We start from the raw sequence: 288358 nt of genomic DNA, 5'->3' as shown, positions 1-288358 counted from the left end.
GATGTTATCTCCCTGACCAGGGATATAAACCATGCCCCTTGCATTGTAAGCATGGAGTCTTAACCACTGGACCACCAGGGAAGTCCCAAGGATCTGACTTTTATTCTAAGTATGCTGGCAAGCCACCAGTGCCCTCAACTACTTTCTCAACCCAGATCTTAATGGAAGGATTTCTTGAGAATAAACTTGACAATTTAGGATCCCAAATGTGAATCTTAGTTATCTCTGAGATGGGCAGAGTTTCAGTATTCAATATCTTTCTTGACAAAAGCACTTATTAAATGCCAATTTGTACATGGCAGAAGGTTATCGTTCAGCAGCTGCTATCCCATCTGTGTGTGTGTGTGTGTGTGTGTGTGTGTGTGTATGTGATTGTGTGTGGATGTAAGGATAATATGTACGACTACAAGATCTGAAAGGTCAAGGAGGTGGGTGACAGTCCTCAGACTATCTCCTGTCCAAGTTCAGGAACGTTATTCACTTTTCCTTGGTGCTTGAGGCTATTTCCTGGTCCACCTGCTGGAGTCATTCTTGAATGAACTGCAGCTCCCAATGAAAATGAAGGGAAGATGTTTGCAGAACTTTGAATCCTACATTGGCAATTCCAATGATTGCCCAGGATGTATTTACATGATGCTGGAAATATTTACATGATGCTCAAATTGCATAGCTGTGGAGAGGAGATTGTTTATTCAAATGAACATTGAGAGGGCTGATTTGATTTCCTAATTCAACCCGAGACTATGTGATGGCTGGGATGTAAATAGTTTGCTCACTGATGTAAGATTTCATCTTTCTATTAAAAAAAAGAAGGAAATAAGAGAGGTAGTGCCTGGAGGGAGGCATGAGAGAGCTTTTGATATGTTGATTATTGATCTGGGTGCTGGTTACATGGATGTGTTCAGTTTGTGAAAATTCAATAAGATGCACACTTATGATTTGTATACATTTATGTATATGTTATACCTCAATTAAGTGCTATAAAATATGAAGAAAATGAATTCAGCCCTGAAGGCATTTTCAATATAATAGAGCCAGGATCGTTAATAAGCACTGGAGAAAGAGTTTGCAGATTTAGCTTTCAGTTAAAGCTATTTCACTAACTCACATGAATAAGGAATCAGAATGTGGAGGTTTGACGTGGCCAAATAAATGGCATCCTTTCTCTTCATCCTCTTGTGAACTGATTGAGAGAGACAAAAGAAGTAAAGAAGGTAGAGATCAATAGAACTTTATTTCTAATGGAAGTGCTAGAGAAAGTGGCTTAGATGACTTTGCCAAGTGGATTTCTTAATTCCAACCTTCAGAATTAGGCAGAGATACCCATCAAGACCCAAGAAATGCAGGAAAACTCTAGGTCTTGCTCACAAAAGGGAATTTATGAAAATGAATAGAATAAAGCCCCTTCCCTTAAAAGTGGATAGGCCATACATGGTCTGTTCTGGCTCCCAAATCTACCAATAGGAATTCCTTCTCTTGAGGAGGAGGAAATGTGAAGCTGAAGAAAAGTCAACAGTCTTACACTAATGGATTTTCTCCACTTGGGAACAGGAAGCCAAGAGAAGGGGTATCTTCAGGCTTCCTCAACTAAAAATAGGAACAACCTCAGTCGTGATGATGATAGTAACTGCCATTTACTGAGCATGTAACCATGGTGAGATACAGGGCTAATGGTTAACCCATATGTGTTTTTACATATATTTTCTGTGTTCTCACAATAACCCCAGGAAATAGGCATCTTTGTTACCTCCATTTTGTAGATGGAGTAACCTACTCAAGATCACACAGCTGGGAAATGGCAGACCCAGGACTCTAAAAGCCATACCCTTAGAGAGAGAAGTGGCAAAGTGAAGGGTAGAGATTCTAGTATTGGGCTCCATGATTTATTTAAAAGTCAGTACCACTTACTAGGGGCTCCCCAGGTGACTCAGTGGGTAAAGAATCTGCTTGCAATGCAAGAGATGCAGGTAGATGCAAGTTTGATCCCTGGGTCAGGAAGATCCCCTGGAGGAGGGCATGGCAATGCACTCCAGTATTCTTGCCTGGAGAATCTCATGGACAGGGTAGCCTGGTGGGCTATAGTCCATAGGGTTGCATAGAGTTGGACATGACTGAAGTGACTTAGCATGCAGGCACCACTTACTAGTTGTGTGGTCTTGGGCAACTTACTAAACCACTGGTTAATTTCCACATCAGTAAAATGGAGATGTTATTTTCCTTCTCTGGGGCTCCTTTTCTTTATCTGTGAAATGTGTAGAGTAGATAGGCACAGTGGTTCTTAAAGTGTGATCCCTGGACCAAAAGTTTCAGCATCATCAGGGAGCTTGTTAAAAGTGATCATTATACTGAATTAGAAATTAGAGGGTGGGGCCCAGACATCTGTGTTTTAATGAGTTCTCTGGATAATCCTCTTTTGCTAAAGTTTAAGACCAACTAATCTATAATAGATGGCTTCAAGATTTTCTTCTAGCTCTACCATTCTGACCTCTAACTTCAATGTTTCCTGTTACCCTTTCTTCTTTATCAGATGTCCACTCACTAGAGGAGACATTTCTTCACCTTCAAGAAGCTCCCACTCTCAGGCCAGTGGTGATGGTGAGTGGATTGCATAAAGCTTCCTTGAGGCATGCCCTTTATGATAGGGCAACCACAGTATTTTAGTTAGATCTGCCTCCCTAACCCAGACTGTGCCGGTGATAAATGAGGGGATAAAGACTAAAGCTGAACCCCTTAGCCTGAAGTGGTAGTTTGTGTGAGCTGCTGCAGTTGCCAGGAATGGCTGGGCTAGAAATGTGACCTGAGACTCAGACCCCTCCAGAATTAGACTGTGGGACACAGGAGACTGTGTTCTCAGCAGTCCTGACTTTCCAGGACTTTTTCTTACTGCCCCTGATCCTCCCCACAACCCCTAGATGGACCGGGAATTCTGACCTCCTTTGTCCATGAGACAGGATTTGTCAGAGCAAGGCCAAGACCTGGGAAGAAACAGCAGGTTAGGACTGCAATTAGGAGCAGTTAAGGAATACCTTAAACATACCTTTGTACTATAAGGCAGTGAATAACTTCCTCATTAACACCTCAATACAGCTAAAGGATAATATTCAGCAATTATGTGAAAGGGCTTTTTACAAGCTGTAGAAATAGAGAGTGCTATTATTATATAGAGTATTGAATTAGACCCTTGGGCAAACCATAGGCTTCCATTAAGGCCAATACAGGGGTTTACAGTTGTCTACATAGTGTGCTCTGAAGGGTGTCATTTAACATCTCAGCAGAGATTAATTTGACAGATAACCAGCTGTTACCTTGGCAATTCAAGCAAGGCCTTGATAGCATGGGACATGGGATAGGAAAATTTTGTCTGGATGCTGAAAATAAGGGCAGGAGGCCTAGAGGGAAGTTCGGGTATTAAGTGTTATAGCATGTGCAAATTACCTAGCACAGTGCCTGGCATGCAGAAAGTACTTAATAAAAACTGGGGGCATGGGGTACTGGTTAGGGAGATCACTTTGGAGGAAGGTAGGGGCAATGAGCCAGTGGTTGGCTTGGGAAATGTTGGAAAGAAGCGAAGAGGTGGGGGGAACTAGGTACAAAGAGGGTAGAGGAAGCAAGTCAATTTGGCTGACTTGTTTAAAGAGTGTAAGAACTGCTCAAAGGCCTTTGGTGTTCTCCAACTGAAATACTTATGAAGGCAATGACAAAAAGGACTGGTTTGTTTTTCAATTAAGGAGGTTACCTTAAATCTTTTGAATTTTACTCTCAGCAGCCTTCAAAATATCTGTGTCACACAGAAATCATACAGGTCAGTGACCTGTTGGCATAGAAATTACAGTCTTTTCTCCAGACCCTCCTGAGAGAATAATAACATACTGCAGCAAAATCAAGAGAATTAACATGAATCACATAGCTTCTATTTTTAAAACTGTGCCTAGCTGTATTAAAGAAACTACATTCAGGCCAATGCTTCCCTGTTGAACCTGGATCAGGGCTTTGTCACTCACTGTCTAATTTGGGGAACTCACATGCCCAACCTGGGTGTAACTTTCTTCCCTAGAGAAGAGATGTCTTCTAAGATCCTGTTCTGAATTTCCAAGCCTTTAGTACTTGGTAAGCTTGTATGCTTACCTCCTTTCTCCTCACTATGGCTGCAACTCCTCTGGCTGCTGTCAGAAAGCAAGGGAATACTATCAAGTTTGCATACAGACTGTAATCATGAAAGAATAAAAATCAAGGCAGGCTCCAAATACCACTGATCATCATCATCAAACCCTGCCACATCCTAGGGAAATAGAACAAGGACCCCAGCAAGGAATTATGTCCTGATTCTAGATACCAGAATGTCACATTGCATTGGCCAATTCTTGCAGATGTTGTCAAGCAAGAGGCATCAGGAGACATTAAAAATTCTCTTTATGAGCTTAGAATGACAAAATCAGGCTTGCCTTTCCTCAGAGTTACAAACTGGGCTGCAGGCTGGTTGCCTCTTTTTCCCCTTCAAATCTCTGATGTGAGCTGAAGCCAAGGGCAAGGATCCTTGGCCCACCAGCCGTCTTGCATCTGGTCTATCCATGGGGATCTTCCAGAAATGTCTCTACAAAAGTTACAACCACAGCACAGCAGCAGCAGCTTGCTCACCTCAGCAGGTTGCCTGCATGGCAAATGTGATTGAAAGGAACTCTTTAAATAATTGCTAGAACTTTGCTTGGGAAACTGATTTCATTGGGAGTGCATCCTTTGTGGAGTTTTAAATTTTCTTTATGTTTATTCTGCTTCCACCTCTCTTTGCTTCACCAGCCTTACTGGTTTTAATTGAGCAGCAGTCCCCTCTCTTGAGACCCTGGTTTTCTCTCTGGCTGTCTCCCTGTCTTCCTTGGCCACCTTCCCAGCGGTCATGCACCTGGACAGAGACCAGTATGCAAAGAGTATGCTTCTTCATGTCCTGCCTTTATCCATGCCTGCCTGGCTTATCCAGAGCTCCTGCTGCTTCTGCTGCTCTCTTCAGTCTCATTTCATACATCTTCGGGATCCTGGGAGCATCACTAAAGTCACATGATATATGTGAAAGCCACTTTAGCTTAAAGAAAGAACAGGGTTCACAGTGTCAGGTTTCTGAAAAAATTTGACTGATGAACCTGAAATAGGCTGGCAGGAAAACAGCCTTGGAATGTTTTCCTCTACCTGGAATGTCATTCCTCTGCCAGAATGTCAACTTTCTAAACCTAACGGACAACTGTTTCTGCTATTCCTTCAAAGCTCAGCTCAGGTATCTTTACTCCTTCTGGGAAGCTATCAATGGACCCTTCTCTACTGGTCTTGTCTCTACTCTTAAGCACCTCTAACAACAGCTAACATTGTATTGCATACTTCTTATGTGTCAGGCATTTTATGTGTATTAACTCATTGTATCCTCACAATCATTCTGTAATATTGACAATCTATCCATTATAATTCCCATTTTACAGATAAAGAAACTGAAGCATTGGTTAAGGCATAGGTTAAGCAACTTGCCAAAAATTACAAAGTTAGGAAGTGCCAAAGCTGGAATTCAAAACCCAGGAACTCAGACACTCTACTGCCTCCCCTAGGATAGCTAATGTAGTATTTGTAGCCACTAGTGTAATTATCCAGTTGCTTATCTGTATCCACAACTATATTGAAAACTCTGCAGAGCAGAGGTTGTGTTTCATTCATTTCTCTATCCCCAGGACCTGGAAAAGAGGTGCAAAATAGATGTTCAGTAACTTTAATGAATGAATGAATTTTGCTGAAGCAGAAAGTATAAGACTTTTAGAATCAGAAGACTTGGAGTTGTAGGCTGACTCTGCCTAGCTGTGTTATCCTGGTAAATTATACAATTTTTTGAACCAGTTTCTTCTTTTGTGCAGTGAAAAATATTTTTCAAAGTCTTATTCTGAGAATTACATAAGCTGTTGTTTATGAAGCACCTAGAACAGTAAAGGTATTCAGTACATATTTGCATTCATTCATCAGTCTATCCATTCATTCATTCAACAAATAATTGCTGAGCATCTGATTGTGCCAGGCATTACAATATTTGTGGGGTAATTACAGTGGACAAACAGAGTTCCCATCTTGTGGAGTTACATTCTGGTAGAGGAGGGGAACGAGATGAATAAGTAAGCAAGTTAAAAATAAATACAAAACATTTATAAAGTAAATAAATAGAGAATAACTAGAGGGCTACTTAATGGCAACTCACTCTAGTATTCTTGCCTGGAAAATCCTGTGGACAGAGGAGCCTGGTGCGCTGCTGTCCACGGGGTCACACAGAGTCGGACATGACTGAAATGACTTAGCACGCATGCACGCATTGGAGAAGGAAATGGCAACCCACTCCAGTGTTCTTGCCTGGAGAATGCCAGGGACGGAGGGGCCTGGTGGGCTGCCGTCTATGGGGTTGCACAGAGTTGGACACGACTGAAGAGACTTCACAGCAGCAGCAGAGGGCTATTTTATTTTGAAAGAATGGTTAGGAAAGGTCCCTTAGGAGTGACGTTGACATTGAGGCTTGGAGGATGAGGAGGCTAGCTACATGAAGAGCCTGGGGATGACCATTTCATGAAAAAGGAATAGTCAATACAAGGACCTTGAATTTTGAAAGAGATAAAAGTGTTCAGAGAAGAGAAGGAGGCCAAGGTGGTTGGCACCTAGTAAGTGAGGAGCAGAGAGTTAGAAAATGAGCTTGGAGAGACAGGCAGAGACCAGATCATTAGGGTTCCTGCAGTCCCTGTTATGGATTTTTGGTTAATATAAATGCAATAAAAAGCTATAAGTGAAGGAGTGGCATAATGTGATTTGTATTAATATTTTTGAACAGCTAACTTTGGCTGTTGTGTGATGTGTGGATTTTAAGGGATGGGGGCAAGAAGAATGAAAACCCATTAACAGCATATTGAAATAGTTATATTCAATAACTAAATTCAATTGAAAATTGTGTAAGTGAGAAGTTCCAACAGCTGGAACTAGAGTGGAAACAATGAAAATGGAGATTAATGGTCATATTTGAAATATCTTTTAGAGGTAGGACAATTATAACTGAAGAATGGATTAGATATTGGGGATGACAAGAATGGAGGAATTAAGGATAATTCCTAGCTTTGGGTTTGAACAACTAAGTGGATAGTGGTAGGTTTATTGAAATAAACATATCCCCAGGGATGTCTGGGGAAACAGCAGGCTTGGGAGGAAAAACAAAAGTTACATTTGAGACATGTTATTATGGACTGAATGTTTGTATCTACCCCACCCTCACCTGTCATATTTATATCTTAAAACCCTAACATCTAGTGTGGTAGTCTTTGAAGGTGGGGCCTTTGGGATGTGGTTAATTTAGCTGAGGTCATGAGAATGGGGCCTAAGAGAAAGAGAGTACAGAGCTCTCCTTCTCCCCCACCCTCTCTCTCTCTCTCTCTCTCTCTCTCTCTCTCTGTGTCATGTGAGAACACAGTGAGAAGGCAGCCGTCTACAAGCTAGGAAGACGGTGCTTGTCAACAGCTGAATCTGGTGGAAACTGGATGTTGGATTTCCCAGCCTGTGGATTTCTCTGGAACTGTGAGAAATAAATGTCTGCTGTTTAAGACACTCAGTCTATGGTATTTTGCTATAGCAGCCTGACCTGAATGAGATATTAAATTTGAAATGCCAATTAGATGTCAGAGAATATGTCAAACAAACAATTAGGTTTATGATTTTGGATGTCATGGGAGAGGTCAGAATTGGGTGATATAAATTAATGAGTCATTTGACTATGGATGGTATTTAATTTTATGAAAGTGGATAAGACTACTGAAGAAGTATATAGCTAGAAAAGGAAATAATAATGATAATAGTAATGGCAATAATAATAGTAATGATAATAATAGTAAATGTGTATGTGGTGTTTATTATATGCTGGGTACTGTTCAAAGTGCTTTATAAATATTTAATCATTTAATCTCTACAACAAAACTGTATGGTAGGTGCTATTATTATCCCTATTTTACAGATGAAGAATCTAAGGCACCTATAGACTAAGCAAATTGCCCAATTTCACAGTGAGTTAGTTAGTAGTAGATAAGATTCAAAACTGGAAAGTTTGGCTTCTGAGTCCATTCTCTTACCTGCTATGCTCTTATTTCTTCTTAATAGAACAGAGTCAGAGTTCAGCCCTCAGGGCTCTTTCACATTCAGCTGGTAGGAAGAGGAAGATCCAGAAAAGGAGACTGATGAAGAGTAAGTAGAAGAGTGTGGTGTCATGGAAGCAAGGGTAGTAAGGGTCATCAATAAGAAGGAAACATTTAGCCATATTGAATATTTTTGAGCAGTTAGGAAGAGGATAGAGATTTTTCCATTGGATTCATCAATATGGAGGTCAGTGGCAAGAGCAGTTGCTTCCTTAATAGTATTAATATTTACCATTTCCTGAAAGAGTCCACTTTTCACTCACTACCTTCTTTTCTCAACCTTGACGACACCCTTTCAGTTCACTTCAGTCACTCAGTCATGTCCGACTGTGACCCCATCGACTGCAGTACTGCAGGCTTCCCTGTCCATCACCAACTCCCAGAGCCTACTCACACTCATGTCCATCGAGTCGGTAATGCCATCCAACCATCTCATCTCCTGTCATCCCCTTCTCCTCCTGCCTTCAATCTTTCCCAGTATCAGGGTATTTTCCAATGAGTCAGTTCTTCACATCAGCTGTCCAAAAAGTGGAGCTTCAGCTTCAGCATCAGTCCTTCTAGTGAATATTCAGAATGATTTCCTTTAGGATTGACTGGTTTGATCTCCATGCAATCCAAGGGACTCTCAAGAGTCTTCAATGCCACAGTTCAAAAGCATCAATTCTTCGGCACTAAACTTTCTTTATAGTTCAACTCTCACATCCATACATGACTACTGGAAAAACCATAGCTTTGACTAGATGGACCTTCATCGGCAAAGTAATGTCTCTGCTTTTTAGTATGCTGTCTAGTTTGGTCATAGCTTTCTTTCCAAGAAGCAAGCGTCTTTTAATTTCATGGCTACAGTCACCATCTGCAGTGATTTTGGAGCCCAAGAAAATTAAGTCTGTCACTGTTTCCATTGTTTCCACAATTATTTACCATGAAGTGATGGGACTGGATGCCATGATCCAAACCACTTCAGTATTATGGCCTTGAGAACCCCATGAAGAGTATGAAAAGGCAAAAAGATGGTACACTTTAATACCGTCAATTGCTGCTTTGGCCATGAATTTCATCTGCCAGTAGGTATGTGCAGTTGGATCACTTTATTTCCTGTGGGATGTATCCTGAGTAGCACTTTATATTTGGACTTTTATCCTGCTGTCTTATTTTTGGGTGCCACAGTCTAGTTTCCTTGATTTTTGTTTTTGGTTTTATTTCTTCTGGAGATATTTTCCTATGTCATCAAAGAAGTATATAAGATGCTCTTTCTTTAGTCCTACTGTTCCCACTTGCTCAGCTGGTGGCTCAGAGTGCAAAGGGGACAAGATTACTGACTGTTTTGAATGCAAACTCAAGAGCTACATCAGGAGGCAATTCTAATGTACAGAACTCCCTTCCTGCACTTGAGTAATCCAGGGACAGTATCTGAAGGCTGAATGTCCCTCCAGCAAGGATAATGATTCCTGCTAGATGGTTTAGAGTAAGAACAGGTCGCATGACTAGTGCCTCTAATTAGCCTCTTGGCAAACTTCAGTCTAGATTCCTTATTTAGGGCACAGCAGTCCTTAGATAGGCTGTGATTCATTTCTACCAGTGTGCGAACACATTTAAGTACATCAAAAGGAAACTGAGTTCCAGATGGAGTCTTCTTGAACAGTGCTGCCTGGGGTGGGTGAGCAATGCCACACCTCAGCCTCCATAGGACTAGACATGTAGAGAGGGAGCTTCCCATTGCTCTCTGATGGGGAAAAGCAATGCCCTGGATAAGATGTCATAAGCCTGTGATTTTTCCCTTAAGCTCAGTAAAGCAGATGGCAGGAGCACAGCAGGGGATTGACAAATGCTTATCACTGCTTCATATTAACTTTCTCAAGAGATCTCAATAAAGGCATTGCTTTAAAGGAGAGCATACACGGAGCTGAGTCCTTGGCTTCCATCTGCCATTCCACATGGATTTGGAGCTCTTAGGGGTCAAGAAATCAAGGCCCTTGGCTTCTCCTCACAAAAGTGTCTTCTTCCTATAGCATTGGTTCAGGCTAAATAGCTACCCCAACACATTGGGGTATTTCATTTGCTTTGTATTTTGACTATTTGAATTTCCTTGTACTTCTTTAATCCTTCAGGATTGTGAGAGACACAGAGCATAGATGGAGGAAGGTAAACACTGGTGTTAAAGAAACTAGAGAAAAAGAATGAGTTATAAGAGAGAATGTGATCCTCGAATAGTATAATTGATCCACAGACTAGTGGGAGGCTAAAGAAGTAGAGGAGGGAGAGATCCCAAAGGCAATCAGAGAAAGGGGAATTAAAATCAGAAGAAAAGATGTGGGGCACAATACCCACTAAGAGACTTGAGGCAAGATATAGCCCCTGAGATGATGAAGAGTTATATGAGTAAGAGCGTAAGAATATGTAAGATAACCACTCTCCACTCCTATCCTTCGTATGGATCTACTTTTATTCCACCCCAAGGTAAAAGCAAAGGAGTGCATTAAGGGAACAGAAAGTAAGGCAGAAGGGCCTTGCCATTAGATAAAAAACAGAAACATCTGAAACTTTCCACTTGAAAAACTTGGCAAGATCAGACCCTCATGGGACCCTAGAGGAATCTCAATTTAACTCTTATTGGCCTGCATAGTGCAAGGGTGTGGTGTGGTTGGAAGAGGTTGCTGTCCCGGGAGAGAAACGTGACTATGAAAAGTTTCTTTAATATGTGGGAGTTGAGGATGGAATAATCCTTTTATTTTTTTGTAAGCTACTTCAGACTTGCTGGAAATTTGTGATCACAGTGAAACCTGTCTCCAGGTCTGCTCTTCACCTCTCCCAAGTCCCACCCTTTCAATGATGACTTTACCTTCTTTTGAGTTTCCAAGGAGAGTATCTTTTTAATGCCAAGCAATCAATTTTTATGGGTCTCTGCCTGGAATTTAAGTTTAGAGTTAGATTCTTTACAATAAAGACAGTTTATTGGCCAAAGTTAGACCCAAATCATAACCAACAGATTAGTAACAGTTTCAGACTGATGAACACAAGGGGTAATCAACCATAATTTTCCAGAACTTCATCAGTGAGTTGAGCCTCACCCAAAAGGAAGTAGAAGATGAAATACTGCTGGAACAATTCATCTGGGCCCCAGGGGTTTTATGCCTGAAGAATTAGCTTGAACCTCAAAATTAGCTGTAGACAGAAGAGTAGAAGCCTGAGGGGTAGGATTTCAGGGGTCGTATTCCTAAAAATATATCACTTCTCCCACCTACTGGCAGATGGCTTAAATTATTTTAAAAAGTGCCAGAGCCTTGCATTTAATAATCCTTCTTTGACTCTTTCAATCTTCCTAACAGGGCCCTTGACCACAGTTACACAGAGGTGTTAGATCCTTTTTTGAGAGTGGAATTTCTTAGTGGAAATGAAGGATAGAGCACAAGAGTATTGCCTGCTTGAAATTAGGACTGATGGGCACTGGGAAGGTAAGAAAAGAAAGACTGAAAAAGTGAAGGCCAAATTACTGACTTTACAGTTTTGTGAAGGATGACTAGCCTTTTTAAAGTAGGAACTTTAGGAAAACTCACCCCAAGGATATGATAAGATTCTCCTTCAATCAGTGAATAGTCTCAGTTATTTGCCATGTCAACACTGTGCCTTTGGAAAGGACTAGAAGTGCTGCAGATATTTTGCCTGCAAGTTAGAGTGTTTCTGACTTAGCAGTTCTTTTGACCTTCCCTGCAAGCTTGATGAACCCTAGAATATTTTTCTTCTTTTGAAAATGTCAATTTCTCATCAGTCTGCTTTGATCAGATATTCCTTTTTTCCCCCAATTATTGGGTCACTTCAAATAATCCATAGATTATTCTAAGAAAACAATCTTGGGTGGGGGGTACAATTTCTTGTGCAGAGTGGAGGCAGTCCTAGGGATGTACACAAAAAAACCGTTTCCAATTAAGCAGACACCTTTGCTTTTTCTTTGAGGGGGAAAGGATTGCAACAAAGGACAAGTGATCTTAAGCTCCAGGCTGGAACTCTTTGGGTGCCATTCATCTGAGCTCTTCTACCTCAGTAGAGAGGATTTATTGTGCTTGCTGTGTAGTGCCCTTGCTCTACAGCAGAACAGAAGTCACACAATGAAGATGCAGGCAAGAAAGATGTCTGAAGTTTCTCCTTGTTCTAGTAGACACCACAGACACCTTCATTATTATCTTTCCAGCTTGTTTCACATAAAAAAGGTTTTGTCGATTTTCATTTCAGCTGAGCTGGGATGGACCAGAAACCAGAGGCAAAGGAGCAGCAGATGGCTGTTCAGAGTTCAATTGGGTACAGGAGAAATCAGTATGTGTTTGCAGCATTTTTACACTATATAGAGTGCTTGTCTGGAACAGCAAGAAAAGAAAGAGTGAGACTCCTTTCCAAGTAAAACAGTCTCAGTCTATGGGGCATCCCGCTAATAGGCTGTAAGCCACCAGGATTGCAGGAAGGTATGGCAAAGTCAAAAGCCCATCACTAGCCCCCAGAGGACATCTAACAATTCAGTGTCATCTCTTTTATTAACTTGCAAACAGCCCTGGAGCTTTAGCTATACTCTAGTAGAAATGAGAAAAAGACATGGAGGCAAATAGCCAAGAGAATATTAGGTTAAATGCACACACATCACCAGCAATGCCTCTTCCTGTCCTTTGAGTAACTCTTCCTTTAATCTGGTGGAATGATTGGTTCAAGGATAAATTGAGTTGAGGAATGAACTTTAAAAATTCTAGATTGAAGCCCATGAGGTAGCTGATCCAGAAAAACCTCACACACAGCTGGGGCTCAAATCACAGCAATTAGTTTAATATACACTAGGGAGTGTAAATATTTGGGGCTAAGGAAGTAGGTTTAAAACTATGTCATGTTTTTATTGGAATGAAATGATGTTATGATAATATCGAAGGAAAAGTTTTAAACAAATCATCTAACACAGCAGCTAGTTTCACTTTTGCATTTTCCTTTCTAGTCTGCATCCAAATGCATAGGCATCTTAACTTTGTTTTTTAATTTTATTTTTAAGAAAAATTATATATATTGAAGGTGCACAACATGATGATTTACTATACATGTACATGATGAAATGATTACTACAGTCAAACTTAATATATCATCTCCTCACATAGTTACCACTTTTTTGTGATGAGAACAACTGAACTGTACTCTTCCAGCTAATTTCCAATATTCAATACAGTATTATTAACCATAGTCATCATGCTGCACTTTAGATCTCAATAGACTTATTCATCCTCTGTAACCTGCTCTTTTCTCATAGCATCATGTCTTAAACATTTTCAATGTTCTCCACCTAATCTTTACAGTCTTCATCAAATTTTCATTTTATTTTTTGTGATTATAAGAATGATGCATGATGACTGCAGAAAATTTGGAGAGTACGACAAAGAATGAACCAGGAAAAGAGCACCCACAATTTCACTATCAAAAGGCAATTGGTAAAAACATATTGTCCTATTTCCTTCTAGTTTTTTTTTTACAGTCAATGTACTTTGCATAACTTAAATTATACTATGTATGTATAAGTATATTGCTTTGTTTTATTAATGTTATGTAATAAGCTTTTCCCTAGGTCTTATGAGTTATTATAAACAAACTTTGTGAGGACTGTATCATTTTCCATTGTTTGGAAGTTTCCTCATATTACATTATTTTGATAGTTTTAAATATCAGTGTTGCTACAATGAGCATTGCATTAATTAGGATAATGCCAACTGCTGTAATGAATAGACTGCCTAACATGAAATGACTCAAATCAGAGAAGTTGGTTTCAAGTAATGGAATGAATTTTGAGTCAGGTCATGGTTCTACTTAATGATACCATTCAGAAATGCAGATTTCTTCTCTCTTTTTCATTAACTGTCACTTGAACATCATCTTCAGAGTGACAGGAAGAGGAAATAGAGCAGAGAAGAGGTATGCCTACTTCTTAAGAATGTTGGCATACACATTTGCTTGTGTTTGTTGGTCGTACAACCATACACAATCAAGTGAAGCTTGAATGAAGCATAGCTGAGCAGTCACATGCCTGGCACTTCTATAACTATGGAGGAAAAAGAAAGATTTAGAGATTCAGAGAGATAGCAGTCTGCCACAAACATATTTGTGTAGAGATATTTATTTGCATTTCAGAATTTTTTCATTAAGATACATTCTTAGAAAGAGAGACTAAATACTATTCCTTTTAAACCTTACTTCACTCTTGCTCTCTTATTTTAATGCATCTCCTGGACAACCTGAATGTCCTAGTTTCTTTCAAGAAGGATCCATGAATGATGTATTTCCTGACTCCCTGCATATCTGAGAATGTTTTTTGCTTTTACATATGAGAGGTAACTTCTCTAAGCATAGAATTCTTGGGTTATATAAAATTCCCCTTAATACTTCATAGCTATATTTCCATTGTTTTCAGCATTCATTCATTCAAAATATCTTTTAAAAAAATTTCCAGTTTTATTGATATATAATTGACATGCAACATTGTATAAGTTTAGAATGTACAACATAATGATTTGATATATGTATATACATCAGCACAAGCACCTAGAGCCTTATATAACTACAAAGTCCCCCACTCCATACTGTGGTGAGAACTTTTAAGATCTACTCTCAGCAACTTTCAAATATACAATCCAGTATTGTTAAATATAGCCACCATGCTGTAAATTGCATCCCAGAACTTATTTATCTTATAGCTGGAAGATTGTATCTTTTGATCACTTTCACCTATTCCCCACCCTCAACCCTTACCTCTGGCAACCACAAATCTGATCTCTGTTTCTAGGGATTTTTTTTTAATCCCATATGTAAATGAGATTACAATGAGAAAACACAGTATTTGTCTTTCTCTTCCTGACTTATTTCACTTAGCATAATTCCCTCAAGATCCACCCACATTGTCCCAAATGGCAGAATTTCCTTCTTTTTTTGTTTTTGGCTGAATAGCATTCCATTGTATAATTCAAAAATCTTCTTTGAGCATCTGCATATGCCAAAGATTGCTGCAGATATCGAGAATATAGCTGTGGACAAAACTGACTAATTCCTTGCTCTTATAAAGGGACAAGTGGGTTGTACTAGGTTTTACCTATTTGCTCCCAGCCCTGAGCCATTATCATCCTGCTCTGGGCCTTAAAGGACTGACCCCCTTGTGGACTGCTTTCCCCAGGCTCCTTTGTTGGCTAGTTTCCATTTTTTATTCGATCGGAGGCACTGGGAGGGGAATAGACGGCAGGAGGATAGAGGAGCTGGGGCATTTATTATTTGTTCTCTTTCTGCTTCTGTATTTCATCTCTGAAAATAGCTGCATCCTTTTAGAAATATAGCTTCTTCCAAGATGCCTGTCTTCCACAGTTCCGCTTTCCTCATTAAAATAATCTAAAGCCATTTCTGTTCTTTTCCCTGATCTTGCCATGAGTGTAGTGATCAGGGGGTACAGCAGGAAAGAGATGGAATACTCAAGAGGTTTAACTAAGGATAGTTTAATGATGAGACTATTTACAGAGTTATGGACAGGGTTAAGGAACTCACGCAGGATAGTGAGATGACTAAGTGTAGCAGCAGCAGGCAGCTGTTACCAATGGTAGGCCCGAATGCATGAGAGTTACTAGGAGCAGGTAAGACATAAAACTCTGAAAGAGGGACTGCCAAATAGGTGCTGTCATCATAGGTAGAAAAGCACAAATATTACCAAAGTGATAGATTGGCTGGAGAGAGGAGAGACATGGGGGAGTAAGTGCCCTGATTTCACTCTCCTGCTACTTTTAAATGTCCTGCCATTTCTTCCCATTTTCCACACTCAACTAGAAACTAGAAACCATGGAAGCTCTGGTAATACAGTCTGTACAGGTCATCTTCCCAGGGCAGTGAAGGAAAGGCAGGAGATGGATCTGGAGACTTACAAGCAAATCGGTTTATGCTGCTGCTGCTGCTTAGTCACTTCAGTCATGTCTGACTCTGTGTGACTCTGTGGACTGTAGCCCACCAGGATCCTCTGTCCATGGGACTCTCCAGGCAAGAATACTGGAGTGGGTTGCCATGCCCTTCTCCAGGGGATCTTCTCAACCCAGGAATCCAACTTTTGTCTCTTATGTCTCCTGCATTGTTAGGCAGGTTCCCTACAGCTGAGCCACCAGAGAACCCCAAAATGGGTTTATACTAGCATTTAATTTTTTTTCCTGCTTTGATACTTATGCAATTTCATTTTTCTTGAAATTGGAAAAAAAAACTTTGCCAAGGCTTTGGTAAAATTTAAAGTGAGTTTCCTTCAAATGCAGCAAACATTTTTAGAGCTGATTTTTCCATTTTTTTTTTGTTTTTAGTTCAGCTTGTTGGACAGTTAGATAGGTGTATTCAGACGTGGAGAGTTTTAAGGAGTACTTTTAAGGATTAGAGCATGAACTGGAGGCAGTGGCCAGAGATCAGGAAGCTGGATAGTCTGTGGTAGCAGAATGGCCCTTTGATGTCTGGTATAACGATATTATTGTGAACATTTTTGAACACTTAAGAGCCAAGGGTTTTGGTAACTTCCTTATATGTATTGGCTTATGCAACGATCACAAAACCCTAATGAATTAGGCACTACTATTTTTTTTTAATTTCTTATTGAGAAAATGGTTTTCCAGGGAATTTAAATAATTCACTCAAGGTCCCACAACTGGAAAGTGATCATTGAGTTGCTGATCTTCTCAATGTAGTACTTCTTCCACTGAAAGCTGGGTTCAATCTATAGCAGTTCCCATTCCCTGGCAAAATAGTTGAATTTGACTGGATCCAGCTTTGAGAAGAAGCTGCACAAATGGAGGTAAACTCTGTTGTGGATCTTTCTAGGTCAGGATGGTTCTAATGCTGTTGGAAGAAAGTATACTGGTTAACAGCAGAAACTTTTTAATCATACTGATAGAAATTAAAAATCTGACTTTGCTACTTACTAGCTCTATAATCATTTTTTAACTTTCTAGTTTATGTTAGAGTATAGCTGATTAACAATGTTGTGATAGTTTCAAGTGGACAGCAAAGGGACTCAGTCATACATATACATGTATCCATTCTCCCCCTAACTCCCCTCTCATCCTGGCTGTCACATAACATTGAGCAGAGTTCCCTATGCTACACAGTAGGTCCTTGTTGGTTAACCATTTTAAATATAGCAGCATGTACATGTCGATCCCAAACTTCTTAACTATCCCTCCCCCTGATCTCTCTGCCCTGGAAACCATAAGTTCATTGTTTCTGTTCTGTAAATGATATTTGCTTGTACCATTTCTTTGTAGATTCCCCATATAAGGGATGCCATGTGATATTTCTTCTTGGTCTGACTTACTTCACTCAATATGACAATCTCTAAGTCCATCCACATTGTTGCAAATGGCACTTTTCATTCTTTTTAATGACTGAGTAATGTTACATTGTGTATATATACCACAACTTCTTTATCTATTCCTCTGTCTATGGACATTTAGGTTGCTTCCATGACTTGGCTTTGTTCTATAATCTTGGGAAAGTTATTCGATCTCTTTGCTTCTAAGTTTTCTTATCTGTAAAACTGGGGTTTGCTTTGAGGAATAAAGGAGTACCTGACATACTAAGCATTCAAAATTGCTGTTATTAATGCTGAATGACTGAGATGGGTCAAGCTAACCCGTGTGGGAGTGGAATTGAAGTCTTTAACATTTGGAATGTTGCTGCAACAGTAGGTAACCAGATATATCTTTTTTCCCCCCTAATGATATTGACTACTGCAATAGCCTGGAAGGGAAAACTGGGCATAATTTACAGAGATCCTTCTGTGGTGGTGGTTTAGTTGCTAAGTCATGTCCGACTCTTGCGACTGCATGGACTGTAGCCTGCCAGGCTCCTCTGTTCATGGGATTCTCCAGATAAGAATACTGGAGCAGGTTGCCATTTCCTTCTCCAGGGAATCTTCCCGACCCAAGAATCAAACCCAGGTCTCCCGCATTGTACACAGATTCTTTACTGATTGAGCTATGAGGGAAGCCCGAGATCCTTCTAGTTCAGAACAACTGTTCCCCTCTCTAATGTCACAGGGATCACTTGGATGGACAAAATATAACTTGGGTATTTCACCTCTGGGCTCAGAAAACACAACGCTCAAGGCTGGTCCAAAGAACTACTTGGACCAGGGACTTATTCAAAGAAAGAATTTGATATGAAGAAATTATTTATGTAAAGAGTGATGTCATAGGTCCATTTTACCATACATGCAAATATACATTTTCTTGCATGGAGCTTTAAGTATTTGGGGAAAATGTTAATAGCCTTAGTTGGACATTATTGCCTTATTCTTTAGTGTCTTACACCTGGTGACCACTACACAGTCACATTACCTTCCTAGACCTTGTTACTGTTTGAGTTTGAGACTGGAAAAAAATATTTACAACATATATAAACACAAATTATAACATCTATAACATACCAACTGCTCTACAAACCATTAAGAAAGTGACAAACAACCCACTAGCAATAGGAGCAAAGCATGTGGTAGCCTGGTTGGGAGGGGAGTTTGGGGGAGAATGGATACATATATGTGTATGGCTGAATCCCTTTGCTGTCTGCCTGAAACTATCAAAACATTGTTAACTGGCTTATACTCCAATATAAATAAAATAAAAAGTTTTAAGAAAAGAAATATGAGCAAAGGTATGAATAGGCAATTCATTGAGTAAATACTAATGGTCAATAAGCATATGAAAAGATGCTCTTTCACATAACTAATCAGGAGAATTAGAAAATGAAGCAATAGTTAGATTTTTTTTTGACCATTTTGTTGGCAAAAAATTATAAAGGATTGATAATATGTTATGTTGACTAGGATGAGGGAAACATATTCTCACACACTACTGGTGGGAATGTAAATTGATATGGCTATTCTGTTGGGTAATTTGGCACTATTATACTAAATTTAAAATGCAAATATATTTTGATGCAGCATATTTGCTTATAAAAATGTTTGCACATCTGCACAAGGAGACTTATACAAGGATGTTTATAGTTCTAAAAGATTGTAAACAACCTAATGGTCCATCTGTATTGGAAAGACTAAATAAATTATTGTACCTCCTTGCTATGAAATACTATTCTACAACTGTAAACAAAATGAAATAGACTTATCTATACTGACATAGAGAGATCTCCAAGACATATTTTTAGATGAAAATAGTAGGTAGCATAAAATCATATGAAGTATGACCCAATTTTGTGCAGGAAAAAAACAAATTCTGTGATTATGTTTGCACATGCATAGGAAAAATCTGTAAATGAAATTTTTAGCATTGAGGTTATCTCTGGAGTGTGGTATAGTATGGAGAATGATGAAGAGAGGCTTTCATGTTTACTTTATATATTATGCATATGTACATTGACATTCTGAATTTTTAAACTACGGTATACTCTCATACTTTCTGATGAGAATGCATTCGTGCATTACTTGAGTAATTTTTTTAAAAAATAAAAAGAGTAAAGGTAAGAATGGATTTGAAAGTTTTTCCTGTTCCTTCCCATTGGGAGATGAGAAAGTGTGGATGGATGAGACAGGAAATAGAGGAAGTGAGAGTAAGGCAAAGTGAGATATTTCTAAGTACTCTGACACCATATATATTTTTAAAAGTCAATGATACCTCAAGTCAGAAGATTATTTAAGATCCTGTACCAGTCTATGGTAAGAATTAGACTTCTTACAACTGTAAGAGAAACATATTGCAGGAAGGAAATTAAAGTATGAAAAGGAGAATTTAAAAATCACCAGAAAGTTCACTAATAGCTCTGGAGCAGATGCACGTGTTGAAAGTTGTGGGGAAATCTGAAAGGTAGGCATGTCAGGCTACCAGAGCTGGGTTGTGAAGGGGAATGATGTAGATGACTGTAGAAGATTGCTGGCTTTGTATGGTTATAATATTGCCTCTGTGAGGTCGCAGTGGTGATCCTGGTGTAGGAAAGAGAAGCTGGAGATGGAGCAGAAAAATGTGAGGACAAACTGGAACCTACCAATACCTTTGTCTTTTACTTGCCAACTGAAAAAAGAATGCACAATATGAAAGCTATGAGTTTTAAGTTTATTTGGGGACTTACTGAGGACTATAGCCTAGGAAATAGACTATCAGAGACCTCTGGGTAACTGTTTCAAAGAGGTAAGGGGGAAGATCAGTATATAAGTGGTTTTGGAGAAGGAATACATACAATCAAGCACACATCTTGGTAGAAGGTTACTGTTAGTCACAAGGAATAGGTATCTTAGCTAATGATTCTGGTGCTTTTCTACGTATGGGAAGATGTAAGAATCTGGATTCATAAAGTTTTCTCCTGAAAGTATCTATCTGAGGGCCATTTCTGCCAGTTTTCCCAGAGCACAGGGTGCCTCAATCTTGGTTTCCACCCTGAATTCATTTTAGGTCAGTGACTGCAGTGGCTGATGACTCAATTCTTGTAGATGTAGGTGGCAAGTGACATTCCTTTTTTGCACACTGCTTCTAACCAAATTTGACATTTTTGGTGTAATGGCTACTGGTTCAGACTTCTGCCATTGAAATCTCATACGGACTCACTTTTGGCTAACTCTAAGCAAACATCATTCAGAGAAGAGGATTTGGGGAAATGTAGTTCACAGTGTACCCAAGTTGAGAGGAGAACAAACTAGCACAGATCCTATTCAATAATCACCAAAAACATAATAGGGACATTTTATAAACTGACAGATATGATTGTGTATTCACACTGAGGTTGGATTGGAAAGAATTCTATCTTCATTTTGTAGCCCTCTTTGAATTGGACTCAGTTGTAAGCCCTTTTGGTTTTACTTTGTGACTAAATAGTCACAATAGGGCTACAGAGTTGTTTTCAGAGGTCAGGGATTAGCAGGAAGTGATCCATGATCCATCTGGTAATTCATTCATGTCATTCACTCAGTGAATATTAATCAGAGCCCCTACTTTGTGATTACTGCTATGCTAGTGATGTGGATATAGAGTGAGGAAAACTAGACATGGTCTCTGCCCTTGTATAGTTTCCATTCATTTGGTTGCATCACAAATGTATGGGTATTCAATTATAAGCAGATATAAAAATTATAAATTTGATAAATACTATGAGTGAATATGTTCTGATAGGTTGGGGGGAGATTTGAGAGGCCACAGAAGATTTGAGCTATGATTGAAAGACAAGTAAGTGTTTAACTAGGTGATAGACAATCCTGATGATCACAGTGGGAAATAAAGTACAGAGTATATGTAATTTGTCATACAAGAGTAAAAGCATGAATCTTCACTGAACAGAGGCTGAGAATGAGAAGAAACTGGGAGTTTGTGATGGCTCTTAACTGCAGCTCAGTGAGAGTTTATATTCAGTCGGTCTCTAGGCTGCCCCTTAGTTGGGAAACTAGTTTTGGTTGGGTTGGTGATTGGACTTGCTGGACCAGCTGAAAGCGAGAGCCTCTTACCTACAGTTCCATGAAAATTCAGAATATCATTTTCTCCTATGATTGTGAATTGAGATGTAGGTCAATGCCCAACCAATTCTACTATTTAAAGGAAACCAAGTATTTTTTGGGGATATGGCTTGTAGCTGTTTCCCAGGTGGAGCAGATCCTCAGTTGTATATTTAACTTCACACACAAATCTGTGAGTTCTTGACTCTGTGTGGTTGACTGGGGGTCATAGAAACTATGGGCTCTAAGTAAGATACTCTCATCTCTGATGGAAAGTCTGATGAAGTATAGATTGGGATCCATGGAACCAGGGCAAGAGTGGAGTTACCAAAGCAAAAATGAGAGCAGAACAATTGTACAGGAAAGCCAAGTTTCCAAAGTTAGGAGGGGAGTAATCTGGAGGGTCACACAGTGCTGGGAGTCAGATATGGAGATCTGTGCACAGATATAGGAACTTGGGACCTGTGTGATGATAATACGTATCAGAAAAAGTGGTTAAGTATAGTAGTAGCAGTGGTGGCGGTGAGCACATGTCTGTCATACTTGTCTAGAAAGAGGCTGTCTGCTAGCTGATTCGTCTTCATTGGTGGCAGGTCAAGCATTTATGGAAAACATCAAGTTAGAAATGTCTTTACTACTCCATGTATGTTTGCAAACTCAGTTGCTGATGTGTGACAAGTTAAAGAAATTGAAAGAAAGAAAGAAAGATAGTGCTAAGTCATGTCTGACTCTTGTGATCCCATGAACTCTAGTCCGCCAGACTTCTCTGTCTATGGGATTCTCCAGGCAAGAATACTGGAGTAGATTGCCATTTCCTTCTCCAGGGGATCTTCCCCACCCTAGAACTGAACCCAGGTCTTTCACATTGCAGGCAGATGCTTTACCAACTGAGCTACTAGACTAAATCAATTATTTCACTGTGCCTACTGTTTAGTTCAGCTGATTTTTTAATAAAAAGACCTTCTCAAGGAAGGAAGTGATGGTATGTTGATATGCATCATTCTGGCCAAACTCTTTATCTCATAGCTGGTCAACAAGTTGAATAGCTCTAGAGACAGCTAAGCCCTGTCCAACTCTTTTTGACCCCCTGGACTGTAGCCCTCCAGGCTCCTCAGTTCATGGGATTGTCCAGGCAAGAACACTGGAGGGGGTTGCCATTTCCTTCTCCAGGGGATCTTTCCAACCCAGGGATCAACCCGTGCCTCCTGCATTGGCAGGCAGATTTTTTTTTTTTTTTTTTTTTTTTTTTTTTACCACTGAGCCACGAGGGAAGCCCAGAGTGAAATTTAGGAGTCATCAATATATTTGCAGTATTCGAAACTATGAAGCAGATAAAAATTTCTCAGGGAGCACATAAAGAATGAGAAAAGAAGACAGCCAAGAATAAGAATAAGGACATCAGCCTTTTTTGGTAGTTCATTAACTGAGCCTTTACTGTGCTAAGCACTCTACATGCATTATCTCATTCAGTCTTCACAACAACCTCAGGTAGTAAGTATAATTATTCCCATTTTACAAAAGAGCAAACCAAGGTTTATGGTTACTAATATTTTGAACCCAATTTAACGTGTGTGGGTTTTTCCACACCACTAATTAATTACACGAACCTCCGTCCATAGTTCATCAGGCTCTCTGTCTATCAGATCTAGTCCTTAAATCTATTTCTCACTTCCACTGTATATTCATAAGGGATTTGATTTAGGTCATACCTGAATGGTCTAGTGGTTATCCCTACTCTCTTCAGTTTAAGTCTGAATTTGCCACTGAGGAGTTCATGATCTGAGCCACAGTCAGCTCCAGGTCTTGTTTTTGCTGACTGTATAGAGCTTCTCCATCTTTGGCTGCAAAGAATATAATCAGTCTGATTTCGGTGTTGGCCATCTGGTGATGTCCATGAGTAGAGTCTTCTCTTGTGTTGTTGGAAGAGGCTGTTTGCTATGACCAGTACGTTCTCTTGGCAAAACTCTATTAACCTTTGCCCTGCCTAATTCCATACTCCAAGGCCAAATTTGCCTGTTACTCCAGGTGTTTCTTGACTTCCTACTTTTGCATTCCAGTCCCCTATAATGAAAAGGATTCATGGGGTCGCAAAGAGTCGGACATGACTGAGCGACTGAACTGAACTGAATCAATTACACCACTAATCAATTTTCCAACACAAGCTGTGTGTCCTACAATTCAACTAAATTCTGACACCTACCTGGAGAGAAAGCTAGATTCCACAGGTTAAGTACTCAGTCCCACAGTATCGTCCTTCTCCCATTCAGACTCCTGTCATAAGTGAGGTTTTCACCTGTGCTTCTGACTTACTGGCTGTAGATTAGAGGTTCCAATGGCCCCTTCTTTGGAGTCAATTAAATTGCTAGAGCAGATCACAGAACTAAAAGAAACACTTTCCATACTAGATTATTACTTGTTTGTTATAAAATGATATAACTCAGGAGCAGCTAGATGGAAGACAGATGCATAGGGCAAGGTATGGATGTTGCAGGAAAGAAAGTGGAGCATGAGAGGATGGTCACATCCCAGGTCTCAGACAAGTCCTTGAGAGCTGCCAAATGTGGGTTCTTGGCCTCACACAGGAAAGAACTCGAGTCAGCCATAGTAAGGTGAAAGAAGTTTTATTCTGGGAGATACACACAGCGTAGAGTCTGGATCATCTCAGAAGGTGAGAAGTGCCAGGGTATGGAGTTGTCAGTTTTTATAAGAATGGGTAATTTCATAGGCTAATAAGTGGGAGAATTATTCCAACTATTTGGGGGAAGGAACAGGGATTTCCAGGAAGTAGGTCACTGCCCACTTTTTGGCCTTTTATGGTCAGCCTCAGAACTGTCTTGGCACCTGTGGAAGTGTCATTTAGCTTGCTGATGTATTACAGTGAGTTTATACTGAGGCTCAAGATCTAGTGGAAGCCAACTCTTCTGCCATTTAGGACCTAGTTAGTTCTAACCAGTTTATATTGCATCCTCAACAGCTATGTCATTCTTTTGAAGGTTGTCTCATGAGGAAAGGGCACATAGCTTCCATGACCTCTCCAAGCATACCACTGTCCCCTAATTACCACATGTTCAACAACCCAGAAGCACTGTGAATCTTGTTCTTTTTTTTTCTTGGAGCTTTCATTACAGAGGCAGGATTGATTAAATCATCAGCCACTGGTGATTGATTAAATTTCCAGGCCATCCCCTCCACAGAGGTCAGGTGATTGAAACTGAATGTTCCAACTTTTTAATTACTTGGTTGGTCCTCCTGGCAAAGAGCCCCCATCCTTAGGTATGGTCCAAAAGTCAGCTTATTAACATAACAAAAGACACATTTATCACACTTATCACTTAGGAAATTCCAAGAGTTTTAGGAGTTCTGTGCCAAAAACAGGATGAACACCAAATTTATACTTTGTATTACAAATCATAATACCACAATTACAAAGCCAGTAAGTGGCAGAGCTGGGAATCTAACCCAAGTTCTCTGACTCCAGACTTACACTCTTAATTGCTAAGACCTACCCAGTTGCTGGCTAGAAGCGGGGACCCTAGGGTCTCTTGCCAGCAGCTCCTTCTGAGAAAGAAGGTCCTTAGGGGCAGAATCAGATATGGGTTGAAAATGGCCGCCTGAATCAAGGAGTTCTGACAACAACAACAAAACAGGGATTTGGAACGGGCTTACAGCAGGCTGCGTCTGTTCACACACCAGAGATAGTTGCTAATACCCAATGTGGGCTTTTTTGCTTGTTTGATAGAGTGGGTTTATTGCATGAATTATCTTGATTTGCTTTTATGGGTATGGGCCATTTTTAATGGCAGAGCGATCTTTAAAGGTACAGAGTAGGCTTCCCAGGTGGTGCTTATGGTAAAGTACGCACCTGTCAAAACAGGATTTTGATCCTTGAGTCGAGAAGATCCCCTGGAGGAGAGCATGGCAATCCACTCCAGTATTCTTGCCTGGAGAATCCCATGGACAGAAGAGACTGGCAGGCTACAGTCCTCCATAGGGTCTCAAAGAGTCAGATACGACTGGAGTGACTTAGCACGCAACTACGGCTTCTCTTAAAATGGTGAATGTAGAATGGATGGTTCCTGGATGTTGGAACTATTTTGATCATGTCAAACTGGCTTGGTTGCAACATTGTGAGATCATCAGGACACAGAAGAGAGCTTCTTGGCATGTGGGAAGAGCTGAGAACTTGAGCTGGGAGAGACCTGAGCATTCTCAGCCTCAGGAAATATTGTAATCTTTGCTCTGCAAATACACAGAGAAGGATTTGGCGCCTATGAAACAAGAAAAAGGTGGGCAGGCCCCTTGGGGCCTTGGGCCTCTGAAAGAGAACAAGCTGCAGCTTTCTGCTATTTCAGCAAGCAAGAGGGCATGAGATGAGGAAGAAACTGACATAGAAGCCACATGCCTTCCCATGAGCTCAAAACAACTGGCAGCAAACCTGACTTTCTCCAAGAGGAGAAATTGTCTTAATTAGCAGCTAGTTCATAGAGATGAACTATGTTCAGACAGAGTGAATAAGACTCATCTTTATGTTATTTTCTTCAAATATATACAACTACATGCTTTAGCTTTATTTGTTGTCTCTCACCACTCCTTACCTCCTGTATCCTACTAGACACTTAATGGTGGCAGGGACTTGATCTTATTCATTGCTATAGGACTATGCCTAGAACAGTGCCTGGAACATTGTAGGTCTTCAGTAAGTATTTGTTGAATGGTTAAAGAAAAAGAGATATGGATCTTGGAGGAGGAAGGACAGGAGCCTGTAACCATAGAGACACTTGAAATAAAAGAATAGTTGTTAAGAACACAGACTCTGGCATTAGGCTGTCTGGCTTCAAAACCTGTCTCTGCCACTTACTAACTAGGCAGTTAATGACTTTGGGCAAATTGTTTAACTTGTGCATCAACTTCCTCATCTGGAAATGGGAACAACAGTATCTGTTTTATAGGGTTGTTTACAACACTGAAGGAACCATTAGTTGTAAAACACTTAGAATGGCACCTGGCATATAGTAAAAGCAGTAGAAGTGTTTACTAAAATAGATAGTATTATTTTGGAAAGTTTAGTGCAGGAAAGCATAAAGTATGTGGAAGGAGATAGGTTATCATTCTCTGAGCAGCTGCTATCTATCTTCCAGGTGCTCTGCTCTGTGGGTTACTTGCACTACTTCATTGAACCTTCATGACAACTTTGTGAATTAAGTGACATTATTATCTCATGTCACAGACAAGGACACTGCATCCAAGCCATGAAGAGCTGAAACTGAAACCCAGTGTTTCATCTGAGCAGTACTGACTTTAACCTGTAGATCATAAGGAAGGGCTGTCTGTTTTTTAATTGACACTTATGTCGACTTAAAGTCACTCAGTAATGCATGAGACCTGAGTTTGATCTCTAGATTGGGAAGATCCCCCAGAGAAGGGAATGGCTACCCACTCCAGTATTCTGGCTTGGAGAATTCCATGGACTGTATAGTTCATAGGATCACAAAGAGTCAGACATGACTGAGTGACTTTCACACAATATGTTGACTTAAAGGGCTTCCCAGGTGGAGCTAGTGGTAAAGAACCTGCCTGCCAGTGAAGGAGACATAAGAGATGTGGGTTCAATCCATGGGTCAGGAAGATTCCTTGGAGGAGGGTATAGCAACCAGCTCCAGTATTCTTGCCTGGAGAATGCCATGGACAGAGGAGCCTGGTGGGTTACAGTCCATGGGGTCACAGAGTTGGACATGACTGAAGTGACATAGCACAGTTGCATGTTGACTTAAACACACATATATACACAATCTGAGAGCTTTGAGTTTCAGTTATATTCGGGGACTCATCGAGGACTATAGCCCAGGAAAAAAGCCTCTCAGATGGCCCCAAGGAACTACTCCCGAGTGGTAAGGGGGAAGATCAGTATGTATGTGATTTTGGCAAAGGGGGTACAATGCAACCAAGCACACATCTTGGCAGAAGGTTGCTAGCAACTAGTCACGAGGAGCAGCATCTTAGCTAATGGTTTTAATGTTTTTCTAAGTATGAGAAGATGCAAGAATGCACGTTCATCAAAAATTTTTCCTGAGAATATCTCACTGTATTAAAGCCCTGTTCTGCCAGTTTCTCCAGATGACAGAGTCTCTTATTTCTTATCTTTGCCCTGAATTCCTTTCAGGGTGTATTATAGGTAGAACTGACTGATGGGGCAACATTTTTTGTTTTACACTGAAAATTTTATTTTCAGTCTTTAGCAGAGAGTGGGCACTCAAAAAGAACTGATGAATTTGAATGAATTATTAATAAATAAATGCTTTTAAGAGCTGCAGAAAGAGAAATTCCAACCAAAGATTAGGGAAGAAACTAAGAAGACTGTGGAGACAGCCAATCTGGAGTAGGACTGGAGCAAGCCATCTGAGCCTGCTCTCACTGCGATGAAGATGGCCCTGGGTTGCTCCAGTACCCATAGGAAGCCTCTTGGAGGTCCTGGTTTGTGGCTGGAGGTTACAATTATATTTTCTTTTTTTTTTTTTTTTCGGTCTTTTTTTTTCCATTTATTTTTATTAGTTGGAGGCTAATTACTTTACATCATTGCAATGGTTTTTGTCATACATTGAAATGAATTAGCCATGGATTTACATGTATTCCCCATTCCGGTCCCCCCTCCCACCTCCCTCTCCACCCGATCCCTCTGGGTCTTCCCAGTGCACCAGGCCCGAGCACTTGTCTCATGCACCCAACCTGGGCTGGTGATCTGTTTCACCCTAGATAATATACATGTTTCAATGCTGTTCTCTTGAAACATCCCACCCTTGCCTTCTCCCAGAGTCCACAAGTCTGTTCTCCCATATACTCATGTTTTTCCTTTTAATTAAAAGGAAAAACATGAGTATATGGGATACATTCTCATTTTAAAAATGCACACAACAAAGACAAAGCAAAAATTCTCTTTGACCTACCTTGACCATCAGTTTGATGTGCATCCTTAGAAATTTTTCTATGAATTTGACTGTATATGTACAAATAGAAATATATTGTTTGTTTTTTTTTCACATGAATATGTTGCTATATGCATTGTTCTATAGCTTGCTTTTTTGCATTCAATAACAGGGGTTACAACTCTGTTTCTGTGTTAGTATAGAGAGATCTATTTCCTTTTAAATGGTTGCCCAGTGTGTAATATGATACTGACTGTATAAACTACAGCTGATGTAAATACTCTCTCTTTATTTCCTCATTCTCTGTGCATGTGTCTCTTTCTCCCTCTCCTCTCTCTCTCCTTCTCTCCTCTCCTTCCTCCCTTTCTCCCCCCACCTTTTTTCTTTCTTCATTTCAAACAGTACTGAGCATCCTTGCAAATGCCTGTTTCTGCTCATCTACAAGAATTTCTCTGGATAGAGAATTGGAGGTGGAAGTGTTTGGCTGGAGAATAAGCTCATTTAAAATTTAGTGGATAACTGCCAAGGAATGTACTTAGAGTTTATAAAAGGAGAGACAAGAAATTAGTGATCTCTGAACTCATTGGTCTCTCTGGTCCTGAATTATTTCTTTTCCTATTTCTACATTGTTTTTCTTTAGCTTCTCTGTGATGCCACTCTTCAAAAAATTTTACTCTATCTCAACATAGCTAAGCAATAAAAATGTTCTGATTACACTAATCTCTAGGAAACTGTGCAGGAGGGAAGGGGTTGAGGGGAGGGGAGGGGGAGGGGCAGAGAGTGCCCTAGTGGCCACCAGGCAGCAATGCAGTCCTGACAGCCTGGGCTCAGTTGGGGAAAGGGATCCAGAGACCTAAGAATGGAATTTGTTGGGGAGAGGGTCAGGACGGATGCAGTGCTCGTACTTTATAGCTTGGAATGTATCATCATACACTTTTCTTTTCTGTGGGGTCTTGGAGAACCCTTCACTCCGGGTAATCCTTTATCCTTCCCTTGACCCCAAATCAAGAAAAAAGGAAGCTATACATTTTACTGAGAATGAGACATTCAGAAGAACTAGTGCCATCTACAGTCCTAAAAGTTGCCCACATGTTTTCCTTGGAATTTCCCCACAGATCTCTATTTACTCCTTTTGCCTCAAATTATGCCTGTGTTTGCTAAAACTTTGGCAGTTAAAATAATAGTAATAATAAATGAGTAATAGATGATTTATAATACAGTGATAGTGTTTTCTGTTAGAGTTTTTAAATCAGTTCTGCAGTGGTTTCGATTTTTAGTAATTTTCTTTGAATGTTTGACTACATTATCATACCCACCAGTTATATAGTGTTTAGTCCCTTAGTGTTTGCAAGCACTTTGAAGCCCAACATTTCATTTACCAGTTGTAGCAACCACTGCTGTCCTTGTCCTTGATTTTATAGAAAACAAGACTCAAGAAAGGTAAGTTACTTGTCTAAGGTCACACAGCCTATGACAGAGTCATGTTTAAATGCAGATCTGCTCGTATGTCTTTTTCTTGGGCATTCTGTTACAATCTATGGTCTTTTGGCTTTATGATTAAATTTGATTTTTTTTCAGCCTGAAAATATAAACATGATTTTGGTTATCTCCTTTTGATCCACTGAAGATGAGGAAACTAAGATTTGCCTTTTGAGTTTCCCAAGCTTGAAAAACAAACTTCTTGTGAATAAGAGAAACAAACTGGAGGTGAAGACTGTACGATAGCTTTGCACCTGGATGTTGAAGGGAAGACTACTCAGGGGTGACTGAGAAGACTGAATTACTGAGCAAGAGAAGGCTTTGTCTGGAATGGTGATGCCCTTGCTGGAGCTAGTGCCTGTGTATTTTTCTTGCCCTTCATAATTATTTTAACCTGAGGCTAAACTCTAGAGTGTCCCTAAAGTCTTCTTCTCTAGCTTTATAATATGTATAAGCTAAATCCGTTGAGCACTTGCTAGGTTCTAGGTACTGCTGTAAGCTTTTTACAAATATTAACTCATGTGATCTTCGCAACAACCCCAGAAAGTAGAGATTATGATTATCAAATCAGTTACCGATGAAGAAATTGACACTCAGCAGTGTTAACTAACACTGAAATTCACCATGCTAGGGTGTGGCAGAATTTAGACATGATTCTAAGTCTGTCTGATTTTAAAGCTTGTGCTCCCACTCATTGTAAACTTCTCAAAAAGTTCCCCCCATTTAAATAACTCCTAAAAGGACACCCAAAATATAATGTGAAAGCTTAAATGGAATAGTGACAATACTTTTTGGCATGAATGCTATCTTTCTGGCAATGGAAAAGTTGCTTCCAAACATGGATTGAAATATAAACTTTAGTGTCTCCAAATTTGGGTCAAATCTCAGTTCTGTCTCTTCTTTATCTGTTCCCTTATCTGTCAAATGAAGATAATAATAGCAGTGACCTTGATAATGTGGTTCCGAAATATAAATGAGATAATACATATTAAGCATTTTGAACTGTCCCTAGTCTATAGATAGAATTATGTGACAAAGCCCTGTTATGAAGATATAAAAGAGATCTAGAAACCTTGGGATATGACCAAAAAAGATAATTACAGGCCAATATTTTTTGATGATTATAGATGCAAAAATCCTCAATAAAGTATTAGCAAATCCAGCAACACTTAAAAAGGCCCACATACTACAATCAAGTTGGATTCATCTCAGGGTTACAAGGACAGTTCAACATACTCAAATCAATCAATGTGATACACCACAGGAACGAAAGACAAAAGCCACATGATCACTCATAGATGTAAATACTTTATTGTTTCCTTAGGTGAAAATGAGTCATATCTAGATCAAAGGAAGCACTAGAAATGGCAAAACCCTTGTGTACTAGAAAAGAACTGTCATTCACTTACACCTGTTGGAGCAATGGTATTTGCAGCTGTCCTCTGTCAATTATGGCCTTGTGCAGATTCACGGACCACTCTTGTTTGCCTCCTTAGGCACTCTGCACATCATACTATCTTCCTCCCCATAATGCCTCATTCATACTTGTGCCTTGTTGTTGTTCAATCACTAAATCATGTCTGTCTTTTTGTAACCCCATAGATTGCAGCACTCCAGGCTCCTCTGACCTTCACTGTCTCCTGGAGCTTGCTCAAACTCATGTCCATTGACTTGGTGATGCCATCCAACCATCTCATCCTCTGTCACCTCCTTCTCTCCTGCTTTGAATCTTTCCCAGCATCAGTCTTTTCAAATGAGTTGGCTCTTCCCATCAGGTGGCCAAAGTATTGGAGCTTCAGCTACATCATCAGTCCTTCCAATGAATATTCAGGACTAATTTTCTTTAGGATTGACTGGTTTGATCTCCTTGCTGTCCAGGTGACTCTCAAGAGTCTTCTCCAGCACCAGTTTGAAAGCATCGGTTCTTTGGTCCTCAGCCTTCTTTACTTGAGCCTTGGAGGGAGCCAGATAGCTCTCTTTCACTGAGGTGTCTCTGCCTAATAAAACTGTTGAAGTCAGCACTGGATGTTTAGTCTAAACTCATGGTGGTATTTCAGACATTAATTTGTGGGCACAAAATGATTATTTGACCCTCAGGGCCTTCAAATGATAACAGATTATCAGAAAGTCAAGTCCTTCCCTACCCCAGCCTGTATATGGTTCAGACAGAGTATATTCTATGAGGCTCCCAAGGGCCCTTTTTTCTTGGATAGTAAGAAGGAGAGATTTTCCCTCTTGCTCATAGATGTGGTTCAGAAGTCAGATTTTTGGAAATACAGCCTAATCCACATTATCAGTCTGTCAAGAAAATGGGATCTCAATTGGCTTAGTAATTGTTTCTTTTTATTAATTTTTCAGTGAAAATTTTCCCTTCTTTGTAATTAGACCTAGTGATTAGAATCTCTAGACTTTGCTCTTTAAGTACTAGCAAGTGTTACAATGCCTGGGACTGTGAGGAAAGCTGCAGTTTGAGTTGCTGACATAAAGAGAAGGTTGGGCAGGCCCTCAGTCTCTAGGGCTGTTGATTTAGAACAGGCATTAGGTACCCAGAGAGACTTGGGAGAAAGGGTGCTTATAGGGGCCAGTAATGAATCTGTAAGGGAGATTGAATTATTTCTCTAATGATGTGGTCCATTTCTTTTTAGATAATTTGTGAGTTTCTTATATCTTCTAGGTTGTGGGGGAAAGAAAGGAAAAGAGATATTTCTCTCCTTTTTCATCTTTGGATTTTGGAAAACTGCCCTGATGAAGACATAAAGACTCTAAAGAATTAAAATAGTACTGTAGGCATGGAAATGCCCTTTAATGGGTAAGTGTATATGATAGACAAATACTTGATGTTATTAATATATAAGGCACTCTTATAGGTTAATAAGAAAAATGCAAACATCTCAAAAGACAAAAAGACAAATGAGATGAATAGACTGTTCGCACACCCATACATACACACAAAAATAGAAAAGAAATAAAAATGGGCAATAGGCATTATATAAAGGTCAATGAACTCACATGCCCTATTAATATCTAACACATTGATAACAAGCAAAAAATTAAAAATGATATTGTCTCAGCCAGTGTTAGACACCTTAAGGGAGAAACAGTGCTAGTGGAGGTATAAACTAGTCTGACCTTTCTGAAGGGCAGTTTGAGAATACGTGCCCAAAACTTTAATATGTGCATGTCTTTTGACTTAGCATTTTCACTGTTAGATATTTATCATAAAGAAATAGTTGAAAATGTTTTAAAAGAAAGGTTTAGCTACAAAAACTGTAGCAGCAAAAATCAGAAACAATGAAACATTAAAAAATAGGAAACTAGTTAAAAGGTTATGGTATAGGCATAGAATAGAAAGTTATTCAGCCATTAAAAATCATGATTTTGAAATGATAAAATGTTCATGATATCATATTATTAAAATAAGAAAATTAGATATGAAGTTGTGTATGCAGTGTGTGATGCCAATTTCATAAGCAAAAGTATATTAAAAGACTAGAAGAAAATACACTTAAGTGCTAACAATAATTATCTCTGGGTGTTGAGATGACAGATACTCTTTACTTTCTTTTTTTTAGGCTTTTTTATGACTTTTCCAAATTTCATACAGTGAATATGTGCTACTTTTATAATTAGAAAAAGACAACAGCACAGAAATGGTATTTAAAAAGACGTTTAAACTGGTCTCTGAAAACTAATCTTTGATTTAATTTTTTCTCTTGTAATTTAAACACAGTCATTTCCTTTGGGAAATGAGAAACATTAAAATGTCTGGTGGGAGAAATAGTTGAAAATTAAAAAAAATAGATCATGGTATAGGCATAGAATTGAAAGTTATACAGCCATTAAAATCATGATTTTGAAATGAGAAAATGGTCATATCATAATATTAAAATAAGAAAATTAGATATGAAGCTATTAGATAATAAATTAGATATTAAACTGTTTGGTGAGAGAAAATATATAAAGGCAGTTTTTTTTTTCTGGGATATGAAGGAAATATCCCAAGATAAAGGTATTTCATTGGAGTATATATATTCCAGACTGACCTTTCTTTGAAAGGCTTTATGTTACTTTTAAAACTGCCTTATCAAGATATAATTAATATACCATAAAGTTCAACTATTTAAAGTGTACAATTCAATGTTTTTTAGTATATTTACAAGATTTTGTAGCCATCACTATCTAACTCCAAAACATTTTTATCGCTCTAAAAAGAAAATTCATACTTTAGTAGTCACTCCCCATCCTTTCTTCTCCCCACCATCTGGTAACCAGTAATCTACTTTCTATCTATATGGATTTGCCCATTTTGGAAATTTTGTAAAAGTGAAATCACACAAGATATGAACTTTTGTGAGCTCTCACTTAGTATCGTATTAATATTTCCAAGGTCCAGCTAGGTTTTAGCATGAATTAGTACTTTATTCTTGTTATGACTGAATAACATAATTGTATGGGTATACCACATTTTGTTAATCCAGTCATCAGCTGATAGACATTTGAGTTTTTCCAGTTTTTTGCTATTATCAATAACACTACTGTGAACACTTGAGTACAAAGTTTTACATAAAAATGTTTCCATTTCTCCTTAGTATGTAACTGGGAGTAAAATTGCTAAGGACATGACTGAGTGACTGAACTGAACTGAACTGAACTGATGGTGACACCGTGATTAATATTTTGAGGAATGACCAAACTATTTTCCAAAGAAATTTCACCATTTTATATTCTCATATGTTACCTTTCATCCAACAATTCTTACATGTGCCCTAAGAAATATGTACAAAGATGATCATCAGTTAAGTTCAGTCACTCAGTCGTGTTCGACTCTTTGCGACCCCATGGACTGCAGCATGCCAGGCTTTCCTGTCCATCACCAACTCCCACAGCATACTCAAACTCATGTCCATCATGTCAGTGATGGCATCCAACCATCTCATCCTCTGTCATCCCCTTCTCCTCCCACCTTCAATCTTTCCCAGCATCAGGGTCTTTTCCAATGAGTTGGTTCTTTGCATCAGGTGGCCCATATGGGTTTCAACTTCAGCATCAGTCCTTCCAATGAATATTCAGGACTGATTTCTTTTAGGATGGACTGGTTGGATCTCCTTGCAGTCCAAGGGACTCTCAAGAGTCTTCTCCAACACTACAGTTCAAAAGCATCAATTCTTTGGCTCTTAGCTTTCCTTATAGTCCAACTCTCACATCCATACATGACTATTGGAAAAACCATGGCTTTGACTAGACAGACCTTTGTTGGTAAAGTAATGCCTATGCTTTTAATACGCTGTCTAGGTTGGTCATAGCTTTTCTTCCAAAGGAGCAAGCATCTTTTACTTTCATGGCTGTAGTCACCATCAGGTGGTCTGGTATTCCCATCTCTTTCAGAATTTTCCATAGTTTGTTGTGATCCACACAGTCAAAGGATTTGGTGTGGTCAATAAAGCAAAAGTAGGTGTTTTTCTGGAAATCTCTTGCTTTTTCAATGATCCAGTGGATGTTGGAAATTTGATTTCTGGTTCCTCTGCCTTTTCTAAAACCAGCTTGAACATCTGGAAATTCTTGGTTCATGTACTGTTGAAAGCTGGCTTGGAGAATTTTGAGCATTAATTTTCTAGCGTGTGAGATGAGTGCGATTGTGCAGTAGTTTGAGCATTCTTTGGCATTGCCTTTCTTTGGGATTGCAACGAACACTGACCTTTTCTAGTCCTGTGGCCACTGTTGAGTTTCCAGATTTGCTGGCATATTGAGTACAGCACTTTCACAGCATCATCTTTTAGGATCTGAAATTGCTCAGGTGGAATTCCATCACTTCCACTAGCTTTGTTCATAGTGATGCTTCCTAAAGCCCACTTGACTTTGCATTCCAGTATGTCTGGCTCTAGGTGAGTGATCACACCATCATGGTTACCTGGGTCATGAAGATCTTTTTTGTATAGTTTTTCTGTGTATTCTTGCCACCTCTTCTTAACATCTTCTGCTTCTGTTAGGTCCATACCATTTCTGTCCTTTATTGTGCTCATCTTTGCATGAAATGTTCCCTTATTATCTCTAATTTTCTTGAGGAGATCTCTAGTCTTTCCCATTCTATTGTTTTCCTCTATTTTGTTGCATTGTTCACTTAGGAAGGCTTTGTTATATCTCCTTGCTATTCTTTGGAACTCTGCATTCAAATGGGTAATAGTAAATGGGTAATAGTAAAAACTAGAAACAACCAGATATCCATAAAATAACCAGATATCCATAAATATGGTATATTTTAGCTATGAAATATTATGTTGCTGCTAAAATAGATGTGATACTCTATTTGTTCTTGCTGGGGGAGATACCAAAGACATATAAAGTTTAAAAGCAAGTTCTAAGTCAATGTGTATGGTATTATTTGCATAAAAATCAGTTATTATACATATGCTTGTATATGCATAGAAAATTTCTGGAAGTATGCCTGAGAAAATGTTAATCATGGTTAGCATTGTTAAACATGTTGATAGTAATCTTAAATGTGGTGGGGGGAGGGAACAGACTTTTTAATTTAAAGCCTAGTGTACATTAAATTTTTAAGTAATGTACATTATTTTGTAATAATAAAACCTTTAAGGAAGCCTGTATTAGTAAAGCTTACCTTTTTCATTGGTTTAGACAGCTTGACTTTCATTATTCATGCAAGTTTGGCAGAAATAAAGTGCATTTTTGGTGGTCTCAATAGTACCCAGTTTTACATAGACCCTCCTCTACATTAGAATTCTTTACTCTCATAGGGTTCTGGGCCACCTTTTAGGAACTAACTCCTTTTGTTTCTTTTTGTTTTCCCTATTGCATCCAGATGGACAAATTTATGTTATCGTGAAACATGTTTCAAAGTAAAATTTATGGCCTATGAACATTTCAGTAAAAGCAGAAGCTTCAGGATTTAAGTAAGAAAAGATTAGAGAGACAACATTGTTGGTATTTGTTGGTAACCAATTCATGATAAATTGCATTTTCTTAAAAAAGAGTTTGGCAGAACCGTTTGTTGTATGACAGAAATTTCTAAAGCAATTTCTGGGTTAGAAAAATTTTCTTGAACAGTATCAGACCAGACACACAGAATTTGATCATTTAAAATGAGTCAGTTGTTGATGGAAAACAGATTTCTGCTTTCTAAAAAATCTCGCATTAAGAGCCCTTTGATATATGTATACCTATGGCTGATTCATGTTGATGTATGCCAAAAACCAACACAATAATATATATAAAGTAATTATCCTTCAATTTAAAAAAAAAATAGCCCTTTAATATCAGTCCCTGTGATAAAGAAAGGATAGGCTTAGAGTAGTTGCTTTTTCCATTAATGCAAAAAAAAAAAATGGGAAGTCTTAGTTCTCAAGTTAGGAGAGCCATGTGAGATCAATAGCTTGGTGCCCTAGGTATAGTCAGGATGTAACTTGCTCAGCTAAATACCTTTACAATGGATTGTCTCCACTAGTTCCTTTCACCTTGATTTACATCCCCTTTTTAATTCAATTTTAAGAAACTCAAGTCCCTACTATGTGCCAGGTGCTATGTTAATCTCTATGGTAGATACAGTTATGAATAAGAATAGGTTCCTGTTCCAAGGAAACTCATTTGGGGGCTCCTTGCAACTAATTTATTAAAGTTTGCCTTTTAAATTTTAATGCATATCTCATATATACAATGCTGATTATGTGGTTGTTAGGCTTTTAAAGGCTTAAGATGTAACTGGAACACTAGTTAAGTGGTTTAATTCATCTCAGGGAAATTGTGGAAGTCACTTGGGGGATGGTCCCATGTGGAGTTGAGCATGTTCTGTGACTCTGTAGGCAAGAGAATTCCAGGCTGTGTTCCTCTGCCTCTAGTTTTCCTTTCATATGACCTGGAATTCTCCACATCTTAGTAGAGCTTTGTTTTAGCAAGATTTTCTTAAAGTTTTATGAAAGAAATCCTATGTTCCATTGATCTCTTGTAGCAAAAATGTGAAATACATGCATTTGACAGAAAAAAAAGGGCCCTCATTCCTAAAATAGTAAGAGTAAAGTAAACCTATGCCAAGAACTACTACTCCTCCCAAACCATGTTAATGCTTCTTCTAGCCATACCTAAAATCAATTTCATTTTATAAACAACCACAACAAACCCACGGGTAGAGGTACTTCACAACCAACGACAACTTTTGTGCTCTTCTAGCCTCCTTTGCTTCACACACTGCTCTTACTGTAGGACTGTGCTGTGCTTAGTCTCTCAGTTGTGTCCGATTCTTTGTGACCCCATGGATTGACTGCAGCCCTCCCGGGTCCTCTGTCCATGGGGATTGTCCAGGCAAGAATACTTGAGTGGGTTGCCATGCCCTCTTCCAGGAGACCTTTTCAATCCAGGGATGGAACCCAGGTTTCCCACATTGCAGGTGGATTATTTACCTTAGTGGTCTGAGCCACTAAGGAAGCCCAAGAATACTGGAGTGGGTAGCCTATCCCTTCCCCAGCGGAACTTCCCAACCCAGGAATTGAATCAGGGTCTTCTGCATTGCAGGTGGAGTCTTTACCAGCTGAGGTACCAGAGAAGCCCTGCTGTAGGACTATCAATCCCTAAAAACTTTAACACATATGCTGTTTTTCACCAGCCTTGAACATCCTCATCATTTCTAAATGTGTATCCAAGATGATTCTTATTATTTCTGGCACCTTTCACACCACTTGCATTTATAGGCCTCTCTCCAGACATTTTCTGGTGACACCTGTAGTTAATTATGTTGAGAGAAACAGTGTCCACTGGGGGTGACTGCAATGTCTCTTCCTTATTTGGCAGTGGTTGTCCAGCTGCAGCTTCTGCTGGTAGAGAAGTCCACATTCTGCAGCTGGTAATGTTAATTAGCTGCCTTATGAGGAGTTGTACCTCCAGGTCAGGGTCTGTTAAATAGCATAGTTCAAGGAACTTAAAGATGAATTTCATCATTGTACTAGGAACTTGGTTTGCTGGAAGATGTATTCAGCCTGGGGCTTCCCAGGTGGCGCTAGTGGTAAAGAACTGCCTGCCAATGCAGGAGACTCAGGAGACTGGGGTTCTACCCTTGAGTTGGGAAGATCGCCTGGAGGAGGGCATGGCAACCCACTCCAGCATTCTTGCCTGGAGAATCCCCATGGATAGAGGAGCCTGGCCGGCTACAATCCATAGCGCTGCAAAATGTCAGACACAACTGAAGTGACTTAGCAGGCACACACACATGCATGTAGTCAGCCTAAATCAAAATGGGAAAATTACGTAAGATGAATGTGTTTGACTGGTAACTCTGAGAGAGGAACAGTGGTAACAATTCTCTGGCTCTTGTGAATCTTACAGAGGTAACTTTGAGTTAGAAGTCTTGACCGATGGCAACATGGTTTTTGGTAATCAAATGCATGAAGACAGGCTATGGTTGGGAATGGTAAATGGGGAACAGTTTCCTTGCCAAGAATTGCTTTCTCTAGACATGGCTTTTCCTAAGTATGTAAATGGGATTAAACTAGCTATCCTCCCCAAGCCTCAGTTTCCTCTGTTGTGCAGTGCAGTTGATAAACGTCCTTATCTTGTAAGGTCATTTTTGAGGAAAGCACATGAAGGAGTCTGTTATACAGTAAAGCAACTGGAGATAGAGTTGTTTATTAGGGATCAACAAGAAAGGATCCCTAACGTGAATCCCTAATGTGAAAGGAAGGGAGAGGGAACAGAATTAGGCAGGGCAGAAATTACAGCAATTGGAGATGTTAAATTACAGCAGGGCAGACAAAGCTTTGGTCAACTCTTCAGGGAAATAAGGAAAGATCATTGCCCACATGAGGGCCCCAGAGACCCCTGTTGGTTCAAAATGGTTGGGTCTTGTTACCCTGCTTTGACCACACCCCCTGTAGCTGGTCAGCAAGGCCTTGGAGCAGGATTCAGTCGGCAAACCTCTGTGTCCACCACAGAAAAGTAGCTGGCATTATAAATGCTCATCTATGTAAGTGTTATATTTATAGCAGTCCTTTCACTGATACCTGGCCAGCCTTATCTGTGGATTTTTCCTCTTAAACACTTCATAATGGACACCATATACTAACCAAGAAAAGACTTGAGGCCTTAATGTTTGTTCTTCCCTGTGCTCTTTTCATACAGCCTCCCATGCCTGTGACAATAACCAGGAAGAAAATAAAACCAGAATGTGTTTCCCTTTTAATCCCCATTTCACTTTCTTTATTATTATTAATATCATTATCATTTTCACTGCTTTTCCAAGGAAAAGTCTCCTTAAATTCCAAGCTTCTTAACCTGCCACTGAGGATCTCTATGATCTGCCCACAACTTACCTATGTACATTTCTAATTTCTGTACTCCACCCAACTTCAGAAGACAGACTTCACCACTACTCCTGGCGTGTATGCCGTCACTTCAGTCGTGTCCGACTCTGCAACCCTATGGACTGTGGCCTGCCAGACTCCTCTGTCCATGGGATATCCAGGCAAGAATACTGAAGTGGGTTGCCATTTCCTCCTCCAGGGGATCTTCCCAACCCAGAGATCAAACCCACCACGCCTCTTACATCTCTATCATTGGCAGGCAGGTTCTTTACCACTAGTGCCACCTTGGAAGCCTGGGACAAGGTATGTGAAAGCGAAGTTGCTCAGTCGTGTCCAACTCTTTGCAACCCCATGGACTATAGACCACCAGGCTCCTCTGTCCATGGGATTTTCTAAGCAAGAGTACTGAAGTGGGTTGCCATTTCCTTCTCCAAGGAAGCCTTGGAAGCCTGGGACAAGGTATATTCAGTCCTATATTCACCCTTTCCTGATGCCATCCATCCTGCCCTCCTGGCTGCCCTTCGTGCATTCAAATGCTCCCTATTCCTCAAGGAGCAACTCAAGTGCATGTCCATTTGATCTTGTACTGGTCCATTCCAGCTCAAAGTAGTTGCTCCTTCTTTTGAATTTATAGTTCATATGCTCATACCTACATGTTTATAAAGCCTTCTCATGTCTCTTTTTTTCATTGCCATTTATTGTTGTTCCATTTATGATGCAATATTTATTGAGCATCTTCTATGTTCCTGTTTAAGGAACTGAGGATGTAGGAGTGAACATAGACAGGCAAGCTGCTGCTTTCAAGGGGAATGTATTTCAGTAGGTGGAGAGTGACAGATAATAGACAAAGCAATAAGTGAGATAATTTCAGGTAGTGATAAGTACCATGAAAAATGAACACTGAATGAAGGGGTTTCTTTGGTTAGTATTACAAGCATGGAAGGCTCTAGGGGAAGGACATTTCAGGCAGAGGAAAAGCAAATGTCAAGGTCCCAAGTTTCCTGTTTTTGCTTAGAGTATTGGGTCTTACTACTGAAGGGTTTATAAAGAAAAACATGAAGAGTAGGCCACCAAGGCAGCTGGCTATTGGAATAGTTGAACCTTACAGTGATTACTATACACATTCCTTCTTTTGTTTTACTTTATAAATCTCAGGTGGCACTAGTGGTAAAGAATCTGCCTGCCAATGCAGGAGACACCAGAGATGCAGGTTCGATCCCTGGGCCAGGAAGATCCCCTGAAGTAGGAAATGTCAACCTACTCCAGTGTTCTTGCCTGGGAAATCCCATGAACAGAGAAACCTGGCAGGCTACAGTCCATGGAGTCACAAAGAGTCGTACATGACTAAGCATGCACACAAACACACACATCTAAATTGCAAAATGTTATACAAACAGATTTCCAAAACATTTCACTTCATTATCACAATCACCCTTCAAGTTTGGTAAGCTGAGTATTATTATCCCCATCTTTTATGAGGAAACTGAGTGGTCAGATGACTTGACCACAATCATACATTTAACTGTTTATTGGGTGTGTCTCATTTTTTCCCCCACTCACTGGGAACTATTCAGGGACATTGAAGTGAAGATAATGGAAAGAAGTTGGGAGGCAGCTAGATGAGAGTTCCAATCCTGACTCTGCCTCTTATTGTGGAGTCCTGGGCAAATTATTTTCCCCCTTGTGCCTCAGTTCCTTCTTTGTAAAATAGGGATAATAATACCTCATGAGCTGGTTGTGCTCAATGAAAGCGATAATGCATGGAAACACACTGGTAGAGTATTTGGCACATTACAATGAATATAATAACACAATTATAACAAACAATGGTAGAATAATAATGTTTCTAAAGATAATACTTCTCAAGGACTGTTTATTCACTTATGCTACATATATGGCACTATTAGCTATTGAATGGTATTCTTCCTTGTACCTAAAATGACCTCTGTGTATGACAGAAATCAACACATTGTAATCTTCTTCCAATTAAAAAATTAAAAAATAAAACAACTTCTATACATTATTACACAGCAGATCATTTAAATTGCAGTGATTTTGTGAGAAGAAACCTGTAAATTGATCATGGGATCTGGTAGCTCTTTAATTATGGTTTGCTGTTATTATATAAGCCATTATTTCTACATTCTTTGGTTGCCTAGCATTATGCTGAGTGCACAGGTGTTCAAATAATGTCAAGTGAGTGAATGAATAAATGAATTTAAAACACAAAGTGGCCTTGTTCAGTTGCAGCTGAAACAGAGCCAAATGAGTTAATACTAGACTTTGTTTCTCATTGTTTTCTTGCATCCGCACTGTTATTTGAATCAACCTGGGAGGAGAAAACATGCTTTCCTTTTCCTTTGTGTCCTACTCCCACCACATTCCCATTGGTCACTGTGTTTAGTTCAATTCTTTGTGCAAAGTCAACAATCATTAAATTTATGTTGAATAAATTACCAGTTCACATTATCTAGAGGCTCATTTCTGATAGATCAAATTCCATGATACCTCAGTGACTCATACCTGCATTACTGTAATTGTTCCAGGGAGAAACTGAGTCTGAGGGTTCTGGAAATTTAAAGATGGGACTGAATGATGCTGGTTTAAATTTGATATCTGGCATATAGCAGGACCTCAAAACAGGATTGTTGGAAAAATGAATACTGAATTAATGCATCCTTCACTCTTGCCACTAGATGCTTCTCTTTGTTATTGTTTGTCTTAGCAGAGAAGTCCACAATATTCATTTCTTTGTTTTTCAAATGCTCAGGGCAAAGGCATAGCTTGGGCAATGACATCCTAGTTGAATGCCATTAGGCAAGTTCCTCAACAGAAACTATTTGGCCCGTGGATCCTCTGATGTTTCATTTTCCCATGACTTCTCTGCCCAAGGCAGCAAGAAACAGAATCTTCTCAGTCTTGGCTAAGTGGGTTTTTGTGCCTGTGGGTGCAGCCCCCTAGAGATTCAGGAGGGTGGGGCTCCACTTCCACTTCCAGGGACAGTAGGCCCTGAAAGTGAGCTGTGATTGAAATTAAGATCTTCCTTGAGCTAACAGTGGAACCTAATTAACCCCATTAGACCTGCGACTTGAGAACTATAAATAGAATTTGGGTCCCTCCATGTAAAAAAAAAAAAGAAAGCCATTTGTTGGCAGGATAACTATGTGTTAGTGGCCTGGGTGAGGAGGAGGCAATTCTGTTTAAGGATGTTAGGCATGATTTAAAGGGTTTTCTATTGCTTATAATAGGTTTTCATTTTTTGCTGATTGAATTTATTTATATCTGTGGCTGGTGTGCAAGCTCCTGGTTGGGAGGGGATATATGTGTATGACCTTTTTAACTTTGTAGCACTTTAATGCAAATGAAATTTCAGGGGTGGAGAAGCAAGCAAAACCAACCTAGCAACAATGAAATCATCTTCTAAATATGTTTACAATCAAATATCTCTCTCAATAATTTGATTTGTAGGAAATGGCAGAGTGCAGCATTTTATACAGAAGCTTTTCAATAATTCATCCTCATCTCATTGATGTATAAGCAAGCCTTTGGCTAGATTGGCGAGTACAATAGGTGCTCTGGCATGAGGGAAACATTCATTTGAGCCCTGAAATCAATGTACCCACTGTCTGACCCACCCATCTAATGCTGCTTGTCCCAGTAACCAGAGCCTTTTCAACCTTAGTAGGCCCCTGGTGCATGCGTGTGTGTGAGCTCTAGGTAAGTTTCCCTTTCACTGGGGGCATATGGAGATTGTGCTCTTTCCTCATTTAATTTTTTAGGTGATTTATATTTTTACAGTCCCTATTAAGCTAGTCAAACGATTATACTCCTCTGCAGAAACATCTGGAAAATTGGCACTCCCCAAAGTTAGCTTTTGGGGCTATGAAGAAGTGGAAAAGGACAGGAAGTGGCAATTCAGGGAGGGTCTTCTGCTAATTGAAAAGATAAGCCTCTCACAGGTTCTCATGGTCAAATGAACTCGAATGTACAGGGGGGTAAATTGACCAGGAGGCATTTGAAAGCCTCCAAGATAGACAAAGCTTCAAAAGTAGTCTTTTTTCTTCTAGGAACTTACACTCTTGTAGTGGATCCTCGTGTCTGCGTGCATGCTAAGTTGCTTTAGTCATGGGTAAGAAGAAAATGGCATGGTGTGTCCAGTCATCTCAATTAGAGTCTCAGAGTCTTTGCTTTGGCACTGAGAGAAGCCAGACAGTGATTACCTCCTCTGTAATAATAGACAGGAGACATGAAGTTTGCTATTCTGCTGCTACTGCTTGAAACTTTGTGAAGCCATTGATCTGACTTCAATGAACCATAATACTATTGATTTGGTGTCAGATCGCTGGTAGGCACTTGAGTGACAGCCTGAGTGGATGTGATGTTACATTTAAATTGTCCTTTTGTTTGCTTTCTAGTTGTTAAAATCTTTTGATAGAATGAGTAATGCCAAGTGCCCCTACAGTCCTTATTAGAGTTCGTGCCAAGAGCGTGTGCTGCATCATTAAACAAAATGGCTGGCTCTTGGCCAAATTCTGCATCATTAAACAAAATGGCTGGCTCTTGGCCAAATTCTATTGGTCAGAAATGCATACTGGGTTAGCCTGATTGTCTCTGCCTAGTTCTGAGGGGCACAGGGCTGTGCCCTCTTAGCTGGAAAGCATAGAGGCAAGTCAGCCTTCACGCTCCCCCACCTCATTCCTGCCATCTCAACCACATTCTTGACTATGCTAGGAATGAGAAAAGGTTTTACTAGGCATAAAAAGCCAACAGGTTGAAAAGTACCTTGGGCCATCATAAGGAAAGTGGGGGAAGAATCAATGAAATTATTCTGATGCATTGTCCCAGGTTATAACTCCAAACCAGGCCTCATGTGGGCACAATATGTGAAGTGGTGCCCTAGTGAGGATGTGAAGTGAGAAAAAAAATTGAGATGTGTGAATTGGTGGAGAACATTCCTTAGTGGATTTCAATCAGCCTTTATTGTTATTCAGTGATTATATATTGAACACCTGCTAGATGCCAGACATGTTGCTTAGTACTAGAGATATTTTAGCAAACCAGAATGACATGATGCTAAAACATAGTTTGGTAGGGAGAGGAGAACTGAATGAGTCTTATGAAAAAACCTAGATGTAATGAATAAAAAATGGACACAGTGTTGTGCAGTGGGAAAGACATAGATTTTGGAGTCTGACAGATCTTTAGTTGAACTTAAATAAGCTGTTGTTTATTCTTGAATAAGTTACCTTTCTCTGAGCCTTAGTTTCCCCCTCCGTAAAATGGTGACAATAATAATGTATATGGAAAAGGCTTGTTGTCAGAATGAAATGGGAATATGCATATAGAAGTCTGACTCAGTTCATGACACTAGTGGGTATTTGGTGGCAGTGGGAAACAGGAGTGGAATAGTGGTAGAGGAAAGCACGATGACCAGTACATAGAAGACTGTGAACAAAGGTGAGCTTTCATGGCCAGTTAGGAGACTGTGGCAGTAATACAAGTGAGAAATAATGACGTCCAAGACTACAGTGATGGCAATGGGGATGGAGAGGAAGGGACATACACTTATGTTACAGAGGTAGAATGGATGGATGTGGTAGTGAGGGAGATGCTAACCTTCATGGTTTTGACTATGATAATTGGATGGATAATGGTTCTTTATGAATTAGGGAATAAGGGAATGGGGGATTTAGAGTAAATTAAATATGAAATGTCAGTTAGACATCCAAGTGTGTAGGAGATGTTCAGTAAGTATGTGATTGGGTACATAAGTGCAGAGCTCAGTGGAGAGGTCAGTCTCACAGATCCTGATTTGGAAATCATCAGCACATAGATTGATATTTTAGCTATGACATATTTCATGATGAGAGAATGGAGTGAGAAGAGAAGAGAGTCAAAGACAGATTTATGGGCCACAATTTGGCAGCCTCATCCCCCAATATTCAATACACTTTCTACTTTTCCAGAGAGGGATTTATGGAGTTCTTTAGGCCTTTTGTAAAATTTTTCTTTTGTGCAACTGAATTATGAGTTTTCCATGAAATGCACGGGTACCTAGCATTTCTATTATGTCTGTAATTTTTTTTTAGCAGATGGGAAGACAAAGGTGTAGGGAACTATCATGAAATTGTCAAGGTCACCCAACAAGCACCAAACTCAGGCCTCCTTCTAGCCCACTGCCCATGGCTAGTCCTTCTTATGGTCCTTTTTGAAATGGAGCTGTCTAGTCCTTTGAGTCTGGATATGGCATTGTGGATCACTCATGCCCTGATCTCCTCGTCTATGATGACATGGGTTGTTATTTAGGGTTGCTTATATTGGGAGGGGAGGACAAAAGTTGGGAATGGGAGAGCTCTATTTTTGAGTATGAATTGTCACTGTTGACAGAGGAAACAAAAATAGTTCTGTGGAAGTTGATGACACTGTACAGTTGGGAAGCAAAGAAAGAGGAGTTGAAGAGAGTAGAGCTGAAAGAAGGAAATGTGTTGTTGGAGTAAAAAGACACCAAGGAAAATACTGTTCAAAGAACCCATTGTGAGGTGAGGATCCCAGGAGGCAAGAAATGAAGGTAGAAGAGGTTGTGAGTACATGTGTGCATGGCCAGAGGCTTGTTTATTTCCCCTTCAGTTTATTCAGAGTTTGTTAATGAAGGCCCAGCAGCAGGAGATATGCAGTCCATTTAGGAATGACAAGGACTGCTTGTCTAGGATTTATCCATGCTTCCCAGAGGTGAGAGTCCCCACTACTAAATTATTTCAAGTGAATGCACTGGTTCAAGCAGAGATCTAGTTGTCTGGTTGGGCCAAGTCTCTGAGTTAATACTTCAGTCCATGACAGTGGAAGTAAAATCCTGAACTGGATTTCCATACTTGTCTAATATAGACTTGGGCAAGAGCCCAGGATGAAGACTGAAATCGCTCTTTGTTTAAAGAGGCATGTGGTATTTCAAGGAGCTTCATTTCCATGACTGAGCAGCTGAAATGTGACCCTTAATCACACTGTGAGGCTGAGTGTGCTCCGTACTGGTTGGTTTCCAAAGGGGAACTTTAACCTCTTTGGCACTAGTCTATATAAAACTCATGCCTTACTGCTCCAGTACTTTTTTCCATTATCCCCAGTGAATCAAGAAATCTCAACTCCCAGCAACAGGAGGTTAAATACTGTTTGATGGGACTGTTTGTTTGCTTGATTTCTCTCCAATCTCAATGCTGGGAGCAGGTGCCTGCTTGGCAGCTCTGGAGCTCTGGACCATCTCAGAACAACTACAGCCATGAGTCTCCAACCCACAGACTCTCCATAGGGTCTTTCTGCTTGGCAGGCCTGCTATGGTCTGGTAAACAGGGCTCACTAGCTAGCATCTGCTATCTGGAAACTAGTCTGAAAGTCTCCCTTCAGGCCCCCCAGTAACCTGCTGCAGACAAACAGGAGGCTTCTCCTAGGAACTATGTATGGGTAAGGGCCTTTGTTTGTAGAAAAAATCATTCAACTGCAGACCCCCAGATTCTGGAGCTCATATCCTATTCCTCAAATATCTTTTAACAATACTTCTGTTGTTCACATGCTAAGCAATTTCTTTACCATGGCTTAGATGCTGATCAGATTAACACTTAGTGGTTCTAAGAGCTAAAAATCTTATGATTCTCCCCATATGTAATTCAAAAGTGAAAATAGATTATATTTTGTAAACTTTACATTTATGTAAAATAAATGTAGAAAGTCCAAAACTCTTTCTGATTTTAAAATAATGATCACCTTGCTTTCTGAATAGCAAATATAGTATTATTTGAAAATTTTGTGGTAAATTTAAATAATCTGGCCTTGGCCCCAGTATGACTCTAAGAGACTCAGAGGAGAGGCACTGCTCCTGCAGAGACCACTTGAATGCTACATGCAGACAATTCATATTTCAAACCTCACAACCTCCTTCCCCAGCTCATTTTAGAGACTGTTTCAAACAAATATCTCCTTGCAAGGTGCTGCAGACAGATCCTGGTGAGCCTATGGTGGTAGTCGTGATTTAGTTGCTCAGTTGTGTCTGACTCTTGTGAGCCCATGGACTGCAGCCTGTCAGGCTCCTCTGTCCATGGAATTCTCCAGGCAAGAATACTGGAGTGGATTGTCATCCTCTCCTCCAGGGGCTCTTTCTGACCTAGGGATTGAACACACCCCTCATGCATTTCAGGCGGATTCCTGCATTGCATGTGAGTCTATGCTCTCACTCAAATTGGCTGTGTTTCTCTTCTGAAAGTACCAAGGAAATCTCTTCTGCATAGACCAGTCTGAGTCATCTGAGCTACCTGGTTCTCTCTGAATGCTTGATTAGAAAAATCAATCTGGTTAATCAAAGAAGAGGAGAATTCTGGCATTCTTAAATCTTCAAATTTACTCTTTTCTTTGCAGGTGTGGCTTGACACCTAGCTGTTGTTTGGGGGAACTTCTACTAGAATTTTTACTTGGATGCTTAATTTTCATGTAAAACAATTCTCTATTTCCTTTGTGTAAAGCTATTACTGAAGTGTAGGTGGTTTGGGCTGAAAGAAAGGATGGATTTTCTCAGTCCTATAGTGTGGCAGAACAATCCATCATTAAATACAAAGATGGCCCAAGGGAGCCTACTAAAGGATTAGCCCAAGGGGTATTCCTTGATTTGTTTTCTGTGTTGCTTTTTTTTTTTTTTTAATTTTAGTGGAGGTAGAAAGTATTGTTAATGGGAGGGACACCTTTTCCCACAGGAGCACATGGAATACCAACAGCTGACTTTACTGAACCGAGTAGAGAGATATAAAAGCCTCCAGCAGAAGGAAGCTATAACTAAGAGCATTCTATTTATTGAACTTAACCTTAAAGCTTATTGTTGATTAGCTGTAAATAATGATAAACTAATTGGTATGCTTTCATCTCTGTAGGATTCAGAGAAACTGAACAGGGCTCACTGTACTGTGTATTCAGTTTCTAAATTCTTTTAAATACCTAGGGAGCTACTTGAAGTAGCCAGAGACTGATCTCATTACCCTGGCCTTGGGTTTATGTTTATGCAATGGGAACGCTAGGGGGAACGTTTGGATGAATTCTTATTCTGGAAAAATACTTCAAACTATTTCACTGATTATGGCTCAGTAGGGTTATTTCTATTTAAAGGACAGACATTTTTATTTTTCAAAAGTTATCATCTCTGAAATATCTACTATTTGTATTAAATAATGCAATGTATATGTTGGATTGGTTTATAGAAACCCAAACTGTAGTTTTGTAGCATGCAATTTTATGCTTATTGTCACTCTTACAGCAAGCATCCATAGACATTATTAGTGAATTTGATTTGTATTTTGGAAGGGGAAACAAATTACTTCTCCATCTTCCAAACTGGTTCTGGAATCACAAATGTGGATGCATACTTCCACAAGTGCACACTATTTCCCTAAAAAAAAAAATATCTTGTCATTGTGTGATACACATGATGGGAGAAATGATCACTAACTTACTGATAGGGCATGGGAAGATTAAGTGAAAGTCCCAGGTGTAACGCCCCCTTTCCAACTAATTTCCACCTGGAAACCATGAATGTGACCTTATGGGAAATAGGTTATTTTCAGATATAATCAAGTTAAGACAAAGTCATACAGGAATAAGCTGGTTCCTCAATCCATTAGCTGACATCCTTATAAGGAGAGGGAGGTTTGGAGACAGAGACCAAAGGGAAGAAGACCATGATCTGGCAGAGGCAGAGATTGGAGTGATGCAACTATAAGACAACTGGAAGGATGGCCGACAACCACCAGAATGTGGAAAAGAATCATGCGATAGATTCTTTCGTAGAACGTTCAGAGGGAGTGTGATTCAATGGACACCTTGATCTCAAACTTCTAGCCTCCTGAACTGTGAGAGAATAAATTTCTTGTGTTTTAAGCCCCAGCCTGTGGTAATCTGTAACAGCATCACTGTTGTCATTGTTTAGTCAGTAAAGTGAAAGTGAAGATCGCTCAGTCGTGGCTGGCTCTGCGACCCGATGGGCTACACAGTCCATGGAATTCTCCAGGCCAGAATACTGGAGTGGGTAGCCTTTCCCTTCTCCAGGAGATCTTTCCAACCCAGGGATCGAACCCAGGTCTCCCGCATTGCAGGCGGATTCTTTACCAGCTGAGCTACCAGGGAAGCCCAAGAATATCCCTTCTCCAGTGGATCTTCCCTACCCAGGAATTGAACTGGGGTCTCTTGCATTGCAGGCAGATTCTTTACCAACTGAGCTATGAGGGAAGCCCCTAAGTCATGTCCAACTCTTTTAAGACCCCATGAACTATAACCCGCCAGGTTTCTCTGTTCATGGGATTTCCCAGGCAAGAATACTGGAGTGGGTTGCCATTCTCTCCTCCAGGGGGATCTTCCCAACGCTGCATTGGCAGGTGGGCTTTTTACCCACTGGGTCATCAGGGAAGCCTGCATCCCTAGGAAGCTTAACAATCCAGGGTTACATAGATAGTGAACAGTAGGTACATGGATGCAGTTAGGCTTTTCTGAACTCTAGACACCTCAGTGCCTCCCTATGAGTGCCTCTTCTCCCAGTTACTCTCACTATCTTCAGTAAAAATAAGTTATGGAAATCATTACCTTTGGGATTTATGGCATTTTATGTTTTGCATGCTAAGTCGCTTCAGTCATGTCTGACTCTCTAGGACCCTATGGACTGTAGCCTGCCAGGCTCCTCTGTCCATGGGATTCTCCAGGTAAGAATACTGAAGTGGGTTGCCATGCCCTCTTCCAGGGAATCTTCCCTCATTTTGTTTTAGGGTGTTGTAATTGTGGGGAGGTAGGTAACAGACTAGAATTTTAAGAGGACTGCAGTATAAAAATCCCACAGATGTTGTCCAGAGGCAAAACTTGCTCTATTGGGTAATCCATATCGTGTAGAGAACATGTTCCTCCTCTCTGGTTTCCCCAACTGAGACTATCTCAAAACAGAGCTGTAATGAGCACTTTTCTAATCTCTGCTGGTAGCCTATGATACGATTATGATAATGATGATGATAAACACTTATTAAGCACTCACAGAGTGAGGTTTTACTTGTTCAAAACTCATAAAAAACCTGGTCCCCACTGTCATAGTGTTTAATCCTAGTATCAGCACAGTGTGGGAGTTGGCACTTTATGGTCAGTTAATGCTTTGTGCTGATCTGCTTGGACAATGGACCACAATCCTTCACACTTCCAAATTTCTTTCGTGCATTCTTCTGCTGTCTCAGTGCCTGCCTCCACTGCCTGCCCCCCACTGCCAAAATAAGCTCAGTGTGCTTGGAGACCATAAAACAAGATAGATTCTGCGTCCCCTGCCTTCTTCAGCAGACAGGTGACAGGCTGTCTGGGGAAGCACCTCTCGTAGATGGACTGGGCGCTGCAGCACAGCAGACCAGGATGAGAGCAGCCTGGCCTGGACAGAGGGCGCTGCTCACTGAAGCAGCGGGAAAGTGTCTTGCATCCATCAACAGGCTCACAGATCAGAGACTCGCGGCCCAAAGAGCTTCGGGGCTTATAAAAAGTTCACGTTGCTTTTAAAAAATGTTTTTGTATAAAATCAAGAAACCCAGATGTTATGGACTACATGTTTGTGTTCCCCCCCCCCACCGCCCACCCAAAAAAAAAAAAAATCCATCATGTTGAAAATTTAAAAAAAAAAGATAGATTCTTGAAAATTTGGAATCACCATAATCATCAAAATACTTCGAGCCCACTTTTGTCACCAACTTACTGATCACCAATTTATTGATGGGAAAACTGAGGAGTGGGCATATTAAGTGACATTCCCAGGAGCAGTGGGCTGAATGGTGCTCCTTCCTTCAAATTCATGTCTACCTGGAACCTGTGAATGTGACCTTATTTGGAAATAGAGTGTTTACAGATGTAATAAAGTCTAGATAAAGTCACACTGGATTAGGTGTGTTGCTTTGGTTGTTCTGAATTAGTGGGGTTTTATAGGCTTCCTTGGTTCTAGATTTCCTTGTTATGGTTCATTTAAGCTGGAAGCTAAATTAGTCCTGTTATGAGGACCAGCTGGTGATAGCCTCAGAACCACATAGAGTTGGAAAGGACCACAAAAGCATGTTGAGCCATTTGCTTTAGGGTCTCTAAGCTATCATTGTTTCCATTTTACAGATGAAATAATTGAAGACAGTTTCAGTGATCTAATAAAGTTAATATATTTAGTTAGTAGCAGATAATATCCAACATTTTTGAGTATTTTGTATGTGTCAGGCATTGTGCTAATTATTTTATGTGTACAACCTCATTTAATTTACACAATAATCTTATGAAGTATCTAATTTTAAAGAAGAGAAAACCAAGACACAGAGAGATTGAGTAATTTGACCAGGGCAGTACTGCTAGTAAGTATCAGAATCAAGTATCTGCATATACATGGTGTGGGTACTGCTGTGACTCCAGAAAGTCTGATGCCAGACCCTATGCATTTAATCATCAAGTTATATTGTTTAAAGGTCAGAGTGAAAATCAGGTCCTCTTGCCTTGGTGGTTTAGAGAAGTGTTTCCCAACAATTGTACAGGGTCTATGACTTTGTATATGTGTCAAGTATTATCTGTAGACTTAAAAATGTGATCATCTAATATTTTAAGTTAATATTGGTTTTGCTTGGATATACTGTACAGTCATTTAAAAGCATTATTGAATTAAGAGTGGCTTCTTGTCATGATTCATTTTATTAAATCAGTGACTATTAAAAAAGAACAATCCTCTTTTGGGGGAGTCTGAAATATTTGGATCTGAGAAGGCATCCTTATATTCATAACGAAGATTGCGAACCATGGTAGAGTAAAAAGAAAGCTCAATTCGGAGTCAGGTGGACCTGGGTTTGAGTCTTGCTTCTGTTTACTTCCTGATTGAGTGACCTTGGGCGAGTCCCTTAAATATTAACTTCAGTTTCCTCATCTGTAAAATGATATTCTATAATTTATCTCAGGATATTGTTGGGAGCCTCAGATGCAACAGTGTATGTGAAAGTCTTTTATAAAAAACTAGAGTTCTATAGGTATCTAAGGCAGCCATTATTATTCTTCTTTGATACTCAAGGGATCAAATTTGGTCCTGGATACTTCCTTACATTCACTTTTCCTGTGGTCTTTCGGTATACTTTTTAATTATATATACAAAAAAAAGCTTCTGTCAATATTGCAATGCTAAGAAACAGGTCAATTTCCAAGAAAATAGCATCTACCCCTGGAATGAGCTTACTCCACTTTCTAGTCATGCCTGGAATAGCATCCTTTGTGAGATGAAAATTTTAGGTGGCAGAGAGGAGAAGATGGCATTCCAGCTCTACTGTGGGGTTGACTTCATCCTTCCTCTTCGAGTAGGTCAAAGTTATTACATCGTTTTTTTTTTTTTTTCTAGGCTAGGAACTAGGGTTAGAAGAGTGGAGTTCAGCTAAAGAGAAGGGGAATGATTTCTGTCTCTTCCACCCGTGTCTCTCCTTTCCTAGATTTCTAATATATTTGGAGGGGGGCAGTATTTATTCAAGCATAATTCCAAAAGAACGGACCAGATCCATATCTGGCCTTTCTGAGTGACATGAAAACTTTTCTCAGGTCTACTGAGTACAGATATCATTGTGAAGTGGCTAGCCAAGGGACATTGGTGAATCCAAGGGCCCTGGTGAAGTTATGTCTGGATGAGAGCAGGGACCTCAGTTACAGCCATGAATCTGTTTTAGTGTGACTTTGTCACTGCTATGACGTTCCATTTCCCTTTTGAGCCTAGTCATTTGTAACGGCTGAGATGCTCCAAGGCTTAGCATGAAAGGTTGCCTCAGCTTCTGGAGCTAGAGCTGTGCTGCCACCACCTGGAGTTGAAGGGGATTTCAACAGCAATTCTCAGCTCACTCCCAGGAGCCAGTCAACTACAGACAGAATGAATGTTCAATCTGCTCTCATGTCTGAGAAAAAAAAAAAAACCTTTTCTCTGGAAGCTTCTTGATTCTTTAGGAGTTGCTTGATTGTGGAATGGGGTTTGGTTTCTAAACTATGGAATGTAATTTACAAGGTTGGAAGTAATGAATCTTTAAACAGGCTTCTTATACTCTTCACCAGCTACAGCTATCCATTATGATTCATGAAACAGTACATTAGTAACCTAGGTCTGACCAGTGCTAGGGCATAATTAATTTTGTGGCCCAATTGCACTTCCACTCTTTTTGCTAACCTCTTCTCTGAGGACATACAGGTATCAAGGGAGCCTGAGCACCTCCTTATCAATTACACGAGGAACCCACAGTCAGTGCTTTACAAGACCTGGGAAGTATGGCAAGTTGATTGGCTATCTTATCATCAACCTTTATTGAGAACCTTGTCACTTATCTCCTTGGTTCCATCTATACTGCAATTTGGGTGCCACCATAGTCCATCCTCGTGACAGGCTTCAGTTGTGAGTCTTGGCAGAAGATGAACTTATGTGCTTGATCTGCTACATTCTTTGTTGTCAAGGAGAGAGGAGAGGTTACCTCATTACTGATAAGTGAAACCCAGTGCAAGATGGGGAGGTCTTATAGAAAGGCCTTATAGAACTCCTTTGGAGTTCAGAGGACTTCTTTCAGTCCTCTGAACTTTGCAGTTGGTCCACATGTCAGGCCTAAAGCAATTGTGTAGGTAGTAGCAAGAGAGCTATCATTTGCTGGATCCACTCTCAAAGTCAGACTTGCTTTATGTTCACATGGAAGAGGTTGTATTGGTCATCTGGCTGCTTTTAGACACATTTAATTTTCATTATGTCAAGGAAGGGCTTAAAGAAAAATGTCATAGGCTTAGAACACATCATACTTTTGGTGTAGTCATGAGATCTGAAAGTGGTGGAAATTATGGGAGTACACAGGAGAGTTCCAGGATCTTCTGTCCCCAAGAATGTGCAAAACATAGCAATATGAGGTTTTACAGATATACTGTCAGGATTCCCAGAATTAATCATTTTCATTTTTACCAGTAGGTCTTATATTAGCCTCTGGCTCCTGGTCTTTTCCTTAGACTGTGTAACCTTTTGACAAAGTTCTTAACTGCTTTTGCTGAAACTTTCCTGTTCTAATCGCTAGCAAATATCTTGAAGAAAATCAAGTTTGCTCAACAGGCCATCTCTTCGCATTTAGTGAATTCTTATCAATGTAGACTGCCTTAGTTGGTTTTTAGATCTCATATTAAATGTTACTTTTACAGAGAGGCCTTTCCTGACCTTCTGTTTTAAAATTAGTTTCTCCAACCTCCCATTTGGTACAGTAAGAAAACATTCTCTAGAGTCAGGCATTCATTCCTTGGCTCCGTGGCTCTGTCCACCACTAGCAATGTTACCTAAGACAAGTTACTTGGCTTCTCTGCATCTCAGTTTCCTAGTAAAATAGGCATAATAATAGTACATACTTCATAGGGTTGTTGTGAAGATTAGTTATAAAGCATAAAGCATTTAGAACAGTGCCTGGCTATCATCATCATCATCCTCACTATAATTTCAGACCATGTTTGTGTCTTTCATATCACTTATTATAACTTTAAGTTGTTGTAGGTGTTAGTCTTTTTTTTAGTCTCTCTGTTCCACTATTCTGAAAGTTATATGAGGGCAGAAACCACATTTGTACTTGCTTTTTCATTCTCCTTTTCTCAGTGCCCAGCACAAAGTAGGAGCTCAATAGGTACATGTAAATCCATGGCTAATTCATATCAATGTATAACAAAAACTACTGTAATGATGTAAAGTAATTAGCCTCCAACTAATAAAAATTAAAAAAAAAATAATTCAAGTATCCCTTTCCTCCAAGCTCTTATTATCATAAAATCTTTCTGTAATAAGAAGATTCCCAGATCTCAATCAATGGAAAACTATATCTCAAGGAACATTTGCTACAAACAAACATGCCGGGGCAACACGTTCCAGTCTTCTTTGTCAATCTCTTTCTTTTTATTATTGCCTTTGCCTTTCCAGATATTTACAACTAGATCTACTATTGAGACCCATTTCTAGGTCTAGACCCAGAGCCTATGTCAATCATCCGAACTATAACTAAGGCTAAGTGATTGAAGGTATGGGGATTTTGAAGGTACACACAATGAAATAATTTAAACGTACTGTGAAAATTGTAAAGACTCTATCCTAACATGATGTGTATTAGCAATGTACCCTAGATGACTATGTAGCCTCCAAGTCATAGATCCTACTCACTGTACCCTCTGTCATAGTCAGATCTCTTGGAATCAACTAAAGACTCCACCTGTGCTTTTTACCTGGAATCATCTGCTGATGGATGTATCCTGTCCTTTTCTTCCCTGAAATATTTTGGGCCTTCATGAATTCCTTGGAAACAATGCCTTGGACATCCATCTACCATTGCTGATACTAGCCTCCTCTGACTCGCAATACCTCTGGTCTCAGTGTTGCCACCCATTCTCAGTCTGGATGCTGAACTCACTGTAGTTATATTGCCTTGGTATGTGTTGTATTGGAATTTGGCTTGTGTAAGAACCATGGAGCGCATGTGTGCTGAGTCGGTTCAGTCATGTCAAGACTCTTTGTGACCCTATGGACTGTAGCCCATCAGGCTCCTCTGTCCACGGGATTCTCCAGGCAGGAATACTGGATTGAGTTGCCATGCCCTCCTCAGGGGATCTTCCTGACGCATGGATCAAACCCATGTCTCTTGTGTCTCCTGAATTGGCAGACTGATTATCACTAGCACCACCTGGGAAGCCCAAATGTGGGTAAACTAGAGGAAGGAAGACAAAGCCAACCTGATTTATTTTCAAGTGAACCATGAATCATGTAAATGATACTTAGTTGCTAACTCTTTCAAAAGCCTTTGATGACTCCACTGGCCTCCATTATAAGGTTTCTAATTCTTCATGCTAGCAATTAAGGCCCTGCACAGTAGCCTCTACCTAACTGTCTAACCTCAACTCCCATTACTCCACTACATAAAATTTCAAGATCCTTGAAGGCAGAGGCTTTCTCTTCTTTACTAGTAGCCTGGCACTCTATGTCTGGCACACTGTGGTGCTCAGTATGTATAACAGCTAAAAATTATTGAGTTCTTTACTCTGGGCTACGCATGTAAAACATGAGCTATTTACAGTTGTCACCTCACTTTACAAGCATCATCTTATGTAATCCTGCCAACTAATGAAATAGATACTATACTAATTTAACAAATGTCACCCAGCTAGGGAAATGGTACAACAAGGATTTGATTCCAGATCTGTTTATCCCCAGAGCTTGTGGCATTAATAACTACACCTTTTTACTTCAATGGTGTCTGTATAATAAATATTTGAGCCAAACTATACTCTTGTTTGGGCTTCCCTGGTGGTTCAGAGGTTAAAGCATCTGCCTGGAATGTGGGAGACCCCGGTTCGATCCCTGAGTTGGGAAGATCCCCTGGAGAAGGAAATGGCAACCCACTCCAGTACTCTTGCCTGGAGAATCCCATGGAGGGAGAAGCCTGGTAGGCTACAGTCCATGGGGTCGCAAAGAGTCGGACACGACTGAGCGACTTCACTTTCTTTTTTTCTTTTCATACTCTTGTTTGGGTTTCCCTGGTCGCTCAGACATTAAAGAATCAGCCTGCTAATGCAGGAGACCCAGGTTTGAGCCCTGGGTTGGGAAGATCCCCTGGCAAAGGGAATGGAACCCACTTCAGTATTCTTGCCTGGAGAATTCCATGGACAGAGGAGACTGGAAGGCACATAGTGTCTCAAAGAGTTGGATATGGCTCAGCAACTAACACTTTCATTATTTTTCATACTCTTGTTTGCCAAACACGACAAACTAACTGCAGCTTATGTGCTTTTACAAGCACCTTTTCCCTCAACTGAAAGACTTCCCCCACAGTTTCTAGGTCTTTAGCCACTCCTTGGGACTTAGGTTATTTCAATGCTAAGTACTTATGTTTGGATACCTGATAAATGCTTCCTTGTATGTGTAGTTCTACTTTATGATACTCATAGCTAGACCCTAAGCCCTTGGAGGGGAGGATTCACATCTTACACTGTTAAGTATTCTCAGCCTTAAGCATCAAGTATAGGAACTTAGATCAACTAAGTAATATTTCCTATTGGTGACTTCTTAAATGGGGATGAAAAAACAAATTGAAGTAAGGGTCATGATTAATTATAGCTGGCAAGAGATCTATATTATATAAGGATGTATCAAAACATTAAAGTCCTTTCATGTGCAAATATTAGTTCCTGGGATGAGAAAGTGAAGGGACAGGGAAGAAATAGTTAGTCATCATCATAACCATTGTCCTTACAAGTACATCTGCTTCAGAGGTTGAATTATCCTGTTATGACTTTCTTAGACCAATTTATGTCTATCTTAGACCAATCTATGGCAACTTCCAGAAATCAGAAATTAGTTGCATAGGTTGGACATAATTATTTTTGCATTTGTGGAGTAATTTACATTTAGAAAACTGTTTTAAAATAATTGTAATGTTCACAGCAGATCAAACAAGCCTGAACAGGAAACCTGGGAGGGCCTTCAAAGACTTCCTGATGACCAGGGACTGCCTATGGTAGGAAATCTTTGGTTAAACTCTATGTAGATCTCTTTTTCTCAAGAGAGGATCAGGTTCATTGATCTCCATGTTCCAAAGCTGTTCATGAACCCTGCTGTTCTGGATGTGTGACAGCTATTTATTTCTCAGGAAAAAGGGAACTAAATTAAGCATCTTTATTTTACTCTCCTTGGCTAGAAAAATGTAATACTATATTGGAACAGATTAATGGTTCATTAAGTAATATTCAGAACCATGAGTTATAAAAGAAGAGAGGCCCGTGTATGAATCTTCTCTGATGTATAAGAAAATACGGTGCACTGGGAAGACCCAGAGGGAACTGGTGGAGAGGGAGGTGGGAGGGGGGACCGGGATGGGGAATACATGTAAATCCATGGCTAATTCATTTCAATGTATGACAAAAACTACTGTAATGATGTAAAGTAATTAGCCTCCAACTAATAAAAATAATAAAAAAAAAGAATCAGAAAAAAAAATAAAAAAGATAATCATCTGAAGGTATCATTTCTATTTTACAAAAAAAAAAAAAAAAGAAAGAAAATACGTGAAATTCAAAGTTGGGAATTTTTTTCTGACTTTGGTAGGTCAGAGGTTAAAACCTCTGCTGGGGTTTTAACCTGGTGATTTCACAAACTGAGATCAAGTATGTCACTCCATTAAAAAATACATACATATATATATGCATACATATACATATTTTAAATATATATATAAATACATGTAAAGTCATGTCATTATGTATAATTCTCTTTACATTCTATTCTCTTTACATTAGGAGAAAAGGTCCATGGAAGATGTCTCCATATACATTAACACCAAAGAGAGAGACTATCTAAAATTTTCTTCCCCCAGATAGCCCTGATCTCTGCTATGGAGCACGGAATTTGATTACCTTGCTAGTGTTCACTTACATTGCATGACTAACAAAATTATTAATAGCTATAAAAGTATTCAAGTCTTTAAAGATGCAGTTGCTAGGCTTCTCTCAATGGTCTCTCGCAGCAGCAAATTCTAAGCTGATAAGTTGCACGCAGATTTTAATTTTAAATGTATTTTCCATTAATTTAATTGAATCCATTCTTGCTTTTCTGCAACGGCACCAAGAATCAGAAGGGCATTCCTGTCTCTCCCACCACACCTCCATGGATGGAAGAAATCAGACCTGGATTTTCTCACTTGTCATCGTCAGGCTGAGCCTGTCTTTTTCGCTTTATGGTTTCTTTTTGAATGACCCTGCTCTTGACCCAGGGCATGCAATCTGAGAGCTGTATGGGGGTGGAGTGTGGGGAGGATGTTCTGGAGCTCAGCAGAGATGGATCCCAGGGGTACAATGACTTACCAGCCCCTTTGTGATTGTTGCCAAAATGCCTTCCTGTTTTCAAAAGTGTTTTGCCCCTTGCTCTTTTGTTTTGCTGTGCTAGGAGACTGCAGTTCTGGTTTTGCTAGGGACCAAAATCTGCTGTTTCAAGGAAATGCATCTGTTTGCTTTGGTGGGTGACTTGAGAGAGGGAATGTTTCCACCCTCCCTCCCCAACCTCCTTGTTACCCCACCCCAACTTGAACTCCAATGGCTGGCTCATCATCTTACAAAGCATTGATTTTAGAAACTCACTATTTGCTTTTGATTGTTTGGCTGGGGTTGCAACGAAGTCATTGATAGATCTCATTTTGACCTATCATCCTGTCCACTCTTTTTGGTCAGCCTTCCAGAACTGATTGCCTCTTTCCCCAAATGAAATTGCAGAGCCAGATGGCAAGGCTTTCTCAAGTTCCACTGTTGGCTAGGACAGAGAACACAGAGAGCTGCCTGGGCCTCAAGCTAGGCCAGCTCCCCTCCAAGACTGTTAGTTCTCTTATCAGCCTGTCGTTAGGTGCAAGACTTAACTTGATCACTGCTGCTTAGGCAGCTATCCCTGAGTGGATAATTCCTGGTACTGATGTTACTGCATTTTGTGATCTTTGCTGAAAGGGACCAGCCCAGCTCAGTCCAGCTGATGTCTTCTGTGATACAGGACACCATCTTTCTCTACCCCTCCCAGCTTTTGGAAGAAAGGTCATTGGTTCTCTCTCACCGTCCTGAACCCAGCTGCAGGCAATAGACACAAATTAACACGTGTTCCCTCCTCAAGTCCAGCGCACCAGTATGCAAACTCTTGGACCCCATATGGGGATGCTTTCCAGGCTGGTAAGCGATTGTTTTCTTCTCATTCAAAAAAGGTGAATAACTTCTCTGTTGCTAAAATGATTGTTCTGTCACTTCTGCTCTATCTGTCCCCTTTGTGTTGCTCTCTCTGCTTCCTACTTGGATCTCCATCTTTCAGTTTACTCTCCACTGCCCCAGGGCTTGTCAACCTGAACAGATATTGTGCATTGTGTTGTTAGTGGAATACATGACATGCCTTTGGTACTTACATTGCTAGCCCAGGTAATGTAACTGCAGTTGTCAAACCAGTAGTTCTTCATGTTTATTAGTTGTCTTTCTTTCCTTCTTAAGTTGACATTAAACCAACCAGTAAGTTTCCTAGTTCAGTGACAAATTATTCAGTGGAGCAGCTGGAACTCTCAGGGAGCTACACAAGGCTTCTTCTGATTTCTGGGAGAAGTTTTGGAGGAACCAAGAACAACCCCAGGCTCAGCCTGGTGATCTAGGACTAAAGAATGTAGAACAGGTCAGGGGTCTTCGTTGAAATAATCTTTTGCCCAAGATAACTAGAGAAACCCAGGAAGCTGGCTCATCAGATTTTTTGTACTCCTATTTTTACCAGCTGTCTGCCTATTACTGTTTATTTGAACTTAAGGCAAAAGGGCTTTCCTAACATGGAGTTCACACATCTATCCCAGCTCCATCACCATCCATCTCCAAGTCTTGAAAGATCTGATTTGCTTTTTTTCCAGTCCTGTGGACATCTCCAAAACCAGGCAACCAGATAGATTATTGTTTTTGTTTTTGTTTTTTTTTAGTTTGGAAAGCTTGTCTTTAAAACCTATCCTGTAAGGCTGATAGTTTAGTCAGGGGTCCTTCAGCACTCATCGACCATTCTTTTCAATAATATTTCTGCTTCTTTCCATGATCCACTTGACACACTCGAGAAATAGCAGAAGAGCTTTTGAGAGAAGTCTAGGCTGTGAGTCAAAAGCCAAGCTTGCATCTGGAGCTTTAACCTAGGGAGTTACACATGGTATAGGGGTTCCTAGGATCTGTCTACTGGGTTGCAGTACTAAAATGTGGGAGTAGCAGTGAAAAAAAAATGCTTTGGCCTAACAGAAAGCATCCCCAGTCTGTACATTTTCAATTATCTCCTCTTTTTAGCATTCAGTTCATATTTCAGTTGGTTTTTGAGGTCTCTTACTTAGTGATGTTTTTTTTTCCCCAAGTTGTCAAGAAAGCACTTTCTCTGGTGGTAGTAGGGGTGTGGAATATCACTCTCACCCTCCTCCTCGGGATGAGAGAATCAGTGGTGGGAAGGCTGGGCATGATCTGACCAGAATGCCTTTGAAGGGAGACCTTTCTGTTTTCAAAACTGCTAGTGGTGGGGAACAATAACAGTTGGTATGAGTTTGCACCTAGGAAAATAGTGTTTGGGACCCACTTGGAGAGAATTCATATGAAAAGGTTCAGGCAATAATGCTGTGAGCACAAATGGTGCTGTCAAAACATTATAGGTAGTCACTGCAGAATAGTACAGAAGGTGTTAGAGAGTAGTGTCATTTATTGAAATGTATCTGCTGATTTAGCTTTTGCTAACTAAATGGTCCCCACAATGTGTGTTTATATAAGGACCAGTTGTGAGTGTTCTAGCAGCAGGAGTTTGACCCTGTAGGAAGTGCCATTCCTAATGAGAGGGGATAAGCATGGAAGGGACTTGGGCATAATCTGTTCAGTTATGCTGGCCTCATCAAAATGGGAAGACTTGGAGTGATTAATAGATTTCTGTCTCTTTTTCACTACTGTCCCTACCTCTCTTGTGTTTCTTGGAAAAGGCAAGCATCAGGGTCATGATGAACAATTTTAGCACTTAAAGAACACTTTCTCTCTCTGCTGTTTGTTTTTCCTGCTACAACTCCCTGGCTGTCACTATTATCCTTTGTCACAAAAAAAAGTGGGGATTGGGAGGAAGAGAGAGGAAAAAATACAAGGGATTCAAAGACTTTTCTTGGCCCCCTTCTCTCTTTTTTTTTTTTTTTCAGGGTTATCTTTTTTTTTTTTTTTGGATTTTTCTTTTTTTTTTTTTATTAGTTGGAGGCTAATTACTTTACATCATTACAGTAGTTTTTGTCATACATTGAAATGAATTAGCCATGGATTTACATGTATTCCCCATCCCAGTCCCCCCTCCCACCTCCCTCTCCACCCGATCCCTCTGGGTCTTCCCAGTGCGCCAGGCCCGAGCACTTGTCTCATGTACCCAACCTGGGCTGGTTATCTGTTTCACCCTAGATAATATACATGTTTCAATGCTTTTCTCTTGAAACATCCCACCCTCGCCTTCTCCCAGAGTCCACAAGTCTGTTCTATACATCTGAGTCTCTTTTTCTGTTTTGCATATAGGGTTATCGTTACCATCTTTCTAAAGTCCATATATATGTGTTAGTATACTGTAATGGTCTTTATCTTTCTGGCTTACTTCGCTCTGTATAATGTGGCCCCCTTCTCTTGTCTTCCTGGTATTGTAGAAGGGTCATAAACAGCATCCAGGATGGTGGAAATGCACCCTATCCATGCCCAGTAGTCATACATCCCTTGCTGCTCCTCTTAAGGCCTTTCCTTATGATGCCTGGGAGCATGTGTGTCTGTTTAAGTGTGTGTGTGTGTGTGTGTGTGTGTGTGTATGTGTGTGTGTTTGTGTGTGGTGGGTGGTGGTTCACTAGAAGTTGGCAATCACTTTGGGCAGAAGGGACAGAATTTTAGGAAGCTGTAGCTAGCTGTATGTAATTCTATAGCTCATAGAAGTACACACTGCTCTTAAATTAATCAATTGCATTTAAAACATCACAAGGGCAAGACCATCTTAAGAAGAAAAAAGTTCTCAGTCCCTAACACAATGCTGGGCACACAGCCAACACTAGTTGATTTCACAAGGGAAGTGGTTGAGTTTTGTGTAACGAGGTCATCTTAGAAAATCGTTGAACTGCTCTGCAAGTCTACTTCCACATCTGCAAAGTCATTTTACCTCCCAGGGCTATTGTAAAGATGAAATAAGACAATGACTTTATCAAGGACACTTTTCAGCTTTGTGCTGTTATTTCCATTTTCATTCTTTCATTCTCTCTATTCTAGGCATTATAACCTAAGTAAGAAGATTATATGTGCAGGCTGGAAAAGTTTGACTTTGGCAATTTTTTTAAATCAAGGTTTTCTTTCCAAGAGAACCTCATCAGGTCAAATTGGTTGAGTAGAATGGGATGCCCATGAGATGCAACAGAATCCAAGCTAGAAGATGATCCAGTTTTCTGCAGCAGGGGCATTGGGGGCTAGAGGGAAGAGAGTGAGAATGAAGTTATTTGAAGGCTGATCTCTTTGGAGCTTGAAGCAAACATTTAAAAAACACATTTCAGAAAGATCCTTCAAACTTGTCAGTGCTACAGTCCTCATATGCTAGTATTTTCGTTTGCACCATCAACTTTAACCTTTTTGAATAAAACCTTTTTACCTTATCCTTGTCAATGTAGGGACACCAATTGTCCTCATCTATCAGATTAATTTAAATATAAGGCTTTCCCTACTTTATTATTCCATTGCCATTCAGCATTATTTCAGTAGCATGACTGAAACCTTAAAGATTAATAAAAAATTCCTTACCACTTTCATTCTTGCCTCAGTGACCCAAAGAGCTACCATGGCCCAGAGAGCTGGCTTCCTCCACATAGCAATGGCCCAGAGAGCTTGCCCTGGGCTGCACAGCAATGTAGTTGATAACCAGGGGCTTCTGCTGCTGCTAAGTCACATCAGTTTTGTCCAACTCTGTGTGACCCCATAGACGGCAGCCCACCAGGCTGCCGTCCCTGGGATTCTACAGGCAAGAATACTGGAGTGGGCTGCCATTTCCTTCTCCAGTGCATGAAAGTGAAAAGTGAAAGTGAAGCCGCTCAGTCGTGTCCCGTGTCCGACTCTTCGCGACCTCATGGACTGCAGCCTACCAGGCTCCTCTGTCCATGGGATTTTCCAGGCAAGAGTACTGGAGTGGGGTGCCATTGCCTTCTCCGATACCCAGGGGAACCTAGTGTTTTTTCAGCAAAGGTTGGATCAAAAATACTGAGGACGGTCGCTAGATGTCCCTCTTGTGTCTCTAAAGAGGCTGAAGAGGCGGGGCTCACTTCAGGATTGAAGGGAACCTAAGACTGAGAGAACTTTCTTTTTGTTTTCATTATCTACACCCAGAACTGTTTTTATTCAATTAATAAATTCCTGATCGTGAAGGTGTTTTTGGCTACTCACTTAGTAGCATTGTTAGAGTACGATGATCAAGTGTGTTTATTAGCAAAAATTGTTGAAGTGTAATGATAACGTGCGTCTATTAGCAAAAAATACATTCTGAGAGCAAACGGTGGCGGCGGCATTACGGTTATCTGTAGAAGTAGACTAGGGGCATGGAAGAACTATTTTTTGGAGGGGAGGTGTCACTATCACTTTGAGCTTGCGGGTGATGAGAAGAAAGGAAAGCAGAGGTACACGCCCCAGCCTGCCTTGGCACCTGGTTTTCATAAAAGCGGTTTAGTATAGCTGGGAGTACTTCGGTTGCTCGACTTGGAAAGGCGGGGAGCATTGAGTGTGAACAGCGAGCAGGACCCAGGGATCCCCGTGCGATCTCCGTAGCAAAGCGAGCGCATTTGTCTTTGCAAATACAGAACATGTCTTCATAATGTGGTTGCAATTACAAAGGTAATGACATTGTACATGGATTGAATTCTCTTATTTATCTTTTAAAGACAGCAGACTATAAACATTCTATTAGCATTCCCCAAGGTAAGAGGTCCTCAGCCCTCTTGTGTGCATCTTTCAGATGCCACGGCAATGATAATCATTTTACCTGAGTAATTCTTCCATTTCTTGTTACCTGGGGGATTGTTAATGGCCGAGACCACTTCTCAGACTCTTTGCTCCCGCTCAGTCAAGCCGGGGAGGCGCCAGTTTACTTTTATTGATCAGTGGGTTCCTGACAGCCTTCACCACAAGGAAGCAGCATCATCCTTTTTTAACTTAAAGGAGAACAGATCGCCTTAAAGTTTACAGCTAAAGCTTCTAAGAATTGCATGCAAACATTTTAGCATGCTGCTAATTGTTCTGTTTAAATAGTCCAAGCAATATTTTAGAATGTTACCAAATGCCAAACTCATATCCCATGATCAGATAGCAACCCATTTCAAATGCCTTTTTAGGCCGTTTTAATTAGACCGAGATGCATAATGAAAGGTAAATAACTGTGGTAAATCAAATGGAGCCCTTCTTTGCGGAGCCTGTGAGGTGCGTCCGCGTTGCCTGCCATGTTGTCGCTCTCCTCCGGCAGGGTCTGCGGAAAAGCAGGCGGGCCACTCGGCTCCCTCGAGTCACAACTCTGTTGTTCACCTGCACCTCTAAATGACCAAATTAAATGATATTCATTGCAGATGCTTCGATTTTCTCCTAGATGTTTTGGGCTGAATTGCATCCTAATGTGAGAGAGTGAAACGACCCCCACGCGGAAAGCAGATCAAGCTCTTTGAGCCCTCCCCTTGGTCTCAGATGTACGTTGGGGCGGGGAGGGGGGGTCTCAACCTCAATCCCAGAATAATTCTTTTATGAGGGAGAAAGCTGTCTTCTTCTTCCTCCTGCCAAAGTAAAGGCCGCTAAACTAGCTCCTCTTGGAAAGAGAAATATTTTTTAAAAGCAACTAGGCTGTTCTCTGCAAAAACATGGCAGTTTTGAGAAAACCTATTATGTGTTCAAATGCCTTTTCCCCTTGTTAAATGTTTTTTAAAGGACAAAAGTGAGTCTCATTTTAAGCACACAGGCTCGGGCCAGTGTCTCTGGGTTAATTATGAATTTGCTCACCCAAGACTCCCAAATATCCAAGACGATTCACTCAGAAGGGAGATGCACTCTTTCAAGAATTGTGAATTTAGAAGCCAGTCCCCCTCCACCCCCAATCTATGATGAAAAAAAACAAAACATCCCAACTTGTTCGGAGAAGTACTTTTGATTTTTCCAGCCCGTGACCTTAATTAAGAGATTCAGGACGGGGCAGGGAGGAGTCCCCCTCTGTCCCCAGGGCGCCTTCAGTCCAGAAGGAAAGCCGAGTTTGATATCAATCCCGGCCACGCCGGCCTCCCGCTTCTCAGCACCGCCGCACGCCAGCCACCGTCGCCACCACCGCCAGAGAGAAGCTGGCAGCCCCCTGGGACTGAGGCCTCGCAGGAAAGCTGGGGCGCCCCGCACATCGGCGCCGGCTCCAGCTGCCGGCGACCAACGTAGACTGCGCACCAGCTCCGCAGCTCCCGCTGGGCTCGCGGCTCTCCTAGCTTTGCACGGTGCAGCGGCGTCCGCCCACCCGCTCTTCTCAAACGTACAGTTTATTTATAGGGAGCTAAATTCTCCAATGGGGTTGGGTGAGGGGCAGCGAAATGTGTCCAGCCCTTTGGGTGGCTCAGTCCCTGCGCCACAGATCCCATTTGATTAACAGACAACAGACAAGAGCGAACCGAACCCGATCAGGGACCCTGCTTGGGCCGGGGGTGGGGGCTCGCAGGTCTGCTCGGGAAGGAGGGATAGGGGTGACGGTCCGGGAGGATGGCTGCCGCGGCTGTTAGCTGAAGAGTCACTGGCCAAGAGCCGGATGAATGACCACGTCTGGGTCGCTTTCTCCTTCCCTTTCTTCCTTCCACTACCCGAGAAGAAAGAGAAACTGACAGACAAACCTAGGGCGAAGAGACAAAGAGGGCGGGAGGAGGGGAGAGAACGAATATGAATATGAATATTATATTCAAAATATGAAGATATGTGAGGGAGATAAACAAGAGAATCAAATCCTCATCTCTCCTGCAATCTCTACAAACACGAGAGGCGTGCAGTTCCTGGGAAGGCTCAACTGCTGCTCCAGCACATCCCTCGACTTGCTCCACCCTGCCTTCTAGCCCCTGCTGGGCCTGCCTGGCCTCCCAGACTGCTGCCTTGGCTCGGCGGGCCGGGGTACCACTTGGTCCCGCCAATGTGTAAGTTTCCGGCTGGCCCCGCCCCCTCCCGCGCATTGGCCCCGCCCCAATGCCGGGCCCGCTTGGCTGAGCGCTGATTGGCCAGTGCCTGGCGTAGCCTGTCTCAGCAGCTCCGGCTCTCTCCTGCTCTCTCCAGACTACACGGCCAGTAGTTTGCGGCATCGGCAGGAGCAGCAGCAGCAGCAGTAGCGGCGGCGGCGGCAGGTTCAGAGGGGAGACGGACAAGCGGGCACAGACGGCAGCACGGCTCCCGCGCACCATCCCTTGCTTGCCTGGGGGTCACTGGCACCTGCGTCCCTAGCCCGGCGCGGGCCCTTGGCGCGTTGCGCTCCGTGGCATTCCGGCTGAGAGGATTCATCGGAGATCCGAAACCTCCCACCCCTGCTCTCTCACACTCCCCACTCACACTCCTCGCACCATACACTCACTCTTCCTTTCTCTCATACATTCACCCACAGCCAAAGACAGAAAGAGAAAGCGTGATAGACCTCCCATGTCCGCGAGCGCCGGGGAGGGTGTGAGCCCAACGCAGCTCGGCCAGCGCCTCTCCAGGAGGATGGAATCAAGAAGCTCCCGCAAGTAAACTTTGGCGGCGACATAACCGTCGACCGTGGCAGCTGCTGAGGCGGACCCCAGCGACATGCGATTGAGCTAGGAGGGCTTCCTCCCCTGGCAGCGGCGGCCCTCGGAGCGACACCCCAGTCCAGACCGAGGGAGGAGGAGAAGCCCCTGGTACCAGCGGCGGCGGCCCCGCCTCTCCTGGCCGGTACTGTTGTTGCTTTCCCTACCTTCCTCCCCATTCCCACCCCCCCCGCCCCCCCCTCCCCCCGGCCATTGGAAAGACCGGACTTTTATTTTCTTGGACAAATTTCCATCGGCCCGTTTTCACAAACTTGACGTGGAGACTCGGGCTGCATTGGTAACTTTAATTTCCGAGACGCAGAAGTCCGCAGTCCAGCTGCTCAGTGGGGGTGACTCCGTGTCCACCTCCGATCCTGGACACACGCGCCCCTCAAGCCTTCTGAAGCCAACCACAGTACAAGGGAGCAAGCTCTGGTCTTGGCAGCCTCTATCCCCTCCCCCGTCTTCTGCGGGCTGGAGGACTGCCATCCCGCTCAGCCGGATACTCTGAAGGCTGCGGCGCTTGACAGCAATTCAAACTCCCTCCTGCACCTCCCTTTCTCCCCAACAGGCCTCGAAAAGGCCAGCGTGGGCCCCCAGGATCCCAGAGGGTGCGTTCCAGGCGGATCCTGTCTCTGCAGTGAGCCAGGAGCACTGGGGGTAGATCCTTGCGCATGCCAGGTGCACAGACAGCGTGCTCACCAGCCCCAGTGCCTGTGCGCCGCGGCGGGTCCGGCACTGCCTGAGAGGCTGTACCCGCACTGCACTCCCCGCCTTCGCCTCCAGTGCGGTCCGGACATAGCAGCGCGTCGATCCGGCTTCTCAGACGCGGTTCCACCCGCAACCCTGCACCGCTTCGGCCAGTCGCGCCGGGCTAACTTTGAAGGGGGAAAACTGAATAGCCGGGCTGGAGGGAGGGGGCTCGGGGCCGCACGGCGCTCCTTCGGCCCCTCGGAGCCCCCGGGCCCCGCGAGAGCCCCCGCCGGGTCCGCCGCAACTTCAGCATTGGAGCCGGCGCGGGTCTCCCCCCCGCGCCGCCGGGCCGCCCTGGGCGGGACTCCTCCCGCGGCCTCTGGGGCCCCGGGGTGCGCGCAACAGGCGGCCCGAGTCGGCGGGAAGCTGGAGCGCCGGCGGCGTCGGTCTCGGAGGGGTGTGGAGAGGCGAGGCCAGGCAGAGCCCCGCGCAGCCATGGAGTCACTCCTGCTGCCGGTGCTACTGCTGTTGGCTGTGCTATGGACACAGGCGGCCGCCCTCATTAACCTCAAGTACTCGGTAGAAGAGGAGCAGCGCGCCGGGACGGTGATCGCCAATGTGGCCAAGGACGCGCGCGAGGCGGGCTTCGCACTGGACCCACGGCAGGCCTCTGCCTTCCGTGTGGTGTCCAACTCGGCTCCGCACCTGGTGGACATCAACCCCAGCTCGGGCTTGTTGGTCACCAAGCAGAAGATCGACCGTGACCTGCTGTGCCGCCAGAGCCCCAAGTGCATCATCTCACTCGAGGTCATGTCCAGCTCAATGGAGATTTGCGTGATTAAGGTGGAGATCAAGGACCTTAATGACAACGCTCCCAGCTTCCCGGCGGCACAGATTGAGTTGGAGATCTCGGAGGCGGCCAGCCCCGGCACGCGCATCCCGCTGGACAGCGCTTATGATCCGGACTCGGGCAGTTTCGGCGTGCAGACCTATGAGCTGACTCCGAATGAGCTATTTGGCCTGGAGATCAAGACTCGCGGTGACGGCTCACGCTTCGCCGAACTCGTGGTGGAGAAGAGTCTGGATCGCGAGACGCAGTCGCACTACAGCTTTCGCATCACTGCGCTCGACGGCGGCGACCCGCCGCACCTGGGCACTGTTGGCCTCAGCATCAAAGTGACCGATTCCAATGACAACAACCCGGTGTTTGGCGAGTCCACCTATTCAGTGAGCGTGCCAGAGAACTCACCTCCCAACACTCCCGTCATTCGTCTCAACGCTACTGACCCAGACGAAGGCACCAATGGCCAGGTGGTCTACTCATTTTACGGCTACGTCAATGACCGCACTAGAGAGCTCTTCCAGATCGACCCACACAGCGGCCTGGTCACCGTCACCGGTGCCCTAGACTATGAAGAGGGCCACGTTTATGAACTGGACGTGCAGGCCAAGGATCTGGGGCCCAACTCCATCCCGGCACACTGCAAGGTCACCGTCAGCGTTCTGGACACCAACGACAACCCGCCGGTCATCAACCTGCTGTCGGTTAACAGCGAGCTGGTGGAGGTGAGCGAGAGCGCCCCCCCGGGCTACGTGATTGCACTAGTGCGGGTGTCTGATCGAGACTCTGGCCTCAATGGGCGCGTGCAGTGCCGTTTGCTGGGCAACGTGCCCTTTCGGCTGCAGGAGTACGAGAGCTTCTCCACTATCCTGGTGGACGGACGCCTGGACCGCGAGCAGCATGACCAGTACAACCTTACCATCCAGGCGCGCGACGGCGGCGTGCCCATGCTGCAGAGTGCCAAGTCCTTTACCGTGCGCATCACGGACGAGAACGACAACCACCCGCACTTCTCCAAGCCCTACTACCAGGTCATTGTGCAGGAAAACAACACACCCGGTGCCTATCTGCTCTCGGTGTCGGCCCGAGACCCCGACCTGGGTCTCAATGGCAGTGTTTCCTATCAGATCGTGCCGTCACAGGTGCGAGACATGCCTGTCTTCACCTATGTCTCCATCAACCCCAACTCAGGTGATATCTATGCGCTGCGATCCTTCAACCATGAGCAGACCAAGGCATTTGAATTCAAGGTGCTGGCCAAGGACGGCGGCCTGCCCTCGCTGCAGAGCAATGCCACTGTTCGGGTTATCATCCTCGACGTCAATGACAATACCCCAGTCATCACCGCCCCACCGCTGATCAACGGCACTGCGGAAGTCTACATCCCCCGCAACTCGGGCATAGGCTACCTGGTGACAGTTGTCAAAGCAGATGACTACGACGAGGGCGAGAACGGCCGGGTCACCTATGACATGACAGAGGGCGACCGCGGTTTCTTTGAAATAGACCAGATCAATGGCGAGGTCAGAACCACTCGCACCTTCAGCGAGAGCTCCAAGGCTTCCTACGAGCTTATTGTGGTGGCCCACGACCACGGCAAGACGTCTCTTTCTGCCTCTGCGCTCGTCCTAATCTACCTGTCCCCTGCTCTCGACGCCCAAGAATCAATGGGCTCAGTGAACTTGTCCCTGATTTTCATTATCGCCCTGGGCTCCATTGCTGGAATCCTCTTTGTCACTATGATCTTCGTGGCGATCAAGTGCAAGAGAGACAACAAAGAGATCCGGACCTACAACTGCAGGTAGAGCCAACTTTTTCTTTCTTTCCCTCTTTGTCTTGGGTGAATAAGGTGTATCTGTGTCTCTGTGTGAAAATCCCAATGCTTTTGTTTCCTATTTAAATGCATGCATCCTACTTACAGCAGCTTCTTTTGGGAGGTAGGGGGAGTTTGTGTTAGCCAGAGTTGATCAATTCTTTTGATCTGACAATTTGCTGGAAGACAACCATTTACTGTTTGAATGGATTCTGTCACATAAGATGATGAGCAGAAAAGCAATTATCATTTTAAAATTTGCACAGCTGTCTCCATAAAGTTATGGCAGGAAAAAATTTAAGGAGAAAGAGAGATTTTGAGAGAGAGAGACTTGAGAGAAAGAGAGGTTGATTTTTGACAAAACCTTGAAGTACCACAACTTGATTTGGGGGCTGTAGAGTTTTGGAGACAAGTACTGAAAGGAAAGGGAGTGCTGGCAGCTGCCCTGTCCTGCGTAGAGAGAAACTCTGAAGAGAGCCTGTGAGTGGTTTCTTAGAAAACCTTAGAGTGGGGGGAAGAGAGAACAGGAGTATGTGGGGAAGCAGGTGATTAGAGTTTTTTTTTTTTTTTTTTTTTTAGTGTGTTCTTGGCTTGTTTTGTATCCAGTCCGTAAACATCTTGCTATGTGAAGTGAAATTCTACTAGTCATCTATATGTTTTCAAATATCTGGTTGTTGGGTAGATACCAAACATCCCAATGAGGGACAGGACTTTTGCATCCAGATGTTTCACTAAAAATAGCAATCTTCTGGAGTTGATGGTTCTTTCCGCTAATATGGAACTCTGTTGTGGTACTAAGAGCTGGTCCCTACCAGTGGATGTCACTATGGGCTGTTTTGTTAGTTTCCCTTGCAATGTGTGCAGGGTATGTGTGTGGTATGAGTGAGAGAGAGAGTGGTGGGGGAAGGAGGATGAGGGGAGGGGAAGGTGGAGAGAGAGAAGGAGAAGAAATTTGGAAACCGGAATAACACATAGTAATTTAAAAAAAAAATTTCCTGATCAGCACTTTGGAGGGTCTTGCTGACCCTCCTTACAATATCCAATTTAGGATAGTACATGGAATTTTTTTTTCCAGCAGTGTCTCATCGAAACAGTTGAAAAAAAGTTGTTTCTTTAGTTTGCTGATAATGAATGATGCTGCTATTTCCAATGAAGGTGTGTGTGTGTGTGCTTTCAACACACCTACACATCCAGTATGTCTTTTGTGCCATCTGTGCTTGCATGTTAATCAGTCAAAATATGTTCCTGTAGGTCTGATTTGTATTTGACACCAACTGAAATTCACACTTCTGTGAATCAGAGCCCCCTGAATATGTAACAGTCATGCAATTATTGTTTCCCTTTTACTATTCTCTGCGTTACACAAGTTAGTAGACAAATGCTAACCACACATGAATATCAATCAGGTACCATAAAAGAGCAGCTGCAATGCCTCATAAATGCTTTAATCCTGTTACTAGTGAAATAGCCATGACTTTTCTTTCCTTCAGCTCCGAGTCATTTCAGATGAGAGAAATGGAAATTAATATTGCTCTTACCTTTGCAACCTGTGACTGCCAGTGGCAATTTTTATAGGAGAAAAATGTGTGGGTCTATAAAATTTTATTTATATGGAGATAATGATAGAGGGGACTCTTTTAAAGCCATTTCCTCAGCATAAAGTAAACGCATAAGACCCTTACTTGATGAAAAAGAAATCAGCTTGAAATAAAGATATTGAAGGCTATGCCACCTCTTGGTGATGTATGACTTGAAGTGAGAGCTCTTTCTGAGAGCTTGCCAGGGAGATCATTAAACAGGGAGGAGAGCGTTTGAATTGGTGGGGGGGGGGGGGAAGCAAATCTCAGTGCTCTCCAACTTCACTCATATGTGTATTTTATAAAGAGCTCTGTTTCCTGCCCTGGTTTGGGATTAATGAAGTAGTTTAATTAAATAATTGATCAATACAGAAAGGGGTCGCAATGAATGCTTCAGCTGAATAATTGGACCGGGCATTGCCAAACTTACCCATCGTGGGTAAATGAAATGATTAGAACTATCCATTGATTTTAAACAGATTAGAAAAGAAAATCAACCCCAGTCCTGGGTTTTTGGGATTCTATCTGCTCCCAAGCCCAGGTAGCATCAGCTTGCCCTCACTGCAAGTATGCCTGAGCACAGAGTGTAAGGGTGAGGGTGACACAACTGCCCAGGTGTAGGAAGATCCTGGGGACAGAGCAAGAATGGGCCTCTGGAGATATGCAATCTTCCCATCTGCTCAGACTTTTTCGAAACATAAAGTTCAAGAGCTTCTCTTTCTAGGTATTAAGCAGAGGTTTCTTCTTCTCAGCCTCTGCAGAACCTCTTCCTGAAATGAATTCATTTATGAGACTTGCAAGATGATCTGCACTTGCTGCTTGAATTGGGCTCCCTTTTGTACTCAGACAGTTAGCTTTGTCGAGAGAGAATACAAGCACAGTCTTCTCCCTTGTAAAGATAAACCTGTATTATTTATTAACCCAATTGTTTTGCTGATTATTGCTCAGAAATGGAATTTACAGACAATAAGCTGAATCATCATATGCAAAGTAATAAATGACTTTGAGAATCTGGCTACATTTAAATGTATTTTTTTGGACAACTCTCTTAATGCTTGGTGTCTTTGGTGCACATTGCTGAGTCTCTGTCAGTGTTAATTAAATTGAGCTCTTTATGTTCCAGTTGCAGCACAGCTGCTTATAGGTACACCTGAATCGAGAAGGATGCTGAATGCACTAACCTTTAAATTCCTTTGCAGTAATTGTTTAACCATCACTTGTCTCCTCGGCTGTTTTATAAAAGGACAAAACAGCAAGTGTCTGCATTGCATCTCGGTTTCTCCCGTTAGCGAGGAGCAAGACAAAAAGGCTGAGGAGAAAGTGAGCCTAAGGGGAAAGAGGTAAAAAGGCTTTTCCCCCTCATTCAAATGGGTTTGGCTCTCAGATTTCTCGAGGAGATGCGGGGGTGGGGTGGGGAGTTGAAGGGAGCAGGGCTAGGGCAGGGGGAAGGAGGGCAGGGGAAAGGAGCTGAGGATTTGTCAAAGGAAAGTGTCTGACGTGCTCCAGTCGAAAACTGATCAGGTCAGTTATCAAGGAACCTGACTTGAGGTTGTTTGTCACACGGCAGTTGCCTGGAGGACTGGAAAGGGGATTAGGTTTTATTTCCTTCCTGTCATCTTCTGATAAATTAGGATTTGCTGCTAATTTCACTCAGGAGTTCCTTTGGGTTCCAGGAAAGCTCCAGACTTGAGCATTTTCATGCTTTCTCTCCCATAGGCTCAACTTCCCCTGTCCCCACACCCTTTTTAAATGGCCACTCACAAGGAGAAATTCCAAATCCAAAGTATAGAAACTTTTGAGGAGGAAGGGGTAGCGAGAGGTTACTATGCTTAAATAAAAACTTTATGGCCCTCAGCTTGTTTTCGCATGTAAAAAGCACAGGGAGAAACCCGATGATGCGATGCGCCAGAAAAAGAAGGTGGAGCAGAGATGGGGTGCAATCCTCTGGGGTACTTGATGTTTATTAACTGATGCATGGTTTGGGAGGGCGTTAGCGATACATGCTGCCTTTTCTATCACATAGAATCGCTGAGTACTCCTATGGTCATCAAAAGAAATCAAGCAAGAAGAAAAAAATCAGTAAGAATGACATCCGCCTGGTACCCCGGGATGTGGAGGAGACAGACAAGATGAATGTTGTCAGTTGCTCCTCCCTGACCTCCTCCCTCAACTATTTCGACTACCACCAGCAGACCCTTCCTCTGGGCTGCCGCCGCTCTGAGAGCACTTTCCTGAACGTGGAGAACCAGAATACCCGCAATACCAGCGCCAACCACATCTACCATCACTCTTTCAACAGCCAGGGCCCCCAGCAACCAGACCTGATCATCAATGGCATGCCTCTGCCTGAGGTGAGTGTAGCTAAGCGGCTCTGTGAGGTCCTCCCAGGCCTCTATCCCCTGCTGCTCGCCTGATTCCATTATCCTCGATGGTGACACATTCCCTGGCAGGGGTGGGGAGAACTTCTCTGCCTATGCCCATATCTGAAGTCAAGGTTTGCTACCTGTGCTTCTCAGGGCAAAGTGTAACCCAATATATATTATTATTATTATTAATTTATTTATTTTAATTGGAGGCTAATTACTTTACAATCCTGTAGTTTTTTTTTTTTTTGCCATGTATATGTGTTCCCCATCCTGAACCCCCCTCCCACCTCCGTCCCCATCCCATCCCTCAGGGTCATCCCAGTGCACCAGCCCTGAGCACCCTGTCTCATTCATCGAACCTGGACTGGTGATCTATTTCACATATGATAATATACACGTTTCAGTGCTATTCTCTCAAATCATCCCACCCTCGCCTTCTCCCACAGAGTCCAAAAGTCTGTTCTTTACATCTGTGTCTCTTTTGCTGTCTTGCATATAGGGTCATTGTTACCATCTTTCTAAATTCCATATATATGCATTAATATACTGTATTGGTGTTTTTCTTTCTGACTTACTTCACTCTGAATAATAGGCTCCAGTTTCATCCACCTCATTAGAACTGATTTAAATGTATTCTTTCTAATGTCTGAGTAAGATTCCATTGTGTATATGTACCACAGCTTTCTTATCCATTTGTCTGCTGGACATCCAGGTTGTTTCCATGTCCTGGCTATTGTAAACAGTGCTGTGATGAACATTGGGGTACACGTGTCTCTTTCAATTCTCCTTTCCTCGGTGTGTATGCCCAGTAGTGGGATTGAGGGGTCATATGGCAGTTCTATTTCCAGTTTTTTAAGGAATCTCCACACTGTTCTCCATAGTGGCTGTACTAGTTTGCATTCCCACCAACACTGTAAGAGGGTTCCCTTTTCTCCACACCCTCTCCAGCATTTATTGTTTGTAGACTTTTTGATAGCAGCCATTCTGACCGGTGTGAGGTGGTACCTCATTGTGGTTTTGATTTGCATTTCTCTGATAATGAGTGATGTTGAGCATCTTTTCATGTGTTTCTTAGCCATCTGTATGTCTTCTTTGGAGAAATGTCTGTTTAGTTCTTTGGCCCATTTTTTGATTGGGCCTTTGTAGGGATGGATGTTGGGAGTGGGAGCTTAAGGTCTGAGCCTTTGGAATACCTGTGTGGCCGTCTAGCAAGATATGAATTCTACCACCTGTTGCAAATACAGCATGCTTGCCAGCCTGTGGTACCCAAATGTCAGTTAAAGTAGCTGAGTAATAATCAGCAAGTAGTCTTAAAGGTAGATGAACCCTAGAATGCTTGAGGGTCAGTTTCCCACTGTGAGAGTGATTCAGCCTCCTAAATCCCCTTTTTGCTTTTTGTTTGGTCATATACGTCCTTAGCTGTGGATATGGATGGGCTGGTTAAAGGGAGGCAAACCAAAAGAAAGTAAAAAAGGCACTTTGCTATTGCTTAATAGTTCTTATGGTGACATTTGACAAATGAGGATGTTGAAATTTTCACTAATAATTAAAATTTCAGGAATTAACTAAGCACTTGTGTTAGCTCTGTTTCTCTTTACCAGGAATGAATGTTTTCAAATGGAAGTATTTTTTTTTACACAGTATGTGGTCTGATGTTTGCTGGCTCTTGAAATATTTCAGGGTAGTAGGGTAGTAATGTGGATGACGGTGAGTTGGTGCCTGGGTGGAAGGCTATAAATAACAGTTTTTAAGTTAATTTCATTTTTCCTTGAATTGCTTAAGTCCCTCTTTGGTTGGAAACTTGATGCACTTGGAGGCATATGCCCTCTTCCAGTCCATGAATGAAAGAAATACTATATACTCGGAGAGCACTTCACAACCATTGTCTTCTGTGATTCTTACAATCCGGTATTTTGATTGTCCTTCAGTAGATGATGAAATGGAGCTCCAGAGATGATAAGGGACTTATTCAGACTCACAGAGCAGAGATATTGAGAGAGAGAGAGAGACACAACCAGATTTCAGAACTCTATAACTCTGGTGAGTGCAATGCTATTTCAGTGACACCTTCCATACTTTCCTGCCTCAGAAATAATTTAGCCTGACATACCTGGGCTGGGATGCATATAAAATGGCCTCACAGTATTTATATCAATTTCATAGGGCAAAGGGATTTAGGACCACTTTCATCGACTGTTCTTCCTAATTCCTGAAAAATATTTCTTATCAATAATGAGGCCAAAAGGCAGTGCTTTTAATGAAAAACTGATCTTCTAGCAATAGAAACTCCAATATTGTCAGTCCATACCTCTGTAAATAAGGATTTACTGAAAATCCAGTATTATGCTAAGTAGGCTCGGTTATAATTATGAATGTCAGTGAATACTTACTGGAGACTAGACCATAGAGTTTGTAGAAAACTACTTGTGGACCACCAAGAGTTCAGCAATAGAGAGGGAGAGGTAGTGCTATGTGGAATCAGATAGACCATGATTTTTAATCTGAGAGACATGTCCTGCTACGGAATACCTCTGAGTATCTGTTTCCTCATCTACAAAATGGATACATCTGTCATGCAAGGTTGATCCTAGGAATAATATGACATTATATAATGTAAGGGGTCTGAGACAGAGGTGCCCCCTGAATCATAGATCTGTTCACCAGATGATCATTGAAGAGTGACTACTGTAATGGCTTATATACCTGAATGTGACTCCATAGACACTTACAACCAAAGAGGAATTTAGGCTGGTGTCTGTGTAAAGAAGGCCTACAATGTGGTGTGGTTAGAGTATTCATATTGGACTTTTAAACAATGGAGGTGAAAGATGCCAAGATTATGGGTTCAGGTGCTGACTGATGTTGTTTGTGGAGATGGACAGAAGAATTGAATCCTGAGGGCTTTGTGATTATGCAGTCAATTCAAGGTACTAGAGAAGTGTAAGCCTGGGTAACGTAAGCCTGGGATGCTTTGAGGGGGCAGGAGATATTTGACTATGTCTGAATGGTTGACCTAAGATCTTGGTGTTCTTTCTGAGATTCTCCTATGGGTAAAATGAAACCAAATATTGCTTCAGCTGTTTAGAAAAGCCATTGAAAATTTGAATTCTAATCCCATCTCTTACTCACAAAACCAGATATTTTCTTAGTTAACAAAAATCATACAGATCTAGTATCTAGGGCTAGTTAGGGCCAACACAGCATATATTAGGCACAGTGAGGTTAAGTGTGTGTTTCTAATATGTAGTCCTGGAGAGTTCATTTGACAAACCCATTCAGAAAGGGGAGAGACCCACTCACAGCATAGCATGAATCAGGCCATTTAACCTTTGTCTATTACAAAGTCCTACATGGGGAAATTGCCACTTCTTCTTTCCTCCCCATATCAGAGACTGTTGAACATGGACTCAGTAGAATACTTAGGTACAATGAAATCTATAGACGACAAGGATGACTGATTCATACAGTCAACTAATATTTGTTGTCTAGTCTTTGTAAGGTTCTGCTATAGGCATCCACTGTTAGGGAAATGAAAAAGATGTTCTCTGATCTCAAAGAGTGCACACTGTAATGGAAAAGATGAGAAAATAGGTGACTTGTGGTATGGAGTGATAAATGCTACTATCAGATACAATAGGATATTAGCAGGACAATAATATCCTAATGTATTTCCTACATTATATTTTCCTAGTTAATTAATTATTAATTAATCCACCCAAGAAACCAACAGTTATTAAGTTATTACAGAGTGCTATGATGTGGTATTTAAAAGATTCATTAGAAATTTCTGTATTAAATCTTATTATGTCATTTTTCTGTATATTATTTCATTAAATCATTTTTATTTGTTCATTAACAACCCAGAAACATTTATTGCACACTTAGAACATGTCAGACCCTGTACCGCTTGCCAAGGATACAAAAATAAAAACACTCGATCCTTGACCCCAGGGAGTTTACAGGGAGACAGGCAAGTAAACAGTTCGTTTCAATTCAGGAGAACATCTCTTTCCTGAGCATATGTTATATTCTTACTTGCCAGACTGGAACCAAAGGTCACTACCCATTAGGTTCCTCTGCTGAGCAACTTTGTAAACTCACTCACTTCATTAGCCTCAGAGTCAGTTACAAACCTTACTGGCAATGGCATTATAGAGGAGTGAGAACAGCTTTTCTCACAGCTCTCCATCATACTTTGAAGTTTATCATCATGGAATAGACCAAATCAGTAAGCATAGTTTGAGTGTCCACCGTGTGCTCAGCTGTGTGGTAGGTATGCTGCTGCTGCTGCTAAGTCACTTCAGTCGTGTCCGACTCTGTGCGACCCCATAGACGGCAGCCCACCAGGCTCCCCCATCCCTGGGATTCTCAAGGCAGAAACACTGGAGTGGGTTGCCATTTCCTTCTCCAATGCATGAAAGTGAAAAGTGAAAGTAAAGTCACTCAGTCGTGTTGGACTCTTAGTGACCCCATGGACTGCAGCCCACCAGGTTCCTCAGTTCATGGGTTTTCCCAGGCAAGAGTACTGGAGTGGGGTGCCATTGCCTTCTCTGGTGTGGTAAGTATAGGGATCCTAAATAAATATAAGATGTAGCATCTGCCCTCAGAGGTCATAGTCTAATTGGGGAGCTATTTAAGATCACCTACATGAGTTCCTTATAAGCAGAAGAAAAGGTACTCTCCTGTTCCTCCTCCTCCTCTGGCAGCCCTGCCATCATTTAGATTTAGATTTACTGTTGAGTTCTTAAGGTTTGGTGCTGATGTGAGGGTAACTTTGGCATCAGTGTGCAGACCTAGCCACATCTGAACATTGTTGACTCTAGAAACTGAAGGGAATGTGACTTTAAATGAAGTTAGGTAGGTAAAAGCGAAGGGAATGGAGCATCAAAACATTCAATATTAAAAAGTCAAATTTAAAAAATGCCTCACCAAAAAGAATGGATGTTTGACTGTTTCACCCCTCCAGAAGGCAGGAAAAAGTCCACCCAAGTCTGCGTTACCAGCAGAAGGAATGAGTTGCATTGGAACTCAGCCTTTAGAATTACAGAGATCATCTCGCCTATCATCATTTCCCTGTCCTCTGATGTTGGTCAGGAAATCACTTGTGTGGATTTTGTGGTTATGTATGCAAATTTGAGGAGGGAACGTGGAAGATGCTTTTGCTGTTTACAGAAGACTTTTGTAGAATTAGTGATGTCAAGTATCTCTTGAATATTTTAAATTGAAGGTGAGATTTGCATTCTTTGGCATTTGGTTTATTTAGTCCATACTTAGTGTATATATAAGAGAGTTTGTGTGTGTGTGTGGGGGGTGGGTGTTTGGAGTTTGGAGAGAGTAAAGAGAGGGGGAAGGAGTTTGAAAACGTAGAGAATCGAGACGAGAGAAGGTAGTTTTGTCAGATTGCTATGCTTTTTCTAAAATTATTCCAATTTTTTGGCACTTTGGTATGGCAAATAACTTTTCTTCCACTCTTATGGAATGGGGGCATGCCTCCCGGATACCTCTGTATGCTACAAAGTATTACTCCTTCGTACATCTGCATTCCTGCATTACTTTTCGTCACCCAGCCCATGGTCACTTTTGGAGGAAGAAAATAAAACTCATTTCTTCTGCTGGTTTGACCTCTCCCTGCCTTCAGGAGGGGTGAAGTAGCCAAACATCCAATTTCTTTGGTGAGACATTTTTTAACTTGATTTTTGTTTCAATATTGAATGTTTCAGAGCTTAAAATTCTAAGCCAGTAATAGTGGGCAAGAGCTTCCAGAATTCTACTCATAGAGTACATAGGGATATAGATTTTTGTTTCAAACTCAATCTTGAGCCCTCTTTTTATTTTTCCTCCTTTAACTAGCCTACTGTAGCATCTTTGATGTGAGACATTCTCAGGGTGTGTGTGTGGTCTGCTGTGGTCACTCACAGAGAATTTTCATAGGTAGCAGTGGACGAGTTTGCAAGACAAGTTTGCAAGACAAGGATGTATGTAACAGACCAAATTGAATGCTTTTAATTATCCTACTGAAAGCCTCAGCGCATGGTAACTTAGCTCAAATAATGAAACTAAAACATCCGTTAGGATTTGGAGAAAAATAAGAAGGAAATAGCTCAGCATGCTTTGGTTCCTCAAGAGTTTTAAAGTTAGGGATCTGCAGTGCTTTGAGTGGAACTCTGAGCTAAGGTGCTAGAAAAGCAGCCCCAAACTTATCAGATGTCAGATTCAGAAGTCTCTAAAAAATTAATAGGTATGATGAGACTGGTTTGGATCGCAAGGTAATGACACAAATCACCACCTCCAATTAAAACAAACCAACAAACCCTTCAGTGAGCAATTTTATTGTACTTTCTTCATTTTGAACCATTTGAGTCTTATCCCTAAGAGTTGAAAATACCCCCTCAGGCTGAGGAAGGAAGCAATGGAAAACAGTGCAGCCCACACCTTCTCAAGGCTCACTCCAGTTTTCTTAAAAAAAAAATCAAAGGCTCCACTCTGAACTGAGAGACACTCTAGGGCCACCCATTGCCTACATTGCATCTCATTGGTCTGTTTCACATCTAGCCCAGGCAGTGCATTTCCCAGAGGGGATCCGCTTGCAAGATGTGTTCCAGAATAAACTGTTCCTCTGTTGTCTCCATGCAACTGCCACAGAACTGAGTTAGTTTACACTAGTATTTGCTAATTTATTATTATCATTCCTTATTGGCAATTAACTGGTTACCTTAGAGATCACCTCTCTCCCTATACACCTTCACTAAAGTTGAGCTCAGCCAGAGCACTTGCTAATGATCCTGAGATTTCTCTCCCTAGGGGACTGGAGGCAGGACATTTTCCATAGTGGTCTCTGAGACTTTGAAATTCCTCTTATCAGAGGACCACTTGTTTTGGGTCCCAGTAGCCCCACCTGGGTTTTTCTTTCAGTCAGATTTCTAAGGCGAGAGGAGCTGCAGACCTCTCCCTCCTTAACTTTGCCCTAGTCTTTGTGGTGGCTTTAGTATATCATGCTCTGAGGCTGAAGCTATGGGGTGGGGGGATTGCTTATTACGAATTGGAAGACTGCAAGAGGATGAAGTCACCTGCTGGCAAAGCTGGAGTCTTTCAATTATCATCCTGAAGTGGATCTAAGGTGTCTGCTTAAAGTTTGAGATGTTTACCCCTCTGTATGTGTATCTCAGCTTCCAGGGCTTAGGAGAGGTCAAGCTTGGCTGGATCAAATGTCTCAGATGTGAGTAAATGAAGCCATTTGTGCAAGAGGCATGTGTATGAGAGGCAGGAGGTTGACTCTGGAGCGGCCATTTTCCCCCACTGATAGGAGGCTTGATTTCTTGATGTGTGACTGGCTGGCCTTTAATGTGAGCCTCATTTACTTTGGACAATTGGGAAACTTAAAGTGAAAGTCCCAGGGGATCAGTTGTTTGTAGAGGAAAATGCTCTTCAAGTTACATTTCCTGTTTGGCTGTTGTGTAGTTATGAGTAGTCTTTGGGTGGGCTGCATGGTGAGGGTCAGTCTGCTTCCAGTGGGTATACGCTGGTGGCCAGCGCCTCCCTGTGTTTCCCCCCCACCCCCTCACCCACCAGGGAACCAAGAGGAAATTACTGCATCCTGAAGATGGAGAGCAGCTCTGCCAGCTCTGGGAACTTGGGCTTCCATGAGGAAATCTCATTTGCTATTATTCAGCATCATTCAGGATTTTGCTTCAGGATATTGGTTAGGACACACAGCTCCACAGCACTCCTGGAAGAGGTATCAGAAGGGATCAGTGTTTCTACACTATAATCATGAAAATGGAGCTGCAGAGAAGGCAAATGACTTACCCGGACACACGTCATTTAGGGCCAGACTGGACTCCATTTTGCTTGATAGCAGTTCCTCTGTTGCAGTTTCCAAGTACTTTCTGTCACAAAACAGAAAACTTGATTGGACTCCACAGCAAGACCTGTGGCTACACCTTTGGCTGGTAGTTGTATTCCTGATAAGTTGTGCAGCAGTAAAGTATTTGTTTTGTAAATTAGACCCCATGTTAACCATAGTGGTGGCATTCCCATCAAAACCCTGTGGTGGAATCTTTCATAAAGGAAAGAGCCCTTGCCTAATGTGAATAATCAACTTCTTACTGATTTCCTTTGTAAGTCTGGATTTTTCACATCTTATTTGATTAATGTGCAATTCCTCAAACTGGCAAGATTTACAAAGCCTTTGAAAAATTTAATTATGTAATTAGAGGAAACAGATAATATTGCTCAGACTTAACAAATCTTAACATTTATATTTGCTCCAGATTTTAAAAAAAATTAAATAAAAGTTTACAGCTATCCTCTTCCCATCCTATTTCTCTCCCTCCATTCATTCTTTGTAACTCTGTAGATGGAAGAAGAGAAACCCACCAGGAATATTTTTGGTGCTCTTTTGCCTTGGTTTCCTGAGCTCGCTTCTGAAAGGGAGGGCTCTCATCTTTTTGCTCCAGGTCCTGAAAGCTTCCAAAGTCAATATTGGTTTCCTGGATTGAGTAGAGCCTGGGAATTACTTTGGAAAATGAAAAGGCAATCTTAAACTTTCTTTAAATTCAGCTTTGGGGAGGGAGAAAATTACTTTTTGAAAAGAAAAAAAAAAAGAGAGTAAGATTGACAGACAGATGTCACAAGCAGATATCTTGAGTTTTGAGCAGACCACTTGGTATTGAAGCAGGCAAGAAGTTTGGTGTGAAGTCTGCATTCTCCTTGAGCTCAGTGTTCATGGACTAGCACCGGGGCTTCTTCATGTCAGATGCTTAAGCATTGCCGTGATGTGCATAGTCTTTGGATGCTCCATTAAGTCTCTAAGTGCCAGGGTGGCCAGATTTTAGCTTCTCCCACTGGGGCCCATCTGGTCACTGTTCTGTGGCAAGCTGCTTTCCCTCACTGCCACCAGCCCTGGTCTTGGCAGTCTCTGCTTTCTGGATTATTTTTTCTCCTAAATTTGATTTTCAGAGCATGAAGGGCACTTCGTCTCAGATTGTGTAGTTTGCTCTTCTGAACAAAATGGATTCCCTGTGTAAGCTGGTGGGAAGATATGGTCAATCAAAAGGTCAGACTCTTCCTTTAGGGAAGTGTGCATATGTGTGTGTGTGTGTGTGTGTGTGTGTGTGTGTGTGAGAGAGAGAGAGAGAGATAAAGAGAGAGAGAGAGAGAGACTGAGAAAGAGAGAGAGAGGGGACATATCTGCTGTCTCACCCACTTATTCTTCCTCTGAGGTGATAGAGCCTTTGTGAGCTGTCCTGATTGTACACGTCTATGATCTTAGGTTCTCAGAGGCCCCCTCCCCAATCTTTGATACTCTACTGGTTATCTCCCTGAGGAAATGCTTATAAGCCTCATCACAGTGGGGTGTGATCCCTCAAATGTGAGACCAGAGCACCCAAATTTGATATAGCCCAGGGAAAGTTCTCCTGGACACTATTTTTAATTTGAGAGCTCTGAGTAGGAAGCAGCCAAATAATCATTGCTGTGCATACAGTGAAGTTTAAGAAAACCTTATAGGGAATCTCAATTCTTTGGAAATTATTTTCTGAGGCTCAGTTTCTTTTTGTCTTTTTGGGCATAATTCTGTTTAAAGTCTTCCTCTTTAATTCACTTGGCTCAGGAAAATCTGAGCTGGCTATGTGTACAGGCACTTTGCTGCAAAACTGTCTTTTTTCTAAGTGAGACATATGAGTAGGGAGAGTAGATCAGACTGCATTCCTAGTGGTTGACTTAACCTTTAAGCAACTTTAAAAAAAATTGGTGGCAGTGAAAAAGATAATCTTCCTGCAGTGTAGGAGACTTGGGTTTGAACCCTGGGTAAGGATGATCCCCTGGAGAAGGAAATGGCAACCCACTCCAGTATTGTTGTCTGGGAAATCCCATGAACAGAGGAGCTTGGCTATAGTTCATGGGGTCGCAGAATCGGACACAACTGAGCTACTAACACACAGATGCACATGCACGCATGCACACACACAAAGATGCCTGTAATCTAGCATCCATGTTTGAAACTTGACATGCTTTAGGGTTGCAGGGCTCTGGAAATGCAGGGACAAACAGAAGCATCTGGCTATAGGTAATGTTGAATGACTTGCTGTAAGACTGATTCCCTTCTTTGTGCTGCCAGGCACAGAGGCCATAGTGAGGACACAGGTTCGCCGTACTCAGAACACTGGCATTGACTCTGATCTCACCATCCTGGTCATTTCTTTAATTAGTGCATTTCCATTTTCTCAAGTATAGACTTTTGAGTGATAGAGTATGCTAACTGCAACATTTGTTCCTAAGAGCTTAGGGGAGAGAACATGATGGCCTTAGTATTAAATAATGGCTTTTTATAGGAAGATTTTGCCTAATTTTTTAATTGCAAAACAATTGATGATAGTTATGGCTCCTTAGAAACAAATCTCAAATACTACATAAGAAACATCAATTTTCTAGTGGTTTGTGAGCCTGCTAATGGATTGTGTGTTCTTACACCTCTAGGTCACTCTTTCTAATTTTGTCTTTACTAGTAATTCTTTAGAAATGGAAAAAAAGGTGTGTGTTTTGTTGCAGCAAGACATACAATAAGAAATGACTCAAATGGAAGGAGAGTTAAACTGCTTTTGTACAAACTCTATGTTGTGTAATGGCATGATAGAGCAAAATCTTATAAAACTGATACACATCTGATTATCTAGCTCCCTCAAGAAGTGACCTTGGAAGGTGCAGAAAAACTCCAGAACTGCAAAGGTTTGTCACTGTGCATGGTGTCATATTTAGAGACATGGCATCCAAAAATATGTGTAATCCATGCAATACCTTGCTTTCCTCACCTTCTGAGCCTAGCAAACTCTATTGGGACAGTTATCCTTAATGTGCATGTCACTCTCTAGTCACTGTTTTCCCAAAGATAATCTAGAAATCCACAATTCTGTAATAGGGGAGGAGGTCACTAGCAAAATAGATGAAACAATTAAAAACCTCATAAAAGAGGAGCTTTAGTTTATTGAAATCTATTATTACTAAAGAAATCAGACTCCAAGACCCTGAAAATTCTGAAAAATCCAAACAGATGCCAAATGACACCAACCCTGAAATAAATATCTGAGGGGACTGTGTCAGGAGAGCTCCAAGTTCTCTTGTGGCTCTGAGTATGATTTTGAATTTTGCAGCATTAGTTTGAAGGGCTTCGTTAAGGGTTGGAGTCTTTGTGATGACCATGGCTGCTCTGTAGGTGGTATTGAGACTGAGGGACTTAACTATGACAGGTGACACAATACATATGGCCCTTTAGCTTTTACATGAGGGCAAGACATTCTGTGTCTAATGTGAGTCATATGTACATCAAAACTTCGTAGCCTCCCTATTCAGATGGGTCTCCTTGTTCAATGTGAGTTCTGTCATAAAGGAAGCAGTGAGTACACTAACTTTTCTTCAGTTGGTCTGTATTTGTTCTAAGGATGAGTAGAAGATACATTTCTCTTGCCTGGCAAGCTAGACCTTTGAGAAGAACTCAAATTCACTTAAGTATAAATTATGTTGCTTATCACACTACCAAAAAATTCACAGAGCTGTAAGTCACCAAGACCTCCTTTTTAAGTTTGGTATTCTTGAGAACTGTTTTGTATATCATGATAAATTAGCTAACCTTTCATACTGTCAAAGGCCAATGTTATGGAAATAAGCAGCTTTTTATTCCATTCTAAGGTTAGTCTAACTGAATTATGCAACTTCTAATGCAATTGCTTGAAGCTTCTACTTTGAAAGTTTTCTCATTTTAATACCTTGCAAGAGACACAAATATTTTTAGCTACTGTTTATGCTTAACAATATATTTTCCTGATTGTCATTCTTTTTGTGGCATTTGTTGGCACAAGAGGCAGTTCACCATGGCTTTGCTCACTTTGCTGTTTGATATAGATAATCAGCAAAGAGCGGAAATTCAATAAAAACATGTATTTTTGCTGTTGTTGTTATTTTTAATTTCAGGCCATGGGCGGATAACTGAGCCCTATAGAATCAATACACACGGGGGCACTTGAGGTTTTGCTTGAGAGCCAAAAATGAGGTAGATTTTCTTTTAAAGCAGATTTGATTTCAGAATTATTAAACTCAATGCATGTTGGAGGCTGGTGGATTGCATTCAGTAGGATTTGGGGCACTATCTGTAACAAAGCGATCTATTTCTTTCAGGATGTAAACTGCTGTTTCAGGGGAAGGAGAGGGCAGTAGGGAAGCTATTGGAAAGCTCTGTTTTACTTTTAAGCTCCCTGAAGAATATTTTTCAGGGGCTTCTTGAAGGCAGGGCCAGTTCCATGCAATTCCTTCTGTACAGTGTCAAGTGTTATTATATTTTGTTACTCATGAGTTTATACAGTTTCTATGGTTGTTATTGTGCCCTGATCTTAAAGGGTATTCATTCTAGGTAAAGCTTGGCCCTCTGTGTGGATTGCTTCCAGACTTTAGTGAATGGACTTACTGTTTAGCTAGTTAGACTTTTTTCAAGAGAATATGTTGGCTTAAAAATATTCACCCATTCATCCATCCACCAAATATTTGTGTATCATCCTTTATTGACCAGCGTGTACTCAGCCTTGTTGCATAGAGGAAGTATAAGCAGTACTTACCCTCATAGGAGACAAAATGCGAAGTTAAACACATTTAAAAAGTTAATGGGGAAAGTAAGGATTATTCACTAAGTGGTGCCATGTAATTGATTAATAATTTAAAAAGTTTTCATTTCTCACTATATGACAAATTCCACATGAGTTAAAGAGTCAAAACTTAAAGATGAAAATTCAAATAAAATTATTAGAAGAAAACATAAATATTCACCTAGTCTTGAAATTGTGAAGAACTTCAGAAGCATAAAAAAGTAGTGGAAGTGAACACAAAGAAAAATACCAGCAGCTCTGACTACATAAAATTTTAAAATATATGTATGCACCCAAATATCAAAAGGTAAACAAAAAATAAAACATAAACCAGAAAAATATTTTCAATTTATATCCCAAAGAATCTATATTTATTACTCCTACAAAAACTTATAAAGTTCTTACTGTGTTCTTGTCACTATTCAAAGTTCTGGAGATACAACAGTGAACAAAACAAAGTCCCTTTCCCCACTAAATTTATATTTTTATGGGTACAGACAAACAATAAACAAATAAATATATAATCTGTTAGGCTGTGATATGGAAAAAAATAAGGAAGGGTAAAGTGCACATGTTCTACCAGGAATGAGTGTTCTCTGGGAAGGTCAGGGAAGACATTTTGGATAAGGGGACATTTAAACAATGTCCTTAAAATATAAAGAGCTCTTACAAATCAATAAGACAAATACTATAATGCAAAAATTATAAAAAGAATACAAATAGGTTATTCATAAAGAAGTTGTACAAATTTCCAGTAGATATGAAGATATTTCAATCTTAATAACCAAATAATTGCAATGGAATGCCATTATCAACTTTTAATTATAAACACTATATATACTTATTAAAAAGTCAAGCAATACAAGAGTGTATGAAATAGAATTGAAGTTTTCACAACTCTCTTCTCACCAGTCCATTACCTCAGGGAAACCATAGACAACAATTTGATGTACAAGGTGTCATTTTTTGCTTATCGAATTAGGAAAGATATTAAAAAATATATATATTCAGCATTGGCAAGTTTGTGGTTATCATACATGTAGTATAACTGATAGAATTAAAATTAATATAATCTTTCTTGGAGAAGGCAATGGCAACCCACCTCAGTGTTCTTGCCTGGGAAATCCCACGGGCAGAGGAGCCTGGCAGGCCAGAGTTCATGAAGTCACAAGAGTCAGATATGACTTAGCGAGTAAACCACCACAAAATATGTACTGTTTCTTCTTCTGAAACTTATCCTAAGGAAGTAATTTTAGATTCACTTAGAAATTTATGTTCATGGGTATTAATTTCAACATAGTTTGCAGAAATAAAATATAGGAAATATCCCAAATATCATCAACGTGTGAATGACTAAATATATCATGGTACATATATTGCTTGAATACTATGAAGCCTTTAAAATAATATTTTGAGGAATATTTAGTGACACAGGAAAATGCTTATTTTATACATTAGTTGAAAAGGATCAGTAAGCAAAATAGCATGTATAGATTGATTCCAATCATTTAAAGAGATGTGTGCAGAGAAAAAAATCCCTGGAAGGTAAATTACCAAAGTGTTAATAGCTACCTAAGATGGAGGAAATCAGTAATTAGCCTCCAACTAATAAAAATAAATGGAAAAAAATACTTTTCTAATTTTCCAGTTTTTGTACATTGAATGTGTATTATCTTTGACATTAGAGAAGAATTACTTTAATAAGTTAATTACTATGTTACACTGGAGAAGCAAATGGCAACCCACTCCAGTATTCTTGCCTGGAGAATCCCATGGACAGAGGAGCCTGGCAGGCTACAGTCCATGGGGTCACAAGAGTTAGACATGACTTAGCGAGTAAATCACCACCACCACTATACAACCCAGTAAATATTAAAGAATAGAGAGGTGGCATAAACAGAACTGTAAGTTATTATGAGGAGGGACAGATCAATTATGCTCTTCATTTTCATTTTTCAGTCAGATTATACCTTCTAAATATTTCTTCTTTTTCCTTTTTTTGAGATCTCTCTAAGATGATAGCAGGTATAAAGGTTTACATTTAAAAATAACCCTTTTCTTTACAGTTTACCTTTTAAGTGTGAGAAATTATATTATGAAAAATATTTTTTCCTCCTTCATTCTTCTTGCTCATATGTATACACTTACAAAAATAAATTTATTTCACCAGTGTTAGGCATCTGGTTCACAAATTTTATTTTTAGAATGAGAGGTTTTGAAATAGTAACATTTAACTTTAATCTGTACAGATTTTTAATACTATAAAATTATATAGGCCTTTTCTAAGGGCCAGTTTTGGCAAAATGTATTTTTCCAGTGCCCTTTCCAGGACCAAATAGCCAATTTGAGGGAGAACATTTTTATACTCCTCAGTATTTGGTTTCATGTTTGGGCTTCTTGGCTCTGAGGCATAAGATAGCCTTTACAATTTGGAACAATAAAAAGGAGGGAGTTAATGAGTTGGCGGTCATGCAGATACTCAAAGTTTAAAAATCAATCTTGACTAAATGCGCTGTTTTTTTCCCCCAAATGGAATAAGTTCAATCCTTTTAAAAATAGGCACATTTATTTGATTGCCTCTTCATCTAGTAGCCTAACTTTAAACAGCATATATACAACAAAACCCAGTATCCACTTTTTAAATGATGACTTGTAAACTTCTCACATACTGAGTACTGTCTTAGATGTAAAATGACTGTTCAGTGGCCCTGGGTAGATATCAGAACTAGATATCGTAAAAGAAATTCTCATTACAAACAAACAAACAGATGTTTCACATCCGCCACCCCCGCTCCCATCCCCGCTCCCATCCCCGACCATAGCTAATAGATGAGAATGTCATCTGTACAATGTCATCCTGATTGTAGATGAAGTGTTTGCCTTTTACGGGAAAACATCTGTGACCTAATTCTATAGTGTGTCCCTTGGATAAATGGAGACTATGGACTTCAGTAGGACTGCATTTCTTATATGTGCAGTCATTTGACTAGATGAGTTTTGATTCAAATTACATGTTATAATTTCATGTTATAATATGGAGTATTTGATAGAAATAAATAGCTTTCTTTTTTTTTTTTTTTAGTGTGGTCACAGGAAGAAGGGACTAAATATTAAGAGCAATTATAGGAAACACCATTACCTTCTTTCTGACCCTTCTCTTTTCTTAGATCTTTAATGAAAATGTCCTCATTTAAAGAAATACTGAGAAGGCTTGAAACTTGATTATGAAAAGATCCACATTTCCCTTCATATGGCTTAAAGATGAGATTGTTTGGATCAGAAAAGACTTCCCAGGAAATTAAAATATTTAATTAATTTTAAGCCAGGATTTGAAAGAAGTTAATGTGATAAAGCAGAGTGTTCTAGATGAAAAAATTAAATGTAATATTATGTAAATTCATATCACCACTAAGGTGAGTATAAATCTCCAGAAGGTGATAAGAAGATTGAAAGCAAGAAATTTTGTTTACTGAATTCTGATCCTGTAGGCACTTGCCAATCAGTGGGGGTTTGGTACTATATGTAAAGAAGGCCCTGCTAAACACATGCTGCTGTCAAGTGTGTGTGTGCGTAAGGTCTGATTCTGATCTTACCTACAGGCCATGGATAGCTCTAAAGACCTTGAAGTCCTCCCTGCCCTCCACTTTCCATAGCTGTTTTTTGCCCATGACCCAAGAACATAATTGATTAGACTTTGTGGCTGAAAAGTTCTTGTTTACCAGTGCTATTATGAGAGAGACTGAGCCATCTAGGGAGTTATAGACACACAAAAGCCCCCTTCAATAAATGGTAATCTCTAATGTGTTAGTATCTTTAAAGACACATCTGCAATTGTTCTGAGTGAATGTAGTATACTATCTGACTTTCACTTAACAATTATTGAGAAACCTACTCCTCTCAGGGGAAAAGTAGGCTGAGTTCTAATTTTTTTTTTTTTGTCTGCACCATAGGATTTGCAGGATCTTAGTTCTCCAATCAGGGATCCAACCCATGTCCCTTGCAGTGCAAGTTCAGAGTCCTAACCACTGGACTACCAGGGAATTCCCCTTAGTGCCTTCTTTATTGTTGTTCTTGTTGGTTACTCATTATAAAATCCATTTTCATTGTGAAGACTATGGAGAAGAACAGAAATATTTGAGGAAGTTGGAATATCATCCATAATTCCACTATTCAGGAGCAACCACCACTAACTTTCTGTTCAGTGTCCAATACAAAATAAATGCTTAATAAAAATTAGTGAATTAATGAAAAAACTTCCACATTTTTACTATTTGGAGATTAGAATCACTTTAGTTGAGATCATTCTGCTTCTTTTCACATCTTTACATTATATCATAAGAGTTTTTTCTATGTCATTAGAAAACATAAGCAAGATACTTTTTAGTTGTTGAATTGTATTCTGTTCTGTAGATAGGATTAGTTAACAACCTTCAATGTAGTCTTTTAAGTTATTTAAATTTTTGTTGTATTATAAAGAACACTGTGATAGATATCCTTAAATATAAATCTCATTGTAATCTCTGATTATTTCCTTAGAATAAATTCCCTAAAGTGAAGTTGTTTTATCTGAAGGCCTATATTTTTTAAGACTTTTGGTATATATTTCTCCTAGAAAAGTGCCAATGTACGGTCCCACCAACAGTATATAAGAACCCATTTCACTGTACTCACAAAGCATCATTATAAAATATCATCACCAATTTGATGAAGCCATGGGGAAACAGGAAGTCTCACATTGTTGTTAGGAGTATAAATTGTTACCAGTCCTTGGAGGACAATTTGACAACGTTCTTCAAAATTGCAAAGGATATATTTTGACCTAGCAATTATGTTTTTAGGATATTCATTCCATAGATACACTTTACAATGTTCAAAATTATGTAAATACAAGATTATTCATTAATATCTCATTTGATATAGCAAAAATTAAAATAATACATACATCGAGCAATATAACCTTTTCAAAAATGAGTGTTTTATATAGTGTTATTAAAAGACATATAACATATATTGTTAATTAAATGAAAGGAAGATTCAGGAAGATGTATAAGCACACTATCATTTGTAAAAAAGGAGAAAGAAAGAAAATATACATTTTATTATTTTATATATGCACAAATTGTATGAAATGAAAAACAAAGTTAATTAGAATGGGTACTTGTTGGGAAAATGGCAAATGAGAAGATAGGGCACAAGAATGGGAGGGAAAATGATTAATTCTGTAGATGAAAATCTGTATGTATTTTTAGTTTAAATTTGTATTTCTTTGGTTTTTTTGAAAAAACTTTCATATCATTTATTGCAAAGTTGTTTTTTTTTTTAGTGCATTGTATGACTCTTAATTCTGTTTATGCTTCTTTTTTATTTACAGTGTTTTGGAGTCATTATATATAAAAATACATCAGTCTTTTATTCTGTGATATCATTTGTTACTTTAAGCTATGAAACTTTCTCCCAACCCCAATATTTTATATATATATATATGTGTGTGTGTGTGTGTGTGTGTGTGTGTGTGTATTAATATATACAGTCATCTCTTGGTATCTGTGGAGATTGTTTCTGTGGATGCTCAAGTCTCTTATATAAAATGTCATAGTATTTGCATATAACCTACACATCTACACATATACTTTAAATTATCTCTGGATTACTTAAAATACCTAATAAAAGTAAATGCTATGTAGATAGTTGCCAACATGTGACAAATTCAAGGTTTGCTTTTTGGAACTTTCTGGAATTTTTTTGAATATTTTTTATTTGTGGTTGGTCGAGTTTGCATGCATATATGCATGTATATATCACATTTTCCCAGTAGTCTTCTGAATTCGCTTTTCCTTACATTTTAAATTCATTAGAAATTTATTGTGGCATATGGTTGGAGGTGACTGTAAACATTTTTCTAAATGGTTAGTTGGTTGACTTTGTATCATTTATTGTTTATTTCTCCTCCTTCCCCACTGCTTTCTGGTACTTCTCAAAAACAATATATATTAAGTTTTTATATGTACTAGGTACTTTCCTGAGTTGTTTGTTTTTTCCTATTGATCTTTGTCTACTTTTCTACTAATATCACACTGATTTAATCACTGATACTTTATAGTGATTTTAATAAATAATAGCATTTGTTTCTCCTTATTTATCTTTTTAAATAAAAATTTTGTTTTTCTGTATTTTTTCAGATACACTTTGGAATCTTGTTAAGTGTAAAAATAGTTATGTTGAGATTTTTATTGGAAAATGCCAATTGATAAATCCATTTAGGAATAATTGACATGTGTATATTGTTTAGTATCTTTTTAATGAACATAATATCTTTCCATTTAGTCACGCTTCTTTCATTCTGTTATCATCATTAAATGTATATAATTCTCCTTGTTAACCTTATTTTCAAATATTTTATCTTTTTTTTTGTTATTTTGAGTGAGCTCTTTATCCCATTACATTTTTTCTGGTAGAGTGTGTAAGAGAGATCTTGACATTCGCAGCTATATTTTGTATGCAGCTTTTTTTTTTCTTAGACATTGTTTTCATTTGGGTGGTTGGGAAACAAAAAGGCAGGACTTGGACTTATACATCTAGGCATAGAATAGTCAGGATAGTGCTTGATTCTGGATGCAGACTACTAGAATTCTAATGAGGCTAGTCTTTAGCAGGTGACTTTAAGTGAAGTTATTAATACTCTCTGAGCCTCAACTTTCTTATTTGAAAATGAAAATAATACAACCCACTCCATAGATTCTTGTGAACATTTAATGTGAGTATTCAAGTACCTGGCACATAGTAAGCCTTCCACAAATACTAAGTAGCTGTTATTATCATCTCTTTATGCCTAAGAAGACATCTAATTTGTACTTCTACATCTGAGAAGAGGAAATAAGATTCTCATGTCCCCTAACCATGTACTGTAGAGGGCAACACAATCCAATTTTGAAAGGAAGGAAAATTTCCCTTTGCCTTTATTTAATTATTACAAATAAATTCCACCCTATCATATGTTTTTGCTTTTAGTTACATGAAGTCCCTTTTACATGACAATATTTGTTTTTTTCATTAGCGGCTCCTTCAAGGTTTCTCATTGCTCTTTACTATGATACTCATTTCTAGTTCAACTGCAAAGTTGGAGGAGGTCCTACATGAATCAGAGTTAGCTAGATGTGCTGGCAGGAGAGCAAAAAGCCCCTCTCTGATGTTATCTCCTTGTATTTTCTTTCCAGAGTCAGTAGATATCAATTTATGCCTTACTCTGGCATTTTTCAACCTTTCTCCTGTGTGACTCTGTACTGGGCATCTCCATTAGCTAGGAAGCTCTGGAGATGGCAGTTTCATGGACCGCTGGCTTGGGGTTGTGACCTGCACTTCAATAAATACTGCCTCAAGCCTTTCTTCTCCTGTGACCTGCTGCTTTCGCAGACCTGGGCTCTGTTTCAGGGCCACTGCTTTTTCTTCTCTCTTTCATACAAGTGACTTACAAATGAATTTTAAATAGTCAGTTCATGGTGAGGAACTTTTGAGCTCATGTTCCCAGGGCTGTGCTCTGTGTCAGACATGCCTGCCTTCCACCCAGGAAACCAGTTCCTGTGTCTCTTACTGAGGGGTATTTTATACTCTTTTCTCAATTTTAAGGAAGGACTATAAGGGCCAGGACAGGGGCTTCAGTTCCACTTTGGCCACTCGGGGACCATTTTACACTTTTGGGAGCTTTAGAGAAATGCCAGGGGTGGGAAGGGAGAACAAAACTTGATTCTCTATTTTAATAGTTAATGTGAATGAAAAGTGTGAACCCTGGCAAGTGCAACTTTACTCCAAGTGAATATATTTAACCTGAATAGAAAGTGTGAACCCTGGCAAACATGGTCTCACTTACCCTTTGGCACCAACAAAACAGTAGATAGCTGGGTGCCATGATTTCCTAATCAGGTTGTGCATAGCCCTGATACACTAATTTGCTTTTTTAAATGACTAGATATTGTCCCTATAGAGTCAGCAGTTGAATACCAAACACTTTCTGTTTATTTAAGGATAGGCTGACAGGTTTTTCTTTTTTAAAAATTTCCTATCTAGCTTATAAAGTTGTAATCCATGTGTGTACAATTAAAATGATATCCACATACAGCTCAGAGTTTCCTTCGAATTGTTACTGGCTTTTGTGCATAAGGAAGGTTGTTGCTTTGCTGTAAACCACAGACCCAGAGTAAACCTCAGCTGTGCTGTAGCTATTTTGGACCACAAGTTTCTAGTTGCTTGTGTGTAATTGCCCATATTACATCATCCTAACTATTGTGAAATGTGCAAAATACAAAGCTTATCTAACGATTCATTTCAGGTGGACAGTTCTTTTTAATGTCGTTTTAGAAGTAGTTCCCTGAACAAAACAGATTCCCCCCTTTGTTCTTGCTTTCTTGTTCAGTCCAGTGGTAATTTAGTGATTGATAACAATGTAGCCGAGCAAAGAGTACCATACACATTGTGCACCATAACCTTGACAGCCTATTTAAAACATTGTATGAGATGTAGTTTCTCTTGGTGCAAATAAAGAACCAAGGGGAGAAAAATCCCCTCCACATCAAATCAAGTAAGAATTAACCCCAAATGAAATTTAATTTCCCTATTGCTGAGCGGTGAGGAAAAAAAAATAATCTACTTTCAATGATCACAAGAAGCTTGGATACAAATCACTCACTGGTTTAAGTGTTTCAGTTTGTCAGATTATGCTGTCTTTTGTGATAGTAAATATATGCCAATACAGAAAACTTGAAAATGTCTCTGTTGGTGGGTTGCATTAACCCATTTTTATGTCAAGTAGGTGACATTCCACTAAGCTAAGACCTTCTGGTATTTTCTTACCAATGTTAAACATTTGCAGGTTAGGTAATAGTTTATGTTTATTCATCTATTAGTAGGGGCAGTTAAAATAATAACATTTATTTTTGGTCATGAACTTTGTGTATCACGTAGACAGCATAGTTTAGTAAAAGGCCTTATAGATAATATTTCAAAATGGGAAAAAAAAGATTTCTTAGAACCTAAAGGTCAGAAATCAAATAATTCTAGGCCTGTTTATTGCTGAATAATGGACTTTGTAAATACCATATGTGACTATTAGATCAAATGAGAGTACATAGAGTGTTCAATATTAATTGGGTGAGCATCAGATGATGGCCTGTTTGCAGGATACAATGAAATTATGTTTATCAATATAATGTTTTATTGATTCCTTGGTTTGAAAATTAAATAAACATAGCATAAGCACTTGGAGTGGTAAGTTGTAGCAGAGAACAAGACTTTCATTTGAAATTCGAAAACAGAAGTAAAGGTGATTGAAGCAGAAAGCAGTCTGTGGCATGAGATATCTGCCAGCGTTTCTCGATGTAACTAAGTATATCTGTGTGTTTGGGAGGAATAAGAACCAAAGAACAGAGATGTTCCAAAATGTTTTTCAAGCCTTATGTCAATATTAGAAAATCCTTTTCTTGAATAGTTTAGCTTGCTTTACTATGGATATATTCATTTTATACTTATTTTATACTTTTATAAAATAAGTATAAAATATGTATACACATAAACTTTTCCTCCAGTGTTTTCTTAGTATTGTAGATACTGGTTAAAGTGTGGTTAGCAAAACTGACATGGTCCCTGCCTTTGTGAAGTGAGGAGACAAAAACTCCATGGTAAAATTATAGTTCTATGAAAGAAAGATCATGTTATCATGAAGGGAAATGGGAGAACCTGAGCTAGTCTGGGGGATTAGGAAAGTCATATTTGAGTTGACACTTAAAAGGTGAACACGACTTGGTGATGCAAAAGGGTATGGAGATGGTATGATGGTTGAAAGCAGAGAAAAGGAGTAGTATGTGTGAAGACCCTGAGGTGGGAAAGAGCTTGGTGGAGCTGGAGTGAGAGGGCCAGGAGAATCTAAATAGGTGGGTGAGTGGGAAAGCATCACAGGCTGTGGCTGGTGAGGTGTGGATCTGGAATGAAACCCTCTGCTTAATTTCAGTGGACTGTTCTTCCCACCCCAGGTGGCTTGAATTTGTTGATGTCTTGAATCCCACACACAGCCTTTGGTTCAAAAAGTGGAAACAGGCTCAGGCAGGAGAGTAGTGCACAGAGACTACTGTGAATTCTGCAGAAAACAAATTCATCTCAGAAAAGCAGCCATGGAAAGGATCAATTTTAAAGTAAAGAAAGAAGCAGCCTGCAAGCAGCTTCAGATGGATGGTTTGTGGTTCAAGCCCTTTCTGCTCGATGGCCTTTTGTATTCCTGCTGCATCCAAACATATTAGTGAGTAGTGTACCGGTGAACTCTGTGAGATGGTGTTTGTGGCCACACCAGGCTTAGCTAGTTACATTTATGATGTGGAATTGGAACTGTTAAGGCATTATTAATAGAGAATAAGGCAAGGAATTTCTCCTTTTTATCTCCCCTCTGGATAAATAGACAGCAGACCCCAGAGAAGAAAGAACTCTTTCTTTCCCTATGTCTTGGCTTCTTTCTCACTCCTTTCTGTCTCCACTTTTATTTTTTTTCTATGAAGTTCTGCTTGATAGTCAGCAGAGGGCGCACAAATGCACTAAAATGCAGCCTTTATTCCTCTGGCCACAGTAATTGCATTGTCTTTATCTCTTCATCTTTATATTCCTTAGAGACTGGTATGCGTCTTGGCCTTTTCTTTTTGTAATATTTCCATAAAGGGCAATCACTCCCCACCAATTTTGGAAAGGTGGGAAAAAATTACTGTCTAGATAAAAAGAGAAAGAGAGAGAACAGGATTGTATTCCTGATGTGTGTGTGTTAGTAGCTCAGTCGTGTCCGACTCTTTGAGACCCCATGGACTGCAGCCCACCAGGCTCCTTGGTCCGTGAGATTTTCCAGGCAAGGATACTGGAGTGGGTTGCCATTTCCTTCTCCAGGGGATCTTTCCAACCCAGGGATCAAACCCAGATCTCCTGCACTGCAGGCAGATCCTTTACCAACCGAGCTACAAGGGAAGCCCCTGATATATGGGAACAAATTGTGTGTGTGTGTGGTGTGTGTGTGTGAGACAGATCTCAAAGTTGCTGTTACCCTGTATGACTCACTTGGAAAGGACTCATTTTGCCAATAGCAAGGCAGAAATTCTGGGCTCTTCTTTGCTTTCCCTGGACTGTTGTCCTCATAGCAGTTGCCCTGCTTGCTGACATGTCCTAATAATGAGGATGATGTGGCCAGGGGGAGATTCATCTTCTTCCCCAATATGACTTCTTCATTGAATTTGCTCCTTGCTGAAGTCCAAAGTGGATTGTCTCCTCTTAACTGTGTGCTCTGTTCACTCTGCCTAAGGTCAGAGAATCCAGCTGGAGCCTGTCTGCCTCCACCGTCACTGGCTGTAGAAAGTGATCCACATATGTCTGTGACAGTTCTGTGCATGATGTGTGAGAGGCAGATGAGAGCTAGTTTAAGTTCCTCCAAAGATGTCTTGGCGTGGCCTTGCTGACGAAGGTGGAGAGTTGTTTGTGTCAATGACATAATAGGAGAAGACATTCGGAGTCCAGCTGCAGGGAGTGAGGAGGTGGCTTAATACAGGTTTCTGACAAAAGCCCACGCACTTCACATTCTTCTGCCCCTAGTGCCAATCTCCTTCTGATGTCTTAACCTGACTTTTGTTCTGCTTTGCTCAAAGGTTTCTGGTGCCACAAAGAATTGCTTGGCTGGGTAGTAGTTATAGTGGCTAACACATTGATACTAGTGCAGGGCACTTTATAACTAACTAGTCTTGTAATAACTCCACATGAGAAATGAATAAGGTTTAGTTTAGCATATTCTCCTTATTGTTAAAGCATCAGGCACAGTTATAGCTTTCTCATATATAATAGTGATAGCACTGAAAGGCCATTTTTCATGTAAATTTCCTGACCATGAGTTTGGAAAAGAACTGTTGAAGAACAGGTTATTTAAAAAGCAGAATGATTTCCCAATAAAATGCCTTTCAGCTTTTCCCTTTGGGGCTCTAGGCTGCCCCCCTTGTCTCCAAGATCCACGTGGGCAGGTTTCATGTTAGCTTGTGAGCCCAGTAGAAGTATTCTTTCTTTCTATGCCAGCAAAACACTAATACTCTAAACACAAAGGACATTTAACACAGTAACTTTTTCTGATGGAGTGAGTGGTGCTGCCAGCTTACTGTCTCTTATCCAAGAATGGCTTCTGTATGATGGGAGCAAGGTTGGGAGTCAGGCCCAGGCTACTCCTTGGTTTGTGCGGTATACATAACCAACTTAAAAAAAGCGTTTGTATAGTCAGCGTCATTCCTGCCCTTTCTCAATAGACTTGCAATCCTAGGCTGAATATTTATCGGGCTTGGTTTTGTGTCTTTGGAACAAAGGAAACTTCCAGTGACCAGTTTGGTTAATCACTGATGCTTATTCCCTCTTCCCTACTATTCCTTATTGGGTTTCCTTCTACTCCAGTACATTGGATTTCCAATCACATCAAACCCTATTAGGCTGCCTTCCATTGATAGCAGATTAGATTCCCTTACACCTCACTGCCTAGCAGGATTTTCCTCTCCACAATGTGGAGAGTATTAGATTCCCTTACATGGGTTGCTGCTTGTTAAATTGTGTTTGGTGCTGCATAGTATTGAATTCTCTTTCCCATCAGAAGTCTCTGGGTTGTTAATTACACACTTGCAGATTCACTTCTCTTGCATATTCTCTAATGCTCTCTCCATGAGCTCTGACCGTACACTTCAGTGCCTCAGGCAGCTCTGTCTGCTCACAGGTTTTGTTCAGTTCAGCTGTGCAGTTATTGAACATCTGTGTGTCATGAGCCTGCAGGATTTATAAACATGAGTGGGGAATAATCTTTGCTTTCAAGGAGTTTATAGTCTAGTGGTCAGGCAGAGGAACAGGGCAGTGCGTAAGATGTGTGTGCATGAAGGGTAAGCATTGATTTTACCACTTTGCTAGTAACAGTTTTTATTTGGCATAATTAAAGCACCTTAGAAGGCAACTTATTCCTTATAATGGCATGTTTGCCAGCACTCTGTTCTATAATGAAAAAAGAAAACATTTGGAAGCATAATTGAGTGAAAGTGGACATTTTATTGGGTTCTACTGCAGGCATTGGCAGAATTGCAAAAAAAGAACTCTGGGGTCTCTTAACACACTCAGTCGTGCTTTTGTCATGATATTAGAACTCATATGCTTCTAAGAGGTACCCATCAGGCATGGAGTAATAAAAATTCATATATATTCTACTATCTAATAGACCTTGACATTACATACAGACTAGGGTCTATGTCTTTTTCTTTTGACACCAAAATATGTACAGTTTTATTCATCCCTGGAAGGGAGGAGACCAACGGTAATGGGAAATGGAGTCAGTCATGGTTTCCCACAAGGAACAGCAAGGAGACAGGTGTTGCCAATTGTGTTCTTAATGCTCAAGAGTCTCAACCTGGTGGCAAAGTCACAGTCTGTGTCCCACATTAGTGTATTATCTAATTCCTTCTTTGTATATCTCCTCATTCCTTGAACACTCACCACATGTCAGGCACAGTTCCAGGTGCTTCATTGTAGCATCTTAGTAATTGCTTACCAAACAAATGAACCTTCTCCATATTTGCTGTCAATAAAAAAATCCAAGTTTACTGGCAACAAAAGGACATGTTTTGTATCTCTTTCTTCCAACTCAACCAGAGTGCTTCGTTAATGCCAAATTTCTAATTTGATGTGAACAGTACTTATAGCACAGTCTGAAGCTTGAAATGACAAATTATGATCTCAAAAGTGTAGTTTAGAAAAAGACTTAGCTAATAAATACAATTATTTGATGTAGGAATGAAATAAAACCCAAAACTTTGGTCTAATTTTTTTCTTTGACACCAAAATATTGTGCCATTAAAAAAAAATCCCTGGAAGAGAGGGAACCAAAAGTAAGGCAAAGTAGAAAAGAGGTGGCAGGACCAATGTTTTTGCAATTGACTCAGTCTTTCCTAACAAGTCAAATTTAAACTGCATCTAAAACCCAGAGTATGATATCTGTATTTCCTATTCTAATTGTGTAGCGTAAAGATGTTTTACTAGTATGGAAAGGTGATAGTGACATTCAAAACTCGTTTTTCAAAGATGTATTACTCTTCAAACATGTGGACCATAACGCTGTTTCATTAGAATAATAAAATATTGATCTTTCAACTGAAATGCCCTACTCCCTTACTTGATCAAGGTCATCACCACTTGTTAGGAGACCTTTTCTTTTCTGAGGTTTGTCCTTACTGCATAGAGCTTAGCATGCACATCTGAACGCAAACTTTGTTATCCTGAACTCTGTTCTTGAGCCTTTACTGAGCTTCTACTATGTGTAATGCAGCATTTTCCTACCTTCTCAAACACTCCTACTGGAGTATGTACTTCTATAACTCAACCACTTTGTATTTCATCCCCTTTTGAATCCAAGACTGTGACCGTCACTTATGGACTATGGCTTCAGAGAAACAGTCTGTTCCAATGTACCCTGCTATTCCTTGGACAGGTCTTAATTGATAGTACAGTTACCACTTTCCCCCTGTTGCTCCTTTTTAGCCATAAAGACTATAGTCAGTCACTTTCTCAAAATTTGGCCACCCCCTTCCACATTAATAACATAATGGTGCACATTCTGTGCGTTGCCTGTGACTCATAATCACCATGCAAAATGCATCATTCATAAACTGTTTAGTGTGACCTTTTGCACAGTAGCACTAATTATTATTATCACAGAAGCCCAGTAAACTAGACTGGTAATTATCAGGGATTTATTTGAATAGACAGCTAAGCTATTCTTGGCAAGTTAGTCAAAGCAGTTGTCATGACAGTCTTACAAATATATCTTATGAATTGGGTTAATTAGGGTAATTAATAACTGCTATTTGGCCCCCTTTTCCCAAGGTATTGCCTATGCATTATCAAAAGGGGAGAGGTAAAGTTAAATAAAAAATGAGAGTTTGTTTCCCTCTTCCAAAAAAGCTACTTTTAAAGTCAGTGAAAACCACCCAGCCTCCAAAGGTGGCTAGAGAAACCCTTATTTTATGGAATCTTCTACTTTTGAAGATTTCAGAGCCAGCAAGCACAAGCCACCCTGAAGAAAATGTAGTTGAAAAGAGGAGCTAAGTTTTCAGTTCCCTGAAGTTGCTGCTTTCCTTTTAGTCACCCTTGAGAGCCCCCAAGGGACAGTCCCTCTTGCTTCCACTGTTGGCAGAGCCTTGCTTTGTTTTTTCTCTCATCTAGAACCTGCTTGCCTTGCTCTCCAGCCTGTTCATTGTACTGGTTTTCTTATTTTTCCCTCACAAGAAAGTTGTGAGTTTCCTTACCCAGGTTTCTGCCCCTCAGAGGTTTTCTAACTTTTAATTTTGTTGGAGACCTTTTTTTTTTAATTGAATACCTTGGGGACTATCTAACATTGCCTGGTGGTGGTTTTGCTCTTTTTTCAAAGAAAGGAAAAGGGACTAGCTCTGAAGAGCTTTTTCTTTCTCGCCCCTGAGAAAGTCGAGAGGAAAAGTCCAATTTTCTTCTCTGTGCATCTCAGCATATTGAGTTGTTTTCCTTATTACAGTGTAAAGAAAAGACAAAGGGAGAGGTTAAAAATGAAACCGGTTTTCCCCAATGAGATTATCCTTTCAGAGGATACCATTGTTCACAAAATGAATTCAAGACTTTTTGTAGTGCTTTTGAATAGTAAATTGATTTCTCCCCATTTCTTCCATAAAGCAAGGAAAAGGAATCCAAGGAGGGAAGGAGACTGAGGACATTAGTTGGACACCAAATCTGTATCATTTCCTGGGCTTGATCCTTTCTTATATTAAATAACACTTGTCACAACAGCCCCATAAAATGGGAAACAGTATTATCTTATTTCTACAGATGAAGAAAGTAAAGTATTTAAAGGTTAACTAATTTTCCTGAGGTCACACATAATCAAGTATGATCAAATCTCTCTGATCCAGAGTCCTTTCCACACCAGGTAGTGGAGTTTTCCAGAAAAGTGAGAGGCTTTTAGTAGTTCTAGTACAAATTCCAGATGTGCTATTCAAACTCCCTTTGACTCAAAATACCCATACTTTCTTGCTTCTCTGCCTCCTTGGCAATTGAGATTTCTAGTCAGAGGCCAGCATTCTGGCTGACCCATAAAATTTGAGTTTGGGGACAATTCAAGGAAAAGCTTTTAGTAGAGGGGATTAAGCTAATACTTTAGAAATGATCACAGCTCTTGCTTCCCATGTCACACTGGAATCTCATGATCAGGAAAAGGCAGTTTCCTTCTCTGTTTTGCATATAGTTGCCCTGATATGGAAGAAAGCCATTGTGTTGCCTGAAGTGACTTGATGATACTTGGAGACCACGCAGGACACATGTGAAATGGAGGTGGGTGTGGTCCCCTAGTAAAACAGGACCATATTCTGGCATCTTAGGAAGCTGAAAACTGACAAAGGGGAGCTAATGTAGGCCCATTTCTCTGGTGTTTCCTTACAAAATTTAGAATGAGTACCACATGTTTAGTATTAAGAATTATTTTATGTATAGCCATTTGCCTAGCCCCTAAAGAATATTAATTCATTCAACAAAGAGCTACAGAATACATACTTCACATCTGACAATGTTTTCAGGATTCTAGGAAGAACGGTGAACAAAACAGACAAAAATTACTAACATCATGGAGTTAACATTCTAGTAGGGGGAAAGAGATAATAAAATAAGTAAGCTAAATATATGGTAGATTAGAAAATAGGTGCCATGGAGAACAATGGATTGTGAATATTGGATAAATTATGCAAATTTAAATAGGGCAGTTAGGTAAAGCTTCAGTGGAACTTGTTTGTTTTTTTTTCCTTTGCACTTCACACACACACTTCTCCAGCCAGGCTGATAGTTCATTCATTCATTAGTACCTACCCTACCAACTGCCTTTGTATCTTACATGGGATATGCATTTAAGAACAAAACGTATTTCTTCCAGCCTTATGGAGTCCAGACTGTAGCACAGGAGACAGACAGTAAAAAATGGTTACACAGATAATGACTTGCAATCATAAGTGTGGTGGAAAGCAGTAGAGGGTACTAACATGTTCCACACATGGAGGCCAGGACATAGGTACCAACTCTATGAGGCTAAAGGCCACAGATAGACCACTGAACATTTGGTAACTGGATTATAGTAGGGAGGACCATGATGACATGATTACAAAACAGAAAGTCTCATTTGGTTTTGGTTGTGTCTAGGGACCCATGAATTTGTGATTTCAAATGTCTGATTGCCATAATTGCATATAGATACCTTCAGCCTCCAATCCAGCTATTTATTGGTATTTGATTTTAAATACTCATGTACGTATATATGGCTATATTTTTCTGGAAAACAAATTAATGACTGTTTGATGTGGTAAATTTGTGGGGCTGCTAGAAAACTGACTTAAACAGAGGGAAAGCTTTAATGAAATGATGGCTGATTTTCAGAGTGCCTATTTGATTTTCTTCTCCATTCATTGTTCCTGCAAAGATTCAAAATCCCCTAAAATTAAAGATTGTAGGATAAAATGCATCCTTTTTATTTTTAAACTGTGGAGAGCAAAGTATTTTAATGAGGAAATATATTATTTTTTCTCCTACAGACCAAGGGCTAATAGCCTGGAACTAGTACTTTGGCTCCCTAAAAAGTCCTGCAAGACAAGCCAATGACGGATTCTGAAATATTTTTTAGTTCCTTGTAATAGCGATTCATTCTCTGCTGTGGTACACTAACTGGGAAACAAGTTGAAATGAAAGTTTGGGCACTTTTAGAATAATAGACTATATTTACCAAATCTTTAATAGTGCAGAGAGGCTAGTGGGTGGAGAATAGAAGAGCAAAAGGGAAGGTGAGATGAATGTGTGTCCAGGAGAGCATGACTTTTTATAAAGTTATGACTTTTGAATTGACATCTGTGGAATACACTTTAGCTAACTTTTTTCGTTCCATTTAGTCTTCAAGTAGACAGCAGTTAGGTTATTTATGCTGATATCTGCCTTTATGCGCTATGGTGTTACTTTTTTTTTATGTTCCCTGCATTGTTGGTACAATTCATTTTTAAAAAATTGAATCGTTGTTGATTTTCAGTGTTGTGTTAGTTTCACAGGTAGAGCAAAATGATTCATTTTTATATATGTATGTGTGTGTGTATGAGAAGGCAGTGGCAACCCACTCCAGTACTCTTGCCTGGAAAAATCTCATGGACCGAGGAGCCTTGTAGGCTCCATGGGGTCGCTAAGAGTCTGACACGACTGAGCAATTCACTTTCACTTTTCACTTTCATGCATTGGAGAAGGAAATGGCAATCCACTCCAGCGTTCTTGCCTGGAGAATCCCAGGGGCGGGGGAGTGTGGGGGGCTGCCGTCTATGGGGTCTCACAGAGTCGGAGACGACTGAGCGACTTAGCAGCAGCAGCAGTGTGTGTATATATGTGTGTGTGTGTATATATATGTATATGTATATACTTTTTCAGGTCCTTTTCCCTTATAAGTTATTACAAAATAGTGAGTGTAGTTCCCTGTGCTATGCAGTAGGTCCTTGTTGGTTATCTATTTTATATATAGTAGTATGTATATATTCTGAATATTCATTGGAAGGACTGATGGTAAAGCTGAAACTCCAATACTTTGGCCACCTGATGTGAAGAGCTGACTCATTGGAAAAGACCCTGATGCTTGAAGGCGAGAGGAGAAGGGGATGTCAGAGGATGAGATGGTTGGATGTCATCACTGATTTGATGGACATGAGTTTGAGTAAGTTCCAGGAGTTGGTGATGGACAGGGAGGCCTGGGGTGCTGCAGTCCATGGAGTTGCAAAGAGTCGAACACGACTGAGTGACTGAACTGAACTGAACTGATGTATATGTTAATCTCAACTGTCTCATTTATCCCTCCCCTCCCCCTTTGGTAACCATAAGTTTGTTTTCTGTGTCTGTGAGTCTGTTTCTGCTTTGTAACTAAGTTGATTTGCATCACATTTTAGATTCTGCATATAATGGATATCAAATGCTATTTGTCTTTCTCTTTCTGGCTTACTTCACTTAGTATGATAATCTCTAGGTTGATGTAGTGTTACTTGGGTGAGCAGGAGAAGTTAGCTGTTTACAAGTGAAGAGTGCAACAGCACGGCTATGAGATCCTTCTCCATGCCACCATCTCTGGCAGTCTCCGCCTGTCCTTTTTATCTGGGCACTTTGGTAACACTTTTAGCTGGCCTGTTCTCTTTTCTCTTGAGGAGAATTTCTCTTGTTTGGATGCTTTGTTACTTTCCCTTTTGGTCTACTCTTCTTTCAGTGGTTCTGCTTGCCTATCTGGTGGTCTTTTCAAAAGTTCCAACCCAATGTCAATCTGGAGTGGGACTGGTAATGCAAAAATGGAAGGAGTCTTCAGGAACGATAGAAATGTTATGGGGGAAGCAAGTTGAGGGTAAGTGGATTTCTAAAACAAATAGGATCTTAGGCCTCATTAATGAAGAATAATTTCCCAATTATGCAAAGAATTAGCCCTCTGAATTCTTTGCTGCTCAGATTACATCTGGAGTATTATGTTCAACTCGGCATACTTTATTTTAGGTAGGACACTGACAGGCCACAGTAAGTTTCAAGAAAAGGTTAAGAAATTGATAAAAGGCCTGGAGACCACATCATTTATGGAACAAAGTTTCTATTGCTTTATTATAATAGAGGCAAAAACTCAGTTGCATGAAGTCAACATTATCATTGGTCTGCATTGGGAAAATGTACTGAAATGAAGGTACTGAAACCAAAGTGTCATAAAAGCATAAAACATTCTTCTTCCAAACATTTGGAATTTGAATTAGTTGCTTTGAAAAATGTATACTGTTTGAACCCAGCACTAGCTAATTGTTTGATCAGAACAATAGCTTTTACATATTCAGCCTGAAGACTGGTTCTCAGGTATAAGGCCAAAACCTGATGGATAATTGGGGGATCATGAGGATTTCCCTCCCCCTTTTAGAGTGCTTTATTTACTCTTCTCATCATTGAGGAACACCACTGCCAGAGGCAAAGTCTTAGAAAGTTTAGACTGATGGCTAGAATGATATCTTTACATCATCTTGACATCCTTTATGGCTTTGTAGTAGTGTGCTTTTAGTGGAGTTAGGCAAGAGTTAATATCTTGGCATAACCTTAGATGTAGCTTGTTTTTCTCTTAGGAATATTGAGAAGGTGAGTCTGTAGTGGGAAATTTTGAGATTCTCTGGTTTACAGACTTTCTAAAAGGCATTTCTAATCATCATCATCATCACTATCCCAAATGACAGAAGAAATATTAGCTTGTGAAAATAAATGTTCAAAAGGCAAATTTTATGAAATGGTTGACCTCCGTTGGATCCTCATTATTTTTAGAGCATGTAGGGAGGGGTCACTCATATCTTTATTTACTAATTGTCTATCTTCTCATGCCTTATTCATTTATTTTTTAAAACACAGGGGAAAAAACTTGTGAGGGAAGAGATCAGAGTAATCTTTGCACAAAACACAATGTGTGCATTGTTGGCTTAAGGCCTGTAGTAGACAGAAAGAGTCTGGCTTGAGAGCCATCCTGGCCCTGATTTCCAGGAAGAGAAGACACAGAAATATCATTCTCAGAGCAGAGATAGAGTGTTTGTGAACATGCCAAAATTTCCCTTGTTTCTTCCTGTGATCTTCCCTCATTTTGAAGTATTGGATGGGATCAGGCCTCCAGGGATGCACTTCGTTAGGTGGTAATTGGGAGGGACTACAAACAAAGCTAGTGGAGGTGATGGAATTCCAGTTGAGCTATTTCAAATCCTGAAAGACGATGCTGTGAAACTGATGCACTCAATATGCCAGCAAATTTGGAAAATGCAGCAGTGGCCATAGGACTGGAAAAAGTCAGTTTTCATTCCAATCCCAAAAAAAAGGCAATCTCGAAGAATGCTCAAACTACCACACAATTGCACTTATCTCACACACTAGTAAAGTAATGCTCAAAATTCCCCAAGCCAGGTGTCAGCAATACATGAACCGTGAACTTCCAGTTGTTCAAGCTGGTTTTAGAAAGGGCAGAGGAACCAGAGATCAAATTGCCAACATCTGCTGGATCATAGAAAAAGCCAGATAGTTCCAGAAAAACATCTATTTCTGCTTTATTGACTATGCCAAAGCCTTTGACTGTGTGGATCACGATAAACTGTGGAAAATTCTGAAAGAGATGGGAATACCAGATCCCCTGACCTGCCTCCTGAGAAACCTATATGCAGGTCAGGAAGCAACAGTTAGAACTGGACATGGAACAACAGACTAGTTCTAAATAAGAAAAGGTGTGCGTCAAGGCTATATATTGTCACCCTGCTTATTTAACTTATATGCAGAGTACATCATGAGAAACGCTGGGCTGGAAGAAGCACAACCTGGAATCAAGATTGCTGGGAAAAATATCAGTAACCTCAGATATGCAGATGACTCCACCCTTATGGCAGAAAGTGAAGAGGAACTAAAAAGCCTCTTGATGAAAGTGAAAGAGGAGAGTGAAAAAGTTGGCTTAAAGCTCAACATTCAGAAAACTAAGATCATAGCATCTGGTCCCACCACTTCATGGGAAATAGATGGGGAGACAGTGGAAATGGTGTCAGACTTTATATTTTGGGGCTCCAAAATCACTGCAGATGGTGATTGCAGCCATGAAATTAAAAGACGCTTACTCCTTGGAAGGAAAGTTATGACCAACCTAGATAGCATATTAAAAAGCAGAGACATTACTTTGCCAACAAAGGTCTGTCTAGTCAAGGCTATGGTTTTTCCAGCGGTTGTGTGTGGATGTGAGAGTTGGATTGTGAAGAAAGCTGAGTGCCGAAGAATTGATGCTTTTGAACTGTGGTGTTGGAGAAGACTCTTGAGAGTCCCTTGGACTGCAAGAAGATCCAACCAGTCCATCCTAAAGGAGATCAGTCCTGGGTGTTCATTGGAAGGACTGATGCTGAAGCTGAAACTCCAGTACTTTGGCCACCTCATGTGAACAGTTGACTCACTGGAAAAGACCCTGATGCTGGGAGGGGTTGGGGGCAGGAGGAGAAGGGGACAACAGAGGATTAGATGGCTGGATGGCATCCCCGACTCAATGGACATGAGTTTGTGTAGCATCCGGGAGTTGGTGATGGACAGGGAAGCCTGGTGTGACGCAGTCCATGGGTTTGCAGAGAGTGAGACATGACTGAGCCACTGAACTGAACTGAACTGAACTGAGGGATCCAGCAGTACCTGGAAGGCAAGAGGGTGACCCAAACACTTTCAGGTTCTTCTAGAAAAAAGGCACAGCATCAGGCAATCAGAAGAGGAAGGGAGCAACCATAATATTCACATCCTTAGACTCCATAAAAGAAGAAAGAAGAGTGCTCACTGTTTCCCATGAAATGTGCAATTTTATGGCACTCTCTTCTTTTACTGTGTACGTTTAGTGTTGTGTGTATGAAGTCCCTTCAGGGTTCTTTACCAGTAGTGCCACCTGGGAAGCCCCTCTGTAGAGCTGAGAACAGGTGGGATGGCCATGTGAAACAGTGAAGGTGTCCACCTACAGGCTGCTGTAGGAAATACCTCCATCTTCTTTCCTACTTCTGAAAAGTAGACTAGGGTAATTTTTAAGAGAGTATCCAAACTATGGTCAGCTTGTCTCAGGACTCATCTTTATGCAAAGGCTACATGAACAATTTTAAAGTCATGAGCAACTGACCACTGGAGAAAACTTTTCCTAGCTCAAAAATGTCTCTGTGATTTAATTAGCTACCCTTTTGGACACTAATTTTTTGAGCACTGTACTGAATGTGGCTTGTCTTCCAAACTTTACAGAAGAGCCAACCCAAATCAGTTTTGGACTTGTGGCTGTAGAGAAGTTGTTTGAATTTATTCAGCATGCCTTATGATTTTTCTCACACCTGACACTCATACATAGCTTGCAAAATCAAGAATTAGAGCTAGAGAGAAGCAAACTCTTTCCCCCGAACAAATAATTTCTCTAGTTTCATCCCCTGCCTCAGGTCACATGTATCTGAAGGTAGTTCTGATGGCAAATGGCACTTAGGAGAACCTTCTATGTTGCTCTCTTTTCTATATACCCTTGTTATAGCACTAACAACATGTCATTATAATTCTCTCTTCACCTATCTGTCCCCAATACTAGAAATATGGACTCCTCGAGGGCAGGAGTAGAATCTATCTCATCTTCATACTCTTAGCATTTTCTATGTAGCCTAACACATAGTTTTAATAGTATTTGTTAAATTAAATTATTTTGGGCCTAAGTTATGTATTACTTCCATTTGTTCTAAACTGGCAGTCAAGGACAGCTCTGAATGATCTCTTTGCTTTTCCTTCTATCCCCTCCCCCATTACTCTTATGTACCATTTTTTTAAAGTGTTTGTTTCTTAGTTTGTGCAAAGAAGGGTCTTAAAAGTAGTATAGGAATTTCTGTGACTTCTGTTTTTCAACCTGGGGCTGATGGCTTTGTCATTTTACTCAGCCTTTATATAGTACAGTCAAATTTGATTAATTGAGACTAACTTGGGGGAAGGCCAGTTGGAATTATAGAGAGAAAAGAAATACAATTTTATTACTTTCAAGTTCATAGAGTAATAAGAATAAGCTAACAAAGCCCTTGCCAGGAAGTTTTGCCAAGTAGACGTCCTTGGATCTGCTTTAATGACTAAATAAGAATGATGTGCAATTAACATATTTATTGTTTGTAAATTGCTTCTAAAGTGCTTAAAAACAATTTATTCTCTTAAGTAGTTTAAACACTTCCCTTGTAATCTTGTTTACACCATAATTTGCTCTGCAAACCTTTTTAAAAATAGATACAGCAGCCTATCTCTATCAGAATGATCACCAAATATGAATTAGTGACGTCTGAACTACAAAGGTATTAGTACAACATGGAGAAGAAACTAAGCCTGAGAATGATGCTTTGAGGAAGTGAGCAGAGCAAATTCCTCTTTTCCTGCTTAGTTTTTAGTCACAGAGGCAGGGCCTCAGTCTTATTTAGAGAGGAGAAAAGCTCCCTCACCAGGAAGCAACATTTGCCATCAGTCTAGCCCCCCTCAGTAGTCTAATTCCAGTTTCCACTGAGGCAGTAAAAATGAGCAAATTTACCTTTTCGATAATTTCACTATGATCAAACAATCCCCAGTGGGCACTAATAGAAGATACTGTATTTTGATTGCAGTTTATCTCTAGCAATTATAGATGAGCAATTTAAGTGGCAACAAAGCAAGTCATTTGCTAGAATGAGACTGTATTTCACTGAGCTTTATCATTTCACTTTTTTTTTCAGATTACTCAGCTAAAGACAATCTGTTTCCTTGAGTGGATCATACATCCTCTTTCTGCAGTATCCTGAGGAACAATTACTTTTCTTAATGATAGGATATTGACAAATGATTTACAAACATCATTTGTACTAAATTTTACTTTTCCCTCCCTTGAGGAATTTTGTTGACAGAATTTGTAGCATTAGGTTTTACTCTTTGAGGACTTCTTAGGAGAAATAACAGGAAGAAGTTGGGCAGGTGGAGAGGGATGAGTCCTGGCCTGGTGGCCAAAGAGCTGAGTTCTAAACTTATGGCTGGGTTTCTAAAACCCAACTGTGATACTTTGAGGGTGGTAGTGAGGTTCCCTGGGCCCATTTCCTTGTCTTCAAAATATTGAATGTGTGTGTGTGTGAGAAAGAGAGAGAGACACACACACAAAGAGAGATTAGATACTCTCTAAGATCTTTTTGAGCTTTAATACTCTCTGGGTAATTGATTCTATGATGGTCATGAGGCCAAAAGGGAATTTTTCAAAGCCTAGGGCATAGTATTGTCAGACCACACTAATGACTTCAAGAACCTTTGCAAATGACCACATTTGGCAGAAAAGCAATTGAAGACTCTGTCACGATATGAGAAATAATTAATATTGCATAAAAGGATGGATTTTTTAATTTATGAAAGATAGAACTTAGAGGAGACCATAGACTGAAAATAAAAGCAGTGTCAGCTGACTGGGTTTCCATTTCCTACTGTCTAGAAAGTTAGACCGAGTGGAAGGCCCCCTGGTCTGTGAAACAGGGGCCTTAGGCTTTTGCTCTGACTCTGCCAATAATTGGCTATTGATTTTGAATTAAAAAAACTCACTGGGACTCAGTTTTTCCATCTGTTAAAAAGGGAAAATAATACCTTGCCTATATACTTCGTAAGACTGCTATGGTTATTGGAAAAGATCAGAGGGCAAGGCTGTATGAAAAAACAGTTGCCATACTGAAACAAGGTGCCATTTAAGAAAATAATTTTTAAAATTGGACCATCGAGAGACACAGCCCAACAAATGTTTCTCACTGTATTAGATTGTAAAAACCGTCTTTAAAGGTGCAGACGATATCATGTTCTATATGATGTATATGTATACTGACATATTAGTAAACATGGCACTCAAATTTTTTAGGTTCTTAAATGATTCTTTGGATGAATGAAAGAGATGGGTTTACAGGGATGAGGAAACAGAAGGCTAGTTTTTACTTAAGCCAGTTCTCCCTACAATCTAAATTCCTGAGAAATGTTAAAACAAATACAAGTTGAGGAAGCACAATAGCCTTTCTTAAAAGAGCTTTGCAAGAATCCTTTCATTTCATCTATGAAAGAGGCAAATGAGCTCTTCCTATCTGATGGATGGGTCTACCATCAGCTAACATTAGCTAATGCTAACTAACAAGTAGTGGGTGAGTACCTGCTCTGTGCCAAAAATGGTAACAGCCACTGAAGCCCTTAAGTTTCCAGTCTTGTGTGGCTAACACATAGGTAATACAATGTGTTAAATGATGTGAGAGAAGTAAGTCTACTCTTTGTATTTCCTTAGGTCACCAAGGGCATCACATTTCAGGACTGGAGAGTCCTGAGTCACAGGTCAACAGTCTTCCTAAGGCAACCCTGTCCAATAGCATTTTATGGGTTGATGGGAATATTCGATATCTGTGCTGTCTAATATACTAGCCACTAGCAACATTTGCCTCCTGAGCACTTGAAAGATGGCTACTGTGATTGAGGAACTAAAAATTTAACTCGATTTTGCTAAATTTAAATAACTACCTACCTATGTCTGTGTTATTGGTTTTAATATCTATGCCATTGGGCAGCACAGCTCTAAGGAATGGTAAAATGAGCCCACAGTCAGGCTCAGGGTGGTTATGAGTTGAACTCTCTCATTGTTTTGGATCTTAGAAGGCCCTGGTCAAGCTGCTGTAGCCCTTTAACCATGTTTTTCTATCCACACACTACACTAGTCTTTGAATGGCTCATTTCCAGCTGAAGGTTCTGAATTGTGCATGCTAATATGCTTTACTTAACCCTGGGATGAGGTTTTCTTTCTTTCTTTTCTTAAAAAGAGATACTGTGACAGTTCAATCATAACAGAGAAAGCAAATGGGGTGAAGAAAAACTAGTTTATAAAGGCTTTTAAAGTGTCTCAAATCTTGCTTTTCACATAATTTCAGATGGTGTGAGGTCATTTCAACTCTCTTTAATCTGAATATTCTCTCTCTCTGTCTACACACACACACACACACACACACACACATACACACACATGCACTCCAGTTAAGGTGTTGAATCAGCAATTAGAGAAGTTGGGTCTCTCTCTCTCTCTATATATATATATATATGGCTTCCCAGTAGTACTAGTGATAAAGAATCTGCCAGCGAATGCAGGAGATGTAAGAGACATGGATGTTCGATCCCTAGGTCAGGAAGATCCTCTGGAGGAGCACATGGCAACTTACTCCAGTATTCTTGCCTGGAGAATTTCATGGACAGAGGAGCCTGGCAGTCTACAGTCCATAGGGTTGCAAAGGGTCAGACAGGACTGTAATGACTGAGCATGCACAAAGCAAGACTGTTCACTGCATTATTTCTTTTTCTGATAGTACAGATAGGGGGAGAATGAGATAAAATATCCTTTAAGAAACCTCAGAAGAAAAAAGGCAAAACTATACATTGGAAATTTTGTTGGAAATAGAAATGAGTATTCAAGAGAAATCAAGTTTATAAGCTGATAATCAGATGACTTGTTTGTCTGGCAGTTCACTTTTAGAAAGCATCTGTACATTTATTATTTTATTTCATCTTAATAGCAACTCTATAAGATAGGACAGGTGCTATTTCCATTTTATAGATTAGGAAATTGCTGGTCAGAGAGGTTCGGTGATTTCTACAAGATCACACAGCCAGTAGGAACTTTATATTTACATTGAAGGCTCTATTTGGAAGGTTTCTAGGACTTTTCTTTGAATAGTCTGTGATCTTTTCTAAGCTTAAAACAACCTGAAGAAACAATCATCAGGCTGACTTATGGCCCTAGCTGAATCTGTGTCTACCAGGAACAAGCATTTTTTAATATGGAGATGCAAAAACACAAACACTTTTCCCTCATAAAAATTTTGTGTAATTTGTGTGTATCTCTGTGTATGTTATGAATGGAGATATGACTGCCCACACCTGTTTGTACTGGTTGAATCTCAAACAAAATCTCTCATTGTTATCAAGTAGACACAAGTATTGGGCAGATTAGGATGAAGCGTGAGGGTGCTAGTTTGTTTGAAAGAAGGGTGTGTGTATACAGAAAAGTGAATGGAGAAAGAACTAAGAAGAAAGCTGGGGAGGGAGAATGCTAAAAACTGTATGGGGAAAGGAATGTAGAAGTTACTTGTACAGGTTGAGGGGTAGGACTGCCAGGCACAGTACAGTGTTATGTTTCTGACTTTCTTATTTTTTTTTTTTTTTGACAGTTAAGTTTGGAATTATTCCTGGTTTTTGCTGCTGGGAGTCTGATGGGAGAGGGAGGGTGAGGTGTTCCCCCTAATTATTTCTTAATCTTCCTGCAAGAGGAAATTGCTCTAGTTGTGTTCACCACCCTTGAACCTGTCATGTTTAAGCAAGCTAGGGTATTTATTTTTTCTCCCAAATAGTACACCCAATCATCCGGTCCTAATTACTTCTATTTCATTGCCTTTCCTAGACTCCTAATGAGGTGTGGCCTGTGAGTGCAGGACTTGCAATGAGAAATCTTGAAGTCTAGTTTTGGATGTGACACTGCTCCTCTCTAGCAGAGGGCAAGTTTTTTAACCTGTTTTGTCCTGCTGTTAATGCGGTTAATAATATTTATTTAGCTTATGATAGTAACAGTGAGATTAAGTAGTTAATGTTGCTTAAGAGGGGAAAAAAAGAAAAATGGGGCAAAGTTTTCTGTATTGTGTCCATTTCCGAAAGCTAATTGTTTCAGGGTGATATTGACAGGAGGCACCAGCTCCATTGCACTCATCAAGCACCTCCTGGAAGTCTCGCTGACTGGATGCATGAGACAAGTGCTCAGGGCTGGTGCGCTGGGATGACCCAGAGGGATGGGATGGGGAGGGAGGTGGGAGGGGGGCTCAGGATGGGGAACACATGTAAATCCATGGCTGATTCATGTCAATGTATGGCAAAAACCACTACAATATTGTAAAGTAATTAGCCTCCAACTAATAAAAATAAATGAAAATAAATAAATAAATTAATTAAAAAAAAGAAAAGCAAAATTCTTCAGTTCTGTACCATAAGCTTTGTAGAAAAATGTCACCACCTTCAGGCCCAGTTTCCACCTTGGCTGTCTTTTTTGCCGTCTAAGAATATTCCTCTGTCTTATGGTTGCTCTAAGGTGGAGAATTTTCGCTGTCTGCTGAAACCCTTTTTAAACATTCTGAAATTCTTTTTGATGAAAGATTCGTAAAAATGAAAGGCGTATTAGTAATTGTTGTTCTGTTGTTACACTGCATAACTGCATTACAGATTTCTAAGACTCTGACAATTTCAAGCTGCTGATAATATTAGCCACTTTTCCAGGTGTAGTTATGGCTTTACTGCGCATGGTTGCTGGCACTCTTATGTCGGATCTGTTTACAAAATCAGGTCAAATTCCAGCCTGCCCTCACCACCCCCTTCCCAGCATAAAATGAGAAAGTCTGCTAGGATCTGGGTGGATAGGCAGGGTTTTGAAAGAATGAGTATACATTTCCATTACTTCCTTGAATCAATCCTCTTTCGCTGCTGCTGCTGCTAAGTCGCTTCAGTTGTGTCCGACCCTCCGTGACCTCATAGACGGCAGCCCACCAGGCTCCTCTGTCCCTGGGATTCTCCAGGCAAGAACACTGGAGTGGATTGCCATTTCCTTCTCCAATGCATGCATGCATTCTAAGTGGCTTCAGTCGTGTCCAACTCTGTGCGACTGTATGGACAGCAGCCCACCAGGCTCCTCTGTCTGCGGGATTTTCCAGGCAAGAATACTGGAGTGGGTTGCCATTTCCTTCTCCAAATCCTCTTTCTATTGCTTCTCATTTATGTGTCATGAAGTGATGCTGAAGTGTAAGTTCTGTCTTGCTTCCAACACAGATTTTCTGCAGTGCTTGTGTAAGTCACTAGAAACGAGGCTACCACGGATTTCCTTCAGTGCCTAATAATTTCAACAGAACTGAATGCCCTTTGTTTAAACTCTGGTCATAATTAGAGGGTTGCCAATGGTAAGCAACCATGGAGTCTGATTTTGAGAAATGTTTATTGTGCCTCGTTAAATTTGAAATTAGTACTTAAAAAGATCAGAAATAATCTGTTTTCATTTTGGTGACAGTAAATATAAATGGATGCCGTGTGTGCACATTATTGCCTATATGCCTCCCAGTAAACTGTGTTTGCCATGGTCATCAGAATAACTACACCAAAAGAGAACTATGGAAGATTTCATTGACTACAAACAAGAAAATGATCTATTGTGTTGCATCTAATTAGAAAATATCAATATCAGAAGCTAACACATTCACTATTTTCAAGATGGTGTAGAACTTGGTTGTTTTTTGTCAGCATGATCACATATTACAGGCTTGAGCAACAAGCTGGTACAAGGGAAATGAATTTAGAATGATATGCCAAAGGCTGTTTCTCCTTCACTCTTAAATAAGCTTGTGGAGGCCACTGGGCTTTAAGTGATGTATAATATAAATAATGAGATTGGGTCTGGAACTGGATTTGGGGGTGTTGTTTGGGCCCACAGGCACAGGGTCACCCGCAGCTTTCCCTCCAAATATTTTGAAAGTTTTTCAGCTGACAAGGCTTGCTCAATAGAAATTGCACTCTGCATGCAGTCAGGACTCTGTAGCTGCTAAGTAGTAGAGAATTGAGGCCAATAAAATAGAATTCAGCAGTGCTCACTTCGGCAGCACATATACTAAAATTGGAAAGAATTCAGCAGAAATGGACCAGAGTGCTGAACCTTCTCTAAGCTATGTTGCTCAGTCATGTCTGACTCTTTGCAACTGCATGGACTGTAGCCTGCCAGGCTTTACTGTCCATGGGATTATCTTGGCAAGAATACTGGAGTGGGTTGCCAGAAGGACTCAAAGATAGGCTGGATTCAGGAGAGCTCATACTGTGGATCCCTGGGCCATTGCTGTGGGAGGTCTTATACTGGTTTCTTATTGTCAGTTGGATCAATTTTATCAAATCATAGCTTCTGAAAATGAAGCTACCCCATAAGTCATCACTAGTCATCTTATGTCACCTTGTAAAAATGGTTGTCATTATCTCTAAAGGACAACTGAAATGGTTAACAAGGTTGCAGGGAAGAAAGTAGCTCATTCCTGGAGCCATCTCCGTCTGGAGAACGATCTGCAGTAGTATGTGCCAAATTTTTCTTTTGTCTCTCTGCTATGCTATACTCTCCTGACCCATTCACAAAAAGTAGCCAAGAAAGTCATTCAGAGAAAAATAGGTATAAAGCAGGCTAATCACTTCTCTGATGTTACCATCTTGTGTTTGCTTTCCATCTCAGTAGTAGGTCATGCCAAGAACAGTGTTCCTGGGGTTTTTTCTTGTTGTTCTCATTTTTGTGACTTGTTCTAGCTGAGTCCGGAGAAGGCAATGGCAACCCACTCCAGTCCTCTTGACTGGAAAATCCCATGGACAGAGGAGCCTGGTAGGCTGCAGACCATGGGATCGCGAAGAGTCGGACACGACTGAACGACTTCACTTTCACTTTTCACTTTCATGCATTGGAGAAGGAAATGGCAACCCACTCCAGTATTCTTGCCGGGAGAATCCCAGGGATGGGGGAGCCTTGTGGGCTGCCGTCTGTGGGGTCGCACAGAGTCAGACACGACTGAAGCAGCTTAGCAGCAGCAGCAGCAGCTAGCTGAGTCAGTATTTAATGTGGCTGTAGCACTTAACCTGTGTGTTTGTTTTCTTGGCTGTTTAAGTGGGGAAGTAACAGTTGGCACCTGCTTGTAAAGTACTTTAATATTTGGGGATGAAAGGCACTCTGAGCCTGCAAATAGCTTTAATTGTGGTAGTTACATATTTGGGGATGATGATTACCCTCCAAGTTTTGTTCCACTGGCGAATGTGGTTGATAGCTATTTACTTCTCAGGTTGAATTTTGTTTATGTGGGATGAGATGGTATGACTCATGTGATTGGGTTAGTCATTTTATTTACTCTAAAACTACTTGTATCCACACCAAAGTCTTGTTGTTTTTGCATTCCTGTGTAGAATAAGCATTAACTGGTTCTTCAGAGCTTTTTATGATCAGATATTATTTTCGAGTGCACTGTGCCCCACAAAGGACTTAGAAAAGGGTCCCAGAGAAGAACAGAAAACTGTTCTTATCTATATAATGGGATGGTGTTTAGTCTAGTCATTCAGTAGGCTCTTTGCCTCTGAATTGCATGGATTCCTACAGAAAGTACCTAGGTTTCTCAAGGAGGCCTTTGTAGTAAAATATGTACTAGGTTGCTCTTCCAAAGTCATAGCTTTGACCCAATAAAAGATGAAGGTAGAGAAAAGTGCTTTCTGTAAGCTGCCTTTGTCACCTCTAGGTAGTCTTTTTTGATGGTGCCAGTGAAATTTTAACAGTGATGATAAAAGGCCACCAAGAGGGGAACTCTTTCAACTTGACTTGGATATTAACTAAATGGCCTATGTTTCCTACTGATAGCCCTGTCTGCAAGCCATTGGAATCCTAGAGTGTTCTTTCACATGAAGAAAAGTAGCTGCCACACTGTCAGTCTATGGCTCAGAGTTCTACAAATAAGGCAAAGCTTTATCTTTTCACAGAAATTTTATCTACCCTGTTTTGGAAACACTATCATGTGTCATTACTGCTGTTCCCAGAGATATGGCAGGACTAATGGATGATGGGCAGGAATCACCTAACCATGGCATCTTATCCTTGGCAGTTATATCTAGACTACTGTGTATTTATAAGGTCATTGTTGGGAGTAAGGACAGAGAACAAACTGTAACTACAGAAAACAGTGGGCAGAAGGGATGCTTTCTGAAGAAACAAACCACCTTGGCCTTACAGATTTGGTCATCTGCTTTAACAGTGATAAGAAGCTTCATTCTTAACCTCTTGCACCCCTTCTCTGGTCTTTCATTGATGGATTCATTACATGAGTACTTGCTAAGTGTTCAGTGTTGTGGCACTGAGACTTCAAAAGCAAACTTCCAGTCTAGTTGGAGGATATACTGACATACTACACATGAAATAATCATAGAACCCGAGGAAAAAAATAAGTACATCACATAGTCTATACACTAAGTGCTGAGAACATGTTAAGCTGTGTGGGATGGTCAGGGATGTAGGCATACTAGAAATGAGGGTTGAGATATGAGGGAAGTAGAGGACTTGGTATTGGATGACTGCTCAGCTAAAGATTTAATTTCAAGTTAACTCAGTTGGTAAAGAATCTCCCTGCAATGCAGAAGACCTGGGTTTGATTTCTAGGTTGAGAAGATCCCCTGGAGAAGGAAATGGCAATCCACTCCAGTATTCTTGCCTGGAAAATCCCACAGAGGAGCCTGGCAGGCCACAGTCCATGGGGTCGCAAGAGTTGGACACGACTTAGCGACTAAACCACTAATGCTAAATGTAACAGGGAACCATTGAGAGGTTTCTTTGAAGCCTTGAAAAGAGAAATGTTGTGATGAAAATAGTGGGCAAGAAAGGTTATTCACACAGCATTTTGCAGAATGGGCAAAAGGCAGATGGAGATGAAGAAGTAGCGGCACAAGGTGATGAAGGCTGTGGAAGTGGAGCCAAAGGGGCATGCTATTTGTAAGAATTTTATAAGCTTTATAACTCATTTGATAGGAGAGGGAGGTTCCCTGTATTTGTGACGTGGGTTTGTATGTGTAGCAAATATAAAGGCCAAATTCTCCTATGTGTGTCACCTACTATCATCAAGCCATTAGGGTGCTAATTAATTCCCTAGTGGAGAAGGAAATGGCAACCCAATCCAGTATTCTTGCCTGGGAAATCCTATGGACCTTGTGGGCTGCAGTCCATGGGGTCACAAAAGAGTCGGACACCACTTAGCGACAGACTTTAGTTACGTTGAGTTGTGGTACAGTTCTCAAAGGTGCACTCCATAGCCTGTGCACAGGTAAACCATCCCTAGCACAGGGTCTATCAGTTCGTTACCTCCTTGCTGGCCTAGCCTATATCTTTTTCTTTTTTTTTTTTTCATTCTCAGGGTTTGGTGCATGTTTATTGAATGTAGGAATGAATTAAAAAAAAAAAACGAATGACTGAACAGAGTCATTTTGTTTTAGAATCCTAGAATTTGGGGGGCTTAAAGGGAATACTGGCATCACTTGGGTTGTTCTCTTTATTTCCTAGATAGATAAATTAACACTTTGAGAGGGATCAAGTGCTTTATTCAAGGCCACTAATGAGTCAGTGACTGACATGAGGAGAGAATTCAGTTCAACCCCTCCCCTACATCACATTGCTTACTGTAGTCAGACTGTGTGTGTATGTGTATATAAGAATTAGTTTTAATGTGTACATAGGCATGGCTAGTGGAAGTTTACTTAGCTTGTTTTCCAGTTCAGGGTAATTCTAGTGATGACAGCTCTGGGGATGGTGCCTTTTATTCTGTCTTCACTAATTTCTCATTCAGCTTCTGCTGTCTGGATGAATGAGTCTTTGAATACACATTCTAGCTGCAGGCATGTTAGCTTTATTTTTATATAGAATTTACATTTTCATTTTTATGTGCCAAAGATAGTAAGGAGGGAAAGGCCATTTGTCAATTCATTTCCTAAAAAAATTGCCTTTGTGAGAAGATGCTATTTGAACATCTAAAGCAGCAGTAACTTTCAGAAAAAGGTTATGAGTCTTATCATATGATCAATAGGTACAATTATCATTATTAGACATCAGCAGTTAAAAAAAGAACCAGCATTTAAAAATCATTTTGCTGTGCATCTGATTTGGGATTCTAGTTTTCCTGTTTGTATTGATAAAATGACTGAGTGAAAAATTAAAAAGCAATTAGTTAGCAGATTGCAGCTATAATGTTTTTCAGTTTGATGGGACTTTTAAAGGATAATTTAAAATGGCTGTTCATTTTCAAATGAAAACCTTAGGGTTTTAGTCTCAGCATCTGTAACCCTTTTTAACTTTATAGTGTGACCTGGGGATTTGTGCCTCTGGGCAAAGATTCTAGTCCTGGATATCTGCATTTACTGGGCTTCTTTCTCCTTAGGGTTGAAGTCTATCCTGGTGATAAAGACTGGTGACTGAGAGTCACAGTCACTCTTACAGAGACTAGGGCACAACTCAGTGAACTGTGAAAGTAATGCAAAATGACAATTAAAGTAGGGCATTCTGGTACCTTAGGGGCCTGACAAAGTGGAAGTATTTGACCTGTGATGTGCCAGACTAATTAACATAGTAACATTCCACCCACCCCGAAGTCTATCTAGAAACCTCCCACATCCAGAAAGAAGATGAGAATTGAAAGTAGTTAGCAAAGAAGGCTCCTGTGCAGGTAAAAAAAAAAAAAAACCTAAACAACAACAAAACCCAAAACATTATAGAAAAGTCCTTGCGGTAAAGATCATGCCATTCCCCTCTTAGAAAAACATCTCATTTCTCTATCCAGAACTTAAGTCTCATTTTCTAGACTATTCTAATAAACATATAGTTTCCAAGAACACAGCAGAAAAGTATCAAACTTGAAATTCAAGAGGAGCTGCTTTTGGTGTACTCATAGCACTGAGAAGTAACAATAGTGAATGTTTTATGGCAAGTTGGTGGGAGACATATGTTAAAAATTAAAGGTAAGAACTCAAAAAACACAATGTTTTGGAGTCAGTGAATATACAGGCAAAACCTGCATGGTACAGTGATTTATGTTTAGAAAGGTGCTTCAGAGGAACCATTAAGAAACCGCAATAACTTTCAAAAACAAGGCAGTTTGTTGCAACATTTTTTAAATAGCTAGAACATGGAAGCAGCCTAGGTGTCCACTGACAGATGAATTGATACAGAAATTGTGGTACATGTATATATGATGGAATATTACTCAGCTATTAAAAAGAACACATTTGAGTCAGTCCTAATGAGGTGGATGAACCTAGAGCCTATTGTGCAGAGTGAAGTAAGTCAGAAAGAGAAAGACAAATATTGTATATTAATGCATGTGTATGGAATCTAGAAAGATGGTACTGATGAACCTATTTGCAGGGCAGCAATGGAGATGCAGACATAGAGAACAGACTCGTGGACACAGTGGGGGAAGGACAGGGTGGGATGAATTGAGACAGTAGTGAGGAAACATATACATTACCATATGTAAAACAGATAAACACTGGGAATTTGCTGTGTGACACAGGGAGCTTAATCTAGCGCTCTGTGACAACCTAGGGGGGTGGGATGTGGTGGGAGATGGGAGGGAGGTTCAAGAGGCAGGGGACATATGTATACCTGTGGCTGATTCATGATGATGTATGCCAGAAAGCAGCACAATATTATAAAGCAGTTACCCTCCAATTAAAAAAAAAAAGGCATAACGGGTAGGATTTTAAACCAAAATTTTAGTCCTTAGAGAAGAAAATTCTAAGCTATCCAAAAAACTCTACTATCCACAAATATTTATTCTTTATGTTTTCAGAAAATTCAGATTTGATTAAACCTAAACAAACTGAGAAGTCTGTTCTTAGTGAACCCTAGGATAAAGAATTCTAATTAGAGAAAGAGTTTGGGAGGAATATGTTAAATGATAGGAAAGTGACACTGTTGAGACTGGGAATATAATTATTATTATAAAAATACTGTATAATAAAAGTTTGCTCTAGACCCATTTTTTTTTAATGTCAGAATTTAGATTTTTCAGAAACAAATGTTCTTGTCTCTTTGCTGTGTTCCTGTGTTAACTTGGCTGTCTCATTGGAGATGGGGACATTTCCTAGTGAAATTAATGTGACATTTACAGAAAATTTCCCCTCTCAAATGTTTCATGTTATTTCCCATTTAGAATACTTAGAGAGGGGACTAGAATAATGTCAAGCAAATTTTGATTAAATAAGGCTAACTGGGAGCCAATACATTCATGCAAAAAAGAAAAGCTCTTTTATTATTTCCTAAAATGTGTATTTCTTTTGTCATTTTTTAAGCCTTTGTTGACCTTGTTAGATAATCTGGCAAAAGAGATGCCATCTTCTGGGCTTGCCTTAGAAAACACAGCACATCAGGTCAAAGCCAGTGTCTGGTCTTTTGCCCAAGACAGTTCTCCACTCTGGATGTCTGTTAGGATTACCTAGGAAGCTTTTAAAAAGTACTAATGCCTGGGCCCCACTCCAGACCAGTTACCTCAGAATCTCTTGGAGTGGGATCTTCTCAACAGTATTAAAAAAAATAAATTCCCTAGTTGATTCTAATGTGCAGTTAGGGCTGAGAACCACTGGCTTAAGACTTGCAAACTATTCATTAGAAAAATTATTTCCTTCTTCGGGGTGGTCTGAGTCTCACTCTTTGCTCTACCTGAAGTGTGAAAAAAAAAATACACTTTTTCAGTGCATTTGGATTTGAGCACACACTTTGAATCAGTACAAGCAAGAATACTTGTTGTTATTTTACCCTGACTCATCATAGGCCATCTATGGCCAGTTGGCTCAGTTGTTTGGATTGTAGTCCTAATGAGGCCAGAATAGTATATCTTCTCCAATTATTAATAGAATAATTCTGTTGCATAGGTTGTTTCCATAGTTCTCACCAAGCTGCCTCACAAAGAGACCTGAGACTGATTACAGAGGCAAAAGGCAATGGATGACTCAGCATAGCTCCATCTACTGTGGGGAAATCGGTTCTAGGAACCTGCCTCATGACTAGTGCTTCGAATTGCATGAGGATGTAGCATGGGCCATCTGTCTATTATGGTTTGTGCTGGTTTGGGGGATAGAATATTTACATTTGAAGGTCAGGACAGATGAAAATGGGTGGTGGGGGTCAGGGGTCGGGGGTTTACCCTTTTAGAGTAAAAAGAGAAAGATAGCAAGGTGATAAGCTTCAATGATACTTTCCTACCTACAGTGGCAGATCATGCCTGGCATATCTGTCCAGGTTAACCCATCTGTATACCACAGCAAGGGAAAGAGAATTGCTAAGTTTCTATAAGTCTTCTAGACCTGTGTCCTCCTATAACTCAGTGCCTGTGAGTGGGAATCCTCAAGGTGAGATATAGTATTCCATTAGGACCAAGAAGTAGTACAGTCACAAGGGATAAATTTGTATGGTTTAGCTTATTTGCCCAGAGTTCTGTCATGTCCACTGGGCTCTGTATTTGATGCACAGTGCACACAGATTGGACATCCATATATGCAAGGCGGTATGAAATATTTTACCTGAAAACTGATTTAATGTGGCAATATCTTGGAATGTTGCTCATCCTTTCTGTGCAAAGCTAGTATCCTCCTTTCTTTTACATCTGTGTCTCTGTTAACTTCCTTGAAAGAATGATTTAGGAAGTTTGGAGGCTGCGATGAAATGTGTGCTACATGGTACTCTTTTATTGCCCAAATGGGGCAAATCCCAGATCCTATTTGGGAATCCATGTTCTGAAGAAAGCAGAGGATAAGGATTTCTACCATTCCTAACATGAGTTATGACAAATGCACTTGAAATTCCCCTTAGGATTTGTTTTCTGTTATGCCTATTTTAGGGCTTCCCAGGTGGCGCTAGTGGTAAAGAACCCGCCTGTCGATGCAGGAGACATAAGACATGGGTTCGATCCCTGGATCGGGAATATCCCCTGGGGGAGGGCATGGCAACCCACTCCAGTATTCTTGCCTGGAGAATCCCCTGGACAGAGGAGCCTGGCAGGCTACAGTCCATAGGGTCGCAAAGAGTTGGACATGACTGAAGCAAATTAGCACACGTGAATGCATGCCTATTTTAAAGAGGAGGAAAGTGAGACACATAGAAATTAAGTAATTTGCCCAAGGTTGCACAAACTAATAATTAAATCAGTTCCCTGTTTTATTTGGGCAGAATCCTTGTTTGTGTGTATGGGGGGGCAGTTATCATATTTCTTGTACTAAGTTGCTTTAGTTGAGTCTGACTCTTTGCAACCCTATGGACTGTAGCCCACCAGGCTCCTCTATCCATGGGATTCTCCAGGCAAGAATATTAGAGTGGGTTGCCATGCCCGCCTTCAGGGGATCTTCCCAACCCAGGAATCAAACCTGCATCTCTTACATCTACCTGCAATGGCAGTCGGTTTCTTTACCACCAGCACTACCTGGGAAGCACTTAGCAGACTTCTGCTTATTAAATTATATATTGTACTGAATATCATAGAAGAGCACATTTACCCAACACTATTTTTGCCTTTTATATGGTGTAAAAATTAATTCAAGAAGTGCTTGTTGGTTGACTCACTGATGGATAACCTCTTCCAGCACTGTATTCGCAATGCAGATTCAAGTTTGCTTCCTTCTCTTGTATTTATGTTTGCAACAATTTCAGCCTCCATTTTCTTATGAACCAATTAGAAATGAACTAACCCTTTTGATTTTAATTCTCCCAACCCATTCCTTCCAACAACACCAAAACTTACTTGTGATTTTCATTAAAGGGGATTTTATCCTTTAGAAAAAGCCAGTGTGCTTGCATGCCTGCATGCTCAGTCGCTTCAGTCAGGTCTGATTCTTTTCTGACCCCATGGACTGTAACCGGCCAGGGTCCTCTGTCCATGGGATTCTCCAGGCAAGAATACTGCAGGGGGTTGCCATGCCCTCCTCTGGGGGAATCTTCCCAACCCAAGGATTGAGCCTGTGTCTCTTCTGTTTCCTACACTGGCAGGCAAGTTCTTTACCACTAGTGCCACCTGGGAAGCCCAGATAATTACACAGCTCATCTTCGAATAAGGGTCATGGGGAGAACATGGGCATGCACTTGTAAGTACAGGAGAGTGATGGGGATTTAGTTTTCTTCTCCTTACATTCTCTTTCTCTCACCTACTCGCCACCCCCATCCCCACCTACTCTAGATACTTAGAGTCCCTATACAGACTGTTGGCCATTTGGTACTCATGTGGTAGAACTACTATCACCTGTCCTGTTTTCCTGTTTTCAAGGAGTCTGAGCTCCCTGAAACCTAAAGCTGCATCTAAGAGCCTAGCATAGTTCATGTGTGACATGTAGTCATCTGAAAGGAATCTACTGTTTGTTAGCTCGACAGCTATTGTGTTTCCTTTCACAGGCACTTTCAGTTGAAGTGATTTCAGAAAGCCCTAAGGAATGGTGAGAATGGTGAGAATTTCTGGTAGATTGGCAGGAGGGCAGAGGAGATGGGCATTTTTCAGTTTATACAGTGATTAACAAGAGTAGTACTTTAGTTTTGGACATAAGATCAACGTTTTTAGGACCTCCAGTTACTTCAGTGTTGACTTTTCCCTGTGTATCCCCCTCCTAAGGCTGACCCGCCTTCAATCCGCCCCCAACCTCTGGATGCTTATCAGCTGTTTTCCCAACTTTTATCTGGCAGGTATTCTGCATTTGCTTTTGTAAAGCTGTTGCTCAGGCAGTCTACTGTAACCACATTAGACAGTGTGTTTTAATGATAGGAGCTGAGACAGGGCTTTACTTTCAAACTTCATGTTTCACATGAAAGGCTTTGGCACCCCCTGTGGACTGCTTTTCACCCCGTTTTAGGTGTAATACTTGTTTGCCTTTATATCTGTGGTAAAATGAAGGCCTCCTTATATAACCAGTGCTGAGCAAAATGTCTTAAAGGGAAGTGCAGAGTTTAAATCCACAGTGGGGGATTACCTTGCCTGCATTTCCATATCTGTGGAATAAATATTTTAACATGTTAATTATCTACTACTAATAAAAATACCTTTGAACTTCCAGTCAATTTGATGGGCACAGAATTGTGTTCACTGGGGAATGGGAAGCAATTAGTTTCTGTAAAGAGTTTTGGTCATGCTGTATCTTCCCTAAGTGGTTGCATGGTCAGTAGTCAGGTGTATTCTAGGGGATGTTTGTGTCAAGTTCATCTTCCTCTGGCCAGGGGACTGCCTCCACAGAGCCCCCAGGACCCCAAGGAGGTGGCAGGTATTCGTCAGGGTGTTGCCCCACTATGGTCTTTGTTTCTGATTCATTCATTGCCTCTTGCCCAGTAGAAAAATTCCTCCTAAGTAGGACAGTTTGACTCTTTTCATGAATTACCTCCATAACATTTTTAATCTTTTCTTTCCCCACTGCAGACTGAAAATTATTCCTTTGACTCCAACTACGTGAACAGCCGAGCCCATTTAATCAAAAGGTATGTTGGTTTGCTTGCCTATTTCTACAATTAAGCTCAATTTAATACAAAAAGCAAGAAGATATTTTTTAATGATGCCTTTTCAGATTTTAAAGTGAAAATGCTTATCTGCTTATTGTAGGAAATTAGGGAAATTCAGAAAAGCATTAAAAAAAACTAAATAAAAGTCACTGGTAATTCCACCACCCAAAATCACTGTTGGCATTTTATCATGTTTCTTTATGTAACTGTATACAGAAATAATTCAATTAAAGTTAGGGTCATATTAAAATGTGATGTGATGATTTAGAAATCTAATATTAAAATTTTCTCCTGTGTATCTTCTATTGAATTTTAAGATGGTTGATGGCTGTTATTTTGACAACTTTGAAATCATTTTAAGGCTATTTTAATGACAGATAAACTAACTTCTTATCTTTAAAAAACTTTATAGATGAGATAGGGAAAGACAATATACTTGCCAATACAATAAATCTTAAAATAGGTATTTCAAACAAAGCATTCAAAGTTGAGATTTGTGTGAATGGTTGCTCATAACTCAGTTATTCATGGAGACACAGTGTATGTGGATACAGAGCTAATACTGCCTGGAAGCTTCCAGGAAGGAAGAGTCCATCTGGTGCAGTAGTCGCCAAGGTGCCCAAGGCAGGCAAGATGAGGGGTTTAGGGGGTTCTCTAAGCAGAGACTTTGTGCAGAAAAGCTGGTACTGACCATTCAGATAATGCCTTTATTACTGTTTGATCCAATTGTCCCCTTAAATGGTCCAGTGGTTATTCTGTAACTAAAATTGAACTCTGTGTGTGATTGTTAATAGAAACGAAATAGAGGAGCAAGCAGGGTATGTTAGAGCTGCAGTAGACAAGATCTGAAAATTCTATTATTTTGCTGGCTCTAATCCCATAAATTGATATCACCAGAAGGGAAGGATTTGAGGAATAAGCTAGTTTGTTGTAGAAACAACTTTAATTCAGATCTAGTTTAATTCACGATGCTACAGTAATGCCTACTAACATGCTAGGCTTATCTTTATCAGTCTGGAATAACTTGTGACCTTAAGTGATAATTATTAATTATGTGAAAATGGATAGCCCAATATTAACAGTCATAGCATTGTTTGGAATTTTTTGAGGGATTGGGAAGGATCCATTTTGAATATCTCTTGGCCCACAGAATAAATCAAAAGATGAGGAAATCAAAATTATTCAACTGATTTATTAGGAAGGATGAAAGCCCTCTTTTTGTACACTGATTAGAGTAACTGCAGCAGAAATTTGCTTTCTTTTCTGCTTCAGAACTGTTATTTCAAAGCTCCTTTTTTCAGACTTCTGATAAAAACAGTGAGCTACCTATCCTCACAGGCACCTTGGGCTAGCTCTGGGTACCTGGGAATTCTAAGACCAGGTTAAACTCATAGCATGAACCTGATTTTCATAGCATGGCAGAAGGCTAAGACGCTTGGGAACCCTCATCATCTTAGGTCAGACCTGAATATCCAATTCACAAGGCAAACTGATGAGATGAAAACTTATGTTCAAACATTTAGCTTTTGAGACACATATATTTCTTTAGCAGCTTTGGGACTCACTAGAGCTTCTGATTTTGATTAATTATATGTTTTTGTTTACACACATGTACACACAAAAGGTACAACATGGACTTAATAGGCTCTTAGTGGAAAAATTGCCTGATGTTCCCTGAGATCAAAGATAGTGCTTTTTTTTTTCCTTCAATCAGGGATCACCTTGGTTAAGAGGAAACCTCAGGAACACAAGCATTTTTACCAGGTTCTGTTTTTGGAACCCTGAGAGTTTTGGAAAACTACAAAGGTCTTGGAATTTATGGGATCACTTGAATTTAGACAAAGCACAATACCTGGAAAGACACAGGAAATCTTGTGTGCTATGCTTTTTGAGGGGGACTAACTACTTTAAATGTAAAATGTGTGGAAAGTGTTAAGAGAGTAGTAACTAACATCAGGTGATAAAACCACACAAACTGTGTTTACATAGCTCACAGTGATGTTTGAAAGGTATTTCACTGTATGTGGTTTCTTGAGGATCCACTTATGTGCATGGGAAATCTCCTGGCCAGAAAATTCTGAATCTGATTATCAGTCTTAATTTTATTATCAAGTTCTTGTTTCTTCAAATGCCAATCCCATTTCAGGCCAACTTTGAGAACTTCTTTTCCTATCCATTTTTTTCTTCTTCTGTTTGCTTTCTACCCACCCAAGGATTCTTCTTAGACCCTTCTTTTTGGCATTCTCCAGGGCTTACTGTCTTACGTGCAGGCTTCCTTTTCTCTCTCTCATCTGTCTACCTGAGGTAAACCAACAGAAAGCCAGAAGGCAAGAGACTTTCTCCTAGCACAAATTAAGGTTCAGAAGGGTGAGGAGTAGATCAGGAAGTACATATAGAAGAAGACATATAGCACATTGCCCCATAATCTTCAGCACTGAGTAATCTAGTGATTTATTTCTGTAGTAAATAAATACTACAAGTAAATAAATACTACAGGTTCAGGCCATCTATAACCTGTAGGTATACCCAAGGTTTATGTCAGAGTCCCAGATTAACAAGCCAAGACAGTTCAGAATTTTTTCTGGACTAATTTCCTTCCTGGTATGTTTGTTGCCTTGCTATCATCTCAGAGCAAGGAAAGCCAGCAGTGGGACATTGCCCCTGCTGCAACACTGTCTTTCCTCATGCCATTTTTCTGTACTGCTGTCTGATACCCACTCCTGCAGTGCTTTTGAGCAATATCAAGCAGGGCATGAGGCTATAGCTCAAAGAAGTGAACTCAAAGCAGGAAATGAACATGGCTCTGAAGCAGTGTGGGAAAGAAAATGAGCATTGGCTCCTAAACCATACAGAGTGCTTTCCTTTTCCACCTGAATTGTCCTGGGGTTTTGCAGCACCTGATATGGTGCCTTGTCTATAACAAATGCTGGTACATGTCTATTGAAGGAATGGATGAAAAAAGTTTAAAAGAACTCAGCATTTTTCCATGGAGAACTAGCATTAAACGTTCCTCTATACTGGCAATTTCTGGCCTCTTATGTGCATTAGAATCACCTGAGAGGCTTGTTAAATGCAGGCTCTACCACCATCCCTAGAGAGTCTCCAGTTTTCACAGGTTCCCAAGGTGATTGTGATGCAGGTGATCCAAGAACCACTCTAGAATCTTATGTTTCTTAATATAGTTACCCTACTCTTTTGACTTTTAGTCCATTCTTATTCTCAGAAGATATTTCCTGGGTATGTGGTGTTACCTACTAGAAAGATATGCTCTCCTTTCAGATTTTTCTGTCCTTTGAAAAGATTTCTAATATTTTTAAGTGTAAATATGGGTCAGAATGTTAGTAATGTTCATTCATCAAGTATTGTATCAGTCTTATGTACAGAATCTTATTCCAAATTTTTTCAAACTTGTTCCTCTGTTAGTCACTGGAACAAGTAATAGAAACACCTGTATTTACATTACCATTGCAAAAAGAACCCTAATTTATTGTCCCAAAAGTTGGTTTACAAGTCTTTCATCTCCCAAGAGGTACACAGGTAATAAAGTAAGTGAAATCAGCATTTTTTTATGTCTGGCATAAATTGTTATTTGTTTTGGATGAGTGGCCATTCACCAGGCTGTTTTACAATTTGCAGCATCTTGTTTACTGAGTCTTAAACTGCCTTACAGAAATCTATTCATTAAGCCACTAAATGTCCTTACATGATGAGAGTAAGTGGCACTTAGTTTGTCAGATGGACAAACTGATCTTTATACAAGTTAACTATTTTAAGGTTTGGCGGAGGGGGTTAATACACTTTGCTTTTTCTTTAGAGAACATATGACTTCTCATTCTCAAATTACCAGTCCCTTAAGTCCAAGTAGCCAATTATTCACTATTTTGTTATTTCTCTTCTTTCTATAAAAAGCCAAAAGCTCCAATGTGGTTAAAATTTTGATCATCATTTTTATATGTATCTAAGTAGGTACATATAAAAATGATGATCAAAGTTTTAAAAGTCAGAGCCAAAACCAATTAGGAAAAGCAAAATAGAGATCCCTGGCATCTAACTCACTGCAATTAAACATTATATTTTCCTTGAAGCTTTTGAGAAGCCAAGACAGAGTAAGTATACCAGAGCATGTCATTCTCATTTTTCAATAAAGGAAGGATACCCGTTGGATAGGATAATTTTTTTCCTGTCCCTTAATTTTAGAAGAAATTAATGTAGTGGACAATGTCTGACTATAGTTTATAGAAGATATAGAAGCATTATTTATATGTACATTTCGTATATCAATCCTATAAAAAGTCTATGTACATTTCTCCAAAGAAGACATACAGATGGCTAACAAACAAATGAAAAGATGCTCAACATCACTCATTATCAGAGAAATGCAAATCAAAATCACAATGAGGTACCATCTCATGCTGGTCAGAATGGCTGCTATCCAAAAGTCTACAAACAGCAAATTCTGGAGAGGGTGTGGAGAAAAGGGAACCCTCTTATACTGTTGGTGGGAATGCAAACTAGTACAGCCACTATGGAGAACAGTGTGGAGATTCCTTAAAAAACTGGAAATAGAACTGCCATATGACACAGCAATCCTACTGCTGGGCATACACACTGAGGAAAAAAGAATTGAAAGAGACACGTGCACCCCAATGTTCATCGCAGCACTGTTTATAATAGCCAGGACATGGAAGCAACCTAGATGTCCATTGGCAGATGAATGGATAAGAAAGCTGTGGTACCTATACACAATGGGATATTACTCAGCCATTAAAAAGAATACATTTGAATCAGTCCTAATGAGGTAGATGAAACTGGAGCCTATTATACAGATTGAAGTAAGTCAGAAAGAAAAACACCAATATAGCATACTAACGCATATATCTGGGATTTAGAAAGATGTAACGATAAGCCCATATGCGAGACAGCAAAAGAGACACAGATGTATAGAACAGACTTTTGGACTCTATGGGACAAGGCAAGGGTGGGATGATCTGAGAGAATAGCATTGAAACACATATATTATTATATGTGAAACAGATTGCCAGTCCAGGTTCGATGCATGAGACAGGGTGCTCAGGGCTGGTGCACTGGGATGACCCAGAAGGATGGGATGGGGAGGGAGGTGGGAGGGGGGTTCAGGATGGGGAACACATGTAAATCTATGGCTGATTCATGTCAATGTATGGCAAAACCACTACAATATTTTAAAGTAATTAGCCTCCAATTAAAAAAAAGACTATATAATATTTAGTTGTAAGTCAATGAAATCATTACCATATATGGGGGTAATGATCATATTAGGCAATAACCATTTATTGAACATTTGTGTATAACTGGTACTTCATGTGAAGTATTTCATGAAGGCCTCAAAATGGCTTTGTAAAGGAGGTTTTAGCAAATGCATTTTTCTAGGGTTTAATTTTTCATTATTTTTTGTTGAAAATTGGAGTATAGTTGATTAATAATCATGTGCTTAGTTCCTCAACAAGGGATTGAACTCAGGGCTTTGGCAGTGAAAGCATGGAATCCTAACCACTGAACCTCCAGGGAATTCCCAGCAGATGCATTTTACAGACAAGGAAATCAAGGCACAAAGACATTAGCTATCAGACCCAGGTTCCCATACATGAAGTGGCAGACTAAGGATTATCACTTGTTCTGATGACTCCAAGTTCAATGCTGTTTGCACTACTGTCAGGAAATATAACATGTTACAGGAATAGAGTTTAAAGAACCTAGAGCAGTGGTTCTCAACTGGGAGTGATTTGGCAATATCTGGAGACATTTTTGGTTGTACCTTCTGGGAGAGGCATGGCTGGCATCTAGTGCATAGTGGCCAGAGATGCTGCTAAACATCTTATAATAGACAGAACACCTGCCTCCCCCCACCAACAGACTTATACAGTGTCAGTAGTGCCAAGGTTGGGAACCTTGCTCTAAAAGAATGGTTAATTACATTGTCCTTGTTTTATACCCCTCACCATCATCTATCTCAAGCAAGTTTTAGCAACTGCTGAAATGCAGTCAAGTCAGGGTTTAATTCTGTGGTTTAAGGTAACAATCATGCATTGTGAACTAAAGAAATTGGAAAAGGGAACCCTCTAACACTGTTGGTGGGAATGCAAACTAGTACCGCCACTATGGAGAACAGTGTGGAGATTCCTTAAAAAACTGGAAATAGAACTGCCATATGATCCAGCAATCCCACTCCTGGGCATACACACCGAGGAAACCAGATCTGAAAGAGACACGTGCACCCCAATGTTCATCACAGCACTGTTTATAATTGCTAGGACATGGAAGCAACCTAGATGCTCATCAGCAGATGAATGGATAAGAAAGCTGTGGTACATATACACTATGGAATATTACTCAGCCATCAAAAAGAATTCATTTGAATCAGTTCTAATGAGATGGATGAAACTGGAGCCCATTATACAGAGTAAAGTAAGCCAGAAAGATAAAGACTGATAGAGTATACTAACACATATATATGGAATTTACAAAGATGGTAATGATAACCCTATATGCAAAACAGAAAAAGAGACACAGATGTACAGAACAGACTTTGGGACTCTGTGGCAGAAGGCGAGGTGGGGGGATGTTCTGAGAGAATAGCACTGAAACAAGTATACTATGAAGGGTGAAATAGATCACCAGCCCAGGTTGGATGCGTGAGACAAGTGCTCAGGGCTAGTGCCCTGGGAAGACCCAGAGGGATCGGATGGGGAGGGAGGCAGGAGGGGGGATTGGGATGGGGAACACATGTAAATCCATGGCTGATTCATGTCAATGTATGGAAAAACCACTACAATATTGTAAAGTAATTAGCCTCCAACTAATAAAAATAAATGAAAAATTAAAAAAAAAGAAATTTTCACATGCTTCAGATAGCAGGAATGAATGTAGGTCAAAAATTATTTGTTATAAAAATGCAGTAAGATAGTAATAAGTGTCAATAAGAATGCAATAAGTAATAATGGAGCCAGTGAGACCATCCAGGCAGGTCATTTCCTTTCTCCTGAGGTGAGGGGTGCATGTGGACAGGACCAGTTTTTTTTTTTTTAAAGCAAACTTTGAATCTGTTCATTCTGTGGCATTAGTACTTACAGGATTCCGCTAAATCTGTGCCACGAAGCTAGAGATGGTGACACACTTTAAAGCATGTGTTTCCAATTGGTCTTAATGACCATAAAAAACTCATAGGATGATTGGTTTTTGAATAGAACTGCATCCTGGTGGGTCCACAGGGCTGAGTAGCTACATGACATAATTTGAAGGAGCTGAGTGAGTTGGCCTATTGAGTGATTTTAGTTTTAATACAGTTGATGCTCAGTTATTCTTTCTGAAAATAATTAGCAAATAGGTCAGTGCTTCACCCCCTTTTGCCCTTCATTTTCTGATAATTATGGCTTTCCAGTTACTGCCCTTTTGATCTTTTCCTTTTCATATTCAAGGCAGCAAACATTCTGCATCTAGGTTGGTCATATGTTAAAAATCTGCTGTCATTACTTTTGACCAGTGTGGAGAATGACAATGTAGCCATTGTGTCCATGGCATAGCTCTTCATCATATGTACTTAGTGTTCTTATCAAAGCCTCAGAGAGCCAGGCCTGTGGATGTTCAAGGTTGAGCAGATCAAGTGAGTTTGCAGTGTCATCTCCACAGGGCTCCCTTTTCAGAAGTACAGTAGGTCTGTTGGGACTTGTCCTAATTCACAAGCATGCTGCTCTCCCTTGTTGAGACAACAACACATTTTCTTGAGTATGCCTTTGCTGCTTCCTTACTGACTAGGGAATGGATTCACCATTCACTAGGTATTTCAGATGCATAATTTATAGTCCATGGTGCATCACAGCTGCACATTCTGTCAGGACATACAAAGTATTAGAAAGAGCAGATGAAGCCTCTATGGATGTACCTGATGTATTATTCTCTATTTTTTGAGAAATGGTGTGGGGTTCTTAGGTAGTATGGTTAGTGCACGGAATGGTGGATTGATTTACTAAGTGCAAGAAAAATTTACCCACAAAGTCTTAAGCTGCAGGTTGCCATGTTCTTAGCATAACTGCACTCACTGTTTCCTCTGGTTCTCACTTTCGTCTTACTTTCCATGCACCAAGACTCTCTTCTCAGCTCCTACCTCTCCTTTGTTTCTTTGACTCTGTCCCTCAGCCTCTCTCAGTTAAATCTGACCCGAGTTCTCTGATCCTGATAACCCTTTCTATTTGAATTGCATTACGTCAATTTCTGCCACTTTCATTTTCACAGTTGCTTAGTAGACATCTTTGGAGAGGCAGTATAAATAGGGGTTAAGGGGCCAGGCTCTGAAGTCAGACCACCTGGGTTTGGTCTTAAATCTGCTACATTTTAACCAGCTGTGTGAACTTGGGACAAGTTATTTAACTTATGTGTGCCTTTTTTTTTCATGAAATGTGAATATTAATAGCACCTTTCTTTTATAGAGTTGTGATTATTTTAAAAAGTTAACTCATATAAAACACTTAGAACAGTGCCTCATGCACAGTAATCCCTCAGTAAACTTTAGCTGTTATTATTTTACTTTGATTGCATAAGAGGAAAAAACCTTCTGAAATGATGATGATTTTTTGCAGGTGGTTGTTTCAGAATTGTAGTTCCTTCTGCCTCGCCTGTAGTGATGCCCTGAAGATAAGTGAATGAAAGTGATTAGCTTCATCAGCATCCAGTAGTGGGAACTTCTCTACAGTGTTAAGTTCCATGATTTTTAAACAGAAATTTTTCTTCCTCCTGCCCTGTTGGACCATATAGTCGCTGTTGGCCTCATCACAGAGCTGACATCATCCTTGCTCTGAAATATTTTTAAAATCAGATCTGTCACAGTTATAAATTATCATTCTTTCTTCAACCCAGCAGCTCCACCTTCAAGGACTTAGAGGGCAACAGCCTAAAGGATAGCGGCCATGAGGAGAGTGACCAGACCGACAGTGAACATGATGTCCAGCGAAGCCTGTATTGTGACACTGCTGTCAATGATGTGCTGAACACCAGTGTGACCTCCATGGGATCTCAGATGCCTGACCATGGTAAGAGCTGATTGGCTATAAGTTGCAACCATAGATTCCAAAGAACTCAGGATGTTTAGAGGCTCATTGTACTCCTGTACTTTTCATTACTGTAATGAGTGTATGTTGAAGGTATGTATTATTCTCATGCCTCAACAGCCCCTAAAGGGTTTTGAGATGTCCTGACACCTGTCCAGACTCTTTGCTCTCTCTGAGTGGATTCACTATGATCATATAAATGTTATGTTTAAGCACTTAAAAAGCTGACTACCTATGCATATTGCATACACACTTGTCAATCATAACTGCATCACACACATAGGAAATGAGCAGGTGCCTTCTCACCAGGAATAAATGCTTCTTTTTGCTTTAGTACATAAATTCAGTCGATCAGTTGAGTTGCAGAGAACACAGCACTTATGACATCAAAGGGGTGAGTTTTATTTCCACATCAGGCTAGTTAGCTTTACCCAGAAGGAGACTCTCACCACATATTGTATACTCTTTACTGAGGAGACAGAGTACAAGACTTCCCATTTTGTCTATGAGGTGGTGATGCCACCAAATCCCTCTAGCTACCAGGCAAATGCAAGTCACTGGTCATAGGAGACACCAGAGTAAGAAAACATGGCTGACTTAATGTAACATTCTGTGCATGTCAAAAATGCCTCAAAGCACGTGTCAGGAATGACATCCTCATATATGAAGAAGAGTCTATTTTTGGGAATCTAGCACACATGCTTTAGCAAGAGGAACTATTTAAAACTGTTCCAAGCATAAACCAGGGTATAAAAACATTAGCAGAGTTCAGCTAAGGCATAATGTTCAGATGGACTTGGGCACAAATGTCATTTTCAATGTTTTACTGATGCAAACATGCTAGGCAAACAACCTGTCTTTTTCAATTAAGAACTATGAATTCAGCTTGGTGTTTAGGCTCAGTGAGGCTTCAGAATGCTTGGCCATGTCTTGAGAGTAGCTAGACACAAGCTCAGCTGGAAGCCCTGCTGCTAAAAGGCTTAAAGATGAGAAAACAAAATATGGTGATTATGTGCTGGTCTTCAACTATTTCATTTCACTGTATGCATCATTAAATGGCTTTGTTTTGATTTTGTAAATGAATCCAGAGGGACAAAAAATGCATGATCCACAAAACAAATTGTTTTCAGTGGGGAAAAAGTTTGTCGCTGTAGATTCTACTAGATAGTTTAATCCATCCCTTTCCCAGCAGATCCAAGTGTCAAAGTCTATAATATATGTAAGTCACTACCAATTGTGAGCTGCTGCCTTCCCTAATTGGTGAGTGGGGACATCTGCAGAGATAATATACTTTCCAAGCAACCTAAGACTAAAGATGAAAAAATTAAACATTTATATAACTGAAACAGAGGCTATTTAATTCTCAGAGGATTAGCAGCATGTCACAGAATACAGACTGGTGTGTATCATTTACTAGTCTGTGTCTCAAAGAAATGCTTTTTCATTTATATCAGAAAGGGTTTTAGTTAGATGCTCTCTAAAATGAAATAACTCCAGGAAAAGAAATAGTCATAATTGATTCTCACTTTGTGCCTGGCTAGAACAACATCTGTTTTTTTTGTCCTGTATCTCTAGGAAAACAGTACCAGTGGACTGGAGCTAGTTTTGCTGAGGGGGTGTTTCTTACAAAAGGGGTGTATTGTATGTATATCCTGTAGATTGTGTAATAATGAGATTCTAAAGCAAATGTATGGCATCATCCCAAGACTCTCCTACATTTAAGGTGGGGATCACACACACACTTTTTTGCTGTTCTATTTTGGCACACTTTTACATTTTGTTTCTCAGTATTCAGTTCTCATACATGTATCTTCATTTTTTTCCCATTGTTCTAGCAGTGGCTAAACCTTGAACCATCCTTTGTGTTTGTTCTTTGCAATTTGGTTGAGTCATTAAAGTTTAGGTACACAGGGAATTCAGTCTTGCTTACATCTCAGGCTCTACCTTATGATATCCCAGTACTACTGAGCTTCCTATAATGGTACTTAAGTGAAAGTGTTAGTCTCTCAGACGTGTCCAACTGTTTGCAACCCCATGGACTATAGCCTGCCAGGCTCTTCTGTCCTTGAAATTTTCCAGGCAAGAATTCTGGAGTGTGTAGACATTCCCTTCCTCAGGAGATCTTCCCAACCCAGAGATCAAACCCAGGTCTCCTGCACTTCCGGCAGATTTTTTACCACCTGAGACACCAGGGAAGCCCCTAATGGTACTTAATTGTATCCCAAATCAACTCTAGGCTAGCGTCCTAAATGATGTCACCAGTTCACTTGGGCTGAGTATTGCTACCTCACACAATAGCAATGATTGAAAAATTTATTTTTTTTAGAATTTTCTCAAACTTGGATTCATATAATAAATGTTTTTCATTTTATCCTAAGGCACAGTAGTTGAAAGACAAATATGAACAAATTTATCATGCATGCCTGCCTGATCTGGTAACCATTCTAATTATATAACTAGTAATCATAATTAGTGTGGTTCTAGTTAGATTCATTCCAGGGCAACATGGTATTTTTGCTCCTGAGGACTACTGATCTAGAAAGGTGAGGAGGGAAAATGGAATCTCCTCTGGACTCAGACTGTGCTGAAAGTCTCAAAGATATTTTGAGGAAAAAAGGTCCTAGTTCTCTTTGGTTCACTGATACTGTGTTAGGCATCTCAAACCAAAGTACCCTGAAATCCAAGAGGTGCCGGAGCTGAACTATTTTTGAGATTTGAATGGATGTCTCTGGAGAAGAGCAAGGGTTATAATGATGCTGTCAGACTAACTATGATCCTGATAATTATTTTTTCTGGTCCTATCAGAATTACTCCAAAGTTGGACCAAATATACCCAATAGAGTTCACCTTACACCTTTGTTTGGGGGAATTTAGCTCACCTTGGATTTCATGTCTGTAGATCTCTCTGTGATGTTTCAAATCTGGATATTAGTGCAGAATTTTTCTTTGCATATATATGGACATATGAATGATGAAGAACCTCAGGATTTTCCAAATAAAGATACTTTTATGCAACTGTTAATTTTTTCCTTGAACAGGAACAAGTTGTTCAATGAGCTCATATTGTGTTGCCAGTGTTTGAGGAAAATGTACAAACAGTATTTGCTTCTCATTTTCTTAGACACCAGGGCCCTATGCTTCTTTACACTGCCAAAACTTCCTTTGGAGTTTATTCTTTTTACTATACTGTAGCTAAAGAATGCTCAGTGTGACTGTCAAGGGTGCTTTGAGATTCTCAGATCCCTTAATTTTCAGTTACTTTTCTCTGAGAACATTCCTAGACAAGGGAACCCAGGATCACTATATTTAACCAAAGGAGAATGGCTGGAAGAATTTTGTACTCAAAGGGCAAGAGTCTGGATTTAGACCCTTGACTTCAGATTGTGGGGTTTTTTGTTTGTTTGTTTTACTTTTAATTTTAATGGAGACATACTGGTTATAGTCAATATGTTCTACATTTTACTAATTTGGGTAGATAAAGAATTCATTCAAATAATATTGAGTTGCCCAAGAGATGCAGAGCCAGAAACAGTGCTCCAAATGATAACATAGAACTTGTGTGGTGAGATCACCACTGCTGTTGCTGTATGCAGAATCCCCAGCTTACACTATTGACACCATGGATGCTGGGCTCTGGGTGTCCCTGCTACTGCCACCTGGATACCTTGGGTTACCCATCACCCAGATGGAATTTCCACAGCCCCCATTCCTTTGTCGAGGAAAGCAATAGCAACCCACTCCAGTACTCTTGCCTGGAAAATGCCATGGATGGAGGAGCCTGGTGGGCTGCAGTCCATGGGGTCACTAGGAGTCAGACATGACTGAGCGACTTCACTTTCACTTTTCACTGTCATGCATTGGAGAAGGAAATGGCAACCCACTCCAGTATTCTTGCCTGGAGAATCCCAGGGATGGGGGAGCCTGGTGGGCTGCTGTCTATGGGGTCGCACAGAGTTGGACACGACTGAAGCGACTTAGCAGCAACATTCCTTTGTACCATCAGCTTGCTTGTTTTTTTTTATCTTTAAAAAAATTTTAATTGGAAGGCAATTACAATATTTTTTATTTTGAATTTGTTTATTTTTAATTGAAGGATAATTACTTTACAGAATTGTGTTGGTTTTGGTTTTTTCTGATTGCCCCAAACACATCTGTGAGCTGGGTCAGGGTGGAGATAAGATGGAATGGTAAGAATCTCTGCTTTCTGAATTATTATCAATCCTAGTATCACTCGCAACATGCCTAAAACCTGATCAGTGGGTTGATGAACTGACTGAGCCAAATTTCCTAGTTGCCAGGTGTCTGAATTACATTTATCATCTATAGAGCCTTTGAATTAATATGTCTCAGCTCGCCCCCAGTACTGTAGCTCTTGTCATGGCTTCCCAGAAAAGCAGCTGATGGAACGTTCTTTATCCTATACTTTCTACTGGCATATGGCACTTTTTGCAATGTTATGTCTCTGTAGGTCTCAGAGTACCTTGAAAACAAGTCAGTGTTGTCACTCAGCATATTTTACCACCTGATTTGGTGCTGAGTTGGGGAGTCACACTCAAATCTTTTAACCAATGTTTTCCCTCCCTGAATTTGAGTTATTTGGTAAAATTACACCTTCTGGCAAGGACAAAAATTTTGCCCTATGCAATTTCTGCAGACAATCTCTAGGAAGGGTAACCAAAAAGTAGAGTGCTCAGGGGTGCCAGAGGCTCATGGGTTTGTTGCACATTTGGGAGTTTCACAGGACTGCAACCCCTTCCTGTTGAGGTTATTTCTGGGTTGAATAGTGCTGGGTTTAATAGGCTTTTGTCTCCTTGCTTCTTTGCATTCTCATTTGTGGTGACTTGTATATCCCATTATGAATACTCAAATGTGTAATTCTGATGAAATTAGAGTTTATGGGTTCATGTCTTAGAACTGTACATACTCATCCCAAGCCCAGCTAATTTGTTTCAAATCACACTCGATCTCTCTTACCTTATGCTTTAATTATTGATTATAAATTCATCAGCTGAAAAGATGAATTTAATTGCTATAATATGCACCTAATTTGGAGCTCACTACAACACTGAATTGGTTTTCCTCCCATGCTAATTGATACCAAATGGAAGCAATGTACAGAAATTTGTGAGAGCATCTATCTGATTTTCACATCCAAAAGCACCCAAATGCAATATAATGATTGCTTTATTTCTGAAAGTGTAGGTTCTTTGCATTTTCCTAAACTTATTCATTTGCTATTTTCATCACCTGTATATCATTTAACATGTTTGTTGTGTAAAACATGGATTTAAAGAACTTGAGCTGTGCCTAAGGCAACCGCTGTAGCAAATTAGCCATGAAACTATTCTGGAGGCTGCACACTATGCATATTCTAGTTCCAAGCACAGGTGTATTAGGACATTTACACTTTCAACACTTTATCAACAGTTTGTAATTTTGTTTCCTATAGCCTTTTAATGAAATTATGATTCCATGACTGAACATCCCTTCCTTATCCTCTTACCTATCCCCTGACTCACCTCTCACCTCACTAAATTGCCAAATATTCATTTCAATTAGTCTCTTAGCAAAATAGGGAGTTCTCAATGGAGAATATTTTGTGACATTGCAAGACGGTGTGCTGCTGGGCTCCAGAAATGGTAGCATGAACCAGATGTTTATAGAGTAATTGAAAATTCCATTTTATCAGATAGCATTTGCTGTCAAAAAGGTTTATCTTTACTTCAACAAAGAGGTTGATTAGCTCCCCCTGGACTCAAATTAGCATCTTTGAGGCTAGATATACTGTTTTGTAATTCATGTGGTTATTTCTCCCCTGGTTTTGCACATATAGAATTGTTTAAAGATGTCTTTAGCCTCTTGAAAACATACCAGGTAAAATGTTTAATTACTTGGACACAGTAATGTATATGTATACAGAGTTTCTATATATATGGCTTTCAGGTTTTCTTATCTTGCCTCAGGTATACAGCATTCTAATACCAGGTAGGAACAATCCATGTGTAGATATTGTTATTCATTCATTCAGCAATATGTCCAGCTCTGGAAAAGTGTCAGCTACTTCTGTTATTGACTGTGAAAATTACCACCTTTTTAGATTTGCTTATCTGGGTTTTACTGGGGTGACCAAGTTCAGCTCAATGATGAAATGAATAACTCTTTCTTATTTTAGAAATATTTCTAAGAATAGAGCCTGGGACTAATATGAACCTTATTAATATTGTGCCAATAAAGCAGAAGAAACTATAAAAGATGGTTACAGTCAAGATCATATTTTTAATAAGAGTATCATGAAAGAGTCTTCCTTGATATTCTAATTTGAACAGTCACAGTGTTAAGGATTTTCTTTTTAAATTCGTCTGCTCTGAGATTGAACTTCCTGCTTAATTTTAGTTAATGTCATTGTAAAATGGTAAGTTTAATCTCTGACATGCCTATTTACCTTTCTGGTTAGGAAGTACTCAGTGATACTCAATACCCAGTCTCTCTTTCCTTTTGAGGTCCAGGACCTTTATCCATTCTCAGTCTTTGCAATGGCTGGGTAGGTGGGAAGAGAGATGACAGGTGGATGCTTTTGTTTATTTCAACTACATTGTTGCACTCCTTCCAAATGGACTCCTTCCAAAGCATTATTTACATTTTATTGGTAAGGTGTCCACTAGAATAAAATGTTGTCCTTAACTAATGGAAGGTCTCCCCGGGTAGCTCAGCTGGTAAATCATCTACCTGCAATGCAGGAGAGCCCAGTTTAATTCCTGGGTTTGGAAGATTCCCCAGAGAAGGGATAGGCTACCCACTCCAGTAATCTTGGCCTTCCCTGGTGGCTCAGATGGTAAAGAATCCGCCTGCAATGCAGGAGACCTGGGTTCAATCCCTGGGTTGGGAAGATCCTATGGAGGAGGGCATGGCAACCCACTCCAGTATTCTTGCCTGGAGAACCCTCGTGGACAGAGGAGCCTGGTGGGCTATAGTTTATGGGGTTACAAAGGGGGTACATGACTGAACAACAAGAGCAGCCCAGCCGAACGAATGGAAACATCCATGCTCTTAGTGGTTGTTTGCTAGCATTATTTTGGCTTAGGCTTTTTGGTCAGAATTCTTTTAGGACAGCGCAAGTTTATCTATTTTGAAATAAAAGCATTCTTCCTCTTTTTTATATAATAATGTTTTCTTGATCCGCTTGGAACTTTTAGTTGTCTCAAAGTCATTGTCTATTTTAAATTTTATTATTATTAATAATTACCTATAGTAAAGGATTCATTATTCATCAAGAGATTAAATAGCAAGGGCTTTCCTGACTGGTTGACACTGAGAATTTCCATATTTCTGAGCACTTGGAAAGAGTTGGAGGATGGAGGCTATACAAAGGGAGCACACTGAGCAGTTAAGAATTTCATTCTCTAGGAGTTTATGGCCCAGTAGCACAAATGGTCTAGTATGGAATAGATTGCATGGGATCAGTGAAGGAATTAATTAAGACAACTTCAGCTGTAAAGCAAAATCCTTTTCAAAAGACACTTTGGTGTAATGGGATTCCTTTGGAGGAATACTGGAAGCCAGGCCCCGAGATAGCATGTGAGATAAAATTAAGCTCTATTTGGGTGATTTGCTAGGTGAATTTTTTCCAATTGCTTCATGATAAAGCAAGTTCTGTAGGCCATGGTAAGTAGGGATGCTGGCAATAGGACAACAGATGAGAAGCAAATCAAATTGTTTTATAGGGATAAATCATATGATTGATTCACATACTGAAACAGTCCATTGAAATATCAAGATCATTATCTTCTTTGGGTTTTTCAAACTATTTAACATTATTTCTGTCCCATCATTAAGATGGTTAAGCACGATAAATAAACTCCATCAGGATGGGAAAACAAACTGAACTTTCCATTTAAATATTTATGAAATTTTTTTTTCTGTTCATCTTCCCTTTAACTCTTTTCTTATGAAATAAATATGAAGAATTGAGTCCTGATTTAAAAAGCAATTTCAAGAATACCAAAATCATGTATTACTTCCTTATTGTATAGGCAAAATATCTCTGAGATGGCTTTCCTCTCTTACTGTAGGTGCTTTTTTATCATCCAGGATCAGGTCTTTGCCCCAGGTATTTTTGATATTTGTCCTCACCAGGTGGCTCAATATCTGTTTATTTTGGGCCAATGAAAGCTAATTTGACACATCCATTTTGGAAATGTGGCTTGACAAGGAAGGCTTTTCAATTTGTCTTCCTACAAGGCTTACCCCCAATAAAACTTTAGCCATGGAAAAATCACCAAGGACCAAATTGGAAAAGGTTTGAACTGACCTTTGGAGCCATCAGAAGAGTTGCTGTTTAGAGACTTATGCACAGACTAAGGTGGGTAGACAAAACAGATGCTTTTGCAATTAGGAAGGATGGGGCCCTTAAACCAGTTATTTTGCCATGCAGAGAGACTACAAGGCAGGTACCCATGGTGGCCTAAAGAGATTATCAGTGGACTATGAGTATCTAGAGTCATTTTAGAGCAAATCCTTCAGTACTAAGCATTTGTGTGCAGGTGAAAAGTCAGAAGAATATTGTGGGATTTTAGGTATTATGATAAAATACTGGATATGGTAAATACTAGTTATCGCCCCAAAATGTGCACCCCAAAGACCTACTGTTGTAGTTGGAGGAATAGGTGAGATAGGTAGGTACCAGAGGTGATTTGAAAGATACTAAATTCAGAAGGGGCCAAAGGAGGTTATCAGAAAATGAATTCTGGGTGAATTCATTCAAAGTTCTGTTTCATTGAGGTGGCCTCATGAGAGAGAGACATTTTGTCTTTTGAAGGTTTCTGGCTATCAGAAATAATAATTCTATTCCATTATTCTTCACAACAGCATAGGCAACAAACTTGTAAGCTATTAAATATGAGACAATAGGCAACATCATATCTTTAGTTCTTTAAAATCTTGACTTTCATGGCAAATGAGACTGTTTAGGTTCTTGTCTTATTTGAACAGGAAGATTTTTGGCAGAAGTTAAAACCTTAAAAACACATTCATCTCCCCCTACTCCAGTTGGCTAAGTCTTCAGTCATTCAGTCGTGTCCGATTCTTTGTGACCCCATGGACTGTAGCATGCTAGGCTTCCCTGTCCATCACCAACTCCTGGAGCTTGTTCAAACTCATGTCCATTGAGTCTGTGATGCTATCCAATCATCTCATCCTCTGCCATCCCCTTCTCCTCCTACCTTCAATCTTTCCCAGCATCAGGGTCTTTTCCAATGAGTTAGTTCTTTGCATCAGGTGGCCAAAGTATTGGAGTTTCAGCTTCAACATCAGTCCTTCCAATGAATATTCAGGACTAATTTCCTTTAGGATGGACTGGTTGGATCTCCTTGCAGTCCAAGGGACTCTCAAGAGTCTTCTCCAACACAACAGTTCAAAAGTATCAATTCGTAGGTGCTCAACTTTCTTTATAGTCCAACTCTCACATCCATGCATGACTACTGGAAAACCCTTGACTTTGACTAGATGGACCTTTGTTGGCAAAGTAATGTCTCTGCTTTTTAATGTGCTGTCTAGGTTGGTCATAGCTTTTCTTCCAAGGAGAAAGCGTCTTTTAATTTCATGGCTGAAGTCACCATCTGCAGTGATTATGGAGCCCCCCCCCAAAAAATAAAGTCTCTCACTGTTTCCATTGTTTCCCCATCTGTTTGCCATGAAGTGATGAGACTGGATGCCATGATCTTTGTTTTCTGAATGTTGAGCTTTAAGCCAAATTTTTCACTCTCCTCTTTCACTTTTATCAAGAGGCTCGTTAGTTTTTTGCTTTCTGCCATAAGGTTGGTGTCATACCTAATCCTCACAGGTAAACCTGAGAATTCTAATTGTCATTAGAATCATCTAGACACTGTCCCATCAATTCAGGCTCCAACTAATATAAGCAAGTCCCACTGAGTCAGTAAAACAGCTTCTACCCTATTCCTTTTCTTTAAGATCAACACCACTAGTGTGCCTGTAAATCTGAAGACAAGCATAGCATCATAGTGACTAAGAATACAGATTTTGGAATAAGACAAAGTACCATGCTTATCTTTGCTTCTTAGTAGCTATTAACCTTACTCAAATTACTTATTTTTTGAGCCCTAAATATTATCATCTACAAAATAGGAGTAAACACAGAAATTACTTATCAGGGTGGTTATGAGATAATCCAGGTAAAGCACTTAGTGTTATTTCCTGACACATAGTGAGTGCTCAAAAATAGAAAGTGCTATTATTACTATGGAGATTTCAGTTTTCAAAATATCTACTTTGCATGATTTCAGAGCCTCTCATCTGCTTGCTGCTATCTATAACACCTTTAATAGAGGGTCAGGCATTTCATTTTACAATTATAGTTCAAATTTCAAGGAGCCTTTGGGAAGAGGGAATGCATTTATTCTGTTTCACACTAAGTTGTAAATGAGTGCTATTAGACTGTTTCTAACTTTGGGATTTGGTGTGTGTGTGGGGGAGGGATGGTTTTTAGAATATTGAAGAATGTAAGAGTCTCAGCAGGTGGGGAAAAGCACTGAAAAGGGGTGTCAAAGAAGACAAACTCATGGGTTTGCCCAGAGCTATCAATGTCCAAATGAATGCTGAATAATTATTTGATTTACTCACTGTGAAATATCTGAATGCTGAAAAGCTGCCTTCACTATCAAATCATGTTTCTGAATTAGCCCAGTCTTTGGTTTGAGATATTAAAGAGTGTCCACTAAAGGTTCTTACTGATGCTGAAAATGTGGCCTCTGTGCACCAGTGACCAATAGAATTTTGGAGACACAGTTTTGGGTGAAGTAGAAAGAAGAGCTTTATTGCTTTGCCAGGCAAAGGGGATACAGCAGGCTAATGCCTCAAAATCTGTCCCAACTCAGGAGGATTTGGTGAGTTTTATAGCAAGGGTTCAACAGTGGGGATACTAGGATCAGGGTGTGTGTAGGGCCTTCACTTCCTTAATCTGGCCTCAGATAGTCTCCTGATGAACTTCTCTGGTTCCTTTAAACTGGCCTCAGGTAGTCTCCTGATGAGTTTCTCTCTTGATGTTATTTATTAAACTGTGATATTTTCTGGAATTAAGGATGCTAACATCTTCCATTTGTTAGGGGAGTTCCAAAGAAGAGCAAGGAGAGATAAAAAGCCTTCCTCAGCGATCAATGCAAATAAATAGAGGAAAACAACAAAATGGGAAAGACTAGAGATCTCTTCAAGAAAATTAGAGATACCAAGGGAACATTTTATGCAACAATGGGCTCAATAAAGGACAGAAATGGTAGGGACCTAACAGAAGCAGAAGATATTAAGAAGAGGTAGCAAAAATACACAGAAGAACTGTACAAAAAAGATCTTCATGACCCAGAAAATCACAATGGTGTGATCACTCACCTAAAGCCAGACATCCTGGAATGTGAAGTCAAGTGGGCCTTAGGAAGCATCACTACGAACAAAGCTAGTGGAGGTGATGGAATTCCAGTTGAGCTATTTCAAATCCTGAAAGATGATGCTGTGAAAGTGCTGCACTCAATATGCCAGCAAATTTGGAGAACGCAACAGTGGCCATGGGACTGGAAAAGGTCAGGTTTCATTCCAATCCCACAGAAAGGCAATCCCAAAGAATGCTGAAACTACAACACAGTTGCACTCATCTCACACACTAGTAAAGTAATGCTTAAAATTCTCCAAGCCAGGCCTCAGCAATATGTGAACTGTGAACTTCCAGATGTTCAAGCTGGTTTTAGAAAAGGCAGAGGAACTAGAGATCAAATTGCCAATATCCATTGGATCATTGAAAAAGTAAGAGAGTTTCAGAAAAGCTTCTGCTTCTGCTTTATTGACTGTGTCAAAGACTTTGACTGTGTTGATCAAAACAAACTGTGGAAAATTCTTCAAGAGATGGGAATACCAGACCCCCTGACCTGCCTCCTGAGAAATTTGTATGCAGGTCAGGAAGCAACAGTTAGAACTGGACATGGAACAACAGACTGGTTCCCAATAGGACAAGGAGTACGTCAAGGCTGTATATTGTCACCCTACTTATTTAACTTATATGCAGAGTATATCATGAGAAACGCTGTGCTGGAAGAAGCACAAGCTGGAATCAAGATTGCCGGGAGAAATATCAATAACTTCAGATATGCAGATGACACCACCCTTATGGCAGAAAGTGAAGGTGAACTAAAAAGCCTGTTGATGAAAGTGAAAGAGGAGAGTGAAAATGTTGGCTTAAAGCTCAACATTCAGAAAACTAAGATCATGGCATCTGGTCCCATCACTTGGCAAATAGGTGGGGAAATAGTGCAAACAGTGATAGACTTTATTTTTCTGGGTTCCAAAATCATTGCAGATGGTGATTGCAGCCATGAAATTAAAAGACGCTTACTCCTTGGAAGGAAGGTTATAACCAACCTAGATAACATATTAAAAAGCAGAGACATTACTTTGCCAACAAAGGTCTGTCTAGTCAAGGCTATGGTTCTTTCAGTAGTAATGTGTGGATGTGAGAGTTGGACTATAAAGAAAGCTGAGTGCCGAAGAATTGATGCTTTTGAACTGTGGTGTTGGAAAAGACTCTTGAGAGTCCCTTGGACTTTGAGGAGATCCAACCAGTCCATACTAAAGGAGATCTGTCCTGGGTGTTCATTGGAAGTACTGATGTTGAAGCTGACACTCCAGTACTTTGGCCACCTGATGCCAAGAACTGAGTCGCTGGAAAAGATCCTGATGCTGGGAAAGATTGAGGGCAGGAGGAGAAGGGGACGACAGAGGATGATATAGTTGGATGGCATCACCGACTCAATGGACATGGTTTGGATGGACTCTGGGAGTTGGTGATGGACAGGGAGGCCTGGTGTGCTGAGGTTCATGGGGTTGCAAAGAGTTGCACAGGACTGAGAGGAGTTCAAAGATATTGTTGTTGTGTATCCCTTAAGGCAAAATCAGGGTCCTGCCCCAAGGCTACACTATTGTTTCTTGACTGCTCTCCTTCCCTGTCTCTGCTTCCCCTCCCTTCCCTAATTAGCAACTGTTTAAATCTGCCCTTTAGAACTCAGAGAAGGTCACAGAGGCTGGAGTCTATTTCCTACAAATAAGAAATTGGGAACATGGAAAGGTTTCTGTGCCCAGGAGCCCCACAGGATCCTCCTTGGTTTCATTGTGGAACTGCAAAGAGAGGTCCATGTTAATTTACATTACAAAATGCACATATTCTTGAGCACCTGTGGTAAGGCAAGCAAAGTTCTAGTTCTTTTCTGTTGGCATTGACTCTGCTTTGCTTTCCCTCTGCAAAAATGTGCATATCCCAACTCCCAGGGGCTCTATCCTTCCCTGCTCTCCTCTTGCCTCACTGCTCTTAAACGGCTAATGGGACATCATTTCGATTCCTTTTTTTGTTGTTATTTCTACCTCATGCCAAGACTTTCATTAAAAAATAAATGAGGAGATACATTTTTCATTTATAGTTTTTCTCTAAAAAAAAGTCACACTGCAAAGAACACTTTCTATTCTTTTTTTCTGCCAGTGGATTGAAAAATACCCAGCTAGTACCTGAAAGGTCATATCTCCTTGTCATACGAATGAGCTCACAGCAGGTCCATTGGGACAGTGTCATCTGAGCAATGGTGGGAATTTATGTGTCTTTGGATTTCTGCCTCTTTTGTAGTGAAAAAATGAATTTGTTAATGATAGAAAAAAAAATTCAAGCAAAGCCCCTTAATAAAATTCTCTCTATATAAATGCCAAGGGAGAGCCACTCAGTTGATAAATGAATTTTCTTTCTTTCTTTTTACTCTTGCCTTGTTTAGAGCTGTTTGTCATATATTAATGTAAGTCAGGTGACTTATCTTCACTGGTTATAGTGCAGTGAATTTAGTTGGCAGGCTGTGGTTTTGTGTCATAAAATGCTTTGGCTTATAATGGACCTTATGGCACATTTGTGTTTGCCAATAGATTGAGTTGGAGAGAGAGAAGGATAGAGAATGAGAGAGGGAGTGAGGACACACACACAGACTAGCATGGAATTGTTGTTGTTTAATCACTAAGTCATGTCTGACTCTTTTGCGACCCATGGACTGTAGTCCACCAAGTTCCTCTGTCCATGGGGTTTCCCAGGCAAGAATACTGGAGTGCATCACCATTTCCTTCTCTAGGAGATCTTTCCAACTCAGGGATAGAATCCACATCTCCTGGATTGGCAGGCAGACTCTTTACCACTAAGCCACCAGGGAAGCCCAGAGTGAAATTCAGTTCAGTTCAGTTCAGTTCAGGCACTCAGTCATGTCTGACTCTTTGTGACCCCATGAATTGCAGCATGCCAGGCCTCCCTGTCCATCACCAACTCCCGGAGTTTACTCAAACTTATGCCCATCGAGTCGGTGATGCCATCCAGCCATCTCATCCTCTGTCATTCCCTTCTCCTCCTGCCCCCAATCCCTCCCAGCATCAGGGTCTTTTCCAATGAGTCAACTCTTCGCATGAGGTGGCCAAAGTATTGGAGTTTCAGCTTCAGCATCAGTCCTTCCAATGAACACCCAGGACTGATTTCCTTTAGGATGGCCTGGTTGGATCTCCTCAAAATCCAAGGGACTCTCAAGAGTCTTCTCCAACACCATAGTTCAAAAGCATCAATTTTTTGATGCTCAGCTTTCTTTATTGTCCAACTCGCACATCCATACATGACCACTGGAAAAACCGTAGCCTTAACTAGACAGACCTTTGTTGGCAAAGTAATGTCTCTGCTTTTTAATATGCTATCTAGGTTGGTCATAATTTTCCTTCCAAGGAATAAGCATCTTTTAATTTCACGGCTGCAGTCACCATCTCCAGTGGTTTTGGAGCCCCCAAAAATAAAGTCTGACACTGTTTCCACTGTCTCCCCATCTATTTCCCATGAAGTGATGGGACCAGATGCCATGATCTTAGTTTTCTGAATGTTGAGCTTTAAGCCAACTTTTTCACTCTCCTCTTTCACTTTCATCAAGAGGCTTTTTAGTTCCTCTTCACTTTCTGCCATAAGGATGGTGTCATCTGCATATCTGAGGTTATTGATATTTCTCCCAGCAATCTGGATTCCAGCTTGTGCTTCTTCCAGCCCAGCGTTTCTCATGATATACTCTGCATATAAGGGAGATGCAAAAAGGACTTATAACACAGGAACACACAGTGTTTTTTAAAAAAAGACAGATTCTGAAAAATCAAAAACAAACTTTCCTAGCTTGAACATAACATCTGATGATCAATGTAAATGGAAAGGCATAGTTTTTGCCTTCCTAAAAATTGCGATCCACATAATCCACTCAGAATCCAGTAATCTGTGTCACAGTCAATATGCAAAATGCTAAAAAGATCATTATAGTCCTAAAATGATTTAATGCCATTGCCCAGGCGAAAGAGAAGTGTAGTTTTCACTCTGTTATTTATTTATTACAGAGCCCTGGATAAGTCACTAACCTCTCAAAATTTTAATTCATATATTTATAGAGGGGCTGATGAGCAATATTGCAATAATTTTGCTAGGATCAATAACCAAAGTGCTTTTTATATGTGTATAATACCTTTTCTTGGTACAATATTGTGAGTCAGATAGCTGTTTTATTCTCTGTCTTTCTTCTCCTTGCCTTTGGACCTGAGCACTTTACTATCAGCACAATCTAGTTTAGCAGATAATCACTGACCTGAGAGTCAGGGGCTTTTGGTTCTCATTATGTTGCACAAATTCATAGCTGTGTGGCTGTATGCAAGTTACTTGTCCTGTCCAGGCTTTGGGTTTCTCATCTGTAGAACAGAGGTTATTAGTAGTACCTGCCTTAAAAGGTGATTGTAAGGATTAAATGAGATAATGTATGTAAAACACTTGTATGTGTGTAAATGTATGTAAAAGTACCTGTTTTACAGTAGACATTCAAAGAATGATGCTGGTAAGATGATGCTGATGAAGTCATTCTCCTTGTTGGCTTATTTTCCCTCTTCAGTTATCTATATCTCTTTTTTACTTTAAAATCTTGGGGAAAGTTTAAGTCCTATAAACAGCCTTGCTTGACTGATATCTCCTTTACTTGGCACCTCTTCAACAACTATATACACAGGTTATATCACATTAATTTGCATTTTGCCTTTTTTTTAATATAAAATGAGGGGGTTGATGATTATTAGGACCTTTCAACTTCCAAGCTCTTTTTATTATACAGTCTGGGTTCTGGGCACAATCTTTTTAGGTTCCTGAGCACAGAGCCATTTGCCAATGAATCTGTAATGAGTGCCATACTCAGGTTAACAGATGATATGGTGTGTTTGCTTTGAGGGGTAGTTGTTCTTTTCTTAATGTCCTCCCTTTGGTGTTTCTTTCTTGGAAACTGTTCAATGGCAATGCCATGAAGCATGGGGTGAAAATACAACTGAAGTAGCAGATCACTTGTCTATTTCAGAAAAAAATTATGGGTAAAAACTAGGGATCAGTGAAGTTCTACCAAGAAGGGACTTTTTACCCTATTGTTAGAGGCCAAACAAGGGAACAGTGGACTTAGATTGTCTGTTCATTCTTCTTTCCCTAAGCAAGTTGACCATACCTGGTTGGTACCTGTCTCCATTTTCCTTAAACATCATTTAGGACTCCTCCTTGGCTACCATGTCACCCCTCTCACAGTCAACCTCTTCTTCTTAAATCTAACACGCTAAGCCAAATCTGTTGTCATTTCTTCTATGGGGTCAGTTGTTAGCTGCTAACTTTACTATAGACTCCCCCCCCACTTTTCCCCTTGATGTTTTTTTTTTTTTTAGTTCTTTCTCCAAATCTCCCTCTTTTAAGCTCAGCTTAATTCTGTCCTCTTTTCTTCTAGGGACAACTTCTCAATCATCATTATATTTTTGTGAAAAATAGAGCTATTTTTAATGACATCAAGTAAGAATTTCTTGGGTTACAGTGTTCTCTTATGGAAGATTTTTATGACTTCTTTTCATTTGGTAAAGTTGACTTCTTTATTACTTTTCCCCTCCTTCCATACATCTCATAACACACTCCTATGAATAGAGAAGACCCTTAGTGGACAAATGTTGCTTTGAACACTATCAAACAGCCGATGCCAGCCACCAATGTTTGATCTCCAGGGCAGTTCTCATCTACCTCATTCTATAGATGCCGGAGGTAAAATGATTAAGACAGAGCGAGAATCAGAAGAGAGTTTATATTTCCTGGATTTGTTATGTGACTCCAGAGCATTGTTCTTTTTCCATTTGAAACCTCAAAGGATATTGGACTGGCAGAAAGTTTTCATTCCTGTTACGAAAGGACTACGTCTTCCAATTTAGAAGAGATGTTGCTTAGGGAAACTGCAGCAGAATGTAACAGTGGAGCCAGAAAGATCAGGGAGGCAGAAGTATTACTATGAGATAGAAGGAAAGGAATGGCATGCCTAACTAGCCCAGGGGGCATGTTTGATAGTATGTGGGTGTGTCTACAGTGTTGGCATCTGTATAGACTTTTTATTTTGTTTCTTAACATTTTACTCTTTTGAGTTGGCCTGCTGTGTAATCTGTGTCACTGGCAATTTCATTGACCACAACACTTCAGTTGAATCACAACTTGAGTCTTCTTGAAGTTTCCTTCCCTCTAACCTTGATAATTTCCTGCTCATGTTGGGGCTTAAAACTTTTTCTTTAAAAAATGCCTGATGAAAGTAAAATCTTTACCTTCTGTTCCCCTCATCATTTCCTCTGATCTGGACTATTTGGGGTCAAATATTTTCATTAAGATAAGTGTCTTGTTTTAGCAGATGGCTTCATTCTTTTTCACTTAAGGGACTGCAAGTTTGCTGAGCCCCAATCATTCTAGATTGGTTTGTTCTTTGTGGTACTGTATGGGGATTTTGGTGATAGTCATTTCTCAAAGATGATCTAAAAAAATATTTTCCACATGGTTAAAACACCCTGTGATTACTCTTCACTTCCTAATATTTATTAAGGTGTTTCCTATTGTTTTTTCTTTTTATTGGGATTTTTGTTGTTTGGGGGGAAAAGCCCTGATTCAGGCATCTGGGTTCAAGTCCTGGATCTGTTACTGACTTCATTTGTGATCTTAAATGACATACTTCCTTATCATATTGGGCCCCAGTTCCCTCGTCTGTAGATGAAGAGTTCAGGCTGGAATGATTTATAGGGACTTATTATTGCTGATTCTTTATGAATGTTCAATTTTCATTAGTATGAAAATATGAAGTAGATGTAGAAGGGGAAGTAGAAGGCATGCTAGTTAGATTTTCCTTTGTATTTCTAAAGACCAAGGCAGAATAGGAAATGTGACTCACCCATGCAGCTTTGGGTTGTAAAAATCCTTCTGTTGTGGCAAATGAAATTAGGGTGAAACATTGGTGAAGATAGTGTGGATTAAACATTCTGAGTTTCTTCCTCCTCTTTGACATTTGTTTACATGTGTTTAGGTTAACTCTGCTTTCAAGTGTGTGTATTTTTGTGGAAACGGTCCTCCTTTCCTTTTACAACTGATTCATGTTCTCATCTTCCTTTTCCCTTACTGAATCATCAATTTCTGGATAGTTTGCAAGTTTCAACTTAATTAGGTCTTTCCCCTAAGTGAAGAAATCAGATGTTGCCCCTCTGTTGTTTTGGCAGCTGCCTCTGCCTTTCCCCAAATGGAATGGTTAACTCTTTCTTTCAATTTCTTAGGTATTCATTTGTTCAGGACTCCTAGCCCATCTCCTGGTGATGCAAGTCCCAAATCCAATGACCAAAGTTGTTCCTTTTGGTGCCTTTCCATCTTTGGGAGAAATTAATTAACATGAAATGGAGGATTTAGGAATCTTTCAGAGCTCAATTTGCCTCATTATCTCCATTTGCCTCATTATAGGAGGCATTTTTAACAATGTGGAAAATATTTGTTAGATTATTTTTTAATAATCTCCAGTGATTCTGTTATTCAGCCTTTTGAGATGCTAATTAGTCTGTGAGAAGAACCTAAGCCAATGTCCCTGATGTGGTTTGGATGGAGAAATAGAGGATAAGAAAGATCCTAAACAAAAGAGTCTGAAATGCAGTACTTGGATGCAGTCTCAAAAACGACAGATTGATCTCTGTTTGTTTCCAAGGCAAAACATTCAATATCACGGTAACCCAAGCCTATGCCCCAACCAGTAATGCTGAAGAAGCTGAAGTTGAATGGTTCTATGAAGATCTGCAAGACCTTTTAGAACTAACAACCAATAAAGATGTCCTTTTCATTATAGGGGACTGGAATGCAAAAGTAGGAAGTCAAGAAACACCTGGAGTAACAGGCATATTTGGCCTTGGAGTATGGAATGAAGCAGGGCAAAGGCTAATAGAGTTTTGCCAAGAGAACACACTGGTCATAGCAAACACCCACTGTCAACAACACAAGAGAAGAATCGACACATGGACATCACCAGATTGTCAACACTGAAATCAGATTGATTATATTCTTTGCAGGCAAAGATGGAGAAGCTCTATACAGTCAGCAAAAACAAGACCAGGAGCTCACTGTGGCTCAGATCGTGAACTCCTTATTGCCAAATTCAGACTTAAATTGAAGAAAGTAGGGAAAATCACTAGACCATTCAGGTATGACCTAAATCAAATCCCTTATGACTATAGAGTGGAAGTGAGAAATACATTTAAGGGACTAGATCTGATAGAGTGCCTGATGAATATGGACAGAGGTTCGTGACATGTACAGGAGACAGGGATCAAGACCATCCCTACAGAAAAGAAATGCAAAAAAGCAAAATAGCTGTCTGAGGAGGCCTTACAAATAGCAATGAAAAGAAGAGAAGTGAAAAGCAAAGGAGAAAAGGAAAGATATTCCCATTTTAATGCAGAGTTCCAAAGAATAGCAAGGAGAGATAAGAAAGCCTTCCTCAGTGATCAGTGCAAAGAAATAGAGGAAAACGACAGAATGGGAAAGACTAGAGATCTCTTCAAGAAAATTAGAGATACCAAGGGAACATTTCATGCAAAGATGGGCTCAATAAAGGACAGAAATGGTAGAGATCTAACAGAAGCAGAAGATATTAAGAAGAGGTAGAAAGAATACACAGAACTGTACAAAAAAGATCTTCATGACCCAGATAACCACGATGGTGTGATCACTCACCTGGAGCCAGACATCCTGGAATGTAAAGTCAGGTGGGCCTTAGAAAGCATCACTACGAACAAAGCTAGTGGAGGTGATGGAATTCCAGTTGAGCTATTTCAAATCCTAAAAGATAATGTTGTGAAAGTGCTGCACTCAATATGCCAGCAAATTTGGAAAACACAGCAGTGGCCACAGGACTGGAAAAGGTCAGGTTTCATTCCAATCCCACAGAAAGGCAATCCCAAAGAATGCTCAAACTACCGCACAATTATACTCATTTCTCATGCTAGTAAAGGAATGCTCAAAATTCTCCAAGCCAGGCTTCAGCAATATGTGAACCGTGAACTTCCAGATGTTCTAGCTGATTTTAGAAAAGGCAGAGGAACCAGAGATCAAATTGCCAACATCTGCTGGATCATCGAAAAAGCAACAGAGTTCCAGAAAAATATCTATTTCTGCTTTATTGACTATGCCAAAGCCTTTGACTGTATGGATCACAATAAACTGTGGAAAATTCTTCAAGAGATGGGAATACCAGACCACCTGACCTGCCTCTTGAGAAATCTATATGCAGGTCAGGAAGCAACAGTTAGAACTGGACATGGAACAACAGACTGGTTCCCAATAGGAAAAGGAGTACATCAAGGCTGTATATTGTCACCCTGCTTATTTAACTTATATGTAGAGTATATCATGAGAAACGCTGGGCTGGAAGAAGCACAAGCTGGAATCAAGATTGCCGGGAGAAATATCAATAACCTCAGATATGCAGATGATACCACCCTTATGGCAGAAAGTGAAGAGGAACTAAAAAGCCTCTTGATAAAAGTGAAGGAGGAGAGTGAAAATGTTGGCTTAACTGTTTATAATTGCCAGGACATGGAAGCAACCTAGATACCTATCAGCAGATGAATGGATAAGGAAGCTATGGTACATATACACAATGGAATATTACTCAGCCATTAAAAATAATTCATTTGAATCAGTTCTAATGAGATGGATGAACCTGGAGCCCATTATACAGAGTGAAGTAAGCCAGAAAGATAAAGACCAATACAGCATACTAATGCATATATATGGAATTTCAAAAGATGGTAGCGATAACCCTATATGCAAAACAGAAAAAGAGACACAGATGTACAGAACAGACTTTTGGACTCTGTGAGAGAAGGCGAGGTAGGGATGTTCTGAGAGAACAGCATTGAAACAAGTATACTATCAAGGGTGAAACAGATCACCAGCCCAGGTTGGATGCATGAGACAAGTGCTCAGGGCTGGTGCCCTGGGAAGACCCAGAGGGATCTGATGGGGAAGGAGGCAGGAGGGGGGATCGGGATGGGGAATACATGTAAATACATGGCTGATTCATGTCAATGTATGGCAAAAACCACTACAATATTGTAAAGTAATTAGCCTCCAACTAATAAAAGTAAATGAAAAAAAAAGTTGGCTTAAAGCTCAACATTCAGAAAACTAAGATCATGGCATCTGGTCCCATCACCTCATGGGAAATAGATGGGGAGACAGTGGAAACAGTGTCAGACTTTATTTTTTGGGGGGCTCCAAAATCACTGTAGATGGTGACTACAGCCATGAAATTAAAAGACACTTACTCCTTGGAAGGAAAGTTATGACCAACCTAGATAGCATATTAAAAAGCAGAGACATTACTTTGCCAACAAAGGTCCATCTAGTCAAGGCTACGGTTTTTCCAGTGGTCATGTATGGATGTGAGAGTTGGACTGTGAAGAAGGCCGAGTGCTGAAGAATTGATGCTTTTGAACTGTGGTGTTGGGGAAGACTCTTGAGAGTCCCTTGGACTTTGAGGAGATCCAACCAGTCCATCCTAAAGGAGATTAGTCCTGGGTGTTCATTGGAAGGACTGATGCTGAAGCTGAAACTCCAATACTTTGGCCACCTCATGCCAAGAGATGACTCATTGGAAAAGACCCTGATGCTGGGAGGGATTGGGGGCAGCAGGAGAAGGGAATGACAGAGGATGAGATGGCTGGATGGCATCACTGACTCGATGGACATGAGTTTGGTTAAACTCCAGGAGTTCGTGATGAACAGGGAGGCCTGGCATGCTGTGATTCATGGGTTCGCAAAGAGTCGGACACAACTGAGTGACTGAACTGAACTGAAATATACTTTGTCCCTGAGTTATCTGGTCGCTCAGATGGTAAAGAATCTGCCTGCAATAAGGAGATGCAGGTTTAATCCTTGAGTTGGGAAGATCCTGTGGAGAAGGAAATAGGAACCTACTCCAGTATTCTTGCTTGGAGAATTCCATGAACAGAGGAGCCTGGTGAGCTGCAGCCCATGGGATTGCAAAGAGTTGGCAAAACTGAGCGATTAGTACTTTCCCTTTCACTGAATTAATTGGCTCTCCTTGTCTGTTTCACAGATTCTCCACTTCAGTTCCTAAGAAATCTTCTTGCCCATTGATCTTTTTGTTTTACTTTTATGTACCTGTATTTTAGAAACCAATTGCTGTTTTTTCTTTGGGTGCTTTGATGTCATCTGCACTCCTCCCTGGCCTCTAATTTTAAAACAGATGACTGACTTCCATTGTTAATTGGTGGGCTTTGCGCTTATTATAACTTGCCCTTACATATAAGATAATCAAGTCAGCTTCTCCTCTCCACTCCATCTTCCCTCTCACATTATGCTCCCTGTTAAGCAACCAAAAGCATTTTGTATGATCAGTTTATTACTGTCATTCCAAATGTGTGTGGTGCAGCCTGTTTTTGCTTCCCCGCCCCAAGTGCCTCTTTCAATTTAATTCCTCATACTTAGCTCAATAAAGGACAGAAATGGTATGGACCTAACAGGAACAGAAGACATTAAGAAGAGGTAGCAAGAATACACAGAAGAACTGTACAAAAAAGATCTTCATGACTCAGATAATCATGATGGTGTGATCACTCACATAGAGCCAGACATCCTGGAATGCAAAGTCAAGTGGGCCTTAGGAAGCATCACTACGAACAAAGCTAGTGGAGGTGATGGAATTCCAGTTGAGCTATTTCAAATCCTAAAAGATGATGCTGTGAAAGTGCTGCACTCAATATGCCAGCAAATTTGGAAAACTCAGCAGTGGCCACAGGACTGGAAAAGGTCAGTTTTCATTCCAATCCCAAAGAAAGGCAATGCCAAAGAATGCTCAAACTACCACAATGTACCCATCTTACGCTAGTAAAGTAATGCTCAAAATTCCCCAAGCCAGTCTTCAGCAATACGTGAACCATGAACTTACAGATGTTTAAGATGATTTTAGAAAAGGCAGAGGAACTAGAGATCAAATTGCCAACATCCGCTGGATCATCGAGAAAGCAAGAGAGTTCCAGAAAAACATCTATTTTTGCTTTATTGACTATGCCAAAATCTTTTACTCTGTGGATCACAATAAACTGTGGAAAATTCTGAAAGAGATGGGAATACCAGACCACCTGACCTGCCTCCTGAGAAATCTGTATGCAGGTCAGGAAACAAGTTAGAACTGGACATAGAACAATAGACTGGTTCCAAATCGGGAAAAGAGTATGTCAAGGCTGTATATTGTCACCCTGCTTATTTAACTTATATGCAGAGTACATCATGAGAAATGCTAGGCTGGATGAAGCACAGGCTGGAATCAAGATTGCAGGGAGAAATATCAATAACATCAGATATGAAGATGACACCACACTCATGACAGAAAGTGAAGGAAGAACTAAAGAGCCTCTTGATGAAAATGCAAAAGGAGAGTGAAAAAGTTAGCTTAAAGCTCAACATTTAGAAAACTAAGATCGTGGCATCTGGTCCCATCACTTCATGGCATAGATGGAGAGACATTGGAAACAGTGACAGACTTTTTTTGAGGAGAGGGGGCTCCAAAATCACTGCATAGAGTGCCTGCAGCCATGAAATTAAAAGATGCTTACTTCTTGGAAGAAAAGTTATGACCAATTGAGACAGCATGTTAAAAAGCAGAGACATTACTTTGCCAATAGAGGTCCATCTAGTCAAGGCTATGATTTTTGCAGTAGTCATGTATGGAAGTTGAGAGTTGATCTATAAAGAAAGCTGAGTGCCGAAGAATTGATTCCTTCGAGCTGTGGTGTTGGTTAAGACTCTTGAGAGTCCCTTGGATTGCAAGGGGAGATCCAACCAGTCAATCCTAAAGGAAATCAGTCCTGAATATTCATTGGAAGGACTGATGTTGAAGCTGAAACTCCAATACTTTGGCCACCTGTTGTGAAGTGCTGACTCATTTGAAAAGACCCTGATGCTGGGAAAGATTGAAGGCAGGAGAAGAAAGGGATGACAGAGGATGAGATGGTTGGATGGCATCACCGACTCAATGGGCTTGAGTTTGAGTAAACTCCAGGAATCGGTGATGGACAGGGAGGCTTGGCGTGCTGCAGTCCATGGGGTCACTCAATCACACGACTGAGTGACTGAAGTGAACTAAATTGACTTAGCATATTAAGCATCTTGTCAATATTTTGTTTCTGAGATCTATTTTTAAAATTTGAATGCGTTCTCCATGTGTTCCCACCCCCCCCCCCCCCACACACACACTTAAGTTATGAGATCTACTGCAGCAGAGAGTCAGAATTAGATCTGTGCCTAGAAGAAAAAAAAAAAGAAAGAAAAGAAAGAAAGAAAAAAGCATAGACGGAAAGAGCATTGCTCACATTCTGAGAAGGAGTATGTAAGGGTGAGCCTTTGGCAAAATTGTGTCTATTGGGTGACTGTATCTATCTGTCTGCCCCTTCCCCTCTATTTGGGAGCACTGGCATCTAATACTCCCCTTGGGTTTTGTTAGTTTCTGTCACTGTTAGCCCTTCTACTCAGGGTCCTGCATTCTCGGGGTTTCTTTGTTTCCTACTTCCCACATATAAACTTATCAGTTCCATTTCCCCAAGGTCCTTGTTATTCCAAAATACCTGATAAACTCATTGATCTCTCTTTCCAAGCACTTGATTTCTTGATGGGATGATAATATAAGGGAATAATTAATGGCAGCATTTGGGCCACTCAGGTAGCCTGAGGAGGGTGATGTCTTTAGCATGGGATCTTTCCCAGCATCCCTTCCTTTATATCACAAAGAGTTAGAGCATCCTGACTTAAATATGTATTGAGTTCTTCCTTTGTCCCAGGCACTCTTTAGCTTGGTTTACATGCACTTATACTTTTAACTGGGGCTTCCCAGGTAGCCCTAGTAAAGAACCCAGCTGCCAGTGCAGGAGACCTAAGAGACTTGGGTTCCCCTGGGTTGGGAAGATTCCCTGGAGGAGGGAATGGCAACCCACTCCAGTATTCTTGCCTGGAGAATCCCATGGACAAAGGAGCCTGGCGGCCTACAGTCCATGGGGTCGCAAAGAGTCAGACATGACTGAAGTGACCTAGCATGCACATACATACTTTTAACTATCCCAACAACCCCAGGAGGCCGGTGGTATTATTCTTATCTTATAGATGGAAGGAAAAAACCAAGACACAGAGAATAATTTTAAGTGATTTCCCAATAGGGCTGTTAAGTAGTGGAGCTGAGGCTTGAACCAGGCAGTCTTGCTCCAGAGCCTACAGTCTACACCGTATACTACACTGCCTCTGGGGGAGAGGGATGGTACCTTTTTCAAACATACAGTTCACTGAGAGAAGCTGGTTTCAGATGCACTGCAGGGTGGTAAGCTTCCCTTTGGCAAGGAGCAGATTACTCCAGTAGGTCTGATTTACATAAACCTCATTCTTTTTTTTTTAAACTTTTTATTTTGTACTGGAGTATACCCAATTAACAATGTTGTGATAGTTTCGGGTGAACAGCAAAGGGACACCATAATACATATGCATGTATCCTTCTACCCCAAACCCCCCCTCCCATCCAGGCTGGCATGTAACGTTGAGCAGAGTTCCATGTGCTATACAGTATGTCCTTGTTGGTTATCCATTTTAAATATAGCAGTGTACATATACCTCATTCTGTCTGCAGAGAAGCTTGCCTTTGGACATAGTGCTGCATCAGAACAACATACTTTTGCTTTCCTGCATCCCCAAAATTAGCTGTGCTAAAAATTTTCTTCACCAGTCCCTATGGCTTTAGGTCCTCAGGAGGAATGGTTGTCGAGTGCCTAGGATAAAACATACACTCTCTCAGTTTTCTACTTTTGGAGCTCATGGAGCTGTGTGGAGGGTTTTCCTTGGTGTTGGCCAGCAGGAACATGACAAACTCATGGCAGGGGCTCTGTGAAGGTGAGAGCAGGCTCACCCATATGCTCAAGGGCTGATGGCTAGAAACTCTGCCTCGCTAAGGCAGTGCCCGTTTCTTCACTAGAAGTAGTTTTTCAATGCAGTCACACAATAAATTATCTTCTGACGTGAATGGTTGTGTTTCCTGTATTACTGCTTTTCCTTCTGGACTAGTATTGGCTGTTGCTTACTTACAAGCAGACATAAAGCCTCACCCCTGTGGGCTGCTGCTGGAAAGGGGAGCTATCTTTCCTGGTAGCCTTTACCCCAGTGCTAGGAATTTAATACATTCATTTATTCTTCCTTAGATAAACAGGATTAAATCCAGAATGAAGCAAGGAAGAGTCTTCAGCGGTCTGTGCTTTGCATGATTGTCAGGGCCTGCACAGTTCCAGCTGTGTAAACATGATGGAAGAACTTAGGTATTGTCTAATGGAGGAGGACTGCAATCTGGGAAAGGCCCACCGTGGCTGGGCTGGAGTTTGACATTCTTCCACCCACTTTAGTCCACACCCCATGAGGTTGGCTTTCTTAGCTCCTAGAGTCAGATGTTAACTGGACATGGAACAAGACTGATTCCAAATAGGAAAAGGAGTACATCAAGGCTGTATATTGTCACCCTGCCTATTTAACTTATGTGCAGAGTACATCATGAGACACGCTGGGCTGGAAGAAGCACAAGTTGGAATAAAGATTGCCAGGAGAAATATCAATAACCTCAGATATGCAGATGACACCACCCTTATGGCAGAGAGTGAATAGGAACTAAAAAGCCTCTTGATGAAAGTGAAAGAGGAGAGTGAAAAAGTTGGCTTAAAGCTTAACATTCAGAAAACTAAGATCATGGCATCTGGTCCCATCACTTCATGGGAAATAGATGGGGAGACAGTGGAAACAGTGTCAGACTTTATTTTTTGGGGCTCCAAAATCACTGCAGATGGTGACTGCAGCCATGAAATTAAAAGACACTCCTTGGAAGGAAAGTTATGACCAACCTAGATAGCATATTAAAAAGCAGAGACATTACTTTGCCAACAAAGGTCTGTCTAGTCAAGGCTATGGTTTTTCCAGTGGTCATGTATGGATGTGAGAGTTGGACTGTGAAGAAAGCTGAGTGCTGAAAAATTGATGCTTTTTAACTGTGGTGTTGGAGAAGACTCTGGAGAGTCCCTTGAACTTCAAGGAGATCCAACCAGTCCATCCTGAAGGAGATCAGTCCTGGGTGTTCATTGGAAGGACTGATGCTGAAGCTGAAACTCCAATACTTTGGCCACCTCATGCGAAGAGTTGACTCATTGGAAAAGACCCTGATCCTGGGAGGGATTGGGGGCAGGAGGAGAAGGGAATGACAGAGGATGAGATGGCTGGATGGCATCACCGACTAGATGGACATGAATTTGGGTAAACTCCGGGAGTTGGTGATGGACAGGGAGGCCTGGCGTGCTGTGATTCATGGGCTTGCAGAGTCGGACAAGATTGAGCGACTGAACTGAACTGATCTGAGAGTCAGAAGTGAAGATGGGACAGCTGGTGTTAATTATACGGTCATACCTTTTTATCAGTAGGGAATGAAAACTAGGCAAAGGTTGGGAAAATCTAAAGCCACATCCTCAAATATGCTCCAGTTCTAATGCTAGAAAACAAAGGAATGGAAAACAGGGGACAAAATAAGGACCCCCCAAAGATTAAACATGAGAGTGAAAAGAAAATACCTGATGAAATGGTAGCTACATTTATATTCAGCTTGATTCTCTCCATGTTCACTGGCAACAAGAGCAGAGCAATATTGCCTTTGGAAGGGACTGATTTGTTCTGATATCTGGACTCAGTTTCATTCCTGACTAGGTCAATAATGCTAAAGACTTTTAATATATAATCACTGAAAGGAACTGATACAAATATTATGGATTATCCAATTTTTGCATCTCCATCCTCCACCCACAGTTATGTTCAAAGTTGACTCTGTTCAGTTCAGTAGAGTCTGGGATCTAGTAATTATTCTGTCCCTTTGAAGAGGCACATGGGCATGCATATTCCTGAACCCCAAGGTATGGGCTTTCTGAAGAGACAGCAGGTTTCCATGCCTTGGATTCTCCTGATTATTCTTGGGGAAGGGCCAGTGACAGTTAGCACAAAGGCAGTTGGCTTTCCTCTGGATGTGAACATCAGGATATGGTCCTGATCAAGAAAGAAAATAAAGTACTACCTTTTAAAGGCACTGGGATGCTGTTGCATTTAGAGATAACTCAGTCAGATTCACTCCTGACACAACTGGCTATTGAAAAATGATTTTTCTGAGCAGCTCACTTCAAAATAATATCTCTCAAGTGGAATATTTGTTTATAGAATGGGAGCCTTTGGTTTGAGAAGAAAAGCTATTTTTGATAGAGCAGTGAGTTTGAATCACATGGGAAGTGTTCAATAATAGAAAGGGGAGGAAAATTCAGTAAATTACCATTTGATGCAATATTGGGGTGTCAGGAAATCTAGACTCACTGGAGAGTTATAGGCTATAATGTATACACATGCATTTCTTTGTTCACTAGCTGTGGGAATCTGAAGAGGGAGAAACAGGCCTCCAGACTAGCAGCAGGGCATATGAGAACCCTTACATCTTCCATCATATTTAACTGGGGAGGAGGGCAATCCTGTCAATACTGTGCATGTGGTGCCCTTGGAACTCGAGCCTAGGAACCCTATTAGTGCTAAGCTGAATGCTGTGACTGTAGCATGTGCAGAGCATCCCGTAACACTTAGCTCCTGGATGCTTGTCTGAATCATTAGGTATGAGCATTATGGGTGCCATAATAGCACTGGAATTCCTGCAACTAAACAGGAAACACATTTGGCTTGTACTTCATCTATAATCACTTATACTTAAGTTATTGATAGTTGATTGGGATCTGTAGACTGCTAGGCTTGTGCCATGGGACTTCTAAGCATATCTGATAGGTGGAACAGACAGTGAGGCTGTAGATTTTGGCAAGCAGTGGTTCCCATTAGTCAGGCTGACTGTATCTGACACAGAGATTCCAATTCACCAAGATGAAGCTTACTACTTCTCTAGGCCTTGGCTGATGGCCCAGTGATATTAACATGAAGGACAGGAGAGTGCCAGTGTTAAATTAGACTGAGTTTCCAGTGAGCAAATAGTTGTGTGTTTTACTAAATACCCTTTTGATATTTTTTGGCAGACATAAAATTCATGGCAACTTTTTCAGAATTTGAAGAAATCGTAAGTCTTAAAATTTTATTTTGCAATAAATGTTAACTATTCATTCTCCTAATAGGAAAATGTGGGCTCTATTATAGGGTATGCAGACCATGTAGTTGTACAAGTAGTATTCCTGTCCTCGAGTGTTTTTTGTAAGGGGTGCTGGTGAACATACCGGGCTAAGGAAATTCCAGACACAGCTGTTTCTAATATTCACAGGGGCTCCCACAGAACCATCAGGCTTACTCTGAAGGTTCCTTGGTGGGAAGTGAGAAATGTCCCAGGGAACAGGCCTTTTATCATATTGGTGGATTTTCTGTCAGAGACTTGGCCACTGCTATTGTTTTTGATTGCCTCCCTGTAGCTTCCCTGGAGGTGTGGGTTTCTAGGCAGAAAGATTTGATGCAATGAGTAAAGGCTACAAAGCTAAACAAAGAGAAATGAGGTCTGAGCAGACTGGTAAGACAAAAGGATGTTTTGGGCAGGGCAGAAATGAGTTGAATACTATGGAATGGAGACAAGGGAAATGAGACGAGAAAAGAGAAATGAGAATTAATTCATGAGAGCACTTATTGTTTACAGGTGCGAATAAAAGGTCCATTGAACTCCAGGGGAACCTTCCAGTATGCAATGCCTGTGAATATGTTGAAATTTTGTGAAGACAATTCCATCTTAAATACACTGTGGGAGCTGAAAACCTGCAGTTCATGGAATATTCTATCTGGTACATAATCAGTTTACTGTTGCCCTGCCTTGGATATTTTTTGGGGTGTGGTCAGAAGAAAGCAAATAGAACAGATGAAAAATTTCCTCTCAGGAGAGTTCAAGCACTTCCTTAACAAAGGCGAGATGTCAACGTCCCCTTGTACTCTCCACAAACAACCTTTCTGAGAGCTATCTTGACAATTCTCTGGCTTCCTCACACTTCCTAAGTAATTTCTGAAACACTTAGCTACCCTGATTAGTTTTACTTTTGAAAATGGAAGTTAGTTTGTGTTTAAAAAATCATCTGGACAGTCTATGTCTAGTTGGGTGGTGCAGAAGAAAGGCGAGCTCTTGCATGAATCTTTATTCCCTCTGTAAACACAGATGACCAGAAGGGAAGGCTGTTATTAATGGTAATGCAGACCAGAAAAAAAGCTATTATTTTCAGTCTGTTGAACAGTACAAAAACACTTCTCAAGCACTGTGTTCAGATGTTTCTTTTTATTAGTCGTCACACAAGGAATTAAACTCATTTCAAACAGTTTGTTTTCCTACTCTTGTCTCCATAAAATCATTACTCATGAGTGGTTTCTTTGTTGAAATACTGCTGACCTCCCATATTGGAATGGATAACAGGGTGTTAAACATATAAACTTTTCAGTTTGCATAAAATCTGGAAGAAGGGGGAGGGGAGATTCCCCAGGAGAATAAAACCATGGGTCAATGTCTTTGTTTGTAACTGTCCTATAAGTATCTCATCCAGGAAGCTATGTCAGCATTACAGTTCTGTGTTGCGTGTGTATATGTGTGTGATTAAGAACAGCTGTGAATGCCAGCAGGAGGTTTGAAAATATAATTTTGCATCTGCCCCATTCTTTTTTCCTTTCCAACCCTTTTCTACCCCCTGCCCCCAATCCAGGACCATTAGGATAGTTAAAGGAGTTGTGTCATGTCTTAATATGTGAGCAGATGATGATCCTTAGCTCTTCAGCTAATCGCTATTTGCATTTTGCAAAAACTATTTTATCTGAAGTTTTAATAACAAGATAGATTATTTGCTGTTCACTAACTGATAGAAGTAAAGGAAAAAAGATTGCAAAGTGGAATTAAGGGGATAAGAAAGCTCTGGGGCCAAAGAAGGCTTTTTTCTTTAGTTAATAATTTCCATTTACTCTTAGAATATTTTTATGCTAGAGTCCAACATCTTATACTAAACAAGTCTGCCCCCTCCCTCTCTGTAACTGTCAAATTGGCATCTCAGAGAATATAAATCATGCAGGTTTGAATGAAGCATCAAATTCTCTGCTCCCAGTGCTCTCTTGTTTTCTGAACATAGAACTAGACTCCTCAGGGCTTCTTTAGCCAGAGCATGGCATTCCTTCATTAGCCTCATGTTTCACAGACCCAGTCATGAAAGATTGGCATTTTAACCAATAAGGGGCAAGTGCAGTAAAATTGGATTTCAGAAGATGCAGTGTTTTGGAAAAATAGATTATTCCAAGGGTGTAAAGATACATGATCTGTACTAAATGGACAGAGCATTTACATTTACCAGACTGGTTTTTAGTAATCTTTTGATTTGTTCTATTTAATTTTTTTCCAGCTTTACTAAGATATGATTGATGTGTAATGCTCCATTGTTTTCACTTGTGAATGGAGATGAGTATTTAGGATGATGAGGACTAATAGTGGTGCTGGTGAATGTGTGTGTGTATACACACGTGTATCTGTGATAGTTTTTGTGGCTATAATTCAGGATTACTATGCATCAGCTCTTACATAGATTTTTTTCTAGAGCCATGTCAGAATGTCTTAACTCAGGTCATCTCAACCGAAAAACCTTCTGCTATTTCAGTATTCAGAGTTCAAGCCAACTCAGAAAAAGCCCTCACATCTGTGGTCCAGCTAGAATCCAAGGCTTTCTTGATGCTTCAGATGGAGCAGCCATTCTTTCTTTCTAAGTATAGTTGGACAAGCTGAAGGTCAGGAGGTTATACTGGAACCACTATGTGCTAAAGGTGTAAAGGATTTTTTCTTCCTAAAATGAGCAGCAAGACTAATGTCTGATGCCTTCAAATTATCAAGCTTCCTTAAAGACTTTATTACTTGGCCTTGCTTCTGAATTTGTCTAATCACTTTTGAGGCAACACCCTGAAAAATATAGCTTGCCTTCTCCTACTAGTTTGACTAAGTTTAGTTCGGTTCAGTTCAGTTCATTTGCTCAGTCATGTCTGACTCTTTGCAACCCCATGAACCACAGCACGCCAGGCCTCCCTGTCCATCACCAACTCCCGGGGTTTACCCAAACTCATGTCCATTGAGTTGGTGATGCCATCCAACCATCTCATCCTCTGTCGTCCCCTTCTCCTCCTGCCCCCAATCCCTCCCAGCATCAGGGTCTTTTCCAATGAGTCAACTCTTCTCATGAGGTGGCCAAAGTATTGGAGTTTCAGTTTCAGCATCAGTCCTTCCAATGAACACCCAGGACTAATCCCCTTCAGGATGGACTGGTTGGATCTCCTTGCAGTCCAAGAGACTGTCAAGAGTCTTCTCCAACACACCACATTTCTTTTTTTTTTTTTTTCCATTTATTTTTGTTAGTTGGAGGCTAATTACTTTACAACATTGCAGTGGTTTTTGTCATACATTAAAATGAATTAGCCATGGATTTACATGTATTCCCCATCCCGATCCCCCCTCCCCTCCCACCTCCCTCTCCGCCCCATCCCTCTGGGTCTTCCCAGTGCACCAGGCCTGAGCACTTGTCTCATGCACCCAACCTGGGCTGGTGATCTGTTTCACCCTAGATATACATGTTTTGATGCTGGTCTCTTGAAACATCCCGCCCTCGCCTTCTCCCACAGAGTCCACAAGTCTGTTCTATACATCTGAGTCTCTTTTTCTTTTTTTGCATATAAGGTTATCGTTACCATCTTTCTAAATTCCATATATATGTGTTAGTATACTGTAATGGTCTTTATATTTCTGGCTTACTTCGCTCTGTATAATGGGCTCCAGTTTCACCCATCTCATTAGAACTGATTCAAATGAATTCTTTTTAATGGCTGAGTAATATTCCATGGTGTATATGTACCACAGCTTCCTCATCCATTCATCTGCTGATGGGCATCTAGGTTGCTTCCATGACCTGGCTATTATAAACAGTGCTGCGATGAACATTGGGGTGCACGTATCTCTTTCGGATCTGGTTTCCTCAGTGTGTATGCCTAGAAGTGGTATTGCTGGGTCATATGGCAGATCTATTTCCAGCTTTTTAAGGAATCTCCACACTGTTTTCCATAGTGGCTGTACTAATTTGCATTCCCACCAATAGTGTAAGAGGGTTCCCTTTTCTCCACACCCTCTCCAGCATTTATTGCTTGTAGACTTTTGGATAGCAGCCATCCTGACTGGCGCCAACACACCACATTTCAAAAGCATCAGTTCTTCGGCACTCAGCTTTCTTTATGATTGAGTGGACAACTGGAAAAAGAATATTTCTAACTAATTCTAAGGAAAAGAACATATGAATAAAATTGAGCATTGTCTGTGAAAGATGGATAATGACAGGTAAACACAGAAAGTGGCATTTGATCCCTTCAATTTTTATATTCATTATTTATAGTTATTATTCATAAATTCCAGCACAAATGTTAGGCCTGCACCCCAGTAACATATTTGCATTTATTTTGAGTTGACTTCTACCTGGTTTTGCAAACAAGGATTTAGTGGTTTTGGTTATCTCTCACTCTCCCTCACTGCTATATATATATATATATATATATTTTTTTTTTTTTTTTCAGGTACTGGCTTCTGTCCCTTTCACACTCACTATCTCTATCATCCATATCACTCTCCCATATAAGATTCATTCATTCTCTCTCTCTAATGTTTTAAGAAAAAAGATTTCTAACATGGAAAAGTGATATTTGAATTAATTCCCCTAAGCAATCAATTTACTTTTAATTTGTCTGGAACAAAGCTTTTCTTTGTTGCAATGAGGAAAGGTTGAATGTGTTGTAAAATTTATTAGCTTCCAGGAAGATATTTGAAATGAATTTTTTTTAATGATTGTGCTGTTTGCTGTACCCAGAAGCAGTGTTATTGCAATTACAGTATTCCAGATGGTTGCTGAAGTTATGCTGAAATATCAAGATAATGATAGACTTTTCCTCTTGTTGGTAATGAATAATCCAACCTAGGTAGTTAATATATATTAATCCCTCTGACACTCTTATTTGCTTCCAGTGACTATTTCTAGTGATTCTTACCTAGCTGATGATATGACACACACTATCTTTTTGAATCATTGCAAGAAACAATGATTGGTTTATTGAGCACTTTATCTTTCAAACAGGAAGGAAGTGATTGGAGAATTACTGATGTTGTTTCTTAGCTTCTCCACCCAGTAACATGGACATTTTTGCAGTTGAGAATCTTTAAAGAATTTAGAAGTTACAGTTGCAAAATTTTTCATTGATTCATGTATAGCATTGCCTGTTCCACAAAATTAAATGTCCTGGGACTTGATTGAAAGATTGTTGAGAACTCTTGATTGTTAAGAACTCTGGCAGCTGGCTCCATTTTCTCCCACCAACATTAAATTTTCACTCAAAAAGAGAAGACTTTTCTTTTGCCTAACATGCCTTGTCCCTCTTGCTTTCTGTACCGGCCTTATTTCTGCCATCTTCACAACCTATTGTGACCTATACCTAGAAACTTCAGAATAAAAGTGGCTTTTTTCTCATGCTAATGATGTATCAGTGACTTCCTTATTTTGGATGAAAGAGTGAAACCAAGTTGGCAGTAACATTGGATTTAGGGCTACTAAGTATCATCTAAAAGTTCTGTCTTCACAGTGACATAACCACTGTTTTCTGTCTACACAATGTCAAACAATTGGTTTGAACTATTGCGGAAGTGATGAGGTGTGATAGCTGTTCCATGGATATAAGCTAAGAGACTTAATTCTGTGGACATGGTAGAATGAAACTCTCAAAAATGGTCCCTCTTTGCTCAGAGTTGCAGTATCTCAGTGTTCCTACTTTGGGGGAATAGTTCAGTGGTCTTCTCTGACACCTCGTATTTTACTTGTATAGCTTTTTCAAATGGTTGCTGACACCTCGATGAAGTCCAGCACTTTGTCAAATAATTTGCTCCACCATAGAAACCAAAATACAAACATTCCAGTATAGTCAATCTCTGCTTATCTCAGTCACTGTCAGCACCTCTTATTTCTCTGTCTCAATTTTCTAGGCAGCCTTCTGCTTCATTTCCTTGTTCCCCATGCATCAGCACAGATGATTTATACTTATACACATCTTGAAATCTCTTCTTTATGGATTGAATTGAATTGAGCCCCAGTACAAAAATGAAAACTCCAGGAAATATTGTGATTGCCAAAATTGCAACTTAGATTGTTTGACTGTATATGCCACACTCTCATCTATCATAAATATTAAATTCTCAACCACTTATACTTCAATATGTTTTAACTTTGTCTCTCTGACCAGCTCAGCACTGAAGATTCCACTGAAGATAATTCAATTGCTTTGCATTCTGTAAGGGGCATTTTTAAAATCTATTTTAATGTTGCACTGGTAAGTGAATTACAGGTGCATAGACCGTGAATGAGAGTAGAGGCCCATATGCTATTTGGCATCGCAGAGACCAAATATTGGGTGGCACTTGCTAACTGATGCTGATCTGTCAAATGGTCCAGGACAAGGCTGGAGTTCATCAGTCTTTTCAACCATCATTGCAAGCTAAAATGAAAGTTTACAGAATTCCTGCTGTCTAACTTGTTAGCCGTCCTGAAAATGCTAACCTATGCGGATCAGGGCTGACTTTTCTCCCTGTCTGTCTCAGGAACTTTGTTCCCACACCCTATCCCCACCTTGCCTTTCTTGAGGTATCTCTGCCTCCAGACATTTCTAGTCCTTCTTACCTATCAAACTCTCCTTTCCTGGTGCTGTTTACCCAGGGCTTTGCTATATGACCAAAGATAATCTGATGATCTCAATTTGATAGTGAATCCTCTTATTTTAACAAGGACCTTTAATGCCTGTATGCAGTGAATGAAAAATGTGGGAATTCCTCTTCATGGTCTAAGTGCTGTTTTTTTTGTATACTTCTTTGGCATCTGTCAAATAATACCACATAGGTGTTTTGAATGCCAGTCACAGTTCTGGCATCCTACCCCTTCTGCCTGTTGTCTGTGAGGCCATAATGCTGTAGGTAGGGCTGCTGACTAGCAGGAGGCTATGGAACAGGAGAACAGAGAGAAAGCATTAGGGAGGCACCAAAATGGTAGAAGATGCTGAGAGAAAGAGATGAGGAGAGTGAGAAAGAGAAAAGGAGCTGTTTGTAGTGTATGTAATATGTGATTTACTTCTTGTCACACTGGAATGGCTGCAGGATAGCTTGGTGTCATTGGTTCATGAGTCTCTAGAAAAGTCTCAGCCATCACTGGTGTAGCCTTGAATAGTTTACAGATGGAGCCCCATCTTTTCTTTCAGAAACTTTGAGTCCATTAGGAAATGAGCATAAACTCCCAGAATTACAGCTGGGGGAGGGTAGGGTTTTGGGAAGTTGTGATTTTTCAAAGTAAGCCCTTATTGAATTTTCACTAGATGTTCAAATGGTATCTAAATAACCCAAAGAAGCTCAGTCCTTAAGGTGTCAGTCAGATAAAACTAAGATGGGATATCTGAAGCCTGGATAGTGTTTTCTGCTCTCTTTTCTTTCCCTCTCCCTTCCCTCCTTTCCTTTTCCACTGAGCCCCTTGCTACTCTGTTCACCTTGTTAAGTTACAGATAAAGGATGGATGTTTTTCTCGTGACTCTTTGCAGGCCTTAAAATATTTTAAGAATGATTTACAGGATAATTCTTTCCTTTGGTAATTCCCAAGCATATTTGACTTAAGCATTAATTCTTCATTGGGTATTTAAATTAGTTTTGCCAGGAAGAGCCAGCATCTGTGGTGGGTATTTGAACAATGGATTAATTTCATAAAATAGATGTTTCTGCTTATTATGTTGTTAACTTATCAGAGTACAGGCCCAATTAACTATTGTTAGAATTAAAAACTCCAAGGTACATGGCAAATATTATTTTCAACTGGACATCAAAATATAACAGATCTCTTTAAGACCTGCATGTAGTGTGCAGGAAACCACTAAGAGGCCAAGATGATGCTTGACTTTTATATTTATCAAGTGTTCTTTACTTTATTGCCTTCAGCAAAGCTACATAATTTTCTTTGTAGGTTTTCATAACATTTCTACTAAATAGAATATACTAGTTATGTCCACTTTTAGACGTTGTGTTAGCGGTACAGTATCTGGTGTGTTGAACAAGATTCTTGTTTTGTTGCTATCACTTTTTCGTTACCTTTTTCATTCAGTTAAAGTGTTATGTGAGTACCTGCTTTGTGCTGTGCCACTGGAAGGCTATGTGGGCCTGAGACATATATATAATATATATAATAATATATATATATAAGATATATATATAATCTATATAATAATATATATATATATAAGAGATATATATAATCTTTGCTCATTTAGAGTTTACAAGCTGGCATTATATGTATTAGACAAGAAATTACAAGTATGATGAGTACTATAAAAGGAGATGGCATGAGACCTACCTTTCTCCCAGCTTGGAGAAATATCAACAACCTCACATATTCAAATGACATCACCCTTATGGCAGAAAGCAAACAGGAACTAAAGAGCCTCTTGATGAAAGTGAAAGAGGGGAGTGAAAAAGCTGGCTTAAAACTTAACATTCAGAAAACTAAGATCATGGCATCTGGTCCCATCACTTCATGGCCAATAGATGGGGCAACAATGCAAACAGTGACAGACTTTATTTTCTTGGGCTCTAAAATCACTGCAGATGGTGACTGCAGACATGAAATTAAGATGCTTGCTCCTTGGAAGAAAAGCTATGACCAACCTAGACAGCATATTAAAATGCAAGACATTACTTTGCCAACAAAGGTCTGGTTAGTCAAAACTGTGGGTCTTCCAGTAGTCATGTATGGATGTGAGAGTTGGAATATAAAGAAAGCTGATTGCCGAAGAACTGATGCTTTTGAACTGTGATGTTGGAGAAGACTCTTGAGAGTCCCTTAGACTGCAAGGAGATCCAACCAGTCAATCCTAAAGGAAATCAGTTCTGACTATTCATTGGAAGGACTGATGTTGAAGCTGAAGCTCCAATACTTTGGCCACCTGATGTGAAGAACTGACTCATTGGAAAAGACCCTAATGCTGGGAAAGATTGAAGGCAGGAGGAGAAAGGGGATGACAGAGGATGAGAAGGTTGGATGGCATCACCGACTCAATGGACATGAGTTTAAGCAAGCTCCAGGAGTTGGTGATGGACAGGGAAGTCTTGCATGCTTCAGTCCAAGGGGTCACAAAGAGTTGGACATGACTGAGTGACTGAACCGAACTGATGGGGCCTACCTTAATCTAAGGAATTTGTGAAAGATTCCCTGAAGAAGTAACATTTAAGTTGAGACTTTAGGGATAATGTATCAGATATGAATAGTGTTTGATTGCTTGTAATAAAGATCCTTTTTCTCAACTAAGGAAAATAAATTATGAATTAAATAAGCATGCATGCTCAGTTGCTAATTTGTGTCTGACTCTTTTGTGACCCCGTGGACTGTAGCCCACCAGGCTCCTCTGTCCAGCAGATTCTCTAGGCAAAAAACTGGAGTGGGTTGCCATTTCCTTCTTCAGGGAATCTTCCCAACCCTGGGATTGAACCCACATCTCCTGCACTGTAGGAAGATTCCTTATCTCTATTCCTTATCACTATGGAAGCCCCTGAATTAAATAAGAGAAAGGTTTTTTTCTCTTATTTAAAAGAAGTTCAGGTTTAGTGAGGTGGGTCTTGAGTATCTCCAATATCCCATAGTCCTTATATCTTTTTACTCTGCTATTCATAGGCATGTGACTTCCATCCTCAGAGTTGCCCCTTGGTAGTAAGATGGATACTGTAGCTCTGCCTATTATGTCTCCATTTCAGATAGGACAAAGCAGGGAGGAATAAGGACAAAGGTCCCCCAGCTAAGTCAGTTCCCCTCTTTTAAGGAGATTTTTTTTTTTATATCCTACCTCCATAACATTGATTCGCTCTTAGTTACATGGCCACCCCTATCTACGAAGGATACTGGGAAATATAGATTTTTAGCTGGCACATTGCCGATCTTAACAGGAGAGGGGTTCTGTTTCTCAGTATGGTGGTGGTTTACTTGCTAAGTCATGTCTGACTCTTTGTGACCCCGTGGACTGTAGCCTGCCAGGCTCCTCTGCCCAGGGGATTCTCCAGGCAAGAATACTGGAATAGGTTGCCATTCCCTTCTCCCAGGGATCTTCCCAACCCAGGAATTGAACCAGGGTCTCCTGCATTGCAGGCAGATTCTTTACTGACTGAGCTATGAGGGAAACCCCATTTCTAAGTATAAAAAGTAGATATGAATGTTTGGTAGGTGGTTTGTTATGTCTGCTTCAGATGAGCGGGAATTAGGTAGGCCAAAAGGGGACACTTCTCAATAGCTATGTTTTCTTGATTAGGTTCATGTGATCAATTTTAATAGCATTTAACCACTTCATAATCGTTGCCACAATCCCTTCCATTGTTTTTCACAAAAATGGCCCACTTTGGTCATAGATTATTTTGCTTATGGGGTTATGCAGGGTAAGCTAAGTGAATATATATGAGTACAATGCAGGAAGCTTTTCTGATTTATACATCATCTGTTTCTAGGTTATGTTATTGCTGTTACTTAGAAACAGCTAACTACTTGAGCTCTCAGGAACTGGAACTCACTTTAACTTTCCCTTTCTGCCTCATTGATTGCAGATCACTTCTGAGGAGGTAACACATTGCTCTTGTAACTCTTACCTTGAACTATTTTAGTGCTGGAGTTTTGTCTCTGATCATCGGGATCTTTGAGTTAATACAGCAAACTCTGAATCACAATACAGAATACCAGCATTATTGAACACATCCATTGTGACTGGACACCTATACAAACCCAACAGAGCCTCTCAGCTGTTTTATTCCACCAGGACTTTGAAAGTTTTAGCAAAGCCTGAGGTGATGTTTTCATCATTTTCTTTTTTACTTTGGTTGGGACTTTTGGTAGGCTCTTTCTCCAGTGTGGAAGCATATTGTTTGCCCATATCTGAAGAGACAGCAGTTTCATGTCCTGAGGAGGAGAGTAATTGCTGCAAAAAGTTTTGCTATTATCTACACAAAATAACATATTCTATCCTTTTTCTATTTGAATTACTTCCTTATCCATCATGACTTAGACATTGCTGCCTCTTAGGCCTCCCGTGTTCTCATAAGACTCATGTTTTAAGATTTAATTTTTTTTTGACCAGAAGTTTTGGGAGCCTCTCACCAAAGTCCCTAATGAAAAGTTGTGACCAAAAATATACTTATTACTACCTAGATTGAATAAGCTTTATCTTTTCTCTATATTAAAAAAATTATCTAGAATAATTGGATCTGTTTTGAACTAAGGAGTTCTGTGGCCTCAAGATTTGTGTTCTCTTCCAAACTTATGCATTCTCTTCATTTATTTATTTGCAGATCCTAGGGACACATTCAGAAGCAGGGAAGACCAATGTGCAAATTCATGGTTCACCCCTAATCATGTGTGTATTTGAAATAAAGACAGCTGCTTTCATTCATCTGTACATGTTCATATGTTTAAATTTCTACAACTATGTATGGGTTCTAGAGTCTTATATTTTGCTTTGCCTAGGCTTAGGTTAATGCTTTTTGGCTTCCCCTGGTGGCTCAGTGGTAAGGAATATGCCAGCAATGCAGGAGCTGCAGAAGATGCAGGCTTGATCCCTGGGTTGGGAAGATCCCATGGAGAAGGGAATGGAAACCCACTCCAGTATTCTTGCCTGCAGAACTCTAAGAACAGAGGAGCCTGGTAGGCTACATTCCATAATGTCACAAAGAGTTGGGTATGATTGAAGTGACTTAGCATGCACACAGGTTAATACTTTCAGAGAAAGATGTAGCAAGGTAAGTAAGTTCAGTCGTTCAGTCATGTCTGACCCTTTGCAACCCCATGGACTGCAGCATGCCAGGTCTCCCTGTCCATCACCAACTCCTGGAGTTTACTCAAACTCATGCCCACTGAGTTGGTGATGCCATCCAACCATCTCATCCTCTGTCGTCCCTTTCTCCTCCTGCCTTCAATCTTTCCCAGCATCAGGGTCTTTTCCAATGAGTCAGCTCTTCACATCAGGTGGCCAAAGTATTGGAGTTTCAGCTTCAACATCAGTCCTTCCAATGAATATTCAGGACTGATTTCCTTTAAGATTGACTGGTTGGATCTCCTTGCAGTCCAAGGGCCTCTCAAAAGTATTCTCCAACATCACAGTTCAAAAGCATCAGTTCTTCGGCAATCAGCTTTCTTTATAGTCCAACTCTCACATCCATACATGACTACTGGAAAAACCATAGCTTTGACTAGACAGACCTTTGTTGGCAAAGTAGTATCTCTGCTTTTTAATATGCTGTCTAGGTTGGTCATAACTTTTCTTCCAAGGAGTAAGCGTCTTTTAATTTCATGTCTGCAGTCACCATCTGCAGTGATTTTGGAGCCCCAAAAAATAAATTCTGCCCCTGTTTCCATTGTTTCTCCATCTATTTGCCATGAAGTGATGGGATCAGATTCCATGATCTTTGTTTTTTGAATGTTGAGCTTTAAGCCAACATTTTCACTCTCCTCTTTCACTTTTATCAAGAAGCTCTTTAGTTCTTCTTCACTTTCTGCCATGAGGGTGGTGTCATCTGCATATCTGAGGTAATTGATATTTCTCCTGGCAATCTGTAGCAAGGTATAGAGTCACAAATAGGCTCATATGAGAAATCTTAGCCAGGAACTGGTGAATTGTTAGCTTACCTCTATTTCACCTGGAGCCAGCATCTTGACAATTAATTTGTGGTGATGCAAAATGGTTTCTCTCTAGTCTCATAGCTCCATCCCTAGCCACAGTGTTACATGATGGCAGGCATATGATCTGTAACAGGCCTAGGCAATTCGAGAAGTAGTCTCTTTGCTTTTATCATCTGGTTTGTCATCACTGCTCTTCTTAAAGGGACTTTGTGTCGTGACTTTCTCACTTTTAATGCACACTTAATTTCTTTACTAAACTGAAGTCTTGATTTTCAAAAGGTAATTCATCTGCATTAGGGGCTTCCTTGGTGGCTCAGTGGTAAAAGAATCCACCTGCCAATGCAGGAGATCTGGGTCTGATCCCTGGGTTTGGAGGATCCCCTGGAGAAGGAAATGGCAACCCACTCCAGCATTCTTACCTGGAGAATTACATGGACAGAGGAGCCTAGGAGGCTACAGTCCATAGGGTCACAAATCAGTCAGACATGACTCAGCTTAACAAACAACAACAAGTCATCTGTATTACATTTATGAATGTAGGTTGCCTTGGGCTGAGAAGACATTTTCTTTCTGTCCACTTATATTCTCCATGTTTTCTTTCATGTTTCATATGTCCATTAAATGTCACTGAGTGTTGTTTGATACTAAAATGATAAACATCAAGTCTTGTCTCTGCCCTTGGTAAGGGTTTAAGGAAATAATGAGATTAGATCTAAGCCAAGAATGAGACATTGTGAGTAAGTAAGTCTTTTAGATTCAAGTCTACTTGCATGAGGTAAGAGCAATGTACCTCATACGTACACGTAATTAATCCAAGAAAATTGCATATTATTTTCACTCTATAGGACTGAAGTGGGCTTAGTGAAATTGGTATGTAGGCTTAGACTAACTGTGTTCCTGGGGACTGAGTAAGTTTGCCTTTTCCTCTTCCCTGAGAGTGATCTATTCACTTAGGCAGTGGGTCAGCTGAAAGCAAGTACTGTCTTCGCAGAGAAACTTCTGACATGACTAAGTTCCCTGCTCTGGTCTTCCTCAATTCATAAGATCTCACAGGTGTCTGACTCTAGAGTCTTTGCACTCTGTGTATTCTGGGGATCCAGGTCTCCTCACATTCATTTGAAGCAGCCTACCATAGGGAATGGAGAAGGAAATGGCAACCCATTCCAATATTCTTGTATGAAAACTTCCAGAGGACAGGACAGAGGAGCCTGTCAGGCTACAGTCCGTGGGGTCACAAAGAGTCAGACATGACTGAGCGACTATCACTCACTCAGCATAGGGAAGGAGAACTGTACATAGATTGGGGGTGACGCATGGATGGCATTCTCTTACTGAATTGTGTTGAGAAAAGAGCTACATCTTCAAATTTTAAGACAACCACTTGAAACTCAAACCTTGAGACTTAACAGAGCTTTATTTTGAACCTATTGGGAATATTCTACTAGATTGTAGTTCATCACTGCTCTGCCCTGGGGGTATGAGCAATATCAGTCTGAAGTTCACCTGGGATTTCCTCTTCATAGCTGGTCGTATGGCTGCGGTTTCAGGGCTCAAAGGCTAAGGGCTGTATGCCTCCATGCCTTAATCGTGGACAAAATGGCCAGGGATCCCATAACCTTCTGAACATTTTTTTTTCTTCCTTCCTTTTTTTTTCTCTCTCTCTCTCCCTTCCTCACTACCTGCCTCTCCAGACTACTAGGGAACTCTTACTCAGGTTTGTAGATGGGGAAGTTAGTTATTGGACTGGTCCCCCAGTTGCACCTCTTTACTCTCCACCTCCAACCAAACAGTCACACTAATTCTGTACAGCTATTACTTTGAGAGTTACAAGATAGGCCTCAGAGGAAATGTTGAAGAAGAAACATATTTGGGAAAACTCTGAGGTATGAATTCTGTCTTACTGTAGGGATCCTGGGTTCTTCTGGAGAAAGCACTAGATTTGAATGAAAAACTGTGGGTGGATCAGCTACAGACTCTTTCACTCATAAAGTTTGGGTCTACACTGAGTGTTTCCCATGTATATCCCAACATGTTTCCCGTACTTTCAGCCTCCCAGGAACATAGGTATTTTGAATGATGATGAGTAATCAGTTCAGGTCAGTTCAGTTCAGTCACTCAGTTGGGCCCGACTCTTTGCAACCCCTTGGACTGCAGCATGCCAGGCCTCCCATCACCAACTCCCAGAGTTTACTCAGATTCATGCCCACTGAGTTGGTGATGCCATCCAACCATCTCATCCTCTGTCGTCCGTTTCTCTTTCTACCTTCAATCTTTCCCAGCATTAGGGTCTTTTCCAATGAGTCAGTTCTTCGCATCAGGTGGCCAAAGTACTGGAGTATCAGCTTCAACATCAGTCCTTCCAATGAATATTCAGGGTTGATTTCCTTTAGGATTGACTGGTTTGATCTCCTTGCAGTCCAAGGGATTCTCAAGAGTATTTTCCAACACCACAGTTCAAAAGCATCAGTTCTTTGGTACACAGCTTTCTTTATGGTCCAACTCTCACATCCATACATGACTACTAGAAAAAACATAGCTTTCACTAGATGGACCTTTGTTGGCGAAGTAATGTCTCTTATTTTTAATATGCTGTCTAGGTTTGTCATAACTTTCCTTCCAGGGAGTAAGCGTCTTTTAATTTCATGGCGCAATCACCATCTGCAGTGATTTTGGAGTCCCCAAAAATAAAGTCAGCCACTGTTTCCACTGTTTCCCCATCTATTTGCCATGAAGTGATGGGACTAGATGCCATGATCTTAGTTTTCTGAATGTTGAGCTTTAAGCCAACTTTTTCACTCTCCTCTTTCACTTTTCATCAAGAAGTTCTTTAGTTCTTCTTCGCATTTTGCCATAAGGATGGTGTCATGTGCATATCTGAGGTTACTGATATTTCCAGCTTGTGCTTCATCCAGCCCAGTGTTTATCATGGTGTACTCTGCATGTAAGTTAAATAAGCAGGGTGGCAGTATATATCCTTGATGTACTCCTTTTCCTATTGGGAACCAGTCTGTTGTTCCATGTCCAGTTCTAACTGTTGCTTCCTGACCTGCATACAGATTTCTCAAGAGGCAGATCAGATGGTCTGGTATTCCCATCTATTTAAGAATTTTCCAGAGTTTGTTGTGGTCCATACAGTCAAAGGTTTTTGCGTAGTCAATAAAGCAGAAATAGGTATATTTCTGGAACTCTCTTGCTTTTTCAATGATCCAACAAATGTTGACAATTTGATCTCTGGTTCCTCTGCCTTTTCTAAATCCAGCTTGAACATCTGGAAGTTCATGGTTCATGTAGTGTTGAAGCCTGGCTTGGAGAATTTTAAGTATTACTTTACTAGCATATGAGATGAGTGCAACTGTGTTGTAGTCTGAGCATTCTTTGGCTTTGCCTCTCTTTCTGATTGGAATGAAAACTGACCTTTTCCAGTCCTGTGGGCACTGCTGAGTTTTTCAAATTTGCTGGCATATTGAGTGCAGCACTTTCACAGCATCATCTTTCAGGATTTGAAATAGCTCAAATGGAATTCTATCACCTCCACTAGCTTTGTTCATAGTGATACTTCCTAAGGCCCACTTGACTTCACATTCCAGGATGTCTGACTCTAGGTGAGTGATCACAACATTGTGATTATCTGGAGGGTGATGATCTTTTTTGTACAGTTCTTCCATGTATTCTTGCCACCTCTTAATATCTTCTGCTTCTGTTAGGTCTGTACCATTTCTGTCCTTTATTGTGCCCATCTTTGCATGAAATGTTCCCTTGGTATCTCTAATTATCTTGAAGAGATCTCTAGTTTTTCCCACTCTTCTGTTTTCCTCTATTTCTTTGCATTGATCACTGAGGAAGGCTTTCTTTTTTTTTTTTTTTAAGTTTTTTTTTTTCCATTTATTAGTTGGAGGCTAATTACTTTACATCATTACAGTAGTTTTTGTCATACATTGAAATGAATTAGCCATGGATTTACATGTATTCCCCATCCCAGTCCCCCCTCCCACCTCCCTCTCCACCTGATCCCTCTGGGTCTTCCCAGTGCATCTCTCCTTGCTGTTCTTTGGAACCCTGCATTCAAATGGGTGTATCTTTCCTTTTCTTCTTTGCCTTTCACTTCTCTTCTATTCACAGCTATTTGTAAGACCTCATCAGACAACCACTTTGCCTTTTTGCATTTCTTTTTCTTGGGAATGATCTTGATCCCTGCCTCCTGTACAATGTCCATCCATAGTTCTTCAGGAACCCTATCAGATCTAATCCCTTGAATCTATTTTCACTTCTACTGTATAAGCATAAAGGATTTGATTTTGGACATACCTGAATGTTCTACTGGGTTTCCCTACTTTCTTCAATGTAAGTATGAATTTGGCAATAAGGAGTTCATGGTCTGTGCCACAGTCAGCTCCCGGGCTTGTTTTGGCTGACTGTATAGAATTTCTCCATCTTTGGCTGCAGGGAATATAATCAATCTGATTTTGGTATTGACCATCTGGTTATGTCCATGTGTAGAGTCTTCTCTTGTGTTATTGGAAGAGGGTGTTTGCTATGATCAGTGCGTTCTCTTGGCAAAACTCTGTTAACATTTGCCCTGCTTCATTCAGTACTCCAAGGCCAAATTTGCCTGTTACTCCAGGTGTTTCTTGACTTCCTACTTTTGCATTCCAGTCCCCTATAATGAAAAGGACATATTTTTGTGGTGTTCATTCTAGAAGGTCTTATGGGTCTTCGTAGAACTGTTCAATTTCAGCTTCTTCAGCATTACTGATCAGGGCCTAGACTTGGATGAGCATGATATTGAATGGTTTGCCTTGGAAACGGACAGAGTTCATTCTGTCATTTTTGAGATTGCATCCAAGTACTGCCTTTTGGACTCTTTTGTTGACTCTGATGGCTACTCCATTTCATCTAAGGAGTTCTTGCCCACGGTAGTAGATATAATTGTCATCTGTGTTAAATTCACCCTTTCCAGTCCATTTCAGTTCGCTGATACCTAAAATGTCAATGTTCAGTCTTGCCATCTCCTGTTTGACACCTCCAATTTGCCTTGATTCCTGGACCTAACATTCCAGGTTCCTATGCAATATTGCTCTTTACAGCATCAGACTTTACTTCTATCACCAGTTACGTTCACAACTGGGTGTTTTTGCTTTGGCTGTGTCTCTTCATTCTTTCTGGAGTTATTTCCCCACTCATCTCCAGTAGCATACTGGGCCCCTACCAACCTGGGGAGTTCATCTTGCAGTGTCCTATCTTTTTGCCTTTTCATACTGTTCATGGGGTTCTAAAGGCAAGAATACTGAAGTGGTTTGCCATTCCCTTCTCCAGTTGACCATGTTTTGTCAGAACTCTCCACTATGACCCATCCATCTTGGGTGGCCCTACATTGCATGGCTCATAGTTTCATTGAGTTAGACAAGGCTGTGGTCTGTGTGATCAGATTGGTTAGTTTTCTGTGATTGTTTTTTTTCAGTCTGTCTGCCCTCTGATGGAGACTTCTGGCTGCTAGGTGGTGGGGTTGATGGCAACGTCCTCCAAGAGGGCTTTTGCCATACCCAGGTCTGCTGCCCCCAGCGCCCCTGCCCCTGCAGCAGTCCGCTGCTGACCCGAACCTCCACAGGAGACACTCACACACAGTTCTGTCTCAGTCTCCGTGGGGTCTCTGGGTCCTGGTGCGCACAAGTCATCAGGTGGCAGCAATGAAAGTTTACATGGAAGAGGCAGAGAAAGGGCTTTGACAAACCCTCATTTTTCAGAGGTGGCCAGGCATTCCTGATGTGGAAGTGTGCTGGAGTTTGCAGGAGCTTTGTCCTATGTATGAAGAAGGCACTTATCTTCTTGGTGATAATGCTCATTTGTTATTTGGTTCCAACTCTGCAAAATTCTGAAAGTTTCATTCTCCAGCATTGAAAGGGGGCTTAAACTGGCCATCTTAAAGATAAGTCAGCAAACTGTGTCCAGGTATACTGGAAGTCTTATCTTTGGCTAGTTTTTCTGTAATTTAGGTCAAAAGCCCTTTCCAGAGTCATGTTGAAATCTGAACTCAGCCTGGATTAAGCCTTGACCTTTAGCTGATTCTAACACTTTTTCTCCAAATGATGAGATATACACTCATTTCAACCATTGTTTCTTGAGCCTCCTCCCAAGTACCCCTTTACCAAAATAACTTTTGGTAAATGAGGCAGAGAATTATCTCTTTGCTGTATCATTTACTCTAAAAACTCAAGAAAAATACTAAAAAATAAAAGTACAATTGTATAAGGAAGGTGTATTATATATAGACTAATATCAGGCAAGTCCCTGAATTGCAGACTTCTTCCTGCAAGAAAAGCACTCATAGCACATATTTCCAACTTTTTTTTGACATTCTTTTGTCTTTACAATCTCTTCTTGTCTCCCTACCTCCTCTAATCCTACCCCAAGGATTTCTATAAATGTTAAGCTGCTCATATTTTGATACATTGTGCAATGTGATATGAAAAAATTTCACTAGGTCATCCTCATGCAAGAATGTAACATAAATATAAATTGATCTGGAAAACTAGAGCTCTAAACCAGACATTAACAGTTTTCCAATGGACAGGTAGAAGTTAACCCTGAGTCCATACTTTAGTGAAGCCCATATAGAAAGCTTTTCTGAGAGCCAAATTAAAACCTCAACTCTAAATGAACCTGGGATAAAACAAGAAAAACTTTTTTTGCCAATAATTATGAATTCTATCTGCTGAGATCATCTATGATAGGGTTAAAGTAATCATGAAGAAATTATGTTAAGAAATATGACCCAAATGAAATTGCAGATAAGAAAGATAAGGAATGGTTGAGTATAATTAAATGATGTTCAACCCATGAAGGATGTGTGCATAAGGCCGGGTATAGCTTCTGGATCAGATGGAAGGAAGAGATCTCAGTATCTTCCTTCTCATGGGAAATCTAAGTCATGTTAAGGGTTTAGTGAGGAGATTGGCTGGTGGGACTGGTGGCTAAAAAGAAGTGATGTGATTGGGTTTTCAGAGTATGTTACTAATCTAAAATTAAGCATTGAATATCATTGACAAGTAAGGTAGGAATGTGGTTGACAGTGCTGTTACTCAAAAACATGGCCAAGACTTCTCAGTATATCTGCTAGAACCTGTTTCAAACACAGTTGATTTTAAGCAGGAATTGTTAATAAAATGCTGAGTCTCAGCACCTTTACCATCAGATAAGCTTTTTTAAAAATAAATTTTTTCATCATAGTGTGTTTCCCTTTAGGTTTTTAGTTTTGTCAGCAGTGGAAGCAGCAATAAAAATAATCATAAGAAAGGAGGGGAGAGTGTTGAGGGGGGAGATCTAAAGCTTTTTAAAAATCCAATTCTTCACACTTGTCCCAAAAGGCAATAAAGGACTATCTAAAGGTGTCATTTCCCCAGAGGACTTCTGGGTACCTAAGAAACCTGAGCACTGGGAAGTAACGATGATTCCTGGGAAAAGCTGATTAAATTGACATTTTTTATTTTCTCCAAACAGATCAGAATGAAGGATTTCATTGCAGGGAAGAATGCCGGATTCTTGGCCACTCTGACAGGTGCTGGATGCCCCGGAACCCCATGCCCACCTGCTCCAAGTCCCCTGAGCATGTGAGGAACATCATCACGCTGTCCATTGAAGCTACTGCTGCTGATGTTGAAGCTTATGACGACTGCGGCCCCACCAAGCGGACTTTCGCAACCTTTGGAAAGGATGTCAGCGACCACCCAGCTGAGGAGAGGCCCACCCTGAAAGGGAGAAGGACTGTTGATGTGACCATCTGCAGCCCCAAGGTCAACAGCGCTATCCGGGAGGCAGGCAATGGCTGTGAGGCTATTAGCCCTGTCACTTCCCCTCTGCATCTCAAGAGCCCTCTGCCTACCAAGCCTTCTGTGTCTTACACTGTTGCCCTGGGACCCCCGGCCCGTGATCTGGAGCAGTATGTCAACAGTGGTCCTTCTCGTCCCTCTGAAGCTGAACCCCATGGAGCTGATGGCGAGAAAGTCGTGCATGAGGTCAACCCCATTCTGAAGGAAGGTCGAGACAAAGAGTCTCCTGGTGTGAAGCGTTTGAAGGATATCATTCTCTAAATTAGTCTTGGGGAAGAAGAAAGAGAGAAGCCATGCTGGCTAGCAAAGAAGCAGTAGCTGATCATTGTAATTGTTCACCAATGGTTGGTTCTTGAGTGGCTATATTTCAGAGCTTTCCCTAAATGTATTGTTTATAAATGACTGTCAGTCTGTGACAATCCCTCTCGTTTCAACAGGCAGCAGGGGTGTTCCGTTGGAGCTAATTAGCTTTGGCTTGAGTCATTCATGGGGCCTTGATGTTGGGGAAACAGAGACAAATTCAGTTGTGAAAAGTATTATGTATTAAGTGTTTGAATTTATATATTTTTCTATGTCAAAATTATAAGAAAAATTACCATTGTTTGTGGAGGATTACATTTTAAAAAAGGCTCTGGACACCTTTAATAAGTTTGCCACTGTTTTGTAGTGTAGACAAGTTAATGGTCATTTATTGTGTACTATTCATTGATTCAGTGATGTGAAATTGAGTCCACAAATGGTTGTTTCTGAAGCTCGAGTACTTTCCAATGCCGCTACTTTGCTGTGGACACCCCTGCTTTAAAGAACCCTTTTGCTAGCTGTGCTATTGTCATATTTGATATTGCAAGTTGCTACGTGTGTGGTGGTAGCAAAAGGCTTATAGAAATTGGTGTTTTTTTCTTAAAAAAATAAAACTACAGACAAAAACAAAGTGCGAACAACTGAGATGGCAAGTGAATGAGTAATGCCACATATATAGGCTGAGTACTTGGAGGGTACTCATTCACATAGGATACACACAAAATGGTTGCTCACCATGCTGCAGAGTATTTTTCCTGACTTTCAGGCTTCTGCCCAGATCTGTGATAGATCATTACAGAAAGTCATTTTTGGATATTCTGCTATCTAATTTGCAGTTGTCAGAAATATTGTGCTGAAAATTTTATGAGATCAATTTTTCTGATTTTCAGGCCCTGAACAGGAAAGTTGCTCCTGAAGTTATCAATTTCCAGGCTTAGAAATTCCCTATCTCCAATCATCTAAAACTTGAAAAGACTGAATCTATTTTGAATTCTAAATTAGCATCTTTTCGGACACATACTTCCTGATTCAGTGTTTCCCAAACATGATTAGAATTAGACTGCAAAGCACGTCATGGACTGGAGTTGAGAACTCCATGTAGCTCTGTATCATAGGAGTATAAATAGGGACAGAGTAAGCAGTACAAAATGTATGTTTAGGAAAAGACAGGTAACAGGTAACAGCATCCCTAATCCAATTATGGTGCCTTCAGAATGGAGACACTTGGACACTTGAACTCATATTTATGACTGATATATTTTTTAAATTAAAAATGTGAACAGGAAACTATTAAAATAAAAATCCTTTAGATTTAGCCAACTCTTTGCTGTAGGCTAGGAATACACCTTTTTTATTAACAAGTTTGTTATACACATTCTTTTTCTGTTTGTTTAACATTCCTCAAACTCCCCTGTTTATTAACTGTCTATTAATATTCACTAGCCAACATAGTATTCTTGCAGTCTGAGTTCATAATTTAAAAACAAATATGTCACCTTTGCCCTGCCTTGGTCTTAAAAGAGTTGTTTCTAGAGAAACAAGTTTTGTGGTTATGTTCTCATCTGTTTCACTTTTTGAAATTCAAGAATACCCAGAGAAAAAGGCTTAGAGCATTAAGAATGCAAAAGATGATTTATTTTCTTAAGTTAGGTAGATAAGTGCACTCTTTTAAATGTTTTAGTTATTTTTGCCTGAGTTCCTGCTTTATACATTAACTGGCAACATTTTCTTTTGTGGGAAGGAGGGTTTGAGGGAGGGGGTTGGGTAGGGCAGTGGGAATGGAGTTAGTAGGGGAGAATATTTCTGAAAAAGAAGTTATAAATGAAGTTACAAATTCGTCCTTATTTCTTATTCAGTGCTTAATACTACCTCATGCAGAATATTGGTGTGACTGCAAATTTCCCCCTGAAACTGACACAATTAAAAATCAATTATCATAGCATCTTCATTTTGTCTCATTTAATTCTCTCGCTTTTTCCCCTTTAATTCATTTCATTTTAGTAGTAGATTTTCATTTTAGTAGTAGATTTTGAATTAAGTATTTATTTGTTTGCAAGTGAATAGTTTATTTAGCATGTTAAAAATTAACTTTTTTTTTCCATTTAATTTATGATGGCTGCCTGTAGAATTTAGACTGTTCCTCCGCTGATCCATCCAGATATTAGCTATACTGTTAGCTACCACCTCACTTTCAAGTCAGATTTGACAGCTTTTGTACAGGTATATTTCTTATGTGCTCAGTGGGGATGAGGGAGCTGAAAAGATTGTGGCAAGTGGGAACATTCAATGTTATGTGGCCACTGGCTGCCATGTCTCTTACCAGCCAAATTTAAAATGGTTAATGTAGCAGTGACATTGATTCTGCTTCTCTCTTGTATTCACCCCCCACCCCGTTTTTTTTTTTTCTCCAGAATTCAGTTTCAAGCAATAGACCAATCCTTTTTCCTTCTCAAAATACTTTGTTCGCAATGGGCAGTCAGATATTTTTTGGCTTCCAAATCCTTTACTGAGCATGTTCAGAGAATTTCCCTCATTAAGAAAATATCTTTTCTTTCCCCCTCTACAGTTGTCTGATGTATACATCCTCCCAGAAGCACAAGTGCATCCTAGGAGGGCTTTGTATGCTGGTTTTATAGTCAGGCTGTGCCTGCAAAAAGAAATTTTGTGCAAGGATCCTAACTTTCCCTTTTGGCTCATGTTTTTCTCTCCTTCTTTCCAACATGTCTGATGAAAAGCCACAAAGGCCAGAGGGCCAAATATTCTCCCTTTTTTTCCTCTCTAAATATGTTACACACTTAAATATGAGGGATCAATTTCAGTTCCTAAATCTTAGGGAATTCTATTCCACTTATTCTGATGTCCCTTTTGGGGAGGGATTGACATTTTAGGTGTGTTCAGGTGTGACATGTTGAGGTGTGACATGCTTTACTACTAACTGCTTTGGGCACATCCCTGAGCAGGTGAATGGTTTCATGCAATATAAAGAGGTTAGTTTGCATTGATTGATTGCGTCTCCCCAAATATGGGAACATGCCATATACATACTAGGAATAGGAAGAAGGGAGCTGTGCTGTGTGGAGTCTCTTTTTTCTTTTCTCTATACTGACTAATCTATGAACCTGTTCAGAAGGAAACTTACCATCTTTTGGATTCTCTTAAAGCCAGTAGAGTAAATTATGGCCCACTTTATTGCCCAAATAGGTAATGGGCCAAGGGACCACGCACTTCCTGAAAGGCAGTGGTTTCAAGGTGTAGACCTTGGATCAGCAGTGCTAACATCACTTGGGAACTTGTTAGAAATGGTAATTCTCTGTCCTCACCACCAACTGAAGCAGAACCTCTGGGGGTGAGACCTAGCAATTCATATGGATCAAATGCCCACTAAAGGTTGAGGACTTGATAAAGCACAGGTTGATGGGCCCTGCACTTAGAGTTTCTGGCTCAGTAGGTCTGGAGTGAGGCCTGAGTCTTTGGTGATTTAAAAATTTCCAAGTGATGCTGGTGCATCTGGTCCAGGGATCACATTTTGAGTATCACTGCTCCAGTGTAAACCTACCTAGTAGAGCTAATTGCACCTAAGGTGTCCATTTAGACTGATAAGTTGGTGACCCTTTGATCACTAATCAAAAATATTAGAGGAATACAACTTAGAACTCTGAAAACTGGAGCCATCCAGTGTCATCCCAATAGTGTTCAACACACACCTGATTGAAGGGAATTCAGTTGAACTTTTCGTATTGCTCTATTATATTAACAAGCAAAACAAAAGTGGTCCACTTGAAGCCTCAAGGACAAAGGGCAGTTTTGGGAGACACAAGTGTGTAAGGATAGCTTGACTGGGCATCCAGTGTGGGAAAAGGATCATTACTGTACATAATAGAAGTTCTGGCTGGAATTCCAATTCACTCTATGGGGATCATTTTGATGTTGAATGGTCCCCAGAGCATCCTGACCAGTCTGGTCCACTTGGCTCTTTATCCAGGGTAATAAGACCCTAACTGACTTTGAAAAACTGGCATAAATGAGCTTAAAAAGTCCATTGTATACAGTCCTAGTGTTTGCCTTCTCAGTAAAATTACATTTAAGGATGTCATTTCATGAGTCAAATTGTATCTGCTGACACTAAAGTGTATTGAGATGTTGTTCTTTAGTTTAAGTATGTAACAAAGTAATATTCAAAGGGGATGTGTGGGGGTGGGGCTGGGACTGGGTGGCTTTATATTGATAATGAAATATTCCAGAGCAAAACACATTGTCCTAATGAAATTGTTGCAGCTCTCTTTATTTTCTTGTGAAGCTGGAATTGGCCTGTGGGTCACATGTTGTGTAAAAAGTGAATTAATTTCCAATAGAACTCATATTGCTTTTTGTAAAAACAAAGAAAATCAACCACCTTGTCTGAAATATATATTGTAAGGTTCTCTTGGTAAAGAACAACCCACGAAAACCTGATCTTGATTGGAAAGCATTGTAGGTCATTAGGGAAAACTGATGATGCTGATTGTTGCTCCAGCTGTATTGGCAATTAAAAATGACCTTGTAACTAACTGAAAGTTGCTGTCAACCTTAGCAAACAAAACGGCTAACACCATTACAGCACTGGTTAAGTAGATTTTTACTGGCACTGGCTGGCATTCAGCTGAGGAAGGCTAGAATGCAGACTTTAATGACCAAGAGCCAGACTAGCTTGAGCTAGAAATTCAGCAACAAATACCTTCTTGTGCTATTTGAATGCTAAGGTATTAGTTGCAAAAGGCTTACGCCTTCGCTCCTCTAGTGAGGGGAATGAGCCTGATGACACTATTACTGTTTACCTGTCAAACCAGGGTGGAAATTTAGAGGGATGCAAGTACAGTATGTCTCATTAAGCAGTCTCTGTTGCTGACTATATGAAGGTGAAATTGTTGTATATGCTGATCTGTATGTTATGTACATTTTCACAGTGATTGAATCATTGTAAAAAGAAAAAAAGACAAAAAAGAATCACCACTCTATTTTATGAAGATGATAAAGAAGCTTTATTAAATTATTACAGTTATGTTTTAAATGGTGTTATCTGCCACATTGTTTCCTTTTATCTGGTGGTTCTCTGGTTTCCCCTTAAATGTGTTTTCTCTGCTTCAAAAATTTAATGCATTTTAATATTAAAGGCTATAATGGAAAAATGATTGTTTGGTGAATTGTTTCTCGGAGGGTGTTGGTTGGCTGGGGGTCGGGGATGGTGTTGGGAGTGACTGTGAGGTCCATGAGGACCCAAAAGATTTCTCTTGCTTTTTTCATTTCACACAATCACCAGCTCTCCAACTAAGAGGGGATTCTGCCTTCAGCCAGGCTCCAGTCATTTCCTCAGTACCTCCTGTCCTTCCCATCCCAGTCAATACCTTTTTCTGAGGAGGGAGACCCATTCACATCCAGAGAGGTACTTTCCTGGGTGGTACCTTGTACAAGAGCACTAAAACCATTCTTTAGAATAAACCATTTCAGGCCAACTTTACAGTGGGACTTCTCTGAAGAATTAATTTTAAAAAAGGTGAGAAATAGTAGAGGCTGACAGCAGGGGAAAGGAGAGTTTAAAACAAAGATGATCTAGCTGCCCCTTTGATGCCTTCAGGTTTGAAAGCAAAGCAACAGGAGAGACTCTGACTTCACACATAACAAGGCTGCAGTGAAAGCCCTGACAAGCTTTCTTTATCCAAACTATTATTCTCTGAGAATTAGCACTTGGGCTGTATGTATTCTTTCCGGCTGCAACTGGCAGGGAAAAAAAAATCAAGAGCAAGAGGGAAGAAAAGGAGCATGGCAGACCATTTCCAAGTAGTGCCTCCAGTGGTTAAAGGCTAAATTGCTTTAGCATGACCTACCATCTCGACAATTAAAAAAATTGACCTCCAGTAAATCCACTGATTCCCTGAATCTCCATCTTCCTGTTATCTCTACTAACCTGTATTAAATGGAGATTGCATCTTATTCCCCAGCACATTAGCCCTAAAGCTGCAGCAATAGCCAGCTATTTGGTGCTGTAGTTTAGCAGATGTTACCTCAGAATGCAAACACAGACATGCGGGGACACACAAGTCACATGGACTGATTGATATATGTGCAGATGTTCACACAGACTCACAGATGCTCACAAAAGTGTATTGGAGGGAGGCTGGCCTGTCACTTGCTTGGAGGCCATTAAGTCTTAGTAGGGCTTCCCTAGTAGCTCAGTTGATAAAGAATCCGCCTGCAATGCAGGAGACCCCAGGAGACCCCGGTTCAATTCCTGGGTCTGGAAGATCCGCTGGAGAAGGGATAGGCTACCCACTCCAGTATTCTTGGGCTTCCCTGGTGGCTCAGCTGATAAAGAATCTGCCTGCAATGCGGGAGACCTGGATTTGATCCCTGGGTTGGGAAGATCCCTTGGAGATGGGAAAGGCTACCCACTCCAGTATTCTGGCCTGGAGAATTCCATGGACTGTATAGTCCTGGGGTAGCAAAGAGTCGGACACAACTGAGCGACTTTCACTTTCTTTCACTTTCAGGCCATTATGAGTGCCTCCCAGGTGGTGCTAGTGGTAAAGAACCCATCTGCAAATGCAGGAGATGCCAGAGATGTGAGCTTGATCCCTGGGTCTGGAAGATCCCCTGGAGGAGAGCATGACAACCCACTGCAGTATAAGCAAGGTCCTTAACCTTCCTTCATGTTGACAAATGACCTAGTTGCACATGTCTTTCACTGCATCTCTGTACCTTTTTGTGTGGAGAAGGAGGATAGGCAGGACTTGACACAAGATTCCCTCCATTACATGCAATTCCTGGATCACTGGCTGTAAACCCACCCTACTCTCTCAAGAATCAGTGCACTGCAGGAAGTCCACTGGGCTCTGTTAGGAAAGCCTACTGTTTCTGCCTGGAAGTGAGGAGGGAGCTGGGCTAATGGTCCCAACACTTCCCTACTCTCCTTTTCCTTGTGATTTTGTGTCTTGACTTTGCACAGACTCCCAGAGCCTTAATTTCTTTGAACTGTCTAGGCTTTCCAGCATGTCCCCTCTTCCCAGCCAGAACTTTTCTCTCTTGTAAGGGCCTTCCTACTTCCTGTTCCACTTTATCTCCAAAACTTAGCTGAATCTCATCTCTTCTAGGGTTTTTCTCTGCTAGTGTTTAAGGGAGTCACACTTTTATTGAAACCTACTATGTGCCAGGCATTTTTGCAAACATTATCTCATTTTATCCTCACACTAACTTTATGTGGTAGATGATGCTATCTCCATTTTATACATAAGTAAATTGAGGCTTAGAGGGTTAGGAGACTTGCCCCAGGTCATATTAAGTAGCAGAGCTGCGATTCAAAACCACATCTACCTACTTAGACATTATTATTCTTCTCAACTACTCTTAAGGAACATGGAATTAACCTGGCGAGTTCTTTCTTACTAGAGTATTAACAATTGATGCTAATGTCTTCAGGCATTTATCCATCTAAAAAACATATATTTTAACTGAGATCTTTGTGAATTCAGTGTCATGGTCCAAAGAAGTGATAGCAGCAGTGGGGGCTTTCTATTAGCCTCACAGGCAACCCCTACTCCTTCTATACCCAGGGCCTGCCTTTCAAGTTGCATCAGTCATGCACAACAGAACTGTGGCTCCTTTTAGAGTCTGTGCACTCTAGCTAGTCAACAGCCCTTGAAATAAAAGTCTGTTTTGCATATAGGGTTATCGTTACCATCTTTCTAAATTCCATATATATGTGTTAGTATATTGTATTGGTCTTTATCTTTCTGGCTTACTTAACTCTGTATAATGGGCTCCAGTTTCATCCATCTCATTAGAACTGATTCAAAGGAATTCTTTTTAATGGCTGAGTAATATACCATGGTGTGTATGTACCACAGCTTCCTTATCCATTCATCTGCTGATGGGCATCTAGGTTGCTTCCATGTCCTGGCTATTATAAAGAGTGCTGCGATGAACATTGGGGTGGCTGATTCATGTCAGTGTATGATAAAAACCACTATTGGTTTTGTAATATTGTAAAGTAAGTAGCCTCCAACTAATAAAAATAAATGGAAAAAAAAGTCTGGTAACCTTATATTCATCTGTCCCTCTAGGTTTCAAGCAATCTGTCAAGGATGTGTTCATGTGTGTTACAGGTCAGCACAGCTGGAGTTGATACCAAAATATGTCCACAACAGGACTTGGTGACTTTTTTAGATCCAAAAAGTTGGTTGAGGGTGAGGTGTTGAAGGCTAAAGCAGGGTGGTTGTGGGGGTGTGGAGGGGAGACATACTTGAAAGAGAAATTGAAACCCAGACTATTGCAAGGAAAGATATCAAGGAGTCAAAAAAAAAAAAAAAAACTAGCTGAGAAAAGTGGCTGAATCAGTTGTGAGGACTTGACCACCAGAGGCCTAGGAATTGGTTACCATGCCTACTTCATCGTTAAGTGGGGTCACAAAAGAGGTGTTGATAGGCCCTCAAAGGCCCCTTATCTGGCCCTTCAAAGTCAGCAAAGGCCCTAACACAGAGCTAAGCTAGGAAGTGTGGTCAAAGAAAAATGGTAAGGGTGGAGAGGAATGATCCCAATTACATGCATGAAGTTTTTGGTGATGAATATACCAGGTTCCCCTAAAGGAAGCCTTGATGTAAAGAATTTACAGACCAATCCATTTTAAAATTCCTATTATTGAAACGATATTGTCCAGTTTGCCTCAGTGGTCCAGAACTTTCTCAGTCTGGGATACAATGCTTTAGGGTTTTGTAACTCAGAATTGAGTTACAAGCAATGCTAAGCACTGAGGTGTTTTGCCAACTCTATTCTAGCATTTTTTTCTTTTAGCAGAAAAATATGGCATGTCACAGACCAAGACAGAGGCATTTTATATTCCCAAATTAATAGAATCTTTCCCCCAAATATCCGATAAGTTTTACTCTGCCACCACTGTGATCCAGGCCACAGCATCCCTCATTTGGATGACTGAAATAGTCTCCTAGTTTTCCTCCTCTCATCCACTCTGCCTCTATTTTTCACATTCTTCACATTGTAGCCAGAAAGATCTTGTTAAAACACAATGCTTGTTAAATCACAACTCTGCTTAAAACCTGTCAATGGTTTCTCTTAAGGTGAAGTTCAAACTCCTTACCATAGACTACAAGAGTACTTTTCAATTTTGGGGGATTGCTCCCCATAGTAAGAAATGCATTTTGTATGATAACTCAGTATCTCACACACACACACATACACACACACACACACACACATAACTAAAACAAACATTTCACAAACACTTAATATTTGTTACCTGCAACGTACTCTGAGATTTTCCATTCAACTCTGCATGTCTATGATCAGCAAACTTTTTCTGTATAGGAACACACAGTATGTATTTTAGGCTTTGTAGGTTGGATAATGGGAGTCCCAGGTGGCACGGATGGTAAAGAACCTACCTTCCAACGTAGGAGATGTAAGAGATGTGGGTTCAATCCCTGTTTCAGGAAGATTACCTGGAGAAGGGCATAGCAACCCATTCCCATATTCTTGCCTAGAGAATCCCATTGACAGATGAACCTGGCGGGCTACAGTCCATGGGGTTGCACAGAGTCGGGCACGACTGAAGTGAACTCAGCATGCATGCATAGGCTGGATGATCTCTGTTGCCACTACTAAAATTTACTGTTGTAGTGTGTATACAAATACTTTTGTTTACAATTCCCAAGACTTTGTACATTCCCCACACAAAGATTCTCCCAGTTTCCACATGCAAAGCAACTCATCCCCAATTCTGAGTAGTAAGCACTGTAACTAGAGACATTTCAGCATCATAGTGTCTTACTCATAGGCCCAGATCTTGAGAATCTCCACATCAGTGTCCCCTTTATATGTCATACTCCTTATTTTCTATATTTCTTCCCCTTGAAGTGTTAATATAAATGAAATATTTATCTAACCTCAATTAATATGCAATGAGCTAGAAAAATACTCTTCAAAATCACCAGAGAGAGAAAAAGTCACAGAACAAATTCTTTCTCTCTTTGCCTTTATCAATGTATATGTCACATGCATGTATGCAAATAAGTACATACGTGTATGTGACAAGTAAAGCACAATTTTACATAAATTCAATCTCCAACCCAACTTTACAAAATGAATCTTTTCAAAGAACACAACTCAGAGGAAGAAAGAGATACCCTTGTTACATAGCACTTCAGCTTGAATGGTTAGATGATGTCACCTACACACCTTGCAAATTTTGAGAATGCTGAAGCTTGAATCTTAGAGTTAGCTGTACAGTTCTTTTCTTCCCCTACATTCTCTTTCTCAATTCTTCTCATTTTTGTGCTTACTATTGTGTCTGAGAAATTGAGCTAGTTATTTTCTTCTTCAGCCTGTCTCTGTCTTTCTTCCTTCTTTAAGGATTAGTCCATCTCTGAACATCACAAGAAATCTAGCTGTGTCTACTCTCCTTCTTTCTGAGCCTCATATACCATATTTCTACCTTTACGACCCTGGCCCAACGTGCATAGCCTAAGCTTTGAGCAGTTTCAGAAAGTATCACTTCTGAGTGTTTGCTGAGTACCCAACTCCTCTGAAGAATGGATTGAGAGTGCCAGGAACATTGAGGAAAATAAATGGAAGACTTGCTATAATTTAGGTATGAGGTTTTAGGAGTTGAATTAGGACAGTGGCAGTGATACTAAAAAGAAAACTTAAAATTTTATTATTTGAGTGAGGGTTAAAGGGCAAAAATGAGAGAAAAGAATTGGTAAATGGGAGAATTTATAATGGTCTGATTAGAGGAATATGATCATATAATACTATTTCCTATCTTATCCTTCAACCAACAGCCCTACCACCACCAACACACAGCCACAAAGACATACACATGTAGCTATTGTGATTTCTGATTCATTCGTTTATCCAACAAATACTAATTGAGCACTTACTACATGATAGGTAGTCTGTTAGGTGCTTGTTGCTGTTGTTCAGTCACCCAGTCATGTCAGACTCTTTGAGACCACATGGACTGAAGCATGCCAGTCTTCCCTGTCCCTCACCATCTCCTGGTTAGGTGCTAGGAATATACTAATGAACAACATACACAAAAATCTTTGTCCTCATGAAGTTTACATTCTGTGAAGAATACAGACAATAAATAAGATAAATAGTACAATATGTTATGTCAGATTGTGATAAATGCCAAAGAGAGCAAAATAATCATTCAGGGAAATAAGATAGCCTTAGGTGTTTCAGAAACTTTGGTTAGGACAACCGGAGAAGATCTCATGGAGAAGGTAATTTTTGAATAAAGACCTAAGAAAACTGAATTAGTAGCCACATTTGTATCTGGTCCAGAGATATTAGACATCTTCAGATTTGAGCAGAGCAGTGATCTGGCTCAGAATTTAATAGTATCTATCACTCTGACTGATGGCCTACAGAGGGTCAAAGGCAGAGGCAGAGGGATCAATTAGGAGGCTATTACAATAATTCAGGCCAGAGAAAATGGTAGCCTGAATCAGGGTGATGGCCATGGAGAAGGTGAGAAGTGATCCAATCTGGATACATTCTCCATTGTCTCTTTGTAGCCAAAAATGACATCAATATCAATAAATAATAAAGACTGGAGACAGGCAAGAATAATTGTAAAACTCTGGGGAGGTATGAGGTTCTGTTAGGTGTGACAGAATAGGTAATGGGGAGGAGAGGAAAGATAATTGTGAGAAATAAAAGATAGGGCCATGTGGGAGAAAAAAAGCAGGCAACTAGAATGAGTTTGAAATCATTTTTTCAATATCAGGTGTTTCTGATTATATACACTGCACAGTAACCATCCCTTTTGCAGTGTCTATCACCATGCAAAGTAATGTGATTTGCAGCATTTTGAAATATATATGTGTGTGTGTGTGTGTGTGTGTGTGTGTGTGTGTATGGGCTTCCCTAGTGACTCAGATGGTGAAGAATCCACCTGCAATGTGGGCAGACACCTGAGTTCCATCCCTGGGTTGGGAATTTCCCCTGGAAGAGGATACGGCAGCCCACTCCAGTATTCTTGCGGAGAATCCCATGGACAGAGGAGCCTGGAGGGCTACAGTCCATGGGGTCGCAAAGAGTCAGACATGACTGAGCAACTAAGCACGTGCACATACGCGCGTGTGTGTGCACACACACATATGTATATATATATATATATATATATATATATAAGCTGGATATTTGTTCTTCTCTAAGCTAAATGAGTAAAAGTGAAGTGAAAGTCGTTCAGTCGTGTCCAACTCTTTGCGACCCCAGACTCTTTGGACTGTAGCCTGCCAGGCTCCTCTTCCCATGGAATTCTTCAGGCCAGAATACTGGAGTAGGTAGCCATTTCCTCCAGCAGAGGATCTTTCCAAAGCGGGGATCAAATCCAGGTTTCCAACATTGCAGGCAGATTCTTCACTGTCTGAGCCACCAGGGAAGCCCTATGAGTAAAAGGAAACCCTAATTGGCCCTGGGAAAAGTAATTAATGGATCAGAACAGCGCGATCCATTTTTTTTTTTTTTTTTACTTGAGTGGTATTCACTGTATGAATGGGCTACAGGCAAAATCCCCTCTGGTCTGCTCTACAATCATCAAATGGATGATGCCACTCCTGAGGTTCAGGACCATCTAGACAACTTAGGATTCCTTCCTGTTGGTAGAAGGCTGGAAGCAGAGTAACAAGTACCTGGAAATTATTTGGACCTTGAATTTTTGAATTTTATTATGAAAAATTTCCAATATATCAATACGTGTTAGTTGAGGGGATAGTATTTAATAATTTAATAATTGTTAATACACTTGGGCTTTATATTTCCTAGAGAATAAAGGGGAATGGAACTGTGGGTAGACTCTGTCTTTTGGAATTGTGACATTCTATTTCCTTGCAGTCAGAAGACTCAGAGTATAGTCTGGTCCAGAAATAGGAGACATATTCAGGTTTTGTGCACTGAACAACATCCAGAGGTAGAGAGAAGGGAAATGCTAACTTCTAGAATTGAGAAAAATCTACCAAGCAAAAGTTGAAAGCCCTGAGCTGCTGGTGGAGTGCAACTGTATAGAGGTTATGAGGTTGGCATCTGATGGCTCTTTTTCCTCCTCAAAGTTTGCAGTTACTGAATTCATTATACTTAGGGTGTTTCCTTTTTTCTTTCAATGAAACATTACCTCACTGTTATATTTTTTAGCATAAAAACTCCATGGGAAAAGTAATTTACTTTGCCAATAGTTATTTTTCACTCACCAGTTTTTTTTTTTTCTTTTCGCAGTACATTGACTTTTTTTTTTTTAGTACATTGACTTTTTAAAGTTCAGGCTCTTTGTTTCTTGAAAAATATGAGGTCTTAACAGTTTACTGTAGCGTTTTCTCATAGAATGAATGTCAAGCTTAATTTTCTGCACCATCTTCACTTTTCTTATCCCAGAAACTTGATTGTACTGAGATAAAAAAGGTGTAGGTATGTCTATTTGTGTGTGTGTATGTGTATGGAGAAGGGTGCTTAGAAAGTTCTGGGATGGGGTAAGTGAGAAGGGAGAGTGCCTACAAATATTTATATTCTTTTGATCAGTAATTATTGCCAATAAGGGAGCCAACTGATAATTGTTGGATTCACTGTTATAATTTTGCTTAGAAAATAGCTAGTTTGACACAAAGAACTCACTAGTGAGTTTCTATCAGAGAAGGTCATGCTTACTGGTCACAGACTGGTCCTGGGGGAATGATGCAGAGGACTGGGCTGAGCTTCAGAAACAGCACCTGGGTGCTGCTTGAGTTAAGCATACAGTAGTTTTTCACTTACTTATTTTCAGATAACAGGCCAAATATTTGGCCTGGATCAGTCCCTTCTGAGGTCTCCAAAGGCAGTTGAAGATGTTTTAAATCCCTCTCAGCACTTTGTCAGGGAGCTGCATCTGGCTGTGATAAACCAAAGAATACTGTGATTAGAACAGCAGTCTCAGTCAGAAAGTGGTGAGTACAAGAGGACCTTCTTTCCCAGGACACCTTAAGAAAGAGAATCCCACATTGGGAAACCTCAAGGGAGCAAACACACATACCAGGGTTCTGAGTGGTGGTGGTACTTCTCATTGAGGCCTTTCCTGGCTGCCCTAACTGAAGTTTTAGTAACATCCTAGACATTTACTATCCGTTTTTTCTTGTCTGATTTTTCTTATGACTTATCACAATCTGACGCTATCCAGATGTTGCTTAGCAAAATGGCATAGGTAAGAAAGTATTGCAGGAGCTGAGGGCTTTCACTATTTTATCTGGCAATCAAAAGGAAATGAAATCCAAAGACATATCAGAAAAATAGTTTTGAGATGCAAATTGGCCCTATTTGACCTCTGTAAATACAGCTGGCCTTAGAGGGAACATTTTCCCACGTGGGGCCTCAGGGATTGCACATTATGGATTGACAGAGGTTGAATAATATTCATCACCATTTGTTGAGCATTTAGTATGTGTCAGGCACCATCAAAATGAAATGTATATATTCTTGCTTAATCCAACTAACATCACAGCAACATAGTTCCTATTATCAAGTTCATTCCTGTTTTGCGGATGAGGAAACTGAGGCTTAGAGAGCCTTTACTTGATTCAGGTTCAAACAGCTAGTCAAGTACTGGATATGAGATTCAAATACAAGTAGCCTTATCTGAAAACCTGGGATTTTAACCAACATGTTACATTTTATTTCCAAGCTGAAAGTATCTTAATGATCATTCAACTTCCTAATTTTTCAGAGGAAAATGAACCACAGAGGAGGAAAATGATGAGGCTATAAGATCTATAACTCTATGAGGGCAGGGATCATAAATATTTTGCTTACCACTGTAGGCCCAGCTTCTAATCACAGGATCAAGCCTATAGTAGGTGCTCAATAAAATAATTTTTACTGAATACAGAATAAATCAGCAAATGGAAGGCTTGAACTATGCATCTGAAAACTTTTACATATCTGACATTCAATGTCATTTGTTCCTCAGAAATTTTTCTTAACTACTAAAGCTAGTTACACATGCTCGTATGTGATGTAGGTGATGGAGGCCATGGTGTGAAAGGTGAAACTTCAATAATTTCACAGTTTCTCATGAAGGTGGGCTGGCCCTGTCTAGAGGAAAAACATTCATTCATTTACTCTGTTAATATTTCTTGAGGGCTTAACCTGTGCAGAGCATTGTACTACGTTCCAATGGTAGAGATGTAAATAAGAGCTAACCTTCATATACCTGTACAGGATCTGTTTGAGGTGATTTTTGTCTAATCTTTTAGCATATTTGTATGGAGCACTCGTTGTGTACCAGTTACGTTCTGGGCACTGGGATTACATGACTGAACAAAACAAACAAAAACTAATGTCCTCATGGAACTTAGGCCCTAATCCTTCTGACACATTTAGGAAGTTAATCCTATCTTTAAGCTCATTTTATAGATAAAGAAGTCTAGACATAGAGTGATTAATAACCTGTTCAAGATCTCATTGGCAGGAAGTAGCAGAGACAGGATTATATCCAGGTAGTATGGTTCCCAGGACTGCTTTCAACCATTGCAACCTATTGTCTTTCTTTTTCTGTTTGTTTTTCTTCTTTTTTAAAAAAATGTTATTTATTTTAGTTGGAGACTAATTACTTTACAATATTGTGGTGGTTTTTTGCCATACATTGACATGAATCAGTCATGCGTATACATGTGTCCCTCATTGTCTTTCAAAGAGAAATAAGTCTTTGCAGTCAAGTGACTCATGGACAATTTGGGAAGACAGGCAAGAAAATCATCAACTCTAAAACAACAAAAACAGCAGAAGGTGACTCTTACTGAGTACTTACTTTGTTCCAGTTTTTGTGGTAAGAGTTTGACATATTTTCTTTCATTTACTCTTTCTAACAGCCCTAAAGAATTATATTATGAACCCCATCTTACAGATGAAACAACTATCAGGTTCTGCATCCCATGTCCTTAACTACAAGTAATGTAGTGCTGTCCAAATAAGTATTTAAGATATAGCACCCCACCACACAAACAGTTTGTCTTACAGAATAACAAAGTTGTAACCCTCCCACCCCCAGGCTTTGTTTTTGCTTATTTTTTGATCTTCAGTAGCTTGTTCATACTGCAGACCCTATGCGCTTCTCTGTGATGATCTCTGAAAGGTCACTTAAGTTAGCTGCTCAATTTCTTAGACATTGCTGGCCTAATGTCTCTAGAAGGTCTGCTAAGTTTGTGCCGGTGCTGCAATAGCATTTTGTAGGGCCTTTCAAAACTGGTGCTTTGTCCTGGCAGAAGAAGCAGGTGGTATAATGACTAAACTTATCTTTAGACTCTTTCAGCCTAGAGTTCAAATGCAGTCTACTATCTCTTTCAGACTTGGCAAATTACTTAATATTTCTGTACCTTAGCTTCCTAGCGGGCTTCCCTTGTGACTCAGCTGGTAAAGAATCCACCTACAATACGGGAGACCTGGCTTCAATCCCTGGGTTGGGAAGATCCCCTGGAGAAGGGAAAGGCTACCCACTCCAGTATTCTGGCCTGGAGAATTCCATGGACTGTATAGTCCATGGGGTTGCAAAGAGTCGGACACAACTGAGTGACTTTCACTTTAGCTTCCTAGCACTAAAAGCAAATTCTTCAAGAGGCTGGGAAAAGCCTCTTTGAAGAAGGATGAGGAGAAGTACTATTTTTTCAGTGACCTATGTGTGTATGCACCTGTAAATGTCAAAGTATAGTCTCCCTGTCCCCAACTTCTCCATCCCAATTAACTACAATATAATAAAGTATGTCTGCCATTCATTTAGTCATCTTTTATGATTTTCCCTTTACAAAGTGCTATATAATAGAATCACTTATAAAACTGTATTTCATGCCTATTCTACTAATAATAGTTCATTATTTTTTATTTTAATTAATTTACTTTTTATTAAAAGATAATTGTTTTACAGAATTTTGCTGTTTTCTGTCAAACCTCGACATGAATCAGCCATAGGCAAACATATATCCCCTCTCTTTTGAACCTCCCTCCCATTTCTCTCCCCACCCCACACCTGCAGGTTGATACAGAGCCCCTGTTTGAATTCTCTGAGACATACTGCAAATTCCCACTGGTATCTATTTTGCATATGGTAATGTAAGTTTCCATGTTACTCTTTCCATACTTGATCACACTTGTTAAAGTGAATATCAGATAATGATTTTGCCACTTACTGTCAAGGGTTAGCCAACTTTATATCCACCTCTCATTATCATGTAACAGTTGAGCATTAATATTTATTGCTAGATGCTAGCAATTTTGCAGAACTTTGTTTAACATGCTTAGTGCCTCACAATCTGTTGGCACAAAAAATGTAACAAAGAAAATGACAGGAGAGTAGATTATAATGGAGTCTGATGGTTCAACTTTAAAAGGGAAACCTATTTGCAGAGAGAACATCTGCTCTTAATACGGAGTATGGGGGCCATACTGGGGCTGCTACATATTTAGCAGATGGAAGTGGCGTGGACTGGAAATTCACAGAGCAATGGAGACTGAAGTTTGTCATCTCACCAGATTGCTTCCTGAATAGTTCCTTGTCTAGTGGCTTTGAACCTGCAGATGCCAAATGAGTACACATTGTCTTTCCAGTAAAAAGACTTTCCCATGTGTCAATTTCAACATTACTCTTTTGATGAGAGACCCAAGGCTCAGATAGTTACATGTTTCCTTGTAATGTATACATGGAAAAATCATAGTCCATTTGTCAGTGGATGCATTCTTGTGAATTGAATCATAGAGTCATGGCTATTCCATATGGAAAGAACCTATCAGGTCAATTAACTCACTTCCTCCTAACCATGGCAGCATTGTTCCCTCAATAATCAGTTTGGCCTTTGTCCAATTTCACTTTAAAGGAAAAGCATTTGCAAAATTCCCTTTCATATAAGGCCATTAGCCTTCTGATTGTAAAATGCTTTTGTTTTTTTCTCTCTCCACCTTTTATTTTTGGTCAATAGTTTTCTTAAGATAATGAAATCCATTCTGTATTAAATTGCTTAAAGATCTAACAGTAAAACATTATAATATGGCAGGGCTGTGCTGAAAGAATATTGTGTGTTAGTAACTTTCCACTATTTTAACTTCCTATTGCGTCCAGGAGTGGAAAAAGCATAGCCATTTAGCAATACAACTAGTTTCTTTAACAGATTAACTTGAAGACAGGTAGTTACATTCTGAGGGTTAAATTTAACACAATATAGTGATATTTTGAAAATGACAGTCAAAACGTGATTCATTGTTGTTTAGTCGCTAAGTCATGTCTGACTCTTTTCCGACCCTATGGACTGTAGCCATCAGGCTCCTCTGTCCATGGGGTTTCCCAGGCAAGGATATTGGAGTGGGTTGCCACTTCCGTCTCCAGGGGACCTTCCTGACGCAGGGATCAAACCCACATCTCTTATGTCTCCTGCATTTGCAGTCATGTTCTTTACCACTGAGTCACCAGGGAAGCCCATTCCTTTATTTATAATACTTTTATGTTGGGCCATAAAAATGAAATCTTGCCATTTGAAACAATGTGGAATGACCTAGGAGATATTATCCCCTTTGTGGATCACAGCCTTTTTATGGTGAAGGGGCTTGCATAACTGAATGAAGTTATGAGTCATGCTGTGCAGAACTGCCCAAGACAGACGGGTCATAGTGAAGAGTTCTGACAAAACACAGTCCACTGGAGGAGGAAATAGTAACCCATTCCAGTATTCTTGCCTGGAGCATCCCATGAACAGTATGAAAAGGCAAAATGTTTGACACCAGGAGATGAGCACCACCCCAGGTCGGAATGTATACAACATGCTACTAGGGAAGAGTGGAAGGCAATTATTAACAGCTCCAGAAAGAAAGAAGTGGCTCACCCAAAGTGGAAATGATGCTCAGTAGGGATGTGTCTGCTTGTGAAATTAAGGACTGAAGTTCTAAAGAACAATATTGCATAGGAACCTGGAATGTTAAGCTCACGAATCAAGGTAAATTGGATGTTGTCAAATAGGACATGGCAAGATTGAACATTGACATTTTAGGAATCAATGAAGTAAAATGGATGAGAATGGGGGAATTTAATTCAGTTGACCATTGCACCTACTACTGTGAGCAAGAATCCCTTAGAATAAATGGAGTAGCCCTCATACTCAACAAAAGAGTCTTAAGCACTTGAGTGCAATCTCAGAAATGACTGATCTTGGTTCATTCCCAAGGCAAATCATTCAACATCACAGTAATCCAAGTCTATGCCCCAACCACTGATGCTGAAGAAGCTGAAGTTGACCAGTTCTACAAAGACCTATGAGACCTATAACTAACACCAAAAAAAATATATCTTTTTCATCATAAGGGATTGGAATGCAAAAGTAGGAAGTCAAGAGATATACAGAATAATAGGCAAATTTGGCCTTGTAATACAAAATGAAGCAATGCAAAGACTAACAGAGTCTTGACAAGAAAACACGCTGGTCACAGCAAACATCATTTTCCAGCAACCCAAGAGATGACTCTACACATGGAAATCACCAGATAGTCAGACCAAAATCAGATTGATTATGTTCTTCACAGCCAAAGATAGAGAAGCTCTATACAGTCAGCAAAAACAACCCCTGGAGTTGACTGTGGCTCAGAACATGAACTCCATATAGAAAAATTCAGGCTTGAATTTAAGAAAGTAGGGAAAACCACTAGGACATTCAGGTATGACCTAAATCAAATCCCTTATGATTATACTGTGGAGCTGACAAATAGATTCAAGGGATTAGATATGGTAGACGAGTGCCTAAAGAACTATAGACAAAAGTTCATAACATTGTACAAAAGGCACTGACCAAAACATCCCAAAGAAAAGGAAATGCAAGAGGGCAAAGTGATTGTCTGAGGAGGTCTTACAAATAGCTGTGAAAAGAATAGAAGTGAAAGGCAAAGAAGAAAGGGAAAGATACACCCAACTGAATGCAGAGTTCTGGAGAATAGCAAGGAGAGATATGAAGGCCTTCTTAAATGAACAAGGCAAAGAAATAGAGGGAAACAATAGAATGAAGACTACTAGAGATCTCTTTGAGAAAATTAGAGCTATCAAGGGAACATTTCATGCAAAGATGGGCATGATAAAGGACAGAAATGGTAAGGACCTAACAGAAGCAGAAGATATTAAGAAGAACTGGTGAGAATACAGAGAAGAACTATACAAAAAAGATCTTCATGACCCAGATAACCACGATGGTGTGGTCACTCACATAGAGCCAGACATCCTAGAATGGGAAGTCAAGTGGGCCTTAGGAAACATTACTATGAACAAAGCTAGTAGAGATAAAGGAATTCCAACTGAACTGTTTAAAATCCTAAAAGATGATGCAGTTAAAGTATGCACTCAATAATGTTAGCAAATTTGGAAAACTCAGCAGTGGCCACAGGATTTACAAAGGTCAGTTTTCATTCTAATCCCAAAGAAAGCTAATGCCAAAGAATGTTCAAACTACCAAACAATTGTACACATTTCTCATGCTAGCAAGGTTATGCTTAAAATCCTTCAAGTCAGGCTTCAACAGTACATGAACTGGGAACTTCCAGATGTACAAGCTGGGTATTGAAGAGGCAGAAGAACCAGATATCAAATTGCCAACATCATTGGATCATAGAAAAAGCAAGGGAGTTTCAGAAAAACAGCTGCTTCATTGACAAAGGCTAGAGCCTTTTGTGTGGATCACAACAAACTGAAAAATTCTTAAAGAAATGAGAATACTAGACCTCCTTGCCTATCACCTGAGAAACCTGTTTGTGTGTCGGTAAGCAACAGTTAGAACCGGACATGGAACAACAAAATGGTTCAAAGTTGGGAAATAAGTATGTCAAGGCTGTATATTGTCACCCTGCTTATTTAACTTATATGCAGAGTACATCATGCGAAATGCTAGGCTGGATGAATCTCAAGCTGGAATCAAGATGACTGGGAGAAATATCAACAACCTCAGATATGCAGAGGATACCACTCTAATGTCAGAAAGTGAAGAGGAATTAAACAGCCTCTTGATAAGGGTGAAAGAGGAGAGTGAAAAAGTTGGCTTAAAACTCAACATTCAAAAAACTAAAATCATGGCATCTGATCTCATCACTTTATGGCAAATAGATGAAGAAAATGTGGCAGTGGCAGATTTTATTTTCTTGGGCTCCAAAATCACTGCAGATGGTGATTGCAGCCATGAAATTAAAAGACACTTGTTCCTTGGAAGAAAAACCTATGACAAGCCTAGACTGCATATTAAAAAGTAGAAACATCACTTTGCTGACAAAGGTCTGTATAATCAAAGCTATAGTTTTTCCTGTAGGCATGTATGGATGTGAAAGTTGGACTGTAAAGAAGCCTTAGCACTGACGAATCAATGCTTTCAAACTGTGGTGATAGAGAAAACTCTTGAGAGTCTCTGGGACAGCAAGGAGATCAAACCTGTCCTGAATATTCACTGGAAGGACTGATGCTAAAGCTGAAGCTCCAATACTTAGGCCACCTGATGCTAACAGCTGACTTACTGGAAAAAACCTTTATGCTGGGAAAGATTAAAGGTAAAAGGAGAAGGCTGTGGTAGAGGATAAGATGCTTAGATAGCACCGCTGACTCACTGGACATGAATTTGAGCAAGCCCCGAGAGATAATGAAGGACAGAGGACCCTAATGAACTGTAGTACATGGGGTCACAAAGAGTTGGATATGATTTAGTGACTGAACAACAATAAAGAAACTATACTAATTGAAGTAAGTCAGACAAATACCATAAGATATCCCTTATACATGGACTCTAAAATACAACACAAATGAGCTTATCTATAAAACAGAAACAGACACACAAACATAGAGATCAGACTTGTGGTTGCCAAATGGGGTGGTGGTGGAGGAAAAGATTGAAAATTTGGGATTATCAGATGAAAATTGTTATATATAGGGTAGATAAACAAGAATTTCCTAATGTATAGCACAGGGAACTATATTCAATATCCTATGATAAACTTGAATTGATGCTTTTGAACTGTGGTGTTGCAGAAGACTTTTGAGAGTCCCTAGGACTGCGAGAAGATCCGACCAGTCAATCCTAAAGGAGATCAGTCCTGAGTGTTCATTGGAAGGACTGATGTTGAAGCTGAAACTCCAAAACTTTGGCCACCTGATGTGAAGAGCTGACTCATTGGAAAAGACTCTGATGCTGCGAAAGATTGAGGGCAGGAGGAGAAGGGGACGACAGAGGATGAGATGGTTGGATGGCATCACCGACTCAATGGACATGAGTTTGGGTAAACTCTGGGAGTTGGTGATGGACATGGAGGCCTGGCATGCTGCAGTTCATGGGGTTGCGAAGAGTCGGACGGGACTGAGTGACTGAACTGAACTGAACTGATGATAAACTATAATGGAAAAGAATATGAAAAAGAATATATATGTATATATATAAAACTACATTTGTTGTTGTTCAGTTGCTAAGTCATGTCTGATTCTTTGTGATCCCATGGACTGCAACAGGCCAGGCTATCCTGTCCTTCACTATGTCCTGGAGTTTGCTCAATCAAACTCATATCCATTGTGTCGATGATGTCATCCAACCATCTCAATATACATATGTGTGTGTGTGTATGTAAATATAACTGAGTCCCTTTGCTATACAGCAGAAGTTAAACACAACATTGAAAATCAACTATACTTGAATAAAATTTTAAAAAGTGAGAATTGTGGTATTCATCAGTAAAGGTCATAGCCAACATTATCAGATACTTCCTGTGAATCAGGATTTGTTTTAATCACTTTACATGAATAACTTTGTGATTTAGGTAATATTGATAATATATTAGTATTATGTTATATAATTATAAAATATTATATAATTATATATAAAAATAATTCTGTGATTTAGGTAATATTAATAATATTACCTTCATTTTGCAATTGAGGCAACTGAGGCCTAGAAAGACTAAATAATTTGCCTACCAGCTCCCAGTCTTTAGTGGCAAAGCTAGGTATTATAGTCAAGCAATCTAGCTTTAGATCCCAAGAGAGTAACCACTTCACTAAACTGTCCCACCATGGTGACAGACCTAAGAGTGATGTGGCTTGGTCATTAGTATTTAAAAAAATCACCCCTGAGGATTCTGATGAACCCCTAGTGTTTAGAAACTCTAAGAGTAAGTTGACCTCGCTTCGTTGAAAAAGAGCCAGTGCCCATATCTGAGGGGAAAAGGGAGGCAGACAGCAGAGCAGCTCATAAGCCATCGGATGATAAATACCCACCATATGGTCAAAATGATTCCCACTGCCTTCCAGTGAGAGAAGTAGACACTTCGTGTATGAAATGCACTGTTTATTTTCTTGTGGGGTGGTTTCAGTTCAAATTAAATGTTTCACATCAGACAAGGAACTAATAACAAATGATCTCCTCCCTCAGTGGTGCAGTAACAAATATATAGTAATTTGAAAGCTGGAAAGAAAATTATTACTCCCAAAGATGCAATAAATATATGATATGTTTAGAGAGTCCTTTGATGAAATGAACACTGAGGGTGCTGCTAGCAGTACTTCTGCTTAAGAAAAAAAAATCTTAGTAAGAAAAAAAAGAAGCAGCACTTAAAAATTCTGTCTGATCTGTCAACATTTTGTTAACATGTAATACCTTAAGGACACAACTTAGAAGTAGAATCTTCAGTGAAGCAAAAACTCATTCCTTCTTCACATCACAGGAGAGGAAACTAGCAAGCAGAACAACCAGGCATAAAATTTTGCAGTTTAAAAACAGCTTAATAAGATAGGCTGCTTCTGCTCCCTTTCTAATTTTGATTGGTCTCTAAAAAGGGCAATGACCAAATGCTGAAAATGGTCATAGGTTGATGCCTCCATTACAAGCCTCACACTCTTGACTTCAGTGAGCAGCTAGTCCTGGCCTTGAGAGAAAAAGTAGAAGGTCTCCTAGAATACTGTGAGAGAGAGGGCAGAATAGAAATGTATCTTGGGGGCTGGCATCAGAGTGCCTCCTGAAGAGAGTCCTGGCCTTGGACTTCTTTCTGCTAATGTTTTAGATCAGGGCCAAGGACTCCAAGAAAATAAGTCTCAATCCCCTATATTCAATTGCATCTGGGCCTGATCTAAAACATTAGCAGAAAGAAGTCCAAGCCCAGGACTAGCTGCTGCTGTTAGTGTCCAACCTGTAGGGAGAGGCCAGGGTCAGGTCTCTGCAAAGTGAGTTGTCTGCTTAATGCTTTCTGTAGCCAGCCTTACACTTCTTGGCACCTAGAAGGCAGGATATCATAGTGGATGGCAGCAACATCCCATGTTGAAACTGGGGTTTCATCTTATATTAAAAATTTTGAAATATAAATAGATTCTCAAGAAGCTTCAAAAATATAGAGGGAGGGCCCATGCACTATTCACCCCTCCTTCCCCAATGTGATCATCTTGCATAACTATAGGCCGATATCAAAACCATGAAATTGACATTGGTACAATCCACAGAGCTCTTTCAGATTTCATCAGTTATAGATGTACTTGCTTACTCTTTCTTGCGTGTGCTAGTGTATGTGTGTGTAGTTTTATGCAATTTCATCACATATGTAGCTATCTTGATTTTTGTAGCTATGTAGTAGACCTTAAGAGTGATTTCTCCTTCACTTTTTCAAAGAAAAAGAATCCTCCGTTTATTTTTCTATCCTTCTTTTATGCCATTCTCATTGCATTCAAAAGTACATTCATTAGCATCTTTTCCTACTCCTAAACTGACTAGTCTGAATGGAGCTAGTACCTTCTGCGAGTGGACAGATGAGCCAGTTTACACTGGGGGATGGCCAGGTGCACAGCTTAGATTTTCCTTGGGGAAGAGAATAAGGTAACTGAAATATATATTTGGTTTGCTTTACTACTAACTCTTTAAAAATGTGCTCCCAAACATCTTAGCCCACTGGCATCACTAAGAAGAGTTGTCCGATTACTGCCTCTGTGTTTTTTTTTTTGTTTGCTTTTTCTTTTATGGGGGAAGTGAAGACCACAGGGTTTAAACCACTGGCCTAATTAATAAAACAAATCAGAGCAAAACAAAATAAAAACAAACCCTTTAACTTTCTAATTGGGTCAAGCGATAGTTTGAGGAAAAATTACTTCCTGGTGATGTGATATGATTTGGGTGTACCACGGTGTCCCCAGCCTCCAGTGTTTCTCCCCAAGAGAGAATGATACACCACTTTATCCCTTTAGCATGAGCTTTTAAATCTCTATAATGTGTAGGCATCTTCAGGAGGGCTGATGCTTTCAACACTTTTTGATGCTTTACATCTTAGTATGAGTCTGCGCATTTAATTCTTTTTCAAGAATGAATTTTTATGGGGGAAAGTCTATGAATGTGCTGGGCACTAGAAGTTTGAGAGAGCCAGAAGAAGGCCCAGAATGGAGAGGTCAAGTTTTCTGAGGACAAACTTTGTTCTGATTATAGCACTTTTTAAAGCTGACTTCTCCTTAGACTCTCGAATGACTGAGCGACTGAACTGAATTGAACTAAAGGAGGAGGATAATTGTGTAGTTGGCTCAGAAAGCTGAGAGTCTAAGGAGAAGTCAGCTTTAGAAACTACTGTAATCAGAACAAAGTTTATCCTCAGAACTTGACCTTTCCATTCTGGGCCTTCCTCTAGTTAGATGACTACTATTATCAAAGCAAGTCAAAATACACAAATTTCCAGTTATAGGATAAATAAATATTAGGAAGGTAATGTACAGCATGATAAACATAATTTACACTGGTATATATTTTATATAGTTGTTAAGAGAATAAATCTCAAGAGTTCTTATCACAAGGAAAAATATTTTTTCTATTTCTTTAATTTTGTATGTATAGATATATGAGATGATGGATGTTCATTAAACATATTGTGCTACACATTTCATGATATATATAAGTCAAATCATGCTGTACATCTTAAACATATACAGTGCTGTATGTCAATTATGCCTCCATAAAACTGGAGGAAAATAAGTAAGTGAGTCAGTTATGGTATTACAAACAAAACAAAACAAAACAAAAAAACAAACCCACAAAAACAAAAGCAAAACAAGGACTCAGTTCTTTGTTTTTTCTATGCTGTATGTTTTAGTGATCATTTGGTTATTCTCAGGTTGTTTGAGGAAGTTTGAAATAGGACACATGGGAGGCTGCCATATATGTGAAAGGAAAGACCCCATTTAATATACCCAAATAAATTGAATTCTATTCTATGCAGTTTGACTGTGTGTGGTTCAGTTCAATTCAATTTGACATTTATTGCATGTTAAGCAAATGCCAGGCACTGAGCTCTGGTGCTGAATGTGTGGGTTCAGCCAATACAGAATCACTTCTATGACATGGTACTGACACCCAAGCCAGCCACTCAACTCTCACCAGGACAGAAAGTCATCTTTTAAAAAATAAAGACAAAAGGCAGCTAGATTATAAACTGAGGATGAAAAAGGGATTTCTGGATGGAACTTATATCTCTTTGAGTCAAACTGCAACATGCTCCCTGGAGGATGAGTCCATAATTTCCTGGCTTTGCTTTGTCTGACATGTCAGCGTGGATCAGAGAACTGCTGAGAGGAGTGGGCTGGGACATGATAATCAGACCAAGTTAGTATGATAATGTTACCTTCAGCCCCAGAGCAAGCATATTATCGGGATTTATTCCTGAAAATGGTCGTAGGTTGATGTCTCCATTACAAGCCTCACACTCTTGATTTCAGTGAGCTGCATCACAGAATGCCCATTATGTTTTAAAAGAGATGCAAGCTTGCACCGACTTTATGTCAGGCTGGGTAAGTGCAAATGGGTTTGAATCTTAAAACACCTTCAGTGACTCCTCCTGTCATGTTGATCTATTGTGTTGCCTGGCTAACACAGCAGTGGCCTTGCTTCAGAAAATGATGTGAGCTAGTTCTTGGATCCAATTAATCTTTGGAAGCTGAGAAAGGAATCTGGATCAAGCAGAAGTTAATTTCTACATCATATACTGAACAGCTTTAATTTTTTTCTCAGGCTGATTCTCTGAAGTTAAACACCCTCAAGTGAAGAGACTTTTGAGGCAAGGTCAGCTCCTTCAGGCAGAAAAGCCTTGTAGCTGGGCTCAGATGGATCACTACTGTGTCAGTCCTGGATAGTAGGCATCTAAAACTTGGTAGGGAACTGCGAAGTATTTTTCACCGTGTGGATATTCAGCCAGAACTAATGGAGGGGCCTTACAGGACTCTTTCCTGATCCTCGGAATGCAGTTGGTCACTTGGGAGAAGCACTAATGATGAAGGCACACATCTTTCCCTCCCGGCAAACTCTTCTGACAGAGTGGTCAGCCAGTGAGGTCAGCCTACATGACACTTTGGGACATGCCACTGACAACTGTGTGGATGTGAGGGAGGAGGGGCAAGAGGCAGGTGTGAGAAATATGTCAGATCTTGATGCACAAAGACTTACAGCAGCCATACTCCTTGTAAATTGAGAGGCCTCTTGGTGTTAAGTAAAGTTAAAAGCAGGCATGATGACTGATTAACTGCCTATTAAGCAAGACTTCTAAGTTGAGATTTCCAAAGCAGGCTCTTTTTGCTTGTTCTTTAATAAGCCACTTACAGGTTATGTTTATGAAACCCAGAGGCAGTGGGAAAGGACCTCACTTCTTAACCACTTCAAATGAAGCTCAGTCAGTGACTGGAATGATTGTGAGGACAGACCCGGAGGCAGGAAATAACGTGGGAAGGAGAACTTCTAGTCAACTATTGGTACAATCAAATCAGATTATTTAGGAGCCATGTTGGACTTTTGAGGCTTTTAGGGTATCACTTGTTTCACCTCCTCCTGTCTTCTGGAGATTACTTCCATGGTAGGAATAGGGCAAGTGTGAATCAGTAAAATCTGTAATATGTCAGCACCACTGATCAAACAGTTTAGTCGGAATACAGGGAAAAAAGAATGTTTGGCTTCATTGATAATCAAAGAAATGCAAATTAGAACATTAAAGCTTTTACCCCATCAAAATAGTAAAGGGGGAAAATGAAAATACTAGGGCCAAGGAAAGTATGATGAAATAGCCACACTCAAATGGTGCTTGTGGGAATAGAAATGTGCACAACTCTTTTGGAAAACAGTTTAACACAGTTTATATTTTTGATGAAGATATTAAGAAGAGGTTGCAAGAATACACAGAAGAACTATACTAAAAAGATCTTCACGACCCAGATAATCACAGTGATGTGATCACTCACCTCGAGCCAGACATCCTGGAATGTGAAGTCAAGTGGACCTTAGGAAGCATCACTACAAACAAAGCTAGTGGAAGTGATGGAATTCCAGTTGAGCTATTTCAAATCCTAAAAGATGATGCTGTGAAAGTCCTGCATTCAACATACCAGCAAATTTGGAAAACTCAGCAGTGGCCACAGGACTGGAAAAGGTCAGTGTTCATTCCAATCCCAAAGAAAGGGAATGCCAAAGGATCCTCAAACTACCACACAATTGCAATCATCTCACACACTAGTAAAGTAATGCTCAAAATTCTCCAAGCCAGGCTTCAACAGTTCATGAACAATGAACTTACAGATGTTCAAGATGGATTTAGAAAAGGCAGAGGAACCAGAGATAAAATTTCCAACATCTGCTGGATCATCGAAAAAGCAAAAGGGTTCCAGAAAAATACTTACTTCTGTTTCACTGACTATGCCAAAGCCTTTAACTGTGTGGACCACAACAAATTCTGGAAAATTCTTAAAGTGATGAGAATACCAGACCACCTGACTTGCTTGTTGAGAAATCTGTATTCAGGTCAGGAAGCAACAGTTAGAACTGGACAAGGAAAAACAGACTGGTTCCAAATAGGAAAAGGAGTACGTCAAGGCTGTATATTGTCACTCTGCTTATTTAACTTATATGCAGAGTACATCATGAGAAACACTGGGCTGGATGAAGCACAAGCTGGAATCAATATTGTCAGGAGAAATATCAACAACCTTAGATATTCAGATGACATCACCCTCATGGCAGAAAGTGAAGAAGAACTAAAGAGCCTCTTGATGAAAGTGAAAGAGGAGAGTGAAAATGTTGGCTTAAAGCTCAACATTCAGAAAACTAAGGTCAGGGCATCCGGTCCCATCACTTCATGGCAAATAGATAGGGAAACAGTTGAAACAGTGTCAGACTTTATTTTGGGGGGCTCCAAAATCACTGCAGATGGTGACTACAGCCATGAAATTAAAAGACCTTGCTCTTTGGAAGTAAAGTTATGACCAACCCCTATACAGCAAATAAAAAAGCAGAGACATTGCCAACAAAGGTCTATCTAGTCAAAGCTTTGGTTTTTCCAGTAGTCATGTATGAATGTGAGAGTTAGACTATAAAGAAAACTGAACACCAAAGAATTGATGCTTTTGAACTGTGGTATTAGAGAAGACTCTTGAGAGTCCCTTGGACTGCAAGGAGATCAAACCAGTCCATCCTAAAGGAGATCAGTCCTGAATATTCATTGGAAGGACTGATGCTGAAGCTGAAACTCCAATACTTTGGCCACCTGATGTGAAGAACTGACTCATTTGAAAAGACCCCGATGCTGGGAAAGATTGAAGGTGGGAGAAGGGGACGACAGAGAATGAGATGGCTAGATGTCATCACCAACTCAATGGACATGAGTTTGGGTAAACTCTGGGAGTTGGTGATGGACAGGGAGGCCTGGAGTGCTGTAGTCCAAGGGGTTGCAAAGAGTCGAACATGATTGAGTGACTGAACTGAACTGAAATGATATTTTTGATGAAACCATTTGACTTCTAGGAATCTATATAACCTAAGTAAATGATATTAAGTAGGTAAAATTTTAAGCATAGATATACTCATTGTGACTTATTTATTTTAGCCAAATATATGATATAACCAAAATGTGTGAGAATGTGGGAATATGTTTAAGTACATTATGACATGTTTACATGATGTGCTATTAGGCTGCCATTAAAATATGTGCTTATAAGGAGTTTTTAATAATATGGGAAAATACTTATGTTGTCATTAACTGGAGAATAAACACAAGCACTTATTTAGAGTGAGCACAACTATATTTTAAAATATGCATATAAATGCACAGTAAAAAATATGGAAGGAAATACAACTGAATGGTAACAATTGTTGAATTTGGGTGGTGGTGCTATAATTGATTTTCTTACTGGTTTTTGCTTTTATTTTTTTGCATTTGTTTCCCCAGTTTTGTTCACTGAACATGCTCTTCTATTATATTGGGAAAATCTTATTGAAAAAATTCTCAGTGCGGCTTGGGGTAGGAATTGAAAATACTGACAAAAATTAATTTGAGAGATTATCCAAAGGTACTATTCAGCTGTGTTCTTCCTATTCCTTGTTAGCTCATAGAGAGTTGAGAAGTAGTTATATTTAAATCTCAAGCTATGTTACCCTGAACAATTCATTTTATACATTCATCTGACTCTGTAAATGGCTTTACCATAGGCCTTATATGGGAGGAAAAAATACTGATGGCTATCCTTTATTGGATCCTCATTATATACTGGACATTAGGCTAAGTTCTTGACATTTATAATTTTGTTTAATCTTCACAATACTCTCTGAGGTGGGTTACATTATTCTATTCATTTTAAAACATGAAAACTAAGGCTTAGAGTGTTTAGGTAACAATCTAAAACATACAGCTAGTCAACAGAAGACTAAGAATTCAAACCTGTGTCTATCTTAATTATTATATTTGACACAGTTCTTACTTTCAGAAAGTGGGTGAATGGTAAGAACTATGAAAAAATGTTTCATGTTGGACACTTTTGCCTGAAGATATAGAAATCTCTTCTGACTGTGGTTTAAGCTCTAAGGTCACTCTATGGAAGGGGGTGATTTCAGGCATATTTTTGAGCAAGATGATTCATGGGCACTGGGTAGCCATCCCTGGAATTCTTTTGGCCTCTTCTCAGAATTTCAAGACGGCTGTAGAAGTGTTGCATGTCCTCATATGCAAGTGCTCTATGCAGGAAGAAATGGAAGGAGTTCTAATTTCTTGCAGAGTTTTCTTTTTATTATGGAGAAAAATCTTTTGCAAAACATCTACATCAAATTTCTACTTATGAAGACTTAACTGGTGGTCTGGTGGTTACGAATATGCCTGCTAATGCAGGGAACATAGGTTCTATCCCTGGTTTGGGAAGATTCCACTTGCTGTGGGGCTAACTAGATCTGTGAGCCCTACTGAGCCCACAAGCCTTAAAGCCTGTGTTCTGCAACAGGAGAAGCCTTCTACAATGAGAAGCCCATGCACTGCAACCAGAGAGTAGTCTTCCCTTAGCACAACTAGAGAAAACTCGGGTGCAATAACAAAGACCTAGTGCAGCCATGAATTTAAAATTTTTCTTTCTACTTATATCTCTGTTGGAAGATGATTCTCCAGTTGTCATTTGCATTTCAATGTGTCTTATGAGCAGAGACACTGACTACATTTTTTCTGGACTATTTTCAAGGATGTTTGTGTAGTAAATCACCTTGGAAGATAGAGATAATGTCTTTTTCAGGGCAAAGGGCAGGCCTGCTTACCCCCCTTTATAAATGATTTGTGCTTCAGAGTTCTTCAGTAACCTAAACCACTGAGTCTACAGTCGTTGTGCAGCTCTCTTTCATCATCCTGTGGAAATTGGTGATTGGAGAATGAGTTCGAAAAACTAGTTATACTCTGATCATTAATGGCTTCCCTGGTGGCTCAGACAGTAAAGTGTCTGCATCCCTGGATCAGGAAGATCCCCTGGAGAAGGAAATGGCAACCCATTCCAGCACTCTTGCCTGGAAAATTCCATGGACAGAGGAGCCTTGTAAGCTACAGTCCATGGGGTCGCAAAGAGTTGGACACGACTGAGCGACTTCACTTCACTTCACTTCTGATCATTACTACTATTGTGAGTGATATAGTCCTTGTCTCTGGCTCAGGAGCTGTGTGTCTTCTGCCGGAATTTGTAATACTGTGGCAGGTTAACTTGTTTGTTTGTAAATAGGGTAAAATCTCAGATCTTTCCCTGTTCTTGACAGTCTAATCGGTCAGAATTTTTTTCATATGGGCACGGCTATCTGTGAGAGAAGCAAAGTTAGAAGATTATATGGCAAAAGACAGTGGAATAATCATATTTGGCTTAGCTAAATTAGAATTTATTCTATGGTTCTAGGCACATTGCTCCTCCAATACAGGTTTCTTTTGGCAAGAAAGTAGAGGAAATAATTATTGAGTAGGCATCAGTGTTTGCCACTAAAAAATAACCATCATTAAGAGAGAGAGCAACATTTATTTGGGGGCAGAATAAACTGAGGACTCGTTAGCCTCAAAGAAAAGAAGATATTTTGCTTGAGAGCTTGGGTTTAAAGAAGGCTGCATAAAGGAGGTAATACTTTGTATGTAACAGGAAAGATAGAATTTTGACAAACTGCGATGAGGATGACTAGGCTGGTAAGATGTTCCAGGCAAAGGAATAGCACGAGGCAAGGTATACTGTGAAGAAAACATATGGCATATTAAGGAAGCAGTAGAGATGAGTTCATCTTTATTCTAAAGTCCAATTTTCCAAGTAGTCCAGGGAGTAAATGTGGAATACTGAGGTTTATAATCAGCTCTGTGAATTTGGAAAAGTCCTTTAGTCATTGTCCCTCAGTGGTGACATATACAAGATGAGATTGGATGTTTAATTTACAGAGTCATAACATATAATAGTATGAATAGTGCTTCTGGAGTTACATGGAGGTAAAATGGCCAAAAAGATATTACTATTGCTTATACAATTAAAAAGACAAATCAGCTGAGAACTGTCATTAAGTAGCCTACCCTACAGTAATCCCTATCTTATAGTGAGCAGACAGATACATACTAGGGATCAGAAGCCCACTTTGAGACCTAATTTACTCCCTCTTTTGATTTGCTTTCCTGATTTATAAAATAAGGACTTTGAATTAGGGCTTCTCAGGTCTGATATTTTATATATTTCTAGATCAGGCTAATTAACCCCCATCATATACAAAGAGTCTACTCCTGATCACATACACTTTCCCTACTTAGCACACATATGTATCACATGCTGACAGAATGATGCACAGAAGTGCTAAGACATGGACTTTGATCCCACTAAATATTTTCATTTCTAATTCATCTTGAAGCTCTTCCTCCCTTGTGCAGTTAATTTATATTTTACCCCTTGTATAAGTCAAATCATTCTGCAGTGAATGAGGTCAAGATGGCACCAGAAACTGAAAGACCCTCAGTTTTAGAACTGGCACTTCCATTGACATCTGCTGGGTTAGTTCCTTCTTCTATGAATTCCATTAGGGTGAAAGCTTATTTCTAGAATTTTTCCTATCTGCTATTTTGAATGTCCTATCAAATGCATTATCAGTTTGTGTTACCTGTTAATGGCTCATAACTCAGCTCACAGAGAAATTAGGGTGAGACCGACCTCATGCAGAGAAATCTCTATGTCATCAGCTTTCCTTTGGGGGCTTCTCTTTGTCATCTCCTTCAAAAACCTGTTACTGTTGAGTGTTCCTTCAGTGCAAAAGGATGGGAAGAAACTTCATCTACTGGGAGCCTGTCATTATTTAGGCACTCCTTTGTGATAGTTGGTGATGGACAGGGAGGCCTGGCGTGCTTCAATCCATGGGGTCGCGAAGAGCCGGACATGACTGAGTGACTGAACTGAACTTGTGATAGACAGAAAAAGGCAGTAGGCAAGGAATCTTGTTCTGAGAGCATAGGATAGAAAGGCAGGAGGAATGCATCCAGTACTGAAGTCAGAGCTGCAGCAGAGATTTTCGTGTCTCAGAGGTTGCTGCATTCTGGTTCTCATGGGAGACTGACAACCTCAACAATTAGCAATGCCAGTACTGGCCCTGTCAGAGCCCACCACTCCTCTAGGCACAGGGAACGACAGAACACATGATTACAAGGAGCTTGCTATCCAGCTAAGGAAAGGAGGAATTTTTTTGGTAGCAAATGACTTATATTTGCAAATTATCATACGAATGAGTGCAAATTCAAATGAAAAACTAGAATAGGAATGGGCTGTGGAAGTTCAGAATGAAGAGGTGATCACAGTGAAGGAGGCTTAAAAAGAAAAGGCTTGCTAGAAAACAAACTCACCATTACCGTAGGGGATAGTGGTGGGATGGGGGATGGGGAAGAGAGATAAATTAGGAGTTTGGGATTAACAGATATACATGAGTGAGTGCTCAGTTGCCTCAGTCGTGTCTGACTCTTTGTGACCCTATGGACTATAACCTGTCAGGCTCCTCTGTCCATACGGATTCTTCAGGCAAGAATACTGGAGAGGGTTGCCATGCCATCCTCCAGGGGATCTTCCCCACCCAGGGATTGAACCCACGTCTCTTACATCTCCTGAATTGTAGGCAGATTCTTTACCCATTAAGACATCTGGAAAGCTGTAACAGATACAAAGATAAATATAAAATAGGTAAACAACAAGGACCCACTCTATAGCACAGGGGAATATATTCAATATCTTGTAATGACCTATAAAGGAAAGGAATCTGAAAAAGAAAATATACTTTTATATATATAACTGAATCACTTTGCTGTACACTTAAAATTAACACAACATTGTAAATAAACTACACTTCAATTTAAGAAAAAATAGAGAAAGAAAAGGCTTCCCTGAGGAGGAGAATTTTAAGCTGAGTTTTGAATGAAGGAAGCCCATACCACACACACACAGAGCTCCTGGCACCATTCCTTTATGCAATAAGTATTTATTTGGCATCTGTTGTAGCATGACACTCTGTAGGGTGCTTTGGGGGATACACGGAGGTAAAAAGCTCCAGATCTGCCTTCCCCCAGGAGCTTAAAATCTGTTAAGGGGGTTCACTTCTTCCCCAGTCCTGATGTTTCCTTCCATATGGAGTGACATCTCATTAGCAGAACATTCTGGCCTCTCTCTGCCCCCTCATCCCCTCCTCTCCTGCGGAGAATACTTGACTGCTCTGATTGGTGAGTTTCAGAGAAGGTGCTGGGCAGGTGTAGCTCAGCTGAGCCCTCCTGCTTTGTTTGAGATCCCTGTGACTTGTGTCTTTGAGGTACATTCTGCTGCTCCTGCATGCTTGAGGTTGCATAGCTGCAGGTTCTTAGATTAGAAGGACTTCTGACTTCCAGTGTCACTTGGGATGGGGGTAACTCTGGGGTTCAGATATTAGGAAGCACACCCAAGTTATGTCCTTGACTCTAGGCTTTAGCAGTAAGAAAGGTGATATTTTGATTTTCATTGGTCTGAATTCATTGTCTAGCAGGTGATTGACTCACAATCCAAAGGAATGCTACTTATTTGGCCCCCTCTTTTCACTCCCATCAGGGACTAACAGGAGTTATGAGACAAGTCCATATATAATTATAAGAAAAGGTGAATATGATCAGTACCATAAGTGTGACTTGGGCTATTTAAGAGTCTTCTCTTCACTCTGCAAAGCCTGCCACCAATATAGAAAAGGAATATTGTTTGAGATGCTCAACATGTACAGAAATGGTGATAGGCTGGCCACTTTTCACTTGCTTTCAACTGTCTCTTGACTTCTTGGTTGTTGAGTTTCAACACTTCCTCTCATTTCTAGTGTTGGCCTCTCTTCTGAGTTCCTGACTTGTATATCCAATTGCTTACTTGACATCTCCATCTGGATGTTTCACAGGTCACTCCAAGCTTATAGGAACTGAAATTGAACTCTTGAGTCCCTAACACTTCACCCTGACCTATACCCCTTTCAGTTTTCTTCATCTCAGTAAATGGCACCACCATTCATCTAGTTGCTCAAGCAAAAGATCTTTTTTGATCTATGTTTGTGTGGTGAATTGATAAACATCTGCCTCTCTTAAGTATCATATCTCTCGTTTATTTCTGTAATGTAAGTACTGGTCTCTCGGGGTACCAGACACATAGTGAGTACTCAGTAGACATTTATTTAATAAGTAAATTTTAGTAACCCAATTGTAGCCTTTTCAACTTGCTGCAGCAGTTTGCCTGGCTTTGCACCTCCAATTTTTCCCCCTTGAATTCTAGCATCATCTTGTGCCTCTGTCACTAAGACTAAAACATGCTTTTTTTAAGGTAAATTGAAAATTCAGAGAAGGGGGCTAGGATGGGAGAATTATGGGAGATTCATGGAAAAGGAATAGTTTGTAATGGGCCTTGAAAAAACAGAATTTTGACATGTGAAGGAATGGAGGCAAGGGAATGATACATTTCTGGCAGAGGAAGTCACTAAGAGAGAAATGTAAAGAAACACTGAGTTTTATTGAAACATGGCCAATAAACTGACCTGTAAAAGATGGAATGGGGGTTACCATTGGAAATGTAGGCAACAGCTAGTCTGTGAAGAGAAAGTGCCTAAAATTATCTAGGAAACATGAATCTGCTCAGCAAAATTGTGCGGTATGAACTCTTCACTAAAACTGTTAAACTATAAATGAAAGCTGTGTAGACAGAGTATGAAATTAAAATCTGTTCCGTTAGGTTATGACCAATTTCCTTGTGAGATGAGTGTGGCTGAATTTTAGAGAATTTCACAGAAATTCTCCCACTTTTGACAATGCTCATATTTCTTGTAAAATTCTTCACATCCTCAACATTCTTTTGAATTTGCTGTGAAATTCTGCAAGTGCAATCATTCCCCTTGTCATTTTATGAAAACACATGTGTCAGGCTCATCCATTCTGTGGGCACTCCAGTTTTCCCCTAGATTCCAAGGATAAATAAACCCTGATCTAAGACAGTGGAAATGAGGGGGAGAGAGGGAGGGGCTTATTCTCTTTGGGACTTCAGTTAAGGAGCCTCCACTGACCTTGCACCAGGGAATAATTAGCGTGTAATGCAGAACAGTGTGAGAAATTGTTCAATTTCAGGAAGAACAATTGCTAAAGAGAAAATGGATCTATTTTTTCCAGTTTCTCACTTGAACACATTTGTGCTGGCTGCTTGCTTTGGTGGATTGGAGGCCACACAGCAAGTTGCTATTTTTAGCAGGGATTATCTCACCAGGCTCATTTACATTTCCATTTTTTTTTTCAGAAATGCTTTCACCTTTGGGTGGGCTCCACTGGCATTGGGGATGTTCCTGAGACCCCTAGCCCTGGGCATTTGTATGTGAGTGCAAGGAAGGAATGTATTCCTCACTTCAGCCTGACTTAGGAGGACTGAAGAGTTGCTTTCTAAAATGTGAAGAGGTGTCATGTGGGAAAGTGAGTAGATACTCTCTGAAGCTTCAGAGGACAATCTAGGACTAATAGGCAGAAGTTATTAAGAGGCAGACTTTGGTTTAATATGGGTACTTGGTCAAAATCAGGAGTGCTTAGAAAGGATGGGCTGACTAGCTAGGTAATGACCTTCATTTCCATGAGAGTGTTGAAATAGTCAGATGGTAAACTGTTAGGAGTATGGTAGAGAGAATTCCTATATTGGAGGTGGGAGGTTAAATAATATTAAAGATAACCTTCCAAGTTCTGTTCACCTGAATTCTACTGCGTGAATATGGAACCTGATTTGTGTTTTTAGATCAAGGCCTATTCTCATTTTCTGCACTAGGTCTTACATAGCACTCATGTCTTTTCCTCACTTGACACTAACTGTTTATGGACTTATGTTGTTAGTCCAAGTGTTAAAACAGTTATATAGAACACACACATATACAAACTTTGTATTTGTTATAGATAATAGGTACAACAGCTTTCTCTTTTGGCCCATTCCTGAATTTTACCCTAACCTTACTCCACACCCCCTTCCATTTGATTGTCAAGAGTAGAGTGAGATCCAGAGAATGGACAAGGATATCTATTTTACACATTATTATTTCATACTTACCTTGTTCCAGATATTGACTTAGGTATCAGTGAACAAAATACATTAGTTATAAAAATAGGAAAAGTTCCCTGTTCTTGTGGAGTTTATGCTGTGCTGTGCTTAGTTTCTTAGCTTTGTCTGACTCTTTGCGACTCCATGGACCGTAACCGGCTAGGCTCTTCTGTCCATGGAACTCTCCAGGCAAAAATACTGGAGTAGGTTGCCATGCCCTCCTCCAGAGGATCTTCCCAACTGAGGGATTGAACCCAACTCTCCCACATTGCAGGGAGATTCTTTACCATCTGAGCCACCAGGGAAGCCTGTGGAGTTTACATGTATGTAAACTACCAACACACAGGGAATACTAAATCTATATTAACTTCTTTTCTTTTCAAATCTCCTCAGCCAGTGTGGCATTAAAGAAGTCACACTTACTGAACATCTACTATGTTCTGTGTGCTTAGCATGGGATATTATTCAATCCTTGAAACACCTTTAAGAAGCAAATATTTTCATCTTATCAGAAAAACAGAGGGTCACAAGATTAAGTATTTTGTTCAAGACTGAACTATAAGTAGCACAAGTATAATTTGAACATACCTCTGTCTGATTTTAGGGCTTCCCAGATGGCTCATTGGGTAAAGAATCTGCCTGCAAAGCAGGAGACTTGGATTTGAGTCTTGGGTCAGGAAGATCCCACAGCCACCCACTCCAGTATTCTTGCTTGGAGAATCCCATGAACAGAGGAACCTAGTGGGCTACAGTTCATAGGGTTGCAAAGAATTAGATTTGACTGAAGTGACTGAGCAAGCACACATGCTGCCTAATTTTATACTAATGTGCTTTCATTATGCTGTTTCCAAGAAGCATGTTTCTTAATTATTCTATGGCAGGTAACTCTCAACACAGCTAAAGATCATCTTTTGTAAAATAAAATAATGGTCTCTAAAGACATGACCCTCAGTGTGGAGAAAAGGGCACCCTCTTACACTGTTGGTGGGAATGCAAACTAGTACAGCCACTATGGAGAACAGTGTGGAGATTCCTTAAAAAAGCTGAAAATAGAACTGCCATAAGACTCAGCAATCCCACTGCTGGGAATACACACCAAGTAAGCCAGAATTGAAAGAGACACATGTACATCAATGTTCATCACAGCACTGTTTACAATAGCTAGGACATGGAAGAAACCTAGATGTCCATTGGCAGAAGAATAGATGAGAAAGCTGTGGTACATATACACAATGGAATATTACTCAGCTATTAAAAATAATACATTTGAGTCAGTTCTAATGAGGTTAATGAAATTGGAGGCCTATTATACAGAGTGAAGTAAGTCAGAAAGAAAACACCAATATAGTATATTAACACATATATATGGAATTTAGAAAGATGGTAATTATGACACTATATGCAAGACAGCAAAAGAGACACAGACTTTTGGACTCTGTGGGAGAATGAAAGAACGGGATTATTTGAAAGAATAGCATTGAAACATGTATATGACCATACGTGAAACAGATGACCAGTCCAAGTTCAGTGCATGAAAAAGGGCACTCAAAGCTGGTGCACTGGGGCAACCCAGAGGGATGGGATGGGGAGGGAAGTGGAAGGGGGTTTTGGGATAGGGGACACACATATACCTGTGGCTGATTCATGTCAATGTATGGCAAAAATCACCACAATATTGTAGTTAGCTTACAATTAAAATAAATAAATAAATTTAAAAAATGACCCTCATACTTTGTGTGTGTGTGTGTGCTAAGTCACTTCAGCTATGTCTGACTCTTTGTGACCCCATGGACCATAACCTGTCAGGCTTCTGTGTCCATGGGATTCTCCAAGAATGAATACTGAGTGGGTTGCTCTGCCCTCCTCCAGGGGATCTTCCAGACCCAGGGATAGAAGCTACTTCTCATGTCTCCTGCATTGGCAGGTGGGTTCTTTACCATTAGCACCACTTTGGAAGCCCCCTTACACTTTAGGCTGCATAAAAATTGCATAGGAACATTGATAAATATGAAAATGTCACAAATCAAATAAGCCCAGGATACTGCATGTTAACAGATACATGAAAAGTGTTAGTTGTTTAGTTGTGTCCAACTCTTTGTGACCCCATGGCCTGTAGCCCATCAGGCTCCTCTGTCCATGGAATTCTCCAGGCAAGAATACTGGAGTGGTAGTTGTTCCCTTATCCAGGGGATCTTCCCAACCCAAGGATCGAACCTGGGTCTCCCACATTGCAGGCAGATTCTTTACATACCCACAAGTAATTTTGATGCCCACAGGCCATGTACCAGGCTTTGAAGGGTTTAATGCCCTTTAGAGCTCTAATATTTTGTAATTCTATGAGTTTTTGACTAGTCCCAATTTTGTTATTTATAGTGCATAAGAGCACTTCTGAGATTCATTAGCAGTCAGTGTTGTTATTATCAACAACTCCCACCCACCTCTGGCACCATCAGATACAGTTGTCTTTGATTTGTAAACCACTTGACTGATATATTGCTCTTTCTGGGAAACACCTGTGGAAAGGGTGGTCTGTCCTCTGCTGATAGTTCCTGGCTGACTGACTGATTGGCCAGTTCATACAAAATCAATGTAATCAAAGAGTTCTAGGTTGGGCTATATAAAGCTGTTAAGGTTCAGTTAGTGACTTATGTTACCTTGAGAATAATCAGTGTTGTGGATTTGGACTACTCAACCCCACTGAAGTCTGGTTTTCCCCACTCACTGAATTTCCTTTTATTTCCATGACCATGAAACTACCTCCCACTACATTTTGGAAATGTTGATTTAATTGGACCCAGTATTGACAAGAGAAGTTTTGTTCTTTGGGGCTTAACTGCTGAACTTTTACACTTTGAGTGTAAGGCTGTTTTGGGGTACTAGCAGTGAGCAATATAAGGTTTCAACAGCTTCATCTTGGAATTTACATGCTCTATCACTCAGCAATATTATAAGATGTTAGACTATCCCTCACATCATCTTAGTATGGTTCCGGGACCTCAATATACAGTTGATTAATTATTCACAATAATCATAGCTAATATTTATGGATTATTTTCCATGTGTCAGCTACTTCACTTAGTGGTTTACATGCTTATCACCTCGTTTAATTCTCCCAACAAAACCTGTAGGTACTTCTATGGTCTCTGTTTTACAAATGAGGAAACTGGCTGGGACTCAGAGAGCTTAAGAAACTTGCTCAAGTTCACACAGCTAGGAAGTGATAGAGTTAGGATTCAGATCCAGTCTAATGACAGAACTTTCCCCTTCTGTGTACTATATGCTTTATCAAAATGGAAGAGCAATATCTTAGGGGAGCTTGAACATTTGGATCTTAGACTGAAGGTTGCAAGTTAAGCTGGAAGAGAAAGAGATTCAAGCACTTTTGAATTTCTCAGAGTATAATTATTGCTAGCATATGTCTATTTTCTTCTTTTTTATATTAATACATTTTTATATATGTCTCTGTACTTGGTAAATAGCTAATGATAATGGCTGCCACCTGTATTCCTCGAAAAAGGATTGAAAGTTAGAATGCAATTACAATTAATGTGCATGAAAATGAAAACTGTCAAATTAACACATATTATTACAGTGCAGAATGTAATGTGGCAACATTCTCAGCATAGAAATAAGCCTCACTTGTCCCCACTGAAGAACTTACAGTCACCTTGTCCCTCATCTATATGGGCTTGTGTCTCTCAAAGTAACCAGAAGACATAATAGCTCAGTGCTTGCTTGGGTCCTAGTTTTCCCTCCTCCTCTCCTATTTGCTTCCCTGTGTTTATGGCCATGGATCCCTATTCATTCTGGCATTTATTATTGTTCCTATTACTCTTACTATCTAGTATTTTTTTTTCCTTTTGCTGTTGAAAAAGTGATTTCTGTTCATGTAAAAATTCAGGCTGTAAAGAAAGAACAAAAGTTGAAAAATAAAATCTTCTTCTTTCCCCACCTCTACTTATTCTGTAGCAGTCAGTAGTCACTTAAGTTTTTTGTATATCTTTCCAGAAACTTTATATGCACATATATTTATCACATATATAGACCATTGTGTAGCTTTAAAAAATTTTTGATATTATCATAATCTTTGTTGATACAATGTGTAAATAATGATATTTTACTGTTTTGTTTTAAATTTATTCAATTATAAGTGAGGTTAAATATGTATCTGTTTATTGATGATTTTCATTTTTCATCTTGTGAACTTTTCATTTTCTATTTATGTCTTTTTCTTATTGAATTTTAATAGTTCTTTGAGAGAAATTAGCCTTTTCCTGTTAAATACATAGCTAATACTTGTTTTTAGCTTGTCATTTGTTGTCTGTTTTTTAAGTAATTTTTTTGTCATGCAGAAGTTTTTTATGTAGCCAAATTTATCAAATATTTCATTTACAAATTCCGGGTTTTATATCTTCATTAGAAACGTCTTTGCATTTCATTATTATTTAAAAATTTCCTTTGTGCTCCCATGTACCCCTTTTTCTAAAAAATAAATTTTGAAAATGTTATTTTAAAAGTACTTTAATAATACTGAGAGACTTAATGTGAACTAGATATCATGAGAACCCTCCAGGAGGGTTCTGGAAACATTAGATAAATTATAACAAGCATTCTATTAAGTACATAAGTAAGCTATCAATAAAGTAAAGAATATTGATAGGATTCAGAAACAAAGAGGGAAAATCAACGAGGTAAGAATATATTTGATGATACGGATACCCTAGAGGTAGTGGGTGGAGTATCACACTCAGTAGTCTAAAGGCTTAGGTTATAGGGCTAGAGTTATGGTTAGGGGACAAAAGGTAAAACCTGGGGTCAGTGCAAAGTGCCTCTCACAAGAAAAAAAAAAAGAAAACAGGAACATGAGGGTTACAGCATCAATGAAAATGTGCAGTAGAAAAAATTACATGCAATAATACAGAAAAATAACAAGGAAGCCTATCATTATTTGGAATCTGGGTGATGAAAAAAAAATCTCTCATGAAAATTTGTAACAATGGATAATGTCCTTCATATTTTATTTACATGCATGGTTTAGGAGTCAGCAAGCCAAGGATTTAGCAGAAAAATTGGTTTCAGATAACACTGATTTTAGTGATAAAACCAGGTTGCAAAAGATTTTCACATACAAAGTCCTGTTGTGGAAGAGCTCACAACTCAAAATTAATTGAAAAAGAAGTATCGCCATGAATAAAAAGTGAAAATACAACAAAAAGCAGGATTAGAATCCCAAGCACATCACAAAATAGCACAATATGATAGTCAATAAAATTAGTATTTAAAATCATTACAGAAACAGGAGAAAGAGCTAAAAATATTAAAGAATAATAAGAAACTATGCAAGTAGGTAGATCATAAATAATAATTAACATCTCCAAAGAGAAAATAGATGTGGAGAGAAGCAAAATTCAAGGAAATGGTACCTATGAATTTTTCGACATTGATGAAAGACTTGAATCCACATTCTGGAAGTACAGTGTATCCTTAGCAGGAAAAATAGAAATAAATCTATATTTAGTTTCATCACAATAAAGGTAGAGAACACCAAGGACAAAGAGAAGATTTTAAAAGGCAGCAGAAAGAAAGGACAATTTACCTATAAAGAATGACAATCAGCCTGATGGCAGAATTCTCAATAGCAACAATAGAAGTTAGAAGAAAGTAGAATAAAGGCTTCAATGTGTATGTGTGTGTTAGTCACTCAGTCATGTCCGACTCTTTGTGACTGCATGAACTGTAGCCCACCAGGCTTCTCTGTCCATGGGATTCTCCAGGAAAGAATACTGTAGTGGATAGCCATTCCCTTCTCCAAGGGATCATCCCAAACCAGGGATCCAACCCAGGTATTCTGCATTACAAGCAGATATTTTTTTTACCATCTGAGCCACCAGGGAAGCCCCAAAGCTCTGTAGGTATGTAAAATTCAAGGTCTCCATGGAAAGTCATTTGAAAATTATTGATCCTTTTTATCCCTATATTTTTAAAGAGCAAGAGAAAGACCCAGAAAAATTAAATGATTTGCCCAAGATGCTCCAGTGGTATGACTGAGACTGTAATTCAAGGATATGGAATTAAGTGTGTTTGACGCAGGATGGTCTTGATATCCACACAAATAAAATTTGTGACTATGTTCAGCCTTCCTCTAGATGAAATTTCTTCTGACCAAAGTTAATGTAGACTGTCAATACTGGAAGTACAATGATAGGTCATCTAGTATAAATTTCCACTGCATAAAAGAAAAAAATAAGGACAAAATTAATTTTGTCTAGATAAACCAGAGAGTTGCTGAAAAAGCTAGAATTTTGACTTCCATTTTAGTGACACTTGCTTTAAACCAGGCTGTCTTTTACCTCACTATAGGCATGCTTATCTTTGAAGGTAAGTTGCAGGCTTAAATTCTCTTTCAAAATATGAATAAGCAGGGAAGTAGCATGTTAGCATTTCATTTGATAGATATCAACAAGTTTTTATCATCTTTGGTATAACATCAGGTGACTTGGTAAGAGATGGGCTAGAAGGAGACAGCTAGAAAGCCACTTAGTTAATCAGAAGCTTGCCTTACATGTAAAGTTATGAATTAAGAATGTTTACCACCAGTTCAGTTGCTCAGTCCTGTCTGACTCTTTGCAACCTCATGGACTGCAGCATGCCAGGCCTCCATGTCCATACCACCTCCCAGAGATTACTCAAACTCATGTCCATTGAGTCGGTGATGCCATCCAACCATCTCATCCTCTGTCATCCCTTTCTCCTGCATTCAATCTTTCCCAGCATTAGGGTCTTTTCAAATGAGTCAGTTCTTCACATCAGGTGGCCAAAGTATTGGAGTTTCAGCTTCAACATCAGTCCTTCCAATGAATATTCAAGATTGATTTCCTTTAGGATTCACTGATTGGATCTCCTTGCAGTCCAAGGGACTCTCAAGAGTCTTCTCCAACATCTTCTTCAAAGGCATCAATTCTTCGGCACTCAGCTTTCTTTATAGTCCAACTCGAACATCCATACATGACTACTGGAAAAATCATAGCCTTGACTAGATGGACCTTTGTTGGCAAAGTAATGTCTCTGCTTTTTAATATGCTGTCTAGGTTGGTCATAACTTTTCTTCCAAGGAGTAAGCATCTTTTAATTTCATGGCTGCAATCACCATCTGAGTGATTTTGCAGCCCCCCAAAATAAACTCTGTCACTGTTTCCCCACCTATTTGCCATGAAGTGATGGGACCAGATGCCATGATCTTAGTTTTCTGAATGTTGAGCTTTAAACCAACTTTTTTCACTCTCCTCTTTCACTTTCATCAAGAGGCTCTTTAGTTCTTCACTTTCTGCCATAAGGGTGGTGTCATCTGCATATTCGAGGTTATTGACATTTCTCTCAACAATCTTGATTCCAGCTTGTGCTTCATTCAGCCCAGCGCTTCTCATGATATACTCTGCATATAAGTTAAATAAGCAGGGTGACAATACATAGCCTTGACGTACTCCTTTCCCAATTTGAAACCAGTCGGTTGTTCCATGTCCAGTTCTAACTGGAGCTTCCTGACCTACATACAGACTTCTTAAGAGGCAGGTCAAGTGGTCTGGTATTCCCATCTCTTTCAGAATTTTCCACAGTTTGTTGTGATCCACACAGTCAAAGGCTTTGGCACAGTCAATAATGGAGAAGTAGATATATTTCTGGAACTGTTCTGTTTTTTTGATGATCCAGCAGATGTTGTCAATTTGATTTCTGGTTCCTCTCCCTTTTCTATGACCAGCTTGAACATCTGGAAATTCACTGTTCATGTATTGCTGAAGCCTGGATTGGGGAATTTTGAGCATTATTTTAATAGCATGTGAGATGAGTGTAATTGTGTGGTAGTTTGAGCATTCTGTGGCATTGCACTTTTTTAGGATTGGAACTAAAACTGACCTTTTCCAGTCCCATGGCCCCTGCTGAGTTTTCCAAATTTGCTGACATATTGAGTGCAGCACTTTCAGAGCATCATCTTTAGGATTTGAAATAGTTCAACTGGAATTCCTTTACCTCCACTAGCTTTGTTCATAGTGATGCTTCCTAAGGCCCACTTGACTTTGCATTCCTGGATGTCTGGCTACAGTTGAGTGATTATACCATCGTGAATATCTGGGTGCTGAAGATCTTTTTATGTATAATTCTTTTGTGTATTCTTGCCACCTCTTCTTAATATCTTCTGCTTCTGTTAAATCCATACAATTTCATCCTTTATTGAGCCCATCTTTGCATGAAGTGTTCCCTTGATATCTCTACTTTTCTTGAAGAGATCTTTAGACTTTCTCATTCTATTGTTTTCCTTATTTCTTTGCATTGATCACTGAGGAAGGCTTTCTTATCTCTCCTTGTTTTTCTTTGGAACTCTGCATTCAAATGGGTATATACTTCCTTTTCTCCTTTGCCTTTGGCTTCTCTTATTTTCAAAACTATTTATAAGGCCTCCTCAGACAACCATTTTGCCATTTTACATTTCTCTTTCTTGGGGATGGTCTTGATCCCTGCTTCCTATACAATGTCACGAACCTCTGTCCATAGTTCTTCAGGTACTCTGTCTATCAGATCTAATCCCTTAAATCTATTTGTAACTTCCACTGTATAATCATAAGGGATTTGATTTAGGTCTTACCCAAATGGTCTAGTGGGTTTCCCTAGTTTCTTCAATTTAAATCTGAATTTGGCAATAAAGAGTTCATGATCTGAACCAGTCATGATCTGAACCAGATCATGAACCAGCTCCCAGTCTTGTTTTTGCTGACTGTATAGAGCTTCTCCATCTTTGGCTGCAAAAAAATATAATCAATCTGATTTCAGTATTGACCATCTGGTGATGTTCATATGTAGCATCTTCTCTTGTGTTGTTGCAAGAGGGTATTTATTATGACCAGTGTGTTCTCTTGGTAAAAAAGGCTTGGTTAGCCTTTGCCCTGCTTCACTCTGTACTCCAAGGCCAAATTTGCTTGTTGCTCCAGGTATTTCTTGACTTCCTACTTTTGCATTCCAGTCCCCTATAATGAAAAGGACATCTTTTTTTTTTTTCCATTTATTTTTATTAGTTGGAGGCTAATTACTTTACATCATTACAGTAGTTTTTGTCATACATTGAAATGAATTAGCCATGGATTTACATGTATTCCCCATCCCAGTCCCCCCTCCCACCTCCCTCTCCACCCGATCCCTCTGGGTCTTCCCAGTGCACCAGGCCCGAGCACTTGTCTCATGTACCCAACCTGGGCTGGTGATCTGTTTCACCCTAGATAATATACATGTTTCAATGCTGTTCTCTTGAAACATCCCACCCTCGCCTTCTCCCAGAGTCCACAAGTCTGTTCTATACATCTGAGTCTCTTTTTCTGTTTTGCATATAGGGTTATCGTTACCATCTTTCTAAAGTCCATATATATGTGTTAGTATACTGTAATGGTCTTTATCTTTCTGGCTTACTTCGCTCTGTATAATGGTGAGTGTTAGTTCTAGAAGGTCTTGTAGGTCTTCACAGAACCATTCAACTTAAACTTCTTCAAGCATTACTGGTTGGGACATAGACTTGGAGTACTGAGATACTGAATGGTTTACTTTGGAAACAAACAGAGATCATTCTGTCTTTTTTGAGCTTGCATCCAAGTACTGCATTTCAGACTCTCTTGTTGACTATTATGGATACTCCATTTCTTCTAAGGGATTCTTGCCCACAATAGTAGATATAATGGTCATTTGAGTTAAATTCACCCATTCCAGTCCATTTTAGTTTGCTGATTCCTAAAATGTCGATGTTCACTCTTGCCATCTCCTGTTTGACCACTTTTAATTTTCCTTGATATATGGACCTAACATTCCAGGCTTCTATGCAATATTGTTATTAACAGCATCATACTTTACTTCTATCACCAGTCACATCCACAACTGGGTGTTGTTTTTGCTTTGGCTCCATCTCTTCATTTTTTTCTGGAGTTATTTCTCCACTGATCTCCAGTAGCATACTGGGCACCTACCGACCTGGGGAGTTCATTTTTCAGTGTCCTATCCTGTTGCCTTTTCTTACTGTTCATGGGGTTCTCAAAGCAAGATTACTGAAGTGGTTTGCCATTCCCTTCTCCAGTGGACCACATTTTGTCAGAACTCTCCACCATGACCTGCCTGTCTTGGGTGTACGACCACCCAGGAATGTTTAAGCCAGTTCTTAATTACTCAGGAGTAACCATCTAGGGCTTCCCTGGTGGCTCAGCTGGTAAAGAATCCGCCTGCAATGTGGGAGACCTGAGTTCAGTCCCTGGGTTTGGAAGAGCCCCTGCAGAACAGAAAGGCAACCCCCTCCAGTGTTCTGGCCTGGAGAACTGAAGAGTCTCAAAGTGTCAAATGCGACTTTCACTACACTCTTCCTTAGGAGACTTCCCTGGTGGTTCAGATGGTAAAAGTGTCTTCCTACAATGCAGGAGACCTGAGTTCGATCCCTGGGTTGGGAAGATCCCCTGGAGAAAGAAATGGCAACCCACTCCAGTATTCTTGCCTGGAAAATTCCATGGACAAAGGAGCCTGTTAGGCTACAGTCCATTGGGTCGCAAAGAGTCGGACACGACTGAGCGACTTCACTTCACTTAACCATCTAGGGGCTTCCCAGGTGGTGCTAGTGGTAAAGAACCTGCCTGCGGATTCAGGAGATGTGAAATGTGGGTTAGATCCCTGGACTGGGAAGATTCCCTGGAGAAGGGAATGGGTACTAACTCCAGTATTCTTGCTTGGAGAATTCCATGGACAGAGGAGTCTGGCGAGCTACAGTCCATAGGGTCACAAAGGGTCGGACAGGACTAAAGCGACTTAGCATGTGTGCACGTAACCATCTAGACTAGTGACAAACCAGACTGCACCTCCTTTCTGCTGCTTAACTTCAGGGTATTTTTCTGATATTTTGATAGCTGCTTGATGCATGGTAAAATCATTGGTGGGAGAGATTGTACATGTCTTGTTGCCACCTATGAATGTATCTTTTCTTCATTAATTTGACCATTGAAGAAAGGGCCATTTGGTGCTTTGCCAAGGAGAGGCATGCCGTAGATAATTTAGATATTGTCTTTGCCAATAATCCTCTTTGCATCCCAGAACTGAGGAGGTTTACTGATCCCACAAATCCAGGTGCATTTTTCTATACCCTCAGAATTATGTTTACTTTCAGCAACATGGTTTCTTAATGCTAATACACAGGGTTAATTTCTTTTTCCTAAAAGATTTAAATGACTGACTCCAATTTTGTCAGAACTATTGGGATTCCCTGATTAAGAATTCAGGAATTGTATTGCTTCCAGCTATTCTGGAGCCAGCCTTGAATTGTTGCTAAGTGGCTGCTGGTTGGTCATGTGGCCTTTACTGGTATAGTCAGTGCTTTGGCCAACCTGGCAAGTTTCGTTTACAAAGATTCTGAAAAGATTACCAGCACAGTGTCTACTGCATGTTGGAATGTATGATATCTCTTAATTCAGAAAGATTTCTATTTGATAAATGTTGAGAGAGGGTCAGATGTAATGGAGGCTGCATTGTGGATCCATAAAACTTTTCAGTTTCTCATAAGAAGGGTTGGAAGGCCTAGTAATCATGTTGGGACTGGAAACTTGAGTCATGGACATTTAGTAAAAGCCATTTTCACCTTAGTGTAAGTTAGCTTATTGGCAGTGGAGTGAGCTGCCTGGGAAACTTCCTAGGGGAGAACCAGTTTTCTTGTTCTCTTGAGATCACTGGATCTTCAATGGAAAGTTTTTGCCTGTTATATACTCTTGGTGATATGATAATGCAGTACAATTGTTTACATACATTTTATTCTGTGCTGTGACAGTTGTCTTTCTTAATTAATAGTTTTACATAATTAAAATCATCATAAACCTAAAATTAGAGATAAGTTCAGACAGATTTGTGTTCTTTTTGGAGAACATCTGGTTATCTTTGAACAATCACCTGACTTCTCCTGAGTAGCCCAACTTAACTCTCCTCTGTCTGCAATCAGACTTCATAGCCTCTATTTATTTAGCTATGTCTCTGGGACTAAATTCACCATGTGAATTATGCTCTTCATGACTAGGATGATCAGACATGCTGGTTTGCCTGGGGACAGTTATAGTTTATACCTGCTATCCTGAAAGTGAAAGTCACTCAGTTATGTCCAACACTTTGCAACCCCATGGACTATACACTCTATGGAATTCTCCAGGCCAGAATACTGGAGTGGGTAGCCTTTCCCTTCTCCAGGGGATCTTCCCAACCCAGGGATCAAACCCAGATCTCCTGCATTACAGGGCAGATTCTTTACCAGCTAAGCTACAAAGGGAAGCCCAAGAATACTGTGGGAAGCCTATCCCTTCTTGGGTGGATCTTCCTGACCCAGAAATTCAAATGGGGTCTCCGGTGTTGCAGGCAGATTATTTACCAACTGAGCTATCAGGGAAGCCCAAGTGTAATTATTAATAGCTTCCAGGCTTTTCCTAAAAATGTCTCAGTTTGAATGATAAAAAGTATTTGATTATCCTCTGACCATGACCAAGTTACCAAATTTTGAATGTCCCCCAGTTGGGAAGATTCCTGGTGAAGGAAATGGCCACACACTCCAATATTCTTGCCTGGAAATCCCATGGACAGAGGAGCCCAGCAGGCTACAGTCCACGGGGTCACAAAAGAGTCTGACACTATTAGTGCCTAAACAACAACAACATATGTCAAGTTCTCTGCTAGCTGAAGTTCTATGGGGCTACCTTATGACAAAATACTATGTTGATTCTAGTCACCCTTTCCTTCATTGTATGGCAGATGGGAGCAAAGAATGACAAGTTACAGAGTCACTGGCAAAAAACTTTACTACTCACTAGTTTTTTTAAGATGATCTTTACTGTCTTGGAACAGGGTAGTTCATGGAAACACCCCATTTTCTCTAATATTGCTTCCATCCTTAAGTGCAACTTTGGTTTCAAAGTTTCTGCATTGAGAAGGAGACTTCAAACATCTTTGAAATAGGACATAAAAAACCCCTTTCCTGCCTATTTCACTTCTAGTACTTCCTCATTCCAGGTATCTGATGTTCTTTTTTCATTTTGAAAACTCCTTGGCCAAGCCATGAGACTAATGTCCTACAACTTTTTAGAAATTCTCTTTAGGAGAAGGGTTCACAAAAACAACAAAGTTAGGTTTGATATATCACCAATACAACCAGATAAATCTTCACTTGCAGCTGTGTTTTTTTTTAATGTTATATCACACACACATTTCCCCACAAACAAGCAAACAAACACTTATTTCTCTTTTGAGCTTCTAAGAGTAACCTGGAACAATTTTACAAAGACTACTTTAAATCAGGAAAATAGAGACACTTCTTGTGTTAATGGTAACTATTTTTTCATTGTTGTTTTTATGCAATAAATTTCATGCCAATGACATATGAGAGACTTTATTTTCTTGGGCTCCAAAGTCACTGCAGATGGTGACTGCAGCCAAGAAATTAAAATACACTTGCTCCTTGGAAGAAAAGTTATGACCAACCTAGACAGCATATTAAAAAGCAGAGACATTACTTTGCCAGCAAAGGTCCATCTAGTCAAAGCTTCTGTTTTTCCAGTAGTCATGTGTGGATGTGAGAGTTGGACTATCAAGAAAGCTGAGCACTGAAGAACTGATGCTTTTGAACTGTGGTGTTGGAGAAGACGCTCGACAGTCCCTTGGACTGCAAGGAGATCCAACCAGTCAATCCTAAAGGAAATCAGTCCTGAATATTCATTGGAAGGACTGATGTTGAAGCTGAAACTCCAAAACTTTGGCCACCTGATGTGAAGAACTGACTCATAGAAAAGACCCTAATGCTGGGAAAGATTGAAGGCAGGAGGAGAAGGGGATGGCAGAAGATGAGATGGTTGGATGCCATCACCGACTCGATGGACATGAGTTTGAGTAAACTCCAGGAGTTGGTGATGGACAGGGAAGCCTGGCGTGCTGTAGTCCATGGGATCACAAACAGTTGGAAACGGCTGAGTGACTAAACTGAACTGGCCTGTCTTCCTCAGGTGGTAAACCCAGCTCATGCAGGGTAACTCCAACAAGATAAAGTACAGAAAAATTCTGAGATGCATAAACCTTTGCACCTTTGTGAGGTAGTGGTATCACTGTAGATTAACCAGGATCTGTGGCTGCCACAGTAAGGACAAGCTGGGTAAACTCTTTTGTGTGTTACTGAGAAAGGCAAGACTTCATGTTGAGGGCCGTGATGTTTAAGGCAGACTATCCTAGGATCCCAAAACCCTTTGGGAAGAAAGAAAGTGAAATTCTGGTCCTTTCTCTCTCTCTCTCTCTCTCTCTCTCAGTGTGTGTGTGTGTGGATAAGGAAACTGTGGTACATATACACCATGGAATATTATTCAGCCATTAAAAAGAATTCATTTGAATCAGTTCTAATGAGATGGATGAAACTGGAGCCTATTATACAGAGTGAAGTAAGCCAGAAAGATAAAGAACATTACAGCATACTAACACATATATATGGAATTTAGAAAGATGGTAATGATAACCCTATATGCAAAACAGAAAAAGAGACACAGATGTACAGAACAGACTTTTGGACTCTGTGGGAGAAGGTGAGGGTGGGATGTTTCAAGAGAACAGCATCGAATCATGTATATTATCTATAGTGAAACAGATCACCAGCCCAGATTGGATGCATGAGACAAGAGCTCGGGCCTGGTGCACTGGGAAGACTCAGAGGGATTGGGTAGAGAGGGAGGTGGGAGGGGGGATCGGGATGGGGAATACATGTAAATCCATGGCTGATTCATGTCAATGTATGACAAAACCCACTACAATATTGTAAAGTAATTAGCCTCCAACTAATAAAAATAAATAAAAAATAAAATATCATCTATAGTTGGATCCTCCAATTTTGAAGATGGCCAGCATTTAGACATTGAAGCTTATGGGGTTTGGATTGAGAAAGTAGAGAAATCCCCAAGTTTTAACAGATTCCTTCAACATCTCTTGGAGATGCTTCTGAAGTGACTGCTCAATACCTTGTTTCTTAAGATAAAACTTTTGAGTGTAGTTCTAATGATATATGGCAAAGCCTGGACAAGAAATGGTTATAGGATGCATAATCCTGGGAATTTTAGAGCAGGAAGGGATCTTAGAAACTATGTAATTGACTTTTGATTGTAATTTATCATTAATTTTAAGGAAATCATGAAAACTGTTATAGGCTTGCTAACTAAATTTTGCCAAGTAGAGACGTTGTTAAAGAAAAATATTACCATTCTATTATTGCCATATAATAAAAAAAAATGGCATTTTTTTTGTCCAATACCAATAAGTCCATAGGTTCAGAATTTATAAAAAAAATTAGCCTAGTGAAAAACCTGCTACATTTTCATTATCTCATTTTTGCTCAGGACTGGTAAATATTGTCACTGAGTGGTACTTGACTATTGGATACCATTTGGGAACAAGCAATTTAGTAAAACTACATTCATTTTACAGGTGGATAAAGTGAGACCCAGGGAGGGAAGGTGATTTACTTATGGACCTACAGCTGGTTATTGACAGAGTGAGGCTAGAATATGGATCTTACAGTTTGGTCAATTATTTTCTGTAGTTCTGGCATAGAACATGAGTTAAGGAGATTTATTTTTCATATGAGACACCACCTATTATGACAAAATTAGAAAAAAAAATGATTTTTTCCCCTATAGCAGATGCTACTGCAAGGTCTTCCTTAATAAATTTGTCTCAAGCAACTTACAAAAGTTTTGGGCTGTGCTTGTCTGTATAAAGAGAAGACTGTGATTTGAGATACACAGCTGTTTGCACTGATTTAATTTGTTCTTTATTATCCAGTTGATTTTACAAGAGTAAATGGAAGGAGAAGTTAAATACACAGAATGATTTTGTAAGTTAAAAGGTTGTGAAAATTGTTTAAATTGTATTAGTGTCTAAATATGAAGCCTTGCCAGGAACTTTAGCACAATTTTTTCTTTTAATCTACAATTGTTGGTGAGGTGGCCTCTTCACATTGCTTTAAGTATTTGTGTTGCTTTAGAGCATTCAGTGAATCAATTGTTTTGTAGAGCCTCAAATATACATTTACATTGCATAACAAGTGACTCTATGTGTACCACTTTTATCTCAGAAAATTACAAAGGGGAGAATTTGAAGGGGCATATGCCCTGACTTTATTATCAATACTCACACCACAACATACAGATTGCTGGGGTTTCAGCTCTCCAAATTATTCTGACCCAAGGTTAGATTATGTGGCCAACCACACACACCTAGACACAGACTAGAAGGCGACTGGGCTCAGAGGGTAAAGGTGGACCTCAGAGTAGTCTGTTGCCTGGGTAATAGTATGTGCAGGATTCTGGATAGGAATCTATGCTCTCAAATTGTGGTAATCCTGTCCCATAGTGGCTCATTCCTTTGGGATAGTTTTGTATTCGCTCCCTATCAATAGACAGTTCTCCTGGAAAGGGAGAAAAAAGACATGGTGTCAGCTTTTAACTTTTAGTCTGGAAGGTTTTTGTCTTAACTTTTCTAAGACAGATAGGCAAAACAAGTAAGTTACTAAAGTAAAGAGCAAGGAGAGGGAAGCCCAAGGGGGGTTGCTGGAAAGGAAAAGACTATAGGATGCTGTAATAGCTGTCTTCATCAACATAGGGATAGGAAGAAGAAATTGGGAGCCTGGCTAGGGTTTATAAGGGTAAAAGAGAGAGTTCTAAAAAGACAGGCTACAAAGGGTATATGGTGACCATATATGCAAATGATTTCTATTATCTCAACACACCAAATGTTCCTCATACTCACAAACAGGGAGAGGAATAGGGCTTAATAACAAGGACCAGATAGCTAGAGCCATAGGAAGGATTGCACTCTTGGAGTGAGAGTAAAGGTAAGTGGTGTGGAGAGTAATACTGATATAAATAGCAATAGAAATCTGCGAAAGAGGTAGTCAACTACTTATTCATAGGCCAGTGGTTGGATAATGCCTGATGCTTCATAGGTAATGAAATACTTTTACGCTTTAGAGTTTCAGTTCAATTCAGTTCAGTTTAGTTGCTCAGTCATGTCCGACACTTTGCGACCCCATGGATAACAGCACTCCAGGCCTCCCTATCCATCACCAACTCCCAGAGTTTACCCAAACTCATGTCCATTGAGTTGGTGATGCCATCTAACCATCTCATCCTCAGTTGACCCCTTCTCCTCCTGTCTTCAATCTTTCCCAGCATCAGGATCTTTCCCAATGAGTTAGTTCTTCGCATCATGTGGCCAAAATATTGAAGTTTCAGCTTCAGCATCAGTCCTTCAAATGAATACTCAGGACTGATTTCCTTTAGGATGGACTGGTTGGACTCCTTGCAGTCCAAGGGAATTTCAAAAGTCTTCTCCAACACCACAGTTCAAAAGCATCAATTCTTCGGTGCTCTGCTTTTTTTTATAGTCCAATTCTCACATCCATACATGACTACTGAAAAAACCATAGACTTGACTAGACGGACCTTTGTGGATAAAGTAATGTCTCTGCTTTTTAATATGCTGTCTAGGTTGGTCATAACTTTTCTTCCAAGGAGTAAGTCTTTTAATTTCTTGCCTGCAGTCACCATCTACAGTGATTTTGTAGCCCCCCAAAATAAAATCTGCCACTGTTTCCCCACCTATTTGCCATGAAGTGGTGGGATGGGATGCCATGATCTTAGTTTTCTGAATGTTGAGCTTTAAGCCAACTGTTTCACTCTCCTCTTTCATTTCCATCAAGAGGCTCTTTAGTTCTTCTTTACTTTCTGCCATAAGGGTGGTGTCATCTGTATATCTGAGGTTATTGATATTTATCCCGGCAATCTAGATTCCAGCTTGTGCTTCATCCAGTCCAGCATTTCTCATGATATACTCTGCATATAAGTTAAATAAGCAGGGTGACAATATACAGCCTTGACATATTCCTTTCCTGATTTGGAACCAGTATGTTGTTTCATGTCCAGTTCTAACTGTTGCTTCCTGACCTGCATACCGTTTTTCAAGAGGCAGGTCTGGTATTCCCATCTCTTTTAGAATTTTCCATAGTTTGTTTTGATCCACACAGTCAAAGTCTTTGACATAGTCAAAAAAGCAGAAGTAGATTTTTTTCTGAAACTCTCTTGTTTTTCCAATGATCCTGTGGATGTTGGCAATTTGATCTCTAGTTCCTCTGCCTTTTCTAAAGCCAGCTTGAACATCTGGAAGTTCATTATTCACGTATTGTTGAAGCTTGGCTTGGAGAATTTTGAGCATTACTTTACTAGTGTGTGAGATGAGTGCAATTGTGTGGTAGTTTGAGCATTCTTTGGCATTGCCTTTCTTTGGGATTAGAATGAAAACTGACCTTTTCCAGTCCTGTGGCCACTGCTGAATTTTCCAAATTTGTTGGCATATTGAGTGCAGCACTTTCACCAGCATCATCTTTTAGGACTTGAAATAGCTCAACTGGAATACCATCAAGTCCACTAGCTTTGTTTGTGGTGATGTTTCCTAAGGCCCACTTGACTTTATATTCCAGGATGTCTGGCTCTAGGTGAGTGATCACACCATCGTGTTCATCTGTGTCGTGAAATTGTTTTTTTGTACAGTTCTTCTGTGTATTCTTGCCACCTCTTCTTAATATCTTCTGCTTCCATTAGGTCCATACCATTTCTGTCCTTTATTGTGTCTATCTTTTCAGGAAATATTCCTTTGGTATCCCTAATTATCCTGAAGAGATCTCTAGTCTTTCCCATTCTACTGTTTTCCTCTATTTCTTTGCGCTGATTGTCGAGGAAGGCTTTCTTATCTCTCCTGGTTATTCTTTGGAACTCTGCATTCAAATGGGTATATCTTTCTTTTTATCATTTTTTTCACTTTTCTTCTTTTCATACCTATTTGTAAGGCCTCCTCAGAGAGCCATTCTGCTTTTTCCCATTTATTTTTTTGGGGATGGTCTTGATCCCTGTCTCCTGTACAATGTCACGAACATCCATCCACAGTTCATCAGGCACCCAGTCTATGAGATCTAGTCCCTTAAATCTATTTCACACTTCCACTGTATAATCATAAGGGATTTGATTTAGGTCTTACCCAAATGGTCTAGTGGGTTTCCCCACTTCCTTCAATTTATGTCTGAATTTGGCAATAAGGAATCTATTATCTGAGCCACAGTCAGCTCCTGGTCTTGTTTTTGCTGACTGTATAGAGCTTCTTCATCTTTGGATGCAAAAAATATAATCAATTTGATTTCAGTGTTGACCATCTGGTGATGTCCATGTGCAGAGTTGTCTCTTATGTTGTTGGAAGAGGGTGTTTGCTATGATCACTGCATTCTCTTGGCAAAACTCTGTGAACCTTTGCCCTGCTTCAAATTTGCCTGTTACTCCAGGTATTTCTTGACTTCCTACTTTTGCATTTCAGTCCCCTATAATGAAAAGGATATCTTTTTTGGGTTTTAGTTCTAAAAGATCTTGTAGGTCTTCATAGAACCGTTCAACATAAGCTTCTTCAATGTTACTGGTTGGGACATAGACTTGGATTATCGTGATAATGAATGGTTTGCCTTGGAAACAGAGATCATTCTGTCTTTTTTGAGATTGCATCCAAATACTGCATTTCGGACTCTTTTGTTGACTACGATGGCTTCTCCATTTCTTCTAAGGGATTCTTGCCCACAATAGTAGATATAATGGTCATCTGAGTTAAATTCACCCATTCCAGTCCATTTTAGTTTGCTGATTCCTAGGGTGTCACCATTCATTCTTGCCATCTCCTGTTTGATCACTTCCAATTTGCCTTGATTCATGGACCTAACATTCTAGGCTCCCATGCAATATTGCTCTCTATGGCATCTGACCTTGCTTTTATCACCAGTTATATCCACAACTGGGTGTTGTTTTTGCTTTGGGTCCATCTCTTCATTTTTTTCTGGAATTATTTCTCCACTGATCTCCAGTAGCATTTTCTCTTCATTTTTTTCTGGAATTATTTCTCCACTGATCTCCAGTAGCATTTTGGGCACCTACCGACCTGGGGAGTTCCTCTTTCAGTGTCCTATCTTCTTGCCTTTTCATACTATTCATGGGGTTCTCAAGGCAAGATTACTGAAGTGGTTTGCCAGTCCCTTCTCCATTGGACCACATTTTGTCAGAACTCTCCATCATAATCCATCTGTCTAGGGTGGCCCTACATGGAATGGCTCATAGTTTCATTGAGTTATACAAGGCTGTGGTCCATCTGATTAGATTGTTTAGTGTTTTGTGTTCGTGGTTTCTGTTTGCCCTCTGATGCCCTCTCTCGGTACCTGCCATCTTACTGGGATTTCTCTGATCTTGGACGTGGGGTATCTCTTCACAGTCCCTGCTCCTGACCTTGGACATGGGATATCTCCTCTCGGCTGCCTGCTGCTCCAGTGCTGCATCGTAGTTTATGATACACTATCTCATTTAATTATCACTTTATGTGATAGCCAAGACAGGCATTATTATTTTTATCTTACAGATTAGAAATCTGAGGTTAATTAACTTCAAATGACTTGACTAAGATCAAAAACAAATTGGATAGAGACTCCTGGTATTCTAAATCTAAACTCAGTGTTTTTCTAGTAAACGTTGCAGACATTTGGTTTTCTGAACCCTCTTAATTCAAGGATTCATGTATTCACTAAATATTTGACAGTTTACTCTGCATAAAATTCTGTGCATAGAACCCAACCTCAGTTTTGTCTTAAATATAAATACTGTCTGAAAAGAAAATGAATGGTAATTGTGAGAGAAACAGGGTAAGCTAGATGGTATAGGAATTTAGAGAACAGGAAGAGTATAGAATCATAGCGTCTTTACAACATGGTGACATTATTCAGGCCATCTTCTGCAACAACTGACTCTAAAGATAATTTTGTCTTTAGTAGTCCTGACAGCAAGTATCCAGTTTCTTTTTAATTTTCCAGGGACACAGCGGGCTTCACTGGTGGTTCAGATGGTAAAGAATCAGCCTAAAATGCAGGAGACCCAGGTTTGATCCCTGGGTTGGGAAGATCCCCTGGAGAAGGAAATGGCAACCAACTCCAGCATTCTTGCCTGGGAAATCCCATGGACAGAAGAACCTGGCAGACTACAGTCCACAGGGTTGCAGAGAGTCGGACATAACTGAGCAACTAACACACACACTAACACAGGGGAGGTGGTGGTGCTATTTGCCTCATAAGGCAGTCTGTTGCATTGTTTGACTGCCTCAACTATAGTAACATTATAATATTATTTCTAGGATTGCCTTCCTGTATTATTCAGCTGAGTAGTTTATGTTTTCAAGAATAGGGGTTCTCAACCATTATGGGGGTGGATATGGTGGATAGTGTGTACATTAGATTCACTGGTGGGATGTCTTCAAATTATATATGACCCTCATCACTCCTTATTTCTTGTTCCTTTCCACCTACTCAAAGATGCTGTTACATTCTCTGACCTCAGATTTTCTCTTCTCAATACAAATGTCCCCAGGTCCTTCAGCTCTCTAGTTTATCTGTTGTGAACTTTATCTACTTTGTAAATGATTCTCAAAATTTTGGAAACAGTAGCACAGATGTTTTTGGACTAGAACAGGGTACTGTGGGACCATTGCATTTAGTGAACTAGAAAAACTACTTCTAGTATAGTTTTTAGATTGCACTCACATCTTTAGCATTGACATCTCATTGCTGGTTCATATTGATCTTGAGGCCAACTAAAATCCCCAGATCTATTTCACACACACTGCTGTCAAGACCAGTCTCATCCTATCCTGTACCTGTGACATTGATATTTTGAACCTGACTTCACGCATATTTCAGTTAAATTGAATCTTCTGGGGGTAGGCATTTTATTCTGGTTTACTGAGATCATTTTGAATCCTGATTTGGTAATCCATCTTATTGACTCTTCTTTCTAAGCTTTATGTAATGCTCACATTTTATAGGTTTGCCTTCTCTCTTCGTTTAAGATGGTATAAAGCTTTCTGTTTAGGGAGATTAGTAGGGATTAGAGAATGCTTCATGGAGGAGGTAGATTTTGTGTTAAGCTCCTGGTGGGGACTCCCTTATTTTCCAAGGACATTAACTTTTCCTGATTGAGAGAAAGCCTGATATGATAACTGTTTGTTCATTCATTAATTGAACATTTATTGAGCTCCCATCATATCCTCAGCACTGTTCAATGTGCGAGGATATAGTAATGAACATGAAAGACATGATAATTGCACTTACAGTTTGGTTGGATGAATCTAAAATCTAGCTCATAACTATTTCACTATATTGCCAGAGAAGGTTAAATTTCCAAAATTACTCCTTTTGTAGCTTTCATATCTATGGAAGTTTAAATACTGTAGTATTCAATTTGATTCAACCCAACAAATATTTGTTTACTAGGCAGTGTTCTAGGTAGTAAGATATAATGGTGAAAAAGAAACACACTGTCTCTGCTTTGTTGAGTTTACATTTTAACACAGATGATTAGGTAAGCAAATAAATAATTACAATATACTGTGATATGTTTTCTGACAGGAATAGTTTATAGTGTTCTGATTACATGTGGCAGTATCAGCTAACTCAGACTTATGGAGAGGGGGTGGTCAAGGAAAGCTTTTTGACAAAATGACATTTTTAGATTATACCAGAAAGAGAAGTAAAACAAGTGAAGTAGCAGGGTAAGAATAAACTAGGCACAGAGAATAGCTGAGGTGAAAGCTTGGAGGAATGAAAGAGAACAGGGTATTGGGACAACTGGAAGATGTTCCTCAGGCTGGAGCAGAGAGTGAGGGGCTAGGGATTGCCTATTATATCAATTTGACCTTTTACTGAGTTAGGGGTACTAACTTGTCATTTAACAGCTCCTCTTTGACTTTTTTTTTTTTTTTTTTACTTCCCTGATAGCTCATTGGTAAAGAATCTGCCTGCCAATGCAGGAGTCATGGGTTGGATCTCTGGGTCAGGAAGATCCCCTGGAGTAGGGCATGGCAACCTACTCCAGTATTCTTGCCTGGAGAATCCCATAGACAGAGGAACCTAGTGGGCTACAGTCCATGGGGTTGCAAAGAGTCAGACACGACTGAAGTGACTTAGCACACACACACATGCTTTATTTCCAGGGATCTGCTGTAGAAGATAGATTGCTACTTATACACTGTGCTAGAGCTTTGAGGGGTGTCATTAAAATGACTTCCATTTTCCTAAAGACTTACTGTCTGTGGTTGCAGCTAGAATAAAATTTTGGAACTTCCTCACATTTCCAAATACTAAGTACTTTATCAGTTCACTTCAGTGCAGTCGCTCAGTTGTGTCTGACTCTTTGTGACCCCATAGACTGCAGCACCCCAGGCCTCCCTGTCCATCACCAACTCCCGGAGTTTACTCAAACTCATGTCCATTGAGTCAGTGATGCCATCCAATCATCCCATCCTCTGTCGTCCCCTTCTCCTCCTGCCTTCAATCTTTCCCAGCATTAGGGTCTTTTCAAATGAGTCAAAATTCTTTGCATCATGTGGCCAAAGTATTGGGATACTTTATACTTTATGCTTTACTTCAAATGTTTCCTTTAACACATATAATATTTTCTTAAACATAGTTTTATAAATTGGCCATTTGACTCAATCTTGCTAAGCTGTTTGACCCTGGGGAAGAAGCTCATTTTTTTAAGTACTGCTTCTGCTTACCTTGTTGAAATACAAACTTTGCAATAACTTTATACAATAATAAGCCTATTGCAATTAAAAATAAATGATAGGTATGACTTTCAGTACATTCACACCAAATATTTCAGTGAAGAGGCTAGGAACTTAGGTTTTCATGTAGTGTGAGGTAAATTAACATAACAACTTGATTATTTGCAAAGTATTTGAAAAGGAACAAATATTTCCCTTTTAAAGGCTGCTATGAAGGAAAGAAAGATTCTGAGATGTAACACAGTAAGTGGTTCTCAGGAAGCGTGGCTCAGTGTATATGTCGAGCAATGGGATTGCTGGGTCATATGGCAGTTCTATTTCCAGTTTTTTAAGGAATCTCCACACTGCTCTCCATAGTGGCTGTACTAGTTTGCATTATCGCCAACAGTGTAAGAGGGTTCCTTTTTCTCCCCACCGTCTCCAGCATTTATTGTTTGTAGACATTTTGATAGCAGCCATTCTGACTGGCGTGACATGGTACCTCCTTGTTGTTTTGATTTGCATTTCTCTGATAATGAGTGATGTTGAGCATCTTTTCATGTGTTTGTTAGCCATCTGTATGTCTTCTTTGGAGAAAAGTCTGTTTCATTCTTAGGCCATTTATACTTTATACTTTAAAGTCTTGGGTCATTTATTTTTCTGGAATGGAGCTGAAGGAGCTGCTTGCATATTTTTGAGATTAACCCTTTTCTTAAGTTGCTTAAGTTGCTTAAGTTGCTTAATTCGTTATTTTTTTTTCTCCAATTCTGAAGGCTGTCTTTTCACTTTGCTTATAGTTTCTTTCATTGTGCAAAAATTTTTAAGTTTAATTAGGTCCCACTTGTTTGTATTTGCTATTATTTCCATTACTCTGGGAGGTGGGTCATAGAGTATCCTGCTGTGATTTATGTCAGAGAGTGTTTTGCCTATGTTTTCCTCTAGGAGTTTTATAGTTTCTGGTCTTACATTTAGATCTTTAATCCATTTTGAGTTTACTTTTGTGTGTGGTGTTAGAAAGTGTTCTAGTTTCATTCTTTTACAAGTGGCTGACCAGTTTTCCCAGCACCATTTGTTAAAGAGATTGTCTGTCTCCATTGTATATTCCTGTCTCCTTTGTCAAAGATAAGGTGCCCATCAGTACAGTTCAGTTCAGTTGTTCAGTGGAGTCCTACTCCTTGTGACCCCATGAATTGCAGCACGCCAGGCCTCCCTGTTCATTGCCAACTCACGGAGTCTACCCAAACCCATGTCCATCGAGTCGGTGATGCCATTCAGCCATCTCATCCTCTGTCATCCCCTTCTCCTCCTGCCCCCAATTCTTCCCAGCATTATGGTCTTTTCACTGAGTCAACTCTTCGCATTAGGTGGTCAAAGTATTGGAGTTTCAGCTTCAACATCAGTCCTTCCAATGAACATTCAGGACTGATCTCCTTTAAGATGGACTGGTTGGATCTCCTTGCAGTCCAAGGGACTGTCAAGAGCCTTCTCCAACACCACAATTCAAAAGTATCAATTCATTGGTGCTCAGCTTTCTTCACCATCCACCTCTCACACCCATACATGACTACTGGCAAAACCATAGCCTTGACTTTTCGGACCTTTGTTGGCAAAGTAATGTCTCTGCTTTTTAATATGCTGTCTAGGTTGGTCATAACTTTCCTTCCAAGGAGTAAGTGTCTTTTAATTTCATGGCTGCAATCAACATTTGCAGTGATTTTGGAGCCCCCCCAAAAATAAAGTCTGACACTGTTTCCACTGTTTCCCCATCTATTTCCCATGAAGTGATGGAACCAGATGCCATGATCTTAGTTTTCTGAATGTTGAGCTTTAAGCCAACTTGTTCACTCTCCTCCTTCACTTTCATCAAGAGGCTTTTTAGTTCCTCTTCACTTTCTGCCATAAAGGTGGTGTCATTTGCATATCTGAAGTTATTGATATTTCTCTCAGCAATCTTGATTCCAGCTTGGGCTTCTTTCAGCCCAGCGTTTCTCATGATGCACTCTGCATGTAAGTTAAATAATCTGGGTGACAATATATAGCCTTGACGTACTCCTTTTCCTATTTGGAACCAGTCTGTTGTTCCATGTCCAGTTCCAACTGTTGCTTCCTGACCTGCACACACGTTTCTCAAGAGACAGGTCAGATAGTCTTGTGTCCATAGGTGTGTGGATTTATCTCTAAACTTTCTATTTTGTTCCACTGATCCATATTTCTGTCTTTGTGCACTACTGTCTTGATGACTGTAGTTTTGTACTATAGTCTGAAGTTGATTCCTTCAGTTCCATTCTTCTTTCTCAAGATTGCTTTGACTATTCGAGGTTTTTTGTATTTTCATACAAATGGTGAAATTATTTGTTTTAATTCTCTGAAAAGTACTATTGGTCGCTTATAGGGATTGCACTGAATCTATAGATCACTTTGGGTTATACTCATTTTCAGTATATTGATACTTCCAATTCATGACATGGTATGGTTCTCCATCTATTTGTGTCCTCTTTGATTTCTTTCATCAGTGTTTTATAGTTTTCTATATATAGGTCTTTTGTTTCTTTAGGTAGCTTTATTCCTAAGTGTGCAGAAGCTCGGTGGCTATGATGGACCATGGAGAAGCATGGCGGGAGGAGCTATCCCATGCCCAAGGTCAGGGGCGCCAGTCTGCGATGGCACAGAAGCGGCTGAGAGGAGCTATCCCACGTCTGATGTCAGGGGTGGCGGCTAAGAGGAGCTACCCCAAGTCCGAGGTCAAGGGCAGTGGCCAAGAGGAGCTACCCCATGTCTGAAGTCAGGGGCGGTGGCCGAGAAGAGCTATCCCATGTCTGAAGTCAGGGGCAGCAGCCAAGAGGAGCTACCCACGTCCAATTAGAAGCGGCTGTGCTGGTGCAGGAGGGCTGAGAGGAGCTACTCTACGTTAAAGGTCAGGAGGGGCGACCTCGTTCAAGATAAGGAGCAGTGGCTATGCTTTGCTAGAGCAGCCATGAAGAGATCCCCCAAGTCTAAGGTAAGAGAAACCCAAGTAAGATGGTAGGCATTGCAAGAGGGCATCAGAGGGCAGACACACTGAAACAACAATCACAGAAAACTAGCCAAACTGATCACACGGGCCACAGACATGTCTAACTCAATGAAACTAAGTCATGCCATGTGGGGTCACCCAAGATGGTACGGTCATGGTGGAGAGGTCTGACAGAATGTGGTCCACTGGAGAAGGGAATGGCAAACCACTTCAGTATTCTTACCTTGAGAACCCCATGAACAGGATAAAAAGCAAAATGATAGGACACTGAAAGAGGAACTCCCCAGGTTGGTAGGTGCACAATATGCTACTGGAGATCAGTAGAGAAATAACTCCAGAAAGAATGAAGGGATGGAGCCAAAGCAAAAACAATACCCAAATGTGGATGTGGCTGGTGATAGAAGCAAGGTCCGATGCTGTAAAGAGCAATATTACATAGGAACCTGGAATGTTAGGTCCATGAATCAAGGCAAATTGGAAGTGGTCAAACAGGAGATGGCAAGAGTGAATGGCGACACCCTAGGAATCAGCAAACTAAAATGGACTGGAATGGGTGAATTTAACTCAGATGACCATTATATCTACTACTGTGGGCAGGAATTCCTTAGAAGAAATGGAGTAATCATCATGGTCAACAAAAGAGTCCAAAATGTAGTACTTGGATGCAATCTCATAAATGACAGAATGATCTCTGTTCATTTCCAAGGCAAATATTCCATTCAATATCACAGTAATCCAAGCCTGTGCCCCAACCAGTAATACTGAAGAAGCTTAAGTTGAACAGTTCTATGAAGACCTACAAGACCTTTCAGAACTAACACCCAATAACGATGTCATTTTCATTATAGGGGACTGGAATTGAAAAGTAGGAAGTCAAGAAACACCTGGAGTGTAACAGGCAAATTTTGCCTTGGTGTATGGAATGAAGCAGGGCAAAGGCTAATAGGGTTTTGCCAAGAGAACACACTGGTCATAGCAAACACTCTCTTCCAACACCACAAGAGAAGATTCTACACATGGACATCAAGAGATGGTCAATATCAAAATCAGATTGATTATATTCTTTGCAGCCAAAGGTGGGGAACCTCTCTATACATTCAGCAAAAACAAGCCCAGGAGACTGTGGCTCAGATCATGAGCTCCTTATTGCCAATTCACACTTAAATTGAAGAAAGTAGGGAAAACCACTAGACCATTCAGGTATGACTAAATCAAATCCCTTGTGATTATACAGTGGAAGTGAGAAATTGATTTAAGGAACTAGATATGATAGACAGAGTGCCTAATGAACTATGGACAGAGGTTCATAACATTGTACAGGAGACAGGGATCAAGACCATCCCCATGGAAAAGAACTGCAAAAAAGCAAAATGGCTCTCTGAGGAGGCTTTACAAATAGCTGTGAAAAGAAGAGAAGTGAAAAGCAAAAGAGAAAGGGAAAGATATTCCCATTTGAATGTAGAGTTGCAAAGAATAGCAAGGAGAGATAAGAAAGCATTCCTCAAGAACAATGCAAAGAAATAGAAGAAAACAACAGAATGGGAAAGACTAGAGGTCTCTTCAAAAAATTAGAGATACCAAGGGAACATATCATGCAAAGGTGGACTCGATAAAGGAAAGAAATGGCACGGACCTAACAGAAGAAGATATTAAGAAGAGGTGGCAAGAATACAAAGAAGGACTGTACAAAAAAGATCTTCACTGCACAATTGCACTCATCTCACATGCTAGTAAAGTAATGCATCAGCAATATGTGCACCGTGAACTTCCAGTTGTTCAAGGTGGTTTTCGAAAAGGCAGAGGAACCATAGATCAAATTGCCAACATCTGCTGGATCATCGAAAAAGCAAGAGAGCTCCAGAAAACATCTATTTTTGCTTTCTTGATTATGCCAAAGCCTTTGACTGTGTGGATAACAATAAACTGTGGAAAATTCTGAAAGAGATGCGAATACCAGACCACCTGACCTGCCTCTTGAGAAACCTGTATGCAGGTCAGGAAGCAACAGTTAGAACTGGTAATGGAACAACAGACTGGTTCCAAATAAGAAAAGGAGTACATCAAAGCTCTATATTGTCACCCTGTTTATTTAATTTATATGCAGAGTACATCATGAGAAATGCTCGGCTGGAAGAAGGACAAGTTGGAATCAAGATTGCCGGGAGAAATATCAATAACCTCAGATATGCAGATGACATCACCCTTATGGCAGAAAGTGAAGAGGAACTAAAAAGCCTCTTGATGAAAATGAAAGAGGAGAGTGAAAAAGTTGGCTTAAAGCTCAACTTTCAGAAAACTAAGATCATGGCATCTGGTCCCATCACTTCATGGGAAATAGATGGGGAAACAGTGGAAACAGTGTCAGACTTTATTGTTTTGGGCTCCAAAATCACTGCAGATATTGATCGCAGCCATGAAATTAAAAGACACTTACTCCTTGGAAGGAAAGTTATGACCAACCTAGATAGCATATTTAAAAGCAGAGATATTACTTTGCCAACAAAGGTCCATCTAGTCAAGGTTATGGTTTTTCCCGTGGTCATGTATGGATGTGAGAATTAGACTATAAAGAATGCTGAGTGCTGAAAAATTGATGCTTTTGAACTGTGGTATTAGAGAAGACTCTTGAGAGTCCCTTGGACTGCACAGAGATCCAACCAGTCCATCCTAAAGGAGATCAGTCCTGATTATTCATTGGAGGACTGATGTTGAAGCTAAAACTCCAATACTTGGCCACCTCATGGGAAGAGATGACTCATTCTAAAAGACCCTGATGCTTGGAGGGTTTGGCGGCAGGAGGAGAAGGGAACAACAAAGGATGGGATAGCTGGATGGCATCACTGACTCAATGGACATGAGTTTGAGTAAACTCCAGGAATTGGTGATGGACAGGGAGGCCCCGTGGGCTGAGATTCATGGGGTCGCAAAGAGTTGGACACAACTGAGTGACTGAACTTAAGTGAAGTGATTCCTAAGTATTTTGCTCTTTTTGTTGCAATGGTGAATGGAATTGTTTCCTTAATTTCTCTTTCTGTTTTCTCATTGTTCGTGTGTAGGAATGCAAGGGATTTCTATGTGTTAATTTTATATCATGCCACTTTACTATATTCATTGATTAGCTCTAGTAATTTTCTGGTGGAGTCTTTAGGGTTTTCTATGTAGGGAGCTATGTCATCTGCAAACAGTGAGTGTTTTACTGCTTCTGTTCCAATCTGGATTCCTTTTATTTCTTTTTATTCTCTGATTGCTGTGACTAAAACCTCCAAAACTATGTTGAATAATAGTGGTGTGAGTGGGTACCCTTGTCTTGTTCCTGAATTTTGGGGAAATGCTTTCAATTTTTCACCATTGAGGGTAATGTTTGCTGTGGGTTTGTCATATATTGCTTTTATTATGTTGAGGTATGTTCCTTCTATTCCTGCTTTCTGGAGGGTTTTTTTTTTTTTTATCATAAACGGATGTTGAATTCTGTCAAAAAGACTTTCTCTGCATCTATTGGAATAATATGGTTTTTATCTTTCAAGTTGTTAATGTGGTGTATTACATTGATTGATTTGCAAATATTGAAGAATCCTTGCATCCCTGAGATAAAGCTCACTTGGTCATGATGTATGATCTTTTTAATATATTGTTGGATTCTGTTTGCTATAATTTTGTTAAAGATTTTTGCATCTATGTTCATCAGTGATATTGCCCTGTAGTTTTCTTTTTTTGTGGCATCTTTGTCTGGTTTTGGTATTAGGGTGATGGTGGCCTCATAGAATGAGTTTGGAAGTATACCTTCCTTTGGAATTTTCTGGAAGTGTTTGAGTAGGATAGTTGTCAGCTCTCTTCTCTCAATTTTTGGTAAATTTCAGCTGTGAAGCCACCTAGTCTTGGGCTTTTGTTTGCTGGAATATTTCTGATTACAGTTTTGATTTCTGTGCTTCTGATGGGTCTGTTAAGATTTTCTATTTCTTCCTGGTTCAGTTTTAGAAAGTTATACTTTTCTAAGAATTTGTCCACTTCTTCCAAGTTGTCCATTTTAGTGGTACATAGTTGCTGATAGCAGTCTCTTATGATCCTCTGTATTTCTGTGTTATCTGTTGTGATTTCTCCATTTTCATTTCCAAGTTTCTTGATTTGCTTCTTCTCTCTTTATTTCTTGATGGGTCTGGCTAATGCTTTTCCTCTTTTATTTGTCTTCTCAAAGGACCAGCTTTTGGCTTTGCTGATTTTGGCTATGTTCTCCTTTCTTTCTTTTGCATTTATTTCTGTCTAATTTGTATGATTTCTTTCCTTCTAGTAACCATGGGGTGCTTTATTTCTTCATTTTCTAGTTGCTTTCAGTGTAGAGTAAGGTTATTTTTTGACTTTTCTCTTCTTTCTTGAGGTAAGCTTGTATTGCTACGAACCTTCCGCTTGACACTGCTTTTACCAAGTCCCGTGTGTTTTGGGTTGCTGTGTTTTCATTTTTATTGTTTCTATGCATATTTTGATTTCTTTTTTGATTTCTTCTGTGATTTGCTGGTTATTCAGAAGCGTGTTGTTTTATCCTCTGTATGTTTGTATTTTTAATAGCTTTTTCCCCCTGTAGTTGACATCTAATCTTACTGCATTTTGATCAGAAAATATGCTTGGAATGATTTCAATTTTTTTGAATTTACCAAGGGTAGATTTATGGCCCAGGATGTGATCTATCCTGGAGAAGGTTCCGTGTGCACTTGAGAAAAAAGTGAAATTTCTTGTTTAAGGGTGAAATGTCCTATAAAGTAGGTCAAACTGGTCCATTGCATCATTTAAATTTTGTGCTTCCTTGCTAATTTTTTGTTTAGTTGATCCTTAGGCGTGAGTGGGGTATTAAAGTCTCCACTATTATTTTGTTACTGTTAATTTCCCCTTTCGTACTTGTTAGCATTTGCCTTACAAATTGTGGTGGGCCTATGTTGGGTGCATATCTATTTATAAGTGTTACATCTTCTACTTGGATTGACCCTTTGATCATTATGTAGTGTACTTCTTTCTCTCTTTTTACAGACTTTATTTCGAGGTCTATTTTATCTGATATGAGTATTGCTACTCTTGCTTTCTTTTGGTCTCCATTTGCATGAAATATTTTTTTCCAGCCCTTCACTTTCAGTCTGTATGTGTCCCTAGGTTTGAAGTGGGTCTCGTAGAGAGCATATATAGGGGTCTTGTTTTTGTATCCATTCAGCCAGTCTTTGTCTTTTGGTTGGGGCATTCAACCCATTTATATTTAAGGTAATGGTGTGATCACTTACCTAGAGCCAGACATCCTGGAATGTGAAGTTAGGTAGGCCTTAGAAAGCACCACTACAAACAAAAATAGTGGATGTGATGGAATTCCAGTTGAGCTATTTCAAATCCTGAAAGATGATGCTGTGACAGTGTTGCACTCAATATGCCAGCAAATTTGGAAAACTCAGCAGTGGCCACAGGGCTGGAAAAGGTCAGTTTTCATTCCAATCCCAAAGAAAGGCAATCCCAAAGAATGCTCAAACTTCCACACAATTGCACTCATCTCATACGCTAGTAAAGTAATGATCAAAATTCTCCAAGCCAGGCTTCAGCAATATGTGAACCGAGAACTTCCAGATGTTCAAGCTGATTTTAGAGAAGGCAGAGGAACCAGAGATCAAATTGCCAATATCCACTGGATCATTGAAAAAGCTAGAGAGTTCAAGAAAAACATCTATTTATGCTTTATTGACTATTCCAAATCTTTCAATTGTGTGGATCACAATAAACTGTTGAAAATTCTGAAAGAGATGGGACTACTAGACCACCTGACCTGCCTCTTGAGAAACCTGTATGCAGGCCAGGAAGCAACAGTGAGAACTGGACATGGAACAATAGACTGGTTCCAAATAGGAAAAGGAGTACGTCAAGGCTGTATATTGTCATCTGCTTATTTAACTTATATGCAGAGTACATCATGATACACACTGGGCTGGAAGAAGCAGAAGCTGGAATCAAGATTGCTTGGAGAAATATCAATAACCTCAGATATGCAGATGACATTACCCTTATGGCAGAAAGTGAAGAGGAACTAAAAAGCCTCTTGATGAAAGTGAAAGAGAAGAGTGAACAAGTTGGCTTAAAGCTTAACAATCAGAAAACTAAGATCATGGCATCCGATCCCATCACTTCATGGCAGATAGATGGGGAAACAGTGGAAACAGTGTCAGATTTTAATTTTTTGGGCTCCAAAATCACTGCAGATGGTGACTGCAGCCATGAAATTAAAAGATGCTTACTCCTTGGAAGGAAAGTTACGACCAACCTAGACAGCATATTAAAAAGCAGAGACATTACTTTGCCAACAAAGGTCCATCTGGTCAAAGCTATGGTTTTTCCAGTGGTCATGTATGGATGTGAGAGTTGGACTGTGAAGAAAGCTGAGCGCCGAAAAATTGATGCTTTTGAACTGTGGTGTTGGAGAAGACTCTTGAGAGTCCCTTGGACCGCAAGGAGATCCAACCAGTCCATCCTAAAGGAGATCAGTCCTGGGTGTTCATTGGAAGGACTGATGCTGAAGCTGAAGCTCCAATACTTTTGCCACCTGATGCGAAGAACTGGCTCATTGGAAAAGACCCTGATGCTGGGAGGGATTGGGGGTAGGAGGAGAAGGGGACGACAGAGGATGAGAGGGCTGGATGGCATCACCGACTCAATTTGCATGAGTCCGAGTAAACTCCGGGAGTCTGTGATGGACGGGGAGGCCTGGCATGCATTGGTTTCATGGGGTTGCAAAGAGTCAGACATGACTGAGTGATGAACTAACTAACTATTGATAAATATGGTCCCATTGCCATTTACTTTGTTGTTCTGGATTCGATTTTATACACCTTTTCTGTGTTTCCTGTCTAGAGAATATCCTTTAGCACTTGTTGAAGAGCTGGTTTGGTGGTGCTGAATTCTCTCAGCTTTTGCTTGTCTGTAAAGCTTTTGAAATCTCCTTCATATTTGAATGAGATCCTTGCTCGGTACAGTAATCTAGGATGTAGGTTTTTCTTTTTCATCACTTTCAGTATGTCCTGCCATTCCCTTCTGGCTTGAAGAGTTTCTATTGAAAGATCAGCTGTTATCCTTATAGGAATCCCCTTGTGTGTTATTTGTTGTTTTTCCCTTGCTGCTTTTAATATTTTTTATTTGTCTTTGATCTTCGTTAATTTGATTAATGTGTGTCTTGGGGTGTTTTGCCTTGGGTTTGTCCTGTTTTGGACTCTGGGTTTCTTGGGGATGGTGAATATTTCCTCCCCCATTTTAGGGAAGTTTTCAGCTATTAATTCCTCAAGTATTTTCTCATGGCCTTTTTGTCTTCTTCTTCTGGGACTCCTGTGATTCTAATGTTGGGGCATTTCACATTGTCCCAGAGGTCTCTGAGGTTGTCCTCATTTCTTTTAATTCTTTTTTCTTTTTTCCTCTTGGCTTCATTTATTTCCACCATTCTATCTTCCACCTCACTTATCCTATCTTCTGCCTCAGTTATTCTACTGTTGGTTCCCTCCAGAGTGTTTTTGATCTCAGTTATTGCATTATTCATTATTTTCTGATTCTTTTTTTGTTTCTTCTGGATCCTTTTTAAACATTTCTTGCATCTTCTCAATCCTTGTCTCCAGGCTATTTATCTGTAACTCCATTTTGTTTTCAAGATTTTGGATCATTTTTACTAACATTATTCTGAGTTCTTTTTCATGAAGACTCCCTATCTCCTCCTCTTTTGTTTGGTTTGGTGGGTAATTATCATGTTCCTTTACCTTCTGTGTATTTTTGTGCCTTTTCATGTTTAGATTGCTGTGTTTTGGGTGGCCTTTCTGTATTCTGTCAGTCTGTGGTTCCTCTTTATTGTGGAGGTTCCTCCTTGTGGGTGGGGTTGGACAAGTGGCTTGTCAAGGTTTCCTGGTTAGGGAAGCTTGTATCGGTGTTCTGGTGGGTGGAGCTGGATTTCTTCTGTCTGGAGTGCAATGATATGTCCAGTAGCAAGTTTTTAGGTGTTTGTGGGTTTGGTGTGACTTTGGGAAGCCTGTACTTTAAAGCTCAGGGCTATGTCCCTTCATTGCTGGAGAAGTTGTGTGGTATGTCTTGCTCTGGAACTTGTTGGCTCTTGGATGGAGCTTGGTTTCAGTGTAGGTATGGAGGTTTTCATATAACCTCTTATCGATTAATGTTCCCTGGAGTCAGGGGTTTTCTGGTGTTCTCAGGTTTTGGATTTAAGCCTCCTGCTTCTGATTTTCAGTCTTATTCTTACAGTAGCCTCAAGACTTCTCCATCCATACAGCACCAGTGATAAAACATCTAGGTTAATGGAGAAAAGTTCCTCCACAGTTGGGTGGAGAACCCAGAAAGGTTCGCTGAGTTATATGGAGAAGAGAAGAAGCAGGAGGAAGATAGAGGTTATCAGGAGGAGAAGAGAGGGAATAAAAAGGGGAGAGAGCAATCTAGCCAGTAATAAAATCCCTATGTGCTCTCCGCAGCCTGGAACACCCAGAGAGGTTCACGGAGTTACATAGAGAAGAGAAGAGGGAGGAAGGAGATAGAGGTGACCAGGAGGAGAATAGGAGGAGTCAAAAGGAGAAAGACAGATCTAGCCAGTGATCAGTTCCCTGTGTTCTCCACAACCTGAAATACCCAAAGAGATTCACAGAGTTGTGTAGAGAAGAGAAGGGGGATAAAGAAGGTAGAGGTGACTTAGGGGAAATAAAGGAGAGTCAAAAGGGGTAGAGGGCAATCAAGCCAGTAATCACACTCCTAAGTAAAAATGGGTACTAAAGATTGGATTCTTAAAGGTACAAAATTGATATCAAATATCAAAAATCAAAGATTGAAAATCTGAAGTAGAGGTTAGAATCTCAAAAATACAATATTAAAAAAAAACAAAACAAAATCACAAATATTATTAAAAATATATATGAAATTTGCTTTAAAAATAGGGCATTTTTGCAAGGTAATAGTAGGTTATAAAAATGAAAATTAAAGGGTTAATAAAGGACGTAAAAATAAAAAATAAAAAATGATAATAATAAAAATATATCTAAGAATTTCTCTGGAGCAGCGTGTGGTCAGTTCAGTTTCAGATAGTTCCTTGTTCCAGCTTATACTTCTCAAGGCCTATAGGCCCCTTCCAATGTAGTTGGTGCTAACTACAGGGTTTTAATCTGTTGCACCTGTCACTTCCAAAGCAGTTCCATCTATTATTTGTTTATTTATTTTTTTGGCTTCTTCTGTTTGCAAGTCTCTTCAGGTCTAATTTCTGCCCTGAATCAAGGGGGTGAAGGTGATCACTTATTTAGTCTCACTTGTTCAGTCGTGCTACGGGGAGGGAGGAACACTGCAAACAAGTATCACTGTGGCATGTGTGGGGAGTGATCGCAGTGTCTCAGCAACACTGGGTTTGCCACCGCTCACGGCGTGTGTACTTTCCTGGTCTACACTGCTCAGGCTCCAGGTTGCTCTGTAGGGGAAGTGTCTAAAGCGGGCCCTGGGTTGCGTGCACTTCCCAGGTCTAAGGCACTCAGGTTCAGGCTCTTGGGAACTGCACAAAGGCACAGACTCGGTTGGGCCTGTGTTTTGTGCCCTTCCCAGGTCCGAGCAGCTCAGGCGACCAGGTGCTTGGTGAACGCACTCTCTTCAGGTGGGGCGGTGCCTCTTATCACCTCCCCTGCCCCAGCTGCTCAGTTTCTTGGGTGTGCAGCCAGAGCACCATCTCAGGTGTGCCGTATGTCTCGTCTGTGGAGCTGATCTCTGGCTGCGACCCTCTGGGTGGACGTCAACCATCCAGGATCCCAGGAAGACTTGGTTAGAAACTGGGAGCCTGCTCCCAGTTTGGTAGAGGATGCCATCTCTGGGGCCAAGTTTGCCCCTTGCCTTCTGGTTCTGGCTGTCGACTGCCTGCCTCTCTGCCTTCAGCGGGTCATGGGCTGGTCCGCTACTGGCTAGCTCTCCTCTGGTATTTGCTCAATCCTTTGTTCTGTGAGTGGGCCCAGCAGTGCCTTAGGTTAGAGCTTTCCACAGGAAAGTTCTCTGTCTCTCTATCTCTCTTTTTTTCCTCTTTCTCTGGCTATCCTACAGATTGGGTTGCTATCTCATGTTAGCTCCCTCAGATTGTCCTCAGGGCATTCAGGCCCAGTCCTTACCCTAAGCAATGTAGCCTGTGTATCCCTGTTCAGCACCCCTCCCACCCCGCCTGTTGGTGGTGGATGTGTGTGTAGGCTACTTCTCTGCTGGGAGTTGCTGTTAGGCACTTAATCTGTGGGTTTTATTTATTTATTTATTTATCCTCCCGGTTATGTTGCCCTCTGAGATTCTGGAACTCTCCACAGGCTCGCCAGTGAGAGGGTTTCCTGGTGTTTGGAAACTTCTCCTCTTTCACATCTCCCTCCCCATGATGGGTCTCTGTCCTTAACTCTTTTGCATCTCTTTTTATGTTTTATATTTTGTCCTACCTCCTTCCAAAGACAATGGGCTGCCTTTATGGGTGCCTGGTGTCCTGTGCCAGAGTTCAGAAGTTGTTTTGTGGAATTTGCTCAGTGTTCAAATAATCTTTTGATGAATTTGTGGGGGAGAAAGTGGTCTCTCCATTATATTCCTCTGCCATCTTAGGACCATCCTCAAGTATCCTTAATTTATATCCCGTGTACAATACATAACCATTTGTTCAGTGAAAACCACTGCTACATTTACACTGTAAATTATTTGTTGGAAACTTGAACTTCAGAAAGAAGCTGAGTTCAGTTGCTTTGAATTCAATAGCAGCAAACCCAGTTATTTTCAGTCTTTTTTTTCTGGGAAAGTAAATCCTTTAGTACAGTGCATTTCCCACACAGTCAGGTTTTGTTGGTTATTTATGTTTATATGTTGGATATTCATACCTCTGCTTTTCATCAGAAGCAATTATAAAACCACGATCATGAAAATAATGAGAACAGAAACATGGTTCAACATGTCTGCATTATAACTCTTTGGCCTATTGAAATAAAGCTCCAGGGTTAATTTCTTTACACTCAGTTTTCTATTTTTCTTCATTGTTCCCAAATAAGCTAAGAATCAGTATTGTTACACAGCCCTTTCTTCTGTGTTCTCTGAGGTTTGAAAAAGATTAATAAAACAAAAGAATGAGAAAAGTAGCTGAGGGTAAAGGTCCCAGGAAAAAGAATCTCAAGGTGATTCACATAGCTGAGCCCTAGAGGAAGAACCTGACTCCCGCCTGAGTGAACACTATCAGTTGTTTGGAAAATGTCACCAAGTGGAGGGTATTTAGAAAGGAAGATGATGGAAGGTTCATTTCTATCAGCCAACAAAAGGACTTGAGAGATTCTGAAATTATCCTCACACTTCAAAATTAGTCGCAAAGAAAAGGACATGTCGAGTTTCTCAGTGGAGATTTTATTTCAGGAAACATAAAATCTATCAAAAAACAGAAAATTTTATAATTTATGAGATTTTAAATTGGTAATGCATTTGAGCACCTAACATAGTGCTTGGCTAAGCACGTGTGCAACGAAGTTAAGAATCCAATTAATGAGGATTTTGTGTGGGCACAGCATTATGCTAAAAGGTTATAAAGAGGCTTAGGATATTGTCTTAGTCCTCAAAGCTTATAAACTGAGTAAGACAGGACTTACAAATGAAGAGAGAAGCAGCAATATGAGGCAGTGTAGGTAAGTATCAAATGATGGATGCAAACAATTAGGAAGTAAGTTAGAATTTGCTGAGTATCTACTATATGCCATTGATGGCTCACAATAATCACAAGAGATTGGTGCTATGATTATTTCCATTTTACAGGTGAGTAAACAAATTTAGAGCACTAGAGTGATTTTGACTTGGTCACACAGGTAATAAGCAACACATCTGAGATTTTGATTCCTGCTGTTAGTTCTTTACAGATCTTCTTCCACTGACCACCAGGTTTTGTCCCAATAAACTTACTGTAAGTTGAAAATACTGTAAATCAGAGGTGCATTTAGTAGTACACCTAACCCAGTGAGCATAATGGCTTAGTTTAGCCTGCCTTACACATGCTCAGAACACTTACATTAGCCTATAGTTGGGCGAAATCATCTAACACAAAGCCTGTCTTATAGTAAAGCATTGAATTTGTCAGGTAATTTATTGAATATTATACAGAAGGTGAAAAACAGAATGGTTGCATGGACACAGAGTCTAAGTGTATTTGTTGTTTAGCTGTGATCACATAGCTGAGTGGGGGCTGTGGCTTGCTGCTGCCACCCTGCATCTTGAAAGAGTATCATACAGCATGTTGCTAGCCTAGGGAAAGATCAAAATTCAAAGTATGATTTATACTGAATGCATGTCTAGCTTTTGTGCCAATATAAAGTTTAAAAATTGTGAGTGGAACCGTCTTAAGTTGAGGACCACCTGTAATCATTTTATAGTATGTACTATGCTCTTTCCTGTGGACAAAAAAGGTCCCATCATCCCTCTTGATCAGGGATATTTGCTATATCCCTGTTAAAATCATTTGCATATAGCCTATCACTGTGGTATAGAGGTTAAGGTCATGGACTGCCTAGATTCAATTCCTTTCTTCACCCACCAGCTGTATGACCTTGGGCAAGTTACTTAACATCTCTGTGCCTCAAAAGTAAATGAATAATATATGCAACATAGTTTAAAAAGAGTTTGGCCCATTTTAAGTTAAACAGATGTTGTGGTTGTTATTTTTTTTATTTAATCCTTATAAATCTCTATGAAGTAGAGACTATGGTGATATTCACTTTACAGTTGAGGGAGTTGAAGAGAGATGAAGAGAGATGAAGTAACTTTTTCAGAATTACCTTGGTAGTAGATTCTGGAGCTGGCATTCATATCCAAGCTTGTACGACTCCAAGACTTTGTTTTATTTATTTTCTTCTCTCTGTGTTACAATACTTCCCTAAGTTTCATAACTGCTCAGGAGAAGGGGAAGTGTATGTGAGCTGAAGCCTTCATTGAGGATGTGGGACTTGAGGTTAGAAAAGATAATAAAAAAAGAGAACCTATGTAGGAAGCTTGGATTAGGAAGGGAGAATAGGGAAAGAGGAGACAGGACCAAAAATCCCTTTCCAGAAGACTCAGAGCACAAGGAAATTCAATCCTGCCATTAGTGACATAAAAGAAAATGCAGGCCTACTCAAAGGAGTACATCCTTCAGCCAAGTCACAAGGAAGGCCTTGAGGGCAGGAGGTAACCCTCACCTCCCAATCAATCAGAGAAAAGCTGTAAATGCCTCTGAAAGTAATCAGCTAGAAGAGCATGCCTGGAATCCTAAACTTGAGCTCTGTCTGCCTCCAGGTGGCTCCTAAGATCAGAGCCCCTGTAGGCAATCATAGGGCAGAGGAATTTCCAGAGGAGAAACTAGCACTGGAAGCACCAAGTTAGGGAGAAAAAAAAAATCCAATTGCTTAATTGAAAATTTATAAAAAATATGTACAGTTATAAGTCCATTACATAGGGAGGCACAAACCTCCACTATTTAACTGTTTTTTGCTTCCCGCTCTGCATAGCTGAATCTCCTAGGGGCCATTGCTTTAGCAGTTTGGCTATCTCAGGTGCTACTGTGCCTCCTCATTTTCTTCCATTCCCAAGTCTCAAGTGGTGTGACATGGGAAGCCAATCATGTCTTTTGTAAAGCTTGCCAATTCGCCTATGTAGCTGGTAAGCACTGGTGATTTATGTCTGGGAGTCTGTTTAACTGGGGTTCCTGCCTGCCTGAAGCTACCAGTGGTAATAGCCTTCCTAATTAACTCTGTTATTCTTTATTCCTTGCCCTCTGGCCTTCCTTTGAAACTCTCCCAAGTTTGGATGACTCATAGTCTTAGACGAGCATTTTTCTGTGTAGGAATTTCACTTATACTCCATCCAGTCCTTCAAGTCTCACCTCAGCACCTGTGCCTGAGTGCACTTTGCACTGAACTCCAGTGTTTCAGTAAAGAATTGTCTCTATGTATCACAATTACAAAGACTTGAGCTTAACAAATCTGTGGCAACCTACTGGGGAAATTCATTGGCTCAAGAACTTATAAATGGACTTAATTTACCCTGCCTAAAGATAGTGTACCTGTGCCCGTTGACTCTTTTTTAAAATTTAATTAATTAATTAATTTTAATTGGAGGCTAATTACTTCACAATATTGTAGTGGCTTTTGCCATACATTGACATGAATCAGTCATGGATGTACATGTGCTCCCCATCCTGAACCTCCCTCCTACCTCCCTCCCCATCCTATCCCTCAGGGTCATCCCAGTGCACCAGCCCTGAGCACCCTGTCTCATGCATTGAACCTGGACTGGCAATCTATTTCACATGTGATAATATACATGTTTCAATGCTATTCTCTCAAATCATCCCACCCTCGCCTTCTCCCACCGAGTTGAAAAGTCTGTTCTTTACATCTGTGTCTCTTTCGCTGTCTCACATATAGGGTGATTGTTACCCTCTTTCCAAATTCCATATATATGCATTAATATACTGTATTGGTGTTTTTATTTCTGATTTACTTCACTCTGTATAACAGGCTCCAGTTTCATCCACCTCATTAGAACCGACTCAAATGCATTCTTTTTAATAGATGAGTAATATTCCATTGTGTATATGTACCACTGATTTCTTATCCATTCTTCTGCCGATGGACATCTAGGTTGCTTCCATGTCCTGGCTATTGTAAACAGTGCTGCGATGAATATTGGGGTACACGTGTCTCTTTCAATTCTGGTTTCCTCGGTGTGTATGCCCAGCAGTGGGATTGCTGAGTCATATGGCAGTTCTATTTCCAGTTTTTTAAGGAATCTCCACACTGCTCTCCATAGTGGCTGTACTAGTTTTCATTCCCACCAACAGTGTAAGAGGGTTCCTTTTTCTCCCCACCGTCTCCAGCATTTATTGTTCGTAGACTTTTTGATAGCAGCCATTCTGACTGGTGTGACGTGGTACCTCATTGTGGTTTTGATTTGCATTTATCTGATAATGAGTGATGTTGAGCATCTTTTCATGTGTTTGTTAGCCATCTGTATGTCTTCTTTGGAGAAATGTCTGTTTCATTCTTTGGCCCATTTTTTGATTGGGTTGCTTATTTTTCTGGAATGGAGCTGCTGGAGCTGCTTGTATACTTTTGAGATTAAGTCTTTGTCAGTTGCTTAATATGCTATTATTTTCTCCTATTCTGAAGGCTGTCTTTTCACTTTGCTTATAGTTACCTTTGTTGTGCAATAGCTTTTAAGTTTAATAACGTCCCATTCTCTTATTTTTGCTTTTATTTCCATTACTTTGGGAGGTGGGGCATAGAGAATCCTGCTATGATTTACATCAGAGAGTATTTTGCCTATATTTTCCTCTAGGAGTTTTATAGTCTCTGGTCTTACATTTAGATCTTTAATCCACTTTGAGTTTATTTTTGTGTATGGTGTTAGAAAATGTTCTAGTTTCATTCTTTTACAAGTAGCTGACCAGTTTTTCCCAGCACCACTTGTTAAAGAGATTGTCTTTCTCCATTGTATGTTCTTGCCTCCTTTGTCAAAGATAAGGTGTCCATAGGTGTGTGAATTTGTCTCTTGGCTTTCTATTTTGTTCCATTGATCTATATTTCTGTCTTTGTGACAGTAACCTACTGTCTTGATGACTGTGGATTTGTAGTATGACAGTAACCTACTGTCTTGATGACTGTGGCTTTGTAGTATAGCCTGAAGTCAGGCAGGTTGATTCCTCCAGTTCCATTCTTCTTTCTCAAGATTGCTTTGGCTATTCGAGGCTTTGTGTGTGTGTGTGTGTGTGTGTGTGTGTGTGTGTGTTTGTTTCCATAGAAATTGAGAAGTTATTCCTTCTAATTCTCTGAAAAATACCATTGGTAGCTTGATAGGGATTGCATTGAATCTATATATTGCTTTGGGTAGTATACTCATTTTCACTATATTGATTCTTCCAATCCATGAACATGGTATATTTCTCCATCTATTTGTGTCACCTTTGATTTCTTTTGTCAGTGTTTTACAGTTTTCTATATATAGGTGTTTTGCTTTTTAGGTAGATTTATTCATAAATACTGTATTCTTCTCATAGCAATGGTTAATGGAATTATTTCCTTAATCTCTCTTACTGTTTTCTCATTGTTAGTGTAGAGGAATGCAAGGGATTTCTGTGTGCTAATTTTATATCCTGCTACTTTACTATATTCATTAATTAGCTCTAGTAATTTTCTGGTGGAGTCTTTAGGGTTTTCTATGTAGATCATGTCACCTGCAAACAGTGAGAGTTTTACTGCTTCTTTTCCAATCTGGTTTCCTGTTACTTCTTTGTCTTCTCTGATTGCTGTGGCTAAAACTTCCAAAGCTTTCTTGAATATTAGTGGTGAGATTGGGTACCCTTGTCTTGTTCCTGATTTTATGATAATTGCTTTCAGTTTTTCACCATTGAGGATAATGTTTGCTGTGGGTTTGTCATATATTGCTTTTATTATGTTGAGGTATATTCCTTCTATTCCTGCTTTCTGGAGGGTTTTTATCATAAATGGATGTTGAATTTTGTCAAAAAGACTTTCTCTGCATCTATTGGAATAATATGGTTTTTATCTTTCAATTTGTTAATGTGGTGTATTACATTGATTGATTTGCAATTATTGAAGAATCCTTGCATCCCTGAGATAAAGCTCACTTGGTCATGATGTATGATCTTTTTAATATATTGTTGGATTCTGTTTGCTATAATTTTGTTAAAGATTTTTGCATCTATGTTCATCAGTGATATTGCCCTGTAGTTTTCTTTTTTTGTGGCATCTTTGTCTGGTTTTGGTATTAGGGTGATGTTGGCCTCATAGAATGAGTTTGGAAATTTACCTACCTCTGCAATTTTCTGGAAGAGTTTGAATAGGATAGTTGTTAGCTCTTCTCTCAATTTTTGGTAGAATTCAGCTGTGAAACCGTCTGGTCCAGGGCTTTTGTTTGTTGGAAGATTTTTGATTACAGTTTCGATTTCCATGCTTGTGATGGGTCTGTTAAGATTTTCTCTTTCTTCCTTGTTTAGATTTGGAAAGTTATACTTTTCTAAGAATTTGTCCACTTCTTCCAAGTTGTCTATTTTATTGGCATATAGTTGCTGATAGCAGTCTCTTATGATTCTTTGTATTTCTGTGTTGTCTGTTGTTATTTCTCAATTTTCATTTCTAAGTTTGTTGATTTACTTCTTCTCCCTTTGTTTCTTGATGAGTCTTGCTATTGGTTTGTCTATTTTATTTATATTCTCAAAGGACCAGCTTTTAGGTTTGCCGATTTTGGCTATGGTCTCCTTTGCTTCTTTTGCATTTATTTCTGCCCTAATTTTAATGATTTCTTTCTTTCTACTATACCTGGGTTACATCATTTCTTCTTTTTCTAGTTGCTTTAAGTGTATAGATAGGTTACTTATTTGATTTCTCTCCTGTTTCTTGAGATAAGGTTGTATTGCTATGAACCTTCCCCTTATCACTGTTTTTATTGAATCCCATTGGTTTTGGATTGCTGTATTTTAATTTTCATTTGTTTCTATCCATGTTTTGATTTATTTTTTGATTTCTTCTGTGGTTTGTTGGTTATTCAGAAGTGTTTTGTTTAGCCTCCATATGTTTGTATTTTTAATAGCTTTTTCCCTATAGTTGACATCTAATCTTACAGCACTGTGATCAGAAAAGATGCTTGAGATGACTTCAGTTCTTTTGAATTTACCAAGGCTAGATTTATGGCCCAGGATGTGATCTCTCCTGGAGAAGGTTCCGTGTGCACTTGAGAAAGGAGTGAAATTCATTGTTTTCGGGTGAAATGTCCTATAAATTAGGTCTAACTTGTCGATCACATCATTTAAATTTTGTGTTTCCTTGCTAATTTTATGTTAGTTGATCTATCCATAGGTATAAGTGGGGTATTAAAGTTTCCCACTATTATTTTGTTACTGTTAATTTCCCCTTTCATACTTGTTAGCATTTGCCTTACATACTGCAGTGCTCTTTCTTGGATTGACCTTTTGATCATTATGTAGTGTATTTATTTCTCTCTTCATGGCCTTCATTTCAAAGTCTATTTTATCTGATATGAGTATTGCTACTCCTGCTTTCTTTTGGTCTCCATTTGTATGAAATATTTTTTTTTTCCAGTCCTTCAGTTTCAGTCTGAATGTGTCCCTAGGTTTGAGGTGGGTCTTGTAGACAGCATTTGTAGGGGTATTGTTTTTGTATCCATTCAGCCAGTCTTTGTCTTTTGGTTGGGGCATTCAATCCATTTACATTTAAGGCAATTATTGATAAGTATGGTCCCATTGCCATTTACTTTGTTGTTTTGGATTAGATTTTATACACCCTTTCTGTGTTTCCTGCCTAGAGAAGTTCCTTTAGCATTTGTAGAAGAACTGGATTGGTGGTCCTGAATTCGCTCAGTTTTTGCTTCTCTGTAAAGCTTTTGATTTCTTCTTCATGTTTGAATGAGATCCTTGCTGGGTACAGTAATCTGGTTTGTAGGTTTTTCTCTTTCATCACTTTAAGTATGTCCTGCCTTTCCCTTCTGGCCTGAAGAGCTTCTACTGAAAGATCAGTTGTTATCCTTATAAGAATCCCTTTGTGTGTTACTTGTTGTTTTTCCTTTGCTGCTTTTAATATTTGTTTTTGTGTTTGATCTTCATTAATTTGATTAATACGTGTCTTGGGGTGTTTTGCCTTGGGTATATCCTATTTGGGACTCTCTGGGTTTCTTGGACTTGGGTGGATATTTCCTTCCCCATTTTAGGGAAGTTTTTGTCTATTATCTCCTCAAGTATTTTCTCTTGGCCTTTCTTGTTGTCCTTTTCTTATGGGACTCCTATGATTCAAATGCTGCGGTGTTCAATATTGTCCCAGATGCCTCTGATATAAGTAAAAGACATTTCTTTTAATTCTTTTTTCTTTTTTCCTCTTTGCCTCATTTATTTCCACCATTCTATCTTCCACCTCACTTATCCTATCTTCTGCTTCAGTTATTCTACTGTTGGTTCCCTCCAGAGTGTTTTTGATCTCATTTATTGCATTATTCATTATTGATTGACTCTTTTTTATTTCTTCCAGGTCCTTGTTAAACATTTCTTGCCTCTTCTCAATCCTTGTCTCCAGACTATTCTTCTGTAACTCCATTTGGTTTTCAAAATTTCAGATCATTTTGATTATCATCATTCTGCATTCTTTTTCAGGTAGATTCCCTATCTCCACCTCTTTTTTTTGGTTTGATGGGCTTTATCATGTTCCTTTATCTGCTGAGTATTTTTCTGCCTTTTCATGCTGTTTAGATTGCTGTGTTTGGGGTGGCCTTTCTGTATGCTGGAAATTTGTGGTTCCTCTTTATTGTGGTGGTTCCTCTCTGTGGGTGCGGTTGGATGAGTGGCTTGTCAAGGTTTCCTGGTTAGGGACGCTTTCATCAGCATTCTGGTGGGTGAAGCTGGATCTCTTCTCTCTGGAGTGCAATGAATTGTCCAGTAGTGTGTTTCGAGGTGTCTATGGGTATTTTGTGACTTTTGGCTGCCTGTATTTTTGTGCTCAAGGTTATGTTCCTGTGTTGTTGGAGAATTAGCTTGGTAGGTCTTGCTCTGCCGAGAAGGCAATGGCAACCCACTCCAGTACTCTTGTCTGGAAAATCCCATGGGTGGAGGAGCCTGATAGGCTGAAGTCCATGGTGTCGCACAGAGTCGGACACGACTGGGTTACTTCACTTTCACTTTTCACTTTCATGCATTGGAGAAGGAAATGGAAATCCATTGCAGTATTCTTGCCTGGAGAATCCCAGGGACAGGAGAGCCTGGTGGGCTGCCGTCTATGGGGTCACACAGAGTCGGACGTGACTGAAGTAACTTAGCACCAGCAGCAGCAGTCTTGCTCTGAAACTTGTTGACTCTTGGTTGGAGAGTGGTTTCAGTGTAGGTTTGGAGGCTTGTGGCTGAGCTGTTGTGAATTAATGGTCCGTGGAGTCACAAGTTTTCTGGTGTTCACAAGTTTTCAATTTTAGCTACTGTGCCTGGCTTTCAGTCTTATTCTTACAGTAGCCTCAAGATTTCTCCATCCATAGAGCACCAATGATAAGACATCTAGGTTAATGGTGGAAACATTCTCCTCACTGAGGGACACCCAGAGATATTCACAGAGTTAAGTGGAGAAGAGAAGAGGGATGAGGGAGATAGAGGTGACCAGGAGGAGAAGAGGGGGAATCAAAAGGGGAGAGAGCAATCTAGCCAGTAATCACGTCCCTGTGTGCTATCCACAGTCTGGGACTCTCAGAGAGGTTCGCGGAGTTACATAGAGAAGAGAAGAGGGAGGATGGAGATAGAGGTGACCAGGAGGAGAAGAGGGGATGTCAAAAGGAGACAGACAGATCTAGCCCGTAATCAGTTCCCTAAGTGTTCTCCACAGCCCGGAACACCCAAAGAGATTCACAGAGTTAGGTAGAGAAGAGAATGGGGAGGGCAGAGATAGAGGTGACCTGGGGGAGAAAAAGGAGAGTCAAAAGTGGAGAGAGCAGTCAAGTCAGTAATCACAATGCTACATAAAAATGGGTACTGAAGATTGGATTCTTAAAGGTACAAAATTGATAACAAACACCAAAAAGCAAAGATTAAAAATCTAGAGTAGAGATTAGACTCTCAAAAATACAATGAAAAAAAAAAAAAGCAAAATCACAAATATTGTGTATATATATACATATATATATATATATGAAATTTGCTTTAAAATAGATATTTTTTTTGCAAGGTAATAGTAGGTTATAAAAATGAAAATTAAAGGAGTAAAAAGAACTTAAAATTTAAAAAATGGTAATAGTCAAATATATCTAGGAATTTCTCTGGAGCTGTTGAGGGCAGTGTAGGGTCACTTCAGTTTCAGATAGTACCTTGTTCGAGCTTATACTTCTTCTCAAGGTCTATAGGTCACTTCCAATGTAGTCAATGCTAACTATAGGGTTTTAATCTGTTGCACCTGTCTCTTTCAAAGTGGTTCCCCCTTCTTTATTTTGGCTTTCTCTGTTTGCGAATCTCTTCCGTATCTGACTTCCACCCTGACACAAGGGGGCGAATGTGGTCACTTTTTAGGCTCACTTGTGCTGTGGGGAGGGAGGGACTCTGCAAACAAATACCACTGGTGTGTGTGGGGCGTGCTCGCAGTGTCTTGGCCACACTGGGTTTGCCGCTGCTCATGGCGTGTGTGCTTTCCTGGTCTACACTGCTCAGGCTCCAGGTTGCTTTGTAGGGGAAGTGTCTAAAGCAGGCCCTGGGTTGCGTGCACTTCCCAGATCCAAGCCACTCAGGTTTAGGTTCTCAGGAACTCCACAAAGGCACAGACTCAGTTGGACCTGTGTTTTGTGCCCTTCCAGGTCCAAGCAAGTTAGGAGACCAGGTGCTTGGCGAATGCACTCTCCCCAGGTGGGGTGGTGTCTCTTATCACTTTCCCGGTCCTGGCTCTTGGTTTCCCAGGTGTGCAGTGGGAATGCCATCTCAGGTGTGCTGTGTGTCTTCTCTGGGGAGCTGATCTCTGGCTGAGACCCTCCAGGCGGATGTCAACCATCCAGGATCCCAGGAAGACTTGATTAGCAACTGGGAGCCTGCTCGCAGTTTGGTAGAGGATGCTGTCTCTGGGGCTGAGTTTGCCCCTTGCCTTCTGGCTCTGGCTGTCACCCACCTGCCTTTCTGCCCCCAGCAGGAGATGGGCCAGTCCACTGTCGGTTAACTCTCCTCTGGTATTAGCTCAGTCCTTTGTTTGCTTTTTGTGGAAAAGTTCTCTCTCTCTCTCTCTCTCTCTCTCTGTTTCCTCTTTTTCTTTTTTTCTCTCTCTGGCCATCCCACAGTTTGTGTTTCTATCTCAAGTTAGCTCCCTCAGATTGCCCTCAGGGCATTCAAGCCAGGTCCCTACCCCAAGCAATGCAGCCTGCACCTCCCTGTTCAACCCCTGCTTGCTCGTGGTGGTCGCAAGCATCTGGGCTACTTCTCTGCTGGGTTAGGTGTGTTTATCTGTGGGTTTTATTTATTTATTTTTTCCCTCCTGGTTATGTTGCCCTGAGATTCCAAAACTCCCCATAGACCCACTGGTGAGAGGGTTTCCTGGTGTTTGGAAAGTTCCCTTTTACAACTCCCTCCCCAGGAGGGGCTCTGTCCCTCACTCTTTTGTCTCTCTTTTTATCTTTTATATTTTGTCCTACCTCCTTTCGAAGACAATGGGCTGCCTTTCTGGGTGACTGGCATTCTCCGCCAGCATTCAGAATTTGTTTTGTGGTACTTTGTCAGCATTCAAATTGTCTTTCAATGAATTTGTGGGGGAAAAAGTTGTCTCCCCACCCTATTCCTCTGCCATCTTAGGACAGCCGCCTCAAGCCGTTGACTCTTAAGTGGATGGTATGCTGAGTTGAAACAATGAAACACTGAATGACAAATTCCCCAAGAGCAAAAGAGGAAAGTTCTGAGCTAGTTTTACAAAGTGCCTCCCTGTACCACTGAGATGCAGCTAGTAGCTGGTTTGGCATAGATTTGGAAAGAAAGCTTATGTCATATCTTTCCCAGGCATGATTTCCTGACTATGAGGGTTGTTATCAATTACATATTGAATAAGTGCTTACTGGTATAACTTTAGAGTGCTGAAGGCTGACACAGCAGAAGGCAAGTGGACTTTGATGCAAAGGACATTTTCTCTATTTTTAGGACATTTCTCATTTTTAGGACATTTTCTGTATTCTTGATTGGTGATTGGATGGAGTGAGATAATTCTCTTGTCACACAATAATGAAGGAAAGCCTGGAGGTCATGTTCCTTTACTTGGATCTTGGTAACATGAGTGAGTAAAGTAAAACTGATTTCCAAGCAGATGAGACCCATATAACTCTGATTCATTAAAGCTCAGTACCCATGCCATGATTGTATTGTTTTAGCTCCCACTAGGTTTTCAAAGCACAGACTAAGATGTGTAGCTCCCTTTTCAGTGTTTTTGTTCTCCTCACTTTACCATCTTGAATTTGTTATTCTGAATCCTTGATATGTCTACTGAAGCTCATGGAAGGTTCACATATCCTGTTAAAGTCACCTTTCTTCTCTTGGTCTGCATACACTGCTCAGTAAAATGGCAGTAATGCCCAATGATATTACTGTTATACTCTGAGGGACAAAGCAACCTTTGTTCTTGCCTTTAAGTATGATGAGTCAAATAGACAATAGCTGGTTCTGGAGACAAAGTCAAATTGTAACAGGATGAAGGGTTAAATAAGAGAGGAAAAGTACAGTAGAATTGTAGACCAGAGACATTTGGAAGGATTGTTGAGTACCTGTGAGGGGGTGGTTATTTGCTAGGGCCTAACTTAGTTTGGAGACTGATTTTTCAGAGTATCAAGAACTTTTGCTTGATTTTTAAAAATTTGGTTATGGTCAGTGGTCCAAATGTAGGAATGTTGTAGGGAAGAGCCAATTCTGACCCTATGTTGGAATTATTTCTTTGACTTGCTTTTCATTGTTTTTGTTATTATAATCATACCCAATGGCTTGCCTCAGAGAACCCTGCCCCTCTGCCTGACTGTTAAACTAAAGTGCTTTTGTTCAGGACCATGAAAACCCGTGGAAAACAGGAAAGAAAAAATTAACACATCCCCTGCCTAAGGCTTGCCATTCTAGGAGATATTTACAAGATTAATGGCTTTTTCACATTAAAGGCGTTTCCTCACCTTTCCTGCATCTCTGTTCTGTAAAAGAACTTGACATCCAGACCCAGATAAGATGATTATTTTGAGACATTAGTCTGCCATCTTGTTTGTCAACCAGCTTTTTGATTCATATTCCGAGACTCACCACCCTGCCTCTTGGTTAATTTGCCAGGAAGTAGAGTGAGCTTGGACCCAGTGAACAGGAATAGAAGAAGGTAGGTGATTAAAAGATAAAGATTTGCAAGACAATTTCGGTAGTATTGCCAAAGAAGGCAATGGATTTAAAGGTATTGGCAAAATAGTGTTTAATGACGAAATCACACACTTGAGGCTGGGACAGGAAAAAAGTGATCCAGAAATGGATCAATAAGCTGATGAAAATAAGAAATCTCCCCAGAGGACTGGGGAAACTCAGTGAATATGAAGAACCTGAAGTGAGAGTAATGGAGTGAGTTTATCAAATAAGAAGTAGTACTCAAAGAAAGAGCTATTGGCATTTAAGGATTCTGAAGTGGAGCAGTTATGGTGGGAGATGAAGTCAACCATGTGGCCCTGGGAGTAAGTTTCTAAAATGGGATGCAGGAGAAAGTCCTTGCAGTAAAAGATGTCAGAGAACAGTTAGCAGCAGTGTTGGGCTTGCAGCATGATTAAGACACACAGGTTAATGAATGGAGTTGAGGTAGAGAGACCCACTGAGAGTGCGGTACCAAAGAATGTGGGTGAGTCATATTGGGGCCAAGATAAGACAACAATGAAGAAAGGGAGAGAAATATATATCCTGATCCCTGAGTGAGGAATGTCTTGTGTAAGAGAGTGGAAGGCAGCACTGTGAGGTTAGGGTAATTAATTGTTAAAATATTTTAGCCACTCTAATGCCCAGAGCAGAAATTCTAAATTAAGCGAGAGTGAGGTAGGGAAATGATTTGGTGGTTTGTGAGAACCTCTTTGGAAAAAACACTAGGTTCAATGTTCATGCTATAAACCAACACAATCATTATCCTTGCAACTATTGATGTAGAATGTAAGAGGAGAGTGATTTGCAAAAGTTCCCCATGCTGGTCCTGTGGAATAAAGGAGTTCAATCATTCCCATTTGCAAAGGACGGAGTAGACAAGGGTTCTGTGGTCAGATTTAAAGCAAAGTTATTGATTGAACTCCCTTTAATTGGCTATCACTTTCTAATTGGCTGATGATGTACAGACCCCTTGAAATTCCCAAGAGAATTTCCAGGAATCCAGGCTGCACAGTAGTGATAAATGATAACTTAAATAAACCTTATTTCTTTGCTAAAGGAAGACCCTGGTCAACTCAATAGGACTGTTATCTGGGTCTATTTCCATTACTTCTGATTAAGCACTTTGAGATGTTTGCACCATCAGTGATTTTGATCATTAGAACACACTTGACTTACTATTTATATTTATTTTTTAACTTATTTATAGCAAAGGATACTGAAAATTTAGGTTTTTGTATGGTAGGCATTCATATTTGATGGACATAAAATAGTGTCATCCTTCCTGTAACTTTATCACCTTCAAAAGTATCATGTTCCTTCTTTTGTTGAATCTGTCAATATTTCCCTATGTTGTCAAGGAAAAATTTTCCATTTTTAGAGCTCACTATGGATTTTACATCTAGCCATGGATTTAGGCACTGGCAGGATCAAGTTATTTTTGAAAAATAATGTCCTGGGCAATTAACAAATCTGTATATATATTTTTAGACTGTATAGTTTTTATGCTGAGACATGTGTAGAGAATGCTAGAATGGATTGTCTACTCTAGAGGTTTCTCTGTAGCTAACTATACTTAAAGGTCATTTTCCCTTTTTCCAAGAAGGGACATTGATTTGGTCTGTTTCTCAGGATTTATTTCTTTCTTCTTCTTCTTTTTTTTTTTTAGTGTCTTCTGTCTATTGTCATTTAGGTCAGACAAATGAAGTATCTATAATATATAATCATCTCATTTGTAGGCAAATGACTCTGTCTCAAAGTTATTGTGAGTGGATATATATTTTTTAAAAGACTCTAAGCTATCTGTGAGTTGGGGGATTTTGTTTTCTGTACAGATCATCCATAGAACAAATGCTGTCTTGCGGGGTTGCTTGGCTGATTTACCTCATGGCTGCTCCTCACTGTAATGTTTCCTATTGATAGAAATTGCTAGAATTCAGGCTTTGCCTGCATTCAGGCACTATGTAGTTCTATTTGGCAGATGCATCTGAAGCCCTTAATATTTTGGAGAACTTTGGAATAGAAGTGGGGCAATGAATACCATTAATCCACCTCTTAGCTGGTTTCTCTTTCTATTCTCTCCCAACAAATGCCCTGGGTGTTTGCGGGATTTTTCCTGAGTTGATGCTTTATTTTTCTCTCTATTAATCAGCAGGATTCCTTAAGGTGTCCTCTGAGGATTTTACTCCCTAGTTTCCTCAGTGTATTCTCAGATGAGACTGTGACAGTTGTCCACAGGAGTCCTCAGATCGAGGGAGACAAGGTCCCTCTTCACACCTTTAATAGCATGTTTCCCTAAATTTTCCGTGTTGGAAGTTACTTGCAAGTTGTTGCCTCTTTTCTTCTCAGGTAGATTGAGTGAACAGTAGGGGAAATCTTTCAGATACTGGTACCTCTGAAATTTGATCTCAGAAATGCACTCAGGTATAATAACACACTTCCCATTATATTGGCCTTTGAAGAAGGTGGTAAATGTGCCAGATGGAGAACAGCACTGGAGGACCTTGTGATGTTTTTACTCAGAGGTGTCAGCTGGGTTACCTTGGTTCATATCTGATGAGCTGGAGCCCTTGTTACAAAGTTCCCTTTAAGCAGAGTCATCGTGAAATGTTCAGGTGTGGTGGGAACCTCAGAGGCTGACGGACTGATTCAGCGTGCTTGCTTCTGACATTTGGTCCTGCTATCATCATGAGTCTTAGGTAGATTTCAATTTGGATTGACAGCTTTGACCCTTTATCATCATCAAAACAAAAGCAGACAATATTGAGTGCTGTCTGCTGAATTTGGCCCTTAAATGCCAGTTTGAATAAACCTGTACTTCTAGGTCAAATTTCCATAGTAATGCTTTCTGTGTCTTTTGACCCTTCAGAGAGAGCTACTATTTTGTTTTCTCTGTCTTTACTCAGTTCTAATCTCCATCCCAATTCCCACAAATGTTTCCATTTCATCAGGTCTCTGGGGAGTTTCACTCTCTTCTGCAGCACCTTTAAACACTATTCTCTTCAATTTAATCTTTTTGAATTTAAAAAATACAAAATACTTTACATGTAATAATTGAAAAGAAAATATTTACTTTGATAAATTGATGTTCTACTCAATCAAACATAGCTAGGCTTGTTTTTTTTGGACAACTCTATTACAAGCTAAAAAATTGAATGTGTTCTCTTTTTATCTCCATCTTTTCTTATTTTCAATTCCTCTTTCCCCCTTTGCTCTCTTCCTTTCCCCTCTCACCACCTTCACTCTCCCTTTCTTATAGTCTTTAGCTAGCTCTTTTCCATACTTTTTCTGGTTCTTTCTGTTGCAAACAGAGTAAACTTGCTTGACTATATTCTGAGTGAGCAAAGTTGTGAAGCAAAAGGTAAAGCATCTTTTTTTTTTTTTAAACCTGCATTTTCTTGCTAATGTCCCTCTATGTAGAAGTCGTTAAAACACTTTCTAAATGTCTGTTTTTACACTGGTAGTTTCCTTCATGTCAACCTATCTTGACCCCTTCTCCATGATGGGATTTTGATTGCACTATTGCTCTTTCCTCAGACTCCTTGTTCCTCTCTGTATTGCTTTCTTTTTTCTTACAGCTTAACATAGACTAGAATAAGACACCAAACCTAAGACTCATGCTGTCTTCATGTCTTCAATATTTTCCCTGTATTACTATGAAAATTTAGATTTTTTTTCAACTGAACACAAGGCCAGATTTCAACTGACATCATCTTTAAGGGAATCGTAAGTCTTCAACAGGAAGCACTGAATAATCCCCTACATTTTATAAGATTAGCTTTAACATAAATAATGCTTTGGATATAATAATATCCAAAGGTGAGGGTGCACTAAAGAAACATCATATCCTTTTGACATTAAAAAGTAAACTTAATGAGCAGAAAAGAAAATCCTCCAGTTCTAAATTAGATGGTAGTCCAATAATTTTTAATCCTGTTTTGACTTCTGATGGACTACTGTTCTGAATATTTCTGGTGTGATACGAAGGAATAGCATATATTATATGCTATTGGGGGGGTCAGAGCCTTGGGGGTCAGAGTGTGGGTTCTAGAGTCACCATAGGTCTCTGTTCAAATCCAAGTTCTGCAGCTTTCTAGTTGCATGGTCTTGTGCAGGTGAGTTATCTATCTTCCCTCAGTCACAGTTTCCTCATCTGTAAAGGGGAATTAATTATAGTTCCTTGAGGGGAGGAGCTAAGGTGGCAGAGGAATAGGACGGGGAGATCACTTTCTCCCCTACAAATTCATCAAAAGAACATTTGAAAGCTGAGCAAACTCCACAAAAGAACTTATGATCACTAGCAGAGGACATCAGGCTCCCAGAAAAGCAGCCCATTGTCTTTGAAAGGAGGTAGGACAAATATACAAAAGATAAAAAGAGAGACAAAAAAGCTAGGGATGGAGACCCGCCCTGGGAAGGGAGTCGTAATAGAGGAAGTTTCCAAACACCAGGAAATCCATTCACTGGCAGGTCTGGGGGAAGTTTTCAAATCTTGGAGGGCAACCTAACCAGGAGGAAAAATAAGTAAAACCCACAGATTACTTGCCTAAAAGCAATTCCCAGCAGAAAAGTACCCCAGACCCTTGCATCCGCCACCAGCAAGTGGGGGCTGAATGGAGAGAGTGGGTGGCATTTCTTAGGAACAAAAGAAAGACTGAACAATTCCAGTGAAGAGCTTTCCGACAGCGAACTGGCCCATCCCCTGCCAGAGGCAGGAAGCAGGGGGTAGGGGAAAGGGGCAAACTTGGCCTCAGAGACGGCACCCCCTACCAAACTGAAAACAGGTTTCCAGTTTCTAACCAAAGACTTCCTGAGATTCTGGATGGTTAACATCTGCCGGGAGGGTCGCGGCTGGAGACCAGCTCCCCAGAACAGACACAAGGCGCACCGGTTTGGTGCTCGCGGAAACTGAAGCTGGGACTGTGGAGGGGATAAGGCACACTGCACCCAGGGAGAGTGCACTCCTCAAGCTCCTGGCTGCCTGAGCTGCTTGGGCTGGGGAAGGTACAAAATGCAGGCCCAACCGAGTCTGCGCTTTTGTGGAGTACCCGAAAACTTCTGATTTCAACTTATATTCAGTATCACTCAACTATATAGGAATTTGGTATACTGCTGAGCAATGGTGCTGCGGATTTTCGCCACTTTCTTATGTAGGTGAAGGAACAAAAACAAAGGAATTTCCTAAAAGCACACTATTAAAAGACCATCTTACTGAGCACTTAGTTGGAACTTAGTAGCTCCTTGCTGAAATGTCAGAAATCGCTCTGCGGTTTTGAAATCCCACTGAATAAACAGCTTCCTTTTGTACCTGTCCCATCACTGAGAGATCCAGACCTATTGACAGACACATTCTGAAGAGTATTTCTTTGTTTTAAATTCCTTTTTAAATGCCCACAGCAATCAAAGGTAAAAACAAACAAACAAACAAACAAACAAAAAGAAAAAAAAAACTTCACGAAAACAATATAGGGCTTATCAGTTCAGAACTCAGCCATGTGGAAATCAGGCATTACTCTCACTACTATTTTCAAATCATTTTGAAAAGTGTAGGGAAGATTATGCACTTATAACCCCATTTCTTGGTTTCTCCCTGATACTATGCTCTTTTCTGTTCCCCAAGAATCAGTCAAGGAGCATACTTTGGCTCTTTCTTATGCCACAGTGCCACTACTCCTCCCCCAAAGTCACTGCAGTTTCCTCCAAAAAGAAGCTATTGGTTTGATACAGTATAAAGGATAGAAGCAACAAAGTAGCTTGAGAGAGGGTTGCAATGTGGAAAAGGAGAGGAAGCTGCACCTTCCTGGAATGATGGTAATAAACAACATGGCCCCTGTTTTTTGACAGAGTTCAGAGGAGATCAGAGCAGGGGTTGATTGGAGCAGTGACCCTGTTGTGAGTGCCAGGGAGTGTGCCCTAATTTGATAAATGACCATGGTTTTATATAACATCATGGATTTGTCATATTTGATCATTTGCTGCTCTAAGAATCAAACAAACCACTACCACAATAAACAGTCCTTTTGAAATCAAGGCTATTCTTGGCAATATAAGCAGATGCAGCAAGGGCAAGATCTTTCAGCGGCTCCACTCCTTATAGCAGCCAAACAGATGCATTACTCACCCAAGACGTCCTCTGTTCCTTTGTGCTATTCTAGCCCGATCTGGGACTGTTTAATAACATGAATGATTACACGCTAACATTTTCGTGGAATCTTGTCAGCAGTGCAATAAAGACTCCTGTGCTGCAGAAGGTGAGGTAACAGCTCAGGATGTTTTATTTCATGTTCAGCATTCCTTCAAAAGAAAGATAAAATATTAAAAACAAAGCCCAGCAATGGAAATGATTGGCAAAATGAGAAATATCTAGAAGAGAGAAGATTTAAACAGAGTGTTTCCATTTTGAAAAGAGAGGAGGGATTGGGGGAGGCAAGAAGGAGCATGATTAATGATAGAGGGATAGCAGAGTGGTGCCTCTATTTATGCTTTCCTATGATGTGGGAATAAGAGAATATTTTGTGAAATTAAACAGCAACCATCCTGGAAAAAGTTCAAAGCCAATCATTTTCCATGTGTCATATGAAATAAATGAGGGCATTTATATTACCCAGAATGTCAACACCCCCCCCCTTTTTGTTAAGTTTTCCTTAGGTAAATTAAATGCCATGAGCAGGTACAGTAGCAGGGCTAAACATACCAGGGCCATTAATCTTCATGACTCAGGGTGGTCAGTTCATCTTTGAAGTGGTCAAACTGTGAAATTTCCCCAGTGGACTCAGTCCTTTCTAGGATGTCAAGACCGGCTCGACAAGCTGGGTTTCAGAAAGCACAATACGGTGAGAGAACGAGAAACAAGACACAAGAATTCAGTGAAAAGCGAGGATCAGGGGACCAACACCTCTCCAAGGTGAAGGTGACAAAACTGAATCCTAGCCAGCTTTATTATACTTTCAACCATGAATGAAAGAATATGTGGGGAGTTAAGCTATAACTCATGTGGACTTCAGGGCCAAAGAACAAAATGATCATTAACCATTGAGTAACTCAGAAACAGTAATCAATAACAAATCAGTAACTAAGACTAATATTCTTATCTATAGATTTTCCACCAGATATGTAAAACATGTGACTCTGAGACGCCAGTTGAGAAACAGTCTGGTGTTGGTTTTCCAACCCCAGGATTATATCTTGTTTTCAAGATTATGAACTGTTCTCTCTGGACTTGTTCCAAGCATCTCATGCCTTACAGCATTCAGTTTATCAATAATTATAAATTTCTTTTATGGCCCTTGCTGGGGCCTGCTTTTCTTTTATTCTTCCTGTCTCCTACATAAGAACATTTCATCTCCCTTAGGAACTTGGTAACAATAGGCCCCTGCTATATTTTTATTCTCAACTTGGATTACTATATTTATTTGCTTACTGTTCATGTTTACTAGACTGAAAGTTCTATGAAGAGGATCACGTCACTGAGGTTTGCTGCTGATTCCCCAGCACATAGTAGGCCCTCAATAAATATTCACTGAAAGATTTAGTAAATAATGAATGATATCTACACATAGTGGCATAAGACTGCCATCACATTATATTGTAGTAAAACACAGATATATTTCTTTATCACCTCTTTGGTGCACCTGCTCAAGATATCCTGAAATCTTTTAGTAAAAGGCACAAAAAAGTACTTAGCACCTGTACAAGTGTATCTTGGAATTAATAAAGTGTAGTGAAGGAGCTGTCCTCACACCTCTTGCAATCATATTTTCACCTGTCTTGTATGTTGGCAACTGGAGGCTGATAGGCAGTATTTACCAAAGAAGAAAATTCATCAGCACCAAACTTGCTTTGTACAATCTGTTTTGCACCTGTAAAAATATTTTAAAAATAGGCACACATATGCATTTATTCATTCATCTGTAATTCTCTTTCACTGGGCCAGGTTCAACAAAAGGGTAACAGGGAGATATTTTTTGTTCTTTGAATTTCAATGATTAAACAACCATTTCTGTTGTCTGCTTTCAAGTCTTAACAAATATTGTAGCTACAGCCATAATTACTGGATTTCATTTTTATTCTACTGAACTATTTTTATTGAAGAATGCCAAGCACAGGCAAGTTTACATACAAATATTGAATTTAAATAATGTAACTCCATAATTCAGTAGACAAAAGGAAAACATTAATAATGAAAAAATAAGGCAACTGATTTCCCCCTTGGCGTTTGCACTTTGCCACTCACAGTCTCATTCTAAAATCATGCCAAAGTTATCATTGTTTCACATGTGTTAATATGAGAGCTACTTGATTTCCCAATGAAAGATTTCAATGATCCACTTTCATTCTGTTTCATTACAAGGGAAATTAAGAGCATTTGTTGTGCATGATAACTCTCTTACAATTTCCTCCTTTTGCTTTTTATTACAAATGCCAAAAATATGTGCTTATCTGTTCTGACATCAAGCAGAAAGGGACCGAACTACACTGCAAACAAAGTGGCTTCAGTTTTTCCTTTCGTCATAGTTAGGAGAGTCCTAAGATTGTCTTTGAAGCTAATGATGGCCTAAAACTTGATTTCTGCCTTATCTATGCCCCCTTTCCAGATTTTTTAAGGTAGAATGCCTTTGTAGAATTGGCGAGCTCTATGGTGGCTGCTTACTATTGCATGTTCTTTTCATATAATATCTCATTTAAAGCCCACGGTGAACTTATGGGGTATATACTATCTCCATGCATAGATGAGAAAACTGAGGTCTGGGAAGTGAAGTGACTTGTCTAAAATCAATAAGTGGTGGAGTCGGGATTAAAATTCAAATTTGTTGCTGAAGCTTGTGCCCCTAACCACTATGATACACTATAAGCATGGCCTTTATATATCCTGGGAAGTCAACACCTAGAAGCAGGTCTTAGGAACAGCTCCATAAATGGAACTTACAAATATAAATTTTAAATAGGATGACCTTTGCTCATCATCTCTAGATGCCTGCCCAGATGAGGGTTATTCAGCTGTACAAACATATGAATTCAACTTTTGACTTTAAACTCCTTAAGTAATTCAACCAAGAAATTTCCTCCGTAGCTTTGTAATAGTGTATTCACCAACCACTGAAGGAAAAATCAAGCACAATACAACTCTTATTGATTAAGCACTCTGTACAAACTGAGAACTGGTTCAGAATATAGAGTGCTAATGTTTATATTTAGATACCTGAAACAAGTGTTCGAGTGCATAAATGCCTATTTCAGTGCCCTGTGAGAGACTGTCACTGGACCTGCATGGCTGAATTTGGAAAAGATTATGGATAATATGTTTATGCATTCATTTGTAAGAAAAGTTATACAGTGCTAGGTAGCAAGAAGAAATACAAGAGGCAATGAGGGGAGCTAATTTTAGAAAACACATATAAACATACAGGAAGTGTTAATCAATTTTTATAAAACACACTGATAGCATCAGGACATTGAGATGTTAAGAAGGCCCAATATAATGGTTCAAGTTCAGGAACAGAAAGCAGAAAGAAGTTTCTGTCAGAAGACAGGGAGTTGTGATAACAAGAGGAAACTGAAAAGTGTAAAACATCCTCTGGAAAGAGAAAAGAGGACAAGGTAGGAATGAAGCATTGCATTAGTTTCCCTTAATTTCAGTGGGAAAGGAGCTGTATGTTTACCTATTAGTGTTTATGCTGTATCATCTTGATACCTGTGTATGTGAGTAGTGAGACGCTATATCATGGTGAATAAGAATGTAGCATGGGGAGGGGGGAAGAACGTGGATTTAGAAGCAGAGTCCCTCAGATCAGATCCTAGTTCTGTAGTTTACTAGCTGTGTGAACCTGGGAAAATTACTTTTCTATGCCTCATTTTTCTAATCTGTAAAATGAGAACATCAATAGTATTTATCTGGTTATATTGCTATAATAATTAGAATAATGTGATTAATGATTAATCACTTAACATAGTGTCTAGCACACACAAAGAGCTTAATATAATTGCCAACTGTTTTCTGTTGTACATTTTTAGCATGATGTGGTCCATATGTCTGTATCATTGTTAACCACAGTACTGTATTTTGATGGTGAATTCCTTGATGGCTGGACCTGGATGAGTTGCCCATTATCGCAAAATGCCCTTTTCACGAACTTTCTTTTGAACTTTGGTAAATGGGATTTATACAACAAGAGGGTGAGGACAGAGTTGACTGTGTTTGGAAACAGGTTGGACTATTAACATGGAAGCTTTCAGGGTAGAAAACTCTGGGGTTCTTTTGTGGTTGTTTATTCTTTTCAGTACATTGAAAAATGCCTACTTCCTTTCCTTTTCTTAACCTTGATCCCAGTCCAGGATGTATTTCCCTTATACACCTAGAGGCATTGAGAAGGGATTTTGGAACTGAGTAAGGAGACTAGAGAGGCAAGCCAAGCTGAGCCTGCAGTGCTGACAGGGAAACACGATAGCATTGATGACTTCAGCACTAGAGGAAAGATCCAGTTTCTGTTTGATGAGAACTATTTGATGGCTTTTTTCATGGTTGAAAAATAAAACCCAATCTGTCATATTTCTGAATTTCTTTTAATAGCTTAATTCTCCACTCTGTGCAAACCAAATTCCTTATGGTAACTTTAATGTTCATTTCAGACATTAGTCCTGATATCAAATAATTTTCTCTGGAGTAGAAGTCCAACCCAGAAACTGGAAATAAAATATTGATTTGTATGATGCTAATGAGTCAGCCTAAGGGACCTTGATGTACTTGGTACTTAGCAATTATAATGACTAAAATGCATAGTAAGTAGTGTCTAGAGTTTTTTGAATCAGTTGAATGAGAATCTGAAAGCTCAGGATTAATTGTTCTATTGTATGGATAGTGATGTTAACCTTTAAAACCTGTAAGTTCAAAGTTGACTTAGCCTGATGAGTGTCCATTGCTTTACCTGAATCTGAAGATAACATGTTAAGTTAGTTTGGGGTTTCTTGAGGCCCAAGGTTGTGGAGGGGGGTGGTGTTATAGACATGGTCAGGTATCTCTGTTGAGACTTGTTTTCAAGGTTCAAATGTTCATTTTTGCATCCTAGCTCTCTTAGAACTTAATTAATCAATAGCTTTCCCATTATTATTGACTGGCTACTGAACAGCTGTTGGCAACAAATTGGCAGGCTTAGATAACAAAGGGGGGAAAAAAGAAACACTTACATGTGG

The 288358-nt window shown here is 40.1% G+C and overlaps 1 protein-coding gene across 1 annotated transcript; it reads left to right on the top strand.

Annotated features, from left to right (window-relative positions):
• The first annotated feature begins 68222 nt into the window (after window positions 1-68222).
• Window positions 68223-193887, top strand: PCDH19 (protocadherin 19). Its single transcript, XM_020876580.2, has 6 exons — window positions 68223-72032; window positions 74821-74961; window positions 75645-75972; window positions 129230-129288; window positions 138199-138371; window positions 188094-193887. Exons 1-6 carry the CDS (start codon window positions 69886-69888, stop codon window positions 188681-188683), a joined length of 3438 nt encoding a protein of 1145 aa, XP_020732239.2. The 5' UTR covers window positions 68223-69885; the 3' UTR covers window positions 188684-193887.
• The last annotated feature ends 94471 nt before the right edge of the window (window positions 193888-288358 follow it).

Source organism: Odocoileus virginianus, chromosome X (genome assembly GCF_023699985.2).
Source record: "Odocoileus virginianus isolate 20LAN1187 ecotype Illinois chromosome X, Ovbor_1.2, whole genome shotgun sequence".
Classification (NCBI taxonomy): Eukaryota; Metazoa; Chordata; class Mammalia; order Artiodactyla; family Cervidae; genus Odocoileus; species Odocoileus virginianus.
Note: the sequence above shows the minus strand (reverse complement) of the source record. Positions and strands in the feature narration are given on the sequence as shown.

Bases quoted from the DNA above. Each gene is read 5' to 3' on its own strand.
- PCDH19 (XM_020876580.2), top strand. From the start codon at position 69,886: ATGGAGTCACTCCTGCTGCCGGTGCTACTGCTGTTGGCTGTGCTATGG. The intron at 74,962-75,644 runs GTAAAAAGGCTT...TCTATCACATAG, and splicing joins GTGAGCCTAAGGGGAAAGAG to AATCGCTGAGTACTCCTATG. The intron at 75,973-129,229 runs GTGAGTGTAGCT...TCCCCACTGCAG, and splicing joins ATGGCATGCCTCTGCCTGAG to ACTGAAAATTATTCCTTTGA.